We start from the raw sequence: 288,358 nt of genomic DNA, 5'->3' as shown, positions 1-288,358 counted from the left end.
ATCCCAAAATCTAAAAAAAAAAACAACCTCATATTGTATGTATGGCCTAGTCCCTTCACTGTTCACCTGAAATTATCACAACATTAATTGGCTATACACCAATACAAGAGAAGGAAATGGCAACCCACTCAAGTATTCTTGCCTAAAAAATCCTGTGGACAGAGGAGCCTGGTGGGCTGCTGTCTATGGGGTCGCACAGAGTCAGACACAACTGAAGAGACTTAGCAGCAGCAGCAGCATACACCAATACAAAATTAAAAGTTAAAGAGAAAAAACTTTAACTTAAATTAGAAAGAAGGCCTTTTATGATTTAACTTTGAAATATGAAGTTGAGGCCAAACTTCTGCCTTATCACTTTTCCTAATTTGTATACAGTTACTTGGAATAGAAAAAAAAAATCTCATTCTGTGCCATTTGAGTGAAGCCAAAACTATCCAAAATTGCAAGGACTCCTCTCTTTTGGAGACAATGAAAGTCTCAGGAGAAGTGAAACTACCATCTTTAAAAAGAACCAGGAGTAATCAAATACTGTGCAGTTTTTTACCTGTTTTTAAATATGTTGAATTTGGATGTTAAGTGAATATTTTGTGATTCTTGTAGGAATTGTAAAAAAAAAAATCTGCACAAAACTAGGCCTATCCATAAATCCCTAGCCCCAGGGCAACCAGTTGAAAAACTTTCATTAATCTTTACAAGTTAAAGGATTTCTAAGGAGCCAGTGCCCCTGATTTGTATAGAATCCATTCACCACATTCAAATTTAATGAAGGACAGAAAATGAAAGTGAAAGTCACTCAGTCGCATCTGACTCCTTGCAACCCCGTGGACTATACTGTCCATGGAATTCTCCAGGCCAGAATACTGGAGTGGGTATCCTTTCCCTTCTCCAGGGGATCTTCCCAACTCAGGGATCGAACCCAGGTCTCCCACATTGCAGGTGGATTCTTTACCAGCTGAGCCACCAGGGAAGCCCAAGGAAAGACAGAGTCTGTACCTAAAACTCTAGGTGAAAACATAAGCAAGCAATGACCAACCTCTCTGCCATTTAGAGCTAGGAGCACAAAGGCTTCCTTTACAGGGGAAATAATGGGAAAAGTGGAACCAACATCATTCCAGGTGCAAGAGATGAGGAAAGGAAATTTGTGGCCAAAAGACAAGGTCAGAAAAGAGGATTTGGAAGAGAGTTGATCTGAGACAAACAGACAAAGTAGAAAGTGAATGGTCTGAAGTGAGTCAGGGCTGGCAGAATAAGTCAAGTCTACATGGAGCTGAAAATGAATCAATTTCATTTGCAAACAGAGCTGCAAGGCTACCTCATTCATATTTATTTATTAAGTATATTAAATGCCCCTTTCTTTCTGCTTCTACTGCTGTCCATAAGTGATTATAAATAGTTTGTTGTAAGCTTTTTAGGTTTAATTTCTAATAAAGAATGACTATAGAGCTGCAAAAATTGTATAGCTGAGGGTCAATATGGCAAAATAAACCAAGTAGCAAAATCACCTATCCCAATATTTGAGAAAACAAAAATCAAAAACATATATCAGTAATATTTAAAATTTAAATAGTGCTTAGTATGTACCATGTGTTATTCTTAGAACTTTATACATATTATCTTATTCAGTAACATAATACATTTATGAAAAAATACTATTATTATCACATTTTATAGATGTAGAAACTGAAGTACAGATTTTAACTAGTAATTGGTAGGCCTCAGATAGGATCACAGGCAGTCTAAATCCAGAGCTTGTGTCTTTAACCACCATACTATTCTTCTCACAAACAGACAAAATAGGTGAACAAGCAATGTGAATAGCAAGAGGAAAAAAAGTCCTCAGTTGCCATTCAAGGAAAGAATCTAAGCTTATGCCATAAACTTTGAAAAGAGGCATCTAAAAATATTAAGAAAGAAATAAAAAGGATTGAGAATATATTCTAATCCTATTCCCACTTACCAGAAACAATACTGAATTAACATTTTGAATCAAACAAATCCAGAAAATTATTGCTCACACCCCAACAAAGAAAGCTGGTGATTAGTGAAACAAAGGAGTGCACAGGCAATGTCAGGAGGAGGTAACATTCCCAACTTTAGCATTTTCCAGGGATCTGTGAAAAAGGGGAAGTTGAATTAAAGCCTGAGACAATATGTTCAAAAATAAAATACATTCCTAACGAGTCTGCTCTTTATTATACAATATTATATTATAGCACAGAGCTCAGGCCTTCCAGTAAAGACTGCATGTAGCTCCCATCTCAATATGCAGCTTATAAACCATATTCGATGAAAGAAAAACAAATCTCAGATAAGGTGGCAAGTGTCCAAAAGAACTTACCTACATCAGAGCAAACTGAAGTTCAGTCCAGATTAAAAATGAATGAGATAAAAATGAATCACATTGCAATGGCCAATACACAAACACATTCACAGAGGATGAAACAATAAAATAAGATGAGAGAAGAAACTGCAGGGTGAAAAAAACTAACTGAGCGCCAAAACTACCACCAGAGTGAATAGGGGGTCTATAAACTATGATCCCTGGAACAGATCCAGGACACCACTTAGTTTTATAAATGTTGCTGGCGCACCGTTACATCCATTCATTTATGTATTATCTGTGGTCGCTTTTGCGCTGTAACAGCAAAGCTGAGTAGTCACAACAAATCCATGTAGCTAAAAAGCCCCAAATATTTACTAAGGGGGGCCAATACCTGCTCCAGAAAATAGATCCATTATAAACAAGCTGGCCCTCCTGTCCAGCTGTTTCCTGTTCCACCTTGAAATTGAATGTGCACTGCCATAAATGCTGTATGAGCTGATAGATCACACTTTGAGTCACATTATTACATGCCTTGAAAAATGTACACTTCTTATCCTCAGTTTAAGCCAAGCATCTTTGATAATATACAATTAATAACTGCTAACATTTATTTAGCACTGTATGCTAGGTACTATTGTGTTTTTATAAGAATACAGAAAAATTGGTAAAGGTGATATATAAATAAATAACTTTCAGGCGGTATTATGTTAGTGGAAAATACTTCCTTGTTACTTAATAATTCTCCTTCATAGATTAATATAAAATTTAAAAAATGAGGAAGGAGAAAAATCAAGCTCAAAGTTTTCTACTTTCATAACAATTTTTATTGAAAGCATCTTTGTAGTAAATAGTTGAGATTTGTTGACTAATTTTCAGAAAACATATCAGTCCGCAACCCTGATTATTGAGGATTTATTATTATTTCAAACAGTTACAAAGTACAGTACAAAATTACGTGCTACTATTTTAAAAAACTTTGGAGCTTTCCACTGGTAAAGAATCCACTTGCCACTATAGGAGACACAGGTTTGATCCCTGGGTCAGGAAGATCCCCTGGAGAAGGAAATGGCAATCCACTCCAGTATTCTTCCCTGAAAAATCTTATGAACAGTGAAACCTGGTTCCACTACAGTCCATGGGGTTGCAAAGAGTCGGACACGAGTTAGTGACTAAGCACAGCACAGCAGCACTTTAACCTTGGCTAGGAATAAATAGAAATCACGTTTTATTCTCACTAGCCATTGAATTGAAATTTATAACATTGAGGAAAATACCCTAATAGATTAACTTGCTAGCAACTCCTCAAATCCCAAATGAAAGCTAACACAGTTCCTTTGGGTGTTTCTTATTATTGAGCAGATGTTAAGTTTACTTATTTGAAAATAATTATAAAGTCTTGTATAAAAAGATTCTTCTCATCTGCAAACTCTGATCATGTGATTGTTGCCCGAAGTATTTTTGAGAATCCTAGGATAGCATCCAGGATCAGAGAAAATTGTCAAAATCAATTAGCAATGTCTGTTATGGGCATGCATGATTTGGTCCATACTGTATGTTCATCATTTCTGATAGTATGAAAAGGAAAAGGACTGATTTTGGAATATTGGATATTGATATTCAAGGAACAGGGAAGGAAGGGGGAGGAGCAGCAGAAAACTTTCAATGGCGTCATCATGGACACTAAAAAGAAGAGTAGGTCCAGGAAGATAATAGACATGTTCCTTGAGATAGGTATATTCCTTGATTTGACATATTGTAATTCACTGGAGACTTTCCTTCAAGTGATTTCAGCAGAATGATGGAGCAGAAACTTAAACACAGAGACTAAGGAAATAAGGAAATGGATACAATCTACATATTTCTAAAAATGTAAGATTCCTCTCACTTCACTCCTCTCCCTAATATATAATAATGCATGTTTGGTTCTGATTATGTCTTTGTTCACAATTATGCATCCTGAAATTGCAGCTTCTGGTTATGTCCTTCTGGTATATCCAAATTGCCATTATACGGTTTTTCTCGATAAACACAGATAATTCTGGGAGCCTGTCTTACATTATTCTGATGACATCTCTTACAACTACTTTTCCTTTTCAGCTAAATTAATTACTTTTACTTGTGTTAAATAGATTTCCTGCTTCAATAATGTGAAACATACTATCATTAAACAATATTTACAACTCCCAGAATATCAGATTAACATTCATAATGGTTCTCTTCAATTAAAGCTCAATAATGAGTTTCGGTTCTTCAATATCTAATGTATTAATCAATACTTTAGGTTTTCAAAAACCTATTTAGAATATGTAAAATCCTGAAGTACTTCATCTAAGTCATATTACAGTGGAAAAGGAGAAATAAACGTGATTTCTCCATGCAAATATTCACTAAAAATGTAGATAATGTTATACTCAATTTACGAGTCACAATACTAAAGACACAATGGAATGAATACAACCAGATCCAGGGACACATCCACATTCCAGTGTGCCACACCTCACTGGTTAAAACCTGGAAATACCAGTGTTTCCACTCACATACCAAGGCTTGTTCTAGGGAAAGAAATGAACACAATGTTTCAGACAAATCTGATTTTACCACACTTTTATATACTTGAAAGAAACAATCATACCAGAAGCCAGAGAAATGGAAAGAAGCTGAGTTGAGGAGACATAAACCAGGAACAGAGCTGAGAGCCCTGACCCAGAATCAGTTCTCTACTCTGAAACTGATGAAAATGACTGACTTGCCAGGGTCATAGTTTTCACATCTAAAAAATGAGAAAAGAGAGGTTGAAAATCTTCAAGGTTCTCTCCTGTTCAAATACCTGATGGTCTTGTGAGTCTACAATGATTAGGGAAGCACACTAAGCTATCAAGAGAAAACAGAACACAGAAGATCAGCTTCAAACTCGGGCAAAAGGAGAAGAACCCCCATTTTAAAGATTAGGTTTATAGTTAGGCCATTTAAGGGAAACTGGCATATAAATTCACATAGGAACAAATACTGGTCTGTCCTCTGTGTGTTTTTTAAACTGCAGGTATATTAGGAAGGTAGGTTAAAATGTTCCTGTATAATCAAATCATCTGTGTATAAGTAAGGATGAAGGAAATGCCAGTCTGTTACATCATGAGTCATTAAGTGATTTAGGCTATGTCAATAGCTTGTGTAATAAGAAAAAAAAAATCCACTGTTATTAAACAATAGGGAAAGATTTGTATCACATAATTTAAAAGTCAGAATCAAAGCCTTGTTGTGGCCCATATTATAGACTACCAGTTCATTATTTCCTGAGCACATCTCTCTGAAATAAGATTACTAGTAAAAATTTTTTCCTTTTATTTTTATGTCTAGTAAATATTAAGTCTTCATGTTTGGGGCAGTTCTTAAATCCAGGCCAGTCTAAAACACAGTAAAAATTTCCATTCTGTCAAGCTAGTCATTATTCATTCTCCAACTGAATCTTAAAAGATATCTATCTCTTAGCTTCATCCACAATAACCAGCTAAGAAGGTTAATCATACACAAAACGTAAGGGCAAATCACTTTTTTTTCTTTCAGAATCACCATGTGAAATCCATTTCTGAACCATGTATTAGGTTGTAGTCTGCATTTACCGAAATGTTAAAAGAGTACCTCATCATATTTGCCATTTAAGTAACAATCATTTATTCAATTTTTACTATGTTCCAATTGTGCCAAACATTTTACATAAATTATTTCACTTAACCCTCACAATAATTTAGGGGGTAAATATCATTATCCTCATTTTACAGTTGTGTCGGACTCTTTGCGACCCCATGGACTATAACCCACCAGGCTCTTCTGTCCATGGCATTTCCCAAGCAAGAATAGTAGAGTGGGTTGCCATTTCCCTCTCCAGGGTATCTTACCAACCCAGGGACTGAACCTGGGTCTCCCGCATTGCAAGCAGACTCTTTACCATCTGAGCCACTAGGGAACCCCAAGAAAACTATATTGAAGGAAATGAGACATCAAAGTAGCAAAGCCAAGCTTTGAAGTCACTTCTCTTAACTTCTGTGGGAGGAGAAGGGTGACAGATGGAAGGTGAGTTAGTTATTAAATTCAGGAAAATAAGAACTTGCTTGTTCTAGTAAAATCAGGAAAGTGAAATTCTACTTACCTGGTGGCACTTTGGAATACCCTTCAGGCACTCAATAAAACAGTGACTGACAGCTGATTGATTAAACCTGGCATTCAGTAGGATTATTATCAAAGATGAGGTGAGTTTGGTTGTGATAGCAATTGTGTTAAGTAAGCAGAAAAGATGTTATTATCCTTGTTTTACAAAAGAGTAAACAGAAGCTCAACTGGTAAGTAATTTACAGAAGGCCATGCAGCCTATAAGGAATGAAGTGCAGACATACAGGACTTCCAGAACCAAACGCAGTGTTGTATCCACAGTGTCACACATCTCCAAAGATGAGGCTCTGTTTAATTCAGGGAAGGCTCTACCCACTTCACTTGTGGCTCACCTTGACTGTCCTGTTAGTTAGTTCAGTCGCTCAGTCATGTCCGACTCCTTGCAACCCCATGAATTGCAGCGCGCCAGGCCTCCCTGTCCATCACCAACTCCCAGAGTTCACTCAGACTCACATCCATCGAGTCAGTGATACCATCCAGCCATCTCATCCTCTGTCATCCCCTTCTCCTCCTGCCCCCAATCCCTCCCAGCATCAGGGTCTTTTCCAATGAGTCAACTCTTTGCATGAGGTGGCCAAAGTATTGAAGTTTCAGCTTTAACATCAGGCTTTCCAATGAACACCCAGGACTGATCTCCTTGCAGTCAAAGGGACTCTCAAGAGTCTTCTCCAACACCACAGTTCAAAAGCATCAATTCTTCAGCGCTCAGCTTTCTTCACAGTCCAACTCTCACATCCATACATGACCACAGGAAAAACCATAGCCTTGACTAGACGGACCTTTGTTGGAAAAGTAATATCTCTGCTTTTCAATATGTTATCTAGGTTGGTCATAACTTTCCTTCCAAGGAGTAAGCATATTTTAATTTCATGGCTGTAATCACCATCTGCAGTGATTTTGAAGCCCCCCAAAATAAAGTCTGACACTGTTTCCACTGTTTCTCTATCTATCTGCCATGAAGTGATGGGACCAGATCCCACGATCTTCATTTTCTGAATGTTGAGCTTTAAGCCAACTTTTTCACTCTCCTCTTTCACTTGCATCAAGAGGCTTTTGAGTTCCTCTTCACTTTCTGCCATAAGAGTGGTGTCATCTGCATATCTGAGGTTATTGATATTTCTCCCAGCAATCTTGATTCCAGCTTGTGCTTCTTTCAGCCCAGCGTTTCTCATGATGTACTCTGCATAGAAGCTAAATAAGCAGGGTGACAATATACAGCCTTGACGGACTCCTTTTCCTATTTGGAACCAGTCTGTTGTTCCATGTCCAGTTCTAACTGTTGCTTCCTGACCTGCATACAGGCTTCTCAAGAGGCAGGTCAGGTGCTCTAGTATGCCCATCTCTTTCAGAATTTTCCACAGTTGATTGTGATCCACACAGTCAAAGGCTTTGGCATAGTCAATAAAGCAGAAATAGATGTTTTTCTGGAAGTCTCTTGCTTTTTCCATGATCCAGCAGATGTTGGCAATTTGATCTCTGGTTCCTCTGCCTTTTCTAAAACCAGCTTGAACATCTGGAAGTTCACGGTTCACATACTGCTGAAGCCTGGCTTGGAGAATTTTGAGCATTACTTTACTAGCGTGTGAGATGAGTGCAATTGTGCAGTAGTTTGAACATTCTTTGCCATTGCCTTTCTTTGGGATTGGAATGAAAACTGAATCTGAATTGGAATGAATGCAGCATCTGAATCTGAATAAGCATCTGAATGCAGAGTTCCAAAGAATAGCAAGAAGAGATAAGAAAGACTTCCTCAGCAATCAATGTAAAGAAATAGAGGAAAACAACAGAATGGGAAACATTAGAGATCTCTTCAAGAAAATTAGAGATATCAAGGGAACATTTCATGTAAAGATGAGCACAATAAAGGACAGAAATGATATGGGCCTAACAGAAGCAGAAGATATTAAGAAGAGGTGGCAAGAATACAGTCTTTTTCCAGTCCTGTGGCCATTGCTGAGTTTTCCAAATTTGCTGGCATATTGAGTGCAGCACTTTTGCTGCATCATCTTTCAGGATTTGAAATAGCTCAACTGGAATTCCATCACCTCCACTAGCTTTGTTCATAGTGATGCTTTCTAAGGCCCACTTGACTTCACATTCCAGGATGTCTGGCTCTAGGTCAGTGATCACACCATCACAATTATCTGGATTGTGAAGCTCTTTTTTGTACAGTTCTGTGTATTCTTGCCACCTCTTCTTAATATCTTCTGCTTCTGTTAGGTCCATACCATTTCTGTCCTTTATTGAGCCCATCTTTGCATGAAATGGTCCCTTGCTATCTCTAATTTTCTTGAAGAGATCTCTAATGTTTCCCATTCTGTTGTTTTCCTCTATTTCTTTGCACTGATTGCTGAGGAAGGCTTTCTTATCTCTCCTTGCTATTCTTTGGAACTCTGCATTCAGATGCTTATATCTTTCCTTGTCTCCTTTGCTTTTCGCTTCTCTTCTTTTCACAGCTATTTGTAAGGCCTCCTCAGACAGCCATTTTGATTTTTTGCATTTCTTTCCCATGGGGATGGTCTTTATCCCTGTCTCCTGTACAATGTCACGAACCTCTGTCCATAGTTCATCAGGCACTCTGTCTATCAGATCTAGGCCCTTAAATCTATTTCTCACTTCCACTATATAAGGGATTTGATTTAGGTCATACCTGAATGGTCTAGTGGTTTTCCCCACTTTCTTCAATTTAAGTCTAAATTTAGCAATAAGGAGTTCATGATCTGAGCCACAGTCAGCTCCCACTCTTGTTTTTGCTGACTGTATAGAGCTTCTCCATCTTTGGCTGCAAAGAATATAATCAATCTGATTTCGGTGTTGACCATCCGGTGATGTCCATGTGTAGAGTCTTCTCTTGTGTTGTTGGAAGAGGGTGTTCGCTATGACCAGTGCGTTCTCTTGGCAAAACTCTTTCCCCTATTCCCAAATAGTCTGTTAAATTATATATTTGTGACTAGATGCAGCACCACTCTACTGCCCGAAGGAGATGAACTGAACTCTCCCACCCACAGACCCTGGAAATAACAAAGTGTTTACACACGATGAGGTAGTCATATTATTAGTGCTTCAGTATGACAGAAGAAGCCAATCACTCACCTCGAGCCCTTGGAGCTTACAGCAGGCTTCACATTTGGAAAGAACATTGTAAATGTTTGCTTAATTAAGTGATTGAATAAACACAAGCATAGGGACCACTTTGCTTTAACCAGTGGTCTCCACGTTAGGTAGTATGAATCCCAAGGGTTATACCATATGATCCACTAGGATATGAAAAGAAAATATTAAAGTTTATACAGAAAGTTTTTATATCATCTTTTTTTAAATGTCTCTGTTGTCTTATAATGTACAGGATATTTAGCATAGTGGTATATGTGAAAATTTATGAATTAAGGTATAAGTATGAGCATACAAACATTAGGATTACATTATACAAAAGATTTTCTTGATGGGGGTACATAATTTTGTAAAAGTTGGAAACTTCTGGTCGAGATCAATTCGGTTGTTTTGCCTTCGGTGAGCCCCACAAGACTTTCAAAACATGTTTTCCTGTGGTTCTCAAATCTTAGTGGGCACAGGAATCATTTGGGTGGCTTGGTTAAAAAAAAAAAAAAAAAGCCAGATTATATGGTTCCAACCCCAGATACACTGACGTAGTAGACCTGTGGCAGGATCCAAGAATCTGTATTTTTAACAAACAACCAGGTAATTCTGCAACAAGTGGCCTTGGGGCAAGCACTATGCCACATGGCTGCGGTGGACTGAGGCATTCTCCCCTTCTCCCCTCATCACTTATCAGATACCCTGATACAGTTTTGAGAACCAAAGGGATAAAGGTTCTCCTAGGTTCTCCAAGCCTATTGGTCATAAGCTTAATGCCTTGAAGAAAAAAATATGATGGTAATAATTATAAAATCAGCTACCATTTACTGAGCACTCACTCAGTTTAGATTATTTCTAGTTGCCATAATCCTACAAGGTTGCTATCATCAGCCTCATTTGGCAAAAGAGGAAATAGGTCTTGCTAACAACATTAAGCCAGTTACCCAGGATGTTCCATTATTTTTTCAAAAACCTTTAAGACTCAGAAGAAGCTTTACAATTTTTCAACAACCCATTGTCCCTCTCATGCGTGGGAGAATTGGGTTTAAAATCTTGAGCTCTGTTTACATTCAGATTCACATGAATCAAGGTTGCTAAGAATGGTAGTTCTGGTTTCCTCATTGCCAGCCACTACTTTGTCTTTGTTCACAATGAACTCAGAAAGTCCAGAGATGGCTTTTCTATACTCTACAAAGTATTCTACCCACGTGTGTGCGTGCTAAGTTGCGTCAGTCATATACGACTCTTTGCAACCCTATGAACGGTAGCCCACCAGACTCTTCTGTCCATGGGATTCTCCAGGCAAGAATACTAGAGTGGATTACCATGACCTCCTCCAGAGGATCTTTCTGACCCAGGGATCGAACCCTCGTCTCCTGTGGCTCCTACATTGCAAGGAGATTCTTCACTGCTGAGCCACCAGGGAAGTTCCACTCTACCATAAACAAAGGTTAATTAAAGAAAATGACTCAAATACAAATGCTCTGAAATATTTATGTAAAATTATCCTTCTCATGCCCTCAACTACCATCTTTGAAATGGAAGGTTTGGGCTAACGATGTGCTCAAATCCGTCTGTTCCAAATATTAAAAAAGGATAATTTACCACTGCTTTCAGCAATATAAGAATCATTTATTTAAAAGACTTCTTGGGGGACTTCCCTGGTGATCCAGTGGTTAAGAATCCTTCTGTCAGTGCAGGGAACACCACAGGTTCCATCCCTGATCAGGGAACTAAGATCCCATGTGCTGCAGAGCAAGTAAAGAGCCTGGGCCACAACTACTGAGCCCTCATCCTCTAGAGCCCATGCTGCACAGCAAGAGAAAGCTCACAAGATGCAACAAAGACCCAAGGCAGCCAAAATATAAATAAATATATATATAAATAAAAGACTCCTCTGGGTCTCAGTGCCAGAGCTGTCTTCCACCTTCCACATCTTTCAACGTGGACTCATCTGCTTCCCATGTTAAAGCAACTTAGTCACTCTTGTGAAATCCATACTACCTTCAACTATTGTGGTTTTAAGGCATGAAGAAGTAACTTAGTACTACCAAATCATGTAAACTCAAAAATCCATTTCCAAAAGCCATGTTAATGACAGTCTTATCTTCTCTCTTAGATCACTTACTTTGAAGGAAGCTGTCTTGTTAGGTCACTCAAGAAGGCCCACTGACAGGTTGAAGGCAAAAGGTAAGGAACTGAGGCCTCCAGCCAACTGCCGTGTGAATGAGCTACCTTAGGCCAGTGATGCACCATCTTGGAGGTAAACCCTTGAGCCCCAGCCAAGCCTTCAGATGACTGCTGCTCTGGAAGACACTGCAACTGCAACCACATGAGAGAACCTAACCCAAAAGCATCCAGTGAAGCCACTTCTAGATTTCTGACCCTCAGAAATTATGTATGACAAATATTTGTGCTTTAAAGCTTAACCACACACACACACATACACACACACACAACCCAGCAGTAACACTCCTAGGACTTGCCTCTGAAAGAGAAAGCCCAAATCACCCTCTTAAAAATTTGTCCTGGAAGGGAATCTGGCCTGACCACCAAAACAATATTTTATAATTCTGTTTTGTTGCTTCCTGTTCCTATATAATCAACCTCCAAATAGTTATCAAGAATTAACATACCCCAGGACTTCCCTTGGACTGCAAGGAGATCCAACCAGTCCATCCTAAAGGAAATCAGTCCTGAATATTCGTTGGAAGGACTGATGCTGAAGCTGAAACTCCAATACTTTGGTCACCTGATGCAAAGAAATGACTCATTGGAAAAGACCCTGATGCTGGGAAAGATTGAAAGCAGGAGGAGAAGGGGACGACAGAAGATGAGATAGCTGTATGGCATCACGTACTTGATGCACATGAGTTTGAGTAAACTCCAGGAATTGGTGATGGACAGAGAGGCCTGGTGTGCCTCCCCAAGGCAGTCCATGGGGTCACAAAGAGTTGGACACGACTGAGCAACTAAACTGACTGACTGACTGACTGACTGTGGACTTTCCTGGTGGTCCAGGGGTTAAGAATCTGCCTGTAAATGCAGGGGAACTTGGGTTCGATTTCTGGTCCAGGAAGATACCACATGCCAAGGGGCAAATAAGCCAAAGAGCCTCAACTACTGAAGCTGGCATACCATAGAGCCCATGCTCTGGAACAGAAGCCCACGTACAACTAGAGAGGAGCCTCCACTCACTGAAACTAGAGAAAGCCCATGCGTAGCAATGACGACCCAGTGCAGCCAAAAATAAATAGATACATTTTAAAATATTGTAATAATAAAAAAAGAATTAAAATTCTTCTCCCTTCTTACTGCATTTCCGGATCTAATCAGGAGGGGTATGGCAAGTGCTGGGGCAGCTGTAACCATAAATTCATTAAGTGTTGGCCTCTTACACTGACCAGGATCATTCTGACTCTGAACTATTCACCAAGCTTATGTTTAAGTAGCCTACAGCTATATGTAATCTACCCACAATAAAGACAGTGTGAGCACCAACCAACCTCCAAGCTTGAGGAGCTTCTTAGAGTCTGCAAGAAACTCAAGTTGGCCTTTGTGGTCTTTTGGTGTGATATTCAAGTTACTGGGCCATTGTCTCTATTTTATTCTATTGAGATACTCAGGAATTAGCATAAACAGATGTCAAAGATAAACTATGTATTTTGTATTGTCCCAGGTGGCAGTAAGGGGAATTCTAATTATTCAAACAAGGAATCTGTGGTTCTTTGGACCCTAATGACACCTTCTTGTGACTGTAAATATGACCAGTAAGTTCTTTGGCTGGTGCATCACGCCAATGTAGTAAGATAAAGATCAGCCTTGTTTTTCACTTGCTCATGTGGGCCTTGGGGGGGCGGGGGCATATTCTCACTGCAGAGATCATTCTCCGACTTCAAAGAGAATTCTTTTGTGAAGAAGTGACGTACTTCGAATGGAATGAAACTAAACAATGCAAGTAGATAACGATGGTTAGAAAGACTTCTTTTAAACTTCCTTGTCTATATTTTGCAAATCATGGGTTTTTAGTTTGAAATGTGTACCTTGCACATGAAATGGCCCAGATACAATACAGTAATCTTCTTGATAGTGGATTTGCCTTTTTCCATTTCACTGTCCTTCACTGCATGCAATTTGCATTGAGTTTCAACAATATGAGCATTTAGGGATTCACTGTTTTTTAATTTTGTGAACAAAACGCAGAGTTTGAAATAACTTCTGTTGTTTTAGATTTTAATGGGTTTTTTTGTACCACGAAACTTTCTTAATTGCTAGAACCGGATCTTACAGAAGCCATGTTGCCCTCCCTTATCATGTCACTGACACCCATCTACACCATTCCAAGAGCTTTCTAGGTGGCTCAGTGGTAAAGAATTTGCCTGCCAATGCAGGAGACTCGGGTTTGATCCCTCAGTCGGGAATATCCTCTGGAGAAGGAAATGGCAACCCACTTCAGTATTCTTGCCTGGGAAATCCCACGAACAGAGGGAGCTTGATGGGTTGCAGCGCATGGAGTTGCAAAGAATCAGACACGACTCAGCGACTAAATAGCAACAACACCATTTCGAACAGATGCAGGTTGAACCATTCTACCAGTAACTTAGCTATGGGATGCTGGGCCTCAATTTCCCCAACTTTGTATTGGAAGTTCTGGACTACACGGTGTTAAAGATGCTTTCCTATGATAACATTCTATAATTTTTTTTTTAATTTAAGAAAAACTTGTGAAAATTAACCTTTATATTTAGTTATAAAACTTAGGTAGAATAAAAATAGTCTGGCCCAAGATACTTCCCAATAACCTATCAACATTTCCTTTAATTAGTTGTGGCCTTTCAGAGAAGTCAGCCTCTTCCTTCAGCCTCTGGATCTCCCACTTTCTATATGTGTTCCTTCATTGAACAAATTTTGGATAGACAGTTGAAAACAAAGAACACTAAAGCACTGCAATCAGTATACTATGGTAGTTTCTAATCTGGCTATGGACATCAGATTTGGACTGTGGGGAGAGCAGAAGTGATAACCGGATGTACATAGCCATTCTCTGTTCATCAAATATGTTCTCCCTCCTTTGAAAATGTGACACTGTGAATTAGGATTCCAGTCCATTGTCCTATTCATCAGAGGCCACAAACTGACCATCTACAGTCTTTCTGTGGCTTACAGAGATATCTTCTTTATCCTCCAAATTCTAGAAGGGCCAACTATCCCAGCTTGTCTGGGACTCTCTGTTTTAGCAATGAAAGAACACCTTGGTCCTGGACCAACCAAGATGACTGATCGTTCTATCAAAAATGTTGGTGCAAGAGTTTTTTTTTTTTTCTTTTTTTCCTTAAATTAGTTGCCAAGATTTAAATGTCAGGTGATTTCACAGAAAAATCCATATTTCTGGCTTCTCTTTAAAAAAATGAAATATCTGGCACCACCAGGTCCTCCTTCATGGCAACCATCAGCAGGAGCTGAATAACTACTGCCCTGACACACAAGATATGTTATTTCCAGGGCCCCACTGCCCTGCCACTCCAAACTATTCCCCCAGAGTGAGGTGAACACCAGACCTTCATCAAAACCCTCAGGCTGTTGTTTTTCCTACAGTAAAGTGGAAAATGAAATACTTCCTATGTCTATATCTCAATCAGAGGGAGCAAAAAATGAAAGATCTACCAATAGGAGAAAACAAATTTTTGTGTGTGGAAGTGAAGAATATTCCTACCTGTTAATAGATCTGGCCCTCCACATGTGGTACACAACCTACCGGCCCCTCCAGGCACTGAAGTCCTGACACACACAATGGATTCTGTCATTTATATTACAGTTGACGGCTGGTGACGTTAGTAGTATCTTGACTCGAGAATTTGGCAGTGATGGCTAAGGTGCTCAAACTACTAGGAAACATTATTAAACTGTGTCTGAAATGCTTGATCCTTCCTGACAGGAACTCAATTTCTGTCATTGCTTCTGCCTCATGTAAAAATCAGATAACCCTTATTTTCCTCATGAGGGATTTCTTGAGTTTCAGCTTCTCTAATTAATTTTTGTGCTTCATTAATCTTGAAGTCATCAAGGCTCTAAGCAAACACATATAACCTAGGGCTGGTAATCCATTTTAATATTGTTTCACATGGGAATATTTATAAAATGCCATCTCTTACATTTTAAAAAAAATTGGCAAACTTTACATTCTTGTCTGTGTTTCAGGAATTTAATTCTCATCTATAAATCACAAATAACCAACCAACCAGAGGGAGCAGAGGTTCTCAGCTCCATACAGGCAGGGATGATGCTCTTTTCTGAACTCATTATTTTAATTTCAGAAACCAGTACATGCCTAGTCCATAGTGAGCCCTTGAGTAGCACTAATTGAATACATGAGTGACTGAATAAATGAATGTTGCCGGAGAAAGAATAAGTTTTGAAGTGAAGAGGATATGAGGTCAAATCTCAATTTCCAATCCCAGCTTTGCCTCTCCCAAGTAATTTCTCTGAGCCTCAGAGTCCACACTGGTACAGCAGAAATTTCTATGCCCTGTAGGGAAGCTATGAGGATTAAAAGAGAGAATGTTCCAGACCTAGCACACAGAAGGTTCGCAATAAAGAGCAGCTATTTTAAAAGTCCTTTGCAAGGGATATTGGAGAGAAAGAATGGAAGAAATCCTTAAGCTATTTTAAGCATGAAGAACTTAAAAGGAAGAATTTAAAAGTTGCAGACAGTTTCATGTTTCCCAAATTTGATAAAATACTATTCTTAAAATTACATTTTTACATTGTGTTTAGGTTTGTCTATATCTCTGTATTTTTGGTTGAGCAGAGGCTCCCCAATTATCATTTCATACAGATTCTATAGTTTGATTTTTAGTGCGTAAAACAGATAAACCAACAGCATGTATAATTGCAACAATTAAATATTTAAAAGCATGCAAATGGAAGGTTAAGAATAAAAAAACTGGATTTTATCTTTACAAAAAAGTGAATTAAGTTTTATATATATATATATATACACACTGCACTATGTGATCTGATGTAAATGTTGACAGTATATTTTATAAAAATAGATTCATTACTAGATTTTATAAAAATAGATTCATTACTAGATTTCATTTTTATTGTTCAAACAATAAACAATAAAAATGAAATCTAGTAATGAATTTCTTTATTAGCCAGCACAAATCTGAAATTCCATCCTTTTAATGAGTCTTTCCAAAGATTTGAGTTTGACTGCTGTCCTAAGTTGAAAATAAAATGTCCATGACCAGTTATGAAAAACAGTGCTCAGCCGGATGGATCTCACACTTTTCTTGTAGAGCTATAGGTATAAACAGTTCCACTCTGCAGGGGAGCTCAGATCATGGCTTTGCTGAGCTTGGTTTGTCTGAAATGCTATTCATCACATGTTGCTGCATCTTTGACAAAACATAATCATTTCCTGAAACTGTATGAACGCTACTCATCAGTACTCTGCATAAGACACTCTTGACTATTTTATTTGTATTTAGGGTGACCATTTTGCCTTTCAGATATGATGCTGAAGACTCTTTTTTTTTAATAACCTATTTCTCCATCCTTATTACCATACCTGCATATGGTAAACTGGCCTTCCACATTCATTCTAATCTCTTTCCAATGGGCCTTCCTGAGCTGCAGACACTGGAACACTAAAACCCACAGCTCCCAGACCTCCTAGAAGCCAGGGTTTTATTTGAATTAATAAACATTAATCAGAAGTACAGCCATGAGAGCTGGAAAATCAAGTTTGCTGGTGGGCAAGCTTCGATGTTTGCTCTTTCTGCTGGAAACCCGAGAGGGGTGGTATCTGGTTTTTCTGGGGCAGTGCTAGCTCTCTGATACTGACAGCAGCGGTCTGGTCTCAGAGCCAGTGGTTGGCACCTCAGCTTCTGTTCAGCTAGAGATTTCCTGATTGAAGAGCAGTCTCTCCTTCAGTAAGGACAGATATTGTGTGGCTTTCATGGTTGTCCGTGAAAGCTCAACATGGAGGCTATTTCTTCAGCCTTCTCAGTGATTCTGTGAGCCACAGAATTAAAGCTGCAATTAACTCCTTTCAGCTTAAGCTAGCTAAAGTGGATCCTCTTCTTTGCAACCGAACCCTAACAGATATAACCTTTCATTCCTAACCATTGAAACCTCTTCCACTCTGAAATCGACTAGTAGGAGGTAGGCTTATTTGTTCAATCAGTACATAGACAATGTGCTTGGAACTGTTCTAGACTGTGGGGATACCATGATAAATAAACATATTGAATATAAGGTTGAGTGCTCAGACAACATTCATTTAAGGAGGAAAGACAGAAATTCACCATGTGAACAAATAAGCTCATGTCAGAGATGTATGTAATGAAGCAATGAAATCAGAGTAAATGATAGTAACTCTGGCAAGCAGTGGAGGTGGGAAGAGGATGGTGGAGGGGGTCTCATGCTGGATAGTGTGATCAGGAAGGAAGACCTCTTTGACATTTAAGTAGAGACCTAAGTAACAAGCTGGGATCCACCCATGTGATGACCTGTGAATAGAGCCTTCCAGAACAGGCTCTAAAAGAAAAAGGCAGAAAGGTGAGAATGAGCTCAGGACGTACAAGAGAAAGATAAAAGTCCTGTGTGACTGGAGCTTAATGAGCTCAGAGGGAAAAGGGAGGAGTCTATTTCATTTATTCACTCACTCATTAACTATTTGTTGAGCACCTACTATGCACTAGGCTCAGTTCTGGGTGGGTGCATTATAGCAGTGAACGATAGAGACAAAACTTCCTGTTCTCATGGAGGTTTTATTCTAGTAGTGGGGAGGAGAGGAACAATAAACAAATAAATGGGTAAAACACATATTATATTAGCTCGTGGTTCTCCATCTGGAATTATTTTGCCCCTCAGGGGACATTTGGTAACATCTGGAGTTATTTTTGGTTGTCACAACTAGGGAGGAAGAAGTGGGTTGCTAGTATTTGGTGGGTAGAAGGTGGCAACATCCCTATGTTGCTAAACATCCTGCACGGCACAGGGCGATCCCCAAAAGAAAGAGTTAATCCAAAAGGTCAGTAATGCCAAAGTCAAGAAACCTTGTATTAGATGATGAGAGTTATAGAGGAAAAACAAAGAAAGATGAAAGGAAATCCCAGGGGCAGGGCATCAGAGGGTGAGGAGCGGTTTAGGTAAGAATGCACTAGGAATATGAACATTTGAACAAAAACCTGAAAGAGGCAAGGGAATCAGTAGTCATGCGGTATTTATAGGAAAATCATAGTAAGACAGGGAATAGCAAGTACAAAGGTCTTAGTAATGAACATGTTTGCAAGACCCAGGAGAGCAAGGAGAACCATGTGGCAAGGGCAGAGTGAGCAAAAAGGAGAGGAGCAGAGATGAAAATAAAAAGGTCACAGGGGCTGAGTTTTGACTTTTGCTCTGAGTGATCAGGAATCAATTACTGATTCAGATCAATTTAAAAAGTTTGGTCAGACACGACTTCTAACTTTACTTTTAAAGGGGTCACTCTGGCTGCTGTTTGGGAAATGATCCATAAGCGGAAGAGGAGAGAAAGCAAGGATGAGGACAGAAAGCAGGGAGACCAATTAGGTGACATTTAAGTGGATGGTGAGAGGAAGTGAGTTGGTGAGGATGATAATCGAGTTTCTGGAAGAAGTGAAAAGTGTGAGTTGCTGTGCATGGAGATGGGGAGAATGATGGGAGAAGCAGATTGGAAGGCAGCAGAAATCAGGCATTCTATGTGGGACATGCTGAGTTTGAGACACCTACTAGAAATCCAAATGGAGATATCACAGACTGCAGAATGTGAGTTTGGAGGTTTAGGAGAGAAGTCTGAGCTGAATATGTAAATCTATGAGTCAATAGTAGATGATATCTAAAGCATAGGTGTAAAACTCACTAAGGAAGTATATCTAAGGACTGGAAAGCTAAGCACGGTGGGTCCAGAGGCGTGCAGAATGTTTATCAAACTGCTTAAATTATATGGTCAAATATTTTGCTAGAAAAGATTAGCTATAATTATAAACTGGAAACCTGCTCCTAAAATGCTGTTTACCCTTCATATATTCATCTTTCACATTAATTCTCGAGAGTGGATAATTATTACTACAAAGTCCTTAAGGAAAGGTAAAAAATAAGATATTTAAAGCAACCGTATCATGGATTACTGAGACTGCCTAAAGAATTCCAAAATTGGATCATAAAAATCATCTAACCTGACTTCAAAATAGTAGAGATGACAAAATAGAACACTAGTGGGACTTCAGAGTGTAATTTGCCCAGAGTCACATGACTAATCAGGAGGAAAGCCAGAATAGGAAGCTTAATCTCCTATTTCTTATTCCGATGCTCTTTCCACTGTATCCCATTGAGAAGTCAACTCAAAACAAACAAACAAAAAAACCCTTATGAGATAATGATTTCTGCTGGGGGAGAAATCTGATCTGTGTACAAATATTTGATATCCACAAAGCTCATCCAATAGATAGCTTGTAGCATAAAGCAATGCACTTCTGTGTCTAGAGAAGAATAAGAATCCATCCTGTGTATGAAATACAAGGATGAAACAACAAGGGAAGGTAAAATTAGCCCTCTGGCAACAGACCCTGTTACTCCAGCAGCTGGAGGAAGGTAAGGATATGAGTCAACACGGGGTGTAGCTTGGTTAGCCCAAGATTTTTGTCTTTACCCTGTAATAAACAAGCAACACTGAGAAAGCCACTGTGTATCCCTGATGGAATATCCCATGGGTGGTGGTGGTGCAACAGTAAGAGGGAAAATGATTCTGTGCTTTGCCTGGAGAGAACAAGAACGAATCTTCTTTCGATCCTTGTCCCAAAGCACACTCACAAATATATGCATTTATTTCTGTGGAATGAAGAATTGCTAGGGCTCCAGTAAACACAAATGAACAGAAACATCAGAAGGGGAAGCGATCTGGCCCTGTCATCCTGTGAGTCAGTAGTGGGAAAAGGCTGCATTCTAGCCTGTGGTTTAGCCACTGCCCATATCCCTCCTCCATGTCTGGTAAGCAAACCCAGAGAGACAGAGCAGATCTGGGTCTGGACTAGCCCAGCGTAGGGGGAGATGAACAAGGGAGCTTACATTCAGGCAGTAGTAACCTACACAGCGCATCCAGGAAGTGCAAATCAAAGAACCGCAGCCTTCAAACCTCTGCTGTTCCAGTTTGCCAAAATTTTTGAAAACTCTTAGCGTTTGTATTCTACAGGACAAAATCTGGGGGATTTTGTATTCTACAGGACAAACAATGAAAACCTTGTTGTTCATTCCTTTTTAAAATTTCTAAATAAAAGTACCTTTAAAAATATCTCCTTTGGTATTTTTTTTCAAAGTGGGTATGGTTTAAGATTGCTTTCTGGAACTCCATTTACTTCCTTTATTCTATTTAGTATAAGATTATTTCAGGGACAGGAAATATGGTTTAGTAGGAACATTCTGTGAAAAAGGAGAACTACTAATCTCATCTTTGAAAAATCATAGAGTACAATAATCTAAACTCCCATAGCAAGTCCCTTCATGGAAAGTTGCCCACTATTGCCTTCTGGGAAGCAGGGGCTTTAAGCAAGTGACCTGACCCCTACTGAATTATTTTCCCTTGTTTATTTTTTAGGCCATTCTTGGAAAAGTCTTTACAAATTCTACTCACAATATAAGGCCAAGCTCACAACCTATTTCTTTCCTGAAATTTCTCTGATTATTCCTACCAGGCAGTGTGTGTGTGTGTGTGTGGTATTTACATTCCTCCATTAGACTGAAATGTCTTAGACAACCGAGGATTCTGCTCTATATCACTCAATCCTGTATTCTATGGCACCCAACATGGCAGTTTTGTATAAAAATAGAGAAATCTCAAATAATTATCGCTAGAAATAAAAAGTGACTTGGCAAGCCAAAGGGGCTGTTCTTAGAAGATTATAAACAAGAGTGTGTATGTGTTAGTTGCTCGGCCGTGTCCGACTCTTTGCAACTCCATGGACTGTAGCCCACCAGACTCCTCTGTTCGTGGGTTTCTCCAGGCAAGAGTGCTGGAGTGGCTTGCCAGTTCCTTCTCCAGGGGATTGTCCCAACCCAGGGATTGAACCCAGGTCTCCCGCATTGCAGGCAGATTCTTTACCATCTGAGCCACCAGGGAAGCCCCCCAACAGACAACAGTGGGGCTATGTAAAAAGGCCTAGAAAGGTTAGTACCTAAATGGATATTTAAATGCATTCCATGTCACTGTGGGTATTTAAGCAGAAAGTGTGTAATAAAACTTAGCGAAGCTGTAGAGGAATTTATATAGCAGGTAAGGAGGTAGATCAGATGCCCCCTAAAGCTTTTTCCAACTGTAAATTTTGAAATGAATTTTAGATTGTTTTACCTTAGGTGAATAATCTTGTTGTACTACTGTCTCCATAGACTCTGCCCCTATAGCTAGCAACTCTAGAAGCTTTTTCTCCAAACCACTTGACTAAAACCTCCTCAGTTTATAGCTTCTAAGGAATGTACCGCAGAAGCCATCTAACTTTGATGTAATCCCACCTTCACTTTACTTAGTCAACATGGAGGCCCATGGCTCAGGCCAAGCCCACAGAATTAGCACCTGGACTCTCAGCTCCCAACCCCAGATTCAGAAGTTCATGAGCCAGGTTTGTACTCTCCTGTTCTGTGTGCTTGATCTCTCCAAGCGTAAACCAGATCCAGGAGAGAGCCTGAGGATGATTGTTCTCATAGCTGTCACTGTTGCTCTGTCTTCTCTTTGTTGTCTGTAGAGAATACTGAATGGACTTTGGGGTACTGCCATTCTTTCCCAATAATTTTAAGTGCCAGATTAATGGCACAGAAAAGAAAACTGTGTCAGAAAAGTTGAAAACATGCTCCTTGAATGTCATACTTCCTGATTATTGATGTTCCTTAAGGCAGTGTCATCATTCTCTGAGGCACAGGAAGCTGATGATGCCTAATACTACACAGGTAAAGAACCTGACTGCAGTGCAGGAGACCCGGGTTCAGTTCCTGGGTCAGGAAGATCCCCTGAAGACGGAAATGACAACCCACTCCACTATTTTTGCCTGGAGAATCCCATGGACAGAGGAGCCTGGCAGGCTACAGTCCATCGAGTAGCAAGAGTAGGACACGACTGAGTGACTAAACCACTGTACAGAGTAAGTATAATTTCAGGCATCAGTGGGTTTAGAGATTAAGTTAGGAAGAGTGTTTCATTGTTGTCTGTTTGTCCATCTTCTAATCATATCATATATCATAAGACTAAGTTAGGAAGAGTGTTCATTCTCTGTCCATTTTCTAATCATATCATATACCATAATAATGCTAGTTCCCACTTGCTGTAAATGCAGATTTATGTAGAGCAAACAATTGAAGTGATGGAAATTAATCAGGACCTAAGACCACTATGTTACAATATGTAAGTTGTTTCTATTCTAATTATTTTATGACTCCAAAAGAAAGATTGATAAGGGAAAACAAATACCATAACAGACCTATCACTTTTTTTTTTTTTTTACCAATTTGCTTCACAAAGTCTTGTTTTGTGAGATTAATACAACTTTCCCCAACTGAATAAATACTATGCTTATTAATATAAGAATATAAGCACCCATAAATTAAACTCTAAAGACTCACAAATTATCTAAAGTAATTTCAGCTAACTGAAAAACAAGTTCTCCATTTTAAAATGATCTGTGATGTTTTCAAGACCTTCTTCTCCCTCACCGGGAAAATATGATTTGTCTGGGTATTTGTAGAAATAGTTATAATTCAAAACATCAAACCACCTTCTATGGTAAACAACCCAATGAAGGACAGCAAAACCATTACTGCTTCAGCTTCTAAAAAGACTTCTCTATGATACCACTGACAAGTTAAAAAAGATATTGTGTTGATTCATTGCTTGTATATGATTATATTGGATAATGTATATCCTATCAGGGCTGTAATGAATCCAGCAAAAAAGCTCAAACCTCTATTTTGAGGACTAAAAAACATTTATTTATTTACTTACTTATTTATTTTCTACCTATTTCCAAGTCCTTCCTGATTATCTTATAAATATCAAATTTAGGTTTCTGTACCTTAGCACATGCTGGTTATACATTAAATAGATGTTGCATCCAATTAAATCAAATACCCACCACACCTGGCTAATCAAACACTGAATTCCCTCTTCTGCTGATCAAAAAAGAAAGAACAGAGGCATTTCACCTTAGCTGCTATAAATCTGTGTTTACACAGGGACAAGGATCAGGATCAGATGAGTTACAGAGCACTTGATAATTTATTACAAGACTCTAAAGGAGGAATCACATCTTTTCCTTTCTTGCTGACCATCACTGACCAGGGCATGGAAAAACCCCAAACCCAGCACCTCTGTGTTTTTTTTTTTTTTTTTCACCAGTCCTGCCGGCGTCCTGATGGACCAATTTGGAAACCATGATTAATCCCCTGGTAAACAGAAAATAGGCTCTTGTGCCAGGAGAAGCCAAACCTGAGTCACTCTCTGGAGACTCTACCCTCAGCCAATCTAACTCTACCTCCTCCTCCAGGAGCTGGCGATTTTCAGCAAACAGACAGGCCTTTCTGTGGTGACAGAGGAGCCCAGTGAGGCAGAGACTGAAATGTCACTGTGAGTGACTGACCACAAGCTGGTGAAGCCCAGGTACATGCAGGGGTCACCATGTCCTAGATTATTCAAATGAAATTGGCTAGAACCCCAGGCTACATGAAATGGAAAACTCAATGTCCTTCTCACTTTAATCAGGGATTGGAGGGGAGGAAGACAATGTACCTAGATTTTTCCTTGTCACCTATGGCTCTAACTTAGTTTGGTCTATGATTACCTTGCTGGTACATGAGAACAACCATTGCTATTGCCCCTTGTTGCACATGGCCCTGCTTCCTGCACATACACCTCACTTTATGTACTTCCCCAAATACCACTGACTCAAAGTTCTGGGTGTTAACTACTTTTATGGAAGAGACAAGGCAATGGAGAAAATTTACATGGAAGTAACAAAAATAAGAAGATGTGGTACAATGGATATTATTGTTCTTGTTGTTTAGTCGCTAAGTTGTGTCCAATTCTTTTACAACCCCATGGACTGTAGCCTGCTAGGCTGCTCTGTCCATAGGATTTTTCAGGCAAAAATACTGGAGTGGGTTGCCATTTCCTTCTCCAGGGAATCTTCCCAGTTCAGGGATTGATCCTGGGTCTCCTGCATTGCAGGTAAATTCTTCTACCATTTGAGCCACTGGTGGAGGTGGGGTGGAGGGGTGGGGGAGGCTAAAAGTAAAAATATATACAAAAAAAGGAAAAATTAAAGATCTCTGTTCTTAAAAGCCTTTCAACCATCCCGGTCCCAGAAATTTCTTTCTTACCCATTGTCCTTTCCCTCAAGCTCTGGTCTCTTCTGGCCATAATCTCCCCTCCTTCTCTAGGTAAGCCCTTCTCCCGAATTCCTGCCACTTGATTATGTAAATACTGCTTTGATTTCCCTGTTTCCTTGTAAACAGTGTCCTCACCATGCACTCTCAAAACATTTTCCTAACAAACATACCTCTTTTCCTAAAAGGGAGTTTATGACAGGTGTTCAAACACTATATTTACACACTCCTACACACACAGATGAGCATGCACACACACACACACACACACACACACACATACAACTAGGATTCTCAGAAAACACAGGCAGAGACAGAGCTGTAAGTTCTTGGGAGCAGCGTCCATAGGTATGGAATAGAAAAACTGGACAGAATGGGAGGATTTTCAAGTTGTGTGCTTCTCCCTGACTTTGCAAGGATACAGTGTTCACTGGAAATATTAGAGATTCTCACTGCTGTTTAATTGTCTGAGACCAGGGGCACCAAGAAGCCCAGCTCCTGTTCCTTAGGACATATCCATGGTGCTTCTAGTAGTTCAGCTGATCCCTCTCTCTCTGTAGGTTGCAGCTGTTTCAGCCTCTACACTTTTGTTCATTCTCCCTGCCACACACAAACACACCCGTTGCCACCTAGAATGCTCTGAATCGGATCTATTCTTCAAAGTTGTTTTTTTTTTTTCTTTTGTATGGAGTCACCCAGATTGTGGCATTTGATTTTATTCTTTTCATTCTTCATTTCTTCTACTTTTTTTTTTACAGTTCATTTCTTCTACTTATTCATTTCATTTACATAGACATTTCCTCCCTAATAGTGATGGAAATTCACTTGAGTGCAAGTGTCTGGCCCTTTCTTTGTGTTCCTCACAGTAACTACCACAGATTAAGACATGCAATACAAGCTCAGCAACTACCTCCGGGGTTAAATTAAACAGATCGCAGGACCTCTGAAGCTCAGTGTAATTATTCATAGCATAATTAACCACCAACATTAATACACCTTCTAGAGGGCAGCTAAGGAAATGTGGGTCCCTGGAAATGATGCGTTCAGCAGATTTAGGTAGGTTCTAATTTTCAAATCTAATATCTACTTTTTTTGTAACCTTGGGCCAGTGATTTAACTTTTCTAAGAATCATTTTTTAAATCTGTAAAATAAGAAAAATAAAAACACCTACTCTGCTCAACTCATGTAGTAGTTGTAAGGATTAAGTGTGAATATGTACATTTGAAAGTGATCTGAGAAGCACTGTGCACAAGATGAATTATTGTAAGTGTTAAGATGTTCCAGATCTTAAAAAGAACTTGAATATTTTATGAAGTAGCATAGATTATAGATTAAAAGTCCTCTCATAATTATTATGAAGCATTTTCCTATAAGTAAATGCCACTATTATTCTCCAAAAGCACTTTCTTATCCATAAAGGAAGCTGTACGACAGCTCTCTAACCTATGCAAATCTTACCTATAAGCAAAGTGTCTCTTGTTTTTTTTCTTCTAACCAACAATATTTGTTTCATTTCCTGCAGGATTAGCTATCATAGGAAAATCAAGGTAAATAAAAGCCATCTTTGATGCTAACATTATGAAAATTATTACACTCTAACACTCTCTACTAAACTATGTTAGGAAAATGCTTTTAGGTGCAGCAAATTTATTTAATACAAAAGACTACTTTTAGAGTTGTTTAAATAATATCAAGCATATTTTTATCATAAGAATCTAATGAATTTTTAGGTACTTTAGCCTATAAGTCTTCTTTCTTTATTTCAGTGTGTATTAGTTTCCTATGACTGCTGTAACAAATTACCACAAACTTTATTAATTAAAACAACAGTCTTAGAGAACAGACATCTGAAATCAGTTTTATTAAACTGAAATCAAGGTATTGGCCAGGCCACTCTGCACTCCTTCCACAGGCTCTGGGGGAGAATCCATTCCTTGCTCACTCCAGCTTCTGTGTAGTTCTCAGCATTCCCTGGCTCAAGGCTGCATCACTTGGATCTCTGCCTCCATGGTCAGATTTCTTCTCCTCTTCTGGCTTCCAGGGATTATAGCATTGTGTGCTCAGTCCTGTCTGATTCTTTGTGACCTCATGGACTGTACCACGCCAGGCTCCTCTGCCTATGGGATTTTACAGGCAAGAATACTGGAGTGGGCCGCCATTTTTTTCTCCAGGGAATCTTCCTGACCCAGGGATCGAACTGGCATCTCTTGCAACTCCTGCATCGGCAGGTGGATTCTTTACTACTAGAGCCACCTGGGAAGAACATGAATATCTTTGGGTGTAATTTTTAGCCTACCACACAGTTGTTCTCAACCTTTACCAGTCATCAGAATCACCAGAGAAGTTTGTTAAAACAAAGTACTGGGACCCACTCCCAGAGTTTCTGATTCAGTAAGTCTAGAGTGGGGTCCAGGTTTTTGAACTATTAACAGATGCCCAGGTAGTGCTGATGCTGCTGGTCTGAAGCTCACACTTTGAGAATCACTAACTTATGTTATCGAATGCTTTAAAAATTATATTCACATTTAATTTTCCCATTTTTGTTGTCAACTTTTTATATGTCTTTGTGCACATTCTATAAAGGAAGCTGAGCACTGAAGAACTGATATTTTTGAACTGTGGTGTTGGAGAAGACTCTTGAGAGTCCCTTGAACAGCAAGGAGATCCAACCAGTCCATCCTAAAGGAAATCAGTCCTGAATATTCATTGGAAGGACTGATGTTGAAGCTGAAACTCCAATACTTTGGCCACCTAATGCAGAGAACTGACTCATTGGGAAAAGCCCCTGATGCTGGGAAAGATGGAAGGCAGGAAGAGACGGGGACAACAGAGGATGAGATGGTTGGATGGCATCACCGACTCTATGGACATGAGTTTGAGCAAGCTCCAGGAGTTGTTGATAGACAGGAAGGCCAGGCGTTTTGCAGTCCATGGGATTGCAAAGAGTTGGACATGACCGAGTGACTGAACTAAACTAGGCACATTCTAACATTGGATACGTTGACAGAAACAGTGCATCTGACACCTCTTTCTCTTATAGAGTCTGCTGTGCTTTCTTCTCTGTATTAGAGCTCTGTAGTTAGACATTTCCAGAGAACAAAATTTTTCTTCCATGGACTCATTTGACGCTCTCATTGGTTTCAACAAGAGAAAGTATAGAATGTATTAGTGCATATTCCTCAGCCTGGCACTCAAAGGCCTCCAACATATGATTTTAACTCATGCCTATAGATCCCAGCTAGATTCTTTGCAGCTCCCCAAACCCCTTTGAACATTTCTTCCATGTAAGAGACTTCCACAGTCTGTGGTTCCTGCCTTCCTGGCAGTTACATTATATGAGCTAACATGGTTGCCATTTTTGCTGACTTTGCTTCAAGTTAGATTCTGTCTCTTGTAGTCAAGAGTCCTGACTAATAGCCTATGTGAATGGTAGAAGGACATGTAATCCTTTAATAACTCTTGTAAGAAAAGTGGACCCTCCATTGTCCTGATGAGAATTTCTAACCCCCTGTGTATATTAGACCATGTACTGTCCTTGAAGGTACTGGGTATAATGGAAAATTATGTATAACTCATTGTTATGAACCTAAAGTAGTAGAACAATAAAAAGAGAAGAGTTCAACTTTTCAGGAGAAATTTTCACAGGAATCTTCATGAGGGAGGCCAATATTATTAGTTTCACTTTTGATAGTTTAAAAAGATAAAGCCCAAAAAGGTCAAATAGCCCAGTTCTGTCATTTAAAAAGCTAATGGAAGGGGAAAGACATGTTAATGCATTAAAAATAAAATGTATGGGCACTGTGGTAGAAGTCTATACACAACACACCAGGGGGGACAGAGGAGGAGTGGGTATTTCTACCTAGAGCCATGAGAGAAAGGACTTGAAAACATTAGGGAGTGGAAACTCTTGAACCGAGCTCCTCAGGACAAAGACTGCCTTAAAATATCAGCTCTTTCTAGTCTTCTACTCAGTCACACAAAAAAAATCATAAATCATTCAGTCAATAAGTATTTATAAGATACCTATATATATGAAGTGTAAGTTAAATAAGGTAAGGATTCTTTCCTCAAGAGGCTCATACAGTGAGACAAAAAAAATCTGAACTTTTAAAGTACAACATGGTTAGAAGATAAAATTATATGCTGCCTAGGATTTTTTTCCAAAAGAAAAAAAAAATGGATAGGGGACAGGAAGTGCATGGAGGAATAGATGAAACAAGCCTTGCCGTGGGATAAAAATGGTTGAAATTAGCTACAGTGGCTTTGCAATGTGATAACTTGACCAGGCTGGCTTACACGTCCCAGAATTCCATTCCTCTATGTTTCTGGTATGGGTGGGCCATAAGAGACATTCTTGTTTGGAATTTGGGGACTGAAAGTAAAGCTACAGCCACTTTTATGGCCAAGCATATTGTCTTTCTCTATCGGTGCACCCTGGCATGGCCTAAAACTGTACCGCCTACTCCTAGAACTTCCTTGAGCCTCTCCAACTCCACAGCAAGGTGTGGAGCTCTATGTTGAAGGGCCCTGACTTCTGTTGGACGCAACAAACCAAGGTCCGAGGCAAGATGAGTTTCAGCCTGTCCTCGAAGTTTCCAACTCCAGCAGGTTCTTACTCTCTCCCACTTTGGACTCATCTTTCCCTTGCGATCACCTGCTCTGTGCAGTTCAAATCCCAGCAATCAATCAAGGGGAACAGTCTTACAGCAACCGATAAACCAGGTTCACAAAGGAACAATTGCATATGTACAAGCATACACACATAATGTGTATTTAGACACACATATTCACGTTCACACATGTTCTAGTAGTTCTGCTTAACTTTTTGAGCACTGACTGATACAGAGGGTAATCAGTACATCACATTTTTTATATTTTCATTTTTTTGGATATGTGTGAAATTTTCCCCGTTAGCACTTAATTTTCAGTTCACTATGGAAGAGTTTGGCAATAGAGTGTGAATAAGATGTTGTGGAATCACCTGAGGGGAGCCAACTTCAGCATGTGAAGCTTGAGCAGAAGTTCCCACCTCATAGTCAGTCTCTGCTTGCTTTCCCAGCTCTCTTTTGTGCTCATTCCTCCCAAAGGTAGGTCAGTTTAATGCTCTTAATTCTTCTTCCTAAGCACATGCCCCCAAATTTCAACCATCCTATGCATAATTCTTAATTCTCTATAAATATCTCTGATCTCTTTCTGGATTTCCAAACTCTCACTTTCAACTTTATGTTAGATGTCTCATTATTCATGGACTACCAATATTTAGTCTCAATATTCATGGGCTTCCCTGGGCTCAGACGGTAAAGAATCCACCTACAATGTGGGAGACCTGGATTCAATCCCTGGGTGGGGAAGATCCCCTGGAGGAGGGCATGGCAACCCACTCCAGTATTCTTGTCTGGAGAATCCCATGGACAGAGGAGTCTGGCAGCTACAGTCCATGGGGTTGCAAAGAGTCTGACACTGAGTGACTAAGCACAGCACACACCATCATCTAAAAATTAACATTACATTTCAAAACTAAAAGCTAATCCTTCTAACTTCCAATTTCTCTTGGTCTTTCATTCCTGGTCCATGAGCACAAAATCCAGAATTATCTTTGACACCACACCTCTTCCATCCAATCTTTGGCCATATCCTGTCAATTTACTTCCACAGATCTATATTCTAGGGCATCATAAACATTTCCCTTTTCTTTATTATCTTATCCACCTGGTCATTCTTGTATTCATTTCACAATGGTTTTCCAAGCATCTATTAATATAGAAAATCTTGAGATGGACTGATGGAAGAAAAACATCCTTTTCCTTTGAAAGTGAAAAGTGAAGTGAAAGCCGTTCAGTTGTGTCCAGCTTTTTGAAACCCCATGGACTATACAGTCCATGGAATTCTCCAGGCCAGAATACTGGAATGGGTAGCCCTTCCCTTCTCCAGGGGATCATCCCAACCCAGGGATCGAACCCAGGTCTTCTGCATTGCAGGCGGTTCATTTGCCTCCCTAGTGGCTCAGCTGGTAAAGAAAAGGGAAATGTTTATGATGCCCTAGAGTGCAGATCTGTGGAAGTAAATTGTCAGGATATGGCCAAAGATTGGATGGAAGGGGTAGTGTCAAAGATAACTCTGGATTTTGTGCTCAGGGACCAGGAATGAAAGACCAAGAGAAATTATCCTTATCACTCCTTAAAAACCTACAGCCTCTTTCATTACTTATAGAGCACCATCCATGCTCTTAGTATCAGGGTCATCTAAAATCTGACCCTGTCTGTGGTAAATGTGACTGCTGCCTGGGTGATGAAACTTTCATAAAGGCTTTAGAGAAGGACTGTCTCCAGAGTAAAAGTCTCCCTGGAGGTCAGGCTGGGAGAACCTCTGTCTTCCCACACCATTCTCAATCTGGCTCAGAGTTAAGAGAACACAGCTTTTCATTTCTTCCTGTGTTAAAAACAAAAACAAAAACCCTGTGATTATACAAATGATAAGTGTTCTTTTCTTTCCTAATTTCAAAACTACAAAGAGGCAAAAAGAATAAAACAATAATGACCTCTAGAACCACCACCCAGAAACATGTAATCACTTTTCATATTTTGGTGTGGCTTCTTAAAGAAGATTTATAGTTTTAATTTATAAACTTTGGATAACACTGTGTATACTGTGTTCTAATCTGTATATTTCATTTAACGATATGTGTGAGCAACTTTTCATATCATTAAATAAATTTCTCCATCTATCATTTCTGAAGGCAGCCTGATATTCTCTTGTATGGATATGATATATGTCCCTTTCTGAGGACATTTAGGTTATTTCTAATTTTCTCTACAACAAAAAAATTTGCAATAAATATCCTTATAGACGAATCTTCTTCTGCACCCTCATTGTTCTCTTTAGGACGAACTCCCAAAAGTAAAATTCCTGAGTCAAAGGGAATGTATATTTTTAAGGGTTTCATTATAAGGCCACATAGTTCTCTGAGAATCATTTGGAAAACTTGTATAGGATTTCAGCAACATGCCAATGATACAAGGAGTCTGAAAGTAGCAGAACTACACTTAAAGGTGCCCTTAATCACCCACCTTCTGAGGATATTAGAACTCTGGGGTCCCAGTAGGTTAATTACTTCTGTGGTACAATATATATTAACTGATGGTTTGAAAGACAACAATTTAATTTATATGTAGAGAATGCACACTATAGGAATTTTACTCATTACTTTACAGTATTACTTAATTTGCTCCAGGGTTTATTTCTTTGGATAGACATTTGGGTTGCTACCGTTATTTTTTAATATAGACATTTTCTGTCTTAGCACAAGGCAGTAATGAGTTTGTCATGAGATGGTATGGCAGAAAACTTCCACTTTACCCTTCCATAAAAATAGAAGTTAGTCACCCAACTAAGAGCTATGCTGCCCACTTTTCTTGCAGCTAAGTGTGGTCATGTGACAGGTTCTGGACAATACAAGTAAGCTGGAGGGATGTATGCCCTACCCTCTATCCTTCTCCACTTTCCACTGGTTGGAAAGCAGACATGTAGTAGCTGTGGGAGCAGTCATATTAGACCACCAGATGGAAACTTCATGTTGAGGGTGGCGGAGCAACTAGATAGAAAAAGTGTTACCCCTTGCAGCATTAAACTACCTAATTAGCCATAGTCTATTTAAATTTGACTATTCTGTGAGAAAGAAACTTCTATCTTGTTTGTGACTGTTATTTTGACCTTTGTTTCAGGAGCTGACCTAGTAGCCTAATACAGAGTGAAGATTTGGGGAACTTGGTCATTTATTTTCACTGATCACTACTGAAATAGTCCAAGTGGCAGATTCAAATATTAACAGAGACTTTTTAGGTTAAAGGACAAACAATGTGTTGACAGTCAAGTAAATGAGAGCCAAAATATGCTGCCACAGAAATATGGATGAACTCTTTCACTATCTAATGAACTATTTCTTTAGGTCAAAAACCCAGTTATGTACAAAGAATCACTTGGCTTCTTGCCTTTTTGACTTGCTTCCACACTGTATAAAAAAAGTTAGACTCAATGACTTTGGTTTAATTTTATATCTTTCTTAACCTTCATGATTATGTAGACTTTATGATTATATAGATTTCTTCCTTAATGTTCACAGATTTTATAAAGATGAAAAAAAGATGAATAAAGCACTTAAATTATAAAATTTAACTCTATATAAGTTGTAGATAAAGATATGTAAACACTCAGTTTTTATAAATTATAACTTTACTTTTACATAGTACCTCTGCAAAATGATCTAGATACCACCAGCTAAACAATAAATTTTATTTTACCTAGTAAACACATAAAGTATTATATTTCTATATCCACTTTAGAGGTAAGGAACATGAAAAGAAAGAAGCAGTTTGTCACAGATGAGTTTAGTTAAGATTCAAGACACTCACTGTAAGTCTTATACTAAATATGTGTGTGTGTGTGTGTGTGTGTGTATCCATCTACATATACATCTTTAGTATCCATTTCTTTCTTCCCGACAGCACCCAGATTTCCTTTTGGGGAAAAAAACCACTGAGCAGTGATCCTCCATCCCATAAATCCAGATGTACACCTCCAAGAAAGTTGAGAAGACCAGACCCTTCCCTGTCTCCATCCCACCCAGCCATCTCAGCCAAGGAGCAGGGGAGTGAAGAGTCAACCAGGCAGCTGCTCACCACCTCCACCCTCACAACCCCACCCCCGGGGCTTTTGAAATTTGAGAGACAAAGGAAACAGCAATGGTTCAGATCACAGGAAGTTTTCTGGGGTTCCCAACCTGCTCTCAAGTCCTGCTCTCCAATACTACATCAGTTCTGAGCACCACCGGTACCACCACTTTGCTTCAGTAAACACTCTTTAGTTTCACTTGGCCAGGGTCAGCTTTTGTTAGCAGCAGCCAAGGTACTCTCCTTGCCACAGAATGTCTTACCACCACATGACCTAACCTCTCGTTTCCTAGTGAATAATTTTTGTTTAAAACCTAAATGAATGAAGAAAATATATGTAAAATCATGTTTCACAGTTTCACAGGATATTAACACAGTTTTTTGTTGGCTACAACTTGAGAATTCAGTGTATGGGTTCTAGTTTTCTCCCTTTTTGTTCTGATATAAATATTATCTTTCTGAAATTTTAACCATATACTTCAAAATGTAGGTAATTTTTAATAGTCTTCAAATATTCCTTTTTCATATATACTAATGTGCTCTCTAAAAATAATTAGTAAATACCATGATACAGCTTCTATCTCATATTTCATCTTTTCTACACAAAGAAATACAAACTAAGTTGGGAGCCAACTTAGTTGCTAAAACCAGTAACTCTTCACTCCTAATAGACACAGTTATTTGCCTTCTGATTTGTATAGCTTTCCATTTTACACATCAGTCAAGCAGAAACAACTGGTTGCTAAGCAACAGCTTTCCTCTCAATGAGCAGAAACAGACATCATAGAAGGCCAATTTTTAACATATTATATACATACATATGAAGTTAAAGAGAGACCCAGACTCACAGTTTGTCTGTTTGCCCAGAATGTTTGTCATGAATAATGCATTCATAATGACAGTGTGTGAATTCCAAATACATTTGATCCGTGAACTATATCACCTTGTATTACCTTCTAGCATCTTCCTCATTACTGAAAAATCAGCAAGTAATATAGAAAGAAACTAGGCTTCTGCAGTAAATTTCCTTAGAAAAACTCTTGGTGAAGTACATACTTGGGTTTTGTTGAACCCAGTCATTGCTAACGTAGCACTCACACTCCTCGTGCAACCCTATTTTATTGGTTATAACTACACATTTAATGCCCTGGGAGGACACACCCCAAGTGGTTAGTAGTGACCACCATAGGGAAATGACTGTTTGCTTTTTCCTCAGTATTCTTTCAAACAAAAATAAAAATTACTAGCAGTTGCTGTGCGTTTATGAGGTGCTAGACTGTTCGAAGGTCATATGTATTAAGTCACATTGAAGAATCTCAGAGAAGTTGTGTGCTGCTGCTGCTGCTGCTGAGTCGCTTCAGTCGTGTCCGACTCTGTGCGATCCCATAGACGGCAGCCCACCAGGCTTCCCCATCCCTGGGATTCTCCAGGCAAGAGTACTGGAGTGGGTTGCCATTTCCTTCTCCGAGAAGTTGTGTAACTTGCTCAAAGTTATGCATACAGAAAGCAAGGGAGAGCCAGAGTTTGAACTCAGGCAGTAAAGCTCCAGGTCTTCACACTTCACTATTCTTCCTTTTACAAGTTTTATATTCACTGGTGTATGTTCATGTACTGCTTAAATAAATACCTTCCTCTAAAAAAAAACATATTGTTTCTGGACATACAGAACTATATGTATATCTAGGTGCTCAATTTATTAGCATGTTTTCACCATTGGCATTAATCAATTTTATGTCAGTAGGAGTTAAGAGCATAACAAAAATCTAACAAGAGATGAGAAACAGTGAGCTGATTCTAGTCAACAAAGAACTGAAATTGTGTCAGTTCAACTGAACCTGTGGCCACATGCTGTGTTTACTCAAAACAGATCATAGAGTTGTAGTAGTTTCTAAGGAATTGTTATTAATAAATAACACTTCTGGGAATTGATTCTCTTCTCACATGTACATTTAATGATTTTTTTCACTTGACTTAGTATTAATATAAGAAAAAAAAAGTAAGGATGAAAGACAAATTATTTTTATTTACAGCCCTTGATAATAAACACTCTTTCAAAGTAATATTACCCTCCCTTTGTTCCGCCATTCAATTTCTAAAATGGTATATGCTGATGAAAAGCCATGTTCTGGTGCATGTTTCTCTTGTCCTTCCTCACTTTTGAACTCAGTGTAGCAAAGATCAGTATTTATCAGCAATACAGGCAGAAATTATTTTCTCCTTCAATTATTCCCACTCCAGGGAGGTAGATAAGATTTTCAAATAAGGAAAAATACAAACCAGATCAGGAAAGGACCACTTTGCTGAATAAAACTGATTTAGGAAAGCAGAAATATCCCAAATGTATTTGTTTTAGGGTTAAACCTTTTCCTTTTCTGTGTATTAATTCATTCTGTGTGAGAAAACCACCCTGGATACCAGAGACATAGAAATGGAATACACAAAACTAACGTTCATATATTCAAGAAGAGAAAGCAGATGCATGAACCCAAAATCCCAGATTAATATCAAAGTGCTGGAATGGGGCTGAAGAGAGCTACAGGGACCCATAGGATTGACCACTCCAGAAAATGGGAAGCAGGAAGGCTTCTAAGAAAGGGTCCATGGGAGCTGGGTCTTGAAGCATGAGTATAAATTTGTCAGAAAGAAAAGCAGTTGGAGTTTCCAAGTTAGAGTCAATAACATGTGCAAAGTCCCAGAGATATAAAAACCTATGGTGCCTTGAAGATGGTGAGAACTCCTGTACTCAGATGAGATAGGATGGGGCCAGGTGAGTAACGACTTTATTCACTATAGGACAGAATTTGGACTTTATCCTGAGGGTAATCAGGAGCTGATAGACATGCCAGCAGACAATGAAACATGTTATTAATGTAAACCATGGCCATATAAAAATAAAAATGTAACTAAGGAAAATTGGGAGGGAAAAAGTAGAAAATGAATACCTTTGCTAATTTCCTCAACTTTCCTAGGAAAGCAGTCAACAGGTACATCTAAAAGCCAGTCTGAAAACAGAAGTCAACTATATTGTCTAGTCATTAAAGGCAACCACTAAAACTGAATATAATACTAGAGGTTACAAATATCAGGAGACAAAACGCATTAATTTAGATAGAAGTTTCTACAAGAATTCTTCTCATCCTTTACAGCAAGAAGTCAGTACATATTGCCCAGAATTGATAAATCAAGAAGTAGAAATCAGCAGCAAAACTTAAGCCATTTGTCTCTGCAAAAGGAGGTCTGGCTAGAGAATACCTTCTGCTGGGTTTGATACCTGGAGTCCCCTGTATTAGGCACAAAAGGCAAAAGGAACAGAGCTGATCTTTCTTTCTCTTTCATCACTTTCTCCAACAGGGTATTTATTACTGTATTACCTTTATGAGGTAGCCTCTTACCTCCTCTCCCAGGGGAAAGTCTCCATAGGGATGTTTATTACTTTTCTATTCTAGGGTCAGCCAGTCTTTAGTTCTAGAATGAGAAAAATAGGCTTTAGCCCATGCACTAATGATAAAATACAGACTCTCAAAGATTTCAATGAGCTTAAAATAATTAGGACTAATGTGTCTTCTCTACTTTAGATACAGAAAACCTAGAGAATAAGAAATGTAAAGCCTTTGCTAAATCGCTTCAGTCATGGAGTCATGCGATTCCTTGGACTATGGCCACCCCCCCAGGCGCCTCTGTCCATGGGATTCTCCAGGCAGGAATACTGGAATGTGTTGCCATGCCCTCCTCCCAGGGATCTTCCCGACCCAGTGATCAAACCCAGGTCTTTTAACCTCTCCTGCATTGGCAGGTGGGTTTTTTATCACTAGTGCCACCTGGGACTGAGAAAAGACTACTAGTCATACCATAGGTACTAAATTAACAACTATTTTCTATTTCCTTCTGGAGAAGGGAATGGCAACCCACTCCAGTACTCTTGCCTGGAAAATCCCATGGGCAGAGGAGCCTGTTAAGCTACAGTGCCATGGGGTTGCAAAGAGTCGGACACGACTGAATGACTTCCCTACCCTTTCTATTTCCTTACTGCTTTTCATGCATATTAAGGAAGCTTCAAACCTTCTTACAACTGTCTTAAAGGCTTAGGATGGGAAAAATGATCAGAAGGGTTTTAACTTTCTTTTAGAAAAAGTACCTTTGTGACAAAATTCAAGTTAATTTTTTAAAAACCACATGTGAGAAAAGTCAGCAACAATCTGCTAGAAGATTATGCTATAAAGAAAAGAGCAGTGTCCCTAAAAAAAGAAAAAGTTATGTCATCCATCATTCCTTAGACAAAATGAATGGCATCAATTGCACTACATGCAAAACCAATTCTTAAATTTTTCTCATAAAATGATCTACAAAAGACATCAAGGCTTTTGCTGTAGTAGAAACTAACAAAACACTGTAAAGCAATTATACTCCAATTAAAATTAATATAAAAAGAAAAAAGACATCAAGGCATAAGCAGCAGGACTTTGCTCTTCTCACACAAAAAATTTTAGATATATTTACAAGGCCATATCTATAACACTCTAGAGTATAAGGCTGACTTTGTAGATCTGGGTTAGAAGCTCAGTTCTGACACTGTCTAGGTGACCTCGGTCAAGTCATTTGCGCTAAGACTTAGTTTTCTAATGCGTGTTTTACAGGGTTGTGGTGAGGATTACCCTAAAGAACTGATGTAAAGTGCTTTAAAACAGCAGATGGTACAATGTTAGCTATTGTTCCTGAGTAACATTTAACTTCTTTAACGGAAATATTTTTTATTTTTAAAACTTCCCTTTAACACAAATATCCCAAGCTAGCAGTTAACTTTTAATAAACGAAAAAAAAAAATAAGAATTTTGTTTGTTTAGGTAGATGCTATGGATCCAACAGAGGATACCTAAACAGTGTCCTAGAGAAGGTCATCTGGAACTCAGGAGGCAGGCTTGACATCACCCAGCCCCTCGTTGCCCGCACCGTCTTCCTGCGGGCCATCTCCCTCTGGAGATGAACCTCTTTCAAGGAGTGCCTTTACGTTGAGAAGCTGTTTTCTCACCAGCAACAAATGATTTCATTATCATCCATGAGAGTGAGAAAAGTGGTTGTGTGATCAAGGGTAACTCCTACAAAACATTTTATAAATTCAAATGACAACAGGATTTTTCTTTGACAGTTTTATCCTAACGTGTTGACAATTTCAGGGTCAGGCAGTTTTCTCTGGGCAGAAAATGGAGTTGGTGGGACAGAGGAGGTGTGAAAAATAACACACTCACATACTGAGAAGATATGCAACGCACAAAGTCAAAAGTATCTACCACTATCTGACCCTTTATGGAAAAAATTTGCCAACTCCTGCTATAGAGCCTAAACACTAACTTTCAGAATCTCTGCCTTAAGGATTTAAAATTAGAAGCAATTAAATGAAAACCCTGATTTCTGCACAACTAATGATGTAACCATGTTCTTTTAGCCATGTTTCTAGGATATTGAATATAAAAGGACATTTTCTTTATTGCATCTATTTGCTTGAATTATTTGTATTTATAGAATAGATCATCTTCCCCTGTGGCTCTGTGGTAAAGAATCCATCTGCCCATGCAGAAGACACAGGTTTGATCCCTGGGTCAGAAAGATCCCCTGGAGGAGGAAATGGCAACCCAATCCAGTATTCTTGCCTGGAAAATCCCATGGACAGAGGAGCCCAGCAGAATACAGTCCACAGAGTTGCAAAAGAGTCAGACACAGCTTAACAACTAAACAGCAATATAGATTAAATCATTCAAAATTAAATGACTGGTTTACTGGGTGACACTGAATTGCCATTCAATTAGAAGCATGTATCATTTGTTCTATCACTGGGGTTGGAACTCAGAACAGAAAGGGGAACTTTCCTGAAGCCAGCAGTCCTTGGGGTCATACAAACTTGAGGATTACCACCCAGCAACAATAACACCTCCAAGGCAGAAAACAACTCGAAAGCTATGAACACCAACTTTTTCCATGCTTTTGGCATCAAAGTCATTTTTGTAGAGAAACCTGAACAGAACCTATGTCGGCTGTTCATTGTCTGTCTCCTACCCTGCATGACTATCCAGACATCTCTCTGCAGAAGTATTGACATGGTTGGTCAAGTCTGCCTGAGTCTGCTGAGTATGTAATCAATAAGGAAGTACATTCTACCTTCTATTAATAAAACCTGGGATGGAAAGTCTGAATCTTGAATATAGCTGGTCCTAAAGGTTTTCAATAAGGTACTGTGGACCATCATTCTATCTGATTATGATGAAAGCAAAAAGGCGGACTGTGTGCAGCAAAGTCACTACTCTGAAACCAACAAAATTCTTTTCCCACAATGCTCTCACATAACAGGCCCCTCCAATTTTTTAGTGTTTGCAAACAATGTAAGCCTAACATTTGTTCCAGTAAACAAGTGAATACAATGGTCATTTTTCTTGTACAGAATGGTAATGTCAGGGTTATAAACTTGATGAATACAAACAAAATCAATTTTAAAGCAATACACATTATTCCTTCTCCATTGCCATCACTTTTGAAGTGATTCAAAAATCACTTTTTGAATCTCTACTGTGCTCCAGGTATACGGTTGGTACACTGATGAACAGAATGTGCATCTTCTCCTGTAAGAAGACAATGGGGTGTGAATGTGGATATACAGGATGTATGGGATTTCCTGGTGGCTCAGACAGTAAAGAATCTTCCTACAATGTACGAGACCTGGGGTTGGATCCCTGGGTTGGGAAGATCCCCTGGAGAAGGGAATGGAAACCCTCTCTAGTATTCTTGCCTGGAGAATGGACAGAGGAGCCTGGTGGGCTACAGTCCATGGGGTCACAAAGAGCCAGACACAACTGAGTGACAAACACTTTCACTTTTTCATTTAGTCAGCAAATAAATGTGTTGAGCACCTACCAAGCACTATTGTAGATGCTGGGAACTTAGCTGTGAAAAAATTCCCTATCACCAAAAGTCTTACCTCCTAGTGGAGAGATATAGATAATAAGGAAAATAAATATGCAAAATAAATTAATATAAAGCAGAGAAGAGCACATGATGAGGCTGGGTGCTGAGATCTGAAGCAGTCAGCACTGACAGATGGAAAGAATTTTTAAAAGATTTCATTTTAAATCATTCCATCATATGCCACAGTCAGTACTAATAGAATTTTTAAAAGATTTCATGATGTCATTCCATCATATGTTACAGTCATCCCATGTAATATTTGGAGGCAAAATATACCAAATATTTGGGGACGAACCTAGACTAAAAATTCCTTCCGTTTGTCTGGAATTCACATTTAACTTGGCACTCTGTATTTTATCTGGCAATTCTAATTTGTATTCAAGCGCCCTGAGAACAGAGGTAGATACACCAGTTAGGATACAATGACAACAATCCAAGAGGCAAGAGGTGAGGTAGCCCTAAAATCAGTGTTTCATTTCACAAGGGATTCTTTGCTTGATCAGTATGTGTGCTCGGTCACTAAGTTGTGTCCAACTCTTTTGCGACCCCATGGACCGCCAGGTTCCTCTGTCCATGGGATTTCCCAGGCAGGAATACTGGACTGGGTTGCCATTTCCTCCTCCAGGGGATCTTCCAGACCCAGAAATCAAATCTGGGTCTCCTGTATCTCCTGCACTGACAGGTGGATTATAAATGCAACTTTTAAACTGTAAAATTAAATCAATTAATTTGAATTAATTAGAAGCTTTAGCGATTTCCTATAGAGGTACTCCTCCCTCAGGGTCAGGATATGTACCTGTGTGCTCTGATTCATGAGGGTCCCACCTTCTGCTGTGACTCAGCTGGGGGCTGCAGGATCTCATAGAACACTTACCCCTAGAGAGGGAGTTAAGAGCTAACACCCAGCTGTGCCGTGTATGCGCTCAGCTGCTCAGTGTCCAACTCTTAGCAACCGCATGTACTGTAGTCTGCCAGGCTCCTTTGTTTATGGGATTTCCCAGGCAATAATACTGGAGTGGGTTGCCATTTCCTTCTCCAGGGGATCTTCCCAACCTAAGGATCGAGCCCACATCTCCCGGCAGATTCCTTAACGCTGAGCCAGACTGTCCTAAAGGGACGTAATTGTGGGAAGAAAGCTCTATGTGCATCTTCGCTTCAATAGAACATGTTTGCTGTGTTGAACTTGATATGAAAATGAAAACTGAAAGTCCCTATTGCTGATATAACTTTCTTTCAGGAAGTGTTTTTTAAACCACACACATTTTCCATATAGACTCATGATTTGGCTTTTAAAAATAAACCAATGAAAACAAAATAAAAATAAATCCAACACATCGAAACTATTTCAAAACACAAAATATTTTCTTCTTTCAGGGCACCTGTCTGCCTCATCCATTGTACACTATAAACTGAATTCCATGGCTTTGATCTCTCTTCAGCAAACACTGAAGACCCCATTGTCCACAGGCTCTGACTTCCCGGAGGGCTCCCGGGAGAGGAAGGAGCAAGCAGTTGCATACACGCATACACACTCTCAAAGTGGATTGGCAGACTCCACACCGAAAGCTGCTTGGTGTTTTGCAGGCCCAAGTTCCATGATCAGATACATCTATAATGGCAAAGAAAATTTTTTAAACCTGTAAAGAGGTGTGTAACAGAAATATGACTAAAGAAACGTGAGTGACAGCCACCATTTTACTATGGACATTTTCAACACCCAGATTTGCATGTAACTTTAGTGAGGGTTGGAGAAGGCAATGGCACCCCACTCCAGTACTCTTGCCTGGAAAATCCCATGGACGGAGGAGCCTGGTAGGCTGCAGTCCATGGGGTTGCTAAGAGTCGGACACGACTGAGCGACTTCACTTTCACTTTAGTGAGGGTAGTAACCTTTGTCTGTACTCTGTTTGCCAGTGGGGTTCACAAAAATGGGTCAAGATGAAGAATCAACAGCAGCGAATCATTATGTTCAAGGGGATGTTGAAATCTTTCCACGCTTTTCATTTCTAAGCTTGCTCAAGAGTAGCTCAGTAACCAAAGGCAGACATTTCAGTTCTTTTATTCACTCAATAAATGTCTGTTGAGGACCAGTAAATTGCCCAGCACCATGCTGGGCTCTGTGCTTCAAGAACAGAAAAGCCATTCATATGTAAACTGAAAGAACCAGGGTAGAAGTCTGCGCTTTAAACAGGTGACCCTGGACTTCCCTGGTGGTCCGGTAGTTAAGACAGGGGATGTGGGTTTGATCCCTGGTCCGGGAACTAAGATCCAATGTGCTGCTCAGTGTGGCCAAAAAAACTAAAAAGAAAAAAAGTGGTGACTATCTTAAAAGAAAGTTAGTATGCTAAAAGCTACTGAATTGTACACTTTAAAATGGTTACGCCTATGTGAGTTATATCTCAATTTTTGGTTGGAAAAAAAATAAACAAGAATTTTAAAAGGGGGAAATTAGACTACAATTAGATACTGTTGCTTTTATATCCCAGAGAAGGCAATGGCACCCCACTCCAGTACTCTTGCCTGGAAAATCCCATGGGCTGAGGAGCCTGGTAGGCTGCAGACCATGGGGTCGCACAGAGTCGGACACAACTGAAGCAACTTAGCAGCGGTAGCAGCTTTTATATCCAACAGGATAGAGGCAGTAAAACTAATCATTTTTAATTAACAAAAAACTATAAATTGTCAAGTTAGCCTAAGACATCAAAAATAAGCTATACTTCTACATAATTATATTGTTAAAAAATTCAAAGACAAAAATGAATGTCTTTAATTTCAAAGTAAAAACTGATTTCTTACTGCCCAAGTTAAACAAATAAAATAACCGATAAAAGAGAAAAGAAAAGCAAAAGGTAGGGAGAACCTAAAATGAAAGGTTTTTCTGAAACATGATCCAAAAGGATACATGCACCCCAACGTTCACCGCAGCACTGTTTACAACAGCCGAGACACGGAAGCAACCTAAAGGCCCAGCCACAGGCAAATGGAAAAGAAGATGTGGTACATATATACAACAGACTATTACTCAGCCATTAAAAAGAATGAAATAATGCCATTTGCAGCAACATGGATGGACCTCTCTAGGTGTGGTACTGAGTGAAGTCAGGCAGAGAAGAAATATCGTATGACATCCCTTATATGTGGAATCTAAAAAGAAATGATACAAATGAACTTACAAAACAGAAAAGACAGACTTGGAAAATGAACTTATGGTTGCTGTGGGGTAGGGGAAGGGACAGTTAGGGAGTTTGGGATGGACATGTACACAGTGTGATATTTAAAATGGATAACCAACAAGGACCTACTGTATAATACATGGAACTCTGTTCAATGTTATGTGCCACCTGGATGGGAGGGGGGTTTAGTGGAGAATGGATACACATATATGTGTGGCTGAGTCCCTTCCCTGTTCACCTAAACCTACCACAACATTGTTAATTGACTATGCCCCAATACAAAATAGAAAATTTAAAGTCTGGGGGGAAAAAGAGCTTTTTCTGGATTCTTGGCCAGTTATTTTTAAAGGGAAATTATTTTTACAATATTCAGGAGTAATTTGGAGATAGTTTATCTTTTTTTTTCAATAAAAACTATTTAAGAGCTGTTGAATCTTTTATATTACTACTTGGTAAATTTCAAAAAGACATTAGAAACCTGTTCTGTGAATTAACAGGTCATTTTTTTTAATGAATTATAATATCTAATTAATACATTTTCTTCTCCAGAGGATCTTCCTGACCCAGGGATCAAACTCATGTCTTTTGTGTCTCCTGCACTGGCAGGAGGGCTCTTTACCAGCCCATATTATTATGTAGAGTTCTCTAAGTAAATCAGACTGCTTCAAAAGTTTATCTAAAGCCCTACTGAAGTGATAAAAGTTATTCTTGACCCTCTTTAAAGACAGTAAAGAAGACTTTATTCAAGGAGGGCTACTACTAAAAAATTTAAGTTTTTTTTAAGTAGGGAAGAGAGATGGGCTTGAATCACAAGGAAAAGCTAAGGAACAGAGTGGGGGTGGGGAGCAGGGCGGGGGAGGATTGGAGAATGAAGAAAGTACTAAAAGCAAATACAATGGGTTCTGGCTAAACAGGATTCTTGCTGAAGGCAAAACCAGGTGACCAGACATTACCTGGGGGCTGGTGGAATATGAGGACTTTGATCAGAAATAGTCTACAGAGGTCGAGGATTCCTTTTTAATCCTTCCCTTAATTCAAATACTCAGCTGACCAAGTCTTGTTTAATACGAATGACTTCAGGGCAGTTGGGGGAGGAAGGAAGCACTAAGAGAACCTCAATCTGGTTCCTAAGTCTTTTGCTACATGACTTTGGATGGCACAATTAATTACCCATGGCAAGGTTTTCAGGAAGATAAACTTTGGTAACTAAGTTGACTGGTACATTGCAAACAGTCAACAAACTTGCAGTCCTAAGTTTAGAAGAGCAACCAGATTTTCCAGTTCGGGTGAATATGGGGAGTTAAGGCAGTGGTCTTCAACCAGGGTGCCCATCACTTAATTGTTGTGTGTGTGTGTGTACGTATCTGTACATGTATAAAGACTTTAGAGGGGTTCCTAGACAGGGATTGTTTGAACAGAATCAATGTTCAAATCCTGAGCTCCCATGTGTCCTCTCATAACCCTGGTTTACTGAAGAGAACGCTGCAGCGGCCTGGCCCTTGGTTGTCGGTTGTTTTCCCACATTCTCTTTCCCAACCAGAGACCCTTCAACCACTTTACAAAGAAATTGAAGGCTATTTCTATATGCCCCTCACTGGGCATATAACCTTGGTGTGTCTGCTCCAGGGGTAAACACCTGTGGTCCACAGGTTTCTGGAGAGACAGAACAAAGGGAAGAAAGACACTAGAGGCTCCAAACCTTCTCTCTCAACGTAACCTCAACTTGAATTAAGGAGTCACATTGCATAGACATGCATTTAACCACACTTAATTGCAATGTGCTAAGTTGCTTCAGTCATGTCCAACTCTTTGCGACTCCATGGGATTTTCCAGGCAAGAGTACTGGAGTGGGTTGCCATTTCCTTCTCCAGGGGATCTTCCTGACCCAGGGATTGAACCCACATCTCTTATGTTTCCTGTACTGGCAAGGAGGTTCCTTACCACTAGTGCCAACTGGGAAGCCCCCTTCATTGCAATAAAAAATAAAAATGAAGTCAGCCTTCTCCTGACAAAAAAAAGTCAGGCTACTTTGGTCAGATATTTTGTTCTCTCACCTTATAATGAACAATATCTGACCAAAGTAGCCTGATTTTGTATGAGAGTTTGAACATTCTTTGGCATTGCCTTTCTTTGGGATTGGAATGAAAATTGATCTTTTGCAGTCCTGTGGCTATTGCTGAGTTTTCCAAAGAGTCGGACATGACTTAGCGACTGAATGACAACAATCACAAAAGAAGTGCTATGCCAATCTATGTGCAAGTGTGTGCTCACTCACTCAGTCGTGTCCAACTCGGCGACCCCGTGGACTGTAGCCCACCAGGCTCCTCTGTCCATGGAATCTTCCAGGCAAGAATACTGGAGTGGGTTGCCATTCCTTTCTCCAGGGGATCTTCCCAACCCAGGGATCGAACCCAAGTCATTGGCAGGAGGATTTTTACCACTGAGCCACCTGGGAAGCCTATGCCAGTCTATACACAACCCTGTACACAAGTCTTCTGAAGGAAAAAGGTGACTTTGAATGCAATTGGATTGTTTACAGCATGATTCTCAGAAATGTCTGTCTATTCCTAGGGAAAGGACACCTGCAGTAGCACCAGTGAACAGTCACCTGGGGCCACAGGATCCAGACCTCTGTGGGCAGTGTTGTAAAGTGGACTATGATACAGTGCGGAGTGAGGTACCAACTCATGATGATACCCATCTCAAGAGCCACAGGTGCTGGCAATATCTAAAACCATAATGTAGCCAGAGAGATCACAGAAGTTTCAAATCACTTGTTTGACAAACCTTGGAGATTTCCTGCAGCAGCTGGGAGGGGTGGGGTGGTGGGGGTTCCCTCTACTCCATCCAGTTTGTGGGGTCATCTCACTGCTGATCTCATGATGGGATTGGCTGTTGTCTGGAGAAAGCAGGGAACTCTTTAGATAAATTATCTAGAATTTATGAAATATGAAAATTGCTTTCTTCACCATCTCCACCTCCAGGCTTCTTCTCATCCCAATTGAGAATATGAGGACACTGAGACCCAGGGAAGCTGGAATCATCAGAGTTCTGCGGCAGTGCCTGTTCACGAACGGCACAGACACATTTCCATTTCTGACTTTGTCTAATCTGTACTCCGTTTTCCTAATTTCAAGCCCAGAATTTAAGCCACAGGCTAGACACTATTGGAAATAAACTGTCTCAAAAGGGCATAACTTTCTTTATATTTTCCTCAAGTTGTTCTTGATGTCATTTGGCTAAGAAACAGACTCGGCAGGGATTCGGGCAGGAAGCCGGGTGTGAAGCCGCAAGTGGCCCTGACTCACGGGGCGCGTCTCTGCTTGGGCAGCAGCTTGTCCGCCAACAGGCCGAGGGCCCACTATGGGAGACTGGGCCGGGATTTGCCGGGACTGCACAATCAACAAGGACATACTACTGTTTTCCCTCTCTATTCCCAGGGAAGTCTCCTTCCTTTTGACAGTGTTGTCCATTGCAGGGACTCTGGGATCCCTATAGAAAACAGAGGCCTCATTTGCTAAAGGAATGAAAGTTCTTTATATTGAGAATTTTGTGAAGGATTTAGTCTTGCTTGGCAAAAGATAATAATGAATATGAACTCAATGTACTCACAGAAAAGACTAATCATGTAGGCTCCAACAGAAATTCTCATATTGACACTATACTAAATTTGAATTCTTACACTTTGTGGGCTGAAAGAGATTTGAACTTCCTTGTCAAGGACTCCTTTCTACGGGGGTCCATTGTTGTACTGCATTTCCACAAAGTTCACTTTTCTAACCTAGGTCATGTACATTCTGAGTGACCTGACAAGATCTTCTAAATCATTTTTAAATAACCTAAATATCTCAAATAGTTGTTTCTTACCCAATCCACCTCGCCAGAACACTTTATGACTTCCATACCTCCAAGCATGACTTCAAAGGGGAATGGCAACTGCAAGGATGGGGAGCCTCACTCTCTTTCCCCACACAAGGCATATACTGCTCATCAGTCACCATGTTTGTCCAACTACATGGAGACTCTCAACTCTTCAGAACCTAACGCTTCAAACAACACTGCAACTAATTGGAATTGACATCTAAGTTAAAGTCTATTTGCAATTCAAGGGTTAGATTAAATCACTAGAATATCTATTTTTCAGATGATAAAATTTTTGAATATTCCTAATCTCACACCTGCCAACCTAATGTCACATTCCCAATGGAAACGTTCTGTTGTTGTTGTTATTTAGTCACTAAGTCATGTCCAATTCCTTTGCAATCCCACGGACTAGAGCCCACCAGGCTCCTCCCAGGCAAGAAAACTGGAGTGGGTTGCCATTTCCTTCTCCAGAGAATCTTCTCGACTCAGGGAACGAACTCGTGTCTCCTGCATTGCAGGTGGATTCTTTTACCACTGAGCCACCAGGGAAGCCCATCATTCTGTAGATGACTCCAAAATTCCATCTCTCTTTGTTTAAACTGCACATTAGAATTCTAACTCCCTTTCTGAGTTTTAAATTATCAGAGAATATCTTCACATAGAGGGATAAGGGACAGCTTATCCCCTATCTTCTTTTAATTATTTGAAATGAGTATATTTTTGGTTTCCTGAATTGTCTAAGTTGGCCCTTAGGATTCTAGTTATGTTCATATTTTATCCAATTATATCATAAAATAAGGAATCTAAAAAGTAGTCATTGACTAGTTATTATTCAATTTTGACAGACTTGCTTAACAACTGTAAGATCACTCATTTGTAACGGATAAACACTCTGAAAAAGTAATTCAAGGTCTTAAATACTTTTTAAGATTTCAGAACCTCAGGGGAAAATCTTAGTAACAGAATCAAATGTATCTAGTTCAGTATTTTACCAAGTGTGCTCTTTGGAAGAGAAGATCATAGGGGTCCTGTGATCAATAAAGTTTGGAAACCCTGAATCCAAGTCCCAGTCAAAGACACAAGGCATGCATGTTAAAGGCTGTAAAAGTCCCACAGTAATTAGTTAGGCCTCTTCAAGTGTGACCAAGCCAAACTTTCGGAAAGCACTAAAATTCTGTTTTCTGTTCATGAAACATCTATCAGCAACTCTTCTAAAGAACATATTTTAGGAAATCTCAGCATATCTAACCTCTTGCCTCAACCAGACACATTTTAAAATGTAGAGAATTCCCTGGTGGTCCAGTGGTTAAGACTCTGCTTCCACTGCCAGGGGCACAGGTTCCCACCCTGGTTGGGGAACTAAGATCCCACATGCTGTGCAGTGTGGCCAAAAACATATACATAAAAAATGTAAAAACTAAAAAATAAAATGTGAAAGATGACCACGCTTTATAAAAGATCTTCAGGTCTTCACAACATCTGTCTAATCATCTATAGGGTCAAGTTCTCTGTCTGATCGAACTCTTTCTTGTGAGGATTCAATCCTTTCATCTCAGCTTTTCCCCTCTTATTCTCTCTCTTATAGGTATGGGGAACTCATTAGCTTTCTCCTTAGGAAAACCCTCCACAAAGCCTTTTAAAATGCAAACATGGTAATGTTTCTCCCTAGATTAACATCCCTTGGCCACTCCCCAGGGCCTTTAAGACAATTCCAAACCCTAAAGAATAACAAGACACCCACCTTTGTTTCATTGTTCAGGCCTCTCCCATCTCACACACCCTCCATCATAACCTACCTGGGAATCCTCAGACACACTTTAGTTTGCATGTGTTTTCTAAAACACCCTTCCCTAGCCACCAGGAAAACTCATACTCAGGCTTCAAGTCTCAGGTCAAACTACATCTCATGAGGTTTCTCTGGTCACTGCCTTCACCGGCTCACCTGCTCTTATTCCAGAGTCCCACAGGAACTCCCTCATTCCCTCTCCATCATCACAGATGACTATCATCATCTATTTCATTATCTGTCTCCTAACTTGCAACCTAGATAGCATATTCAAAAGCAGAGACATTACTTTGCCAACAAAGGCCCATCTAGTCAAGGCTATGGTTTTTCCAGTGGTCATGTATGGATGTGAGAGTTGGACTGTGAAGAAAGCTGAGTGCCAAAGAATTGATGCTTTTGAACTGTGGTGTTGGAGAAGACTCTTGAGAGTCCCTTGGACTGCAAGGAGATCCAACCAGTCCATCCTAAAGGAGATCAGCCCTGGGTGTTCTTTGGAAGGAATGATGCTAAAGCTGAAACTCCAGTCCTTTGGCCACCTCATGCGAAGAGTTGACTCATTGGAAAAGACTCTGATGCTGGGAGGGATTGGGGGCAGGAGGAGAAGGGGACGACAGAGGATGAGATGGCTGGATGGCATCACTGGCTCGATGGACGTGAGTCTGAGTGAACTCCGGGAGTTGGTGATGGACAGGGAGGCCTGGCGTGCTGCAATTCATGGGGTCGCAAAGAGGTGGACACAACTGATCGACTGAACTGACTGAACTTGTAGGATGAAAACTCACCATAGCGTCTGGAATGTAGTAAACTTGTAATAAACATTTGTTTAATGAATTAATTTATAAACAAGCAGATGTAAGAATTTGAGATCAGCTTTTCTTTTACAGTAAAAAGGTACTGGGTCTTATTTTACCAATCCTACCCCCTAGTATTTTCCTTTTTTTCTTTTCTTTTTTAGGAATCTGTTGTTTCCACATCCCTATCAGAAGAAGGAAGCATAACCAAACCCTGTATAGTAGTTTATGTTATCTGGAGCTCAAAGTTCTTTCTTTTGGGTGAATCTATGATGAATTTGATTTCAAATTCCCTCTAAATTTTTGGTATTTCTTCTCATAAACATTTTATTTTCATACCAAGAACAGGAAATTAAAGTTAGAACTTTGGTGGGTGTATAAAATCACACCCTGATTTTATCACACTCTGAATTATGGCTAAAATCTGAAATTATTTCTAATTTCAGATTTCTTTCAGAAAATTAATTCTCCCAACAGTAACACTGCTAAAACTTCTCAAAGATGTAAACCACATTGACTGTGTTATATATTACTTTATAAGTCTCTTTATTAGAGGAATATGTCTCTGGCACTAGGGAGAATGAATGAATGTTAAAGGACTTTAGGTTCCTTAATGGATTTTAGTACCTTTGGAGTTAGGTATATAACTCATTGTTGTTTAGATACTAAGTTGTGTCCAACTCTTTTGTGACTCCATGATTTCGCAGGCAAGAATACTGAAGTGGGTTGACATTTCCTTTTTTAGGGGATCTTCCTGACCCAGGGATAGAACCTACATCTCCTGCATTACAGGTGGATTCTTTACCATTGAGCCCCCAGGGAAGCCCTCATATAACATTTGAATACAAAAGATTAATAACTTAAAGATGTTTGGATACTTCACCTAAAGACTAACTAATGCAAATGATAATTACAAAGAATACGAGCCTACTATGTTGGATTATTATGGAAAATCAATAAGAAAATATTTTCTTCAGCCATATGTAGAGCAATAGCATTCAGAATTGCAAACACAACTATGCATCCAAACATAACATTACTGGATTTGTCAAAATAGTTACTAACAATATTTCTTCTATTGTGCTCAGTGGCCAGGAGAATCCCAGAGTGGGACCTTAATAAATCCTTTCAATTATCAGTAGTCCCTGGGAAAAGGAAAAGTGCAGCCTGAGAAAATATGCCAGGAGTGTAGCGACTCTGATGACAACACACAGGCAGCAGTTTAAGGCAAGAGATGGCATGGCGACAGCCAGGACTGCTGGGTGGCATGTGATGAAAAGCCAAGTCACCTGGCTTAAGAGGAAAAAAAAGGAAAATAACTGACTCATATAAAAAGTCCAGGCAGGGCTGGATCCAGGGGCAATCTCACTGTATAACCAGTTTTAATTGCTTCCGAAATGTGCAAACACACCTAGGTTTCTATTTCCAAAAAATCGAACATCCTGAATCCATGGAGTCATCTACTCATATCACAATGATTACCTCAAATTCAAACGTTCTCTTTGTGGCAATCACTACACATTAGATTGTGAGAAGGTTTTAGTTAACAGCACATTGAATGAAGTTTTACTTTTCATCTCTATACTTGAGCTGAAGCCCCAAAACTGAGAATAATGAGACAACTGCCGCTGCATTCCAAAGAGAGTGCCTGCCACATCCATGGAGACTCAGTAAAAAAAGAGATCGATCCAGTATCTAGGGAACTCTCACGTCCAGCTTCTAAACGACAAGACCAAATTGTGAAACTTGGTTGAAGAAAGTCAAGGAGAACAGAAATTCAAAGGAGGAGACAGTGTTCTGGCTTTTCTTCCTCCTCTTCTCATACTCAGAGACAGGTACTTGACCTCCTGCCCTGCCTCATAAAGATGGGATGTGTCTGCAGGAGAAGAGACAGGCACCTCACTTCCCAGTGGAAGTGGAATTTATCAGATGGTGAGATGAGAAATGCAAAGCAGAGTAGGGAAGTGATAGGTGTGGGATAGAGGAGTCAGGGCCACCTCACTGATGAGCAGACATTTGAGAAAAGGCCTGAGAGTTGTGGAGCAAACCATGCAGATGGCTGGGGGAAGAGTGAAGCAGAGAAACAGGAAACTCAGAGGCCCTTGGCAGAAACATGTTTAATAGGGATGGAAAGGAGGCCAATGGGCCTGAAGAGGGCACATGGCAGGAAACAAGGACAGAGATTAGAATGGGCTGAGATTACTCTGTACTTAATGGGTAGAGAGTAAAGACAGAGTGATAAAAAGATCACACCTCACGGCTCATGCCCACTGTGGATGCCTGAGCCTTGGATCAGGTCTGGGCTGGGGGTGGGGTAGGCCATGGGAAACTGTGAATTACATGTGAGATTAGATGCAACTGGGTTAGAGAATCAGATGTAAGGTTTTAAGTTAGACTAAACTGTATTGTCTTTTAATACCTGAAAGTAAGCCTTAAATACCCCAAGTGACTAAAAAACTATAGGGACTATCTGAAGTTATTTGTAATGAGAAAATCCATGTTTGAAGGTTATTTCTTTATTTATTTAGCTGCACTGAGTCTTAGTTGTAGCTTGTGGATTTTAGTTCCCCGGCCAGGGATCGAAACCCAGGCCCCCTGCACTGGGAGCACAAAGTCTTAGCCACTGGACCACCAGGGAAATGTTTGAAGGTTAGAGAAAATAAATCCATTCCCTATTTGTACCCCCACGGAGTTTATCTCCATTCAATCAACTGATTACTTTCTTCTTAAAGAACAAAACCTTTATGATTCATCTGTGAACTCATTGTATACAGCAGAATGTTTTACATGTTATTATGCATAAATTCAGTAGACATTTGCAGTGAACCATCAAGTGGGATATTATATCATTTGGAAAAATAAAAATGATGTGGTATTAGATCAATGGTCAGATAAGAGAAAGCTGAGGTGGGGCCTAACCTTCTATATCATATAATTCAAAACTTGAGGTTATTTGTAGAGCTTACATGTGGTCTCCTGACCTTTAATCAGAGTCACCTACAAAGGACTTAGTGAGAACTTGTTAGATAGTACCAATAACCAGTCTATGACAAAGAAATGATGTTTGCTGCTTGCTAGTTTCAAACATGCAGTGCAGGTTCTAGGAAATATAAACAACTGCAGTATTGTAAGATGAAATAAAACTGGACAGAAACAGAATGACAAACCGGAGGAGGGACACTTGTGCAAATGACAGAAATCACTAAACTGGCTTCTTCCACTTCCATGTTTGGCTTAAATAAAATGAAAGTTTGTTATGCTTTCACATAGAGGAGGTCTAGAGTTTGGCAGGCCAGATCAAGATGATGGCTCAAAGGTCATCATACCCTAGACTTCCTCTGGCACACTGTTCTGGTCATCCTTAGCCCATCACCTCATGATCCAAAGTGGCTACTTGACTTCAACCCATCACATCTGCATCCTAGTCAGCAGGAAAAGGAAAGGCAAAAGGGTACTCTTTTTTCCTTTGAAGAACAGTTTTATGACGTTCTCACATAGTATTTCAAGCTTACCATATCTAGCTGCAAGGGAGACTAGGAACTGTGGCCTTTAGTACTGTGTTTCTAAGGAGGAAAAGGAAAACGTATGGACAGCATAGGCAACCAGCCATCTCTGCCTCACCTTGTTTCTCTTGGAGACCTGTTCATGTAACTAAGTTGATGTTGCTTATCAAGAAGAGTTCTTCTATTTCTTAGATCTGCCTGCCAAAGTGGTGTGTTCACAGCTCTTCATACTGGTTATATTGCGCTTCTGATTATCCTTAATGGTTAATTTCACTGACACTAAAGAAAAAAGTTTAGTTACATAACCTATCAATATCCTCTGTTCACCCTTCTCCTAGATGCATCAACTATTTATTTGTCTCCTATGGAAATTAGTACTAAACTGATTTAGCAAACATGTACTGAAAGGCAGGGTGTGGTGGTAAAAACAGGGGTGGCCTCAGATCAGACTCTCCTGGATTAAACTCCTGGCACCACCATTCAAGTAACATTACTTCAGGCAAGCATCCTAACATCTCTAAATTCCCATTTCCTTATACATAAGATAATGATGATAAATCTTCTTGAGACTTCTGTGAGAAGTAAGTAAAATGAGAAGTGACTGTATGTCCCTGTAACACTCAAAACTGCTATTCCAGAATTCCCTCAAGCATCAGCTCTGTGCCTGGAACCATATGTAGCACTGAAAATCCAAACAAGCAAGCAAGAAGCTTGTGACGCAATGGATGAGCTTAAGAAACCCAGAAACAGGCTCCACAGTATAGGAGAGGCTTCCTGTAAGTGCAACATTAGAATAATGAGGCCCTCCCTTAACTGATATCAAAATTGTGGATACATTACCTTCTGGAAAATGAAATGATTCGATCTGTTAAGAATTTGTGTGTCTGACTTGCTGTTGACATGTAGGCCATAACAAGTAGGTAAATAAAGTCACACCAAAGGCTTGCAATGGCCCTGCTGATAGATTTTTCGGAAAAGTGACAGACAAGTGGGTTTCCCAGGTGGCTCAGCAGTAAAGAATCCACCTGCAATGCAGGAGACACAGGAGACATGGGTTTGATTCCTGGGTTGGGAAGATCCCCTGGAGGATGGCATGGCAACTCACTCCAGTATCCTTGCCTGGAGAATCCCATGAACAGAGGAGCCTGGAGGGCTGTGGTCCATAGGGTTGCAAAGAATCGGATATGACTGAAGTGACTTAGCATGCACACACAAAAGAGAATTACCTACAAGCTTTGTGAAGATTACATATTACTTTAGGTTAGAATTTTAAAGCTAAAACAAATTAATCAACACACTACAAAAAGGCAAAAGTCAACTTCTTGTCTTGTACATCTTCACATTTTTAAAGCTCAAGGCAATAACAGTAATGCATATCATTCCCTCCTTTGCTTGTTGCAGTGATGTGTTTTGAGGATCTCTATGTGCCTGGCCTCAGGGCAGGTAGTGTCGATGTGACGATGAACAGGACGGCATCTGTCCTCCCAGAGTGCAACGTGCAGAGGGGATGCAGACGAGTGATACTTGCATAGTTGTTGTTCAGTCGTTCAGTCATTTTCAGCTCTTTGAGACCCTATGGACTGCAGCATGCCAGGCTTCCCTGTCCTTTACCATCTCACCGAGCTTGCTCAAACTCATGTCCATTGAGTCAGTGATGCCATCCACCCGGCTCATCCTCTGTCATTACTCATGCAATTAATGTTACAAAGAGGGGAGATGTCCCAGGGCACTATGTGAGCTCATAGGAGGGACTGCAGCCCAGCCCAGGCCCATCCAGGAAAGCTGCGTAGCAGAAGTGAGTTCTTCAGTTCAACACCAAAGTTTGGAGGATGAGTAGAAATTAATGATCCCTGGGTCAGGAAGATACCCTGGAGTAGGAAATGGCAACCCACTCTAATATTCTCACCTGGGAAATCCCATGGACATAGGAGTCTGGGAGTCCACAGTCCTTATGGTCACAGAGTTGGACATGACTTAGAGGCTAAACAACAACAAAAGAGTGCTTCAGTCAGTGCCAGAGTACATCCAAAAAGCATGATGTTTCATGGAAGGGAGGGGTTCAATGTGGCTGAAAAGCAACATGAGCAGTGAGACTTGCTAAGGCCACATCTTGCATCATGGCATAGATACATAAAGGGAAGAAACTTGACCCCCATCATTTCAAATCATAGGCTTCTTTTAGCTTTCTAGGAAATGCAGAACAAAAACTTAGGATTCATTTTGTTACGGTGAAGAATAATTTTACAGAAAAAATATCTGAGAAACAGCTACATAAGGACACTTGCACATGGAAGACAGACAAAGCAGTACTTAGGATGTTTGTTCACATACTTTTCTAAGTGAAAGGAGTTGAGAATCCTACATTCCCTTCTGCACAATGGAGACCTCTTTGAGAAGGAGAAAGGTAATTAGCCAAGGAGATCCACTGTCCTTGTCTGTCATCCGAGGTGCCTTTACCCACTCTGGCTTGTGATATGCCTTCATAACCGCTTCCTTTCTTATTCCCTGAGTCCTCCATCTCTCCAGCTTCCTCTACCACTTACGTTCACTATGGAAACATCAGTCTGACAGAAAGAAGCACAAGAGGCACCTGTGGTTTAGACACTCATTCACCCAACACTTCAAGGTGGCCGAGGGCAGAGGAACAGCCACCTTAAGTGTCAGTATATAGCTGTTGCTCAGATTTTTTATATAAAATTATTTTTTGCTATAACAAAATTAATCCCGATTTTTTTGCTCCACACTTTCTAGAAAATTAAGAGATGCCTATGGTCTGGGTTGCTAATATGCTTCAAACCACTCACCTCTCAGCCTTACAAGCATCAAAGTACTGAAGGTAGATTAACAGACAAGTGAATTTTATAAATGATGTGCCAGGGTTCAGAGAAATGAGACAGAAGCCATGTATGTTGGAGTAATTGGAGGAGGCCTTCAAATAAAGAAATAAAGATTTACTCATCACCCTCCATGTACTAAGTATAGAAAATTCTGTAAGGCAAGTATTAATTCCTATTTTGAAGATTAGAAAACAGAGTCGCCGAGAAGACAAGAGATTTTCGTTAAATAATTAAGCAACAAAGCCAAGATTTTGGACCTAGGCCTTCAAGTCCAGTACTCTTTCATTTATACAAGCCTACTTCTTGGAAGTGACAAAGTGCTGATTGGGTCTTGAAGGATTGGTGGAAGTAAGCTATTGAGAGAGAAACTTTGAAGAGAAAGGGTATCTCAGAGGCAGGGTGACCTTTTCTTTTTAAACTTTTTATTTTATATTGGGGTTTTGGGCCTCCATGGTGGCTCAAGATGGTAAAGAATCTGCCAGCAATGCCAGAGATCTGGGTTCCATCCCTGGGTCGGGAAGATCCCCTGGAGAAAGGAATAGCAACCCACTGGTGTGCTGCAATTCATGGGGTCGCAAAGAGTTGGACACAACTGAGTGACTGAACTGAACTGAACTGAACCGAACCAGTATTCTTGCTTGGAGAATCCCAATGGACAGAGGGGCCTGGCGGGCTACAATCCATGGGGTTGCAAAAGTCAAACAGGACTGAGCTGACTTTCACTTCACTTCATAGCTAATTAACAATGTTGCTATAGTTTCAGGTAGCAGCAGCAGCTGGGCCACACATATACATGTATCCATTCTCTCCAAAACTCCCCTCCCATCCAGGCTGCCACATAACACTGAGCAGAGTTCTCTGTGCTATACAGTAGGTCCTTGTTGGTTATCCATTTTAAATACAGCAGTGTGTACATGTCCATCTCAAACTCCCTAACTACCCCTTCCCTCCATTCTTCCCCATTCTGGCAACCATAAATTCCTTCTCTTAGTTTGTAAGTCTGTTTCTATTTTGTAAATAAGTTCATTTGTATCATGTCTTTTTAGAGTCTGCCTATAAAGGATATAATACAATGTTTCTGTTTCTCTGATTTGTGTGTGTCCAACTCTCAGTCATGTCCCACTCTGTCATGCCATGGACTGTAGCCCACCAGGCTACTCTGTCCATGGAATTCTCCAGGCAAGAATACTCTGATTTACTTCACTCAGTATCAGGCACGGTGACCTTTGAGGCCATTGGTGGATTATGTTGCCATCATCTCTTTTCCCTCACATTTTCCTCTATAGCAGGACATTAGAGATGATTGGGAAAGATAACATTTCACTTTATCTGTTCATTCTGTTTGCTAGGGTGCCAATTTTGGAGCATGGCTACGAGGAATTACTCTTAGGGGAGGAATTTTTAGATAACAACTTTATGACTCTTCAGTAATTTAGAAAGCCTAGTTCACAAGAATTTTGTAAAATTCCATCATTTTCTCATTGTACTTCACCCTGGTCTCCAGACAGTAGAAAACATGATAGAAAAGGGGAGAACTGACGTTATATCCTCACTTCTCTATCCTTCCTAGCTTTTTTTTGTAGAAGCCTCTTAACTTCATGTGTTAAGTGATCAGCTTACACTGGCAACAGCTGGCTGGCTAGTCCAGCTGAAAACTGTGTTGTATGACTTTCAGCCATCAGGTGTCAAGTTTTGGATGCAAACACAACAAAAGATCTTCTGGATCAAACTGTACAGATTTTGCTCTATGTTACCACTTTTTTGTTTATACATTTGATTTTAACATTTGTATTAAAAACTCAGTATAAAGGCTGCTTACTCTACATCTTGCTTATTTTCAGCAATCTCGTGTTTTGTTTTGTTTTTTAAGGTTTTTTGAACGAAGACTTTTAGAAAGCTTGTGAAGTTGCTCAGTCATGTCTGACTCTTTGCAACCCCATGCACTGTAGCCTACCAGGTTCCTCCATCCATGGGATTTTCCAGGCAAGAATAATGGAGTGGGTTGCCATTTCCTTCTCCAGGGGATCTTCCTGACCCAGGGATCAAACCTGGGTCTCCCGCATTGTAGGCAGACTCTTTACCGTCTGAGTCACCAGAGAAGTCTAAAGCTTAGGTTGCACTTTGTAATTTAAGAGTTGAACATACGATTGTTGGCCACACAGTCCAAAGAGGTAAGCAGGCTTAAAGATCATATAATGTCACAGAAAATATGTTTGAATGACATGAGAGGTTTTAATTCCTAAGAAACTGTTGAAAGAGAAAGAAACTATTCAGGGATTCTGGTCGTTGGAACAGGAGGCTAGAGTTGTTCTCAAAATTTTACCAGGGATGACTTCAGAAAACTAGTAAAAGGTCATTAGCAAAACAGCTTGGATAATGTAATGGTCAATAAGGATAATGCAGAGCCAAATTATTTTGATTTTATAATCTCTGGATTATATATATTTCACACACACACACACACATGCACGTATATTTCTTGCCTGAAAAATCCCATGGACAGAGGAGCCTGGTAGGCTACAGTCCAAAGGTTCTCAAAGAATGGACATGACTGAGCAACTAAGCATTCTCTAAAACAGAATACTTAAACCAGTTTTTTAGAGAGGCAAGTTCTCAATTTGTTATACACTGAAACACATAATTTCCAATGACCTTTTTTAATGGAAGTTTTAAGATTTTCCCTTGTGCTTCTGGTGGCTTTTATGACTCTACCATTTTCTTGCTTCTGCTCTTAAGACACCACTAATATACCCTAAAAATATTTTCAAATGCCAAAAGTAAAGAAGAGAAAAAATTTGAGAGGAGAGCAGCATTACTTCAAGGGATGAGAGAAATACATGAAATAGACAAGTCAGTCACTCTGGCTACCGGAAAAACCAGTGGACTGGAGCAGACAAAGCACTGCTTTGCCAAGCCAGAGACTAGCAATAGTTTTCTGTTCAAAACAATTTTGATTAGACAAAGAGCATCTAGAAAATGTAGATAGCTGATCCAAAATAACATAATATGGAACAGAAATTTTAAAATACAAACAGCTTTCCAATCTAAAATGAATGTTACAGTAAGACTCAGAAATTCAGGCAATTGCTAAGTTGTCATATTTAGTTAGATTAACATCTTATAATTAGCATGGCTAATAAATAAGAGAGGTAACTAATATCTGGAACAAAATGGAGCATGTATATATTCCAAGAAAAGGATTTTGTATCTGAAGTGCTTCTCAAACTTTAGTGTGGGTAAAAGTAGCTTGTCAAATGTTGACTTCTAGGCCTCTATCCCAGAGAGTCTGGTTTAGCAGTTTTAGGATATAGCTTCTTGGTGGTGATCAGTCGTGGCCAAATCTCTGTGACCTCAGGGAGTGTAGCCTACCAGGTTCCTCTGTCCATGGAATCTTCCAGGCAATAATACTGGAGTGGGTTGTCATTTTCTCCTCCAGAGGATCTACCTGACCCAGGGACTGAACCTATATTTTTGTGTCTCCTACACTGGCAGGTGGACTCTTTACCACTGTGATCTGGGAAGCCCAGGCTTTATTAACATTTGGAGTGGGATTGTTTTCTTGTTGTGGTGGACTGTTCTGTGCATTGCAGGGTGTTTAGCAGCATTCTGAGTTTGTTGGATATCAGATACTTCTCTCCTGTCCTGTTTCCAGACACTGCCAAATGTCCCCTGGGGGCAAAAAAAAAAAAAAAAAAATCACTCCTGGCCTTTGAGAATCACTTGCTTAGGGTAAAGCTTAGGAACCTGCATTTCTAATAAAACATCTAGGTTATTTTGATAAATGTGGTGCGTGTGGACCAAATCTGGAGAAACGCTGAACTGAAGTGGTATGAGTTGAATTATGTCCCCTCCAAAATTTGTGTTAAAGTCCTAAACTTCAGTATCTCAAAGTATGATCTGATTGGGAAATGGTGACTTAGTTAAGATGAGGCCATATCAGGTTAGGGTGGGCCTCTAATCCTTATAAAAAGAGGACATTTGGACACAGAGACATGCACATGGGGGAAAGGCCATGCAAAGACTGGAGCTCTTTTGCCACAAATCAAGGAATTACCAGAAGCCAGGAGAAGGGCTTGGAACAGATCCTTCTCAGGTGCCTACAGGGGAACCAGGACCCTACAAACACTGTGACTTTAGAAGTACAGACTGTGAGACAATAAATTTCTGTTGCTTAAGCATTCAGCTTGTGGTACTTTGTTATAGAAGCCCTAGCAAAGTAACACATAAGGAACAAAACACAAGCATAACATTTAAAGCAGGATCAGAGAGGAAAATAGAAAGATTGCAGGTAGGCACCAATTCCTAATTTATCGTTCTCAGTGCATGACATAAAATAGAAGTCAATAGTTTTCCTTTATATTAAACACTGTCAAAATATATCTTGTGTAATTAAAATATTGAGTGAAATCTTATAATTGGTTACTTTACCAGGCTGAAATTGCCCACGGTGTTCCACTGTTAAATTTTCATCTGGTTTATACAGTAATTGGATAGATAGGTTTAAATCTGGAGTTGCCTGGAGGACAAATGGAATGCATAAATTATGTCATTATTCATACAGAAGGTACTACACAAATGTGAAATTCCACATGAGGCAAAAACGCATTGACTGATCAGGCTGTAGCTTTAAGAAAGTGTTGACTGTTTCAGGTCACAAAGGCACTGTTTAGAGTACAGCAAGAGGGACCATGTGTGCAGCAGGCCACAGAGTCATGTGCCTACCTGAAGTGGGCAGTTCATACTCTGTCTCTGGAAGGACAAAGTCTATGGTATTAAAAGAATGTAAAAGGTGCGTACTCTGTTTCATTTGCAATAAAAGTGAACACTTCTGTCAATTATCTGAAGACAAAAACAAGAGCCCAGTGGCAAATGTCAGTCTTTTTCTCCTCTAGAACCATATAAGAACCATACTAATAGATATCTTAGGTCCTCGTTTCCACCCACAATTGAATTGGAAACAAGTCTCTTTGCTTCAATATTTTAGAATAAAAGTTGTAAAGCTTCTATTGCAGATGAAGGGCCCCTACATTTTTCTGCTCCCATAAGCGTACATGAAATAGTTAATGATAAAGAGTAGTAGGAAGTGATGACTGATGACGAAGAGCTCCTAGAAATATCCTCTAAGCTCAGGGATCAGATACAAACAAGGCTAGGCGTAGATGGCTTAAGTGCCCTGGCCAAATCAGGATAAGCTAACACATTAACCTGGAAGCCTTTGCCAAACTCTTAAACAAGTTTACCTCACAAAATCCCCTCACCTTCAAATCTAGGAAACTTTCCAGTGTGCCTTTGAGAATCACATGAAGTTGCTGTCAAGTGTCTCCCTTCCCCTTAACAGGTTCGCCTTCTGGGGGCAAGATGGGGCGGTGGAAATAAGGCTGCTATCTGTTCTCAAGGTTACTCTCTTTTTCCAAGAGGGCAAGTCCAGCAAAGAACTGACTCAGTGTCTCTGAGAGGAGAGCTGCACTCAGACAAAAAAAGATCTCGGGAACGAAAAGCAGATGTAAACAGATTTTCACAGCAACGCTGATACAATAGTATGTCTTCCCTGACCTCTCCAATGGTTTTCTCAAAAGTGACTGAATCCTCTCGCCCCTCTTTGTCAGCGAGCTTCTGTTGTTTCTCACAATCACCACGCTCTCTCCCCTCACACCACCACCCACAAAGGTGACGGCAGACTGGCTGCTACAGACTCTTAGGTCCATTGCGGCCAGCTCCGGTCTAGGGCGGTTGCCTATAAGGACATTTGACGCCGAAAAAACCTAATCTCCCACGTCTGATCTGTCAAGCTATTGTGCCTCCAGGGACTGCAGAACAGGTGAGGGCGCCTGGAGGGAACCAGTTCCCATACTGTCTGAAGGGGCGAAGAGAGGGTGCCGGGGTGAGGGAAAGGAGGGCCGACGGCGCGATAAGGAAGGCGGCGCGGCCGAAGCACCCCTCCTCTCTCAGGGATCACCTTGCGCTGACCTAGTTGAGCTGCGCAGGACGGAACCGCACAGGGCTGGGGAGAAGGGCGGGGCGGCGGGGGCGGGGCCATAGGTGGGCGGGGCCTCGAGGGCGATATTGCTGCGCTCGCCGGTCATTTGTCGGCTCTCCAGCCGGAAGCGTCGGGGAGGCGTTGGCGGCTGCGGAGACCGCGGCGAAGGCGGTGCACGTGGTGACGTGCTACGGGGGTGCGGCGCGCGCGGGCCGCCGCGGCGGCAGTGTCTCCGGGACGCGCGTGGAGGGCGGTCGCTCGGGGCTTCTGTGCAGAGTTTCGCCGCCTGCGGTTCCAGCGCGGCTGTGCCAGCGAGCGAGCGAGCAGGTCTCGGCGAATTCCCGGTGCGCTCCCGGCCTCACAGACTCCAAGGGGCTGTGCGCTCGTCCCCTCCTCGCTCGGTCACTCCCTCCTTCGCGGCCTCGAGGCGCTTTCGGTTGGGCCGATTCCCGCCCGCTTCCTCCTACTCCCCGTTGAAGCTCCAGAGATGAGTTTTTTCATCTCTTTAGAGATGAACCAGGTAATCTGCGCTGGTCCCACTGACGAGGCGGGGGAGGAAGGGCAGGCTGACTCCGAGCTGGCGCATGGAGCGGGCGGCTGGGGTTTGAGGGTGGGAGGCGCGGAGCGGTGCGGGATCCCCGGGGTGCAGGACACGGCAAGTCGCCGCAGCCGCTGCTCTTTGTGGACGAGGAGCCGGCGCCGCGCGGACCCCGCGCTCCAGGCGCTGCCGTGGTTGTCAGGTCGCGTCAGCGGCCAAAGGCGGGTGGCGGGCCGCCTCGGAGAGCTCTGCGGCCGAAGAAGCAGGGCGGGAGGGACGAGAAGTTTTGGGTTGAGGGGGTCCTCGAGGGGCCTGGGTCAAGACCTTCCGGAAGGAGGGCGCGGGAATCTCCGTTTCTGCTGTCAGGAACCCCGCCTAGTGTGTGTGTGTGGGGTGTCTGCCCCGGGTCTGGATTCTCTCCTCTGAGCCCTCGCAAGACCTGGCGACTGTGGGCGGGGAGCCTGCCCAGGGCCCAGTCGGTGCTCCCGGGTCTGGGGTAGGGTGGCACCGCGCTCCCGATCGCCGTGGGCCGCGGGGTCCTTTGTTCCCGCTCCACGTTGCCCGCTTTTCTTGCCAAGCGCGGGGAGAAGGGGGCGGGAGGAGGGAGGGAGCTGCTGCCCTGACGTGTCGGCGCTGAATGACTGCGGGCCGGGCCAATCCCGGGCGGGGGTGTGCAGACGCTGGGCGCCTTGCCTCCAGGCCTTCGGAGTGGTCTCCGACCGAGCCGCGCTAGGATGAAGGCCTGGGACTGCAGGGCTCTCCAGACAGTCACTCTGGGGCCCTCGCCGCTTTGTTTCCCATCCCCGTCGCACCCCCGCACCACCCCCCGAAAAAAAATCAGCAGAGAGGTTTGTTCTTTTTCCGTCGTCCTGCGCATTTTGCGTAGCGACTCTGGTTGTAAACTCCTGATGGTTAGAAAGTATCAGGCAGTAGGATCAGATTGAGGGTTAGCCCTAGGGAAACTTGAACCACAAATACTTTAGAAATTTTACTTTTCCCCCAATACAAATTAGATCTATTGTTTGAGGCCGCTGCCGTTTCAAAAACTAGTAAGTAGAAATCGTAGAAATCAGAGGCCTATTAAAGGATTTATTTTGTTACCCAGTATCTGTTGTCAGTGATGGAGGGCTGGAACACCCTGGCATCAAGCTGTTCTTTGAGGACTGTGTGTGTGGTGACCTTCTGTCCACTAGTAAACAACAACTCGGCAGGCGTAGTACTACTCTAAACAGTTCAAGTGTAGCAGGGACTAGACTGAGACAATATTTTCTTTCAATTATTCTAGCACTGGCGGTTAAGGAAAAGAAAATATTGATGAACAGCTTTAGGCATAATCATGCTGAAACTTCTGAAAGATGCTGAAGGAGCAGTCATTATTTGTGTATCAGAAGGTGAGGCGTACACTATTTAGAATTGGGTTGCGAATACCATAATTTAATACCAGCTGGCAGGCTACTTGTCAAATGTCTGTAATTTGTAGTGAGAGAGAAAACTGAACTAGCATCACTGACCTAAAAGAGACCCAGAATGATTTTCCTCTGTATTTTCCTAATATTTGAAATCTGTCATTAATTAATACATATTAATTTCTTAATTTATCTTAACTTATAGTTCTGTTTTTCCACCTCTTGCCCTCAAAACAGCGTTCCAGGTTTGGGTTTTAAATTAGTGTCTTTTTGCTACTTACTTTGGAGTGGGGTTTTGTTTTTTCTTGCTTGAAGAATGTTTTAGGTGGCAGTTGAATATGTTTTGCAAATAAGTGTTCTGGTTTTTTATTGTAAAATGTTTTTCTCTTGGGGAACTGTCTTAATCATTGACGTTAGATGAAGTACTCCTAAAAATCATTTCATTGACTTTTCAACGTTATGGTCGTATACCCAAATCTACAAGAAGGTTGGGAATCTCCCTATCTTGTGCTTGGGAGTGTAAATGGAAGAATTAACGAATAAGGGAGTGATTTCTGTTTTCTGTCAGAATCACAGAAAATACATTCTTATATTCACTGGTGAACTTTAATTTGTTGTTGCTCTTGAGTCGCTAAGTCTTGTCTGACTCTGCGACCCCATGGACTGCAGCATGCCAGGCTTCCCTGTCCTTCACTATCTCCTGGAGTTTGCTCAGACTCACGTCCATTGAGTCAGTGACACTATCTAACCATCTCATCCTCTGCCACCTTTAAGTAGAAATTTTAATTACCACCTTGTAAATGATTTCAAAACCTACACCACACTATCCTTAACACTTTTGGCATCAACCTGGATGCCCAACAGATGCATCAGCTGTATAAATATCCCAAAGCAAATTCTTCTTTTCCTTCCCGACTTTAAGCATGCAGTAAACTAAAAATGTCTGTTATGCTTTTTGAGTTCTAAGTTTGATATTGAGTTTTATAATGATGCCAAATATCTTCTCTAAAATATCATTGTTGCCTTAGTAGGATAAATAAGGGTATAATAATTTCCATGTTTTTTACGCATTCCTCCAGACCACCTCCACGTTTCTGCTAGTATCTTGTGCCTCTGTGCTAAAAATTCTGCTCTGTCTAAATCATCTTAATATTGATCTCTTACTTCCTCTCCTACTATTTACCATATGCATCCTGCAAACTGCAGTCTGTTGAAACAGACATTGTTGCAGTTTCTGGAATATTTGTGCTTTCCCATCTTTTCCCTCTTTTGTGTGAACTGTTTTCACTGCTTGGCTTGTCTCTCTTTCTGATTGGTCCGTGGAGTGTGCGAGGCTGGGGAATGGAGTTTGCTCTCTTGTGTCATGAGCATCGCATTCCAAACTGTGTCTGCCATCTGTTTGGAGCCATAAGTGTATGTGGGATGTAAGAACTACAGAGCAACGAGGTTGATGGCATGGAGTGGGTGAGTGAGTCTGGTGAGTTTTGGTGTATATAGATGGATCATTTCAGATATTGGGAATCTATAACTTCTAGTTTTAAAAAGATTTGTAGATTTTCTTTGTATTCTAAAGTCTGTTCTTTAAGTTGGCTACCCTCAAAAGATTGCCTTGAAGCTTAAATAAGCTTGTAATTTGCCTTGAGGTTTTTTTAGGATGCTTTAAAAGTTTGATGGTAACATTTTATCTTATTCTTACTGAAAGCCCAAGAATGTTGAGGGAGATCTATGGCTTTTTTTTTTTAACTTTTCTTTGATAAGGCTTACTGAATTGTATTTGGGTTAAGCTAATCTTTGGGGGAGCTTTGGTAACATGTGAACTCCTGGGTTTTACTAAAGCAGTTTAATTATTTATATATGAGTCGTCTGTCTCTCTTTCCTTGCACTGACCAAATTAAGAAACTGCAGTGTATTTACCAGAATATATTGTACTTGACTTCAGTTTTCATTTTAAAAGTGGATTTGTCAAATGTATTTTTTAAATATCAAATAAAATTCTAAATTTTATACTTTTCTATAAGCCTGGGATGTTGGAGCTTTTGCCTTGGCTTTTCAAATATATAAAAAAAAATTCTCCCCTTCTCCCCACATACTTGTTCCATCGAGTTTCATAGACCAGATGAAGATCTATGAATTTTTGGAAAGGCTTAAAAGTTAGTTTGCCCATGCTGACTTCAGTGAAAGTGAATGTGAACTTTGAAAGACACGGTTTTTTGCAGGCAGAAGTTGATGTGACCTCCTCCAGTTTGGGGGTGGCTGAAAGAAGGGACACACAGTGAGGCCACAGTAATTAAGTTTGTTGCATTAATTCAAATGTCAAGTGAACTTGAATTAGCTTTTGAAATCAAGTAGGGTTGTACTAATCACAAACATCAAAGAGATGAGGTTCATATTGAGACTTTGCTTTACTAGAATATCACCTAGTACTACCCTGGTGGCTCAGATGGTAAAGAACCCACATGCAATGTGGGAGACCTGGGTTTGATCCATGGGTTGGGAATATCTCCTGGAGGAGGGAATAGCAACCTACTCCAGTATTCTTGCCTGGAAAACGTCATTCTTCTCTGGACAGAAGAACCTGGCGGGCTACAGTCTGTGGGGTCGCAAAGAGTCGGACATGACTCAACGACTAAACACGCACTAATGTAGTAGCGCACTATTGCAAAACTAATAACATTGTACAAATGTGCATGGCAAGAGTTGCTCCAGATTTTCTCCAGTGACGTGAAAGTTACTCAGCCATGTCTGACTCTTTGCAACCCTGTAGACTCAGCCATGGAACTCTCTAGGCCAGAATACTGGAGTGGGTAGTCTATCTCTTCTCCAGTGGATCTTCCCAACCCAGGAATCAAACCAGGGTCTCCTGCATTGCACGCGGATTCTTTACCAGCTGAGTCACAAGGGAAGCCCAAGAACACTGGAGTGGGTAGCCTTTCCTTTCTCCAGGGGATCTTCCCAACCCGGGAATTGAATCGGGGTGTCCCACGTAGCAGGCGGATTCTTTACCAACTGAGCTATTTTCTCCCAAAGGACTAAAGTGATTTTTAACCATCTAGGTTTCTGTTGTTGTTTTCCAAGATGAATTTTAGGTAGAACTTGGACGTTATCAAATATACCCTCAGAGATCCTGTGAGTGTGATTGCACAGCACTGTGATAAAGCAGTCACATGAGTTTTTTGGTTTCTCAGTACATATAAGAGTTATGTTTATAGAATACTTGGGTCTGTTAAGTGTCCAAAGCATTATCTTTAAAAACAACTTAAATACCTTAATTTAAAAATACTTGATTGCTGAAAAATGCTGACCATCATCTGACAATGCAGGGTTGCCACAAACCTTCAATTTGGAGGGGTTGGTAGGGGTGGGGGGGAGCAGTGTTTGTCAAGTACAGTACTTTGGTGGTTTAGTCACTCAGTCGTGTCCGACTCTTTGCAACCCCATGCACTGTAGCCCACCAGGCTTTTCTGTCCATGGGAGTCATGGCAAGAATACTGAAGTGGGTTGCTATGCCCGCCTCCAGATCTTCCCGACCCAGGAGTCAAACCCCAGTCTCCTGCCTTATAGGCAGATTCCTTACCATCTGAGCCACAAGGGAAGCCCACAATACAGCCCAGTGAAGTGCAGTAAAGCCAGGTGTCTGTGTATAGATGCCATTTTTTAATTCTTGATTAAATCAAGGTTAGTTTACAAAGAAATACTGAATAAAACCAGTCAAGGCGTAAAATACTTACAAATCTCCATTTGTGTTTTGTTTCTGAGAGGGCATACACTTAAATCATTTCTAACATAACTTGCGTAGAAAGGTTCCTCCCTTTCACCCTTGCATAGATTTTCCTAACTTGGGCTAGGTCTTGGCTGGAAATGTTTAAGGTTTCTTTTAGATAGTGTGTTCTCTCTGTACATAGAATTAAGAAGAGCTGAATTAACTAATCTAGATGCAAGTGAACAGCAGAGGAAATCAGTATTACACGATGGTGTGAAATAGTTTCATTGCAGGTATAAGCATTGACAACAGTCCCAACTAGGGTCCGAATACTCAGGTTTCTTTGAGATAAAATCTAAGCTATGGAGAAACCAGTGAAGGCATACAGGATTCAGGTTGTGCTACTGTTGAACTTAATATGGTAATTTGTTGAAATAGAACTGGATTAGCCTTTAAGTGGGTTCTGGGGTAAGAGACCATTCATATTAACATAATTGTTTGAGTTGTGGGTTTGATTGATGTATAAGAATCCAGGTGATTTTAAGATTTCCATTTTTAAAAGTATGCACATCTTTCAAATAATTTATTTAGTTCTGGTTTGCAGAATTAGACACTGGTATAATAGCAGTTCAGGTAATTAGCTTCCCTGGTGGCTCAGAGGGTAAAGCATCTGCCTACAATGCCAGAGACCCGGGTTCGATCCCTGGGTCAGGAAGATTCCCCTGGAGAAGGAAATGGCAACCCACTCCAACCCACTGAGAAGCCTGGTAGGCTACAGTCCATGGGGTCGCAAAGAGTTGGACACAACTGAGCGACTTCACTTCACTTCTTCAGGTAATTAAAAAAATAAGAACCAGCTGACTTTGACACTTTAGTTAATGGTGTGAAAATAAGGGGGAAAGAGAAGGTAGGAGGATTGAGTGTGATTTCCTTGCAGATTTGATTTGAACTATAACTTTCTGTTGGTAGTTTATTACTGTATATGAGAAAAAATGATCACATAAAGCACAGACATTAATATTTTCCATTTTGTTTATTTAGTTTGTTTCAACAAATTACTTATCTTTATACAGGTTTCTAGGCTACTTGTTTTGCGGGGGGTGGGGGGAGGGGGCGGGCGGGTGACTGGCCGTGGTGGGAAGGATACAAAGATAAACAAGACAGAGGCTCTGCTTTCAAGGGACCTTGAATCATGGAAGATAAGCAGGTACACAGCCCAGAATAGACCAGCTGGAAGATCACACAAACACTTTCAGAGAGGGTGCAGTATGTGGAGGATGGAGAGAAACTATGTTCTCAGCTGGGGGGGTCTGGTGGGGGATCTATGAAGGTAAGATGTCATCTGCAGAGGCTGTGTTAAGGGTATTCCAAGAAAATAAAACTTGAACAAAGGTACAGAGATGAGGAAGTATGCAGAAGCATGTTTGGGAAACAGTGTATCTGGTTTGACTGTAACATTGTATACACGTCTGGAAATAATGAAAGTTACTGCTGGCTGGTGAAAGCAGACAGATCATGTGTTTGTGTATTAATTAGAATCTCACAGTAACAAATATTAGAATTAACCAATATTTACATTTGTTCTTGTATATCTCACTTAAATGATAAGTTACTAGCTCCTGCCCTCTGGGGAGAGTTGTTTTTTTTTTTTTAATCACCTGAGTGGTTGCAAGTTAAATGAAAATATTTATGTATAGTTACATTTGTATTATTTTCTGTATTGTGCCATTTATCTTGAAATGTCTTTAAGATCAGGACTTAGCATGATCTGCCTAGATCAATTACATTCTTTGATCATTCTGAATATCCAAAAATTTTCATTATTACAGATTATGATGCATGATTATCACAGAAGAAATTCGTGTCTATAGCTTTAAAGGACTTGATTACATCATTTTCAAGCCTGATAGTTTTGGAATCACCATTAGAGCTTAAGACTCCTCTGCCTTCACTTCAACCACCTGTCTTCATACCTCGCCGAAGTGCTGAGTTTCCTTTGTCCGTGGATTATTTAAAGCATCCCAGAAATAACAGTTCTCACCAGTATAGCAGGTAAGTGAATATTCAGTGGTCAGTGCACACATTTTTTTTTCCTAAAGACTGTGCCAAGTACACCAGCATCCTTGCATAATTTTTTTAAAAGGCAGAGAAGTCAATAGTATTTGTAGAAAAAAAACCTTTTTTCTATTATTTTCTGTAAACTGTTTTGAATTTAAATAAATCACTTACTTCAAACTGAACCCTTCTTTTACCACTTTTTGATGATGTATTTTGTGTAGCCATTAGTCCATTTGTTCACAGGAAAAAGTGAAATGAAAAATTTTTTAAAGAACATACATTTCTAACATGTATTGTTATGAGACAAGTAGTTTAGAATAAATGAAACATGGAAAGGGAACAGAATTTTTTAAACTATTTTAATTTTATTGGCATATAGTCAGTTTACAATGTTGTTAGTTTCAGGTGTACAGCAAAGTGATTCAGTTATACATACACATATGTTTTCTTTTTTAGATTCTTTTCTCCTATGGGTTATCATAGAATATTGAGTAGAGCAAAGGGAACAGAATTAAGTTAGTCTTATATCAGTTTTTCTCATTTGTGAGTAAAGGAGTGACTGTAGCCCTAATCCAAGGAATCTGTATGTAATGACCACTTCACATCCTTCCAGACTTTTCAGTTGCTTGTTGTATGGATTTGGGGAGGGCTTGGTTTCCATTTTCTTCCCCTTCACAGTGTGTGTACTAATAGAAACCTGGCCAAAATTGCTAGGATATCATACCACTACTGTACGAATTCCTAAAAAGACTTAGGACCAAAGTATAGGGGTACAAAGGCTTGGACACTCAGAGCCAGCGTTGTTTTAGCAATGTTCTTGTGTGATAAATTTATATGTATTGTTGATAGGATGGAATTTGAAAATTAAAGATACTGTATTACTTTTCAAAATGTTATAAAAATCACCATTTATAAGTAAAAATAACTTGGCTTTATTTCTGCCCTTTAGCTAAATTTAAAAGGAAAAATGATTCCCAATGGATATTTAATGTTCGAAGATGAAAATTTCATTGAATCTTCTGTTGCCAAATTGAATGCCCTGAGGAAAAGTGGGCAGTTCTGTGATGTTCGACTTCAGGTATTTAAAACTTAATTGGAAACTTACAGAACTGATCTTTCATTACTGAAAACCGTATGTTCCTGGATTGACTTATTTTCTTTCTCATAAGAGGCATTTAATGAAATAAATTTAAAAGGCAATGATTTACCTAGAAACGTAAGATGAAGGATACGATGTAGTAATTAGAGAAATACATAGTCCACAGTGCTTCTAATTTTAATGCCTGATGTTGCAGGTCTGTGGCCATGAGATGTTAGCACACAGAGCAGTCCTGGCCTGCTGCAGTCCCTATTTATTTGAAATCTTTAATAGTGACAGTGATCCTCACCGAGTTTCTCATGTTAAGTTTGATGATCTCAATCCGGAAGCTGTTGAAGTCTTGTTGAATTATGCCTACACTGCTCAGTAAGTTCTCTGAAGTACATCATATAACTAGGAAATGAAATTCCAAGTCCCTCTAAATTTATTTAAGAATCTGTGTTTTAAGGCCATGGTATGATAAATGATACAGAACCTTTTTTTTCCAAAAGGTTGAAAGCTGATAAGGAATTAGTCAAAGATGTTTATTCTGCAGCAAAAAAGCTGAAGATGGACCGTGTAAAGCAGGTAGAGTAAAAGAAGTAATATACAAGGAGTAATGTTACTAGGGGGTCTTACTTTATATAATTAGTTTGTATAATTTGTCATAAGACATCTGTTGGTCTCAAGAACTTGAAAATATCCCCTTTTCCTCCCTAGAGATGTGAGTATGTATATAATTTTAACTGTTTAGCTATAGTAATGGTCACACTTCCTCTTAGATAATTCAAGCTACAGTCTTGCTCTTTCAATAGCCTTCTCTGGTGGGGTATCCATGTCAGTCTCTGATAACATGAATTAAAACAGTCTTGATAGTTCTCAGTTAATCATATAATTCATACCCTTAATTCTTGATTCTTCTACATTTCTCAGTTCTTCTTTAGAAGTTTTCTTTCTAGAATTTAATGCCACTGAGAAGTGGCATTAATAATTTATAGAAGAAAAAAAGCTTTTAATCCTGTAGTTTAGGGGTCAGTAAACTGCAAGCCTTAGGCCAGCTGCCTGGTTTTATAAAGTTTTATTGTAACGGAGCTCTCCAGTACAGGTGGTCTATGGCTGCTTTCTACCTGCAGTGACAGAGTGGAATAGTTGTGAGAAAGTAAGGCCCACAAGCCTAAGCTGCTTACCATCTGGCCCCTTAGGAAGACGTTTTCCTGTTCCCCTCCTCTCATGTCATTCTGCTTAAAAACCCTTCTGTGCTTGTAGCACATGTCCTTCAGGTTAGCATTCCAGGTTCTCCCTAATTTAATTGCTATTCCTCCAAAATATTTCCTGATTTTCTTATCTTTTGTTCTAGCCAAACTAAACTGTTGCAGCATCTTGCCTAGTACCTATCTGCAGTCAACATCATTTCCCCTCTAGAGGCCAGTTCAGATAATTGCCTTTATGAAGCCTTGTCTGTCATTCTAGTGGGAGATACTTCTCTGAACATTTCATGTACATTTTCATAGCATTTCAATTTGTTGCATTTTAAACAACTTATGTATTTGTATGTTCTTCTTTGATGTTATTGTTTGTATACATGTATCCCTGGTGGCTCAGACAGTAAAAAATACGCCTGCAATGTGGGAGACCTGGGTTCGATCCCTGGGTTGGGAAGATCCCCTGGAGAAGGGAACAGCTACCCACTCTAGTTTTCTGGTTTGAAGAATTCCATGGACAGAGGATCTTGGCAGGCTACAGTCCATGGGGTCACTAAGAGTCAGACATGACTGATTGACTTTCACTTCATTTCATTCTTCCTACAGTTTAACTTGTTCTATTAAGGCAGTGAGTTTTTTTGATTGATTTTTATATTGTCTCATAGTACTTACAAGGAATATTAAATATTTGTTAAATAAAGTGTGTGTAAATGTTGACACTTTGTATTTTTTTCCCCAAGGTTTGTGGTGATTATTTACTATCTAGAATGGATGTTACCAGCTGCATCTCTTACCGAAATTTTGCAAGTTGTATGGGAGACTCACGTTTGTTGAATAAGGTTGATGCTTACATTCAGGAACATTTGTTACAAATTTCAGAAGAGGAAGAGTTTCTTAAACTTCCACGGCTAAAGGTAAAATATATAAAGATTAAAGATGTGAAGATAAATCTATAAAGAGATATAACTATTTAGTTCCAAGAATGCAATCTTTGTTCATGTTTCAAGCAAGTGAGTAATGATTATGAAAATGATGGTCCATTGAAGTGATGTTATTTTTAGCAGTGTAATGGTTTCCTGCCTACCTGTTTGTTTACTTTTCTTTCTTTGGCTACTGGTTTATAATTCTTATAAATTAGAATAAATGTATGGAGTGTAATTGGGCATCTGTGACCGCTTTGTTATGAAACAGAGAATCAAGAGACTCAACACTGATCCATGTCTCTCTGTTTTTTCCCCACTCTAGCTGGAGGTAATGCTTGAAGATAATGTTTGCTTGCCCAGTAATGGCAAACTGTACACAAAGGTAATCAACTGGGTGCAGCGTAGCATCTGGGAGAATGGAGACAGTCTGCAAGAGCTGATGGAAGAGGTTAGTTTTAAAGTAAATGGGACTCAACAGTTATTAAAAATAATTTTGCTATAACATGAAGGATTCCCTGTCACTTTTATTTTATAACAATGACCCTAAAGAATTTAAATTTTGCTATAGGTACCCCTAAGCTGAGAAACAGGGGGGGTGTCCAGGTGAGCTGAATGAACTGTTCAGTTTGGTCTTCTGCTTTTCTTTTTTTTATTTCTTTGCTTATTATGTGCTATTAACTTTCTTTAAAGTAGCATGTAATTTGCTTTAGACATGGGAGGTGGTACTGAAATTTTCTGTAGATTCTTAATTTTTCTTCACAGGTTTTTGCTTTAAATTTGACAAGTAGGTAAAAGCTTCTAATGGTTGTTCCTCCCCATTGATTTATCTCCCCATAGGTTTATTAACAAAACTAGGATACCCAAGACTGAAGAAACAAGAAGAATCCTCAAGTGTATTGACACGTAAAGAAGCAGCAGTCCTGCCCCAGTTCTCCTAAGAAAAATCCGCTGTGGGCAGAGAACGATGATGATTTAATGGTGTTTACTCCTTTACAGGATTCTTATCTTTAAAGCTTTGTGTCTTTCAATGGTGTTGTTCATACATAGAGTCACTCACTTAACTTGGGCTACTTTTTAAAAAATACACAAGGAAAAATCGACGGAGAAATGATGGGAATTAAACATGCAGGTGAAACAGTGGAGTTGACCTTGAGTTTATCCCTCCACTTAAGCCTTTCAGATACACGAAAGGCTTATTACCAAACCGGTTAGGCCTTTAGAAACGCGGTTATCATTATACTCTAAAAAGGCGAAGAGGTGATCTTTAAATTCTATCTGGTTTCCCACTTGAAAATCAGATGCATTAGCCATTTGTTTGCATCTGTTAAGGGAGGCAGCTGTGCAGGTTGTTTGAACTCTTGCATTTGTGTTTTTTTTTTAATCTCTTTTTTTGACATTGCCTGCAGGACAGAAATATGTTTATACATATTAGACCACTTATCTTCGAGGGTGTAAACCATATTTAGTACTTTATTGTAAATATGTACATTCTTTAAGAGTATATATATTGTACTGGTCCCTTTTTTTTTCTTAATGCTGTATTATGGAAGCTATGAAAAAAAATGAAGATTTCTTTCAAGCCAACCAAGCCAAGGACTCTTCAGCCAGTATTAGAAGATTCTGTATCTTATTTTTTATTTTTATTTTTTTTATTTTTACCACCATGACATGTTTTCTTTACTTTGGGGATCCTGCCAGAGTAAGATGTCAAGAATTCAAGAAGCACACTGGAGGTTACCGTGAGGCGTGGTGTGATCTGCATACTAGTGGAGTAGCCATGGAGACAGTAGCCACATGGGTGTTCTGTTGCTGTTTTGCAGGTTCAAACCTTGTACTACTCAGCTGATCACAAGCTGCTTGATGGGAACCTACTAGATGGACAGGCTGAGGTGTTTGGCAGTGATGATGACCACATTCAGTTTGTGCAGGTACACAATGCACATCTGAGGTAACCTCAGGTTAAAGTTTGATTAGAGCCTTTTATAGTATACCTAAATTTTCCTTTAATAAAGGAAAGTGAAAGAACGTCATTGGTATAACTGGACAGAAACATTTGCGGGAGAAAAACCGGCCTATCTTTCTTAGCATTACTATCACTTTTGCCACATAAAAAGAAATTAGCACAGCAAACTAGGAAACCCCATTTAAATTTTGTGTGTGTGTCTCGATCAAATAGGATTTGCAAATAGTAAGAAAAAGGGCCAATAAGATGAAGCAACATAGACATTCTTTGGTTTTTTGGTTGGACCATAAAAAATAGTTGTCAGAGGAATGACTGTTAAACCTAAGTTTTATAAATCCAGGTACAAACTTTTTTCGTTTATGGGTAAATAACAGAGAAAAGTGTACAGATCATAAGTGTCACATGGTAAACCCCTTGGTTTAAAAACTTCTTGGATGAAGAAGAGAAGATTCCGAGCATTCTGTAATCCTTCCTCTTGCGCGCGTCCCGGTCACTTGCCCTGCACCACCCCAAGGGGAGCCATTACCTGAACCTCTGAAGCTTTACCTTAGTTTGCCCATGTTTGAGATTTATGTGAATGGTTATATAGTATGTATTGTTTTTGTTTGGCCTTTAGCTCAGCATTGTATTTGTGAGGGGTGAACTATAAAGTAGGCTGAGTTGACCCAAATTAATGGATGTTTCCCTTTAGTAATTAAAAGGTAAATGGTCGACTCAGAAAACAACCTATATGGTGACGTTATTAGGTGTTCTGTGTCAGTAGTGGCTGAACATTTTTATTCTCACAGAAGTTTTTGGGTGTAAATTTGTGCATTCTGAACATTGAGGCTATCTTTCCCCTTGTCTCCAAACATCATAGGTTGACTTTTTTTTAAAGTACTCTTTCATCAGGCAGTAGTTGAATGCCTACTAAGTAGAAGGCCATGATGTTACCTAAGAGGGCCCCCAAATGTGTAAGAGACAGTTTCTGCTTCCAGGACCTTACAGGAGGAGGTAAATCAGAACAGACTAATAAGCATTACCTACAAAAGACATTCAGGGAGGGTGGAACAAGAGAGGAAAAACCAGGGAAATTTCACAATGGAGGCAACATTTGAGCAGTCTAAGGATAGAAGAGTTTGCAGATAGAGGTGTGTCAGGTAGCAAAGGATACCTGGACAAGGAGATTCTCTTGGAGTTGCAGGTCTCACAACTGGAAAAGTCAGTAAATATAGTCTGATTGGGGCTTCATACTTTATTCTACAAGTAGTGGGGGGCTTTCAAAGAATTTTAGACAAGGGAGTAGAGTGATCTGAACAAACAACATTTCACAACTTTAATAATAGTGAAAAACTGGGCAACAGTCCAGCAGCAGGCGGACTGGTCAAATTATGGTTTGTTTCCATACTGCCGAGATCTGTAAGTTCATTAGTCGTATTTTAGACAGTGAACTGGTAGGTGGCATTCTCTGGGTTGTGGAATTCCACCTGATTTTGGCGGGGGTGGGGGTGGGGTGGGGGTGGTTGTTTATCTTTTACTTACTAAAAGCATCAAATCCTTCTATTTTTATGACAGGTACAGAGGATAGAGGAAAGCTTGTGAGACCACTCTGTAGACTATTACAAGCAGTAGTAGTAGTTCAGGTTAAAAAAAAAAGATGATGAGCCTTGATTTGAGGAGAAGGGAAAAGGGTAGACTAGATGTTTCTAGTACTGCAAAGGTCCTTAGTAACTGTTTGGGAAAATCAAGGAAAAGGAAGAATTTGAGGGTGAGCAGGATCCTGACAAGTGTGACTCATTCAAAGGACGTGCCATGAATAGAGATAATGAAGTAAGAAGGAAGAGGAGACACTAGGCTTTAGAAATAGGAAGTGAGTTCGAGAAGTAGCCATTAGCCTCAGAGTGGTGTTCAAGCTAGCTAACATAGGAGAAAAAAGTCTGAAAGACTGAATTGTTGACTATGTTAAATCATACTCAGAGGGGATGTAAAAAGGTCAGGGGTTTCTCATCTACACTGGTTTTAAGGCAGCCACTCTGTAACCTTTAGTGGTTGTAATTTCCCAAAAGTTACTAAGGTTAAGAAACCCTTAGCTTGAGAAGTGATGGTGGCTGAAAAAGCCACCAGGGACCACCCCCTTGGGGAGGGGAGTTCAGAGGCAAAGTGTAGGCCAATGGGTGTGCTGATGGGAAGAGCTGATATGGGAAAGTTTGAAGATAAAGGAAAGAATTAGGTTTGAAAATGTCTGGAGTTGACCAGCATTTCTGTATAAGGCTTGTAGTTAATAACACTGAGTAGTCATCCTTGTTACCATGCTTTTTTCTTTCACATTGATTTTTCTCTCAAAGCCATACATTAGAACCGTTTTCTTAACTGCAGTAAAAACCATCATCTTGTGTTACTTTGGCTTCCTTTTTCCCACAGATTGGGATAGGGTTTTATGTACCTTGTAACTGCTATTAGCAGAGGATACAAACAAGACTATCATAGTATAAAAGAGTGGCTTTATACTCAGAATTCCTAATTTTTATTGTTTTATTGCCTTAGGCATTGTATATCTTCTGATTTTCAGTGTTTTTGTCTATCAGATGGATAAGTGTATTGCCCTTCCTGAATTAAAAAAGATGATGTGAATAAAGTACCCAATAATACCTGGGTACATAATGTGTAAATGGAATTTGATAAAAACCATTACCATGATACATTCTCTGTCTTCTCTCAAAATAGCCTCTTATACTGCAACCACATTTGCTGAATTGCCCACACCAAACTTGATAGTTTTTTCCCAGCTTCAAGTAGCTACCAGAATCTTTTTCTCTATTGTCACATGTCCTTCTTCTTCTACTCTAAAGAGAAATTTCCTTTAGAGATCCTACCTACCCATGTGGCTCTGGCCCTGGGGACCAAAATAGATGAGCAAACTTGGCCAGGTATTGAAGGTGGTACCTGTTCATTCAGCAGGCACTTCCTGCCAGGGTAGTCTTGATTCTTCTGATGCCTTGTGATCATATTCCTTAGAAGTATTTAGGGCTCAAGAAATTTGAAGAAAACCATCAAAGGGAACTCGTACACTAGGGCACAGTGTAATCATAGTCATTTGGAAATTTGCAGCTTTGCCCATTTCTCCCTCTTTTATGTTCCTGTGTATTCCTTTATGAATGTTTGATTCTGTTAGTGTTACTGCTTTATTAATTTCTGAGTACCATTTTTTACTTTTGTGTTTTGATGTAGTTTTAACTTGTCTCGGCTTCCCTGGTAGCTCAGATGGTAAAGAATCTGCCTGTAATGTGGGAGACCTGGGTTCAAATCCTGGGTTGGAAGATCCCCTGGAGAAGGGAGTGGCAACCCACTCCAGTATTCTTGCTGGAAAATTCCATGGACAGAGGAGCCTGGTGGGGTCATGTGTCCATGGGGTCACAAAGAGTCGGACACAACTGAACGACTCATACTTTTACTTGTCTAAAAAACCACTCTATAATATCTTTAGGGCAATCCTAAAGAAATACAGTTGTAAATGTTTCTTGTAGTTGCCACTTTTTTCCTATAAAATAACTTTCAGAGATTGGATGGATATGTCTGCTCACTTTTTGCTAACATTGTATGAAGGATGATACCAGTACATATGATTTAGTTAAGTTTAGCAGTTTCATGGAGATAGTGAGTTAAATGTGTTCTCTTAGTTAATTCTTGCTATTTTAGATTTATAACATATTTCGGGAGGTTCTATACTTATTTATGTGGATTATGAGGGAGGAGGTTCCTTTTGTTCTTCCCTTGAGTACTTTGCTACTTGATCTGCAATTTTTTTTTCATTGTTGAACTTGAGCTTTTTCTTGATCAGGGTAGGTACAGTTGTTTCCTTATCAAGTGGAGGTGGAAGAATGCCAGTGACACGTGTCAGCCAGAAAGTGTTGGTTTGTGTTCAGTCTAGGTGTGCTGTAAATGTCATGCGTAAGTGAAGGGTATGAAGTGTTTTTTCAGTGTTGTGGACTAGCTCAGGAGCAAAGGTACACCAGGTATGGTCTTTGGCTAGGTTTCTGTAGCTGCCTTTTGATTTTGCAGAAAAAGCCACCACGTGAGAATGGCCATAAGCAGATAAGTAGCGGTTCCATTGGATGTCTGTCTTCTCCAAATGCTACAATACAAAGCCCTAAGCATGAGTGGAAAATCGTTGCTTCGGAGAAGACGTCAAGTAAGTGTACTACACTTGTCAGATTGCCTTTGGTTTATTTCTTTTTAAGAAGGACTTTTAAGTTAGAACCATATCAAGTTGATTGAGGAAAAAATTCAGAAGCAACTAAATTTGGAAAAGAGTAACAGGTCATCCCTGTCTGGAGTCTGGAGTCCAATGCAGGATCACCACAGCAACCGAAAGTAATAAAAATTGCATCTTTAAACACAGAACTCTTGTGCTTACAGATAACACTTACTTGTGCCTGGCTGTACTGGACGGTATTTTCTGTGTCATTTTCCTTCATGGGCGAAACAGCCCACAGAGCTCACCAACAAGTACTCCAAAACTCATTAAAAGTTTAAGTTTTGAGATGCACCCAGATGAGCTCATAGAGAAGCCCATGTCTCCTATGCAGTATGCACGATCTGGTCTGGGGACAGCAGAGATGAATGGCAAACTCATAGCTGCAGGTAAGAACAGAAGGATGAGTGACTTAGCCAAAAGCTTTAACTGTCTAAGTCTCTTAAGCAAATGTTTACGCTTGCTAACGACGTGCACATTTCGGAAGACAAGGTTTAACATGCCTCCTTCTGTGGCATTCCCCTTGGCCACATTCTAAGATGGCAGACTCAGTACTGTTGTAGCGCCTCGTCTTCAAGTTAATGTCTGTCTCTAATTCCTTAAAAAACTATAAAGTAAGTAATTGTCTCCTAATTTTCAAGCCAAGATAAAGCAGTTTACTTACACTGATAATTTTGTCATTCAGCTCTAACAAGCACTTAGTTAAAATGGGGCCTTATTAAGTTTGTAGATGAAAATTCTTTTCCTCATTTTGTACAGATTACTTGAAACATTCTAGACCAGAAACCCTGGGCCAGTTTAATATTTTAAACATAACCGTTTGTGGTTCTTATACCAGGTGGCTATAACCGAGAGGAATGTCTTCGAACAGTTGAATGCTATGATCCACACACAGATCATTGGTCCTTTCTTGCTCCCATGAGGACACCAAGAGCACGATTTCAAATGGCCGTACTCATGGTAAGTATATTATTTTGCAGGAAGAAGCAGCCCACATTTAGCATTTTCTGCTAACTTCACAATGGCAGAAATGCTAATCTCTTGCTTTTGGCTTAGGGCCAGCTCTATGTGGTAGGTGGATCAAATGGTCACTCAGATGACCTGAGTTGTGGAGAGATGTACGATCCAAACATAGATGACTGGACTCCTGTTCCAGAATTGAGAACTAACCGTTGTAATGCAGGTAATACTTTTCTGCTGAGATAATCAAATACTTAAACTGTACTTAAGTATGATGATTAAGTTATCAATTTTTAACCGTATTTTATACTCACATAGGAGTGTGTGCTCTGAATGGGAAATTATACATCGTTGGTGGATCAGATCCATATGGTCAAAAAGGACTGAAAAATTGTGATGTATTTGATCCTATAACAAAGTCATGGACAAGCTGTGCGCCTCTTAACATTCGTAAGTTGATTTTCTTTTTAAGTTTTTTTTCCTTAAGACTTTGAGCCAGCGGTATGTGCAGTGCACACTTACAGTTTTGGGAGGTACAGTAATAGTTTTGGTTTGACTCGATCTTATAGGTAGACACCAGTCTGCAGTCTGTGAGCTTGGTGGTTATTTGTACATAATTGGAGGCGCAGAGTCTTGGAATTGTCTGAACACAGTAGAGCGTTACAACCCTGAAAACAACACCTGGACTTTAATTGCATCCATGAACGTGGCTAGGCGAGGAGCTGGAGTGGCTGTTCTTGACGGTGAGTGTTGGGATTTGGAGAGTTGAGGAATGGGTAGTGGCAAGAGTTTGTTTTAAAATTCCAAGAGAATGTCAGTAATAATTATGCACTGTTGTAATTAAGAGTTCAGAAGCAGCCATCGTTTCTGACACAGTGAAGGTTGGTGGTTTGTCTTTTAGAAGTTTCTAATAATCAGAGACTCGGTACTGGGTATATAGCATAAATATATTCACCTTCTTTCATAAATCATACTCCTGATGCATCATCTTGGAGTTTGAGTTTGTTTCTTTAGAGCAAGAATTTGTAAAACAAAGGAAATACAAATCATCTAGTTTACTCCATGCTGAATTGAAAGCAAAACAAGTCTTTCCAAATCATTTTATATAGATAGCTTTCTTTTCGCTTCCATTTTATTGATTTACATATTTATTTTGGAACAAAGCTTGTGGCTCTACTGGTAAGAGCCTAAGTGTGGAGGCACACCAGTGAGTAGCCCACTGTGCAGCCTTGGGCCTTGGGAGCCTTGTCAATTCTCTCATAAGTACATGGACACAGGTAGGCTAAGTGACAATCAGATGAGAAAATAAGGATTTTGAGAATCCCTAATAAAGTTTTTTCCCTAAGCTACAGAGAATATTTAATGCTAACATTTTATTTGAAAATAATTTAACAATTAACTGCCTATGTATATTTGAAAATAGTTCATTCGTTGCCTGTTTCCAAGAAGAAATTTCTGTAGCAAAACCATTTTATATAGTTGGAAAGGTCTAGAAAATGTTCAGTTATTTAAGCCTTCTTTCCTGTAATCTTCATTCCTGTGCACTGGACTAACAGAAAACTTCCAGCGCACTCTAGGCGAGTTGTCTAACTTCTGGGCTCTTCATTTCTTCATCTGATATGACAGTAATAGAAACCACCTCAGAGAACTGTTGTGAGAATTACATTTCCTTTAAATTGCCTGACTTACATGTGCAAATGGGTTTTTATCAATTTTATTCCATTGTATTCCCAGCTTCTAGGGAATGCTTGCCACATTTAGTTAGGATGAACGGGCTTTTCTACTGAGAACCACTGATTTTAGCAAAAGACAGATTTAAGGGTTTCTTTCTTAGCCTCTCCAGATTAACTTTGTCTCTTCTCTCTTAGGAAAACTGTTTGTAGGTGGTGGCTTTGATGGTTCTCATGCCATCAGTTGTGTGGAGATGTATGATCCAACTAGAAATGAGTGGAAGATGTTGGGAAACATGACTTCACCACGGAGCAATGCTGGGATTACAACTGTAGGGAACACAATTTTTGCAGTGGGAGGATTTGATGGCAATGAATTTCTGAATACGGTGGAAGTCTATAACGTTGAGTCAAATGAGTGGAGCCCCTATACCAAGATTTTCCAGTTTTAACAAATTGAAGACCCTTTCAAACTAACAGGCTTAGTGATGTAATTGTGTTTAGTAGAGGTACACTTTGTGAATAAGGAGGGTGGGTGGGTATAGATGTTGCTAACAGCAACACAAAGCTTTTGCATATTGCATATTATTAAACATGCTGTACATACTTTTTGTGTTTATTGGGAAAGGAATGCAAAGATGAAGGTCTGTTTTGTGTATTTTTAGGACTACTTTGGTTACTTTTTGGAAGTTGATATTGTAAAAGAATAAACCAAGAATTGATTGGGAACGTCATTTCAAGAAGTCCCCTCTCCTCCACATTTGTTTTGCCAGTTTGCACATTAAATGACTCTTTCTCCTCAAATGTGTATTATGGGGCAAGAGGGGTAGGGTAAGATATAGGCAGTTGGGTTGTTTTTCAAGGGCCCTTTTTCAGTAACTGGAACACTCTACAACAAAGAGACTTATTTAACTAGATGACAGTGACTATTTTTGTTTTTATTAAAAGGAAGCTTACATGCCTACCAAGGTTTAATCTTTTATGATTGCCTTTTTATAACTTTTTGTATTCTTAGCAGAGTACTTTCTTTACCTGTTGAAGTTAACATGTCGCAGGTTCAAATTACTGAAGCAGAGTGGCAGTCTTAAAAGTATGCAGTGAGGTGTTTTATACTCACAGAATACAAACTTCAGAACTTTTGCCTTAGCTACAGGTTTGTTTTTTTTTCGAGAATGCAATACCAATGTTTATTTGAATGGGGTTGCTGAACAGTAACATGGCTGTGATTTTTATTTGATACACTGTTTTTAAATACTTTGACTTCTTGGGGGTGTATTTTATATAGCAAAACACTCAATATTATATATAACAGTAAAGAACAGTGAAGTATTTTATCTTCTAAATAATTCCTATTTTTTATCATTAACAAAACAATCCTAAAGTAGCAGTCCTTGATTGTGGGAAAAAAATTACCTTAAACTGTACTGGGTTTATGAATGCAGCCTTATCAGACTATGTTTTTGTTCAGTTTGTCTATTCATATGGATAAATACTGGCTGGAGTGGTGACTTGGTATTGTGTGATGCTACACATATAACTTATGGTGCCAAAATTAGAACATCCTAATGCTTGCTGTTGATGCAGACGTATTAAAGGTACTTTGCAGGAAATCCTTGCACCATGGGATTACTCTCCAAAAGTTGTTTGTGTTCTTTTTCATTACTAAAAGTTTTGGGGGGTGATTTTTAAAATTTTTTTCCCAGTAACAATGAGCTTACGGTATTTGTGGGAAAATACTTAACCTGGTATCTTACATCTGAAATAAGGACTGTTGTTTGGGGGGGTTTTTTGTTTGTTTTTTGCTTCTCTCTGAGAAGGCAAAGAGGCACATGGGAATCTCATGAGCTAACTGGGACCATATGACTATCCAGTGTCTTAAGTTGGGTTAAGAAGAAAATTAGTTTTTTCCCCAAGTGTTCCACTGGTGCTTTGACACCTTAGTTCACTCCTCTGTTCCACAAAGAGCTACCAACAAAGGAAATCAGTTTGCCTGGTGGCTCTGTAGTTCCTGACTATCACTAGTTTCATTCCAGACTGAAACTAGGTTGGCAGATTTGAATCAGACTTTTTAAAAAGGTTCTGTGTATGTTTTATTTATTTAGCACAAGGAAATAAAATTTTACTGGAGGGGGTCACTATGATATCCTTGAAATCACTTCTCAATTCCTAGGTAACATGCTTAATGCAAATAATATGTGGGAATATTTTGGTCAAAGTTTTATCATATTACCATTGATGCCACTGGTAGCTAAAATTATGTTTTTTAAGTATATTTTGAATATAAGAAGTTTCCATAAAGGGGAAAAAAAAGTGCTCATTGAACAGTTGTTCCTGTTTATCTGCACTTAAAAGGTTTTTTTTTTTTTTTTTTTTAAGAGAAGGAGAATATGGCATAGCTTAAGTGTAAGTTAAAGAATTTGTTTTTGTTTTTTGCCAATGTGGGTTTCGGAGTAGTTTAAAAATATTGGTTAATAACCATTCTCAGTCGTAATAATGCATGAAACATACCCGATTCCTAAAACAGTAGCAAAAACTATAAAATACCTGTTTGAATTAACAAAAGAATTGATCATACTCAAGTATGAATTTTCTTTTATTGTGATTTTCAAGGATAGGGCTTTGATATTTGGCCTCTAAGTATAGAGTCTTACATATTTTACCATTTTCAACATGTAGAATTCCTTACATAATCATATTTTAGGGAGGATAATTTGGAAATATGATTAGTGCAAGAATCCTTGCTAGCGAGGGACAGGGAGGCCTGGCATGCTGCAGTCCATGGGGTCACGAACAGTCAGACACGACTTAGTGATTGAATGACAAGTATACCCTATAATCTGTAAAAACCCTATAAAATTTTGAGAAAGTAGGGAAAGGAGACACATAGGACATTACTGCGTCTCCACAGTTACAGTTACAAGACTGTGAGTCACAGAAAAGAGTCTCCATAGTATTAGTATTTTTTGTATCTTGCTTTGTTTCAAAAAATTTGAAGAGTCTCTCACTGAGAAAACAAGGAAATATCAATATATGAATCTCATATACTTAGGCCAGGCCACAAATTTGGGCCTGTTAGCCGGAGACCCACTGAATAAATCAGCTGAAGGTTAAATAACTGAAGTACCAGTTTTCTTCATAAAAGACCAGAAGTTTCTCAAGAGTCAAAGACTAATAATGATAAACGGAACAGTAAGTATAGTATATACAGAGAGGGATGTGCTCAAGTGCATGTCATGGCTTCTTTTACTAGCACAATAGCTAACAAAATATTTAGGCTTTTCTGTTAGAAGCTCAGTACTCTATTGGGGGTTTGAATAAGGGTGAGAAGCAAAGTTCAGTTATTAAGCTGGGTATGTCTAGGGCTGATATCTTGTAGGAATACAAGAATCTAAAAAGGGCATATGTCTGAATAGATGCCAAAACATTTGCTCAGAGAGAATAATGGGACTAATATAATTTTAGCTTAGAAAAAGATGAACACAGAATACCAAATTTTAATGAATCAGAAAAATTTAAGAGACGAACTGAAACATCCTGCAAAAGGTTTGGAAAAAGACACTCTGATAAATGGAATCTAATAATAACATGAAAATGTGCTTACTATCATTGATCATTAGGAAAATGTAAAAAGCAAAATGATACACTTTAGAAAGTTTGACAGTTTCTTATAAAGTTAAATATTCTGAGACAGTAGCCCTATTCCTAAGTATTTATCCAAGTGAAATGAAAACATGTTCTTAGAGAAACCTGTGTATGAATATAATAGCTTTATTCATAATCACCAAAATCTGAAAACTCAAATATCCTTACAGTTGAATGGATAGAAGGGTACATCCATACAATGAAATACTAAGGAATAAAAACACGATAAAACACGAATGGATCGTCAGAAGCCTCATGCTAAGTGAAAAGCCTCTATTTACAGAGCATTCCGGAAAAGAACTACATGGACAGGAGACATCAGTGGCTTCCTGAGGTGGGGATGGGAGTTGGCTACAAAAAGGCACCAGGGAATTTTAAGGAGCAGTTGAAACTCATATGTGAGCTACTGTGTGATGGTGTCTGACAGAACTAAAAATTGTACACTTGGAAAGGGTCTGTCTTTCTAGCTTAACCAAACCTTTAAAAGAAAAGGCTTTTTAAAAAGGCTAGGACATGTTAGTATTATTTTACCTGACTAGAAATCACATCAGGGAACCATTCATTCTGTCTGGCCATGCAAGGGTTATATCCCAAATTAATGTAGTTTTGCCTACAACCATTAGTCAGCCATCAAGTTGCACAGGCTAGGAGACTCAGTTTAGATCGCAGTTAGGAATACTGAGCCTTGGTGGTACCTGAGATCTGAATGTCTTACCACCTTCCTTTCTTGGTTCACAGCTATAGATTCTGCTCACGCTCATGCAGCTGCTTGTTTTCCCTGGAGTGGGGTTTTTTGTTTTTTTGGCCAAATAGCCTAAGGATCCACCAACTGGATGGAGAATGGGCTGTCAGTCTGATCTGATCCGATCTGAATCAGAAAAGGAGTACGGGTGGCAGCATCCCTCAGTGCAAGATGCATTTCATTAATAGTGAGATACATTCCCTCTTAGAAAAAAAGGTAAATTCATTCCAATTCATGGGATGAGTCAGTAGGAGCTAAAAGGCTCCAAAAGGTAGGTGAACTTGAGGAGATGTCACATCAGGAATATGAACTGTAAGAAAGTGAAGTCACTCAGTTGTCTTCAACTCTTTGTGACCTCATGGACTGTAGCCTACCAGGCTCCTCCGTCCATGGGATTTTCCAGGCAAGAGTACTGGAGTGGGGTGCCATTTCCTTCTCCAGAGGATCTTCCCAACCCAGGGATCGAACCTGGGTCTCTCGCATTGTAGGCAGATGCTTTACCATCTGAGCCACCAGGGAAGTCTAAGGGAGACCAAGACACTAAATAATCGTGGGTCAACCTTGGGAGGGTGAAAGGACTTCTATTTTCAAGATGATGGCCAAAAGATCAAGGAAATAAAGTTTCAGTTTGGTCTTGTGTCCCCTGTCTTTCATATGACAGGCAAAGACAATGATAGGAAAGTGAAATGAACCCATCTGAGAGGTTCCACCCTGTGCAGTTCCAATTGCCCACTGTAGGTCCTAACAAGAAGACCCAGTAGGACACAAACATTCTTGAGCCAACTTTTCTTTGGCTCAGAATGCTGGAAGAGCTATGGCAGCTGCAAACCAGAGGATTCAAACCAGGTACTTCCTAGAAGGAAATAAGATGATCTTGTGGAAGTAAGCTAGGAAAGGTTGGTGTAAAATGGTTCCATGAACTCTATCCTTGGGTATTGCATATCAAAAAGTTATCACAGCTCCTCACTAAGGCAAGGCATTATGCAAAGAGCTCTTCCCCTCATGGGATTTTCTTCATCAGTCCCCTCAAACAAAATACAATAGCTATCCATACTGAATGGAGATTTTAAAACCTGAAGTTCTAAAGATCTGATAATCTTCTATCAAAACAAATTTATGTTCTGTGCAAGGGAGTGCTTAAATGATCATTACGTCAACTAAATTACTCCAATCCAGAGAGGAGACCCAGAAAAAAAAAGAGTAGGGGACAGGAGGAAAGGAAGCCCTCAACTCCTGCAATGGACTATTAGGGAAAACAGCAGAAAGTTTAAAATCAGGAAAAGGCAACAAAAAAGATCTGACATTTCAAAGAAACAAACACTAAAATTTTTTTAAAGAATGTAGCCAAAGAGAAAAATAAGACTAGAAAGAAGAAAACACTTGTATCTTATAATAAATATTTAAATAAAAAGGTTGAAAACTGACAATGCAGAAAGTGAAAGACACAAAGACTAGGATAAAATTAAAATCCACATGTATAGGGTGAAATAAGTCATGACCAGAGTGAAAAGAAATTTCCTAAAAAGTATAACATATTAAAAAGATAAAAGGGAAAAAGGGAGGTAATGAAGCAGAGCAGGGAGTTCCACAGAGTCCACGGTTCGGTCTTGGTGCTTTCCCTGCCATGACCCTGGGTTTAATCCTGGTTGGGGAACTAAGATCCTGCGAACTGCGAGGCACCGCCAAAACAACAACAACAAACCCCAAACAGTAAAACCCAATAATAACTAGAAGTAGTTGAGGAAGAAAAATCTGATGAAAGCTCTTTTGTTAAGGGAGGGGATGCTTTCTTGGCTCCTGAGGAAGGAAAAGGAAAAAGGCAGACAGCAGAGATACTTTGGAAGCTTCTCCTTCTACAAGGGCTCATTTCCCTGAGGGCACTTTGAGCTCCTGGGAGGAGGTGTGGCTTTCTATGCAAACAAAGCTCATCAGATCCTTCTTCCTGGTGGTAAGCACTCCGCATAATTCTCTTCTATCAGAGGGTCACTTTTATAGTCATACCTGTACATAGTTCAGAAACAAAATTTGGAAGATGAAAAGTAAAATCACTAAAAATAATTTATTGCTTTAAAAAATAAATTAACATTTATAATAGAATACTAAATCAGATTTTCTCAAATGTATTAACAACGGCATACTATACTTTAGTAAACAAGGATTTCCAACTTCCGATATAATGAAATAAGTTAATTAAACACTTGGTTTAGCTAGGGGCAAACATCAGCCACTGCCACCTGATCCCATAAATCCACGCTGCTTCACATCTGAAAACTGAGTAGAGGGGTCTCCCTGTTTTTCCCATTGGAAGCTTCCTGAAGAGCTTCTTCCCTGAAGCCCAGGGAAGAGAAGAGGCTGTAGCAAGGTGGAGCTGAAGTAAAAATGCTACTTCCCTTACCTTGGGGGAAGTTAAAGGGATGTGATTACTTCACCCGGTCTACATGGAAGGCAGTCTGATCAGAAAACAGCCCAGGGTAAAATTTCTCCTGTGGAATATGATGAGCATGGTCATGTTCTAATTCTTTCTTGAGGTTTGAAAGTATCTGGTCACCAGCCCATATTTGGGGTTGAGGGAGATGCTAATGCTGTGTTCCTGGCCTTCCTCAGCTGCCACAGTGGCTCTTGCCCTAAGATGTCCAAAAAGATGGCTCTCCTTTCATTAGTCACGTTGGCTCAGTATTAGGAGTAGAGGTAGGGAGGTAAGGTCAACTTCTGAAGAGTTGAGTCCACGATTTATTCCACAATGGATGCAACAGAAGCTCAATGAGATTGTCAGTATTAGGCAATCATCTTTTTATACCTATGAGATTTCTTGCAAGTCTCTCAGGTTTGGCACAAAAGGTTGAAAAGTACTCTGTTGTTCCTGAAGACAAATGCAGTTCCTTCTAAGTTACAAATCGGTGCTTAAGTCCCATCGTCGAGCATGTCTTCACACCACCCCCTGGTTCTGGCCTCCACAGAGACAGAGGCATTGCACTGCTGCATGGTATGTTCCATCTCCGTCAGCTGGCGGCATCCAATGGTTAACTTCTCCCTAGAGGATAAAGAAACGTCATGTGACTACAAGACAGTCAGCAAGATAAAGGAAAAAATCGCACTACATAAGGAGAACACTGGGATTGGGAATATATTATTTGATATTTGAGAGTAAAAATGCCTAGAGAAATGGCTTCTTCAGTTCAGTCGTTCAGTCATGTCCGACTCTTTGCAACCCCATGGACCGCAGCACACCAGGCCTCCCTGTCCATCACCAACTCCTAGAGTTTACTCAAACTCATGTCCATTGAGTCGGTGATGCCATCCAGCCATCTCATCCAGTCGTCCCCTTCTCCTCCCACCTTCAATCTTTCCCAACATCAGGGTCTTTTCAAATGAGTCTGTTCTTCACATCAGGTGGCCGGCCAAAGTATTGGAGTTTCAGCTTCAGCATCAGTCCTTCCAATGAACCAAACAACGTGGCAGGATAAACAACTTAGTAATGCAATTGTTAGATAGTTATCATGGAGATGATCTTGGGGATATTACTGAAATCATGAATAATGGTTTCCAGGGAAGACCTGCTGCCAATAAGAACACTGTAGAGTAGATCACATATTTTTGTTTTATTTGGTTTGGGAGTTAGAAGGACAGCAAGACTAGTGGGTTCTAAGAGGACAGGAACAGACACTGGACAGGAACAGGAAGTTGGCAGCTTTGACTTCGATCACCTAGACATTAACAGATGAATACTAGTTAACTACTCTAAACCAGAAGTGAGAAAGGAGGTCGCAAATGCCTGATATTTGCCCCAACTACTCACAACTGTATCTAACATTAAGCTTAGCTGAATCTCAAAAGCTGACAGGAGGCCTATTAACTGTGGGATCACTGAGTCATCAGTTAGAGCACCAACCCATTACACATGGTGTCAAGAGTTCAAATCCCCTGAAAACCTATTTAAATCTACTGAGAGGTCGTCTGCATAAGTTCACAAAGAATACCCAGTATCCAGTACTGCATCAGAAAACAGCAGTTATTTTTATTATGAAAGTTACACGGTTATTGGGAAGCCCCCAGTGGCTCAGTGGGTAAACATTCTGCCTGAATGCAGAAGACTCGGGAGATGCAGGTTCGATCCCTGGGTTGGCAAGATCCCCTGGAGGAGGAAATGGCAATCCACTCCAGTATTCTTGCCTGAAAAATCCCATGGACAGAGAAGTCTGTCCAAATGGCCACAAAGAGTCAGACACAACTGAGCAACTAAGCAGCATGTACACTGCTATTACTTCTTTGGTTTCTAAGATTGCTCTGAGCCACCTCCAGGGTATTGGGAAGGACTCCTAGCTACCTTTGCACACTACCCCTCCTCCCCCACACCTGGATCCCCTGATGCAGGGCCCAAAGGGACAAGAAGTGAATCGGAACCGAAGGAACAGGATGAGAGCCAACAGTGGCAGCAAAGTATATTAAATACACTATGTTTTTGGAGAGGCCTCACTTCCTGAAAACATGCAGTGAGGCTGATTCAAACCTGACTTTTGACTGTTACTCTAGACCTATTTCCTATATTTAGAGGGCTTAAAATCAGTGTTATGTTCTTGCCAGTTCTTTACAACTACTCAGAAAATGATTTTCGGAAGACTCTAAGAGATCCAAAACAGAGAGATGTAAAATGTTTTCCTATAAACTTAAAAGTGAAATAAAAAGGGTAGGTCCCTATTCCTGTTCTTGATTACTTATTCTACATGTGGAAAAAAACTCTTTTAGTAACTAGACTTTCTATCTATTTCGGCGTCTCCTCTTCTTTCTTCCTTCTCTTTCCCTCCCCCTCCTAGTTAAGAGGTGAGCCCTATGCCCTCTTTCATCCTGGTGGCATGTAGTTTCTTTATTTGTGTGAGGCAGCATTCTGATGATGGATTATCACCTACAGATTTTGCTTCCTGCATCAAGTTGTCATTGCTGCTGAGGAAAGTATCAAATGTTTTTCTAGTATCGACCAAACACACCATCGTGTGTGTTTGGCCAATACCAGACTATGATGATAGGAACTTCTGAGTTCCTTTCCTCAATGGATTAGAAGCAGAACAGCAGAATATTAGATACTGCTTAACACCTTTGCCTACTGATCTGTAGCATCTCCAATGACTTCTCTCACCTTAGCTTTCACCTCCCGCTGATGAGACATTTACAACTGAGAGAAAGCCTATTACCTATTCTGATATCTCTTAATTGCTAGAAAGTTCTTTCTTTACATTGGGCTTAAAAAAAAAATCTATAAGCTGTTTGCCTAAATTAAAACAAAACAAGAAGTTGTTATCCCTGTTTCCTCCAACAGTACAGATATTTTATGTCCCTTACAGGTGGTCCTATTTCTTTGCCAAACTAAACAATCCCAACTCCTAATCCTTTCTGGAACAAAACTGAAAGGCTGGAGATTGCTTCTAGTTCTGCAATTCTGTACTGTTCATGAAATTTCTACAGAACTGCCACTGATTTTCTAAATCATCCTATTATGAGTCTGAAATTAACTTTCACCAAATCTCAGATGGGTCAAAATAAGCAGAAATTTGATCAAATCAATAAACAATAACTGCAGCAGTTATCTAATTCATTTCCATAGCTAATTTTGTCAAAGTGGCATGGCAGTAGTGAACTGAAGTGCCCTACCTCCAATATTTTTTCCAAAATCCTTTCTAGGTACAAGAAAAAGAGTACAATGGATATTGCTTTACAGCTCTCTTAATGATTCTAAATACTTGCAATGTGCATCTCAAGTAAAGGGAAAATGGAATACAATGTAGTACATATAACTCAGAAGGTCTGGGCTAGAGTCTTAGAGTGCATTTCTTGCAAGTTCCCAGATGGTGCTAACACTCAGCTCCAGGAACCACACTTCAGAGAACCAGAGCTCTAATGTGATACTACCACAGAGCTGATCCCTGGAGCTCAGAAAGCAGTAATTCCGGAAAGCTCTTGCCATAAGGAAAACAAAGTTGTTCCTGATACTCGTGCCTTAGGCAGCATATTATTTGGATATACCAGGTACTTGAAGGAGCTGATGTCACAAACCAATGTGCATTTCACACAGGAAAAATGACCTTAGAGACTTGTCTTGTAAACATGCCAGAACATTCTGTCAAGAATTTATAGGTCAAGCAAAGTGAATTAAACACTATTCCTAACTTATTTTTCATATATGTATCAATAGAGGATATCACACAAGATATTTATTTAGTAATTTATTTGATAATCTTATTAATTTATCATCCTGGATTTTCTGAGCAAACTCCTCATCTGCACAGGGTAAGCAGTGCTCAGACCCCACTGGCAAGAGCAAAAGCTAGGACAAAGAATCTACAAACTACAGAAGAGAGAAAACACTCACTGATGTGTACACAGGAACACCAAGGCTCTGCTGTGTCATGGAATTCAAATTTTGGTCCAAGCCACTTTCAATGTGAAACCTTAATTACCTGCCTTATCAGAACCTATAAAATAGTTTTCTTCTTGAGCTACTTAATTTCTTCCCTATTGCAATCAATTTGATGTTAACACATCAACAGCCTCTTCCTTCACAACATGTCACAAATCAAAAACAAAGATTACCAAAGTCAGACATTCTAAGTAATTGTTTTTCTTAATATAGTGAAGTTAAATCATTCTTCCGTTTTCACTTCTGAGTCACAGGGAAGCTTTGCTACCTCTTATCTATTGCATTTGGCTCTGCGTCTAGTATGAACTACTGAAACAAAAAGAACCTCTGTCTTCTGGCAACTTACTTGAAAACTGAGCTGTGGAGTATAGCAGAGGTTCATATGGGAGGTACCATTCACTGAAAATATAGCAAATAATTTTAAAAAAACAACAGAGTAACAAATCTAAAAGCTCTTCACTTTAAAAGCCCACTTGAACAGCAACTGCCATTTTCCAATGCATTCAAGACATTAGACATATTGGATTTCTCTTTAAAATCATCCTTTCAGGATATAAGAGGGAGCTTATTAATTAATATCATAGTTCAAATTCTTGGCATTGTAAGGGCAAAGAAAACAAAGAAAAATAGGTACTACTACTTTAACTTTGAACATTTGACACTTGCATCCTTTCCCTCTCCAAAACAAACCAAAAAAACTTCCCAAATATTTAAACAGTAAGCTGAAGTCAAAATAATTTTAGACATTTGAATGGAACATCCTGTAAGGGACTCTGCCCTCCAAGTTATATACGGAGCATAACACCTTCAAAAATATCACCAAGACTGGAAGACATTATATTTTTGATCCAAATCTCAAGTATACAAACCTTTAAACGTAGATTATCTGTAACAATCTATAAGTAAGAGTTGTTGATTGTTGTTTAGCTGCTGAGTCATGTCTGACTCTTTTGTGATCCCATGGACTGTAGCCCACCAGGCTCCTCTGTCCATGGAATTCTCCAGGCAAGAATACTGGAGTAGTTTGCCATTTCCTTCTCCAGGGGATTTTCCCGACCCAGGGATTGAACCCATGTCTCCTACAATGGCTGATGGATTCTTTACCACTGAGCCACCACGGAAGCCCATAAATAAGAACATAACTGATTAATCGGTAGTCTGAAGATTAGGGTAAAAAATCATTTTCATCCTCAGCTATAACAGATGATGCATGCCTAACTGACTTCAGATTTTCTTAGAAAACTTATTTTAATCAAGTGCATGAATTTTCAGTTATGCTGCCTGGTAACATTTGTGTATGAGTATCAGTTCTAGTGTCTTGATATCATCAAACATATTTATCAATCTAGAGTTTTACCAGTAGAACCACCTTGATAGTTAACTTTGTCATTGCGTCCACTCATACAATTCTGTAGCTACACAAATATATCTGCAAATTATAAATGGCAAATAAACTGGTTAAGTGATACACTGGCATATTACACAGCAATGAGAATACAGTCCGTTCTGCTACGGTTCTTGTTTTGAACACAATTTATTGTAACAGCATTGATACATTAAAGAACAATTTGAGCACAACAAAAATTTCCTATTTTCTTATATATGATTTCATTACTGGAAAATGCCAGATGAACAGAGAAAACTGTACACAGCCTATTTAAATGAATAAATATTAGAAATTTCTCAATTCTAATTTCTATATAGATAGATAAAACCCACATAAGCAAAAGCTCTTAGGGGTGGGTCTTCAATATTTTTGAAAAATATAAAAGAGCCTTGACATCCCTAAACTTGAGAATTTACTTTAAAAATTAAACTTGCTATATGCATACATATATATACACACAGTTTTTTTATATGACAGTTTTTTTATATGTATGAACTATTTCATATTTATAAAAGCTAAAAAAAAAACATAGTATAGTGAAGACATAAAAAGAACCCTTCACCACCACCAAGTTAGTGCTATACATGGCAAGAGCAAGTCACTCTGATATATCTACATACATATATATATGACTGCTACTACTGCTAAGTCGCTTCAGTCGTGTCCGACTCTGTGCGACCCCATAGACAGCAGCCCACCAGGCTCCCCCATCCCTGGGATTCTCTAGGCAAGAATACTGGAGTGGGTTGCCATTTCCTTCTCCAATGCATGAAAGTGAAAAGTCAAAGTGAAGCTGCTCAGTCGTGTCCAACCCTTAGCAACCCCATGGACTGCAGCCTACTAGGCTCCTCCGACCATGGGATTTTCCAGGCAAGAGTACTGGAGTGGGGTGCCACCGCCTTCTCCAATATATATGACTATACATACATACATGACTTACCGATACTCAGCCTGTGAAACACAGTCATAAAGTTCCTGGGCAGTAAATTTGACATTTTTATTTACCTGAAAAGAATCAAAATATAGCTATTAAAAACGCATATTAAGTCAAATGAAAGGTGAGAGCACAATTAGAATGGCTCATATTCTGAAGGAGGAGAATGTCAAGCTTTTGCTTTTGCATAAAAAAGGACTAAATAATAACAATTAGAAGTTCAGTGAACATAACACGTAACACTGAACTAGGTGTAAAAATGTTAGTCCTATTGTTACAACTTAATCTGTTAACAGAACCAGAAGTGAGATGGTCCTGGGATTTGTGGGACTCCAAACAAAGCAGATGATCACTTTAGAGATCAAATGGACAGAAAAAAAATGTGTATAATACATGCAATGCTAAATTCTACTATTACTAGCTCTTATCAGCAGATTTCATGCATCAATTAGCCTAGCCCTATTATACTTATTCAATATTTATTTTCTGGGAAAAGTATATAAATTGTTAACATTTAATACCTATACCTAAAGCTAAAGTAGATTTGGGTCATACAGGTAGGCTGTTGTAAGCAGAATCAGCCACATCTTGTTTATTTCATGAACATTAGAAATAATTTAAGCTGAAAGAAAAAGTTAAGTAGTCAACTCTAACAACATTTGAATACTACGGGTGACCCTTCTGAAAGTTATTTCTGAATAACTTTAAACACTAAAGTAATAAACTGTGTGGAAAAATCTATCTGTTTTGGGAAATGGATGATTTATAGACATTTTCTAAAGAAATGTGTTTTTCCGACTATCAACATCTACATATTTAAATGAATATGTTTCAGTTTATAAATATCTATTATAATTCACAATTTATAATACTGTAAAAATAAAAGTCCTTCATCATACAAAAACTTTTTGTGGCACATGTGGAGAACACAGTGAAGGAATCCTATATTTCTTGAGGCTTACCACTGATTTAGGCAATATTTTATTTATGTTGCAAGGAAGAATCTGGAAATTTGTAGAAGGAAATTCTTTTTATCAGATTACTCAAGGGGGGCTTCCCAGATGGCACTAGTGGTAAAGAACCCGTCTGCCAATGCAGGAGACATAAGAGACAGGTGTTCAATCCTTCGGTCAGGAAGACCCCCAGGGGAAGGAAATGGCTACCCACTCCAGTATTCTTGCCTGGAAAACCCCATGGACAGAGGAGCCTGAGAGGGGCTATAGTCCATAGGGTCGCAAAGAGTCAGACATGACTGAAGCGACTTAGCCCTCAGCCCCGGATTACTCAAGAAATAACATAGTTTCTAACTTTCTAGAAATTCTGAATTAGTGAAGGGAAACTAAATGAAACTATCTTCTATTCACTTTACTTTTAAAAATACTTATGTTATTATTAGCATATGCATTTTTGATGAGGAAAAATTTTTGTTCCTACATTGACTTAACACTACTTTAAAGATTTATATCATGAAAAGTCTCCTGTAGAGTTTAGGGTATTGCTTATTTGCAAAAGTTCCATGAGCTTCTTTCAGTATTTTTATAACAAATTCAACATATCTGTATAGAAAATGTTCCATTCACTAAAAGTTAAAAACACATAGTTTTTAAATATAAATTTGAAATATATATAATCCTCAATTTTTGCTGAAAATGTTATTTAATTATACATAATATTTACTATTATATTTAATGATTTAAGAAAGTGGTATATTATTTATCATGATTTTTAGGTACTTTATAATTTTTATTAAAATAATCTTCTAAAAATGTTTTAAGATATACATTTAGAGTTAACTTATCAACCAGTTCGATTCCTATTTTTCTACATGTTCTGCCCTGATGATCTCAAGGGTCTTTGATATTTTCTCTATTGCCCCAACATGCTGGGACCTATAAATGTATCCAGACTTAGGCCAGCAAATGTCAACAGTCAACACTGCAGATCTTTGATCATAAGATAAAAAGAATAATCTGTTCTCTACCAACTGTTGAGAAAAATCAGCTGAAGAACTGATTTTGAACTTGACACAATAGAAATACAAAAAAGTTCTTGAAGCCATTAGCAGATTTTTAGGAAAAAAACAAACAAACAACTATCTGATTTATCTGTAGTTTTGAAAACAATCACCCATATCAATTTAGACCCTTATCCCAGAACATGGCTGGGGTGATGTGACTCCAGGTTGTAGCAGATGACTTCTAAAGTAGGCAGTGAACCTACTACTAAAGGAAACCTAAAACACAGATTCATGACATACATCACAGGTTCTAGCCTGAAATATATCATTTCACTATCTTCCTTAGTTTTGATACAAGATATTTTAAATTAGTCATATTGGGAAGTTTTAAATTACACTATTAAGTATCATTTCTGTGCTTAAGTGTACAATTTTAATTCCCAGAAAACAAATAACTAAAAGATACCCCTGTCAGTAAACATTAAGAGTTATGATTGTAAAATGGAATTGGTATCATTAACTCTTAGTTGTAGTGTTAACAGTGAGTGCCAAATATGAGAAATGGTCATATTATTCTTAATTCTTAAAAAAATCAAAGCAAAGGTTTAAGTATAGTAACAAACATCTTAAAAATTTTACATTGTCCCTATCACTGTTTATGAGACAAATACATCCACTGTAATATTGGTATTGGAGACGAAGTTCAGCTAATAGAAATAACTTTAAAAATCTGGGACTCAGATCCACATATTCTTATAAATAACAAATTGGGTATTTTCTCCCAATGCTCTTAGCAATAGAAAGTACTAAACCCCCCAAAGACCTATATATCAGATTTTTCCAGGATGTGATTTTAAAATTGTCCCATTGTTTCTCCAAATAAATTTTTATTGGATTGAAATTAAGAAAGCATGATGAAATAATTATTTCATCAAATCATCTCAAAAGAGGAAATTATCTTAATAATCACATAAAGTGGTTATACAGCATTAAGAACTGTGGTGTTGGAGAAGACTCTTGAGAGTCCCTAGGACTGCAAGGAGATCCAACCAGTCAATCCTAAAGGAAATCAGTCCTGAATATTTATTCATTGGAAGGACTGATGCTGGAAACTGAAACTCCAATACTTCAGCCACCTGACGCAAAGAACTGACTCCTTGGAAAAGACCCTGATACTGGAAAAGACTGAAGGCAGAAGGAGAAGGGGACAACAGAGGATGAGATGGTTGGACGGCATCACCTACTCAATGGTCATGAGTTTGAGTAAGCTCCGGGAGTTGATGGATAGCAAAGCCTAGTGTGCTGCAGTCCATGGGGCCACCGAGATGGACACAACTGAGCAACTGAACTGAATTGAACATATTAAGGGTAACTTTTAAAAGGTACATATAAACACCATTCATTCCTTAAATAAGAGAAGTAACACTTACTGAACACTTACTTTGTGCCTGGTACTGTTTGGAGCACTTTATATGTATTAAGTTATTTAGTCTTATTTAATGAATAGCTGTAGTTTATCTACTTATGTTATTCCCATTTTAAGATGGGGCAACTGAGACAAGGACAATCAGATAACTCTTCTAAGATTATACTCTTAACTGGCGGCAGAACCAACATTTGAACATGACTAGTTTGACTTCAGAGTCTATGTTCTTCAACACTAGGTTCTTAATATAAGATGTGGCATAAAAAAGTTACAGAGGACTTCCTTGGTGCTCCAGTGGTTAAGAATCATCTGCCAATGCAGGGTACACAGGTTTGATCCCTGCTCCAGGAAGATTCCACATGCCTCAGAGCAACTAAGCCCATGAGCCTCAACTATGGAGCCTGTGCTCTACAGCCCATGCTCTGTAACAAGAGAAGCCACCACAATGAGAAGCTGGGGCACCACAACTAGAGAAAGCCCTTGCACATCAGCAAAGATCCAGCAGAGCCAAATTAAAAAATTTTTTAAATTAAAAAAAAAAAGTTGAAGAGCTAATCAGGAATAAAAGCAAAGGAATACATATAAAGATGTTCAACTTCACAAGAAAAGTGACACGTAAATATTTGTCATATTCCTATATTTAGAGTGTTTTAAAAATTAAACACACACACCCTCAAAAAGGAAAGAATATATGCGCACATGGGCAAAGAACTTTAGGCAAACAAAGCTGAAGATCAACAGAATACTTTCCTTGGATCAACAAGGATAAGAAAAGCACGGAGATTAATTTACAAAATACACTGGAGCCTCATCAGAGCTTTAATTCCAGGGTCTATGCTGCTGCTATGGAGAAAACTAAATTATAGCTTTCCTTTTCAGTAATCAGTGGTGCTCAACCGGAGGTGGTTCTTCCTCCCTAGGGGCCATCTGGGTATATGAGTTGGGTGCGGTGGGAGGGTATTTTTGGTTGTCACAATGACTGAGAGAGTACTGGCGTTTAGTATCTGAGGATCAGAGATGTTGAAGCATCCTGCAACGTTCCACACAATGAAGAAATGCCCTATCCAGCATAGCAACAGCGTCCCTGATGGGAAACAGCTCCATGTTGTATTAGTACAGGTCTCTACTACATGTGCTCACTTAAGAGAATGAAAGACAAAAAATGAATGTCGGGAGCAAACTTTGGTGGCATTTAAGAATTTAAAGTAAACAGCAATTAAATAGCATTCCATTTTAGAACACCTCTGTTTGTTTATATTAAAACTTGATTATAATGGAAATATGATAAACATTTAAAAATATTTTTCCTACCTCATACTTGATTAGGAAGTTATAGAGGGTCTCAATATCCTGATAATTACTGTTGGGGGCCAAAATCCTAAAAAATAAAATATAAACAAAGGAGGGGGAATGAATTGATTTAAGAAAAAAACAAAACAATAGCTTGAACTTTTCTCCCAAAACATATTTATACTGAGAGATACTTTATTCTTAGTATGTATAATAAGCTTATTAAAATGTTTACAACCTTTTTTGGGTTTTATTTATCAACTAAAGTTATAAACCATGTGCTTACTTCAATATCAATTATCAATTGATATGAAATATCAATTTATTACAATATTTTTATTTACTTATATTAATATGTCATAAATTAATCAACAACTATTAGCATTCTTATGTGAAATTACAGTTCATATTTTGAGTTACAATGATACAGATTTTTCAAAAGTTAGATGGGAATGTGAAGTATATTTACACTCCTTATCTTTTAAGCAGCAGATAAAGATTTCCCACAAAAAAATGCAACCAATGCAAATAGACAAGTGATATAAACTACCATACACATTAAAAAATACTAATAAAGATTATGTGACTAAATTCAAATAATACTGTCTGAACTAACTGCCTAGCAGTCTATGAAAAAGCATCAGTAATCAGACTCTGTCAGTCATTGGAAATAACACTCATCCTTCTAGCAGTAAAGTATTAATTCTCATTTTTTTACACTAAGTACTTTTTAATTCTTTCAAGATGAAGAACCTTTTGTTTCCTTTAAAAAAGAAAAGGAAAGCAGTCCTCTTATTATGGTAAAGTGGTTAAGAGCAATGTCTACCTGGGGATCTGTGTTTTTGAGTGAGTTCTGTGTGACTTATTTTCCTTATCTGTTAAACAAGGAAAGTAGCAGTCTTTACTTCATAGGATCACAGTGAGAATTAAACAAGTTACTATAAGTAAAGTCTTGATGACAGCGTCTGATAAAACAGCAAGCACTATATACTGGTACACATAAAACAGTAACAATGACAACTATTATCATCATCTAATGTCTAATAGTTTCAAGCCACAGAATAAGTGCATGATGATTTAACTAATGAGAAATCAAGCCACCCCAATTAATTCTTAAATTCTAAGTGCCTTTTAATTACAATGTCTCTAGGCCCTCACATCCTCACCAATGCTTGATGTTGTCAAATATTAGTTAACTGATCTCAATAACATCTTAATTAGATCTTAAAAAGTTGGCCCTTATTAGACTTGCAAGATCGCTTTCATAAAATAATTTTTCAGGATATAGTAAAATTTTAAAATGGATCATACTTCTTTGGAGAAGACACACATACAGAATATCTTTAAGAACACACAAAAATCTTCCTAAAAGTAAGTTTCACGGAAAAAGTTACTCTCCTAACAAGTTAATTTTAAAATGTAAATAATATCAAAACCCCAAAGAAAGAAAAAGCAGACAATAAATACATTGGAAAGGGTCCATAAGTACTTTGTTTTTTAAAATGAGAACAAAGCTATATAGATAAGTTAAACCAATGTTTACAAAAGCAATGGAAAAAATACTGTGTTCCAATTTTGTAACCTAGTGTAAACAAACAATCAGCAATGTGGAGTAATTCACACCCATTCTTTTTTATAACTTTGGGAAAATCCAAACTGTCCATAAAAGAGAGTTAAAAAATAAATGAAACAAGATGTTTTCTAAGAGTCTTATAAATTTCAAGCTTATATTAGAAAAGAAAGTATGCTCTTTGCCAGAGAATAAAGTAAACATTTCTCTGTCCTGAAATACTTCATAAAAAAATTAGTTTTAGATAAATCAGTTATTTATCTATAGCAACAAACCATAGCCACAGTATGAAAGAAAATAGAAGTAAAGAAGAAATAAAATAATTACATCATCCTAGTTTTCCAATTAGCAAAAAATTGAAAAAATTGTCAACTCCTGGCATGGTTATATTTCTTAACAGTTTTACTGAGGTACAGTTTACATACCATAAAATTCACTCACTTTAACAATTCAATGATTTTATAAATAAATTTACTGAAATGTACAATGATCTACATTGTACAAACTTAAATACTCGACTATTTGACAAAATATCACAGAATTATCTTCTAACGAGGAAAGGGTTACTGGGATGTCAGCATCATTCACAGATATATTACTGATATAATCAGAATAAAATTATAATGCTATTTTTAAAAACAAGGATATACATTGTAGGATTTGTTATGAAACCTACTACTCTTAAATGCTACTCTTAAAAAATGTTCTGAGGTAAACAGCCCCAAATTGAGTAGATAATCTTTATTAAAATATACTCAATTAGGGCTTTTAGACTTTAATAAGGCCAATGAACTCTGAGTTTATGAGAATGGAATTTGGCCTGGTATAAACAAAAACTGCCATCTTTTACTAACTGGAAGTACAGTTTGTTGAAAATACACAAAAAAATGAAATGGAGAAAAATGGTTTATGGACTTTCATGCCTTAAGTAATTCCCCACACAAAAATTCTTGAGAGGTCAGCCTTCTCTATAGCTTTCTTATTTGTTTTTAAAAAATACCAGCATGAAGACAAAAGAGTCTTAGAATGAAAGTCCTAAAATTACCCTTCAGTGGCAACTTTTAAAAAGAATAATAGAAAGAACTAGCTCTTAGAGAAAGTGGCCATTATTTTTTTATAAATATATCTACATGTTTTCTAAGAGAAATTCCTAACAATCAATAAATACATATCAAATGTATACTATACTCTCAAATGTATATGATACTAAGAGCTATGTGATATAAAAAAATTAGAAGACATGGCTGCCTATCCTCAAGTTGTTATAATCACAAAATTTTACTTTAGAATTTTGGAATCAGAATTGGGGAACAGACTGAAGCAGGATTTAATCTGTAGCTCGAAGATTATTTACAAACCAAGTTAATCACGCTACCTACTTTTCTGTACCCCAGCTCCTCATCTGTGAAATGAGGAGAAAGTAGCATTTACTGAATAAGGTTATTATATGAAGCAAATAAAATAATGTGTCTAAAATTAAAATGTTTAGCAGAATTCCTGGCACATGTAAATAAATATTACCTGCTATGAAAACCAGTTTTCAGATGTAGAAACCAAGGTTTAGGGTTGTAAAACACTTGCCCAAGACTACAGAGTGGTGGTAGGTACCTAAATCTTTGTTAGTTTGACTCTGGACCCCATGTTTTTATCCACTAGTAAAAAAGGATAACCCTTACAACTTCTTGCATTAAGTGATTTTATCAAGTCAAATGAAATAGTCTTTCAAAATCGCCACCCAGTTAATTTGCCTTTTATCAAATGCTTCTGGCAAACTATTTTGTGTACATTCTAGTGCTAAATCTTTGTAGTTGTTAGATCTTTCTCAAAGCCACAAAGGAAGTCAGTAGCAGAACCAACATTCACTAGAAGTTCTAACTCTTAACCACATAAGCACTTTGAGTTCTCTATTGATGAGCAATTAACATTAAGCAAGCAGCATGTTAATCTGAATTAAACAAACTTCATTTCCATCTCATCCAATATTAGATAAATATCTACCCATCTCATTAAAGAAAAAAAAAAGAGTATGCCACTCAAAAATTTTAAAAAGTTAATAAAATAATCTGACTAAAATTAAAAATCAAATAATGTATTAAAATGGACTAATTTTTAAATAAGGATTTTAAAAATTCAAATAAAACTTTCCTCCTAGATAGAAAAAGTAAAGCATCAGACTCAGGAGTGGGGAAATAAGTCTAGAATAGTCAAGTTTAATATCTAACTCTAGAAATTCAAAAGAAGACACAGCATATTCATGGATATTTATAAATCATAACTTACATCCCACAGAACTGAATAAATTATGTTCCCTGCTGGCAAGGCAGTTTAACATTAATATAATATTCTAAATAGTTTTTCATGTTTGAAGAACATTAAAAATAAGCTTAAAATGTAATTATATGACTTATTTTACTCAGCTCACTGTTCATCCATGCTACTCAGGGTTTATCCATGTCGTAGCATCTGTCAGAATTTCCTTCCTTTTTAAGGCTAAATAATATTCCATTGTTATGTACATACCTCATTTTGCTTATCTATTTATGGACAAGAATTACTTTCACTTTTCACTTACTGTGGCTCATGCTGCTATGAGCATAGGTATGTAAATATCTCTTTGAGACTATAATCGCAGAACCAGCCCAAACTGGCCCTATCCTGTTTCTAACAAGATACTGAGTTGTTTTTCAGAGACAAACAGAACAAAACCACAAGTCATGCAGCCAAAGCATGCTCAGAAGAGAAAAATTTGACCTCAAGTAACACCCAGAACCAAAGTTTCCCCCCTCCCCGGAATGAAAGGGCCAGATGTGACCAGAACCCTGTCAGAAGTGCAGGGTCCATGGTGCAGGAAGATCTGGTTCTGAAGCTGCTGAACCTAACCTCACCACAAATGGACAGGCTCCAAAGCCCTGCCTTGGATACCTGCCCCTCCAGGGCTTCTGCAAACCAACCCTCTTCTAACTCGTGAGCATTCCACCAAACCCCAGAATGAAGAGACAGAATTGAGAGCCACGCCTCCTTGTTTCCTTGCCAGTTAAACCTCACAATAAAGCCCTTTCTCTTCTCAAAAGCTGGTGCCATTGTATTGGCTTATATGCAAATTTGGGCAGCAAGCCCTTTGCTTGATAACAAGACATTATTTTCAATTCTTTTGTGTATATACCTAGAGCAATCAAAATTATAGACAGGAATCAGGTACTGCCAAGGGCTGGGAGGAAGAGGAAAGGAGAAGTTACTATACTTAATGGAAACAGAGTTTCAGTTATACAAGATGAAAAGAGTTAGGTTATGGATGTGGTGATGGTTACACAACAATATGAATATATTTAATACTCCATTAACACATTTTTATGCGCATGTGCACTCAGTTGTGTCTAACTCTTTGCGACCCCATGGACTGTAGCCCGCCAGGCTTCTCTGTCCATGGGATTTCCCAAGAAAGAATACTGGAGTGGGCTGCCATTTCCATTTCCAGGGGATCTTCCCCACCCAGGTATTGAACCCTCATTTCCTGCACTGTAGGCAGATTGCTTACCACTGAGCCACCAGGGAAGCCCTAATACATTTTTAAGAACACTTAAAAATGGTAATGCTATGTGTATTTTACCACAATAAAAAAGTTAATTAAAACAAAGTAAAAATGTTTGTTTATAGCATTATTTTAAAAACTCATTGTACATTCTCTAAAGCTAAGAACCAACTTAAGGCTTATTTTTTACTGTGAATAAACATTATTATTGAGGACACTACTGAGCATCTAACCAGTGCCAGAAAGGGAACAAATGCTATCTCCTTTAATTTCTGCAATTTAACAAAGCAACTATTATTAACTCCATTTTCTAGATTAGGAAACAAATATAAAAAGGTTAATTAACCTGTCTAGGTAACAGAGTTAGTAAATGGATGGAAAGAGGATTCAACTTCAGATCATTTTGACCCTTGAGCTCTGTTCTTTTTCTTCAAAATAGTTGCCTTTATCTGTCTGACTTACTTCACTTAGTATGATAATCTCTAGCTCCAGCCATGTTCCTCTTATTTTGATACAGAGACATGCAAACTGAATTTTGCTGCTGATGAATTTAAGCAGTATCACTGATAAACTGAGTGAAAATTTATCAAATCAACAATGAGGACATACTCACCGGGGAAAAAAGTCTTGGATCTTAAAAGAGTATGTATTTTGGAGTCCTTTACTACAAGCAAAATTAAAATCATGTTTTCTATAGTTAATTTGGTGGAATCAGCTATGTAAGTGGGAGATATATATCAGTCTCAGATTTTAAAAGAACACCATATGTAGTTAAAAATGGTAAAAAATAAATAAATAAAGTTAAACAACTTAAACAAATTTAAACAAAATAAATTATGTTCTGTTTTTCCTTTAGAGTCATTTGCAAGACAAGGAAAGAGGCCTCTGAGGACACTAACCCAGCCAGCATTGCTTGATTCAGCCTCCAAAACTATAAGGAAGCAAATTTCAGTTGTTTATGCTACCCAAGTCTGTACTATTTCCTTATGGCAGCCCTAGCAGATGAACACAGCTGACATCCTAAACACTGTTGGCTCAGCTTTGAGGAGCCACAGATCTCAAGATGAGAAGCAAGATGGACCACTTCCCAGAATGTGGGACTGATGCGGAATTCTCTGAGTATTGTATTGCAAAATAACTACTTTATTTGCTTTGCTTCATGGCATTGTATTTCCTTCTAAAAAGTAATCTTAACTACTTGAGATGGTGCTGCTGGGGGCCAGTTCTAGGCTTAGCACTAACAACATACTACAAGGGGCCAGAAGTATGACAAACTAGCTCATTCCTCTTCTACTTAGTGCTGAGACCGCTTAACTAAGTCTTCACAACTAAGTCTTTGAAGAGTATGATGCCCACTATAAGACCAGATACTGCAGTTAAATCTGTATAACAATCATAGTTACTCCTAATACCTTATGAATGTTATTTCCTAGCTGATTAATCCCACCTCATTACTAGGTACTTATCTTTCCACTGTAACATGGCAAATAAGATCTCTCTAGATCAAAAGGAAGGAGTAGAGCCAAGATAAGAGCCAAGAGTGAAAGAAACTTAAGACTGAGGTTCCACCATTTACTGCTGGAAGATTTCAATATATGCAATCAGGGCTGTGACACAATTTTACTACTGCCTTATTATAAGCACATCTCCCTATAATAAAGAAACTGTTTATAACAGGTCAAAAATATGAGAGAAATGTTTTATTTAGAATAATTCTGAAGAAAAAATTTGAAGAGTAAAAAAAACTCTTGTAATACATACATTTAACTAATCAAGATTGAAAGAGCTTTTAAAATGCATTAGACTTTTTTATGAAAAGAAGGCAAACCAAATCACAAGATAATACATCATACTCATTAGGATGGATGACTATTAAAAAAATAAAAAAAAATAAAAAAAACAGAAAATAACAAGAATTGATGAGGATGTGGAGAAAATGGAACCCTAGTGCACCACTAGTGAGAATGTAAAATAGTGAAACTGCTATGGAAAACAGTATGTGGTTCCTCAACAGAATTAAAAATAGAATTACCACATAATCCAGCAATTCAACTTCTGGATATACCTCCAAAATAATCAAAAGCAGGGACTCACAGAGATATCTGTATGTTCATGTTCACAGCAGTAATACTCATTAAGGCCAAAGAGCAGAAGCAACCTAAGTGTTCATCAAACACGTGCATTACCATATGTAAAACAGATGACCAGTGTCAAGTTTGATGCAAGAAGCAGGGCACCCAAAGTCAATGCTCTGGGACAATCCAGAGGGATGGGGTGGGGAGGGAGGTGGGAGGGGGATCCAGGATGAAGGGACACATGTATACTATACCTGTGGCTGATTCATGTTGATGTATGGCAAAACCATCACAATACTGTACAATAATTAACCTCCAATTAAAATAAATAAAAATTAAAAAAAATCAATGGATAAACAAAATGTGGTATATATACTTTCCTGGTGCTCAGACAGTAAATTAGAATCTGCCAGCAATGCAGGAGACCCAGGTTCTATTTCTGGGCGTCGGGAGGATCCCCTGGAGGAGGGAATGGCTATCCACTCCAGTATTCTTGCCTGGAGAATTCCATGAAGGAGCAGCCTCGTGGGCTACAGTCCATGGGATTGCAAAGAGTCGGACACGACTGAGTGACTAACACTTACTGAGCTTTAAAAAGGAAATTCTGACACAGGTGACCAACATGGATGAACTTTGAAAACACTGCATTAAGTGAAATAAGCCTGTCACAAAAGGACAAAAACTGTATGATTTCACTTTTAAGAAGGGAAACCTTAGCAAAAAGGCCTTTCTGAGAAACCAGAAGATTTAAGAATTACTGTAGTAAAAGGATTAAGAATACTTCATGTATTATTATTACCAAATTACCTTTTTTGCTGTAACTCTGAGTTTATTTATTATGAATGGCTTTATCTTTTCACATATTATCTAAGAAACATTTATACTGACATTATCTAACTTTTATACTCACTTGACCCATTGTTTTCCCAAGGAAATTTCAAACACAATCTCGTCCCTTGGCTTTGTGATCTCCTACAGTTACACGATGTCCTTCTGCTGTTTCTAGTCTTTATCTCAAAGTCCCCTTGGTCGACTGATAATTAACATCTGCCCCCACACTTTTATGAAATTAACACCAACAAATTCACCAATGACTTCTACGTTGCCAATCTAATGGACAGTTTTTTTTTTTGGCCTCTTGGTAAAACATGACACTATTAAAGATTCCTTCTCTTTTGAAACTCCTTTCTTCTTTTTCTTTTTTCTTTTAATTTGGCTGTACCAAATGGCTCCAAGATATAAGTTGCCCTACCCGGGATCAAACCTGGATTGTGGCAGTGCAAGTGCTAAGTCCTAACCACTGAACCACCAGGGAATTCCCAGTGCTGCCAAGCCTCTTAAACTTTTCAGTCTTTCTGGTAATTCACCTTCAGTCTGCTTTTACAGATCTGCATATTAACCTGGGTTAATCCATGCTGGCTACACAGGCACTAGCCAAATTAAAAAAGCATAAGCACTCTAACCCTGTTTAAAGAAAAATGTCTTAGATCTTCTCATCCTGTTTCTTCCTTTGTCCTTTGTTTTCTACTAATTTCCAGTGTGTCCCAGGCTTCTTTCTTGTGGGTGTTCACCTCAAATTTCTAGCATCACATTTGCCCCTTGGGCTTAAAGATAGTTTCATATATCTCTATTATCCCTCTGGTACTACCAAAGGTACCATGTGTACTCATCCTCTAAAATAAACAGTCATTATTTTCCTTTCTCCTCTCAATCTTAGAAATACTGTTTCCAATCCAACTATGCTTTGTAAATTCTAAGGCATTTTTAAGATACACAATCAATCCATTACAAAGTAAAAAACTTAAGCAAATCATTTATTTTTAAATGCATCAAAACAACCAGTTTACCTATTTTTTTTCTCTATGAATGACCCAATGTGTTGGGTGTGTGTGTGTGCGTGTGTGTGTGTGTGTGTGTGTGTGTGTATGTGTGTGTGTTAGTCGCTCAGTCATGTCCAACTCTTTGGGACCCCATGGACTATAGCCCACCAGGCTCCTCTGTCCATGGAATTCTCCAGGCAAGAATACTGGAGTGGGGAGCCATTTCCTTCTCTAGGGATCTTCTAGACCCAAGGATCGAACCCAGGTTTCCTTGATCTCCTATAGTGGCAGGCAGATTCTTCACTGTCTGAGCACCAGGGAAGCCCCAATGTATTAGTACATGGATGCTAAGTTCACCTTGACCTAGTCTGGTCCACAAGATGGAAATTTTTATTCAAGCTTTAAGACAGTTCTTCACTCTTCCAAATTATGTGATGCTGTCTGTCGGCAGTATCACCTCAGACAGTTTTCTTTCCTGCTTTTATTACCCCAGTTGTTTCATTTGTTAAAAACTGTCTCTTGGGACAAGACCATCTACCAATAGAAACTTTGGGGGGATACTCATTTCAACCAAGCAGACTCATTCTCCTCTCAGAAAAATAAAAGGTAGAAAAAGGCAAATTTAGAAAAACAGAGGAAGAAAGTGAATTGACTTCTAAGGCAAAGATATTTTGTACTTTTGTCGGTCATTTAATCTTCTTTTTTAGGCCACCCTGTGAGGCATATACGATCTTGGTTCCCTCACCAGGGTTTGAACTGGGGCCCCGTGCTTTGGGAGAACTGAGTCTTAACCACTGGACCATCAGGGAAGTACCAATGTTCTTTTCATTACATTTAGAAATTTTCTAAAGTTCTATGAAACCAACTAAAAAAATACCTCTTGAATATAACTAACTTTAAATTTTTCAGTCAGAAAGTTTAGGGTATTTAGAAGTGAGTTCTCTAGACCAAGACCAATTTCAATAGGTCATTCTGCTAAGTATAGACCATATGACCTTAGGCAATGACATTATCCCTGTAATCCTACTTTCCAAAGTATAAAGTGGCTGTGATAGTGAAACCCTCCCTGAACCCATAGGTTATAACAGAAACTGTTATAACAGACTAATAAGTTCTTGAGCTTATCTTACAGAAGAGCAGATAAGGTAACAGCTTCTTAAAAACCCTTCTGCTGACAGCTGACAACCTATTTTCAAGAAGATAAAAGATAATGAAATTATATCTTCAAAGTGCCTAGGGAAAATAACTGTCAACTTACAACCTACACACAGTTAAACAGCAATCAATAATGAAAGCAAAACAACACTTTCAGTCAGAATGAGAGCATTTACCACTAACAGATCTTTGGTAAAAGAACTGCTGAAAATTTTGCTTCATCCCTTATGTTTCTTCTTATAATATTAACATTGACATTTCTCTTCCTATCAATAGGTAGGGTCTACGGTGGTGCCCCGTCCATCTAGGCAGGTCTGTGACAACAAGGATGACATATAATTTGAGGCAATGTCATTAAAAGCAATATACCGACCACCTGATATTTTGGGATGATCTTGGAAACCAACTTTCTGTTTGGGAGGAAGCTGAGGCTACATGGAGATGCTACATGTTCGTGTTCCAGCTGACAGCCAGCATCAGACAGCCTTAGAGATGACTCCAAACACTATTTGACCACAACCACACAAGAGATCTCAAGTAAGAACTGCCCTCATGTGTCTAGTCAAGCCCTAAAATCATGAGACAAAATAAGTAATTGACTGTTATTCTGTGAACCAGTAAGTTTTGGGATTTAGAAATAATGGACCTAGAAATGAAGGCTGAGGTAAGGGAAATAAGCATCAACTAGATAAAACAGCAAAGTACGGAATTTCTTTTAAGCTAATCTTTTGGTTGGTTTAAAACAAGGAATTCTTGAACTCCTTTTGCCACTTTTTTCTTTTTGTTTAGTCATACATTCATTAGCTTTAGAGTGAAGGTTCCTCCTGTAAAGTCCAATGGTATCTCAGTTGAATCGAGAGAATATTTTCCATATCTCAGCATGAGAAGAGATTAGTACCTCTGTTGGTATAGACAGATATGATCATCACAGCAGGAACTGACCACTCCAGAAACCAGGTAAGATGTAGACCTAAGGTGGAATATAGAAATCCACAAGGGATAGGTGTATAAACAATGGGCCCTTCCTACATGAGTCATTCTGTCTAGGTACAGAAGTACCAAAGTTGAAGAATTTGCAATTAAATTTCTGAACATGGAATTCTATTTTAAGTGACTTTTCAGTAGAAAGTTGAAAATGCATAGGTATGAAAACTGGATTGGCCTAGGTTATAATAAAATATGTCTGCAACTTCTTTAAAAATTACACACTTATGAAAGAAATTTAATTCCTGATTAAAGGTTCTGAAAATAAGTTGGACTTTCTTTGCTTTGTTTGAGGACAGATGGTTACTTCAACATTAGGCCCTTAGCCTATATATGTAAAGGAAGCTTAACAAATACACCTTAATTGAATGGAACACACTGGACTGAAGAATGTTTCTACATACAAACTACTTTATAGGATCACATCCACTTCTTGTAATCTTTTACAATTATTTCCAAGCAATCTGGAGGAACTGTTGAATTTTTGAAAATAAGGATAGTAATCACAGGACTTCCCTGGCAGTCCAGTGTTTAGAACTCCATGTTTCCACTGCAGGGAGCATGGGTTTAGTCCCTGGCCGGCCAACTGAGATCCCTCATGCCACAAGGCATGGCCAAAAAAAAAAAACCACACCAATAGCAATCATGTAGTATGATGGTCCTATGGTACAGAGGCACACCACGATACAGGAAATTTCAAAACATTAAAATTCCTTTTTTGCTTCGCCATATATTCCCATTTTCTCTCCTTTGCTCTTCTAGTCCTTCCAATAGCACTGAAATTAAACTGTGTATATTAAATTTTGTTTGAAATGGCTAAAGTGGCTCCTGTTTTCCTGACTGAGCAATGCCTGAAACAGTATTTTGTTACCAGGAGAAGAGTTATTCAGTTTAATAGTGGAGAAACCAGCACCACTTATTTCCCTTTATTCTTGGATCTACATATTCTAAGGGAGAAACAGCACCATACATAGCTGTTTGTCCCTCTCTGTTTCATACATTAGCTAGGACAGCACCCTAACTTCATAGGTTACAACTGGTATGTGAAATAAGTCTTTTACAGTGTTTACCAAGCTAGTTCCTTAGATTAGTATATGATAAAGTCAGTGAATTCCATGTAGCCAGAGCTGTACCTCTTTTGCTGAAAAACTAGTTTCTTAGTTTTGTACTGGCTATCAAGACAGTGGCCAAGAAATTTCTTAAATCAACAGATGGAATTGCAGATACAAATATTGCAGTGCTGCTGCTAAGTCGCTTCAGTCATGTCCGACTCTGTGCGACCCCATAGACGGCAGCCCACCAGGCTCCCCCGTCCCTGGGATTCTCCAGGCAAGAACACTGGAGTGGGTTGCCACTTCCTTCTCCAATGCATGAAAGCAAAAAGTGAAAGTGAAGTTGCTCAGTCGTGTCCGACTCAGCGACCCATGGACTGCAGCCTACCAGGCTCCTCCGCCCATGGGATTTTCTAGGCAAGAGTACAGGAGTGGGGTGCCATTTCCTTCTCCAATGCATGAAAGTGAAAAGTGAAAGTTAAGTTGCTCAGTCGTGTCCGACTCAGCGACCCATGGACTGCAGCCTACCAGGCTCCTCCATCCATGGGATTTTCCAGGCAAGAGTCCTGGAGTGGGGTGCCATTGCCTTCTCGAAATACTGCAGTGAGAGAAGTTAATTCCATATTTTAAAGTGTCTATCCCAGTGAAGACAAACCACTGCCGCCTTCATGATGGAAGGGATCATCACTGCCACTGTGGTTTGATGATCCCTTAGGGAATAGTGCCTTATAGGATGCCTCTTCTGTTTGAAATTTGCCTCTTCTGTTGGAAATTTGGGCTCTCAACAGTGGTAGTAGCCAGAGCAGCCTTAATGAGAAGTCCCACATGTGAGCTCAAGTTGGCTGAGAGCCCAGGCTGCCACTGTTCCTTTGCATATCAGCTCACTGACCAAACACTCGGGTGGGTAGGTGAAAAGGCTGATTGATATCCACAGCACAGCTGATGTTGTCCATTTGATTACTGACAGTCTCCTCTGCAGTAGGTAGCCTCTGATGAGCATTCACATGGGACACAAATACTCTCATACTCTATGCCCATTATACCTCTATGTGCCCATTACACATCTCTTCTCCAGACTTTCCTGTTACTAACTCTCCAACTTTGTACTTTCCAAGTTTCCAAACAAACCAGTAGTCACTGTTTATTGATCAATGTTGATCTATTTCCCTGGTCGTTTCTCCAACAGTACACAATTGCAACAGTGCAATTTTAAGTCTTTAGGGAAATGGCAACCCACTCCAGTGTTCTTGCCTGGAGAATCCCAGGGACGGGGAAGCCTGGTGGGCTATCGTCTATGGGGTTGCACAGAGTCAGACACGACTGAAGTGACAGCAGCAGCAGTAGCAGCAGGGATTAGATTAACTCAGATCTAGTAACCTCCTGCTGCTGCTACTGCTGCTAAGGTGCTTCAGTCGTGTCCAACTCTGTGCGACCCCATAGACGGCTGCCTACCAGGCTCCCCCGTCCCTGGGATTCTCCAGGCAAGAACACTGGAGTGAGTTGCCATTTCCTTCTCCAATGCATGAAAGTGAAAAGTGAAAGTGAAGTCGCTCAGTCGTGTCCGACTAAGCGACCCCATGGACTTCAGCCTACCAGGCTCCCCCGTCCCTGGGATTCTCCAGGCAAGAACACTGGAGTGAGTTGCCATTTCCTTCTCCAATGCATGAAAGTGAAAAGTGAAAGTGAAGTCGCTCAGTCGTGTCCGACTAAGCGACCCCATGGACTTCAGCCTACCAGGCTCCCCCGTCCCTGGGATTCTCCAGGCAAGAACACTGGAGTGAGTTGCCATTTCCTTCTCCAATGCATGAAAGTGAAAAGTGAAAGTGAAGTCGCTCAGTCGTGTCCGACTAAGCGACCCCATGGACTTCAGCCTACCAGGCTCCTCCATCCATGGGATTTTCTAGGCAAGAGTACCGGAGTGGGGTGCCATTGCCTTCTCCTAGTAACCTCCTAAAAGGTATATTTCACTTTTTCTAGGATAGAGTCACCCTGATAAATGAATGCAAATCCTTTTACAGAAGATACTACCTTGTACTCCAATGTGGGGCTTATCAGGCACTGCTAGTGGACTGCAAGGAGATCCAACCAGTCCATTCTGAAGGAGATCAGCCCTGGGATTTCTTTGGAAGGAATGATGCTAAAGCTGAAACTCCAGTCCTTTGGCCACCTCATGCGAAGAGTTGACTCACTGGAAAAGACTCTGATGCTAGGAGGAATTGGGGGCAGGAGGAGAAGGGGACGAAAGAGAATGAGATGGCTGGATGGCATCACTGACTCGATGGACGTGAGTCTGAGTGAACTCCGGGAGTTGGTGATGGACAGGGAGGCCTGGCGTGCTGCAATTCATGGGGTCGCAAAGAGTCGGAAACGACTGAGCGACTGATCTGATCTGATCTGATCTGAGTGGTAAAGAACCCGCCTGCCAATATGTGGGATTGATCTTTGAGTTGGGAAGATTCTCTGAAGGAGGGCATGGCAACCCACTCCAGTACTCTTGCCTGGAGAATCCCACGGACAGAGAAGCCTGGCAGGCTACAGTCCATTGGGTCACAAAGACTCGGACATGACTGAAGTTGACTTAGCATGCATGCATGCATGCACATACTCCAATGCTGTATAAAAGTACTCACACTTTTTCATCTAGTTATCAAAAGTTTAAATAAAATATGTATAAAATACAATCTTTAATATAAAAATATATTTTTGATGATTCTACTTGTTTTAGCTCAACAATTGAGTTGGGGAAAATATATAGCTATGTGGTTGTCAAAACTAATCTAGCTTAATGTTAGCAAAAAATAAATATTAATTGGAAAATTTACAACTTATAGTTTCAGTTACATTATTATTACAGGTAAGTATATGTTGATTCTTGAAGATTTATGCCTTATTCACAAGGAGTGGACCATCAGAATGTAACATAATTCCAGGGGTTTCCAATATATAATAAATATTTATTATCTTCTATGTAAAAAACATTGTCCTGAGTTGGACTCAACCTCTTATATTACTGGAAACAGTTTTACTGATTGCATCACTTCTCACAATGGGTAGATGGTTTGGCCGAGTACAGTGTTAAAATTTCTTTAGAGGCACAAGAGGATATTTCTCAAAATAGATTGAGACTAATCCTAGAGTCTAGGGTACACTCTAACTTTAAATCTTTTGTACAACTTTATAATGAGGAATTAGAACTGATCATCTGCCTTTATCCATACATTCACTACACTCTTACTACTTAAGTTAAAATTATTATGATCTCCCTTACTGAGTACCTTTGATTCCCCCTAAACCCCACCATTTCATTTATTTTACTTATATTTAATCCCACTGATTTAGTCAGTCATGTATCCCATCTGCTTCTCTGAAAACTGGAGTGGTTGGTAGTTTTAGCACTTCTTAGAAGACTTGATAGCAGGGAATTTTCAGTAAATATCAGATCAGTAAGTCAATAGGTAGAAATAACCAGTTACAAAACAAAAGGAAAATGTTAAAGTATTGATTTTAAATAAAAACAACTCTATAAACAAATTATTTATCTCCAAGAAGTCATCTTCCTTTATATTTGACTATTTGATTCTGGTGTGATCAAAAAGTTTGTAATGGGAAATATTTAGCTTCATCACTGTTAATAGAACTGGATTTTATTGACTAAAACAAAAGAACATTAACACCAAGAAATGCTTTAGGGGTAACAGGAATAACTGGCATTACAATGCTGATATTTAGGATAAAAATAAAGGTCCTTATTGCCTATTCTTGAATTACAAATGCTAGGAAGCACACATAAGAGCTTCAGATATTTAAAATGAAATTAGTTATTTTAAAACGTAAGTCATGGATGATCTATTACCTTCAACAGCATTAAAGAGAAAGGTTAAATAAATATCAGCTAGTGCTGGATAATTCAGTCAGACTGATATGTGGATGGACATGGAACAAAAGACTGGTTCCAAATAGGAAAAGGAGTATGTCAAGGCTGTATATTGTCACTCTGCTTATTCAACTTTTATGCAGAGTACATCATGAGAAATGCTGGGCTGGAGGAAACACGAGCTGGAATCAAGATTGCCAGGAGAAATATCAATAACCTCAGATATGGCAGAAAGCGAAGAAGAATTAAAGAGCCTCCTGAAGAAAGTGAAAGAGGAGAGTGAAAAAGTTGTCTTAAAGCTCAACATTCAGAAAACGAAGATCATGGCGTCTGGTCCCATCATTTCATGGGAAATAGATGGGGAAACATGCTGACTTTATTTTTTTGGGCTCCAAAATCACTGCAGATGGTGACTGCAGCCATGAAATTAAAAGATGCTTACTCCTTGGAAGAAAAGCTATGACCAACCTAGATAGCACATTAAAAAGCAGAGATGTTATTTTGTCAACAAAGGTCCGTCTAGTCAAGGCTATGGTTTTTCCAGTGGTCATGTATGGATGTGAGAGTTGGACCATAAAGAGGGCTGAGCGCAGAAGAGTTGATGCTTTTGAACTGTGTGGTGCTGGAGAAGACTCTTGAGAGTCCCTTGGACTGCAAGGAGATCCAACCAGTCCATCCTAAGGGAAATTGTTAAAGCTGATGTTAAAGCTGAAACTCCATATTTTGGCCATCTGATGCGAAGAGCTGACTCGTTTGAAAAGACCCTGATGTTGGGAAAGACTGAAGGCAGGAGGAGAAGGGGACGACAGAGGATGAGATGGTTGGATGGCATCACTGACTCAATGGACGTGAGTTCGGGTAAACTCTGGGAGTTGGTGATGGACAGGGAGGCCTGGCGTGCTGTGGTACATGGAGTCGAAAGAGTCAGACACGACTGAGCGAATGAACTGAACTGATATGTGGATACCACATATTTTGTCAGCTAATTTAATATAAATTTTACTATACATTTGATATGTTATGTTAAAGTTTATCAAACTATAATAGAGATACCACAAAAAGCTTTTACTCTTTTTATTCTATATAAGACATGTGTTCTTATATAGGAAGAGTGTGCTTATATTCCTTGAGTCTCAATCATTCCCATTAGATCTCATCTTTCCTTCTACTAAACCTAATTTAGACAGTTGATACAGAGAAATTAGAATTAAGCAATTAATGATAACACAGGATCTCAAAAAGCAATTTGGGCAAATTATTGGAGGTTTCGTCATCTGTTCTAGACATAATTACCATTTTTATCTCCTCAATATGTTTGTCCAGTCTTTCTCCTTCCTCCTGATTTTATTCTTTACCCATTTCTTAGCTTGTACTCTCTCTTCTGTATCTTTTTGGAAACTCTACATTATCTATTCATCTAATGTCATAATGTAGTACTATCAGAACCATGTAGGCCTAAAAGAAGTTGCCCTCCATCAGACAGACTATACTCACTCAGTTATTTGACAGTTCCCCCACATTTTTTGTTTTTTACTATCTACCATGCTCAGAGGTTAAAGCGCCTGCCTCTAATGCAGGAGACCTGGGTTTGATCCCTGGGTCAGGAAGATCCCCTGGAGAAGGAAATGGCAACCCACTCCAGTATTCTTGCCTGGAGAATCCCACGGACGGAGGAGCCTGGTGGGCTACAGTCCACGGGGTCGTAAAGAGTCGGACACGACTGAGCAACTTAACTTTAACTTTCACGTTCATGTGTGATACAGGTATAGATCTAGATATAGGAAAGTAAAACAAACAAACAAACAGTAAGTAAATTTCCTGCCCTAAAAGTGTCAAAATTAGGGAGCTGAATATGAAATAAACTATGAAAGTTAAGTGCAAAATGATGGCATGGAGGGTGAAGCCACTAAAGCCATTCATTTTAAAATAAAAGATGTATTATTTTCTCATATACTGACTGATACACTTGGTGATGGACAGGACATGGGGTACATGAAAAATCTGATAAAGAGGTGCATTGATATCTGGGGAGTTGTGGAAACTCTAATGGAGGAGGGGAGGTGAAGTCTAATTATCTAAAGCTAGGTAGCTCAGTGGTAAAGAATCAGTCTGCCAATGCAGAAGAAGCAGGAAATGTCGGATCGATCCCTGGGTTGGGAAGATCCCCTGGAGGAGGAAAGGCAACCCACTCCAGTATTCTTGCCTGGAAAACCCATAGACACAGGAGCCAGGCAGGCTACAGTCCATGGGGTTGCAGTCAGACACAACTGAGCACCTAAATGTGCCACACACACACACGGAAAGGCCAAGCCTCAAAAAAGTAGGTCAGACCTAAACATGGATAAACCTCTCCACTCTACATAAGGAAAATTTTTTTTATCAACAGCTGATCATCTTGCCAAAGGAACGCATTGGTTATAGCAAACACCCTCTTCCAGCAACACAAGAGATGACTCCACACATGGACATCACCAGATGCCCAATACTGAGATCAGATTGATTATATTCTTTGCAGCCAAATATGGAGAAGCTCTATACATTCAGCAAAAACAAGACCAAGAGCTGACTGTGGCTCAGATCATGAACTCCATATTGCCAAATTCAGACTTAAATTGAAGAAAGTAGGGAAAACCACTAGACCATTCAGGTATAACCTAAATCAAATCCCTTACAATTATACAGTGGAAGTGACAAATAGATTTAAGGGATTAGATCTGACCGACAGAGTGCCTGAAGAATGATGGACAGAGGTTTGTAACATTGTACAGGAGACAGGGATAAAGACCATCCCCAAGAAAAAGAGATGCAAAAAGGCAAAATGGCTGTCTGAGGAGGCCTTACAAATAGCTATGAAAAGAACAGAAGTGAATGCCAAAGGAGAAAAGGAAAGATATACCCATTTGAATGCAGAGTTCCAAAGAATAGCAAGGAGAGATAAGAAAGCCTTCCTCAGTGATCAATGCAAAGAAATAGAGGAAAACAATAAAATGAGCAAGACTAGAGATCTTTTCAAGAAAATGAGTGATACAAGGGAACATTTCATGCAAAGATGGGCACAATAAAGTACAGAAATGGTATGGACATATCAGAAGCAGAAGATATTAAGAAGAGGTGCCAAGAATACACAGAAGAACTATACAAAAAAGATCTTGATGACCCAGATAATCACAATGGTGTGATCACTCACCTAGAGCCAGATATCCTGGAATGTGAAGTCAAGTGGACCTTAGGAAGCATCAGGACGAACAAAGCTAGTGAAGGTGATGGAATCCTAGCTGAACTACTTCAAATGCTAAAAGTTGATGCTGTGAAAGTGCTGCACTCAATATGCCAGCAAATTTGGAAAACTCAGCAGTGGCCACAGAACTAGAAAAGGTCAGTTTTCATTCCAATGCCAAAGAACAGCAATGCCAAAGAATGTTCAAACTACTGCACAATTGCACTCATCTCACAAGCTAGCAAAGTAATGCTGAAAATACTCAAAGCTAGACTTCAACAGTATGTGAACTGTAAACTTCCAGATGTTCAGGCTGGATTTAGAAGAGGCAGAGGAACCAGAGATTAAATTGCCAACATCCGCTGGATCATAGAAAAAGCAAGAGGATTCCAGAAAAACATCTACTTCTGCTTCACTGACGACTCTAAAGCTTTTGACGATGTGGATCACAACAAACTGTTGAAAATTCTTCAAGAGATGGGAGTAACAGACCACCTTACCTGCCTCCTGAGAAGTCTGTATGCAGGTCAAGAAGTAACAGAACCAAACATGGAATAATGGACTGGTTCCAAATTGGGAAAGGAGTATGTCAAGACTGTATATTGTCACCTTGCTTATTTAACTTATATGCAGAGTACATTATGTGAAATGCCAGGCTGAATGAAGCACAAGCTGGAATTGAGATTGCCAGGAGAAATACCAATAACCTCAGATATGCAGATGACACCACCCTTATAGCAGAAATGAAAGACAAACTAAAGAGCCTCTTGATGAAAATGAAAGAGGAGAGTGAAAAAGCTGGCTTAAAACTCAACATTCAAAAAACGGAGATTATGGTATTCAGTCCCATCACTTCATGGCAAATAGATGGAGAAACGATGGAAACCATGACAGACATTATGTTTCTGGGCTCCAAAATCACTGCAGTTGGTGACTGCAGCCATGAAATTAAAAGATGCTTGCTCCTTGGAAGAAAAGTTATGACCAATCTAGACAGAATATTAAAAAGCAGAGACATTACTTTGCCAACAAAGGTCTGTTTAGTTAAAGCTATGATTTTTCCAGTAGTCATGTACGGATGTGAGAGTTGGACTATAAAGAGAGCTGAGTGCCAAAGAATTGATGCTTTTGAACTGTGGTGTTGGAGAAGACTCTTGAGAGTCCCTTGGACTGCAAGGAGATCCAACCAGTCAAACCTAAAGGAAATCAGTCCTGAATATTCATTGGAAGGACTGATGTTGAAGCTGAAACTCCAATATTTTGGCCACCTGATGTGAAGATCTGACTCATCTGAAAAGACCCTGATGCTGAGAAAGACTGTAGGTGGGAGGAGAAGAGGATGACAGAGAAAAAGGTGGTTGGATGGCATCACTGACTCAATAGACATGAGTTTGAGTAAACTCTGGAAGTTGGTGATGGACAGGGAGGCCTGACATGCTGCAGTCCATGGGATCACAAAGAGTCAGACACAACTGAGCAACTGAATTGGACTGAACTATAATCTATGGGGTCGCAAAGAGTTGGACACGACTGACCAACTGAATTGGACTGAACTGAACATCTTGCCCACAGCAATGAGTTGAGATGCTGAAAAGTCACTAATTTTTAGGTCTTTATTTTCCACATGTCTTTCAATAAACTTTTGTTTCAGCAATTAACTTAACCTATAAAACAGCCTAAAGAATGTTATCTTTGTATCAAATGAAGAATCTTTTCTAAATAACCTTTCTAAAATCTCAGGTCGGCTATCAAAACAGATAATATTAAGTTAATAAAATTTTCTCTCAAATACAACTCCATACTCTTTGAAGCTACTATCATTATCAATTAGTAGGATTGACAGATATAAAGTGTTACTCCCTCAGTCCTATTCGACTCTGCAACCCCATGAACTGTAGCCCACCAGGCTCCTCTGTCCATGGGATTCTCCAGGCAAGAATACTGGAGTGGGTTGCCATTTCCTCCTCTGATAGATATAAAAAACTGCTGTAATTGTAGGATTCTTTATCCCTGGAATTATGCATGGCTATATCAGTGTATGTTTTGTTCTTATGTTAAAATGGGGTAAGAGAGTAATAGGAAAATTATTTCTTTTGAGACTTAATAAGAAAATATATATGTAAATAACACACACACAACCCCGAGCTCTGTGACTGGATTTTAATTGTTTTGGAAAACCAGCTCTATAAAGTATTTCAAACCAAAGCCACAGGAATGTAATGGATGTTACAAAGGTTTTGAAGATTATTAAGCATTTGAAGATGATAAAAATTAATCATCTTCCTTTCCTAAATTCAAGCAGAAGTCTCCTTTTCCAAAATCATATTCTGTGATCACAAATGAATGCCCATACAAGATAAGATTATGTCCAAGGCACCATTTGGTACTCAGTCTATATTTAAAAACCCCCAAACCAAATATGACAGCTAGAAAAAAAATCTAAGCTTAAGAGATAAAAATTAATTAAACTTTGGATACCCCGTCACAGAAAAAAATTCCCGCTGCAGAAAGTGCCAAGTTATTTATAACTCTCTCCCATAAGACTCCAAATATGAGACTGAGAAAACATTCATTATTTCAACTACTTCATCCATGGATACATGAGCTAGAAATCCAGAGTTCATGAAATTGACACAGAAATACAGAATTTTACATATTAAACCAACTGATAAAATGAATATTCACACTTGAGCATGATCTAGTTATAGTTTTGAATTCAAATGCTACAGTTGGGTTTTTTTTTTCTTTTTAATAATTTCAACCTTATTTTATAAATAAGGTGGATTATATGATTAAAAATCCAGGCCGATTACAATTTCCTAGCCTCACTCTCCCCCTGTCCTCTCCTCAGTTTCTAAACTAAGCAGATCACCACCTACTTCACAAACACAAAAACACACATTCATTGTTGTTTTGAGTATTATCTTTCAGGTTGAAGCTGCACACATTTATAGTATGCCTCAGATTTGCATTACATGACTGGTTTAGTTAACTTTGTAGAGGTGTCGATTTAAGCACAGGACATGTCATGTTTTTTTATTAATGTATAAGTAGAAGTTTTCTTAGTTCTAGTATTTGCCATATGACTCTAATTAATTTTTCACTCCAAGTGAAGCTTTATAATTTTCATATCCTCAGCAAAAGGTTTTTGTTATCTTGAGAATGACTTGACCAATCTAGACATAAATTCACTAAAGTATAAAATGAGACTAGATAGTACTGACCTAAAAAATAAATCTTACAACACTTTTGTCTAAATGGAAAGAATATTGACTGGTTCACTAGTGTTTATATAAGAAAATATTAACAAAAGTGCTGAAATTAACCCTATAAACATATAAAAGGAAAGATAAGAAAGAAGCAATTTCTAAGCCAAATAAGTTAGCTAAGTTCACTCTCCTACCCAAGAAAAAAGTGTGCATAAAGTGCAGAAATCAGCAATATTCCCATTCCTTCAACTTTTACCAAATTAGGTATTCTGCACCCAACTATATAACTGTGTGGACAACTGCTAACACCAATATTTTCAATCTTAACTCACCATAATGATGCTTCGAATTCTATCAAAATTAAATTATACAGTTAAATATTTCAAATTAAACATCTCAGCTTTAAAGAAAAAATAAAAACTAACACTTATAAATATGTTACAGTTTAAAAAGATTTTCACATACATCATGTGAAGAAGGCATGAGTTACTCTAAGAAAAGAAATAGTAGCTTAGCTAGGGTAGATGACATTAGTGAAGGCAGCTACAAACTCAGTTCAACAAACACATTTTCATTCACTTCTTTAACTGAAGGACTTGATTAACAGGTTATTTATTACCAGTTCCTAAAATAACACCATAAATGATGTGCTTTAATAAGAGATGTGAGTTCAATTTCTGGGTCAAGAAGATCCTCTGGAGTAGGAAATGGCAACCCAGTCCACTATTCTTGCCTGGAGAATCCCATGGACAGAGAAGCCTGGCAGGCTATAGTCTATACAGGGTTGCAAAGAGTTGGACACAACTGAAGTGACTTAGCAGAGCACAATAAAAAGAAACAGAGCTGACATATATTCACTGAGCATATAGCTCAAAAAAAGAAACAATTTCACTTTAGCAAGCATCCAAAATGCTAATGAATTTGCAGTCATTACAAATTTGAGTGTATTTTTCAATGTTTACACTGAACTTACTTTAAAAGATTTTAAGACCACATAACACTTGACAAAACAATATAATTATTAACTTTTAATACACTTTGATTCAAATGTCCATTGTCTTACAGTTAAAAAAAACCTTGCAATTTCAGTAGTTTCTGTTGATTAATGAATAATTAAACTGGCAAACTTTTTATTCATAATGCCCTCTACTGGTAGCTCAAGAAGTTCTGATATACTTACTACAGGAGGCTGGATTAATTTTTTAAAATGTGTTCCTGTACCAATTGCATATAAATCTCTTGGAAAGTTTGTTAAAAATACAACTTTTCTTCTCTACAAAATATCTACAGATATTGAAGTGATTTCAGTAAGTCTGAGATAGGATCTAGAACTCTGCTTTAATAAGCAGAGAATCATTGGCTTCATTAGTTATACCAATACCCAATTTTTGAAGTGCAATAACTTAATGAAAAGCTCTAGAAAGGCATTGCTATGCTTCTTTTACAGACAGAGACTGAGGCTCAAGACAATTTACCCCAGGTCACATGCTGAAAACCAGCAGAGCAACCAATACTTCCTTATTCCTGGAGGTATGTACACTTAGAGGAAAGAGTAACAAAACTCAACCAGCTTTAAAATTCTAGCGTTTATTTCTTTAGATACGGTTTTTGAACGCAGAACACACTACATCTTCTCAAACATGACTGCACATAAGAATCACCAGAGGAGTGAACAAAAATGCTTACACACAGGTCCCACTCCTAGCGATTCAGATGGAATAGGTTTAGGGTTAGCGCCCGGCCTTTTTTTCCTTTTTTTAAGCTCCCAGGTGATTATAATTGGCCACTAAGGCTGAGCACCACTTAGGCCCATTGGTGCTCAACCTTTAGTGTGCACAGAATCAGGACACAGACCACTAGGCCCTACCCCCAGAGTTTTCAATTCAGTAGGCAGGGCAGGGTTTGAGAATCTGCATTTTTAACAAGTTCCAGGTGGCTATGATGAGGCTGGTTCTGTGTCCACACTCTGACAACAAGTGGTTAAGCACACTGGCTAGTGGTCCTCAACACCTGCCTACACATTAGAATCACTTGGAGAAATTTTTTAAATTGTGATAGCCAGGCACACCCTCAGAATCAGAATCTCTGGGGTGGGGTCCAGGGGACAGTATGTTTAAAGCTTCTAAAATTAAGAAGGGTTCTCTACAGCAAAGTCCATAAAACCTATCAAAGGATGTATAGTGGGTAATATTTCTCAGTGGGTAATACAGTACAGAATTTCCATAGCTTTTTGGACTAGAAACACGTCTCTCGTGGCACAGAACAGCTCTGGATGTGTGAAATACTAGCCAACAGGATAAAGTGGAAACTGCTTTATGAAGCTGAAAAGACATTTCCCTCCAACCCCCATCCAGTCTCATCTTTTGCCAAACCCTCCCTCCCTCCACTGCCTGTGTTCCTATTAAAATATTAGTAACTCTCTATTGTAACTATCTGTTTTAATGTGACTGTTAGCACTATTTCTGCAAGCTCATTGGAGTCAGAGATTGCCTCTCATTTATCTTTGATTCCCTAGAGCCTAACATAATGCCAAGCACAGGTGGTGCTCAACAAACATTTGTTGAGTAATTGAAGTCAGATTAATATCTCTACTTTCTATAGAAAAGGTAATACGTCAAGCATGGCTTTTATGCAGTGTAGCATGTGAAACATCTTTTACACAGCTAAAATCAGAACTGAGTATTTCTTCTTCATAGAGCTACTTTTATGTAATATTGCCGTAAATTAAAAAAAAAAAACCTATGTGCACTTAGAGATGATATTTAACTTGGGATCTGTCCCTTCAGTCATTAGTAACTTAAGAGTAGCAAAAAGCTTTGGTAACCTTTCATTCTAAGAATTATATTAGCCAAGTGATCCAAAAAGAGGTACAAATGCTTTGCACACTAATGAGATAATGTTTCCAAAAACTCTTAAAAAGAAATAAGCAAAATCAAAAATTGCTATTGTTTTAAAAATCCAAGTTTTTAAAACTTTGACTTGTTAAAATCACATCAGCTTTTGGTTTTGTTTTTTAATTGGTAAAGAACAGCATTCTTCTCAGAGCAAGCTGTATGTCTAATTCAGATCAAGCAATTTTGGCATATAAAAAAAATAACTGCAAGTATTCTCCTTTAATGCCACAAAAGAAAACAACTGACTTCACACTACAAAGATGGCATGGTCAATTCTATACCTTTCTAGAACTATGTTTTCTATATACTTCATAAATATTTAATAATCACATACAAATCAAGTCTCAAAACACCGAAAGACTAAGTTGCTCCTCAAACTTTCTCAGTTTGCGGTACTGTGAGACTGTACTGGATGAAATCAACCATATTAACAAATATTAGCATGTTTTTCCTTTTAAAGGGCAGTGATAATTACCTTAACATATACTACTTTTTATTCTGGAGGAGGAAATGGCAAACCATGCCAGTATTCTTTGCCTGGAAAATTCCATGGACAAAGGAGCCTGGTGTACAGTACAAGGGGTTGAAAAGAGTCAACACAACTGAGCAACTGAGCACTCACACACATTCAACACGTAATTACTGAGTGCCCATTATGTACTGGTGAAGACTCTTAAGAGTCCCTTGAATTGCAAGGAGATCCAACCAGTTCATCCTAAAGGAAATCAGTCCTAAATATTCATTGGAAGGACTGATGCTGAAGCTGAAACTTCAATACTTTGGCCATCTGATGTGAAGAACTGACTCATTAGAAAAGACCCTGATCCTGGGGAAGATTGAAAGCAGGAGGAGAAGGGGATGACAGAGGATGAGGTGGTTGGATAGTATCACCGACTTGATGGACATGAGTTTGAGCAAGCTCCGGATGTTGGTGATGGACAGGAAAGCCTGGTGAGCAGAAGTCCATGGGGTTGCAAAGAGTCAGACATGACTGAGAAACTGAACTGAACTGAACTGAACATTATGCGTCAGGCATTATTCTTGGAGCTACAGTTATGCAGTAAAGAAAAGTTCCTTATGAAGCCTACAATCTAGCCAATTTTTTTCTAGAAAGGAAAAAAGTAGATACATTTTTGTGGTCCAGATGATCAACTGAAGTAGGCATTCTCTGCAACAGAGGGAGACGAGTTCAATCTAAGAGCTACTAGTTTATGAAACTTGCTGGAAGACTCCCAGCAACTCTGATAAAGCCGATAAGCCTAAAAGAAAGAGTAAAGTAAGAAATAAATGAAATCTTGAAATTAAGTCGTATTTACCTCTGAATTCCTTCCAGAATATCTTTAACAGCTGCCATTAACTTTTGAAGATATACAAATGCTTCTTCAAATGCTGCTATCTTTGAAGACGTCAGAGTTGAATTTGAATCCAACCTTTGAAACACATCCATGCTAAAATAGAAAGAAAAGAAATGCTCATAGGTACACAAGCAAATTTACTGTAATTCAAGTATTCTGACTTCTAATGTATAAAATAATGTTTATAACTTATAGCTGATAATGTTGATCAGTTTAAATGAGAAATAAATGTCCAGACATCCATTCATGCAAAGAATAGGGGTCAACAACTATATAGGTCTAATAGAAAGTAATACTGTAAAAACTGTGAATAATGTTTCACTCTAAGAGACCATAAGAGATAGAAGGGAAGTAATGCTATCAATCTATATTCAAGTCAGTATGTAAGTAATGACCGTACTCCCATATACAAGGATGAAGAAAAAAAAATCACACATCAGATTTAGACTTTGCTGAAACTGGATGTTATAAATGTTCATACACTTTGTTCTGATAATTTCAATTTTAGAAACAGGCACAATTAATAACCACCTCAATGTCCAACAATATTTTTAAAAAAGTATTAAGTAGTAAATTAGCAACCTGATGAAATACCAAATTACTGTTACGATGATGCTTATGCCATCTATGAAACAGAAAAATTAAGGTAAACAAAATGTACTCATATAACATAAAAACAACCATATAAAAACTCAAAACATATGCTGTATGGGTTGAACACTCCCCCCCCCCAATTCATGTTCACCCACAACCTTATTTAAAATAGGATTTTTGCATATGTAAGTTAAAATGAGGTCATGCTGGGTTAGGATAGACACTACCCTATGTGAAGACAAAGGTAGAGACTGGACTGGAGTGATATATCTACAAATACTGCTGGCAGCTACTAGAAGCTGGAATAGATTCTCCCTCAGAACCTCCTAAAAGAACCAACTCTGCAGACACCTGGATTTCAGACTTTCTAGTCTTCAGACTGTGACTGAATAAATTTCCGTCATTTTATTTTTCAATATTTTTATTAAGTATAGTTAATTTAGAATGTTGTGTGCATTTCTGCTGTACAGCAAAGTGATCCAGTTATACATATATATGTACATTCTTTTTTAATATTCTTTTCCATTATGATTTATCATAAGATACTAAACAATAGTTCACTGTGCAATATAGTAGGACCATGTTGTTTATCCTTTACTTATATAAAAGCTTGCAGCTGCTAATCCCAGCCTCTTAAGGTTGTGCATAAGTGCTCTAGGACTTCCCAGGTGACTCAGTGGTAAAGAATCTGCCTGCTAAGCAGGAGACAAGGGTTTGATCCCTGAGTCAGGAAGATCCTCTGGAGGAGGAAATGGCAACCCACTCCAATATTCTTGTCTGGGAAATCCCATGGACTGAAGAGCCTAGCAGGCTACAGTCCAAAGGGCTGCAAAGAGTCAGACACGACTTAGTGACTAGTACTCAGAGTAGTTTTATATGAAAAATAGTGCATGGTCCACCAGATTTTCAAATAAACATCTCTATGTGAAAGGCTCAAACATGAATATGTTGAGAACTGGTTCTACAGTGACTCTGGTATACAATCAGATACAGCAAACAATGAAGTAGTTTAAAAACTATACAATGATAAAGTAATTATAAGCATTTTTCACTTACTGAAGGGCTATAATATAAAGCGTATTATCCAGAAATTAACAAGAGCTCTGTAATATCCAACACAAACGTATGTATATTACAGGTCACTTCTAAACCACATAAAGTATTCAAATATTTTCTAAATAAAAGAAAGATTAAAATATCTTAAATATTGTGTTTTTTTCTTTTTATTTTTTTACTTTACAATATTGTATTGGTTTTGCCATACACTGACATGAATCCGCCATGGGTGTACATGTGTTCCCCACCCTGAACACCCCTCCTACCTCCCTCCCCATCCCATCCCTCTGGGTCATCCCAGCGCACCAGCCTGAGCAACCTGTATCATGCATCAAACCTGGACTGGTGATGTTTCATATATGATAATATACATGTTTCAATGCCATTCTCCCAAATCATCCCACCCTCACCCTCTCCCACAGAGTCCAGAAGACTGTTCTATACATCTGTCTCTCTTTTGCTGTCTCGCATACAGGGTTATTGTTCAGTTCAGTCGCTCAGTCATGTCCGACTCTTTGCGACCCCATGAATCACGGCATGCCAGGCCTCCCTGTCCATCACCAACTCCTGGAGTTCACTTAAACTCACATCTATCGAGTCAGTGATATCATCCAGCCATCTCATCCTCTGTCGTCCCCCTTTCCTCCTGCCCCCAATCCCTTCCAGCATCAGAGTCTTTTCCAATGAGTCAACTCTTTGCATAAGGTGGCCAAAGGACTGGAGTTTCAGCTTTGGCATCATTCCTTCCAAAGAACACCCAGGGCTCATCTCCTTTAGAATGGACTGGTTGGACCTCCTTGCAGTCCAAGGGACTCTCAAGAGTCTTCTCCAACACCACAGTTCAAAAGCATCACTTCTTCGGTGCTCAGCTTTCTTCACAGTCCAACTCTCACATCCATACATGACCACTGGAAAAACCATAGCCTTGACTAGATGAAACTTTGTTGGCAAAGTAATGTCTCTGCTTTTGAATATGCTATCTAGGTAGGTCATAACTTTCCTTCCAAGGAGTAAGCGTCTTTTAATTTCATGGCTTCAGTCACCATCTGCAGTGATTTGGGAGCCCCCCCCCCAAAAACAAGTCTTGACACTGTTTCCACTGTTTCCCCATCTATTTACCATGAAGTGATGGGACCAGATGCCATGATCTTCATTTTCTGAATGTTGAGCTTTAGGCCAACTTTTTCACTCTCCTCTTTCACTTTCATCAACAGGCTTTTTAGTTCCTCTTCACTTTCTGCCATAAGGGTGGTGTCATCTGCATATCTGAGGTTATCGATATTTCTCCTGGTAATCTTGATTCCAGCTTGTGCTTCCTCCAACCCAGTGTTTCTCATGATGTACTCCGCATATAAGTTAAATAAGCAGGGTGACAATATACAGCCTTGAGGTACTCCTTTTCCTATTTGGAACCAGCCTGTTGTTCCATGTCCAGTTCTAACTGTTGCTTCCTGACCTGCATACAGGTTTCTCAAGAGGCAGGTCAGGTGGTCTGGTATTCCCATGTCTTTCAGTATTTCCCAGAGTTTATTTTGATCCACACAGTCAAAGCCTTTGGTATAGTCAATAAAGCAGAAATAGATGTTTTTCTGGAACTCTCTTGCTTTTTCGATGATCCAGCGGATGTTGGCAATTTGATCTCTGGTTCCTCTGCCTTTTCTAAAACCGGCTTGAACATCCGGAAGTTCACGGTTCACATACTGCTGAAGCCTGGCTTGGAGAATTATTGTTATTATCGTTCTAAATTCCATATATATGCGCTATTATACTATATTGGGGTTTTTCTTCCTGGCTTACTTCACTCTGTATAATAGGCTCCAGTTTCATTCACCTCATTAGAACTGATTCAAATGTATTTTTTTTAACGGTTAAGTAATACTCCATTGTGTATATGTACCACTGCTTTCTTATCCATTCATCTGCTGATGGACATCTAGGTGTCTTCCATGTCCTGGCTATTATAAACAGTGCTGCGATGAACATTGGGGTATACGTGTCTCTTCAATTCTGGTTTCCTCAGTGTGTATGCCCAGCAGTGGGATTGCTGGGTCATATGGCAGTTCTACTTCCAGTTTTTTAAGGAATCTCCACACTGTTCTCCAAAGTGGCTGTACTAGTTTACATTCCCACCAACAGTGTATGAAGGTTCCCTTTCTCCACACCCTCTCCAGCATTTATTGCTTGTAGACTTTTGGATAGCAGCCATTCTGACGGGCGTGAAATGGTACCTCATAGTGGTTTTGATTTGCATTTCTCTGATAATGAGTGATGTTGAGCATCTTTTCATGTGTTTGTTAGCCATTTGTATGTCTTCTTTGGAGAAATGTCTGTTCAGTTCTTTGGCCCATTTTTTGATTGGGTCATTTATTTTTCTGGAATTGAGCTGCAGGAGTTGCTTGTATATTTTTGAGATTAGTTGTTTGTCAGTTGCTTCATTTGCTATTATTCTCTCCCATTCTGAAGGCTGTCTTTTCACCTTGCTTATAGTTTCCTTTATTGTGCAGAAGCCTTTAATTTTAATTAGATCCCATTTGTTTATTTTTGCTTTTATTTCCAATATTCTGGGAGGTGGGTCATAGAGAATCCTGCTGTGATTTATGTCGGGGAGTGTTTTGCCTATGTTCTCCTCTAGGAGTTTTATAGTTTCTGGTCTTATGTTGAGATCTTTAATCCATTTTGAGTTTATTTTTGTGTATGGTGTTAGAAAGTGTTCTAGTTTCATTCTTTTACAAGTGGTTGACCAGTTTTCCCAGCACCACTTGTTGAAGAGATTGTTTTTTCTCCATTGTATATTCTTGCCTACTTTGTCAAAGATAAGGTGTCCATAGGTGCGTGGATTTATCTCTGGGCTGTCTATTTTGTTCCATTGATCTATATTTCTGTCTTTGTGCCAGTATCATACTGTCTTGATGACTGTGGCTTTGTAGTAGAGCCTGAAGTCAGGCAGGTTGATTCCTCCAGTTCCACTCTTCTTTATCAAGATTGCTTTGGCTATTCGAGGTTTTCCGTATTTCCATACAAATTGTGAAATTATTTGTTCTAGCTCTGTGAAAAATACCATTGGTAGCTTGATAGGGATTGCATTGAATCTATAGATTGCTTTGGGTAGTATACTCATTTTCACTATATTGATTCTTCCAATCCATGAACATGGTATATTTCTCCATCTATTAGTGTCCTCTTTGATTTCTTTCACCAGTGTTTTATAGTTTTCTATATATAGGTCTTTAGTTTCTTTAGGTAGATATACTCCTAAGTATTTTATTCTTTTTGTTGCAATGGTGAATGGAATTGTTTCCTTAATTTCTCTTCTATTTTCTCATTATTAGTGTATAGGAATGCAAGGGATTTCTGGGTGTTGATTTTATATCCTGCAACTTTACTATATTCATTGATTAGCTCTAGTAATTTTCTGGTAGAGTCTTTAGGGTTTTCTATGTAGAGGATCATGTCATCTGCAAACAGTGAGAGTTTTACTTCTTCTTTTCCAACTTGGATTCCTTTTATTTCTTTTTCTGCTCTGATTGCTGTGGCCAAAACTTCCAAAACTATGTTGAATAGTAGTGGTGACAGTGGGCACCCTTGTCTTGTTCCTGACTTTAGGGGAAATGCTTTCAATTTTTCACCATTGAGGATAGTGTTTGCTGTGGGTTTGTCATATATAGCTTTTATTATGTTGAGGTATGTTCCTTCTATTCTTGCTTTCTTGAGGGTTTTTATCATAAATGGATGTTGAATTTTGTCAAAGGTTTTCTCTGCATCTGTTGAGATAATCATAAGGTTTTTATTTTTCAATTTGTTAATGTGGTATATTACATTGATTGATTTGCCAATATTGAAGAATTCTTGCATCCCTGGGATAAAGCCCACTTGGTCATGGTGTATGATCTTTTTAATGTGTTGTTGGATTCTGTTTGCTAGAATTTTGTTAAGAATTTTTGCATCTATGTTCATCAATGATATTGGCCTGTAATTTTCTTTTTTTGTGGTATCTTTGTCAGGTTTTGGTATTAGGGTGATGGTGGCCTCATAGAATGAGCCTGGAAGTTTACTTTCCTCTGCAATTTTCTGGAAGAGTTTAAGTAGGATAGGTGTTAGCTCTTCTCTAAATTTTTGGTAGAATTCAGCTGTGAAGCCGTCTGGACCTGGGCTTTTGTTTGCTGGAAGATTTCTGATTACAGTTTCAATTTCCGTGCTTGTGATGGGTCTGTTAAGATTCTCTATTTCTTCCTGGTTCAGTTTTGGAAAGTTGTGCTTTTCTTTTCTTTTTTTTTTTTTTTAAGTTGTGCTTTTCTAAGAGTTTGTCCATTTCTTCCAAGTTGTCCATTTTATTGGCATATAGTTGCTGATAATAATCTCTTATGATCCTTTGTATTTCTGTGTTGTCTGTTGTGATCTCTCCATTTTCATTTCTAATTTTACTGATTTGATTTTTCTTTGTTTCTTGATGAGTCTGGCTAATGGTTTGACAATTTTATTTATCTTCTCAAAGAACCAGCTTTTGGCTTTGTTGATTTTTGCTATGGTCTCTTTTGTTTCTTTTGCATTTATTTCTGCCCTAATTTTTAAGATTTCTTTCCTTCTACTAACCATGGGGTTCTTCATTTCTTCCTTTTCTAGTTGCTTTAGGTGTAGAGTTAGGTTATTTATTTGACTTTTTTCTTGTTTCTTGAGGTATGCCTGTATCGCTATGAACCTTCCCCTTAGCAGTACTTTTACAGTGTCCCCCAGGTTTTGGGTTGTTTTCATTTTCATTCGTTTCTATGCATATTTTGATTTCTTTTTTTATTTCTTCTGTGATTTGTTGGTTCTTCAGCAGCGTGTTGTTCAGCCTCCATATGTTGGAATTTTTAATAGTTTTTCTCCTGTAATTGAGATCTGATCTTACTGTATTGGGGTCAGAAAAGATGCTTGGAATGATTTCAGTTTTTTTGAATTTACCAAGGCTAGATTTATGGCCCAGGATGTGATCTATTCTAGAGAAGGTTTCATGTGCGCTTGAGAAAAAAGTGAAATTCATCGTTTTGGGGTGAAATGTCCTATAGATATCAATTAGGTCTAACTGGTCTACTGTATCATTTAAGGTTTGTGTTTCCTTGTTAATTTTCTGTTTAGTTGATCTATCCATAGGTGTGAGTGGGGTATTAAAGTCTCCCACTATTACTGTGTAATTGTTAATTTCCCCTCTCATACTTGTTAGCATTTGTCTTACATATTGTGGTGCTCCTTGTTGGGTGCATATATATTTATGATTGTTATATCTTCTTGGATTGATCCTTTCGTAGTGTCCATCTTTGTCTCTTTTCACAGCCTTTGTTTTAAAGTCTATTTTATCTGATATGAGTATTGCTACTCCTGCTTTCTTTTGGTCCCTATTTGCATGGGATATTTTTTTCCGGCCCTTCACTTTCAGTCTGTATGTGTCCCTTGTTTCAAGGTGAGTCTCTTGTAGACAACATATATAGGGGTCTTGTTTTTGTATCCATTCAGCCAGTCTTTGTCTTTTGGTTGGGGCATTCAACCCATTTACATTTAAGGTAATTATTGATAAGTATGATCCCGTTGCCATTTACTTTATTGTTTTGGGTTCGAGTTTATACACCCTTTCTGTGCTTCCTGTCTAGAGAAGATCCTTTAGCATTTGTTGGAGAGCTGGTTTGGTGGTGCTGAATTCTCTCAGCTTTTGCTTATCTGTAACGCTTTTGATTTCTCTTTCATATTTGAATGAGATCCTTGCTGGGTACAGTAATCTGGGCTGTAGGTTATTTTCTCTCATCACTTTAAGTACGTCCTGCCATTCCCTCCTGGCCTGAACAGTTTCTATTAAAACATCAGCTGTTATACTTATGGGAATCCCCTTGTGTGTTATTTGTTGTTTTTCCCTTGCTGCTATTAATATTTGTTCTCTGTGTTTGATCTTTGTTAATTTGATTAATATGTGTCTTGGGGTGTTTCGCCTTGGGTTTATCCTGTTTGGGACTCTCTGGGTTTCTTGGACTTCGGTGATTATTTCCTTCCCCATTTTAGGGAAGTTTTCAACTATTATCTCCTTAAGTATTTTCTCATGGTCTTTCTTTTTGTCTTCTTCTTCTGGGACTCCTATGATTCGAATGTTGGAGCATTTAACATCGTCCCAGAGGTCTCTAAGATTGTCATTTCTTTTAATTCATTTTTTTCCTGTTTCATTTATTTCTACCACTCTATCTTCTACCTCACTTATCCTATCTTCTGCCTCTTATTCTACTGTTGGTTCCCTTCAGAGTGTTTTTGATCTCATTTATTGCATTATTCCTTATATATTGACTCTTTTTTATTTCTTCTAGGCCCTTGTTAAACCTTTCTTGCATCTTCTCAATCCTTGTCTCAGGCTATTTATCTGTAACTCCATTTTGTTTCCAAGATTTTGGATCATTTTCACTATAATTATTCAGAATTCTTTATCAGGTAGATTCCCTATCTCTTCCTCTTTTGTTTGGTTTGGTGGGCATTTATCCTGTTCCTTTACCTGCTGGGTATTTCTCTGCCTTTTCATCTTGTTTATATTGCTGTGTTTGGGGTGGCCTTTCCATATTCTGGCAGTTTGTGGAATTCTCTTTATTGTGGAGTTTCCTCGCTGTGGGTGGGGTTGGATGGGTAGCTTGTCAAGGTTTCCTGGTTAGGGAAGTTTGTGTCAGTGTTCTGGTGGGTGGAGCTGGATTTCTTCTCTCTGGAGTGCAATGAAGTGTCCAGTAATGCGTTATGAGATGTCAGTGGGTTTGGTGTGACTTTGGGAAGCTTGAATATTGAAGCTCAGGGCTATGTTCCTGTGTTGCTGGAGAATTTGCATGGTATGTCTTGTTCTGGAACTTGTTGGCCCTTGGGTGGTGCTTGGTTTCAGTGTAGGTATGGAGGCGTTTGTTGAGCTCCAATCAATTAATGTTCCCTGGAGTCAGGAGTTCTCTGGTGTTCTCAGGATTTAGACTTAAGCCTCCTGCCTCTGGTTTTCAGTCTTATTCTTACAATAGCCTCAAGACTTCTCCACCTATACAGCACCAATGATAAAACATCTAGGTTAAAGATGAAAAGCTTCTCTACAGTGAGGGACACCCAGAGAGGTTCACAGAGTTACGTGGAGAAGAGAAGTGGGAGAAGGGAAATAGAGGTGACTAGGAGGAGAAGAGGGGGAATCAAAAGAGGAGGGAGCAAGCTAGTCAGTAATCACTTCCCTATGTGCTTTCCACAGTCTGGACCGCTCAGAGATGTTCACGCAGTTATACAGAGAAGAGAAGAGGGAGGAAGGAGACAGAGGTGGCCAGGAGGATAAAGAGGGGTGGGGAATCAAAAGGAGAGAGACAGATCCAGCCAGTAATCAGTTCCCTAAGTGTTCTCCACAGTCCAGAACACACAACGAGATTCACAGACTTGGGTAGAGAAGAGAAGCGGGAGGGAGGAGACAGAGGCGACTTGGTGGAGAAAAAGGAGAGTCCAAAGTGGGAGAGAGCAGTCAAGCCAGTAATCTCGCTCGCAAGTAAAAATGGATACTGAAGATTGGGTTCTTAAAGGTACAAAATTGATAACAAATACCAAAAAGCAAAGATTAAAAATCTAGAGTAGAGGTTGGATTCTCAAAAATACAATATTAAAGAAAAAACAAAGTCACAAAAATTATAAAATATATATATGAAGTTTGCTTTTAAAAATAGGGTTGTTGTTTTCTTTTTTTTTACAAAGTAATAGTAGGTTATAAAAATGAAAATTAAAAAAAAAATTTTTTTAATAGTCAAAATATATCTAGGACTTTCTCTGGTGTTGTTGTGGACAGTGTGGGGTCAGTTCACTTTCAGATAGTTCCTTGACTGGGCTTATACTTCTCAAGATCTATGGGCCCCTTCCTATGTAGTCGGTGCTAACTACAGGGTTTTAATCTATTGTACCTGTCATTTCCAAGGCGGTTCCCTCTGTTTTAGCTTCTTCTGTTTGCTGGCCTCTTCACTGTCTAATTTCCACCCTGACACAAAGGGGGCAGCGGTAGACATTTTTTAAGGCTCACTTGTTCAGTCGTGCTGTGGGGAGGGAGGAACGCTGCAAACAAATAACACTGGCATGTGCTTGCAGTGTCTCATCCACACTGGGTTTGCCCCACTCACGGCATGTGTGCTTTCCCTGTCTACACTGCTTAGGCTCTAGGTTGCTCTGCTGGGAACTGTCTGAGGCCAGCCCTGGGTTGTATGCACTTCCCAGGTCTAAGCACTCAGGTTCAGGTACTCAGGTACTCCACAAAGGCGCAGACTCAGTTGGGCTTGCATTTTGTGCCCTTTCCATGTCCGAGCAGCTCAGGTGACTAGGTGCTTGGCGAATGTGGTCGCTGCGACTTATCACCACCCCCATCCCTGCCACTCAGTTTTCTGGGTGTATAACCGGCGCACCTTCTCAGGTGTGCTGTGTCTCTCTTCTGGGGAGCTGATCTCTGGCTGCGACCCTCCCGGCAGATGTCGATTGTTCCGAATCCCAAGAAGTCTTGGTTAGCAACAAAGCCTGCTTGCAGTTTGGTAGATGATGCCTCTCTGGGGCCGCGATTGCCCCCTTCTGGCTCTGGCTGCTCTTGCCTGCCTGTCTCCGGTGAGGGATGGGCAGGTCCACAGCCGGCTAGCTCTGCTCAGTTCTTTGTTCTGTTAGCAGGCCTGGCGGTGTCTTAGGTTAGGGCTTTTCCCAGGATAGCTATCCCACAGTCTGCTTTGCTATCTCAAGTTAGTTCCCTCAGACTGCCCTCAGGGCATTCAGGCCTGGTCCTTACTCTAAGCAATGCAGCCCCCGCCTCCCTGCCCAGCCCCAACTTGCTAGTGGTGGATGAGGGCCTCTGTGGGGCTTCTCCACTGGGGGTTACCGTTGGGCACGTAATCTGTGGGTTTGAATTATTTATTTATTTATTTTTCCTCCCAGTTATGTTGCCCTCTGAGGTTCCAAGGCTCGCCACAGATTCTCCAGTGAGAATGTTTCCTGGTGTTTGGAAACTTCTCTGTTTTTTAAGACTCCATTCCCGGGACGGATCTCCGTCCCTACCTCTTTTGTCTCTCTTTTTATCTTTTATATTTTTTCTTACCTCCTTTCGAAGACAATGGGCTGCTTTTCTGGGTGCCTGATGTCCTCTGCCAGCATTCAGAAGTTGTTTTGTGGAATTTACTCAGTGTTCAAATCTTCTTTTGATGAATTTGTGGGGGAGAAAGTGGTCTCCCTGTCCTATTCCTCCGCCATCTTAGGACCGCCCCCTTAAATATTGTTTTTGCTTTAATATTCTTTCGCTTAGTGAAAGGCAAAGGAGAAAAGGAAAGATATACCTATTTGAATACAGAGTTCCAAATAATAGCACAGAGAGAAAAGGAAGCTTTCCTCAGTGATCAATGTAGAGAGATAGAGGAAAACAATAGAATGGAAAAGACTAGAGATCGCTTCAAGAAAATTAGTGACACCAAGGGAACATTTCATGCAAAGATGGGCACAATAAAGGACAGAAATGGTATGGACCTAACAGAAGCAGGAGATATTAAGACGAGGTGGCAAGAATACACAGAACTATACAAAAAAGATCTTGATGACACACATAAACACGATGGTGTGATCATTAACCTAGAGCCAGATATCCTGGAGCACAAGTCAAGTGGACCTTAGGAAGCATCACGACAAACAAAGCTAGTGGAGGTGATGGAATTCCATCTGAACTATTTCAAATCCTAAAAGATGATGCTGTGAAAGTGCGCACTCAATATGCCAGCAAATTTGGGAAACTCAGCAGTGGCCATGGGACTGGGAAAGGTCAGTTTTCATTCCAATCCCAAAGAAAGGCAATGCCAAAGAATGTTCAAACTACTGCACAGTTGTACTCATCTCACACTCAAGAAAAGTAATGCTCAAAATTCCCCAAGCCAGGCTTCAACAATATGTGAACTGAAAACCTCCAGACGTTCAAGCTAGATTTAAAAAAGGCAGAGGAACCAGAGATCAAATTGCTAGCATCTGCTAGATCATCGAAAAAGCAAGAGAATTCCAGAAAAACATCTACTTCTGCTTTATTGACTATACCAAAGCCTTTGACTGTGTAGATCACAACAAACTATGGAAAATTCTGAAAGAGATGGGAATACCAGACCACCTGACCTGCCTCCTGAGAAATCTGTATGCAGGTCAAGAAGCAACAGTTAGAACTGGACATGGAACAATAGACTGGTTCCAAATTGGGAAAGGTATACATCAAGGATGCATATTGTCACCCTGCTAATTGCAGAGTATATCAAGCAAAATGCTGGGCTGAATGAAGCACAAGCTGGAATCAAGATTGCTGGGAGAAATATCAATAACCTCAGATATGCAGATGACACCACCCTTATGGCAGAAAGTGAAGAGGAACTAAAAAGCCTCTTGATGAAAGTGAAAGAGGAGAATGAAAAAGTTGGCTTAAAGCTCAACATTCAAAAAACTAAGATCATGGCACCCAGTACCATCACTTCACGGCAAATAGGGAAACAATGGAAACAGTGACAGACTTTTATTTTATTGGGGCTCCAAAATCACTGCAGATGGTGACTGCAGCCATGAAATTAAAAGACGCTTGCTCCTTGGAAGAAAGGCTATGACCAATCTAGACAGCATATTAAAAAGCAGAGACATTACTTTGCCCTCAAGGGTCCATCTAGTTAAGGCTATGGTTTTTTCAATAGTTCTGTATGGATGTGTGAGTTGGACCATAAAAAAAGCTGAGCACCAAAGAAATGATGCTTTTGAACTGTGGTGTTAGAGAAGACTCTTTTGAGAGTCCCTTGGACTGCAAGGAGATCCACCCAGTTAATCCTGAAGAAAATCAGTCTTGCATATCCATTGGAAAGACAAATCCTGAAGCTGAAACTCCAGCATTTTGGCCACCTGATGCAAAAACTAACTCATTGGAAATGACCCTGATGCTGGGAAAGATTGAAGGCAGGAGGAGAAGGGGACGACAGAGAATGAGATGGTTAGATGGCATCACTGACTTGACAGACATGAGTCTGAGCAGGCTTTGGGAGTTGGTGATGGACAGGGAAGCCTTGTGTGCTGTAGTCCATGGGGTCGCGAAGAGTCAGACATGACTGAATGACTCAACTGAACTGAACTATTGTTTTAAACTATTTCAGTTTCAAAGTGATTATCTCTGTCTGGTATAAACAACATTCTGCTAACAAGAATATACGATAAGCCACAACATTAAAAATACATTAAGACTGGACAAACAAAATCTTTGCTTTATATGAGATTACAAAATTTTAAATATTGTTTTCTTTACCTCACATGTCAGATATAGTTATTTCTTTAGTATAAAAGACTATAATTTGTTTGAAAAAACTTTTAATTATAGTCAAGGACTAAAAATCAGTCCTAAATCTATAATTGAATGAGAACAGATGTTTAAATGGAGTGCTAAGACCACTTTACTGCTCTTGTAAACAACTAGAATGGATAGAGGCTCTTAATCCAAAATAAAAAAACAGGCTCTCAAACCAAAATCATATTTCAAGGCATACATTATGATCAACATATTAGTTATATAAAGACTATGGGCTTGAGGAAAATTATGGAAGGGAGTGTTGGCCTACTTTAAAATCAGTTGTTGTCGATTATTTTTTAAGTTACTCCAGCAACCTATTTAAAGACCTACTCACAAATGGTCTCTATCTTTTCATTTTACTAAGACAAGAATATGTGTATGAAAGTAACAAAAGTATTACTCAACTTAAGTATTTATCTATAAAAAAATTTTTACATGAATTCTTCCTAATCCAGACCGATGTTTTCTTTACATTATTTTGCATCTTATTTCTTAGAAGCCTTCGGATCCTGCTAATTTTTTTAGCCACTCCTGGTGACTAGTCATTGGTTTTGACATGTTGGCAAACGATCTGACATATCTGGCAATGATTCTCATCAAAGTTCCACATCTGAATCACTAGACAGAAGCACTAGTTCAGCTTCAGTCCTCAAGTGAAGTGAAAGTTGCTTAGACTTGTCTGACTCTTTGTGACTCATGGACTATAGCCTGCCAGACTCCCCCTGTCCATGGAATTCTCTAGGCCAGAATACTGGAGTGGGTAACTGTCCCTTCTCCAGGGCATCTTTCCAACCCAGGGACTGAATCCAGGTCTCACACACTGCAGGTGGATTCTTTACCAGCTGAGCCACCATGGAAGCCATGTGCTACTGAATTAGAATTTCTAACAAGAGAACCTAACCATATATATTTTTTACCCTCTCCAGATAATTCTGAGCCCCTATTTAAGCAGCACTACCTCCAAGGTATAATTTGACAAAAGGCCCTCATAAGATAATCTAGTACAAACTATATTGCTAAAGGCACAAACCAGGGCTTCCCTGGTGGCTCAGTAGTAAAGAACCCACTTCCCAATGCAGGAGACACAGGTTCCATCCTTGATCCAGGAGAATCCCACATGCCGTGGAGCAACTAAGCCCATGCACCACAACTATTGAGCCTGTGCTCCAGAGCCTGGGAGCCACAACTATGGAAGCCCATGTACCCCACATCCTGTGCTCTGCAAAAAAAGAAGCAATGAGAAGCCTGTCCATCGCAACTAGAGTAAGCCCTGCTCGTCGCAACTGCAGAAAAGCCCAAGTAGCAACAAAGACCCAGCACAACCAAAAGTGAATAAACAAACAGAATTTTAAAAAAACTAAGACACTTTGTAGTTAAAAAAAAAAAAAATTTCACAACCCAAACACTATTTAATGAACACTAGCAATAATGGAAAACCCTGAAACTCAAAAATTCTTGTTAATTTAGTACCTGTTTTGATACAGTGTAATCCAAACATTCTCTAGGACAGACCAGATTTCTTGATGCCTGCTGGGTTGGGGAGGATAAGAACTGGAGAAAATGGTGATTTCTTGGTTATCAGATTTCGTCAGAGAATTATCTTCCTGGCTTTTACCCGGTGTATTTTTTGAAGAATTTTGCTTAAGTTTTGCCTTGCCCTGGGGAAATAAGAATTACATAATATGCAGCAAGTCCTTCACTAGTAAGTGAGAGAGAAAGAATGCCAGTTGTAGATTACAAATGTTCTGCCTTTCTTGGAAGTGCTATTTATTCTTTGTCCTTGATTATGTACAGAATATTACCAGAATAGAATCAGAGCTAAAATTTTTTTTCTTTTTCATTTATATGAAACAGTATTTCCAATGTATTTATTACAGAGTATAGAAGTAGAATTCTACTTGTAAGGGATTAAGAAATAAGTGAGCAAAGAAATGGGAACAATGGTTATATACTGCTCTTTTAAGAAGTTTGGTAGTTGATGGAAGGACATGGTATAGTAAATAGCATGATCAATTAAAAATATTTAAGAACAGATCTGAGCATATTTCTAAACAGTGTGAAAAAGCAATACCATTGATTCAAGTGATATTTTCTTTAAAAAAATCACCCTGGGTGAAAATATTAACTTAGGTGAAAAATACATATGATAGAATGCAAAAAAAAGTTTTTAACTATGAGTTTATTGAGTTTGTTGACTTGGCTCATCTATAACATCTTTGTGAACTTAAATAAAATCACTCCATTTCATTAGGTTTCCTTTGTTGATAAAAGTATGATTTTAAACATTAGCTTCATGCTTATCAAATTTAAAAAAAAAGGAAATTTCCAAAACTGTGGGTAACAACTGTTGATAGTTACTGAGCACTTCTTATGTATAGGAATTTTCTAAGAACTTTATATCTATGTAACTCATTTAATCCTCACAACTACTCTGTGAAGGAGATACTATGATTATCTACATTTTATTGAGGCAAAGAAAGGATAAATAAGTTATGCAAGGTCACACAGCTGGTAAGAGACATGAACAGAATCTGACCTTTAGTATAAGTGAATGAAGTATATATGAATAAGTATATATGAATGTGGTTATATTCTCTCTCCAGCTCATAAAGGTAAATATTACCCTTTTATTTCTTTTCAGGAAGGAAGAAAACTGCCTGTTTACATTAATTATGAACTTAATAAATACACATGAACAGAAATATGAATTTTGTTTTGAGATAAATGTGTTTAATCATCACATAATGCTTTTTCTCAGCTTTCAAACAGAAGTGTATGCAACATACAAATAGGCTGCTTTATCAAACACTTACATAGCACTTACTATGTGCTCTCTGCTCTGCTAAGTCGCTTCAGTAGTGTCTGACTTTGTGCAACCACATAGACAGCAGCCCACCAGGGTTACCCCGTCCCTGGGATTCTCCAGGCAAGAACACTGGAGTGGGTTACCATTTCCTAGGCTCTACAAGTATTAATTTAATTCTCATGACAGTTCTAAGGCAGAGATTATTATACTCTTTCTTATAAAAGAAGGGATTAAGGCTTTGAGAGTTTAAATAACCAGAAATTAAAAACACAACTAGTCAGGATGGGAAGTCTGAGGAACGTAAGTCTAAAGTTTATTAAAAAGACTTATTTTAAATAGTCTATCATTCTGGAAGGGCAAGTCTTTTTTTTTTTTATGATGTTAAAAGGTTCATAAGGGAAAAAATATATATCCTTCCCTCTACCCCATTTATATAAAATCTGGAAAATGACATTACTTAACTTTCCATTTTGGTTTCTCAGAATCAAATGAATAATGAATATTCCTCTTTTTCTGATTTTCTACACTTGGTAAATTAAGATAAGGGGGATTTTTTTTTTTTTTTTTTTTTTACAGTTACTATACTTAGATATTCTATTCCTGGAGGTAATCTCTTTCTTTTCATTGTTCAAGTTAGTGACACATAACTAAGTATTCAGGTCATAAATCACATGTACTCTACAAAATAACTGCTATTGAAAGTGCATTTTAAAAGCCCAAGCTAAATCACAATGTTCTTGGCTGACTTAGACAATGAATTGTTTCAAACACGAAAATAAAGCAATACTTGAAAGCTCTAATTGTGGAAAAAACACAAGTTGTTTCAAACAATCAGACTAATGCTTAATGTTGAGGGAAAAGCACTAAAGAGAATACTAGATTTTTTGTCCTTTGTCTTCTTGAATCTCTTGCTAATGTGACAGCTAGAAAATCAGGATCCAAGAATAAATAACTTACTAAATAACAGGCCAATATGTTTACAAGTGGGCAACATATAACAGGCATACAATTATGCGACAAACACCACTAGATTTTAATATCAAACTTTTCATGGGAGAAAACTCCCATGGCTAGGTTTCCAACTGATAAAAGAATCTTGGTATCATTTTTAACTCAATCATTCCTAATTTTTTTATTCTCAATAATTTTAATTCAAAGGCTGCTAAGACTCTAAGTATCCTAAACTTTCCATCTTGTTCACAATGGTTGTTTCACTAAAGATAGGGTTTTAGGGCTCAGTTCTGTGAGAGAAAGGATAATGTGCTCTTCCCTACACAATTCAATTAAAATATTCAAGCTGCAACTCCTAAATTCCCAGGTCCATTCTTCCCTACTGAAGATTCTATAAGTCACACTTGCCATTTAAAAGAATAAGTACCAATGTTTTGGTCATCTTAAACCAAAAGATTATTCACCCCTTAAATCAATTCTTTCCTCAAGAAATAACATATATTTCCTGTTAGTTTATCAAAAAGATGCTTCTTTTAGTCTTAAGCAAGTTAAATTCTTTCCTCAGTAACTATGACTAAGTTTAGTATCATCTAATCCTTTCATTACTTCATAGGTACCGGGGCCTATGTTACCAGAAAAAAAACCACAGAGGAAAACCTGGCCAATTCAATAGCTCAAAGGAAAAAATACGACACACACATACACACACACACACATATATATACATTAGATGAAAGTATCACTGATATTTAACAATGTAATTGTGATGCTGAGTTTTTTGAACTGTTTCAGGCATATAAAATGACCTGAATTTTATAGATTTGAAATCAGAAGACTCTAGAAATACAGTATTACTAAGGACAAAACTCACATAGTTATTTTAAAGGGGCAAAAAGGCATCAGTGGTAGGCAGACTGCATAAGAATCACATGAGGAGACCTGTTAAAAAATTGGTAGGTGTTCAGCTGGCAAAGTTTGAATACAGTCTGTAGGTTAGATAATTGGATTATGTCAATATTAATTTCCTGATTAATAAAATATGAATCAAGAACAAAAACACTTCTGGGCACCACTGACAGAAATTTTACTCAGTAAGGGGCATGGCATCTGCATGCTTAAAAAAATTTTTGAAGTATTTCGATGCAGGCTGTGATCCACTGGTCAGGAGCACTGAAAAATGAGCAGTCAGGCAACAAAGCATGGTTCTCTTCTATTCATAAATGAAACAATATGAAATCCCAACAACTGCTGTGACACTGCCTCCACAGGAGTGTGAGTATTTTATAACTTGTAAGAAGGATTGTTTAGTCCCCATTCAATTCACTTAATATTTACTTAATGCTTTTAGTATGTTAGAGTAAGTTAATTTCTTACCTACTGTTGTCTGATAAATACATTCTTATAACATATATGATTACTCTAAATGGCATTCTAAAGGTATCTTACCTCTGCAAATGTTTGGAGCAGTTTGTTTATTTGAGCAAAGGCCTGTGGAAGAATACCATCATAATTTGACCTTGTACTGAAAGCATGTAGCAAACTTTCAGAATCCTGAAGCAGGAATTTCACTGTTGTAAAATCCACTGCTTTGTTAGCTGGTAACAGAAAATTAAGAAGGAAAAAATACGTAGGAATGAGTATACAACACAAAAATGTTTTTGGAAAATCAATCTAATAATAATTAAGAAATTTAAAGAGAGTACACATTTACATCTACAGGCTCCTAATTTATCTCTCTGGTGTAAAAAGCCATAATGAGACTTAGTTTTAGACAAAGTTCTTGGAGTTGATTCTGGCATTCTGTGAAGCTGGCCTTCCATATCTGTAAGTTTTCACATGTACAGTTTCCATCAACTATAGATCAAAAGTATTTGGGGGAAAAAAGTTCTATAATGTTCCAAATAGCAAAAGATGAATTTGCTGTGCACTGGCACCTATTTACAGAGCATTTACATTGTATTAGGTATTACAACTAATCTAGAGATGATTCAACGTATATAGGAAAATGTGTAAGTTATATACAAATACTATGCCATTTTATACAAGGGATTTGAGCATGGAGAATTCTGCTATCCTCAGGGGTCCTGGAACCAATTTCCTATGGATACTGAGACTATATTCAGATTCCAAAATTTCCCTCAAAATGGTCAACTTCAAAGTAAAAGTGAAATGCACAAGTTACTACATACAAAATACACAAATAACAAGGCCCTACTGTATAGCATAGGGAACTATATTCAATACCCTTCAATAAACCACAATGTAAAGAATATGCATATATATGTATCTGAATCATTATGCTGTATACCAGAAACTAACATGACATTGTAAATCAACTATACTCCAATTATACTTCAATTTTTAAAAATTAACAGTAAAATGAAAGAATGTTATACTCTTCAGAAGAGATAATCACCAAACAAATCTGAGTTAAACTACAGATTTTCAAAACTGAGGTTGTTTGTATACAGATTACTCTTGAGACACCACAGTGTTACATTTTGGTGGAAAGCACTTAAATTATATATAGTACCTTTCATAATCAACTCAGTTATCATGTAGTGATTTATCTTCAAATCCCATCACATGAAATAAAATACCAGATTTACTGAAAATGTGTTCTCTCTGGACACAATACAATTTCAGCGAAAAATAAACAACTTGGGTTAACAGTGAGCTATGGGCAAAAGAAGCTAATAGAATTTTTCCCCCTTAAATTAGCAAAGTGAGTTAATCTACAGGTAATAATTTAAAGATGCAACATTTTTGTCTCAAGGAACTAAACCTGCTTACATTAAATTCTCAAACCAATTAGGAGAAGTGGTGACAATAATTTCAAAGATTCAAAGTTATGAACAATGAAGTTAAACAGCTTTCTAATGTTACCAAAATTCAGAATAGAAAAAATTATCTCTATTATTAAGATAGAATACTGCATAACAGTTTTCAAAGGCATTTAAAATAACCACAGTGCAATGTGTTTCCTTTGTTTTCTTTTAGGTTCACAGCTTCAGAAATTCTATTTTATTCTGAAACACTGGCACTATGAGTTAAGAAAAATAGTTTTTCTGTATAACTTACATAACAAATATTTGCTTGTGAAATACTGAAAGGTTAAATGAAAATAAAAAGTGGATTTTCATAATTAATTACTCAATATTCTGAAATTCTGATCTAATGTGATGGTTACAGCCAGGTTTCTGGCTATCTTTTTATTAAGCAAACAGTGCATCTCCTTACAAAACACTTTCAGTTATTTTTAAAATCAAAGACTAGTTCAAATTCCTGTGGGAAAATTAGAGATAAGAGATGCTACAGAGGACAGAAAGGAGGTAAATCTCCTCAGAGGAGGCAGTTGGGCACAACTTCTTTTAATGGTGCTTCTCCAGTGTAGTCTGTTTGATAGGACTGAAATCCTTGAATTAATCATTTTATTTCATCTTAAAAGACTTCTTTACTAAAGATTAAGGCAAAAGTATAATGTCAATGATCAATTCAGTACTCAGACAAAGCATAAAAAAAATCTACATGGCTGAAATAATTTAATGTTTATATAAGCTCAATAAGTATTTAGGTTAAAATTAATACAGACAATGAAGTCAGAAAAAGCTACTACTCATTTTCTACATAATTTTCTATGAATTGATCTAAAGTGACATGCTTGATACAGTAAGTTAAACACACGTATAATTCAACAGCTGCAGATAGTATTAAAAGATCATAAACAGAATTATCTGTAATTTTTTCTAATTCAAAATTATTTTAGAGCAGAAGGCATTTTTATAATTCTATTACATATCATTCACAAGTCAGTAAACATTAGGCATCGGATTCTTCTAGATCAAAGATCAATAAATTATGATTACACAATAATCCTACAAATGAGTTTTTAACGAAAGGAGCAGTCATATCTCTTCACTTCTCTTGTCATTAGAGAAAAATAGAACTACTGACGACTATCTCTAAGTTCCATATAAGCACAAAAAAACTGCCCAGCCCTGGAAAACAGACAAATGGAAGATGGAAACTGGATATCCCATTTTTGAAACCAAGTCTTACTTAAGATCACACATGGTTTATGGACTTCATCTTTTGACAAAAGCAACAAAATTATGTCCCTAGTAAAAGATATGAACACTGTTTCCATGTTATCTTTTAAAATGCTTTGAAGACGTGTCCAATATGTCATTCCTTAATAATAAAACCCCTAATAAATATTTTCTAGTTAAAGGTCAAGGCCTGGAAAGTGTATTTTTTATTTTAAAGATCAGTAACTTTAAAAAAAAATATTAATGCAACATCTACTACATATATGTCATAAAGTATTGATTAGGAACTTTAAGTTCCCTGGGGAAATTTATAAAGATATAAAACATTTTCAGAGTTTACACTTCAGGAGAAAAGAGAAGTGGTATATCTGGCACAGAATGTTTTTTTTTATCTTAGCTGTTAGGAAGCTTAGTGCTAAAATCTGTGTTCAAGTACTGCAATAATTGTTTGCACATGTCTTATAGTAAAAATATCTCTTTGGTTTTTCTTCACTACCTGGCTCTTGTACCTTTCAGATCAAATCAGATCAGTCGCTCAGTCGTGTCTGACTCTTTGTGACCCCATGAATCGCAGCACGCCAGGCCTCCCTGACCATCATCAACTCCCGGAGTTCACTCAGACTCACGTCCATCGAGTCAGTGATGCCATCCAGCCATCTCATCCTCTGTCGTTCCCTTCTCCTCCTGCCCCCAATCCCTCCCAGCATCAGAGTCTTTTCCAATGAGTCAACTCTTCGCATGAGGTGGCCAAAGTACTGGAATTTCAGCTTTAGCATCATTCCTTCCAAAGAAATCCCAGGGCTGATCTCCTTCAGAATGGACTGGTTGGATCTCCTTGCAGTCCAAGGGACTCTCAAGAGTCTTCTCCAACACCACAGTTCAAAAGCATCAATTCTTCGGCGCTCAGCCTTCTTCACAGTCCAACTCTCACATCCATACATTTAAGCCTAACTTAAACTCTCTTGTACTCAGGTGGTCCTTTAAAGGCCCATCTATACTCAGTTGTTTTTAAAAAGTAGACAGGATATAACTAATACATAAAATAGATCACTTCATATGGAGTTTGAGAAAAGTCAAGAACTAACTGAACATCCTAATAATGGTTTATACTTTCCTTTTTAAAGGTACAGCAAAAGAAATGGAGTTGTTCACTCTGGACAAATCACTTACTCTCTCAAATCTAGTTTCCTTAATGATAAAACCCAGACTTTAATAATATTTATTTAGTCGCTAAGTCATGTTGGACTCTTTTGCGACCCCATAAACTGTAGCGCATAAATATGCTAGCAAAGTAATGCTCAAAATTCTCCAAGCCAGGCTTCAGCAATACATGAACCATGAACTTCCAGATGTTCAAGCTGGTTTTAGAAAAGGCAGAGGAACCAGAGATCAAATTGCTAACATCCACTGGATCATCGAAAAAGGAAGAGAGTTCCAGAAAAACATGTTTCTGCTTTATTGACCACGCCAAAGCCTTTGACTGTGCGGATCACAATAAACTGTGGAAAATTCTGAAAGAAATGGGAACACCAGACCACCTGACCTGCCTCTTGAGAAACCTGTATGCAGGTCAGGAAGCAACAGTTAGAACTGGACATGGAACAACAGGCTGGTTCCAAATAGGAAAAGGAGTACATCAAGGCTGTATATTGTCACCCTGCTTATTTAACTTATATGCAGAGTACATCATGAGAAACACTGGGCTGGAGGAAGCACAAGCTGGAATCAAGATTGCCGGGAGGAATATCAATAACCTCAGCTATGCAGATGATACCACCCTTATGCCAGAAAGTGAAGAACTAAAGAGCCTCTTGATGAAAGTGAAAGAGGAGAATGGAAAAAGTTGGCTTAAAGCTCAACTTTCAGAAAAGTAAGATCATGGCACCTGGTCCCATCACTTCATGGCAAATAGATGCGGAAACAGTGGAAACAGTGGCTGACTTTATTTTTTTAGGCTCCAAAATCACTGCAGATGGTGACTACAGCCATGAAATTAGAAGATGTTTACTCCTTGGAAGGAAAGTTATGAGCAACCTAGATAGCATATTCAAAAGCAGAGACATTACTTTGCCAACAAAGGTCCGTCTAGTCAAGGCTATGGTTTTTCCAGTAGTCATGTATGGATGTGAGAGTTGGACTTATATCTAAAGAAAGCTGAGCACTGAAGAATTGATGCTTTTGAACTGTGGTGTTGGAGAAGACTCTTGAGAGTCCCTTGGACTACAAGGAGATCCAACCAGTCCATCCTAAAGGAGATCAGTCCTGGATGTTCATTGGAAGGACTGCTGTTGAAGCTGAAACTCCAATACTTTGGCCACCTGATGTGAAGAGCTAACTTATCTGAAAAGACCCTGATGCTGAGAAAGATTAAGGGCAGGTGGAGAAGGGGATGACAGAGGATGAGATGGTTGGATGGCATCACTGACTCAATGGACATGAGTTTGGGTAGACTCCGGGAGTTGGTGATGGACAGGGAGGCCTGGCGTGCTGCAGTCCATGGGGTCGCAGAGTCGGACACGACTGAGTGACTGAACTGAACTGAAACTGTAGCCCACCATTAGATCAGTGCTTTAAACATCTTTTGCTTCCTGGCAGAAAAACTTTTTCTTTTTTAATCACACACGGAATCTCTCTACATAAATAAAAGAAAGCTTAATGGCTAAAGTTGGGGTTGAAGGCCAAAGGCACACTATTATCAGGCTCCCTATCAACCTTTCCACCCCTAATCTCTGGCAACTCCAGAAGCACTTCAAGAAGGTTCTGTGTGATACAGTTTAAGAACTACCAACTAAGTGGTTGATTCTAGTCTCTTGTGGTTCTAAAATTCATTATGCACCAAAGTCAAAGGATTCCTATTCCTTAACCATGTATTTTAAGTAGAAATCTTGATTAACTATTTGAACATCAAAAATGATACTATGAACAGTCACAATCTCTATGAACTCCATCCATTCATCTAGCTGCCATAAATTTCCTTAAGAAATTAAAAGTGTAAATGGTTAAGAACTAATTGAAAAATTTTTTATTAATTCATCTTCACATTCCATGGGATATATCTATTATTCTGACTTTAACACAACACTTCCAAAGACAAAATGAAAGATCCATACCTTTACGGACATTTTCATATAGACTCTCAATGGTTAAGAGCAAGTTCTTTTCCATAACTAATCCAAATACAGCCAACCAATGTTTTCTAAAGCACTGTAATAAATGTATTAGAGTCCATGGAGGTTTCACATACAGCATCTAGAGGAAAATAGCATTACTGATGTACTTATTATTCTATTATTTTAAAGTACCTATTTAGGAATTCCTACATAGATTTCTAGGCAAAACATAATTGAATTCTTCTTAAACTAAAAGATGTTTTATTAAAAGCCAGTCACAGTCTTAAAATGCCTATTTCACTGAAAACTACTTTTATAAAATTCACATTAGTAGTAATACTTATAGTTTCAGAAACTATGTGTGCCAAAAGAAAGCACAGTTTTAATCAGAAAAACTAGTTCTAGTCAGCAAAAGTTGTCATCTACCTTTCAACATGGTCATTTCTACAACAAAATCAATCTAATTTCCTAAAACTAGAGAAAAACATCTATACAGAAAAGAATTTTCAACTATAATTGACACTCGCTACACTCCTATAAAGACATGTTTATAAAGAAAACTCATCATTAAGTACTACAAGATGTCGTTACATCCTTTCTTCAATCATTCATATGCAATCACTTTATCAGACTCTATTATGAAATGTAATTTACGTCAACCTTCCTAGAATCTGATCATTTTTCAACATCTTGGTTTAACACTTGATAGTATAATCAAGCCACACTGACAAATATTAGAATCTCACTGAATATCTGGGATAGATGCAATTGATAGGGAATAAACTTTCTCCTAATGATAAATGTGAATAGCAAACAAACATTAAACTAAGAAGGCCACTATTTCCAAATGTGATGTTTACTTATTACAGAAGAGATGTGAATCTAAAGAAAATTCAAAATATTTTACTAACACCAAATTTACACTCTGATTCTCAAACTTGTATCACATAAGCCACAATATAGACATTTTGACTCAAATAAATTAAAAATGAGACATTTTCTTTCAATTTAAGCTCCATGGAGGAAATGTGTCTAACAGATGGTAGACACCCAATAAATATTTGTTCACTGAAAAAATGAATGATAAAAAATAGTCCTAATCTTTAGGAAATGTCCATCAGTTAGTTTTTAAAGTTATTCCAAAAACTTCAAGAAAAATATTAATGTGATATCAATTATTACAATAAAACATATATTTTATACAAATAGTATCTCTTAAAATAAGGCAACAAATCTTTAGCAATAAAAAAGAAACCTTTAACTAAGCGTTCAAATAATCACCTCCATCCAGAGGTTTCCAAAAGCAATTTTCATTTCTGTTTCTAATATGGAAGATAAAGCTGTTCCAAGAGATCTTTCGAGATCAGATACAATGTTTTCAAGTAGAAGGGGTAGTCCAGAGTTTGTAGATTGTTCCTCATAGCTCTCTTCCAAAGGTGTTGTTTCTTCAAAACAAATAGTTACAAGCTTTATTTAGGACATTAATAGTAAATATTTTACATATATAATTAGTATTTGTTCATAAATAATAAATATTTAATGGATATAATTAGTATTTGAATCTAGAGAACTAATGAATATTTTTAAAACAAGATTTAGGGGAGTTCACTGGTGGGCTACTGGTTAGGATCCAGGCTTTCACTTGCCCTGGCCCTGGTTCAATCCCTGTTCGGAGAACTCTTGCAAGCCATGTGGCATGGCCAAAACAAATAAATAAAGAGTATTTAGAAATATTTAGTATAGCTGTTTTTAGATGCAATACATATTACATTAGTAAATGCTTTATCTTTTTGACAAAAGGCAATGAAATGTTTTTACTAAAATAGAAATGTGAAAGAAAAAAAAATTTGAGAAATGTGTATATTTTAACCTTTCATTATTTAAAAAAATTAAAAATTAAAACAATTCTTTGCATCTCTTAATATTTATAATAGAAAACCAAGACCTATGGATCAAAATGTGTTTACTTCCAAAAATCATAAACATAACTCACATCAATAAATTGTCTTGAAAAGACTAGAATCTCTGATTTAACTACCTATACACCTTCACCTTCTAATATTAGTTTTGATTATTTTCATTTATATTATTTCGTTATAATTACTATTTTGACACTTGCAAACAACAGCAATTTTTTATGGCAAAATTCAAAATATTAAGGGGATTACCTCTATGATTATGAAGTAAAAATTTTAAATGTCAGTAATACAATGAGCAAATCAAAAGCATATTTCCCTTGAAAAACTATAAAGAAGAATATTCTGTAACTGCCTCTAAAGGCCATTTAGAATATTATGACAAAGGAAATTTTATTACCAAAAAGGTCAAATAAGCACCAAATAAGTAGCATATATTCAAATGAATATATGAAGCATATACATATGCTATTAAAAACTTCAATAATTATTTTTCCCTCAGAAGGAAATGGTGAGATATGTTTTTAAATAATGTGTATATTAGTTTAAATTTAAAAACATTACCACTAGAGTCCAAGTCTCTCTATTACTGTTTTACTATGTTAATAGAAAGTTATGAATATGAAAGTGATTTTAAGAATAAACTATTTTCTCAACCTCAAATGGATATTTCTTATAGCTACTATTAATTTAAAAGGTATCCTCTGTGAAGGAAAAAAATAGGATTCACATGGTGATTACAAATATATAAAAATGTATATGAGTGTACAGACAAAACTACAAATTAATTTGTAACAGTATATATAGAAGGCAATAATGTATGCTTTTTCTTGGATCACCATTATAATATTCATTCATTTCTACCATTTATGTGCCAGCAAATATTCCAAACAATGTTTCTTTAAATGTACAAAATAAAAATCTACTATTAATTCCAACTGTTGTCAATATTCTTAGTACACAAAATAAGATTTACTTCTAATTATTTGTAGTAAGAATACTACCTGCTTTCAATTGTTGTTTAGATATACAAGGCTGATGACATACATCTGTGTTCAGAGATAAGTTTAATAACTCTGTACTCAATTCTTCTTTACTGAATGACTTCACACCACTTATTAGGCCTTTGTTTCTTAAATTTCTATCATCCCTAGGTTGGATTAGGAGGAAAAAATATTTTATAAAAAATAAGACAAATCATATGGCAACTAAAATCACATGGAGTCTAATCAGAGGTTTGTGCTTCTCAGTACATATATAATAAAGGATAATATTTTAATGCAGAAGATAAATTATCATACACTAGAGGCATATCATCTTAGCTTTTGAGAATAATTATTATTGCTACATATTGAATGTTTTCCTGGTATCAGGAACTATGCTAAGCACTTTATATATATCAATCCATTTAATTCCCACAACAAACTTCTTAGGTAGGAGCGGTACTAATTTTTATCCCCATTTCACACATGAGAAACTGAAGTATAAAAAGGTTAAGTAACTTGTCTATTAAGTAAATAGATGGGGAAACAGTGGAAACAGTGTCAGACTTTATTTTTGGGGGCTCCAAAATCACTGCAGATGGTGACTGCAGCCATGAAATTAAAAGACGCTTACTCCTTGGAAGGACAGTTATGCCCAACCTAGATAGTACATTGAAAAGCAGAGATATTACTTTGCCAACAAAGGTCCGTCTAGTCAAGGCTATGGTTTTTCCAGTGGTCATGTATGGATGTGAAGAAAGCTGAGCACCGAAGAATTGATGTTTTTGAACTGTGGTGTTGGGTCCCTTGGACTGCAAGGAGATCCAACCAGTCCATCCTAAAGGAGATCAGTCCTGGGTGTTCATTGGAAGGACTGATGCTGAAGCTGAAACTCCAATACTTTGGCCACCTGATGCAAAGAGCTGACTCACTGGAAAAGACCCTGATGCTGGGAAAGATTGAGGGCAGGAGGAGAAGGGGACGACAGAGGATGAGATGGTTGGATAGCATCACCGACTCAATGGACATGAGTTTGGGTGGACTCCGGGAGTTGGTGATGGACAGGGAGGCCTGGCGTGCTGCGGTTCATGGGGTTGCAAAGAGTCGGACATGACTGAGCAACTGAACTGATGATTGAAGACAAATGATGTGAATTTGCTATATGCTGTAAGAAGCCAGGATGATTAGAAATAGTGGATAAGACCAGTTTACGTGCCTACAGAGAAAGTCAAGAACATTAATAAATGGAAAGAGATTTAAGGGCTTCAGTGCAGAACTGACATCAGATCTGTGTTTACCAAACTGTTGTTCTTGAGACTAGCAGGTTTCCAGCTTCTGTTAATGACAAAATAGCTTGGTCAGACTAACTTCCCATAGACAGAATTAGAAAATCTAGACTAAAAACAACAAAAAAGGCAAAATCTATTTGAAGGCACTAAAGAGCAATAAAATGAAGGTAGAAGGTGGAGGGGAATGTACACTCAAGACACAGACACTGCAAAGGTTAAGAGCACACTTTTCTATCTTTTTGCTTGAGGGCATTCCCCAACTCATCAATGCTTTCAGGAAGAAAGTCAGAGCCTTTGCGGCTTGAAATGTCAGAAGGCAATGTTAGGTAGCTCGGGCCAAAACATATGGACAGTTAAGGGGAAACTGAAGAAGGGAGGAAATCACAGAGTTGAGTCTTAAAATCTGCATATAAATTCAACCCAGAAAAAAAGCAATATACTTCCAAGAGACATGGCAATCAATAGAACCAGACTCAAATATGACACAGACATTGAAGCTATCTGACAGGAAATTTTAAAGAATTTAGATTGTGTTAAAGGCTCTAATGGAAAAGGTGAATGCATGCGTGCTAAGTCTCTTCAGTCGTGTCCGACTCTTTGTCACCTTACGCACTGTAGCCCACCAGGCTCCTCTGTCCATGGGACTCTCCAGGCAAGAATAGTGGAGCAGGTTGCCAAGCCCTTCTTCAAGGGATCTTCCCCACCCAGGGATCGAACCCACATCTCTTGAAGCTCTTGCTTTGGCATGCGGGTTCTTTACCATTAGTGCCACCTGGGAAGCCCAACAGAAAAGGTGAACAGCATGTAAAACCAGACAGAAATTAAAAATGCCTTCAACAAGCTCCTCAGTAGACTCAACACTGAGTCTACTGGAAAGACCAAACATTAAGACAGGTCAAAAGAAATTATCCAAACTGAAACAAAAGGGAAGAAAATGTTAAAAAAAATATATATAAGAGCTGTTGGACAATATCAAATAGTCAAATATATAGGCATGTATTAGTTGTCTATTGGGTGTGTAACTCTTTATCCCCAAAACTTAGTAGTGTGAAAAAAACATTTTATTATCTCAAACAGTTTCTAAAAGTGAGGAATCTGTGAGCAGCTTGACTGACTGATTCTGGCTCAGGGTATCTCACAAAGTTGAAGCATACTATTCCCCAGTGTCACCTCATGATTTAATTGGTGCTCATTTATGTAGCTATTGGTAGGGCTTAGCCCTTCACTGGCTTTTGGCTTGCAGCTTCAGTTTCTTACCACGTGGGCATCTCCACAGAGCTATTCACAGCATGGAGTTTGCTTCCCCAGAACAACTGATCTAAGAGAAAGAAACAAGAGTGTGCCCAAAAAGGAAGTGCCAATCTTTCATAAATTAATCTTAGAAGTGATATACCATCACTTCTGATGCATGCTATCTGTCACACAGATGATCAACCCTGGTACAACGTAGGAGAGGACTACACGAGGGAATTAATACTAAGAGGAACAGGAATCCCCTGGTGGTCCAGTGGTGAGGACTCTGCACTTCCATTGCAGAGGGCCTGGGTTTGATTCCTGACTGGGTAACTAAGGTCCTGCAAGTGGTACAGTGCAGCCAAGAAACAAAAACAAAAAGATACGAAGAGGCAAGGAATCACTGGAATCATCTTGGAGGCTGACTACTACAATGTATTAATAATTCTGTAATACCAGAAGGAGAAAAGAGGGAATAGGGCAGAAGGAATATTAAATATTTAAAGAAATAATGGCTTAGAATTTTCCAAAACTAAAAAATGAACACCAAACCACAGATCCAAGAAGCTCAGAGAACATCAGGCAGGATAATTTCCTCTCCTCTACCACAAGCATACAGGTTTCCCAGGTGGCTCAGTGGTAAAGAATCCACCTGTCAATGCAGGAGACACAGGTTCAATCCCTGGGTTGGGAGGATACCCTGGAGGAGGAAATGGCAACTCACTCCAGTATTCTTGCCTGGAAAATCCCATGGACAGAGGAACCAGGCAAGCTACAATCCATGGTGTCACGAGGGGCTGGACATGTCTGAGCAACTGAGCATGCATGCTTGGATCACAAACATATACACAAACACGTGGTACATCTGCTGCTGCTGCTGCTGCGTCACTTCAGTCGTGTCCAACTCTGTGCAACCCCACAGACGGCAGCCCACCACGCTCCCCTATCCCTGGGATTCTCCAGGCAAGAACACTGGAGTGGGTACATCTGCTAAAGAATGCTAAAAACAAACTGCTAAAAAAAAAAAAAGACAAAAAATCTTGAAAGCAATGAGAGGGGGGGAAAAAAGACCAAAAGAACATTACACACAGAGGAAGAAAATATTTATAGCAGACTTCTAATCAGAAATCAAAGAAGTTAGAAGAAAATGCAGTGATACCCTTAAAATACTTAAAGAAACAGAAAAACAAATCAACCAGGAATTGCATATCCAGTAAAAATATACTTCAGAAATAAATGAGAAATAAACACACTATCAAACAAAATCAGAAAATTCACTGCCAACATACTCACATATGTCAAAGTTGTTTAGGCAAAAGGAATATGACCAGAAATCTGGCACCAGACAGAAACTTGGATTCAAAAAAAGAAATAAAGAATGCTAAAAATGGAATGCAAGATAAAAACATTCACTTTCTTATTTTTAATTCCTTTAAATGACAAATGAGTGAAGCAAAAACATTACAAAGTACTGTGCTATTGTTTCTGTAAAAGTAAAATATGTAATAATGATAGCAAAATGGATGGGGGGAGAAATTCAAAGCATATTAAAATACTTATACTACACATGAAGCAACATAGTGTTATTTAAAGACAGACTTTGATCAAGTAAAGATGTATATTATAAACACTAAGGCAACCATTATAAAGTTTTTTTCAAAAAGGTACAAAGTCAATAATGGAGATAAAATGGCACCATAGTTAATCCAAGGGGGGAAAAAAAAAAGAAAAAGGAAAAGGAAGAAAAGAATAGCTGAACAAATAAAAAATAATTAGCAAAATGGTAGATTCTGATCCAACCAATTAAATGTGAATAGTAGAAATTCATGAGACAGAAATTGTCAGAATGGAAAAAAGAAAAGTATCAATTATATGCTATCTACAAAATACTTTAATATAAAGATATAGATAGGTTAAAAGTAAATGGATGAACAATATATATATTATAAATACAAAGCAAACAACACTGGAATAGTAATATTAATATTAAACAAAGGAAACTTCAGAATCAGGAATATTATCAGGAACAAAGACAGTGATTAGATAATGAGAAAGGTGTCAATTCTCCAAGAAGACTATCCTAAATGTGTATGCCTCTGACAACAGAGCTTCATAATTCATGAAGTAAAACAAACAGAATGGAAAGGAGAAGCAAACAAATAAATTACAGCTGGGAAATTTAAGACTCCTCTCTCAGTAATCATAAAATAAGTAGACAGATTATTAATACTAAAGTTACAAAAGACCTAAACAACACTATCAACAAACTTGGCCTATATGAAATTTATAGAATACTCGACCCGCAAGAGCAGAATAAATTCTTCTTAAGAGCACATAAAACATTCACCAAGAGTTTATTCATGGGCATAAAACCACATTTAACAAATTTAAAGGAATAGAAATCATATAAACTATGTTCTCAAGTCATATAACAGAATTAAAGTATAATCAATAACAAGAAGATAACTGGAAAATTTGCAAATATTTGGAGTTAACTGCACCAAATATCTAAAAAAACCTGTGGGTCAAAGGAAATCATGAGGGAAATTATAAAACATTATTTTCTTTAATTTATTTTTTGGCTGCACCACGGCTTGCAGGATTAGCTCCCCTACAAGGGATCAAACCCCAGCCCCAACAGGGAAAGCACTGAGTCTTAACCACTAGACCGGACCACCAGGAATTCAAATTATAAAGCATATTAAATTGAATTTAAAAAAAATGTATCAAAATTTGTGAAACGCAGCTAAGGCAGTGCTTAAAGGAAAATTTAGAGGAGTCTCAAATAAATTATCTTAGCTTCCACCTTAAGAAACTAGAAAAAGGGCACAAAACGGGCATAAGCACATTTTCTAGGATAATGGAAGTGTTCTATGTATCAAGAGGGATGTGGGGCTACAACCAGAGTATCCATTGTCACACTGTGTAGTTAAGATTTGGCCATTTTAACATCATACAGCTTCCCTCAATATAAAAAGAACTGTATCATATTGTAAGACAGGGAGTAGATGGAAATAATAAGGTAATAGAACTGGAGAAGGCAATGGCACCCCACTCCAGTACTCTTGCCTGGAAAATCCCATGGATGGAGGAGTCTGGTAGGCTTCAGTCCATGGGGTCGCTGAGTTGGACAAGACTGAGCGACTTCACTTTCACTTTTCACTTTCATGCATCGGAGAAGGAAATGGCAACCCACTCCAGTGTTCTTGCCTGGAGAATCCCAGGGATGACGGAGCCTGGTGGGCTGCCGTCTATGGGGTTGCACAGAGTCGGACACGACTGACGTGACTTAGCAGCAGAACTGTAGAAACTTGATAATTATTGTAGCTGGGTACTTAGGAGTTTATTAACTCTTCTTCACTTTGAATGTTGTTGAAATTCTTCATAACAAAACTTTTAAAAAGTTAAAAATACCATTATTATTTTTTTGAAAAATAAATGAAGGAGAATATGGAAGTAGAGAGCATAATGGATCTTAGAGAAGAAAAGGAAGAGGAAAAATAACATCACTTGACATAGGATGGTGGCAGAGTAGGTAAAGAAAAGAAGACCACACAAGACCTGCTATTTGCCTGACTAAAGATTATAAAGGAAAGGCAGAAATAAAAAAATGTCTCCAAGGTTTCTGGCTTTAGCAAAATGGGTAGAAGATGGCCTTTTTTTATTCAAATGGAGAACAGTTTAGAAGGAAAGATTAGGAGTTAATTTTTGGAGAGGGCAGGTTTCAGATGTCTATGAGACATCCAAACAGATATCAAATAAGTAGATGAATATATTAGTCTAGAGTTTAGAAGAGAGATGTGGACTGGAAATACTAACTGGACGTTGCTGGCACATACTTAAGATTAAAAATGTGAGTAAAGCACTTAGAATGAGATATAGTATGTAGTATTTATAGACGGTTTCTCCTATCACTGCCATTATTAATATTAATGTTAATCATCTCATCATCCCTTAAAGTAGTAAAAATATATCCTCACATTAAGTATGTCTGACTTACACAGTAAGTATGATTATCACACTTAACAGGGAAAAAACAAAAAGGCTTGTCTGGAACATGACAATGCCAGAGGTAAAAGTTTGACCACAAACTTTCATTTCATTAAAAACTGTTAACATCTGTTCATTCCAGAACAGTGACTGCAGAAATAATGGAGAATTGATTAAATCTCACCAATTTAATTTTCATTCTAAGTGGAACAAAAAAATAACAATTCTCTCTCAAATTTAGCTTATCTCAAATTCAAAACGATTAACATATTACTAAATCTATTTCAGCCTTCAACAAACTCCAGGATGATATATTATGTCCTAGATTAATAGGACATATGAAGGTAGAGATAGAAATCTGTTTCTTTTAAAATAAAAAAAAACAACTTTATCTTTGAACACAGCTAAAATGATAATTGGCAAGCCTCTTACCAGAAAAATCTAAAAGCTATTCATTTCCATAATCACTTCATTTCAGAGAATTTTGGCATGATCATGAAACTATAAAAACTCCATTCTGAAGTAAATACAATTCAGACTAAAACTACAAATTAAAATTGCTCTTATCAGTTCCTATAGAGCCTTTTCTCATACATGATAAATACAATTTGGCAAATAAAATTTGCTACTTTTACCTTAGAACTAACTTATTAATATATTAGTTGGGAATGGAGGAATGGAATGGAATGAGGACAGAAGGAGGAAAAACTCTTACTGAGATAATTTTATGTATGAGGCACTCTTCCAAGTCATATATGCATACTTTTTCTGATTAAATACTCACAATAGCCTCATAAATGCAGGTATTATTATTCTCCCTATGCTTCACACATAAGGAAACACATAAAGAAACATTAAGCAGCTTTCCAAGGTCACAAAGCTGGTAAGTGGTAGACCCAGAATTTCAACTCTAACTCTGTTACAGGCACTCAGGATATAACTGCAACATACATTAGCCTTTCCCAACAAATAAATTAACCCTCCTGCCTCATGACCAAAATGTAGATTTTCATTTCTAACTATTTTATTGGGATGTTAAATTGACTCTCCCTTGCTTTTTCAAAAGTTTTCTGAATATCATATAACTTAAGTTGAAATGAAACTTCATGAGATTCAAATCTCATTCCTCTATAGTTTGCACATTATAAGAATGTGAGATATAACTGAATATATTTACTGGGAGATTTAGAATATTATATATGTTTTTGATCCTTGGTATGGTCATTATAGTATGATTTTTAAAAATTCTTTAATAGAAATTGCTATTTTAAAAAAAAGAGTAAAATGATTATGAAACTCACGTGCACAAAATAACAAGAGAACAAGGGAATAGTTCTTGGTACTGAAGACAGCATTTTAATACACGATCATCATTGTTCTCATCACTCAATCCATCTGTGAATTTAGCAAAAGCAACAATCAATAAGCACACTCAAAATCTGGGAACTGTATAAACAATTTAGGCCATATTTACAAATTGAATCATCTAAAACAAAGAAAACTTTTTAATAAGAGGAGGAAGATAAAACACAACAAAAACAATGACCTGAAAATTCTGGATCTAGAATTCATATATTTATGGGTTTAATTAACTGATAGTTTATTAAATTGATAGTTTACTAAAACAGAAGAGAATATGCCTATTAATAAACCCGAAGGAAAGAAATGTGATCAGTAGGTTAAAATGCCATACTAGAAACCAAAAGCTATGAATTCTAGTCTCAGTTCAGTCACTTAAGAGATTATAAGCAAATTATATGATTATATTTTGTTTCATATTAACTTAAAAGAGGTCAGTAAAATAATGAGCAATTGTTCTACCAGCAACAGAACCACTTTCATGTGTCTGCTTTTTCTTAACCTCTAAGCAATAACATTTAGAGAGAGATGTACAGAAGAAGACAACATGGGCACTAGGAAGAGAATACAAAAAGTAATTTCTAACAAATGTTAGTATGTAGCTGATATAGTGTCCCCTGGTATTCTCCAAGTCTTAAAGCATGTAATAAGTTGTGTGTGTGTATGTGTGTGTATGAAAAGAATGTAATATGTAGAAAGAGGACTAAAGATATCATTTTTATAAGTCCTTACACTACCTGCCTCAGAAATCCCTGGGGTACTTATTAATAATATAGAAAGAAGCACCACACCCCAGACCCATTTATGGATAATAATCTTTGAAGCCTGGATCCAAAGACTGATCTAAGCCCTTGGCAAGTCTCTTACACACTAAAAGTAAAGATATGCTGGCCAGTGAGCCTTAACTTTTTTCCCAGATTATAACCTTTTTCTCCCCTCAACTTTTAGCCTATATCACTGAGTCCTCTAAACTTTCAAATTAGAAAACTCATTCACACATGCAATAAACATTTTTCTAAGGTCTAAGCTGCACCAGGTCCCTATGCTTGTCAAAAGACAAGCTCTTTGGGGCCTCATGATCTCTTGACGAAGTCTAGACAAAACTCAACTGATCTCATAGCATGAACCTGAGAGACATATGATTCAGTTCTTTAATCAGACAACCAATAAGCCAGACAGACATATATTACAACAGCCAATTTTCCTGCTTTTAGCTCACAAAGTAAATATCACAATAATGCAAAATAGGCAGCTCAAAATCAGTGGTTAACTTTAGCAACTCAATTTGACCAATCAAAGGAGGTTTAGAGCATACAGTAAGTACACTGCTCTAAAGGTATCAAAGTTCATGATTACTTGTTCTGTCACTTTTTTCTAGAATACACAGGCCCAGAAGGTATACCTAAAATTATAAGAATATTCATAAAGATTTTTACCAACAAATATTTTTGAGTACTTGCTCAGGAACTGTTCAAAAATGAACAAAGACACTGGAAACTGATAACCTGGGTTTGAATTCTTGCTTTCCCACTTACTGGACATGCAATAATGGGCAAATTGCTTAACTGTATAAATTACAGTTAATATGATATTTAGCATAGTAATAGAATTAAAGCTTCTCAACAGCGGGCTTTGTATGTCTCATTCACTGCTGCAGCCTCAACAGTTAGAACAGTGTCTAATACAAATATCCTGCAAGTAATGATTCAACAAAAATGTAACGAAAGAAAATATAAAAATGATGGAACAAATGTCTGGTGTAGCAGGTATCAGATAACCTCATTTTTACCTAAAAATAAAAATAAATAATTATAGAAAATCTGAAAAATTCCGAAAATATAAAGAAAACTAAAATATCTCATAATTTCATCAGCTCAGTATATCTCTAAGTATATATGCACAATCTAAGGAACTTGGGATTGTAATCTATACTCTTTTAAATCCTATTTTTGGTTTTTTGCAAGTTAAAATGAGTTCATTAGTGTCAGCGATCAATGCAAAGAAATAGAGGAAAACAAGAGAATGGGAAAGACTAAAGATCTCGTCAAGAAAATTAGATACCAAGGGAACATTTCATGCAAAGATGGGGTCAAAAAAGGACAGAAATGGAAGCAGAAGATATTAAGAAGATGTGGCAAGAATACACAGAACTGTACAAAAAAGATCTTCACAACCCAGATAATTACGATGGTGTGATCACTCACCTAGAGCCAGACATCCAAGTGGGCCTTATCACTATGAACAAAGCTAGTGGAGGTGATGGAACTCCAGTTGAGCTATTTCAAATCCTGAAAGATGATGCTGTGAAAGTGCTGCACTCAATATACCAGCAAATTTGGAAAACTCAGCAGTGGCCACAGGACTGGAAAAGGTCAGTTTTCATTCCAATCCCAAGGAAAGGCACTGCCAAAGAATGCTCAAACTACCCCACAATTGCACTCATCTCACATGCTAGTAAAGTAATGCTCAAAATTCTCCAAGCCAGGCTTCAGCAATACATGAACCGTGAACTTCCAGATGTTCAAGCTGGTTTTAGAAAAGGCAGAGGAACCAGAGATCAAATTGCCAACATCTGCTGGAGCATTGAAAAAGCAAGAGTTCCAGAAAAACATCTATTTCTGCTTTACTGACTATGCCAAAGCCTTTGACTGCATGGATAACAATAAACTGTGGAAAATTCTGAAAGAGACGGAATACCAGACCACTTGACCTGCCTCTTTAGAAATCTGTATGCAGATCAGGAAGCAACAGTTCGAACTGGACATGGAACAACAGACTGGTTCCAAATAGGAAAAGGAGAACATCAAGGCTGCATATTGTCACCCTGCTTATTTAACTTATATATGCAGAGTAGGGATTGGGGGCAAGAGGAGAAGGGGACGACAGAGGATGAGATGGCTGGATGGCATCACCGACTCGACAGACGTGAGTTTGAGTGAACTCCAGAAGTTGGTGATGGACAGGGAGGCCTGGTGTGCTGCGATTCATAGGGTCGCAGAGTTGGACACGACTGAGCGACTGAACTGAACTGAACTGATGCAGAGTACATCATGAGAATCGCTGGGCTGGAAGAATCACAAGCTGGAATCAAGACTGCCAGGAGAAATATTAATAACCTCAGCTATGCAGATGATACCACCCTTATGGCAGAAAGTGAAGAAGAACTACAGAGCCTCTTGATGAAAGTGAAAGAGGAGAGTGAAAACGTTGGCTTAAAGCTCAACATTCAGAAAACGAAGATCATGGCATCCAGTCCCATCACTTCATGGCAAATAGATGTGGAAACAGTGGCTGACTTTATTTTTCTGGGCTCCAAAATCAGCACAGATGGTGACTGCAGCCTTGAAATTAAAAGACACTTACTCCTTGGAAGGAACATTATGACCAACCTAGACAGCATATTAAAAAGCAGAGACGTTCCTTTGCCAACAAAGGTCCATCTAGTCAAGGCTATGGTTTTTCCAGTGGTCATGTATGAATGTGAGAGTTGGACTATAAAGAAAGCTGAGTGCCGAAGAATTGATACTTTTGAACTGTGGTGTTGGAGAAGACTCTTGAGAGTCCCTTGGACTGCAGGAGATCCAACAAGTCCATCCTAAAGGAGATCAGTCCTGGGTGTTCATTGGAAGGACTGCTGTTGAAGCTGAAACTCCAATACTTTGGCCACCTGATGAAAAGAGCTGATTCATTGAAAAGACCCTGATGCTGGGAAAGATTGAGGGCAGGAGAAGAAGGGGACAACAGAGGATGAGATGGTTGGATGGCATCACTGACTCAACGGACATGGGTCTGGGTGGTCTCCGGGAGTTGGTGATGGACAGGGAGGCCTGGCATGCTGCGGTTCATGGTGTCACAAAGAGTCGGACACGACTGAGTGACTGAACTGAACTAACCCAATAGGACCGATATTCTAACTAAACAGGGGAAATCTGGAACCAGACATGGGGAGAGAGAAGAGGATATGAAGAGACATAAGGAGAAAATGGCCATTTACAAGCCAAGAAAGCAGTCTGGAACAGATGTTTCTCTGATAGATGTCAGAAGGAAATAATCCTGCTAACACCCTGATTCTAGACTTCCAGTCTTCAGAACTGTGAGACAAATTTCTGGATGGTTTTTGGTATTACTTTTTAGCTTACATATATAAGTGACACATGATATTTGTCTTTCTTTGCCTGAATTAATCTAAGAAATTTAGGATTGTAGTGCATATTCTTTTAAATATTATTCTGTTTAATATTACATGATTAACATTTTTCAAAATTAGTATTCTCTCATTTGGCTACAGGCTTATAAGTAACATCTCCAACTGTCAGACTGTTTCCAATTTTTCGCTGTATAAATCATGCTGTGATGAACACTAATTATATAAATCACTGATCTCTGATAATTTCTTTAGAATAATTGCAAGAAAGACAAATCATCTCTTTAGGCTTTGTATAAACACTGATAAATTACTCTCTGAAAAGTTACTAAGTCATATTCCCTATGCACTGAGTGCTGTGTTCCTATCAAGTGCTGGGAAGAAGTATCATTCTAAATTTAGGAGCAATAAAAATAAAAAAGGAAAATGCAAAAAATATAAACTAAAAATTTTTACACATAAGCAGTTAACAATATTTAAAACAGCAAACAGGGAAATATTTACTTTGAACAAAAAAGGCTGACTAGATGTATTTCTTCTTTTGTGAATTACCTATTAATAATCTTTGTCCATTAGGGAAATTTAGTTTTTCTAAACCATCTGTATAACTTTCTCATGTAAGAGGACTCAAAAGACTTATCACCTATTCCAAACATTAAACCATTAAACACTTTAATACAATTAGCTCAACCAATCTTCAGACCATATTTTCAGCCGGGGGTCATTTCCCCCCATTTTATTTACTCAGTTTCCTCACCTTTAACTTTCTCCAGGTCAGATCAAAAAACTCAGGTCAATCAGATTTCAAATCCTATTCTCATCGTAATGCATACTACATCAAATAAGTACAATTTTGAAAAGAGTAAGGACAACACTAAAATTATGTTCAACTAAGTCTATTTATTAATAACATAGACTATTTTCATTCAATTTGTGGCATTTTTCTTTTTTTAGTGGAAAATTCCTGTCTAAAAAAAAATACAGTTATAATACTCAATGATTACATAAAACAAAATAATACATCTATATACGCAATTATTAGAGTTAGTGGCAAATGTACTCAACAGATGTAAAGCATAATTAAAGACTGTTTTGTTCTTGCTTTTCTCCAAACAAGTATTTTAATTTTATTCAAAAATCCTGAATTAAATTTTTTATAAGTTTCAATTCATCATTAGAATATAAAATATAATTTTACTATGATAAAAATGACTAAGGATATTTCTAAAGGAGATCATAAAATCATTATCAACAGAATAAATATATTAAGTGCATTAGATTTTATATAAACAATGTTTCAAACAATCACTTTGACAGATAACAATGATATATAAAGGATTTATCTGACAAAGACAATTACACAAATAATCTATAAAGACTAACCTACAACCTTGTAACTGAAAGCACAATTTAGCAAAATTAAGACCAGATAGTATCAAATTGAAGCATTAAAGGGAAGTATGGCTTTCCAGGAAGGCCCAGAAACTGAAGCAGCACAGAAGTTTGAGACCACTATGATTTATCCTCCTTAATAATCCTAAAAGCATAGGCTGAAGAAGTAAAAGCATCAAGAAAAGCACATAAAAACTGAAAAGTCAAAAGACACATATCAAGTATCTATAAATAATAAATGTGGCCAAAATATCTATTAGTTCTTCTAAAATAAGTGTCAAAGTCAATCTATTGAAGGAATAGATATTCCATCTAGGACAAGTTCTTAACATCTCTATGTCTCAATTTCCTCATCAGCAGAATAGGTCTAATAAGAATATGTTCCACAAGTACCGTAAGTTTTGAATGAGATACTAGCTGTAAAGCACTTAGAAAAGGGTCTGGAGAATAACGGCCATACCAGTGTTGTCTATTACTATCATCATCTATACAATTATACACTAAAATGTAATTTTTATCAACTGACAAGGAAAAAAATTACGAGTAAAAAAAATTCTCACCTCTTCTTAAGGATTGGAGGTTTACTGAAATGATGGTTTAGACAGAGGTTTTGTTATAGTGTGGTTGTTTTTTTAAAAAGTCCTATCTGTTAGCACTATATACCAAAGTACAACAGGAGTTTCAGGAGCTGGGAGAGAAGGTGAAAAGGAAATGAGAGAATGAAAGAAATTGTCGCCAAAATGTTGAGAATCATTGAAAATGAGTGAAAAGCACACAGGGATTCATAGTATTATTCTACCTAGTTCTGTATTTGAAGGTTTTCATAATAGAAAGTAAAAAAAAACAAAAACAAAAACAAACGTAAAACATTCAATTTAATATAATGTGTTAAAATATTTTAGTATTTTCTTAACTCGAATAAATGATTTTTTTTTAGTGGTTTCCTTTAAAAGCTCTTAAACTTCACATGACGTTCCTACTCAAAATGCATAAGCATTGTACTGGAATATACTAAGAGCTAATAATTATTTGTAAAGGGAATAAATAAGGGAATTAATTGTAGAGGCCCTTTTTCTTCAAAGATGTAGGACTAAACAGCTGTGCCAAAAGCCTTCTCAGGATTAATATGATAATTAGACTCATCTTGCAAACAACATAAATTCATGATATTTAAAATAAAACAAATCTACATATACAAATAATTCTGAGTTGGGAATAAACAAGTTTTTAAAGAATGAAATATATCCTCTAAATGTAAATATAAACTCTTCAGAGGCAACTATATTGCTTTACAAAGATTTTTTTTTACCAAATAGTTATACAAAACATGAAGAACACACTTTGGTTCTAAGACTAATTTTTAAATGTCTAAAAAAAAAAAAAAAACCAACAAACTAATATGGAAACAAATCAAGAGAAAATCTATAGATCTCTATTATAAAAAATCACCCTGCTTATTTTTTTTTTTTTTGCCTTTTTTTTTTTTTTTTTTTTTTTTTTTTGCTTATTTAACTTATATGCAGAGTACATCATGAGAAACGCTGGGCTGAAGACGCACAAGCTGGAATCAAGATTGTCGGGAGAAATATCAATAACCTCAGATATGCAAATGACATCACCCTTATGGCAGAAAGTGAAGAGGAACTAAAAAGCCTCTAGATGAAAGTGAAAGAGGAGAGTGAAAACGTTGGCTTAAAGCTCAACATTCAGAAAACGAAGATCATGGCATCTGGTCCCATCACTTCATGGGAAATAGATGGGGAGTGGAAACAGTGTCAGACTTTATTTTGGGGGGCTCCAGAATCTCTGCAGATGGTGACTGCAGCCATGAAATTAAAAGACGCTTACTCCTTGGAAGGAAAGTTATAACCAACCTAGATAGCATATTCAAAAGCAGAGACATTACTTTGCCAACAAAGGTCTGTCTAGGCAAGGCTATGGTTTTTCCAGTAGTTATGTATGGATGTGAGAGTTGGACTGTGAAGAAAGCTGAGAGCCGAAGACTTGATGCTTTTGAACTGTGGTGTTGGAGAAGACTCTTGAGAGTTCCATGGACTGCAAGGAGATCCAACCAGTCCATTCTAAAGGAGATCAGTCCTGGGTGGTCTTTGGAAGGAATGATGCTAAAGCTGAAACTCCAGTCCTTTGGCCACCTCATGCGAAGAGTTGACTCATGGAGAAGACCCTGATGCTGGGAGGGACTGGGGGCAGGAGGAGAAGGGGACGACAGAGGATGAGATGGCTGGATGGCATCACCGACTCAATGGACGTGAGTTTGAGTGATCTCTGGTAGTTGGCGATGGACAGGGAAGCCTGGTGTGCTGCAATTCATGGGGTCGCAAAGAGTCGGACACGACTGGGCGACTCAACTGAACTGATTATAAAAAAACTTCCTTATTATAGGTTCTGACAAACCAGAGGAAAACAAGACCTATCTCTGTATTATATTAACTGCATGTAGTGGTGATTAGGGGCTTCCCTGGTAGCTCAGCAGTTAAACGAATCCACTTGCAAGGCAGGAGACACAGGTTCAATCCCTGGGTGGGGAAGATCCCTGGAAGAGGGCATGGCAACTCACTCCAGTATTCTTGCCTGGAGAATCCCAAGGCAGGCTACAGTTCACAGGGTCACACAGAGTCAGACACAACTGAAGCAACTGAGCACGCAGATGATTAGAAACACAGATCACTTATGGGCCTCATCACTCAGCAAGGTATTTTAAAAAAAGATTCAAGTATTGTAATACCTACAAGTATGCATACAGAACTACATAGTCACTATCTGTGAAATCACAGACCTTCCCAATAAGGTCTAGGAGAAACAGAAAATATCAAAGACCTCCAAAACAAGCCTAATAGAACAGTCCAAAACATCACCATGTCCTGCCATTTCATAATGCAATACTTATAGTATTGTTTTAAGTTTTGCACCGTTTCCCTGCAATAATGAGTCAACATCCAAACAAATCTTAATCAGGGAACACCCTGAGAGGACAACACTTACAAAGTTTTTGAGATGCAAGTTGTATTGACTGACCCCATAGCTTTCTATCTTGATTTCTGAGACTGTCATTGATGAAATGAACTGCAGGTATAGCTTTGTGCTGGGCATGTTTCAGTAATCTTCCTGCCTTCATACGATCCAGCTCTTGTAAAACCACCCAGGGAATTATTAACACAAGACTGTCAAAGCCTAAAAAATAAAAAGATTTCTTGTAAGTCAACAAATATGTATTAAGCTACTAAATTGACCTGCTGTAGGAGAATTAAAAGTTTTAAAGAAATTCACAATCTAAATGAAGAGATAATACATAAAAATAGGAACTTAAAACAGATACAAGTGTCAAAAGAATATTACAAAAATAAATACTACAGGAGATCAAAGAAGAATAAGTTCAGAAGCTAGATTAATCAGTAAAGGCTCTTTTTTATTCCCCTTTTTACTTAAGCTGATTATGCTGTGCACGCTTGTGCTTAACAACATATCCAAACAAAAGTAAGTTTACGGGGAGTAAAAAATTCACAGCACTGTTAATATAAATGTTAAATAAGAAAATCAGAATCAGTCAGTATGTTTTATAAATACCTGGGATTTCTCTTGTCTTCAAAAGTCTAACAAATTTGAGATGATTCATCAGAATATTTGTGTCAATAACAATTAGAAGCTTTTTGTCTGAAGCAGCATTTGCTAGGGGAAAAAAGCAAAGTGAGAATTGACATTTGTAACACACTTGTATAGTAAATAAAACTTTGTTATCATGGAACTCTGATAGCATTCTTAAGGCAATCCTTTAAACAACAAAAACACATTTACTCCAATTCTTAAGAGAAAGAACAGTAATCAATGTTTAATTATCCACCAGTAGAATATTGCATATTACTTATGGGAAGATATTTAAATCATAAACTAATTTATGACAGCAGTAATTATGTTGTTGAACCCTGTACTCTATCACTGGTAGTTATCCAGTTAGGAATGATAAGCTAATCTTAATATACTGTGAAATAACACTGAAAAGATAAATATGTATAAAAGAAAGAAAACTAATAATACTAGTATTATTACTTCTTAGGGTCATATTAGGAACAGGTGAACTGATTCACAGATAAACAATAAATTGGAAAGTGCAACATGAACATAATGTAGCAGCATTACTATTTTTATAAATGCAATTCAAAACTGTATACTAGCATACTCTGGAGGGTATCTATCATTTTCTTCTCCCAGGAGTAATAATAATCACAGTTCTACTATATAAATAAGAAATTCATGAATACCTTTGAGAAAACTGCATTGTTTCTGATCAGTGCTTTACAAACTTGAAACTGTTAAAATTTATGATTAAGAGCAAGAATAACAGACTACTCATAATTCTGATTACTGTCCTTAGGCAAAAAAAAAGAAAGAAAATATTTCTAACTGCCTAATAATGTGAGATACATAAAGCAAATGATAACACAAATCTTAGACCTGATTCCTATAGCTGAAAGAAATATAGCATATTTTATTATTTCAAATGAGCACATTTTAACACTTTCACCTAAATATTATAAAAACTGAACATTGAGAAAACACAGGAGATCACAAACACAGTCATACACATAAAGGGTATACCAGCAGAGGAATGTATATCATCTTCTACCACGTCAATTTCCATACTCATTAACTCTCCTGAAGGTGGAACCACAGGTAAATCCATGCTTTTTCCCACACGAGCAGCATGAAGCTCTTCTACTATCTGCATCTAAATTGCAAAAGACCCGCAAAACAATATTTTGAATTATTTTCTCTTCAGATTAATAAGAAAGCAATTAATTCTTAATTCACTTAATATGAGACAGTCTGTGGAAAGCAAAAATTATACAAAAATATGGAAGCCACATGGTAAAAAACCCACAGATTTATAAACATTTACAAGGTTTACAGGAAAAGAATTTGAAATAGAAGATATATGTATATCTATAACTGAATCAACTTTGCTATACACCTGAAACTAACATAACATTGCAAATCAACCATAGTCAAAAAAAATTTTTTAAGCTCTTTAAAAAAAAATAAAATGGCTCTTCTCTTACTCTTACTACAACCTTAGGCGAATTATTTAACCACCATGGGTCTCAGTTTATCTGCACAATAGGAATGGTAAATATTTGTATCCTTTTAATACTTTTTGTAAGGATTAAGTGAAATAACATGAAAAACCTCACATAGGGTCTAATACATAAGAGATAATAAGTTAATTCTCTGAAATAAGTTAATTCTCATTTCCATTCTCACTTCAAAGTACTTTAAGAGCCAAGGATGTTTTTGTCTGGATGATCAGCACTCTTCCTAATTTCTAAGATTGTTAATTAACTATCAAAAACTGAAATCCAGATCTTTATACTCTTTTCATTTCAGGGAAGTAGTTCCCTGATGTATTATAATGTAAAGAAATTAAAGTATAACCTAATTTTAGAGCAGAGGTGAGAAATCTTTTTTCTATCAAGGGGCACAGACCCAGAAGACATAAAAATATAACTGACTGTCACAAATAAAAAGCAATCAACATGGTTTTAAAGTTTCCTTTAAATAGAAAAACCCAAAGTGTTCTGTGAATCTAATTTTAATTTAGAAGCAGGGAACATAAAATTACATGCAATACTTCTATTAGGTTCGACCAGAAGATTCTAGCTGAGAAATGAAGCAACAGGCAAAAAATAAATATGTGTGTGTTTTCATTTTCACTGAACACTTTCATCTTATTGCTAATTAGAAAAATGAGGCAAAAATATTAATATTATACTGTATTTTGGCAAGCTGAGGCATAAGCATGCAAAAACATAACATTAAATTAAAATTAATATTGTGAGCATAGGCTCCACGCTTTTTATTCAAAACAAATTAGCTTATTAGAAAAAAAAGGCCAAAAGGTGATTGAATAAATGGAAATACTTTTCCAAAGAATTTTTCAGGACTTCATAAATACTTATATACTGAATTAAGTACAGACATCAGCGTTATTTTCATACTATAAAAGTTTTTATCGTCATTATTTTTTATTGAAATAGGAATCCCGTCTTAATGTCATTAAAAATATTGACAGTAAACAAATATATCAGTAACCTCTTGATCTGTATCTTGAATACTTTCAAGTGACACTGAAGAACATGGTGCTTCAAAACTCTGAAATGAAAAGTAATTTTATTAATTAGTTAAGAAGCATACACCTAGAATAAGGTTTTTCAGCTATGGCACTACTGACATTCAGGATCAGATGATTCTTTGTTTTGGGGGTTAATACTCTTCTCACTTCAGGGAAGTAGTTCCCTGATGTATTATAATGTAAAGAAATTAAAGCAGAATCTAACTTTAGAGCAGAGGTGAGAAACCTTTCCTCTATCAAGGGGCACTGATCCAGAAGACACAAAAGTATAACTGTCACAAATAAAAAGCAATCAACATGGTTTTCAAGTCTTCTTTAAATAGAAAAACACAAAGCGTTTGGGGTTGTTCTACGCACTGTAGGATGTTTAGAAGTATCTCTTCCCTTTACCCACTAGATACCTCCCTCCCTCCCATCCTTGACAATCAAAAATGTCTCCATCCCTTTGCCCAAGCAATTTCAGTGTTATAACAGAGAGAGAATTTGATGTAAATGGAGTTGAAGAGAAAATTATCTATATTTCAGTTTACACCCCAGTAAGCTATGCTGTTTGGGGGTACATACTTCAATAAATGCAATAAAAAGAAAAACAATGAATTGAAAAAAAAAAAAAAAGTCTCCATCAAATCAGTTGCCAAATACCCACTAAGAGGCAAAATTGCCCCAGATGAAAAACTGTCCCTAGAATAGAAAAGCTTCCTTCTATTAAGTCATGAAACATAGTAGAAATTCTTTAAGATTGACTCATTCATATACATGCCTCCCTAAAAATACTCATATTCTAAGAACAAAACATGCCACCTTAAGAAACAGAAATAACCATGGCAAAGATAAAAAGAATACTGGGCCTTGGTGGTGGGAAATTTTCATCCATGAGTAAACAAACCATTTCTAAAAGTGACATGACAAAACAACAAAAGAAACTTGAAGATTAGTATATGACTGAGGGCGGGAAAGACTGAAAATGTATGGGTGTTTTATTTTTTGTCTCCCAGCAAAGACTGAAGATCTCTCTAATTTCAGTTTTTCCCTGGCACTTTCGGTGAGTGGCTGAGACTTACCCAATCCTACATACAGGTGACAAGGAACTTGACTAAGCCTCTACTAAACCAAATCATCTTCTAAGAATTCTCCGAGATAACACCAAACACACATGTATTTTATAAGAAGCTGGATATAAACTGCAGACTCTCTTTAAAAAAGTGTATCCTATGTTGCTTTGGGAATTGAGCTTCTACCCTAACTTTCCAGTATCAATCTTCACACAATACAATACCACGCACATCACACACGTAGGCCTATTACAGCCATACTCTCCCATGACCCTGGGTTCTATAATGCTTTCTCCACCTGACTTTAAATCTCACTAGAACTTTAGATTCAATTCAGCTAAGGAGTGCCAACCAAGCTAGAGATTATTATAGAACTTCCTGCCACTTCTGACATTCGAAGTCTTTTCATTCTTTTACTTGGATCACTACTACCCTTCACTCTCTTTGACAAGTCACTTTTAGTGATTTCAAAAAACTTTCTATCAACTTCAAATCCTTATTATAAAAGAAGGTCTTAGAGGGCATTTAACTTTGCCTTCCCCCTTCCATGTTTTATTAAGTCCATGGATTGGGATAAAGCCTTCCCTGGAGATGACAAAAGGGAGTAACACCAATGATGGTATAAATGGCTTTATTTGCTGGAGTGATTCCAAACTAAAAACCTGATTGTTCAGTGGCTCTGTCCTATCTACAAGATGAAAAACAGTCTTTCCCAGAAGAGATAAAGGAATTCATTGCCTAGACCCTGGCTTCCTCTCCAACTTCCTCTCATATAGATTCTCAACACATCTCAAGTCAAACTGAACAGCATAAGTGCTCACGTGTGCTCGTGCCACGCAATTTCACAACTCTGGGCCACTACACAACCGATCATTTCCCCGGCAGGACAACACTTTCATTCTTTGCTCTACACGTTTTTCAACACCAAGCCTAAGAATCTCCAAGCTTAAGAGAATCTCTTAAGAATCTCTTAATGAGCCCTCCCTTAACTCACTTCCAACTTTATACTAACACCAGCCAAATTCCCAGGGCGCTAATATTTTCTTCACTGTATCTGAAATTGTATTTGTTTACTAATCAACCTCTGGGAACTTCTTGAGGGTAAAAGCATCTTATTCAAACTCTAAATGCCTAATACATAATAGGTACCTTTAATTAACATTTAGATAAACTGATAAATTTCTACCCCAGAGACTCATAAGAATTAAGTGGGATACCATTTATAAAAGTGGCCTATAAACAATAAATCTCTAGAATATTAGTTCACAATGGTGAGGGGAGAATGCAGACTGAAAAAGGTAACAAAGAACTATAAGCCTAGGGAAAAAAAGAAGTCACTTTCTTCTAGGAAAGCATAACAGGATCACTGAATACAAAAAAACACAATTACTTCTTTGTAAACTCATTATTTCAGGAAGACAATTATCCATTGAGGAATTTATGAGGAAAACAAATATAATATTAAAATGATTAGCTACTGTCACTAATAATGTTAATGATAACATATTCAAGATAAGAACAATATTTACTTGCTTCTCCTGCATCTAAATGACTTTCAGTCAGATAAGACTTCTATCAAAGGAATATAAAGAGTTTTAATTCCAATAATTGAAAAGTAATCATGCAAAAATTGCTTCCCCTACAACTTATATTCATGCTATGTACCTCATTTGGTTTTTGTAATAATTCTAAACAGAGAGCAAAAAAGTGTGTAAGGTACATCTCATACTGTTCCTTAGATATACAGCACCAGGGGAATACCAAACAATGATACAAAGATGTTCAGTGAACATACTGGAAAACTCAGATTCCTTTCTTGCATTCTACTCTAGAGAACTGGTTATACAGCACAAGAAGAAAATGGAAGCTTTTCTTTAAGAAAGCAATAAAAAGAACAAACTCAATTCTTTCCTTCTTTGGACCCCTTCAAGTTCAGTGAAAAAGAGTCCTCTTTCTCAAGCTCTTCTGGCCCCCTTGGTTATAATCCCTCCATTTTTCAAAGGAAGTATCTTATATAACACTCTATAATCTTGATTCCTAAAAAGAGGTAAGCTCCACCACTGCTGTTTATAAGCAGTCTCTAAATTTCAGAGCTGCTAAAGTTCCTAAGTTCTAAAAGTTCTCCTAAAGATAAATAATTTTATTTGCCATAGAAACAAGGCTATCACAATTAGGTTTTCAAATTAGTCCACAAATGCTGATTTACTGCATAATTTAGAAGCAAAAATAGATGTGCCAAGCTTTCTAGCCTAGATCTCTGTATACATAGTTCCCTCTATCTGGAACATTCCTGCTTCTCCCATCTCACTCCACCTTGTCTTCACCTGAATAACTCCTATTCAGTCTTTAGTTCTCAATTTACATGTTATCCCCTCCAGTAAATCTTACTGAATTAATCCATCCAAGGCCATGTCAATCCCCTGCTACGTGTTCCCATATAAGGTGATTAAGTATTTGTCAGACTTGAGGTGGCTGTTTCTGTACCTCCTCATGTAAGAAAGCCTTTGAAAATGACGACTGTGACTGTGGTACCTGGCGTACAGGGCACCCAAAAGAATAATCTGTTAAAGGAGCAGCTATTTGGAATACTAACCCCGGAACTGCCGTACCTGGAGTTAGAGAAAACTGTCATAGTACTTCTCTGATAGGACTATCTATAACTGCTTCTTCTGTATTTTTACACAATCTCTTCTATTTTGGGTCCCTGATAGTTGCCAGGATAGTTTCTTAAGGAAGTTGGAATTTAGAGAGTAAAATAAAAGAACCAACGTATCTTCCTGACTAAACAGAATCTGCCTTTTACGATCATTATCTATAACAGAAACAACTCAAACCTAACTATACTCTTTACTAAGGTCTGTATTCATTTTGCACTACCTTACCTGGGTTAGGTTTTCACCAGAACTTAAATCATTAATTTCTTGATGCTCATGATATGCTCCTTCCCACTCATGAACAGTCTGCTTATATGTGGAATCTGAAAATAAATATTCACTTCTGTGCCTTGTCAACTTTAATGAAAACTCGGTGCCTTCTGGGCATTCTTTTTTCTCCTGTTTAGTCTTTAACTTGTTAGAACCTGAACTGAACACATTTTCTTGTACAAGATTTTGGAGGGTATTGCGGGATTTTACCAGGATTTTGAAATTAATCCTTCTCCTTCTAGATTCAAAGGGTTCCTTAATTATCTTGCTGGAATTACAATCCTGAGAAAGTTGGATTCTCTTGCATTTCTCCAAAGCACATTTTTCAGAACTGTCTCTAAATTTATTGGACCTTTCTTTCTTGAATTCCTTCATCTTCTCCCTCTGAGCAAGTAAATGAGGCCATGTTTTTTCACTTGCCTGGCCTTCAGCTTTTGGTTTCACATCTTTGGCCACCTTAGGACAGCTAAAGTTTTTAATTCCATGGTCCAGCTTACTCTTAACATTTGCCAATTTAATATCTTTAACTTGAAAATCTACACATTTACTTATATCTTTCTTAGTTCCATTTGAAGAAGAACTCTGTGAAATAATCTGATTATTATTTGAATATGATGTTTCCTGGAGTGTAACAAGTCCTTGGGATGAAGAATCAATTTTTGGTCTCTTTCTTGGAGGGTCAGTTTCTACATTCAGTCTGTAAAGCAGCACAGAAAATTAGGTAGGCATTAAAATCAAACATAATATATAATATTGCACTGTATCATTTTAGGTAGGAAATGAAAGAACTGGCCTGATATGAACGTCATTAAAAGTAGAAAATAACTACATTATTAATAAAGGAGAAAGGATTACTCAATAAATGGTGTTGGAATAACTGGTTATTTGGAAAAAAAAAATTTACAGCTTTATATAACATCAGATGATGTAATCCCAAACAGATTAAACATTCAAGTGCAAAATAATTATTATTTCTATAACTGCTATACTTCATATTAAATACTTAAAAACCATAGAATAAAAAGGGAACATTTATCAGATTTCTTAATAAAGAACTTCTTAAACTTAATAGCAACGGGAAAAATATCACAAAGGGAAACAGTAAATGTAAATGACTGCTGCTGCTGCTGCTGCTAAGCTGCTTCAGTCGTGTCCGACCCTGTGCGACCCCACAGACGGCAGCCCACCAGGCTCTCCCGTCCCTGGGATTCTCCAGGCAAGAACACTGGAGTGGGTTGCCATTTCCTTCTCCAATGCATGAAAGGGAAAAGTGAAAGTGAAGTCGCTCAGTCATGTCTGACTCGTAGCGACCCCATGAACTGCAGCCTACCAGGCTCCTCCATCCATGGGATTTTCCAGGCAAGAGTACTGGAGTGGGGTGCCATTGCCTTCTCCATAAATGACTACAGTAGTATACTAAAAAGTAATAAAACTAAAAGAACTGGGAAATGGCATATGCTACAAATGTGACAGCTTATTAGCCTTCGTAAATAAAAATCTCATCAAAAAGTACTAAGGCTCTAGAAAAAGACATGAACAGAAAACCAATGAAGTAGAAAAAGGAAATGGTTAATAGACATTTTTGGGAGAAATGTTTGACTTCCCTAGTAGTCACAGATGTGCTAATTGCGATGTACCATTTTCTTCTATCAAATTAGTCAAGATTGTTAAATAACACTAAATACTGGCAAGAGGTTGTTAAATGGACCCTCTCATATGTTGCCAGTGGAAATGCAAAATGATATAACAGTTCCACAAAGGAATTTGATGATATAATTAAGAATTCTAAAAATGTTATCTTTTAACTTCTTAGTAATTCCCACTTTAGAAACCTAAGGAGAAAAAAGCTAAAAATAGACTAAAAATAATAAGATATTCAATTCAGGATTATCTGTAAGAGCAAAAAGTCAGGTACAAGGTAAATGCTAAAATTTTGGAAATGACTAAGAAACATGTCATTCTACCGAATACAATAAACTATCATAGTCATTTCAAAGGATGTTTATGTAAAATTTTCAAAGACATACAAAATATACTGATATACTATTAAGCAGAAAACAAGCATGGCATAAATCTGTATACATAAGATCATCTCAACAGTTTAAATAAGCATAGTAAACAAGGCAGGAAGAAACATTAAATAAGCATAGTAAACAAGGCAGAAAGAAACATACTAGAATGCTAGAAGCAACAACAGCTAGAGGCGATAATATTTTCCTGCACAACAAAACTAGATATTACTCTGTAGTCAGAAAGAAAGGGGAAAAAATTTGATGAGCCACAATCTATTAATTTATATGAGTAAACCCCTGAATGCCTTTTAAGTGCCTGTCATTCTGCTGGACACTGGGAGGCAGTGGAGGACACATCAAGTATAGTCCTTACCCCTCGTTAATTTACCGTCCAGCAGGGGACAAAGAGACCGTAACTAGGTGACTTCTCAAAGAATGAACTATGGCAAGAGCAAACTATAAACACCTCAGAGTTTCCACAGGTGTTTCACCTGAGTCTTCACTTGGTTTTATTTTCTTTGCTCTTTCTATAAAAAGATTGCCTATCTTTATTTACCTGTTAATAAATAGCAATAAGACAAAAGTTTAATAGGACCCCGTTTGGCACTTATTAGCATATCATATAAGATATTAACTGTAGTAAATAAAAATCAGGAAAACAACAAACGAAAGAAAATTTTAATAGGACCCTCTAGTTTTCTGAGCATTTTAAAATTCCTATTTGTTCTTCACAACAGTCCTGTGTGGCATATTTCATAGCAATCTATATACCATGGTCCATATGGTCATTAAATAATGAAAACTCAGCATTACAATACCTTTAATTATTCCTACTATTTCCCAAGTTCTCTAGTTGTAGCCACAATCTGTTAAATTAACATGGTTTTAGAGCCATATCAATTCAATAAGCTACATAGTCTCTTCATGGGTAATATGCAAAGATAATTTATCCAAAATGATTAAATCAGCCTCATAACCTCTTCTATTACTGTATGTAATGAAGTTATGTATCTTGTAAGGGTGTGTCAAAATCAAATTATTTGAGATGCAAATTAACATTTTTGTTGAAAGTAGCATTTACATAGTATAGAATTCTGATAAGATTTTTTATTTCACTCAACTTTTTCTTAAATTTATACAAATATTAAGAAAATCATATCTGTGATTTAGCTATAAATATGTGACTACAAAACAGTACTAAACAAAATAAAGGATTCTTCAAATCTAAATATTCAGTCTCACAATTCAAAGCTAAAAAATATACCAAGAAAAAGGGAAAATTTACCTTTTCAGTTCTTGTCTTCTTTTCATATTACAGTACAGAATATCTGCAAGATCTGATTCCTGAAAGAAAAAAGGTATTACTTAGGAAATATAAATTGTGAACTGAGGAAAGAGATTGGGAGACAGTATTTTTCCATACCTATATGGTAGTGAATACGTTAGAGACAGCCTGGGACCTGGGGCCCTTTACTGTAACTGCTGCAACACTTGCACCTGGACACACTTCTTCTCCAGCAACAAAATACAAAGAAACTATATGAGACTAAAAATAACTGTGTGTATGCTCAGTTGGGGCAAATTATGGACAAAAGACACAAAAAGACCGAAAAACTGCTACTCATGAGGAGCCAGGAGCAAAAAGCAGGGTACTAAGCATGTCCCCTGCAGTCCCCACCACCAGAAGGGTGGGAAAAACACCTCACCCTTCCAGCCCTAAGTCTGTGCACACCCCTAACTTCACCCCATATAACAAGCTAGAGCCAAGATGGCAGAGAGGGAAGGTGCCACAATAGTGCACTTACCAGATGCTGGTGGCGACCATGACACCCAGGTGGACAGGAGGAACCTCCGAGCAATGGGGTAGAATATAGTGGGGAGCGAGGGGGAAGGGGCAGAGGCTGGACGGGACCGATGCCCCTGAGGAGTAGCTCAGGGAGAGGAGTTCCCAGGCCTTGAGAGGCACACTTACCTCAAGGGGATCAGCGGGGACGGGGAGAGACCCTTGGAGGTCAGAAGATCAGGGAAATGTACCTGGAACCTACTCAACCCTGGGAAGCCTGCTGAAGCCAGGGGCCTGATCCTCTGTACTCTAAGGACAGAAGCATTCCAGAGCCCCTCCAGGCCAGGCTGAGCTTAGGCAACCTGCACCCCACCCCCACCCAGGGCCTTTATCTGCAGCATGGGCCCTGAACATAGGGCCCACCCCCACCTAAGCCCTGCCCCGCAACAGCCAAGATTTTTTCCAGCTTTTGTTCTCTTTTCTCTTTTTTTTCCTATTGCAGTTCTGTTTTAGCTTCCAGTGGTTGTTTCACTTCTATCTTTATTTTTTCTAATATATGTGTTAGTTTTTAAAATTTCACTTTTTGTTGCTGTTGTTGTTACTCTGTGTGGCTTTGTGGCTTGTAGGATCTCAGTTCATGGCCCAGAGGATGGGCCTGAGCTCCTATGGTAGCAAGGCTGAACCTGGTGGTTCTAATAGAGAACCACAGACTCCAAGGAATATTAATTTGCATCTCTTGTAGGGGCAAGGAGTTTATATTAATATAAAGTCTCTTGGAAGTCCACATCTCAACACCAAGAGGTAGCTCTACCTAACTGCCTGCAAACTCCAGTGCTGGAAGTGAAATGAAAGTCGCTCAGTCATGTCCGACTCTTTGTGACTCCATGGACTGCAGTCCGCCAGGCTCCACTGGATTCTCCAGACAAGAATACCGGAGTGGGTAGCCATTCCTTTCTTCAGGGATCTTCCCAACCCAGAGATCAAACCTGGGTCTCTTCCATTGTAGGCAGATTATTTACCTCTGAGCCACCAGGGAAACCCAAATCTCAGAGCAAACAACTAGGAAGACAGAAGCACAGTCCCACCCATCAAAAATATGTGATGACAAAAACCCAAGTTACAAAGAAACAAGCACAATAAAAACCTACAAGACCAAACAAATGAAGAGGAAACAGACAACTTAGCTGAAAAAAAATTTATGATAGTAAAAATGATTCCAAAACTCAGAAATAGAATAGGGGCACTGATCAAGAAAATACAAGAAATGTTTAACAAAGACTTAGAAGAACTAAAGAATAAACAGAGATGAACATAATAACTGAAATGAAAAATACACTAGAAGGAATCAATAGCAGAATAACTAAGGCAGAAGAATGAAAAAGTGAAATGGAAGACAGAATGTGGAAATAACGGCCAAGGAACAGGATTAAAAAAAAAAAAAAGATTGAAAAAAATTAAAGACAGACCCAGAGAACTCTGCAACAACACTAAATACACTAACATTCAAAACACTGGGTCCTAGGAGAAGAAGGGAAAAGAAATGGTCTGAGAAAATATTCAAAGAGATTATAGTCAGAAATTTTCCTAACATGGGAAAGGAGATAGCCACCCAAGTCTGGGAAGTACAGAGAGACCTCTGCAGGATAAACCCTAGGAGAAACACACCAAGACACATACTAATCACACTAACAAAAATCAAATACAAAGAAAAAAATATTAAAAAGAGCAAAAAATAACATACAAGGGAATTCCCATAAGGGAATCAATCTCTCAGTTGATTTTTCAGCAGAAACTCTGCAGGCCAGGTCCTAGTGGCAGGAAACAGTTATAGTGATGAAAGAGAAAAATCTACAACCAAGATTACAGCCAGCAAGGATTTCACTCAGATTTGATGGAGAAGTTAAACACAGACAAGCAAAAGCTAAGAGAAATCAGCACCACCAAGCCAGCCTTACTTACTCAAGGATTTTAGCCTTCTGATTTAAGTTAGTGTCCTTGGCTCAGTGGTAAAGAATCTGCCTGCCAATGCAAGAGATGCAGGTTCAATCCCTGGGTCAGGAAGATCCCCTGGAGAAGGAAATGGCAACCTACTCCAGTATTCTTGCCTGGGAAATTCCATGGACAGTGGAGCCTGGTAGGCTACAGTGCATGGGGTCACAGAGTTGGACTCAACTTAGGGACTAAACAAAGCCAGCCTACAAAAGGTGCTAAAGGAAATTCTCTAGGCAAGAAACAGAAGAAGATGACCCACAAAAGTAAACCCAAAACAACTGCTACCTGCCGGGAGCCGGCATATTGCATATTGAGTGCATATTGCATAGTGAGTGCAGCACTTTCCACAGCATCATCTTTCAGGATCTGGAATAGCTCAACTAGAATTCTATCACTGCTGGGAGCCAGCGTGAGGCACTCCGCCCATGGCAAAGGTCATGAGGAAGGAGGCTCAGCATACCCAAAGGCGGGATCGAGCCTCAGGAGTCCCCCTGGAAATTCTCGAGCATCTACCCCCAAAACCAGAGTCTGCCTACTTTCGGCTTTGTGCTTTCACCTACACCTCTGACTTTACGGGGGGCTGTCCCCCACTACCTCTCTCTGAAAAAAGAGTTAGCTTACAGCTCCAGTTAATAATTCCTGGGTGTGACAGTGTTTAACCTACAAACTCCTTTGGAAATCCTCTAGCCTGCCTGAATAGGTTTTTCCGGCCACATGTGATTGTTCAGAGCCTCCCAACTGTGAGAGGCAGGAGATGTTCTAAACTGCCTAAACACAGATTCCTTTGAGTAGTTAAAAGATTGATTAGAAATTGTATTGGTGAAGGGTTTTTCACTTGTTGGGCCAATGTTTGCTGCTAAGTCTCCATACTCCTTACCTACTGTGTCCTTGGCAGTGTATTGATTGATATAATGGGTGTATAGAAATGTAAAATGCAGCTTTGTCCAATGCTTTTTTGGAGGCTGGTGCCTGACTTTGGAATAATCACCTTTAGAGAAAAATAAGTTTCTTAAAATGTTAACAGGCCTCTGGGCCAGAAGATGATGTCAATCACCTGAACTTTTGCATATGATATGTTTGAAAGCCTGGCTTAGATTAGAACCAGGAACTGCTGTCCTTGCATGACTCCACCCCTTCCCCCATTATCCGCTATGCATAACTTAAGGTATAAAAACTACTTTGGAAAATAAAGTGCGGGCCTTGTTCACCAAAACTTGGTCTCCCCATGTCACTCTCTCTTTCAAATTCTGGCTGAGTCTCCATCTGGAGCGCGGAACCCACCGTGCTTGCTAATTATGCCTGGGCTTCTAAGATCCGACCGGGGAGGCCTCAGTGTCTCCTCTCCTTCGGGAGAACGGAAGGACGCCTGCGGCCTACGTAAGTGGTGCAAACTTCTTGTCTTGAAGTTTTATTGGTCTCCCGCGTAAACCAAGCTACTCAGCCTCTTTTCTCCACTGAATTTTCCTACTGAGCTATCCTTATTTCAGCCGCTTTTCTCCACTGAATTTCCTCACTGAGCTATCCTTATTCTATTACTCTTTGTATCCTTAATTAAAGTGTAATTAAGCAGTTGTTTCCTGACCCTCGCCTATGCCGTCTCTCCTTAGAATACCCTGGATCAGCCAGGGCTGGACCCCGGCAGCTACCCACTCTAGCATTCTTGCCTGGAGAATCCCCATGGACAGAGGAGCCTGGTGGGCTACAGTCCATGAGGTCACAAAAAGTCAGACAGGACTGAGCAACTAAGCACAGCACAGCACCATTTACAATAGCGAGGACATAAAAGCAACCTAGATGTCCATCAACAGATGAATAGAGAAAGAAGATGTGGTATATATACACAATGGAATATTACTCGGCCATAAAAAGGAACTAGATTGAGTCATATGCAGTGATGTGGGTGAACCTAGAGTCTGTCAAATATAATAAAGTAAACCAGAAAGAGAAAAACAAATATCGTACACCAATGCATATATATGGAATCTAGAAAAATGGTACTGATGAACCTATCTGTAGGGTAGGAATAAGGATGCAGAGGGCAGAGCATGGACTTAAGGACATAGTGGGAGAAGGACAGGGTGGGGCACACTTAGAAAGTAACACTGATATATATATATGAAAGTGAAGAACTAAAGAGCCTCTTGATGAAAGTGAATGAGGAGAGTGAAAAAGTTGGCTTAAAGCTCAACATTCAGAAAACGAAGATCATGGCATCCAATCCCATCACTTCATGGCAAATAGTTGGGGCAACAGTGGAAACAGTGGCTGACTTTATTTTTCTGGGCTCCAAAATCACTGCAGTTGGTGACTGCAGCCATGAAATTAAAAGACGCTTACTCCTTAGAAGAAAAGTTATGACCAACCTAGACAGCATATTCAAAAGCAGAGACATCACTTTGCCAACAAAGGTCCGTCTAGTCAAGGCTATGGTTTTTCCAGTGGTCATGTATGGATGTGAGAGTTGGACTATAAGGAAAGCTGAGCGCCAAAGAATTGATGCTTTTGAACTGGTGTTGGAGAAGACTCTTGAGAGTCCCTTGGACTGCAAGGAGATCCAATCAGTCCATCCTAAAGGAAATCAGTCCTGAATGTTTATTGGAAGGACTGATGTTGAAGCTGAAGCTCCAATACTTTGGCCACCTGATGCAAAGAGCTGACTCATATGAAAAGACCGTGATGCTGGGAAAAATTGAGGGCAGGAGGAGAAGGGGACGACAGAGGACGAGATGGTTGGATGGCATTACTGACTCAATGGACATGAGTCTGAATAAACTCTGGGACTTAGTGATGGACAGGGAGGCCTGGTATGCTGAAGTCCATGGGATAACTAAGAGTGGGACACGATTGAGCGACTGAACTGAATTGAACTGAACCATATGTAAAACAGATATCTAATGGGAGGTTGCTATATACTACAGGGAACTCAACTCCATGCTCTATGATGACCTAGAGGCGTGGGACTAGGGGTGGGGTGGGAGGGAGGCTCAAGAGGGAGGGGATATATGTATACATATACCTGATTCACGTTGTTATACAGCAGAAACTAATACAACATTGTAAAGCAATTTTACTCTAATTTTTAAAAAATAAATTTAAAAAAGAAACAAGGCAGCTCCCACCTCAGTGACTGAGAAAGCAAAGGAAACTGTTCCTTGTTCTCCCTCTACCGGCTGCAGCAGGCACCCCATTGAAATCTTACCTGAACTTCTTATCTGACATCTGATCACTTTCTGTTGACTATGGGCAGGCCAACAACCCTGGTTGGTATCAGGTTGACACAATAATTTTCTTAATCCTTGCAATAATCTCATGAGACAGATATTATTAGTATCTCATTTTACAGACAAAGTACCCAAGGCTCAAATAGAGCAAAATATTCTCAACATTACAGAGCAAGTTAGTCGCAGAGCCATGATCTGAAACCAGATTTCTCTACCCTTTCTATTCTACCACCCTGTCTCTCTAGGGGCAGAGGGCTACAGACAATAAAAATAACAGAGAAAGAGGATATAGTCCCTGTCCTAAAGAACTCAGAGTAAAGCAGTCCCTGTCCTAAAGAGCTCAGAGTAAAGCAAAGGGAAAAAGTAGAAAGAAGTACAAGGATATATATAATAAACAATAAAATAAAGCAGAACAATAAACAGTAAGTTGTAAAAGAGTTTAAAAGATCAAAACCCCAAAGTTGGGATGTACCAAGGAAAAAAAGTAGGCCAAAAATATGCTAAAGATTGAGCATATATTGAATAAAGATAAATGCGTAAAAGAAAAAGGCATTCTCCATTAAAAATGCTTAGGCATTCTAAGAAGGTGGAGATGACTGGTATAAATTCAGCAGAGAGAAAATAAACTAGCCTACCTAGAAGGGCTGTTTTGAGAAAGAAGAAAAATGAAAACTGGATACTTAAGGTATGACCAAATTTAAAAGGGTCCTGACTCTTTGCGACCCCATGGACTATACAGTCCATGGAATTTTCCAAGCCAGAATACTGGAGTGGGTAGGTATTCCCTTCTCCAGGGGATCATCCCAAACCAGGGATCGAACTCAGGTCTCCCGCATTGCAGGTGGATTCTTACCAGCTGAGCCACCAGGGAAGCCCAAATGGTAAACTAAAAAACTAAGTGAAGATTTTTCAACAGAGGAGAAATATGATGAAATCAGTGTTTTAAGAAGGTTAATACAGCAAGAATTGCAACAGCAGTTCCATTATGTGAAAACAAACTCTTAAAAACCCAAATCTGCATTCATGGAACTTTCACAACTGCCGGGGTCCAGCCCCAGCAGGATCCAGGGGTACCCTCAGGATGACGGCTTAGGCGATAAGGATAGCAAAGCGGAGAGATCAGAGGCTTAATCTTCCTTGATTAACACAGAAGCCAATAAAGCTCCTGTGCCCCAAGGAGTCATCCTGAAAGAAGAACAGAGAGAGAAAAGGAGAGAAAAGAACGACATGGGGAGACCAAGCTTCAGTGAGCGAGGCCCATAACTTTATTTTCAAAAGGAACTTTTATACCTTGACTTGTACATAGAGGGAAATGAAAGATGCAAAGTCATACAGAGTCAGCCCAAACACTACATCTGTTTTGTCTTTATCGAAACCAGGGTTTTTTATGCATACCTTTCCCATAAACAATGTTGTGTACATTATCTTCTAGCCTTGGAAGCCTGTGGACATTTTATGACCCTTTTTTGATAAAGGCTGCTAAACCAGAAAACTTATTTTCCCTTGAAGTGTTTTTTCTTTACATTTCTAATCTATGTCAGCCTCAGAAAGTGCTAAACAGAGTTACATTCTCACAGAGCAAAGGTGCAGTAAGTTACAACAAAGAAAGAACCAATTAACTCAAAGATCTGATGTGGTTAATTCCAAGGCTGTTACTTGTTTTCTTTACATTCCAACTATGTTAACTAATGCACTCCCAGGTGCACAATGGATAAGAGATATGGAACTTGGCAGCAAGCATTGGCCCAATAATGAAGCCCTTTACCAGTACTATCTATTCTAATAATTTTTCATCCCTTAAAGGACTCTATGCTCATTAGGACTTTTAGAATGTTTTGGCTTCCTGTGCCTTTCAAGGTTGGGTAGTTGTGAACAATCATGTGTGTTAATTGCAAGAGTATGGATAAACCTGTCAGGCAAGCTAGAATGCCATCAGAGGGGTTAAAATAGAAATATTCCTTTCATGCCCAGGAGACTTATTAACTAAAGCTCTAAGTTGACTTTTTCCAGAGAAAGGTGGTCGGGGATAGCCCCCTGTTAATGTCAGAAGAGTTGGTGAAAGGCATAATATAATAAACAGTAGACAGATTCTAGTTTTGGGGTAGATGCTGAAGCAGATTTAGGGGGTCCCTCGAGCCATGATCTGCCTTGCTTGTCATGGCTCTTCCACATGACCTTGTCATGGGTGGGATCTCCTGTGGTGGCTCCCGGCACACAACTATTTTCTCTTATTACCTACAACAACTGTGCAGCAATCTTCATATATTCCTAACTCTTCCTTTGAACGTGGTGAGCACTTCGCAACTATCCATGTCCCAGGTTGATGTGTTTAGTCTGCTGTCACTGTTCCATATTATTTGGCAGACAGTGGAAAAAAATCTAGACTTCACTTTGTTGCTGCAAACAATTTAGTGTCCTTTCACAAGTCACTTAACTTTCTGGATCTCAATTTCTGAATCTGAAAATGCAAACACTATCTCTGCCCTGGTGACTTCAAAATGAAATTGTAAAGACAAATTTAACCACATACAGGAAAAGACTTAAAAATTGTCTAAATTTATATTCACGTTGTCTAATCCCACATGATAGGATCTATTAGCACAAAGGAAGAATTTGATAAATGCTTTTTGGTGAGTAGCAGGGAAAAGCTGCTTTTCCATCTATCGGCTATCAAAAAGCACGTATAATATCAAGAAGAAATTAATGGAAAAGTAGTAGGGGAGTTTATATCATAAAGCTTTCAATTGTACATTAAACCTTTGACATCATTTTTAGAGTTAGTTACAGTATCTAAATACTCACTAGTTTTTTCTTCTCTGATGACACTGATCTTACAGAGCAAGTTGAACAAGGAGAACTTACTGATGCTTTTTTCTCTCTCTTATCCTAAGAATGTCATTTGGAAAAAAAGAAAAGCACAAAATAAAGCACAGTGTAAGAGAGCATTCTTTTATCAATGTCGTTATAAATCAAGATTCCTTCTGCATTAATAATAAGTTTCAGAAGAGAACAATGTTTATTTATTTATTTAGCTGTATTGGGTCTTTGTTGCTGTGCACAGGCTTTCTCTAGTTGCAGAGAGCAGGGACTATTCTCTAGTTGTGGTAGGAGAGCCTTCTCATTGCAGTGGCTTCTCTTGTTGCAGAGAAAAAGCTCTAGGTGTGAGGGCTTCAGTAGCTGCAACACCTAGGCTCAGCAGTTGTGGTGCACAGGCAGCAGTTATTGGCTCTCAGGCTCTGGAGCAAGTTGGGCTCAGTAGCTGTGGCTTACAGGCTTAGTTGCTCTTTGGCATGTGGAATCTTCCCGGACCAGGGATCAGAACCGTGTCCCCTCCACTGGTAGTTGGGTTCTTATCCACCATACCACCAGGGAAGTCCGGGAACAATGTTTAAAGGCATACAAACATTGGTAAGAGGAAAGGAGACTTAACTAGAAATCAGAAGATCTAAGTGGTCTTGAATTAGGAATGAGATGGGATAGAAGTGGGCTTCTCTGGTGGCTCACATGTTAAAGAATCTGCTTGCAATGCAGGAGACCTGGGTTCAATTCCTGAGTCAGAGAAGATCCCTTGAAGAAGGGAATGGCTACCAACTCCAGTATTCTTGCCTGGAGAATTCCCTGGACAGAGGAGGCTGGTGGGCTACAGTCCATGGAGTTGTAAGAGTTGGACGTGACTGAATGACTAACACTTTTACTTTTTCACTTTCACTTGGGATAGAGGTAATATAGCAGAAAGTTGCAGACAGCTCACATAAGGACATTGGGAAATGGTACTGCCATAGTGATACTTAGTCTTCTACAAAGCAAAACCATATACCCGGTTATTTTTTCAGTGGCTCCTGAATTCAACAGACCCAGGAGAAACATATTTCAAGTACCTACCGTGTATCAAAGACACTTTTCTAGACAGTGAGAACAGAGTAGTGAAAAAAAAATAAAGTCTCTGCTGTCATACAGGTTACACCTACTGCAGGTTTAACTTACAAATAAGTTAAGTAATATATTTAGTGTGTCAGATGATGCTATTAAAAAAATAATAATAATAAAGCAGAGAAAGGGGTCAGGAAGGGCTGGGAGGTAGGGGTGAGGCTGTTGCAATTTTAAACAAAGTAGTCAAAATGGGTCCCCACCGGTAATTTGACACCTGAACAGAGACCTAATGAAATGAAGGAACAAACCCTGTGAGTAGCTAGGCAAAGTTAAAGGGAGTAACAGCAAGCACAAAGCAGGAATGTGCCTGGCTTACTGGAGCAGCAATAAGGAAGCCAAGGAGTGCAGAAAGCAAAGGGAGAATGAGATGGAGATGAGATGGTGACAGTAATGTGTTTTCTGTCCCAGCAAAGACATTAGCTTTTTCTCTGAAGTGGAAAATCACTAGAAAATATTGAGCAGAAGAGTGACATGATTTAACATTTTAATAGGATCACTGTGCCTGTTTATGGTGAGAGCACAAGAAGGCAAAGGTAGAAATCAAGCTGTTTGCCTGGATCATGGTGATAGCAGTGGGAGTGGGAGTCACACTCAGCTGACAGAATTTGCTGATAAATGGGATGCAGGCAGAGCATGATGCCCAGGGTTTTGGTCCAAGCAACTTAAAGAATGTAACTGCAATTTACCACATTGAGAACACTGAGGCTGGGCACTTGCGAGAGTACAGTTTAAGAGGAGAAAGAGCCAAAAAGGATGCTGCCAAGCCTCAGTTTCTTCATTTGTACAACTGGGATAATAATAGTACCTACCTCATAGAGTTGAGAGGAATAAATAAAATAATGAAAGAAAAGAAAAACAAATGACTCTTTCTCGGTCAGAAGAACAAAATATTTACATAACTTGTTTTAAAATTAAGGTGCATTTTTTTCATCACACAAAAATAAAACTGCAAAACAGGGTATCTTTAGGTCAATAAGTCAAAATTCTTACTTCAATATTGGATGATGGGGTGGTGCCTTTTCTCCGAGACGTCTCCTTTTTTTCACAAGATTCTTTGTTGGACATTTTGCAAAGCTAAAAGAAACATCAAAAACACATTATGTGTGTGGGTTTTTTTTTTTAACCATTGCTACAACAAGAACATTAGAAATCATACTTTTTTCAGTTTCTTAAAGATTGGAGCTTTATAAAAATAATTTTTGTATTTTACCCATTTTCAACATGATAGGATTGTCTCATTGTTCCACTTTACTTATATTCTGCCTCATGACCTGTTTCCTTCCATCAGTGTGGGGATGGTCACCTTTTAAGAAAGACTCTCAAAAGTATGCCTTTAAGGCAAACTTCTATCTCTAGCGTTACATTCCCATTTTCAATTGCCTGCAGGACTATTATGTTTTGCCTCAACCACACTTCAAAACCAATTAGTCATTAAATCTTCATTTTCTCAACATATCCTCCATCTCTCACTGAGTGAGACGTCGGGCAAAACATGTACATTTTTTGAGTCCTAGTTCCACTATGTGTAAAATAGAGATAACTCATCCAAGAGGGTTTTTTAAAAACTTAAATGGAACTATGGATGTAAAAGCACCTTGTACAAGATAGTACACAGTTCAGTTCAGTTCAGTCACTCAGTCGTGTCCAACTTTTCGCAACCCCATGAATCACAGGATGCCAGGCCTCCCTGTCCATCACCAACTCCCGGAGTTCACTCAGACTCACGTCCATCGAGTCGGTGATGCCATCCAGCCATCTCATCCTCTGTCGTCCCCTTTTCCTCCTGCCCCCAATCCCTCCCAGCATCAGAGTCTTTTCCAATGAGTCAACTCTTCGCATGAGGTGGCCATAGGACTGGAGTTTCAGCGTTAGCATCATTCCTTCCAAAGAACACCTAGGGCTCATCTCCTTTAGAATGGACTGGTTGGATCTCCTTGCAGTCCAAGGGACTCTCAAGAGTCTTCTCCAACACCACAGTTCAAAAGCATCAATTCTTCGGCGCTCAGCTTTCTTCACAGTCCAACTCCCACATCCATACATGACTACTGGAAAAACCATAGGCTTGACTAGATGGACCTTTGTTGGCAAAGTAATGTCTCTGCTATCTAGGTTGGTCATAACTTTCCTTCCAAGGAGTAAGCGTCTTTTAATTTCATGGCTGCAGTCACCATCTGCAGTGATTTTGGAGCCCCAAAAAATAAAGTCTGACACGGTTTCCCCATCTATTTGCCATGAAGTGATGGGACCAGATGCCATGATCTTCCTTTTCTGAATGTTGAGCTTTAAGCCAATTATTTCACTCTCCTCTTTCACTTTCATCAGGAGGCTCTTTAGTTCCTCTTCACTTTCTGCCATAAGGGTGGTGTCATCTGCATAGCTGAGGTTATTGATATTTCTCCCGGCAATCTTGATTCCAGCTTGTGATTCTTCCAGCCCAGCGTTTCTCATGATGTACTCTGCATAGAAGTTAAATAAGCAGGGTGACAATATACAGCCTTGACATACTCCTTTTCCTATTTGGAACCAGTCTGTTGTTCCATGTCCAGTTCTAACTGTTGCTTCCTGACCTGCATACAGATTTCTCAAGAGGCAGGTCAAGTGGTCTGGTATTCCCATCTCTTTCAGAATTTTCCACAGTTTATTGTTATCCATGCAGTCAAAGGCTTTCCTGCTATTGCTAAGTCACTTCAGTCGTGTCCGACTCTGTGCGACCCCATAGACAGAAGCCCACCAGGCTCCCCTGTCCCTGGGATTCTCCAGGCAAGAACACTGGAGTGGGCTGCCATTTCCTTCTCCAATGCATGAAAATGAAAAGTGAAAGGAAGTCACTCAGTCGTGTCCAACTCTTAGCGACCCCATGGACTACAGCTCTACCAGGCTCCTCTATCCATGGGATTTTCCAGGCAAGAGTACTGGAGTGGGGTGCCATTGCCTTCTCTTTGGCATAGTCAATAAAGCAGAAATAGATGTTTTTCTGGAACTCACTTGCTCTTTCGATGATCCAGCGGATGTTGGCAATTTGATCTCTGGTTCCTCTGCCTTTTCTAAAACCGGCTTGAACATCTGGAAGTTCACAGTTCACGTATTGCTGAAGTCTGGCTTGGAGAATTTTGAGCATTACTTTACTAGCATGTGAGATGACTGCAATTGTCCGGTAGTTTGAGCATTCTTTGGCAGTGCCTTTCTTTGGGATTGGAATGAAAACTGACCTTTTCCAGTCCTGTGGCCACTGCTGAGTTTTCCAGATTTGCTGGCATATTGAGTGCAGAACTTTCACAGTATCATCTTTCAGGATTTGAAATAGCTCAACTGGAATTCCATCACCTTCACTAGCTTTGTTTGTAGTGATGCTTTCTAAGGCCCACTTGACTTCACATTCCAGAATGTCTGGCTCTAGGTCAGTGATCACACCATCATGATTATCTGGGTCATGAAGATCTTTTTTTGTACAGTTCTTCTGTGTATTCCTGCCACCTCTTCTTAATATCATCTGCTTCTGTTAGGTCCATACCATTTCTGTCCTTTATCGAGCACATCTTTGCATAAAATATTCCCTTGATATCTCTAATTTTCTTGAAGAGATCTCTAGTCTTCCCCATTCTGTTGTTTTCCTCTATTTCTTTGCATTGATCACTGAGGAAGGCTTTCTTATCTTTTCTTGCTATTCTTTGGGACTCTGCATTCAGATGCTTATATCTTTCCTTTTCTCCTCTGCTTTTTGCTTCCCTTCTTTTCACAGCTATTTGTAAGGCCTCCCCAGACAGCCATTTTGCTTTTTTCCATTTCTTTTCTATGGGGATGGTCTCCTGTACAATGTCACGAACCTCCGTCCATAGTTCATCAGGCACTCTATCAGATCTAGTCCTTTAAATCTATTTCTCACTTCCACTGTATAATCATAAGGGATTTGATTTAGGTCATACCTGAATGGTCTAGTGGTTTTCCCTACTTTCTTCAATTTAAGTCTGAATTCGGCAATAAGGAGTTCATGATTTGAGCCACAGTCAGCTCCCGGTCTTGTTTTTGCTGACTGTATAGAGCTTCTCCATCTTTGACTGCAGAGAATATAATCAACCTGATTTCGGTGTTGACCATCTGATGATGTCCATGTGTAGAGTCTTATCTTGTGTTGTTGGAAGAGGGTGTTTGCTATGACGAGTGCGTTCTCTTGGCAAAATTCTATTAGCCTTTGCCCTGCTTCATTCCATATTCCAAGGCCAAATTTGCCTGTTATTCCAGGTGTTTCTTGACTTCCTGCTTTCGTATTCTAGTCCCCTATAATGAAAAGGACATCTTTTTTTGGATGTTAGTTCTAAAAGGTCTTGTAGGTCTTCATAGAACCGTTCAACTTCAGCTTCTTCAGCATTACTGGTTGGGGCATAGACTTGGATTACTGTGATATTGAATGGTTTGCCATGGAAACAAACAGAGATCATTCTGTCGTTTTTGAGATTGCATCCAAGTAGTGCATTTCAGACTCTTTTGTTGACCATGATGGCTACTCCATTTCTTCTAAGAGATTCCTGCCCGCAGTAGTAGATATAATGGTCATCTGAGTTAAATTCACTCATTCTGGTCCATTTTAGTTCGCTGATTCCTAGAATGTCAACGTTCACTCTTGCCATCTCCTGTTTGACCACTTCCAATTTGCCTTGATTCATGGACCTGACATTCCAGGTTCCTATTCAATATTGCTCTTTACAGCATCAGACCTTGCTTCCATCACCAGTCACATCCACAGCTGGGTATTGTTTTTGCTTTGACTCCATCTCTTCATTCTTTCTGGAGTTATTTCTCCACTGATCTCCAGTAGCATATTGGGCACCTACTGACCTGGGGAGTTCCTCTTTCAGTATCCTATCATTTTGCCTTTTCATACTGTTCATGGGGTTCTCAAGGCAAGAATACTGAAGTGGTTTGCCATTCCCTTCTCCAATGGACCACATTCTGTCAGATAGTACACAGTAGAGTCTAAAAAAATACTGGCTTCAGCAATTGTCTTTCTGCTAGACCCTGAGCTTCTTCAAGAGTACACTGTATTGAAAATTTAGGAGGTGTTTATAAATGCCCTCTGAGTAAATGAGTAGGTGAATTTTTCTTTCCCAGAATAGTGATTGTTCATTCTGAGTCACTTCCAACTCTTGCTCATTGCAGTTCCTCTGTCCATTTCTTGTCCCAGTCTCCCTTTTCCAGCCTGGATCTGGATCAAGTCTATACTGCTGTTACTGACAAAAAGAAAGAAAGAAACCTACACACAGTCATCCCCAATGGTCATAAACACTTTAAAGACAGTATATATAATCATCCTGTACTGGAATACAGAGGCCAGAGATTGGGAACATCACCAGATTTGCTGGGGCAAGAAGATATAAAGGGGTCCACAAGCAAAGTCCAAAGGAGAGTTTATTGCTGCTAGTGGTATGTATAGGACTTCCATGTGACACAGAGATGGTAAAGAATGAGCCTGCGATGCAGGAGACCAGAGTTCAATCCCTAGGTCAGGAGGATCCCCTGGAGAGGGAATGGCAACTCACTCTAGTATTCTTGCCTGATAATCCCATGGAAAGAGGAGTCTGGCAGGCTACAGTCCATGGGGTCGCAAAGAGTCAGACACGACTGAACAACTAACACACACACACAACACACACACACACACACAGAGTGATAAGTATTGATGCTAAGAACATAACAAAGACTAGAAACCAAGCAATTACAAGTACTCCTGGTCAAACATGATCACAGTAAGTGAAGTTCTATAAAAGAATGATCAATTACACTAAATCAAATTTGTAGAATGTTTTGAAGAATATGGAACAAAGAAAATACTGAAACCAGAAATCTAATAATAATAAAAATTAATAAAACAGTCAACATATACTTCTAATGACAGATTCTAAATTATCCAGAAATTTTGCCTTTTAAGATAATTCATGGCAATAATTAAATTCACAGTTGAGTTTCCAGATTACAGGAATAATCTTCATTTTTCTTTCTTGTTCCAAGGATCCCATTCCATGGGGAGAAAGGTATAAGGAAAAACAATAACTTCCATGAAATAAATTGCTTAAGGCAATGGGCTGGTTTTTTTACTTTTTACAATTTAAACCCTTTCATGTTGTGCTTTGAATACACACACACACACATACACACAAAACCAATTTGAATCTATTATCCATAAGACAAATCAGGGAAAAAAATACTGCAGAGAGTAGACTATCAAAAGAAAAACACCTATATATGTACTGTGACAAATTATATTAGTGTACCATTCATACCAATTTTATGGAAATTAAAATATAAACTAAATGAGTGGAGATTTCCTGTGCTGGCCTGCTTCCCAGTTGGCTCCTGATCTCTGCTGCCACCGTCTCTTATGAAGTTTCCTCTCACAATAAGTAGAGATGACCTGTGCAACCAACAGGATATATTTATATAATATGTGGCCAGGTCAAATAACACACTGTGGCTTTTGCCTTTCTCTGTCTTGAATTGTTCACCCTAGGAAAAGCCAGCCACCATATCATGAAGACATTCAAGTAACCCTAGGAAAAGCCCACCGAGGAAGAGCTGAAACCTTTTGCCAAAAATGAATGGACTTAGAGGCGTGTGAGTGGGCCACCCTTGAAGCTGATCCTGCAGCCTTAATCAAGCATCCACTAGGCAGCATCCCTTGCAAGTATCTCACTGCAATGTGATGAGAGACCCTAAGGCAGATACACCCAGAAAGCCATTTCTGAATTCCTGACTCATATCTACTGTGGGGTAAGAAGTGTCTTTGGTTGTCTTAAGCCATAAAGTTCTGAAGAACTTATGCAGCAATAGATGAGTAATATACTCAATATAATTTTTCAAACTTTGAAGATGCCTTCTTTAGGATGGCTCAAGAGCAGGGACCATGCTTGGGAATTCTGATTAAAATTTCCACAGAATACACAGACTAAAAATCTAGCCCTTTTCATCTTCTGGTTTTCAACTGGTATTAATGAAACTGACATCCTAAATTAAGCTTTCAATTAATCATCCATTCTTTCACAAATTAAAACATCACTGGTTCCTCGATGATGCATAAATATCCACTACTCATGCCTGCAAACTGTAATGTTATTATCTCATTTTTAATTAACTGATAAGACCAGTGAGGCAGTATATACATCCAGGAATACTAGTTAAAACTTGTGGGTGGGGCCACTAAGAGGGCTTTAGAATCACAATTCACAAAAACTTCCATGGGATAAATTGTTTAACTGGGGAGGAGAGGAGGGGGAAACCCCTCCATATATACTTTCTAAGTTCTGGGAAGGAGGACCACATTCCTGTTTTGAGTTTCGAAATGCCAAAAAAATGACACTCGCTCTCCCCTGGGTACTGAAAACAAATAGAAAATAAACAGACCAAGAAGAAAACTATTAAGTATCACCTTTATTAACTAGGAAAACCGAACGGGAAGTGCGAATACCTGAGACTAAAAGAAGACTCCCTCTCCCTTCCTGCTTCCTGTAAAATTCGGACCAGTTGTAGGCAGAGCAGTCAGAAAACAAGGCATTCATTCCTCTTGCCTCCCGCAGTGGTCTTGAAGGAGCGCGCCTTAAACTCAAGCAGGCTCGGAGAGTAAAGAGAAGTACGGAGGCCTGGAAACTTAACAGACGCCTTGAGGAATCTGAATCGCATCAGTCAAGTGCCCTGAAGCTCCACACATTCAGAAGCCTTGGATATTAAAAGCCTAAATGTAAGCATAGGCTCTTCTCCCCACTCCTGGGCCCCAGCAATTCACCATCCACAGGAATCTTACAGCCACAGCACGGCGCTGCTATTGGGAATACGTAGGTTAAAACAAAATTAAAAGGAAAAGAGTGTTCAGATCATAGTGTGGGTGAAGGCGGGAAACGAAGAGCAGACCCCCATCTCGAAGTCCACCTGACTGACAAGCGGCCCAGAAACCGCCTAATCCCGCGGACTCGGTTAGAAACACACCGCACCCAACCCGTGGCGAGAGGCTGCCCGGAAGGCAGAGCCGGGCCAGAACCACACCCTTCACAGAGCAGGCTCAACCCCGGGTCCGCCCACAGAGTCGCCCCGCCCAGGCTCGAGAGGCCCCCGAATCCTCCGTCCGTCCCGCCGGCTGCCCCCTTTCGGTCCCGGGGTGAGGCAGGGAGAGTACCCACCGAAACGTCAACTAACCCCTTGGCTTCCCTTCGTTACTTACCAGAGCCCGCGCCGGTTGCGATTTGGGACTCCCAAACCCTGAGAAAGGGACCCCGGGCGCGACGCCCGCTGGGAAATGTAGTTCTGCGCTCAGAAGGTAGCTGGCGCTCGAACGCTCCGGAGCGTTTGTTTGAAGTGAAGTGAAGTCGCTCAGTCGTGTCCGACTCTTTGCGACCCCATGGACTGTAGCCTACCAGGCTCCTCTGTCCATGGGATTTTCCAGGAACGTTTGTTTACCTTTGCATTTACTTCCTCCAAGCCCTTGGAACCACCCCCCACCCCGCACCGCTCCGCCCCCAGGCTGCGCGGTGCACGCTGGGTATTGTAGTTTTGATTGGGTTCGGTGGTTGACGGCTGGAACAGAGACGCGCGGTGGAAACGGAACTCTCTGACCTCATTGGACGCCATCCCCCAGCATGCTCCTGCGCAGGCGGGGCTGGCGTCGTAACGCCTCGGGGAAAAGGAAGCGGACGGGACCGCGAATTGCTGCCTGTGGCTTTTAATTTTTCTGCTGACTGGATTTGGTTACTGATTCTTCATCTTTTGTCTGTTGCACGCATCTCGCCCTACCCATTTGCTTCCCCACTTCTCGGATCCGGCCCTCTGGGCTTTCACGCCATTTCTCTCACTCCGCCGTGAGCCCCTGCTCGTCCCCGGGCGGGCCTGGCAAGGAGGCGGTAACTATGGAGAATATGGCGGAGGAGGAGCTGCTGCCCCAGGAGAAGGTGGAGGTGGTCCAGGTCCCGGTCCCGACCCCGACCCCGGACTCGGCTCGGGTCCCAGCGCCGGCCCCGGATTCGGCTCCGGTCTCGGCCTCGACCCCGGCCCCGGCCTCGGCTCCGACTCCGGCCTCGGCTCCAGTCCCAGCCCCTGCCCTGGCCCAGGCTCCGGCCCTGTCCCCGTCCCTAGCCTCTGCCCCTGATGAGGCTGAAAGCAGTAAGTGCAGGGAGGCCCAGATCTTTCTGCCGCAGGAGAAGCAAGAAAGTGCGCCTTGCTGGGGAGTAGGGGAGGCCCTTCTTCACTGGAATGGTTTTTACGGGGGAAAAGGCAGTTTTAGCGAAATGGGGGGAGGAACGAGGGACCCGTATAGCGGTAAAAAACGGGTACAGGGTGGGGGACGGCATCTCCACAAACCTCGGGGATCTCAGGGAAGGAAGGATCTGTGGAGGCCAGTGGTGCTGCAGGTGGAAGGAAATAATGGGATCGTGGACGTCTTCGTTAAAGGAGGTCTTTTTCTGGTACAGAAATTAGAAGTTACACCTCATTTGGTAGTTTCCCTCTCAGCCCCGTCTGCCATATTTCCCTGTGTCCTTTAAAATATGATAGAGAAACCGAGTTTACTGTAGTAGATGCTAATTGCCAAGATTTAGAAACCGTTGCTGTCAATTAGGTTTTATGTCTCGAAATAGACACGAGATGGGGTTTTTCTCATTTTATCTTTAGCAGCTTGCCTCCAAAAAGAATTTGAGGCTGACGAGTAGTTTAAGATAGAGTGACTAAATTGTAGATGTTTTCCCTCAGACATAAATACGCATTGAGTTTTGTACGTTTCTCCAAGTCGGCTGTCGAAAATTAATAGCCTGTATTAATTGTGCTTGCATGTAAGTGATGGTTTATTAGGCCATAAAAGAATTTAAAAGATTGATAAGTAACACTTTATCAAGAATCCTCTGAACATTTTTAAACGTAAGCTCTGAGAAACTTTCCTTTAAAAATTTTGTCCCCAGATTGACCTTTATGCTTTTTCTGAATCATAACAACAACGACAAAAATCTTAATTTGTTGTCTTTCCTACTTCTAAGCCAGTTTTGAGGTTAATGTGTAAAAAAAACACATTTCAGTAGTTATAATCTAATAGAATTATTTCTGCAATTTTTAAACAGCATAAAGATTGCTAAAGAGTAGGGTGGATCACAGAAAAGACCAAGGTCATAATGCCTCAGGTAGGCCTCTCCTCTTCACGGAAGATCAAAGCTAGTTAAGTGCTAAAAAAGGCCAGTTGTTTCTTCCGCAACTGCAATGGCGGAAGAGCAGATACACTCCAGAGTAAGATATCCTCCTAAACTCACCTCTAGATATGGTCTTTTTATGTTAATCAGATGTGCTTGAGCAGCTTTAGGGGGTGTATGCTTTCTCCACCTCCCTACCATCATGAATATGTTAAACATAATTTAGGAAGATTTATTCAGATATTCCAGAATTTGTGAGTATTTAATTTAAAGAATGTGTGATGTTTGAAAAACCTGAAAATGCATTTCTGGAACAAATAGTGATTAAGAAATTGGAAATGCATTAGAAACGTATTAATCACATTTTAAAAATTATTTTTAGATGGTCTAGTTAGCCCTTTGAAATCAGTCTCATATAGGCAAGATGAAGATGGCATATCTGAAGTAGAATTGAAAATTGAGGAAGAAAAAGAAGTTTTAAAAGAACCACCTAGCATCTTGGAATCATCTGATTTAATAAGAGGTTTGCCTATTGACTTCTAGATTATTAGCGTGTTACAAAAAGATCGAGTGATTTTAAGTACAGATTGATATCTACTGTCTTGAACCAGAAAGTGACTTTAGAGATGTACTTAGGCGTTTTCATGAATCTTTAGACAGATCTTTAGAGTTTTCTTCAGTAGTGGACTACAGGATTTTCAGTTTTCTAACTTACTGGGCCCCTTTCACTTACTCTGTACTACTTAGTAGTTAGAATGATTGCAATAAACACATCGTTAGTAGTACTATGTATCTTGTTTGACACACACAGATCTTTGGAAGCCAGTGATTTCAAATTAAATAGGTTGGTTTGTACATATGGATTCATTGCCTGAATCTTACTGTCTGGGCCAGTAATTAAAGGTTTTCATCAAATGGGAAAACAGTTTATCTGTTTATAGAAAGTGCCTCATTGTAAGTCATTTGAACAATACCTGATATAAGAAATTAACCAATAGCATTTGTTGCTGTTTGTGTTTCTCATTTTGGAATTAGGTAAAATATATTTTAGTAAATTTTAACAGGAATGTCTGATAGGGCTGAATTGAATTCCAAAATTTTGACTCAGTGTGCTACTGCACCAAAAAGACTAATGATTTTTTTTTTTTTTAATTTTAAAACTAGTGCCTGCTGTGTGCAAGTTACTGCACTTGGCATTTAACATAGCCCTTGGCTTCTTACTGCTTATTTGTAGATGAGACAAACAAGAATGTAAATTATATAGAAGAGAAACAAAGCAACTGGGAGTGAAGCTTGGAGAGAATAGGCAGGAAGACAGCAGTGTGGAGAAATTATATAATCTAATTATGTAGTATTAAGCCTTGTGGTTTATCCCATTGACTCCTAACTCATTGGAAATCTTTTCCTATCAGTTACCATCTCTGAGTCATATATTCAGAATTCTACTTTGTTAACATTTCTTTCCATAGGGCTACAATATTCAGGTCTCTCCATCCTTAAAAAGAAAGAAGCAAGTTAAAATCCCATCTCTTTTTTTTTTAATACTAGCAGATTTCTTGAAAAAAGTAATCTATGCTGATTTTCTGTACTTCGTTTCTCTTTCCAGTTCTATTTGTACTCTAAAAACACCTCACTGAACCTTCTTAAAGGTCTCTAGAAACTTACTAAATACTAAATCCAGTAGTCTTTTCTTGATCTCTACGACTATTTGTGATATTTACTGTTAAGCACTACTCTTTTACAAGTCCCTTCTTTCCTGGCTTCTGCATTATCTTGATTCTCCATACCATTTTTTCTTTTTGAAGCTACCCTCTTGATTCCTTTTCCTCAACGTCTCCTATCCCTCCACACCTCACTTCAAAATTGTACCCATTTTTGTTAATCAGTAGTGGATTAAGCGGCATTGGGAAATGCATTCCACATACTACTAATCAAGAATATGTTAAATATATTTTGGAATGATTTATTCATTTATTCCAAAATTTACAAATATGTAATTTGAAGAATGTATAATATTTGAATAACCTGAAAATGTGTTATTGGGACTGAGTTTTGGCTTTTTTATCCTCAGTTTCAAAACATTTCCCCCTAGGCTTTCTTACTGATGCTCTTAGTTTCACCTAACATGCGTATTTATGAGTTATATCTATTCAGAATCCCTCCTGACCTTCCACTACAATTCAACTGCCTACTGGACTTGAGTAGCTAATTCTAGTAGTAATCAAACACACTGTGTAAAAAACTAAATTCCCATTCTCTTTCTCTTCCTTTCTGCCAAAACTGTTTTCCTCTTCCTTTTTATTGGTTAATGGTACTTGTATCAAAATCTCAATTGTTCTTTAATCTTCACCCTTTCACATCCCAAATCCTCTGCTGCTTTTTTTTACCTTCTATTTTCTAGTACCTTTCCATTACTAATTTCTCACCTCAATTATTGATCGTTGGTACTACAACTACAGATTCTGAAATGCATTCAAATCATATCATTTATTTACTCAAAAATCTGAAAAGACTTAACATTACCTAAAGAGTATAGTTCAAACTAACATATAGAATTTATGCCTCCCATGATCTGTACTACATTTTTGGCTGCATTATTTTTCTACCAGCTCTATCCCCCAAACGTACTACTTTCCAGCCAGGAGTGGTAAGGGAAGTGACTATATATTTTTACACCACATGCCTTTGTTTATTTCAGTTACAAGGTTATTTCAGTTTATAAGGCCAGACACCAAATCTCTACTTACTGAACACCTGTTTATACCTTAAGTCTTGGTCAAACACCACTTCAGTGAAGGCTTCTTAGAGGCAGTTGTTGGAATGAGTTATTCCTCTGTAAACCCACATCATATTACCTTTACCCTTAAGTCTTCATTCATCTTGCCTTGTGTTGCAGTTAATAATTAACGTGTTTATCTCTCACCCGATTGAAAGTTCTTTGGAAACAGGAAACCTGGCTTCAGTGTTTTATACAGACTAGAAACATTTTCTGTAAAACTATATTGATTAATAAGATAAAATTTGAAAGCTGTGAGGTTATGCAGTGGCAACTCTTTGACTTCGGAGACACACTTGTCATTTACAAACTGAGTTTTCTGCCTAGGTACTAATGCACTGTGCTATAGGAAATGAAAGTGTAAAATTCTGTGTGACGTGATAAAATGAAACTGAAGATGGAATACATATTGTTAAAGCATAATTTCCTAACTCTTAAACTTTCCTTTCAGAGAGACACATCTCAATTCAAAGGCAGCTTGCTGATTTAGAGAAGTTAGCTTTTGTAACTGAAGGGGATTGTGACTCTGCTAATTCACTGAACTCAGATAATCTTGATGCAGGTATTTCCATCTTTGGAGGGTTTCTGGTTTTTTTGGGGGTTTTTTTGGTCAGTTTCTAATGATTTGTCATCTTTCTACTCATGAAAATTTTGGTAAGCATGAACTTGTTTATTTCCGCCAAGCTAGGGCAGAAGTAAGATAATGTTTTTTAACTTAGGAAATGGTACCCTTCTATATGTAAGGGCACTGTGAGGTAAGTTATTTCACAACCCCTCAAAGAAATTACAGTCTCATGGATATATAAGGGCTTTGTTAGGAATTAACGTTTTACTATGAGTAACAGGAATCCAAAAAATCGTATGGAGGCTTTTATTCTCTCATAAGAAAGAAATCTCAAGACTGGCAAAGTAGAGCTGGTACAGAGTTTCACAGTGTTGTTAGTGCCCTGAGCTCCTGTCATTCTACTTTACCATCCTTAGTGCTTGGATTCCATCCTCAAGATCTCCTCATGGTTTTTTGAAGTAGAGAGTATATTTTAAAAATTGTGCTTATACTTGCTGTGTGCTATATGTGAAAGGTATTTCCTGGATTAAAAATTGAGTTATTGGGACTTCCCTGGTGGTCCAGTGGCTAAGACTTTGTGTTTCTAATACAGGGAGGCATGGGTTGGATTCCTGGTCAGGGAACTAAGATCCCACATGCCACACAGGATGATCAAAACAAAAACACCCTGGTATAGTCAAATAAATTTTTTAAAAATTGAGTTACTGTTTCTGTATATTTTATTGATTTAAACCTGGATTTGAGATTTATTTTTAGTACTATTAAAGTTATTATTAAGATACATTACATTTCTAATTAAATGAAACTTCTATTTTGATGATCCATAATCTTTTTAATAATATGTTAATGAAGAAGGAAGAATTTAACAAATTCAGTAGTAGGATGTGTGCCGTGTGCTTAGTCATGTCCGACCTTTTGTGACCCCATGGACTGGAGCCTGCCAGGCTCCTCTGTCCAGGGGATTCTTCAGGCAAGAATACTGAAATGGGTTGCCAGGCCCTCCTCCAGGGAATCTTCCCGACCCAGGGATCAAACCCACAACTCCCACATTGCAGGTGGATTCTTCACCATCTAAGCCACCAGGGAAGCCCAAAGCCACTGTAATAGGATACAGAGTATTGCATCCAATCTGCCCCTTCCTTCTTTCAATTTTCTAATTCCACATGTTAACCGTTTTTGTTGCTGCTAGAGTAGAATACCAGAGCTGATACTTTTGTCTGTCCAGCTCATATCCCTCTGTAAGTGTGACAACTCCTGCCTTTTCCCCTGCCCAAAGTGCAGAATGACATTCTTTCTGGAAGGCATTTTGCCTGTGGGGATATCATTTCCTCATCCTCTCCATACCCAGTGGTAACAGGGATATCAGCTTGCCACAGAGAGGAGAGTTTTAGGATAAAAATCAGTCACTGACTGTGTCCTAAAACAATTATTGTTAAGTACCTGCTGAGACAAGAATGACTTCACCTTAATAAATGTTAAGAAAGATGTTATCTAAGGGGTGTGTGTGTGTGTGTGTGTTTTGAGAGGCAAGGGTGAGAAAGGGTCCCCTGTTAACTTCTTTTGTAGGCAAATTTAAGCATGAATAGCTGGTATATTCTCTGCTTTATTGATTCTTTTTTCATTAACAGGAAACAAACAGGCTTGCCCATTGTGCCCCAAGGAGAAATTCAGAGCTTGTAATAGTCATAAGCTTCATCGTCACCTTCAGAATTTACACTGGAAAGTCTCCGTTGAATTTGAAGGTTTGTATTTTTGTGCTTACTAAAAAGTGATGTAAATGAAATTCACGATTTTGTACTAGTTTTGGAATTTTACTGACAACATAATCAAGTATCTTCACTTTAAAATTATGAAGGATATAATGCCCCTCTTTTAATGTATTTATTAGTAAAAGACCACGTTGTTCTCTAGGCAGTAGATATTTATGACACCAGTAGTTTAGTTTGACAAACTATTATAAAGTATCTGTTCTGTGCTGGGTACTTGGCTTGGCCCTGAAGGTCCACATTACTTACTGAACCATGTTTTCATAAGTTTTACTTTTCCTTTTTTTATTAGAACAGTTACAGTTTTTAATTAACTACGATTAATATTAACTCCAGTAATAGTTTTGAAGGTATAATAAAAATAAAACAAAATAATTGGTATGAATATTGGAAAAGAGAAGATAACATCTCTTTTTTTCCCTGCTGCTGACTTAAAAATAAATAGAGTTAATGAGTTTTTGGAATAATGGTGAGATATAAGATAAATATTCAAAATCAGAGCCTTTCTCTACTCTGGATAAATGGAAATGAGGGGAAAAAAGTTACAACAATGACAAAAATGGCACAATTTGAGGGAGTAAGTTTAACAAGAGGATTCAAATGAAGAAATGAATGAAGCTGAAGGACAAAAAACACGATTTTACCAAGTTAAAAGACTTCCTAGGGAGAGTTATTGTTAGATTCTGAGGTATGAGGTATGAGATTATGGATTATATGTGTTTAGTTACTCAGTCATGTCCGACTCTTTGTGGCCCCATGGACTGTAGCCCGCCAGGCTCCTCGGTCCATGGGATTTCCCAGGCAAGAATACTGGAGTGGGTTGCCATTTCCTTCTCCAATGGATGATATATTACAGCCTTTTTTTAGAAAGAAATTTGGCAACATTTAAAAAATTTAAAATATTTTTCCTCCAGGCACTCCCTCTGCTAAGAGTAAAGGAAGCAATAGACAAAGATGTACAAAAATGTTCATTGCATCATGTGCTTAGAAACAAAAAATTGGAACTAAAAATCAAAGATGATTGAATAAATTATGGTACATACAGACCATGAAATATTATGCAGCCATTGAGAAGAGTGTTTTAGATCTAGATTAGCTTGCTTGGAAGGATTTTCATGGTAAACTGAAAATAGCAATGAAAGTGAAGCCTCTCAGTCATGTCCGACTCTTTGCGACCCCATGGATGGTAGCCTACCAGGCTCCGCGATCCATGGATTCTCTAGGCAAGAATACTGGAGTGGGCTGCCATTTCCTTCTCCAGGGGATATTCCCAACATAGGGATCGAACCCGGGTCTCCTGTATTGCAGACAGACGCTTTACCGTCTGAGCCACTAGGGAAGCCCGAAAATAGCAATATATATGATAAAAACAAAAATACTCCCCTTCCCCAAAAAAACCCTAAACATGTGTATACTTAAATTTGTATATGATCATGCAAGTACACTGACGGTGAAATGTGGTTATCTGGAGTTTCAACCAGACTAAATGAAACAGTCATTATAAGACACTCCAAAAAGAAGGCAGAACTAGACCAGAACTATTTTCTTATAGTATTGGTAAAAGGTTATCACTAGTTACTTAGAGAAAAAGTGAATTAGAGACTAATTCAGAAGCCATACTATCTTATGTTTAATTATTTATGAGAATGTATAGTAAACCATATTGACTTCTTAACAAAAAAGATCTCATTTTAATTACAAAGGTAATGAAGTAATTGCTTTATTTAAGCCATTGTTTAATCTCTGGTCTCTCTCCTCCAGGTTATTCTCTTCTGTTTGATGGTTCATGGTATTCTTTACTGTCATGTTCTTTAGGCTGTTGCGTTCTTTCACATGATGGTGATCTGGTAGATGGGGAATATGATAGCTTTTGTCTTTGTGAACAGTATTGGCAAATATGTTGAATAAGATCTGCTGAAGGAATAGAAATGAGATGAAGGACAAAATAAGAATGCCTTACCTAACTGGAGAAGACTGCATTAGACGTGAGAAAGAAGAACATGTCTTCAGATTTAGCCATACAGATGTTGAGATGCATCTAGTGGAGGGAGCCTGGAGAGCACATAAACCTGGAAAGATTTGGGCTAGAGATACATATTTGGGAGTTGTCAGAATACAGATGGTATTTAAAGCTGAAAGTCTGGATGGAACGACCTTAAGAGTACATATAGGTGCAAAGGAAATGGTCCAAGGTCTGGGTCCTGAGACACTTCAAGATACACAGCTAAGAAAAATGATTGGATGTCAAGTGAACTGAACTAGAAGTATGAGAAGAAGGAAGTTAGAGATAAGTTTACAGTTTTTGAGTTAGGAGTAACTGGAAGGCTTTATTATTCATTAAAAAAGTAAAAAAAGAAACCTGGTTCAAGAGTCAAGTGAAAAGTTTAATCCTTGACAGTAGGTTTTGTTTTGTTTTTTAATGTTTTTTGGTTACGCTGGGTCTTCATTGCTGTGCGCAGGGCCACTCTTTTGCAACGTGTGGGCTTATTGCTGCCGTTCCGTGGCTTCTCTCGTTGTGGAGCCCAGGGTCTAGAAGCATGGGCTTCAGGAGTTAGCACCTGGGCTCTGGAGCTCAGGCTAAGGATTGTAGTGCACAGACTTAGCTGCTCCACAGCACATGAAATCTTCTGGGCCAGGGATTGAACCCGTTTCCCTTGCATTCGCAGGCAGATTCTTATCCTTTGCATCAGCAGGGAAGTCCTTGACAATAGATTTTGAAATAATCACTCACATGTCTTGAGTAGGGGATTGGAAGTAGAGATCTGGCCCTCAGGAATGAATTGATAATAGAGCTATAATTTGGAATTCCTTCTCATAGGGGAGATAGTCGCAATCATGAAAGGCATTCAAGTTAGTTCGGAAGTGAGAAAAAATTTATGTAGCAGATCCATCATACAGAAAATCTACATTTTAGAGTATGAGAGAGGGAAGAGGATCTGTAAAGATTAAGTAGGAAGTACTCAAAGAGAACTAAGTGCCATATCATTGATGAAGAAGAGGCTGTGTAATAGTAAATGCAGCATAAGGCAAGAAGATGAAGTTGAGAAAAAGTCAAGATGGCAAAAAGTAGATGATAAAACTGAGTCCCAAAGAAGCTACATGACTAATGCAAGATAACAGATGTTTTTGGAACAACCAGATTCTGAACCTAGATCTCTTGTATATGTTTTTATACCGTGTCATATATAACAAATGCATAAAACTAAGGCAGTCTCATTCAGATAAATTATGACATTACAAATATAAGAATAATCCCCATTATTCTTATAAATTTGGTAGTAATTTTAATAATAATTGAACTTTTGATGAGCAGTGATAAGACAAGCAGCAGTTCTTCCTTCTAGGTTACCGGATGTGCATCTGTCACTTACCTTGTCGACCGGTGAAACCAAACATTATTGGAGAACAGGTAATCACGTTAGATTTGTTATTTTTAGATTTAGCTATCTCTAAAGGAAGTACGATTTTTACTTGCTTTAAGACTAAAATGTGTATATTTAGCAATGAGATTTACTTTAAGATTTTGTTTTCAAGGGCTTTCAGATTACCATAGTAGGAAAAATAAGAAATCTATGAAAATTGTTGCTGTATTGAACTTTTCATTTTATAGTTTTTAATTTCAGTCAGATCACCTGCTATCATATGTTCGAAAGGAAAATTAACCCACATACTAATTTTGAAATGGAGAATTTAAGTAGAAAGCACTTTTTTTCTTTCAAAATAAATTTTGGTCATGGAATAATAACTTTTAATTTCTGTGGTTTAGTAAGTGTCTTAATACGTGTGGATTCATACTCATCTTCCCGATGCTCTTCCTCTTAATTTGTCAAAGGACAGAATGAAGACACTTCTGAAATCTCAATAACTTTAAAAAGTACATGTGTTTGTATTAGGATACATTTAACCTTTGGGGAATACAAATTATAAAATATTTTATAGTGACACTATCCTGAATGCATATTAGCTTAATAAATCATTATTAGTAAATTTTCCTTTCAGGCCACACAAAAAAAGTAAAGTATTGGGGGAGAAAAACATTCTTAAGTATACTTTATCAGGATAATGCTTGGCCCATTAACCCTATCTAAGATATTTTGAGTATGATAATCACAATGCCATAAATTGTGGAATGTTCTTGACTGTTCTGTCCTTGCCCTGTGATCGTGAGTAAAGAGTAAGAAGACATCATAAGCAGGAAAGAGCTATTGGAAGTCTTGTTCTTAACTAAATAAGAAGCTAAAAAGTGAGAACTTTTTACTTGGAAAAATAGACTTTTTATTATGTCTTTAACACGTAGGAGTGTGCTAGCACTAGCTCCAGAGAAGGCAGTGGCCCCACTCCAGCGCTCTTGCCTGGAGACTCCCATGGACGGAGGAGCCTGGTGGGCTGCAGTCCATGGGGTCGCTAAGAGTTGGACACGACTGAGCGACTTCACTTCCGCTTTTCACTTTCATGCATTGGAGAAGGCAGTGGCACCCCACTCCAGTATTCTTGCCTGGAGACTCCCAGGGACAGAGGAGCCTGTTGGACTGCCATCTATGGGGTCGCACAGAGTCGGACACGACTGAAGCGACTTAGCAGCAGCAGCAGCAGCAGCACTAGCTCAGATTTCCAGAAATCTGGAGAGCCGGTTGTTAAATGTGGCCATCATCAAAAATTTTAAAATGTGAACTTAAAAGTAAATAAATTATATTAAAAACAAAAGTAATGAATACTCACGACTTACTACTTCCCAGTTATTTTACTACGTCTGTGCTCGTGCGTCATTTATATGTATGTACTGTGTCTGCATGGTGGCAGTGTTCTCTGCTGTGATACTGCACATCTCTTCCCAAATTCACATTCAGTGATGTCACATGGGTAGCTTGAAATGTCACATGTGGAGCTTGACATTGGCTATGGTAGAGTGTTTAGATCACAGACCTGCAGACGCTACAAATGAGGGGCTTATTTTCCCGGAGAGCCAGTTATATGTCTGCCAACACACTGCTGCTATATCGTACCATTTATAAGTGTTGCTTATAGAAGATAAGAGTAGTTATTTGTTGATTAGAATGAATGGGAAAAAACTAACAAACTTGTGACCTATTGTAACATTAAAAAGCAGATGTAAATATAGGTAAGGAAATAAAGATCCTTTCAGAGTCACATGGCAAAATGAATACTATCTTCTAACATACTTAAATTTACAACCTTAAATAAACTTTTATTTCATTGTCTTAGTAACTTTTTTATGCATTTAAATTAAATACTCTGTTTGATAGATATCCAGTAAAATGGGCGCCCATTATCATTGTATCATTTGTTCAGCAACAATCACCAGAAGGACAGATATGCTAGGACATGTCAGGCGCCATGTGAACAAAGGAGAGACTAAATCCAGGTATATTGCTGGTGAGTTGAGCAATCTCATTAATATGTTAATAAATAGATCCTTAAACAGTGGTCTAATTATTATTTTTAGACATCATACAGATAGAATACTGTGACTTAACCAAATCATTTAGTTAACTGCTAATCCATCCAGTGTTGTTTTTTTTCTGTGAGACTCCCAACAGTATAAACTGGTCTCAATTTAACAGATGTATTTAATACAAGAGTAGAAAAAAGCAGCTGATGCCCAGTAAATGTAGCTATCCTAATGAAAGATAATAGGATTTTATTACTGATGGCTCCTGTACCAGTAACTATCTTATACTCGTTGTTGAAAAACACTGGAAAAAGGAGGCAGAGTGATATATAAAGATTATTTATAGTCCTGAGTGATATCAAGTTATTAGTAGCTTATTATTAGTGATGTTGTTCCTTCTCAAGAATTAAGCCCTTCTGCCCTAAGGCATCCATTATATGTAATGAATACATCTAGAATGGTACTCTGGACCATTCTTTTAAGTATTGAAAAAAGTAGTGAAATAGTTATTTGAAGGGCTTAATTTTCTCACAGAACCTGGTTTGAGAAAGGCTTATCTTGTGAGATATGTGACTTGACACTTAGGTGAGTACAGAAAGATATGTAACATAACAGTAGGAAAGATTACTTATATGTGGCATTGTAGAAAGAGAAATATGGTTCTCATTTAGTTAACATTCTGATTGTAATTTGATCAAGAAATCCAAACATAAATAATCTCAATTATTCCCCTCCACATATTATTATATCTCCTTTCTTAAATAATTAAAATATATTCACACAAATATATCAATATTTCATTTGAGTTATAGGAGAATGATTCTAATGTATATTAAAAGTAGAATAATTGTTTTATACATTAGCTTATAGCTGTTGGAATATAATTTGTGATTTAAAATCACAAAAATATTCTGAAGTTAAGCATGTTCAGGAAATAGAGTGACTCTTAGTCATCCATGCTAGCTAATGGAACGTAACCACACAGGTTAATTTTCTAACATTTAAACCATAATAAAATATGTGTTTAGCAACCAGCCTCTATAAACACAATATAGTGTTTGATGAATAAAGGTTATTTTAGGATTTGGCACGGTCTTAGGGTAATTGTCCTTAATTAGGTGTACAGATACATTGATGTGCTAGACAGTTCAGATTGTAAGCTGATAAACTTTAATTCACCAAATACTTAACGGAATGCTGTTCTTTTCCATAGACAGGGCTATGTAGATCAATTTTGGGTGATTTTTTTTTTGACATCTACTCAACTGATTTCATTAACGTGAAACTATTACAAAGGAAGGTTATTTTTTATGTTGTTCTTGATATTTATAATTATTTTCTATTTCACTGGAAACCTTTTTTTTTTTTTTAATTTTAGCTTCTGCTGCTAAACCACCTAAAGAAATTTTGAAAGAGGCAGACACAGATGTACAAGTTTGTCCTAACTATTCTGTACCTCAGAAAACAGATTCTTATTTTAATCCCAAAATGAAACTGAATCGGTAAGATAAATTTAAAAAAGGGTTATGGAATGCTTCAGATGCTTCAATTCATTACAAATGTACCTTCTCTTAATCTTCTTGTTCTAATATATTGAAATTTAAAAGTAGGTATGGAATGAAAATCGTTTATTTTGCATTTTCTCAGAATGATTGTTTTATTTTTCTGCCAAACCAATTTTTTTCTCGGAGTAAAGTAGGTCTAACTTTATATAAAATTAAAGGAACAGACTGATGGGCCAGTGCCAAGTTTTTATAAAATCATTGTTCATAGTAAATACTTGTTAATAGAACACAATTTGACTAATAGTTTAATTTCACAGGTTTTTAGTTCTTATACTATTAAGTAAGGAATATGTTATTAGGTCTCTTTTCAAAGTAGTTTGCACAGTAAATAGAACACTTTCTCACTGTTCTTAAAATCCACAATGATGAAACCATGGTACAGTAAAATTATTTCAGATTATTATCCTTCTTCTAGGCAGCTGATATTCTGTACACTGGCTGCTCTGGCTAAGGAGCGAAAACCTTTGGAATGTCTAGATGCCTTTGGAGCAACTGGTAAGTGATGAAGCTTTTTCTGGAACCTCACTTTATCAAATCTGTACAGTATCTTTTCTTTCCCTTTATTTTTTCCTTGTTGTTTAGCCACTTTGAGAACTAAGGGTTTGTTTATATCATGTGAACCTCAAGAGATTTTTTTTCCAGTTTTATTGAGAAAGAATTGGCATACATTACTGTATGGGTGTACAAGTTTAATTAAGATGTAGAGCATGATGGTTTGATTTACATATACAATAGGTTCAGCTAACATCCATCATCTCATATAGATAAGTAAGAAGAAAAAAAAGTTTCTCCTTGTGATGAGAGCTCTTAGAATTTATCCTCTTAACTTTCCTCTATACAAGGATTACCTATATTTAATCATCATGTTGTACATTTCATCCCTAGTACTTATTTATCTTATAATTGGAAGTTTGTACATACTTGCTGAACTTCCTGTACAGTATCTTTTCTTAGGAAATGTATATGGATATCACATCAAGCAAAGTATTTTTATATCAAAAAAACACAAGGCAAATTTTTTATTGTGGAAAATTTTCAAATATATACAAAACTAGAGTGTATAATAAGTGAATTCCTTTATATCCATCACTCAGTCTTATATCTGTATTCCTGTGCACTTTCCTTTATAACTCATTGCCGTGTTCTCTGTCTCCTTTATTTTGAAGCAAATAACAGATATGTCATTTCATCTGTAAATATTTCCATGGGATCTGTAAAAGATAGTGAAGTGAAAGTTGCTCAGTTATATCCAACTCTTTGCGACCCCATGGACTGAGTCCGTGGAATTCTCCAGGCCAGAATAACGGAGTGGGTAGCCTTTCCCTTCTCCAGGGGATCTTCCCAACCCAGGGGTAGAACCCAGGTCTCCTGCATTACGGGCAGATTCTTTACCAGCTGAGCCATAAGGGAAGCCCAAAAATACTGGAGTGGGTAACCTATCCCTTCTCCAGCGTATCTTCCCAACCCAGGAATCAAAGTGGGGTCTTCTGCATTGTAGGCGGATTGTTTACCAACTGAGCTGTGAGGGAAGCCTGTAAAAGATAAGGACTTTTCAAAATTAAAACCCATATACAATATCACACCTAAAAAATTAAGAATAATTCTTTAATGTCATCAAATGTTTAGATAGACCTAATTATTTCAAATTTTTAAAAAATTTAAGTCAGAATCCAAAAACTATATATTTCAGTTGTTTGATAGGTCTCAAGTCCCTTTTTAATCTATATTTCTTTTCATCATTTTGTGTGTATGTGTGATAATTATTTGTTGATATAAGAGGTCATTTGTCCTGTAGAGTTTCCCACAGCCTAGATTTTTGCTGATTGTATCATCATGGTTCATATAAATATTCCTCTATTTCTGTAAATTGGTAGTTGGATGGTCAGGTTTGGTCATATTCAGACAGGAAATTTTTTTTTTTTTTTGCAAGAATACTTGTTTGCAGCAGTCAGTAAGCACTTGGTGTTTGGTTGATTTGTGTGTGTGTGTGTGTGTGTGTGTGTTGCAGTAAACATTGCCTACGTATTAGGCAATGAGATATTATGGTGAAATTTTAAAGACTGAGAACATTTTTCCCAAAAGGACATAACAGTATAGAAAAGATTGGAAAATGTAGAAAATTTCTAAAAAGCCACTTGTACCCTATCCAAGTTTTTCTTCTTAAAAGTTATAGGAGTGTATTCTTGGGAAGTTTGTACCAATAGAATGAAAGCACGACCTAGCTCGGCATAAGTTCCTCACCTCAGAGAGAAGTAGTGGCTGGAAACATGGACTGTGGAGTCAGACACTGCATTCAAACCCCAGCTTTATAACATGCCAGCTGTCTAACCCCAGGGATTATGCTTTAATTTGCTTTATCTATCCAAAAGAAGGTACCTACCTTAAAATAATGTAAAGATTAAGTAAATTAATACATGTAAAGAAATTAGAACAGTATCTGGTATATAGCAAATGCTATAAAAGTCTTCAGTATCATCATTATTATATTATTACTACTATCATCATCATTAGTAATGTCTCAGTGTAGAAATGGTAAAAGTGATGAAGTAATGATTCTAAGGTGATCATATCCTCTGAGCTGGTCAGATTTTAAATATGAATCATTTTTTTATTACTCCTTTTCCCACCACTATCCCCACACTCAACTATGGATCTGTTCTAAGTTTTCATTTATATTGTGACTCATACTCTTTTTCATTCCATATCCGCTAATAGAGTGATTTTTAGCAATTATATCTGTCTTGCATGCTATTGCTAAACAGCTTTTGCTCTCAAACACTGAATTGATCATGTTATTTTTCAGTCAAAAAAGTCATGCATCTTAATTGCCTAGAGTTCAGCTTCTCAGATTGCAATTTAATATCCTCCATAGTCTGATCACAGTCTACTTTTCCAGATTTATTTCCCACCATTTTCCCTCACACAGTCTTCCCCCACCCTTGTGTTTTACATTCAGTAATGTTTATTAAATGTCTATCCCAGGTGGCTTTAGTGGTAAAGAACGCACCTGCCAGTGCAAGAGACATAAGTGACGTGGGTTCAATTCCTGGGTCAGGAAGATCTCTTGGAGGAGAGATTTGAACCAACTCCAGTATTCTTGCCTGGAAAATCCCATGGACAGAGGAGCCTAGTGGGCTACAGTGCACAGAGTCTCATGGAGTCAGACATGACTGAAGTGACTTAGCATGCAGCAGCATACCTACACTGGATACTATATATGTCTCTTAACAGTGGAGTCATTTTTTTCCCCCTCTAGTTTTGTTGAGATATAGTCAACATATATAACATTGTATATGCTTTAGGTATACAACATAATGATTAGCTATATGCATGTATTGTAAAATGATCAAAAAATCCATCTCTTCACATGGTTATAGATTTTTTTCCCCTTTCTGATGAGATCTGCTCGCATAGTCAGTTTCAAATAAATAGTATTGTTAACTGTAATTTCCCTGCTGTACATTTTATCCCCAGAACATCTTTCTGTTATAACTGCAGGTTTGTCCCCTTTGACTACATTCACTCAGTTCTCCCACGCCTCCAGTCTCCTCCTCTGGCAGCCTCAAATATGATCTCCATTTTTGTGATTTGGGTGTTTTTTTAGATTCCATGTTTAATTTAAATCATATTGTATTTGTCTTTCTCTGACTTATTTTACTTAGTGTAGTACTTTCAAGGTCCGTCTGTGTTGTCTGAAATGGCAGGACTGCCTTCTGTTTATGGCCAAATAGTATTCTGTTGGGTATATGTATACCACATGTTCTTTATTCATTCATCCATCGATGGATACTTCAGTTGTGTCCATGTCTTGGCTCTTACAAATAATACTGCAATGAACTACTCCTCTTTTTTTACCTGAAACATTAAAATTATTGTTTAGGAAGATCTTTTCTTTTTATGTGCCTTTGTAAACTTAAATAAAGCTCGTAGCAATCATTTTGCTTGTTTCCCCATCTCTAAAATGTAGATATTAGAACTTATTTCACAAGCTTATCTTAAGAATAGGAAAATAAATGTAAAGACAATGGCACATAGTAGGTGTTAATTTTCTACATTAATGAGTCACATGTATGCAGATGGTCAGTACTTCCAGTAAATTGGGGGTTTTTACTCCGTATTGGCTAGGCTGGTGTCACCATCTCCCATTTTGCAGTGAATGTCCCTTATGACTCAAATCCAACAGGGATAGAAAACCTGTGAGAGGGCCCTCTTGGTCTCAATTCCTCTTGATCATTTGCTTACACATACAGAGTTGTTTTTCACTCACAATGATGCTGTGGTGCAGTATTTGAAAAGCATTCATCCAGGAAAGTTGTTTTCATATTTTCATGTATTAGAGTAAGCTTCAGCAGGATGAATTCTCAGCTTCTCAACTCAACTTTTTTTCAAGTAGAGAAACCCCACTCTTACTCATATTGTATATTGGATTTCTCTGTAAGATTTTGTTTGAAAAAAAAGTATTCCATTGTAAGAAGAAAGGAAAAAAATATCCTATTAAACCCCAAATAAAGAATATACATAGGTATTTTATTTGAACATGGATTATAGAACAGTTTTTTAAGAACTATTAATGGAAATCTGCAGGATACATTTTCTTGTGGTAAATCTTGTTAAGAGGCATTTCAGTGAGAAGGTAGAATAAGAATTACTTTTGAAAATACTAAGATTTTGAAACATTTATTTCTGTTACTTACAAAATTATACTTTATTTTTATTACAGTTTTTATTCTTTATAATTTAAAAATCCATTTTTCTTCCAATTTCTCCTAAGGGATAATGGGATTACAATGGGCAAAACATCTTGGAAATGCAGTCAAGGTTACAATTAATGATTTGAATGAAAACTCTGTGACGTTGATTCAGGAGAACTGCCATTTAAACAAATTGAAAGTGGTTGTGGACAGTAAGGAAAAGGAAGAAAGGGAAGATATTCTGGAAGAAGGAGAGGAAAACCTTGGTAATATTAAGGTGACCAAAATGGATGCCAATGTACTAATGCATTTGAGATCTTTTGATTTCATGTAAGTGGAAAATTTTTTCTGTCACTTTCTAAACTGACTTGGATTTGAAGGGAGGTGGGGTAGAGAGGGGGCCGTTAAAAATTAAGGTAGTTTGTCATTGTTTATTTAAATTAATACAATATTTTGGCATTGGCTTAAGGAATGCCGTAAGAGCATTTTCTAGCATTTGAAGTAAAATGCCTGGGCATGATAACTTTTCTCTAAGCAGGTTTTGTTTTCACGTGTCTAAGATATCATAAGATCCTTTTATTGCTTACTTTAAAAACAGTTAATGTTTTTAAAATAGATTTATGAAGTACTTTTGAATCCATGGAACTTTATCATTAGAAATACGGCAATGGTATGATTTTGATTACTAGTATGATTTTAAATATGTCCATATTCTTTCTGATTTTAGACATCTAGATCCTTTTGGAACATCTGTGAACTATCTTGATTCGGCATTCAGAAATATAAGAAACCTCGGCATAGTGTCAGTGACTTCTACAGATATCAGTTCTTTATATGCCAAGGCACAGCACGTTGCCCGGCGCCACTACGGCTGTAATATTGTCCGAACTGAGTATTACAAGGAGCTAGCTGCGAGGATTGTTGTAGCTGCAGTGGCAAGGTACCAAATGGCCAACCCTTGTGTGTCTGAGTATATGGTAGAAAGAAATACTGTTACAAGAAGTGCTTATTTCATTCTTCTAATATGCACAAAAGACAGATTCTGTATTTTGTATATGTGATCTTGATTTTTTTTGAAATCTTATGTTGTATGTTAGAATTTTATTGAAAAGCTTGTGCCTAAAATAGTTTACTCTCCACTTTAAAATGTTATTTAAATAAAGTAGTAAGAAAGAAAAAATGAAAGTTAACTTCAAATCATTTTGTTTCAACAAACATAGAGTAGATATAGGGTGGTAGCACCACAAAAAGGGAAAGCAAAAATTGATCTTAGATTTAGAAATGATCATTATTTAATGTCCATTTCATCTTAGCGTCTTTATTTATATAGTTTGAAAAAAATGATGGCTTATAAATTTGATTCTGTGAAATGATCTCACCTGTAAAACAAAAAGTTCTGTTTCTCATCAGACTTTCTAAACAATTGAAGAAAGGAAGACTTTGAGCACCCATTTTATGCATAAAGTTATGCTCGAGGAATAGTAATAATACAATGTCAATGAATATTAAGATTACAGATCGTTACAGCCGGCACTGTCACTAACGCCAGCACCAGTTGCACAGCATTTAGACTGGAATCCTTACCTCAGCAAAAATACAGATTATTAGACTTCATAGACCTTTAGGGTTATTCCTAAATAACTAAAACCTCTGATGTTCACTTGGTACATGCCAAGGACCTACTGTACATACTTTAAAATGTTTATAATGTAACAGCAAATTCAAAGCAGTACATACAGACTAAGTTAGTGTACAACTGAAGAGGGAAAACTGAGTACATAAATGGTGTATCAAGTAGAATTTAATACAAAAGTATAGAAACGTAACACTGGCAAGGACTTTGCTTATTCATTTTTACCAGCTGTTCAGCAGCTAGCATACTTCCCTGCATGTATTTAGTACTCAGCAAGCATATATTGTTTGGAAGAAGCTTTTATAGAAAAAAGGAGGTAAAAATTTTAGAAAGAAAGATGGTTGTCATGACAAGAAACAAAGTGACATTAGAAACCAAAGAATATTGAGAAGATATCATAAAGGAACATGTGTAATTACCAAAAGCCTGCCAAGCACCCTATAATTTCCTGTGTTTCAGTTTGTGTAAAAGTTATAGTGTATATCTTTTATAGCCACTTTTTTATATATCTTTTAAATCCACTGCTACAAAGAGTTAAATTTTTCTTATTTTCCCATAACCCTTCCATAGTGTATGTACTGTCCAAGTTAATATGGTCAGTATAATGCCAAGCAAAGGAAAATGATAAGCTCTCAAAACAACTTAAAAAATTTTTTTCCAGAGCTGCAGCCCGATGTAACAAAGGCATAGAAGTACTGTTTGCAGTGGCTCTGGAACATTTTGTGTTGGTTGTTGTGCGAGTTTTGAGGGGGCCAACTTCTGCAGATGAAACAGCCAAGAAGATTCAGTACCTAATCCATTGTCAGTGGTGTGAAGAGAGAATTTTTCAGAAGGATGGTAATATGGTAGAAGGTAAATGCAGGTTTCTTTTGACTGAATATTGTGTTGAATTTATGTGTAAGCCTCCAATGAATAAGCGTTGATCACATCCCTAATTTATACATATTGTTGTCCTTTGATTTTAAAGATTACAGTGCTAACTTTATTTCCTATACTGGATTTCCTTTCATCAACAGACAAGACATTCGTGTGAGTTCATTAAAGTCATTTGCTCATTATAATTTATGCTCTCTAGCCATGCCTCCTGTCGAAACGCCTAGAAATAACTTAGTTTCCACTGTCACTAATTTTAGGTACATTAAGTCAGATTACTTCTTTGTTTGGGATGTTTCAAATCATTAATTTTATAAAAATAATGGTCATGTTTCTGACTGAATATAGAACCCATCAGTTATAAAACTCATCCAGTAAATATTTATTGAGCCTCTACTATATGCCAGGCCTGGGGAATCAAAGGAAAAAGACGTGGCATGTGCCCTCATCAGGCTGTTTCTAATTTGCTTTTCTGGGACATAGAAACGGTTGCCTCTTGTTTTCTGTTAGCTTCTTAGCATTTTTGAAATGTGGATTTTTAAGAACTCTTTATATAGTAGAATTTAACCCTCATGGTATGATACGATAGTTGTAGATATTTTTTCTCATTTCGTCACTTGTGTTTGCATCTTTTTATTCTTTCATGCAGACATTTTTCATTGTTTCTCTTGTAAAGTTATTCAGACGCTTAATGTACTCTGCATTTTGTCTGTAGTTGGAAAAAGCTTTCCAATCCTAAACTATTCAGAGAAGGTTGTTTTATTGACTAGGTCACCTCTTGTCCACTTATTTGAGAATACCATATTTACCTTATACTAAAATCCCACATAGATTTGAATTTGTTTTTAGATTTTCTATTCTGTTCCAGTGGTTGGATGTTCATGCATTCATTCACTTCTACTTACCTTTTAGTGTTGTTTAATATCTGTTAAGGCAGTCACTTCTCAGAGCTCTATTTTCAGAGTGTTCTGACACTGGATCCTATTTTTGCTTAATGAAAGATAAATAAATAAACCAGTTGGTAGTTTATTTTGACCACATTGAATTAAGGAGGAGATGTGGTTTTGACACTTCCTCAGAACGCACCATGCTTGTCTTCTGTCCGGGTGCTTCTGCTAGCGTTAATCGATAGTGGGAACGGAGGGCATGCTGTCATGTTCCTTGGTTTGCGTTCTCTCTGGTGCTTTCGGATTTGTGCATGAAGCTGAGATACCGATCATTTATCAGTAAAAGTACCAATCAGCACTTTGACTGTATCATTACAGTGCCTTCTGGCTTCTATTATTTCTGATTAAAAGTTAGTTGTATTGTTGTTCCCTTGTACTTGGTACTTGGTGCTTTCAAGATTCTTTTTGCAGCTTTCAGCAGTTTGGTTAGAATATATCTGAGTGAGTCTCTTTGTGTTCATCCGCCTTGGAATTCAGAGCTTCTTAGGCCCAGAGGTAATTGGTTTTTTTTTAATCAAATTTGGGGTACTATTTTGCTTCTCCAACCTAAACCTTTATCACTTCAAACTGGATACAGATATCTTCTGTAACCTGCTAGTCATGGATTAAAGGAGTCATGTAATCAGCTTTTTCAAGTACAGTTTTCTAACCAATCCCTTTAACAGTTGTCCTAGAGCTACTCTAGTAGCATTCATCTTTGCTTTTTAGGTTCATATAGCCCCTAGGCTATTTCTGCCTTTAATATCTATTCCCTCCAGTATGGTTTTCTTCCAGTAGTACTATCTCTCAGCTTATAAGCTTTCAGCAAGTACTGAATGATTGGAATGTATGACGACTTCTCTTCTTCTTTTCTAGCAGTATTTAGGAATTATTCACAAAAATAAATTTTTCTGTCATTTCTAAAGATTTGGAATAAGAGAAGCCAACTCTAAATGCCCAGTCCACCATCTTAATCTTGGTTTAAATGCAACAGAGTCAGAAAGGTTATAGAATCCACTTGGCTTTTTAAAATATAAATTTCATAAATATCTTTGATGAAACTTGGGAAGGTTTTGGTCCTCCTAGATAAATGGTATAGTGCCCTGTGGTTTCTTTTCTATTTTTTCCTAATTTCTTTTATGTAAGAAATAATACACATCTTCAGTGTTTAAAAGGATATCACTAATGTGAGTTTCACCTCAATTAAAAAAACACCTCAGTGTTTCTTTTTACCTCGTACCCCAGTGTTACTGATGGTATTCCTACCCTTAAAATTATGAACCAGTTCTTACATGGAGATTTTTATCCTTTCATTTCTCACCATAAGTGTTTTACAATATCATTGAGTAACTAAACTCAAATACACTCTGCTCAAATTTGATCCTGAATCTGTAAAAACTTAACATCTTTCCTTCTCCTTCAGGAGTCCTTCATGTCACTTTATAATTTTGGATTGTTACTACAGTGGGTTTTTTTTTAATTGTTTTAAAAATTGAAGAATGTTTGATTTACACTGTTAATTTCTGTTGTACAGCAAAGTGGCTTAGTTATACATGTATATACACTCTTTTTCATATTCTTTTCCATTGTGGATTATTCCCGGAGACTTGATATAGTTCCTTGTGCTAAACAGTAGGACCTTGTTTTCTATCTATTCTAAATGCAGTAGTTTACGTCTCCTAACCCAAACTCCCAGTCCACCCCTCTCCTGCCACAGGTCTCAGTGTCCGTGAGTCTGCTTCTGTTTTGTAGATAGGTTCATTTGTGCCGTATTTTAGATTCCACATATAACTGGTATTTTATGGAATTTGTCACTAGAGTGTTTTTTTTAATCAAACATTTTAAAGGATTTTTGACTTAATAAATTACTATTAAGCAATATGAATTGTTTTCTGCATTGTTGTAATCATATAGGACTTACAGAGTATAAATGAGTGTTTCTTTCCAAAAAGTCAGATCACTTAGAATTTTTTATCAATATGTAGTATATAATTTAAAAAATCAAATAGTTCTGCATCTTATTAGTAATGATATCTGCCCCACTCCCTAAAGTAACCAACTATTAATAAAAATCTTACAGCCATTTCTTCTAATGTTTAAAGTTTCTAATGTTTGATATCTTCCCTATTTCTAAGTTATATTGCCTATAACTTTCTTTCATGAAGACAGCTATTCAGAATCTCAGACCAGCTCAGTCACATGCATGTACTTCTCCTCTCCAGTGTTGGCTTAATCAATATTCCATGTTCATATTTTTATAAAAACTTTGTTTACAAGTTGTATTAGTTATCTATCTGTGTGTAACAAATTACCTCAAAACTTAGTGGCTTAAAACATTATTATCTCAGTTTCTCTTGAGTCAAGAATCTGGGCCTAGCTCAGCTGGGTCCACTAGCTAAGGGTCGCTCACAAGGCTGCCGTCAAGGTGTTGGCTGGGGCTGCAGTCATCAAGGCCTGACTGGGGAAGGACTGTTTACAAGCTCATTCACATGTTTATGACCTGGATGTAGGTTGTTAGACTGAAGACCTGAGCACTTGCTGGCTGCCAAGAGGTGTTCTCAGTTCATTGTCAAGTAGTCTTCTTCACAGAATAGCAGCTCACTTCATCAGAAAGAACCAGAGAGAGAAAGGGAGAGAGAAAAAGAGAATATTGCTATATTCTAGTCACTAGATATGAGTCTCCAGATCCAATGATCTCACATTCAAGAGGTGGAGATTATAGAAGGGTATGAATACCAGGATACAGGGATCATTGCTGCCTTTCTTAGAAGGCTGCTCCACAGAGATGAGCCAGTTACAGTGCTGTAATAACTTTTTTATACACCTGTAAATCGAATTAATCATTACTATATATTTGTCACCTTTTGGGTGTGAATATACTTTTCAAAATCCGTAATACAGTTTTAGTGCTTCTGTGATTTTTGTTAAAAACAACCTTTGGGTTTCATTTAATTCCGCTGGAGACAGTCCTCCTCCTCTGGTTTGGGTTGTTTGTTTCTAAGTCTGCCAAAAGCTGTTGCCCTGGGTCTTCCTTTTAGACTCATAATGGAAATTTTCTTTGGCTTTCTCCTTGTGATGTACTTCCTTATATCTTAAATCTTATGTATTTTTCACCTTTCCTTCTTCACTTTCTCCTTTTGAAGCTACACTTTTTCCCTTAGGAGGATTTCCTTAGAGGGATTGCAGGGGTAAATACAGAAGTCTAGGTTAGAAGTTGTTTTTCCTCAGAATGTTTAAGATGTTATTCCTTTGTCTTTTAACCTTCAATATTGACAAGTTTGCTGTTGTTCTTAGGAATAGTCCTTTGTGTTTTTTTCTCTGAGTGCTCTTAAAATCTCTCTTCTTAACCCACTATTCTAAAATAACTTCAGGATGTTTATGAATTCCTCTTTTTTAATTCATTGTGCTGCAGTCTGTGAGCCCTTAAACTTGAGTTCTTCAGTTTTGATAAATTTTTTCTATTTTCTCTTTGATAATTTTTTCCTCTCAAATTATTTGTCTTCCCAGAACTCATTTTAGTTATATGATGGATCTGCTTGATTAACCCTCTAATTTTTTTACATCTCTATTTATTTCTTAGCATTTAGTTCTTTATAAATTTCCTTGAGTTTTATTTTTCCAACTTCCCTGCTTAAATTTGTCATACTTTGTTCATTTCCAAGAGTTATTTCATATTTTTATTGTTCCCTTTTTAATAGTATCCTATTCTTGTCTCAGAGATGTGAAATCTAATCTTACGTCTATGATACTATTGACTATAGTTGGGTATATTTTATATTTAGGGGAGGATAGGTTTTTCATTTTGCTTATTTTTGTATTGTTGCTATTATTTTGTTGTTTTAGTTATTCTTTCCTATTTCTGGTTTGCAATTCTGTTCTTGTCATAGTGTATCTCAAATGTCTAGTAGTCTTAGTTTTCCATGCTGACAGTTATATTGGAGTTCTTGCGGCAGGGCTTATAAACTGCTAAGATTTTACTGTAATGAGAAGGCAGTCTGCCTTTTCACTACAAGAACTCCCAAAAGACAGTCAGCCAATCTGTATGTGTGTTTTTCTCTCCTGGATTGGTAAGTACTTATGCAGAGGAATCTTGTGGCCTTTTATCAGCTTTCTAGGAACCATGTTGGGGAAGGAGACTGGCAGGTCTTACCATTTATACAGACTTTTTACTTAGTCCCTTTCTTTTCATATGCCTCCTCACTCTTAACTGTGACTAACGCCCCTGGTTCCAGATCCTCTGTGGTTCAGCCTCACCCAAGATTAACTTCCTGTTTTGGATGGAGAAGACACAGAAGCCTAACTGTTGATCTTAGAGTCTCCAAGTGTTAAAATTTTAAAATGAGGTCTTTTTTTTTCCCCCACATTACCACCCTATTTCCATCTTCAGAGACAGTCAGTACTTTCATTCTCAAGCCTTTTCGGGCCCCACAATGCCAGTGGGCTTGCTGTTTATTGGTAGCCTGTCTACCCATTTCAGGCTCGGGCTTTAGCTTTCTCTGACCTGCTAAATCAGTTACCCCTTTGTGTATCTGCTTCCCACTTCTAAAATTTTATTGACATTTCTCATCATCTTGTTATCTCTTCTCACATTTTATTTATCTTTGGGGTTTGAATTTTATTCCTTTGTTCTCATCTTAATAATGCTTTAAGAAACAGAAGAGATTAAAGTATGTGTTCAGTCCATTTCATTTAAAGTCTCTAAATAGTTTGAATTCCTCATCTGGAATTACCTTCGTGGCCTATTTACCAATGACATAGATATAGTAGTTTTTTCTTCACACCTTCATTTTTTTCTACTTCGTAACTTGAAATGATAACCCTGATCCCTGAAGATGCTGATGCTCATCAGGCACTAAGAAATCCTAGGCAAGGGTCTTCAAAAAAGACACAGGTTTATATGATGGGATCATTTTGCAAAATACATCAGGAAACAAACTGACAAATATTTGTGTGCTGCCTGCGGTAAGTTGGTACAACGGACAGAACCATAAATATAAATCACCCTACTTTGGGTAATTCTGCCTGTAGTACATGTAATTTAATTATTTAATGGTTTCAGGGAAGATGTCTTGAATATATTCGTATAGCATTTGAGCAGCATCATTCTCAACAAAGCTAAGGTCAATGATAACCACACCTTTTAAGGCTGAAAGGTAGACCTAGGAACAAACAGTGAAGGAGGCCCTTAAGTATATATACAACTGTGAATTATGCCACTCAATTGCATTAAATGACAGAGTGATATCAGATAGCAAGAAGCTATAGACCCATGCCCTTACTACCATAATCCTGAGTTCTGGATATATCTAGGGCCCATTGATCAGATCAGGCCATTCCAAGAAAGTGAATGATCAACCCAGAAATGGCCTGGGGGAACTCAGTTGGAGAAAATCTGATTTAAAATGACTATAGGAAACGGCAACCCACTCCAGTACTCTTACCTGGAAAATCCCATGGATGGAGGAGGCTGGTAGGCTACAGTCCATGCGGTCGCAAAGAGTCAGACACAACTGAGTGACTTCCCTTCACTTCACTTCATTCTGAGTCTTAAGTGAACAGGAAAGTCCAAGATAGAATATCATGCCATTTTGGAAACTAAGACTAGGTCTTGTATCTCCCCAGTCATATTCTGATTACATCAGGGTCCTCATTGCTCTTTAAACTGAATTAGTTTCTTCTAGCCTACATGTCTGCGACTGAATATGCATCAAGCCTAGGGAATAGAGTAATTCATTTTCTCTTCCCAATTACAGAAGAGTTAACTTATGGGAAATGCCTTTATTTTGATGGATGTTGGTTATATGGGTATGTACATTTATTAAAGCTCATCAACCTTTTCACATAAAATGTATACATTTTACTGTATGTAAATTATACCCCAATCAGTTGATTTTAAAATATAGATAGCTTGTGGAATTTATAAGATTTTCTCCTGCTGAAATTATTTCAGGTAGTATAGTGACTAAAAACCATGCCTCTAATTTTGACATGATTTCTGTATCTTTTTTAAGCTTTAATCATCTGATCTACATAACTGAGATCTTAATACCTGCTTCAGAGAGTTTTAAGGATTAAATTTTTTTTAATGCATATAAATGCACAATACCTGGCACATAGTAGATCCTCAGTGTACTGTAGCTGCAAATTATTACTTATATAACAATTACTACTGTTTACATTGTCATTTCTCCTTTGATTTCTTTTTATTACCTTTTCACAGAAAACCCATATAGACAGCTACCCTGTAATTGTCATGGAAGCATGCCTGGAAAGACAGCAATAGAACTTGGACCTCTATGGTATGTGCCTAAGCATAGTAATGTATTCAGAGTTTATGTATGTATTGATCTGATTGCTGACTTTTGATTACTGTGGTAGAAGACAAATTTAGTTTCAATTTTTTTTAAAATATAGGTAAATAATTATAATTCTTTTCCCTTATGAACCTGAGGTGTTTTCTTTTCACATTTTTCTATACCATTATTCTTACAAGTTTGTGACAGAGTTAAGATGCAGTTGGATCAAAGAGAAGCCAAGCTGATCTGCAAACTAAATAATTCATTCATGCATAGTAAGGATGAGGCTTTTTTCAGCTGATAATTATAGAACTAGGGTATGATTTTAAAGTGATCACTATAACTTTTTATAGACCAGTCAACTAATGTAAAAGTTCTTTGAGGAATTAATTTTAAGGAAGAAGGGCATGTTAAAGTAAATGTCTGCTTTTGTATTAGGTCAAGCTGTTTATATGTGACACAGCTGCAAATATTTAATGTATGTGTGTGCTTTTTGCATCCTTGGTAACTAGTTATGTTTTTCATGTTTGAAAGTTGAATTGCTTTTACTCACAATCCTTCCCATAAGCTGTTTGTTACTAGAGATTCTTGGAGAAATTTGAGATTGCTAATAGCATTGTAATAACAATCATTGCAAACTCCAGCCTCATTACTTTATAAGGCCAAGGTTTAGTCATTACTAAGTCTAAAAATTAATGGTAAACATTTGTGCTGATGCCCATTATTTTATCTTCAAGTAAATACTTTTAGATTAAGAATGACCTGGCCAGCCTTACCTTCTAGTTCTCTCAGTCACCTGCAGTATGTTGACCCTACTCACTCTTGGAACTGGGGAAGTTCAGAGTAACAGGTTGCTAGATCCAGAAAGATCTCCTAGCCCAACTCCTCCCTCATTTTACCAGATGAGAAAATGATGGCACAGTGTATTTTAAGTGTTGGATAAAACTGATCCCTCAGGATTTAGTTAGTCGCACACACAGAACAGAACCAGAACTCATCTTTTTTAATCTCCAAGACTGAGTTCTAAACAGTAACTTAAGGTTTTCTCACTTAAAGCCATTGTTCATGTATTTACGCTCATCCAGTCTCTTCTCCCTTCCCTTCCTCTAGTTCAAATTCTGCATCCTTTTTGAAGTGTCACTCCTTAGTGCTTAAATCCAAAATAATCTTTGAATTGTCTTTTAGTAAATCTTACACTGGTCACTCGTTTGACACTTAAAATCACATATCCTTTCATATATATTTGCTTACCCTAGTAATAGCTACTGTTTCTTGAGGATATACCTTGTACTAGGGATTGTAGGTGTATTATCTCATTTAATTCCCGTAAGTCTGTGAGAAGTTTTATTTTCCATATTATGATAAGGAATGTGAGACTCAAAACAATAGTTACTCAAGATTACATAGCTAATAAGTGGTGGAAAGGTTTGTCTGACCTGGAATTCATATTCTGTCCATTATACTTGTGATTCTCAAATTAAATAGGAAACTGAGCCCTGGGCCACTTTTTAACTGCATCACCACCAGCGCATGTAATTCTTATGGATGTCACCCTGCCCCGCCATGTATGCCCTGGAACTAAGGGTTACTGTTACTGATAGGAATATGCATTGTGAAAACCTCTGCATTACTGTGTGTCCCAGGCTAGATTCTGTCTACACTTATAGGCTTTCATAGGGTAAACAGTGAATTTTATACTTCACTATATCTTACACGTCTATGTACGACAGGACTATACACCTTATGAGGGCTCAATAAATTGACCTATTGTGAATAAAATTTCCTTTACAAATCCCACTAGCTTAGACAATTGACATGATAAAGTGGGCAAATTACTTAGTCATTGTTTAATTATGAAGACTTATTTTATTAAAGAAAACACTTCTTGAATCTAATTCTATATTCTTTTTTTAGGTCAAGTTCCCTTTTCAATACTGGATTCCTCAAAAGAATGCTGTCTGAATCTCTTCACCATGGTTTAGATGACATTCAGACCCTAATAAAGACATTAATCTTTGAGTCCGAGTGTACTCCTCAGTTTTCAGTTCATGCACCTTCAAATCTCAATAAGCAAGGTGACTTAACACTAATTTACTACGTTACAAATTGTTTATCAAAAATACATCTTTAATGTTATAATTAAAAGCAATATAAGTAGTATGCTTTAAGTAAATTCTCTGTAATGAGTCTCATCAGTAATCCAGTTAGCTTTTTTTTTTAATTGCATTGTTTTCTTCAAGTTTATATTTTAGGGGCCTGAAAGGAATGATGATTTTGTTTTATAGATGTATTTTTTAAACTTTAGTAGATTGAAAGAACTAAAAGTCTGTTCTGATTTTATTACCCTGTATCTGCTTTCTGGAAAGAGAAACTTTAGGTCATTCTGAGAACAGTGTGGCCAAAAATTTTGTAATATCCATTGAGACATGGAAGCTAGGTTTACACTTACCACTCAGAAAAGTTAAGTTTTTTCTGCTTTGTTTTCTCTTTACTATAAATAGGCTTTTGTAGTTTTATCTGGCTACTGATAGAAGGGTGGGCCTGTTAGGTATCTTAGAGGGTCAAAAAATGAATTCTTGGAACCTGTTTTGGTCACAGAATCTCATATATTCATAAAAGCAGTGCATAGATTTAGTAAGCTTTTAAGTAAACTTCAAATTGTTGCTTAATATCATCCTGTAAAATATTTTGTTTCCATTTGTTCTAATTTTAGAAGAATGCGGTGTATTTATTAAAACTACAGACGATACCACAACAGATAGTCACAGCGCACAAGGTACGTGTGCGTGTGTGTGAACGCATCTGTGTAAGAGCACGTAGCAGCAGGGTAACTGGAAGAGAAGAGATTGCTTTGGTAGCCTACTTCAAATTCATTTTCATCTTATTATACCAGCAACCAAATTACAGTAGACCTTATTTATCTGGCATTTGCATAGTTCAAAACTTCTATCAATATGTACTTTGTTCACATCTCTGGTATATGGTGATCCCCTTGCAAGAGCTATACAAGATGTTAAAAGAAATGTCATTGATTAACCAGAAGACCCTATACTCTGGCCATAAGAATTTTATTACATAGCCTTTCTTATAATTTGAGGTGTGTATATACTTTAAAATATACTTGTATTAGGCATTATAAATTCATATCAAAGGATGTTAAGATTTGTAATGGTGGTGCTTAATGTCTAAGGTTTTTAGAAGGCAATGTTAGATTCTAAATCTGTTTTGTATACAGGCAAAAACAGTGTTGAGATTGAAAGAACCAAGGACTATAGTTACAAGCTGTAATTTTGTATTAGTTGCTCAGCATTTTAGTGTTGATTTTCAAAGAGAAGAAAATTTCAACTCCTGCTAATAGCTTATGGTTTAATAACTACATACTGTTCCCAACAGTCATGTTCATTTAGCATCTTCAACCAATTTGTTAGGATTCAAATCACTTAAAAATGATTTATTCTCCTTAATTTCTCTGTTGGAGGGAAGAGAAAGGCATTCCAGTATCCTGTAAAATACATTAAATTTAAGAGTATCACCCTACTTCTTTGTGTCATTTGTTACATAACCTTAGCCAGGTCCCCCACCTTTAAGAGTTGTCATAAAACCTTTTTAGAATAAGGTAAAAACAGAAGTTTTGAAGATATTTAAAATCTCTGAGCCTTTCTCATGTATAAATTAAGGGAGTTAGACTAATCTCTATGGATTCTTTTATAGCTCTAAAATTATGATTTTCTAAACTAGTATAACATATAAAATCTTACATGATAGAAAATATCAGGCAAAAGAAATCTATGTACTGCTGATGATAGTAATTGGAAGGTATTGGATTTTTAGTCTCAGCCTTTCCTAACTCTTGGGGTACATGTGCCTTCTTAGATTTAATGTGACAGTATAATCAGGTTTTAATGGGGGAAGCCATGAGTCAACACTTCAACAATATTTATCTTTGAATGCAGTTTATCATTCATTTTCATGCATCAGATTTGTCTTTTGAATACTTTTGCTTAAGTTAACGTTCATGAAAATTTTAAATTTGGCAATAATAACATCCATGTTGAACATTCAGAAAAAAATCTCCATATGGTAACTTGGATATCTCAGTTGTCTTCCTTTTGTGATTTTTGAAGGGATAACTGCTAGAAACTTACTTGCTAGCTTCCTTTCACTGAAAATGTAAAGGCTAAGTACTGTGGTAAAAAGTAGGCAATGAGATCATACAGTGTACTCGTAAATTCCTATATGCAAGCCGCTGAGACTGACTTTGTGTTCAGTGAAGACTACTGTATATCAAACACAGTTGACTCTTGAACAGCCCCGGGATTAATCCATATGTAACTTAAAGTCAATCCTTCATCCACAGATTCAACAAACTGTGGACCATATGTTACTGTAGTTTCTCCCTGTTGAAAAATATCTATGTTGAAGTAGACCCACACAATTTAAAACTGCATTGTTCACAAGGGTCAATTCTATTGGCATTCAGTAGAGAATACAAGTATAGAAATAAAGGACCTTATTCTCCAGGAACTTAGAATATAATCTGGGAAGGATTTATACACATTATAAAGACCTAAATACATGAAACAAGAAAACATATAATGACAGAACTTAATCAAACTCAGAGTAGTGTTGAGAGTAGTGCAATCTGTGGAATGACTGGCCCAGATTTCAAAAATGGCTTTCTACAGAAGATGGAGGTAGGCTTGAGGCTTACAACTGAAGAAGGTAGAAAGAAGTTCTGATTCAGCAAACAGTTCAACAGTAAAATTACATGAGTAAAGGATAGTGAAAATATAAATATTACAATAAAAGCTATGTTATTGTAAGAATTAAGATTGGATAGATAGGTCAAAATGTTGTGTCAAAGAATTTAGACTTGAAGATAGTATGTAGTTATTAAAGTATCTGGCTTGTGATTTTTAAGAGAATGCTAACTTTCCGTGTTAATATCTGTACGTTTCAGGAAAGAGAAAAAGTAATGAAACAACTGCAAATTTAGTCAAGAGGCAAAAGACTGATGTCAATACTGAACATCCTCCCTTTTATTACAACATCCACAGACACAGCATTAAAGGAATGAATATGCCAAAGTAAGACAGACAGTGAATGACAAAGTGTATATATTTAATATTTTAATGACATTATGATTTAAAACAAGAACCTCATTTTTTTTTGCCTTTCCTTGTTGCAGGTTAAAAAAGTTTTTGTGCTATCTTTCTCAAGCAGGCTTTCGAGTAAGCCGAACTCATTTTGACCCAATGGGAGTTCGTACAGATGCACCTCTAATGCAGTTTAAATCCATCCTTTTGAAGTACAGCACCCCTACTTACACTGGAGGACAGTCAGAGGGCCATGTCCAACCAGCATCTGAAGACACAGTAGCCGACAGGGTTGAAATGTCAGTGAATGACAAAGCAGAAGCAGGTGGTTGCAGAAGATGGTAAATGTAAAGGAAAGTTTCTCAGATGTCTGTGTTGATGGCCACAATTATTATTCTCTGTAACAACTGTAGTGCTTTTTCTATTCTTTCAATTCAGTTGTGTAAAAATAAAAAACAGTGCTCTTTTCATTCAGAAAATTAGCAGTTTCTAATTTAGCTGGTTTGGGAGCTATGCTTTCCAAGTTTTTCTTATTTTAAAGAAAGCTTAAAATTTTAATGAAAACATTTCACATGAAGCCAAGTTTGTGACTGAGATCACCCTACTGTTTAATAACTCAGAAAATTTTCACATGCAGACTGTTTGGAATTTTATATGTTATGAAAATAACACATTACTTAATCTCAGCTCTACTTAAAGTGATTCACGATATTTATCTTTTCTGTTTGTAATGTGTAAGATGAATCCAGAATCCTTTTATTAAAGTGACCCTAAATAGGAGGAATAGTGTCCTTTCTGATTACTAATGTATTATTTCACAAATACAAGATAAAATATATTCCCAATTTCGAGAAATCTTATTTCTCCAACTAAATACTTATCAGAGATAGAAATACATTTTCTTGTAAGTTTAAAGTCCGGATGATTACACTTTAAAGTAAGATTTTGTTAAAATAAATTGAGACTACTGTTCTAATGTAATTGTTTACAAGCATGAAATTCTGAGGAGAGATTTTGTTATGAATTAAACAAACTGGGTGATCTCAAGTGCCTCAGTTAATGCACGTACAATATTCTTTTGCTTGGTTATGCTACCTCTCAGGAGTAAAACTTGTCACCTTATGAATTTTTGAAGTGAGGATTTTCTTGCTTTTTGGGGTGGGTTTTTTTTTTGTTTGTTTTGCTTGTTTTTTTGGTTTGTGTATGTGCTAATTTTTTGTACAAGTAGCCCAGGCTAACATGACTACAAAAATTAGTTGGAAAAAAAAAATCGTTTCCATTAATAAATATGGTTCTTGCTTCATCCGAATATGAGTTTGTATGAAAACGTATACCAAAAATTTAGATTTTTGTTTCAAGGATTTAATGCACATTTACCTAAGTGTTTCTTAGAAAAACTAACTTTTTTTTACAAGTATTAAGCTTGGGAAATGGAGGAAGAGAAATGACTGAAAGGTTTAATATATCATGTAAAAAAAACCACTCCCATGACATACACAGAAATTCAGGGAGTTGGGGCTGCATCAACATAAGAGTATTAATTTAGAAAAAATTAAAGAAAAATTCTTTGTATTACAGCATAATCTTAGAGGGATGCTTTTTCTTGTCTCCAATTAATGGAATTTTAGTAAAATAAAGGAATAGATGAAGTGCATGTTTAGTTTCTATGACCATTAAAAGAAAACCTTTATTATTCTTGCCAGTTAATTCATGAACACGAAAAGAAATAAAAGTTGTTATTTTTTTGTATAGTTAAGAAAAGTTTCTATAAATCCATGAGACAAACCAGCACTTGGACCATCTGATTATTTAAAATAGATGTGTATGGGGAGAGGAAATAAGGTGAAGGAATAGGAGGATATAGAACCCACCTTCCCCTACAAACATATAAAAAATACATCTACATGTGGAACAATTCTCACTGAAAACAAACTAGAACCTGTCAGATGTACAACCAAGGCTGTATAAAAGATCCACACAGAAACAGGTAAGGAAAAAACAAGCAATCAGGTAGGGACCTGTGACCTTGGGAGGAAAAGGGAGATTACCCTCCCTGGAGGGTGAGTGGTTCAAGCCACACATTGGGTACCTCAGCCTGGGGTCCAACGTGGATACTCACATGGCCTCAAAGCTGGGTGGAAAGGGAGATTGAAATGGAAACCTCACAGACTGCTGACATTGCCCATGACCGCTCTCCTGTACCCCCCACCGCCCCCAGCCTGAGCTGAGCAGATGCTCCAGCACTGCGGGCCTTGCACTGCATATTCACCATGAAGCAAGGGTTGCCACAACCGTGGAAAAAGCTCAGTTGGCTATGAGATGCTAAAGGCAGCTCAAACCCTACGTGCTGTCTTAGCAAGGTGGGGAGCAGCCATTTCCGGTGATGGCACAGCAGAGTGAGTCAGGAAGGTCACCTCAGCCCTCGCCTAATACCCACTGTGCACCTCTTGCTCCAGCACTGCTCCCCGCTGGCGTGAAGCTGAGTGCTGGGAGGAACAAGAGCACACACTGAAAGCTACCTGAGCCAGCCTGGACCTGACCCTCGGGGCTTCTGCTCCAGCAGCATGAGACCTGACCCCACCCCTGCGGGCAACTGAGAGGAGGGGAAGCCCTCTCCCTCACACCTGACTCCAGCCCCTCCACCTCCAACCCCGCCTCCCACCAAGTGACAGCTGCCAGCTCGCTCCTCTGAAGAAAGGTGTGACCTGTGTTCATGTCCGATCCAGCTCTCCCACCAAAGAACACACAGACTACACGGGATACTCCCACTCAAGGACTCCTTCACGGATGCCAGAGGGAACTGTTTCACCTGATTGCATAGGGACAGAGAAAAATAGGCCAAATGACAGAGGAATTTCAGTTGAAAGAGCAAGAGAAAATGGTTAGGGTGGGGGAACTAGTGAAATAAATATTTACCAGGTAAAAGAATTCAAAGCATTAGTAATGAGAATGCTACCTGAACTAGGAAAAGGAATAGATGAATACAGTGATAAAGTTTTAAAGGAACTAGAAAATAGAGAACCAGTCAAAACTGAACACAATAACTGAAATAACAAGCACTAGAAAGAATGACCAGCACACTGGGTGATACAGAACACATAAGTAACCTGGAAGACAGAACAATGGAAATTACCCAATCACACAACAAAGAGAAAAATTTTTTTAATGTTAAGATCACACTTCTAGTGATCTCTGGGGTAACGTGTATCAACATTCACATTATAGGGGTCCCAGAAGAGAGATGGGGGTCAAAAATGTATTTAATGAAATTATGGCTCAAAGGGATGAAAGGGAAAAACATGCAACCTAGGATACTCTACCCAGCAAGATTATCATTTAGAATTGAAGGCAAGATAAAGAACTCATATAAGCAAAAATGAAAAGTGTTCCTCAATACCAAGCCAACCCTAAAAGAAAATGTTAAAGGTTCTTCTGTAAGTGGAAAAGAAAAGGACCTAACAAGAAATTATAGGAAAGGACAATCCCACTAGTAAAGGCAAATATGTAGTGAAAGCAAAGTATCAACACTCAAATATGCTAGTACAAAGGTTAAAAGACAAAAAATTTATAAATCAATTATAACTAATTACTAAGGGAACTGTCCTCTTCCACATGGTCTAACGGTTAGGATTCCTGTTTGACTCCTGGTTTGGGAAAGCAGAGATTTTGGGTGGCTTCCCTAGTGGCTCAGATGGTAAAAAATCCGCCTGTAATGTAGGAGACCTGGGTTCAATGCCTGGGTTAGGAAGATCCCCTAGAGAAGGGAGAGGCTACCCACTCCAGTACTCTGGCCTGGAGAATTCCATGGACAAAGGAGCCTGGCAGGCTACAGTCCATGGGGTCACAAAGAGTCGGACATGACTGAGTGACTTTCACTTTAGTAAAGGAATAAACATGAAGATGTAAAATATAACAAGAAATACCAAGTAGAGGAAAAGGTAGTAAAAACATAGATCCTTTCAGAATGTGTTTGAACCTAAAGGACTATCTGTTTAAAACAAATCAATACAGAACCGTGGAACCCCACGGTAACCACAAAACACCTACAATAGATACACAAAAACAAGGACGGACCACAAATACACCACAAAGGAAAATTGTCAAACCACAATGAAGAAACAAAAAAGGGAAGGGAAGAACCACAAAATAAGCCCAAAACAAGTAATAAAATGGCAGTAAGTACATATCTATCAGAAATTAATGTCAATAGATTTTCAAGGTGGAAGATTAGGTTTTTAAGATCTTTGTAAATATAAACATCAAGAGCTGTAATTTCACCATGACAAGGCAGTGATCCATGAAGGGGGATATCACTGTAATGGCAGAAAGCAAAGAGGAACTAAAGAGCCTCTTAATAAGGGTGAAGGAGGAGAGTGAAAAAGCTGGCTTAATACTCAATATTAAAAAAAAACTAAGATCATGGCATCCAGTCCCATCACTTCATTGCAAATAGAAGGGAAAGAAAGCAGTGACAGATTTCCTCTTAGGCTCTAAAATCATTGCAAATGGTGACTGAAGCCATGGAATTAGAAGATTGCCTCTTGGCAGAAAAGCTATGACAAACCTAGACTGTGTGTTACAAAACAAACACATCACTTTGCCGACAAAGATCTGTATAGTCAAGGCTATGAGGTCTTTCCAGCAGTCATGTATGGATGTGAGAGCTGGGCCATAAGGCAGGCAGAGACGAAGAATTAATGCTTTCCAACTGTGGTGCTGGAGAAGGCTCTTGAGAGTCCCTTGGACAGCAAGGAGCTCAAACCAGTCAATCTTAAAGGAAATCAACCCTGAGTAGTGATCAAACCTGGGCCCCCTGCATTGGGAACATGGAGTCTTAGCCACTGGACAATCGAAAAGTCCCTACCGTCCTTCATGTTTCATTACGTAGTTAACTTCACCAGTGCTACTATTTATGTGGATTCAACTTACTATCTAACGTCCTTTCATTTCTTCCTGAAGGATTCTTCAGTATTTCCTATAGGGTAGGCAGGTCTGCTACTGACAAATTTGCTCTGTTTTTATGTGTGACCATCTTAATTTCTTTCATTTTTGAGGAGTAATTTTGCTGCATACAGAATTCTAGGTTGACTTTTTCTTGCAGAGCCTCTGGGCCTCCATGACATTCCTATCAGAAGCAAGCTGTTAATCTTATTAAAGAGTCCTCATATGTGGTCACTTTTCTCTTGCTGTTTCTCAAACCCTGTCTTATTTAGCAGTAGTTAGGCTTCTCAGATGTGCATATTCGTTTCTGTAAATTCTGAAGTTTGGGGCAATTATTTCTCCAAATACACTGTAACCCCTTTTCTTCTCTCCTTCTAGGACCCCCATTATGCTATCATACTTGATAGTGTCCCAGAGATCTCTGCAGTTTCCCCCCTTTATTCCTTTAAATTTTATTTCCTATTGCAATATAGCTGATTTACAATACTGTGTTTCTATCCCTTTTTTTCCAATTAGGCTACTCTCAAGTAATACCTCTGTTCAAATTTGTTGACTATTTCTAGCAGTTCAAATCTGCTTTTGAGGGACTCTATTGAATTTATTTCACCTGTTATAGTTTTCCAATCCAGGATTTCTATTTGCTTCTTTTATCATAATTTCTCTTTATTGTTATTCTCTATTTGGAGAAAGATTATTCTCAAATTTAGCTTTTAAGACATGGTTTCTTCTAGTTCTCTGAATAAGCTTTTAAAGGCTAACAAAATTTTACTTAAAAAGTTCAACACCTGGGCTTTGTCCCAGACACTTTCTTTGCAAGTCTTGTAAATTTTTGTTGAGAACTAAACATTTAAAATAATATAACATGCCAACTCTGAACACAGAATCCCTTCCCCTCCTCAGGTTTTGCTGCATTAGAACTTCTTGGACTGACTCTGTAAAGTCTGCATTTTTTTGCTGTGTGTGACCATTATATTCTGTTTTGCTAGCTTAAATGTGAATGATATTTGCTCAGTCGTGTCCAACTCTGCGACCCCAAGGACAATAGCCTGCCAGGCTCCTCTGTTCATGAAATTCTCCAGGCAGGAAAACTGGAGTGGGTTGCCATTTCTTTCTCCATTTTGTTAGCTTAGAGGTCAGCTAATGATTGGACAGCAATGTTCTTTAATGCCTTTAAACAGTTAACTCTCCCAATCTTGAGGAAGTGCTCTTTGAAACTATTGGGCTATGCCTTCAACACTTCAACATGCAGTTTACAACTCTGCCTTAGCTTTCACTTCCTACTTACAGAGCCTCAAGTTCTGTCACAGGTTAGATTAATGCTTTCATTTTTCTTTTGGGTATGCATACATCTTATACATGCAGCCTTCTAGATTCCCAGGAATTATGCTGGAACTTTTCAAAGCCCTCTACAGACACGACATTTTTTTGTTTTTGTTTTGGTCAGCATCTGTTTAGTCTCAATTGTTATCACAGCCTCAAGTAGCTTCTATGGTAAACAGGGTAAAGATACAGATCTTTGCACAGAGTGAGTGGAGTCAGGTCAAATAAAGACAAAACTCTTTAGAATACAGAGCTTTTCAGTGAGGTACCAGACAGGTCAAATAGTGACAATTCTCTAGAGTGGGCTTTTTGTGGTGCTTCAAGTTCCCTCCAGTGGTTACTAGGCTGCTGGTTTTAACAGTTGCAAGGTTGCTTGTTTTCAAAGCTGACCTGGAACTGAGGAAAGATGGACAGGGAAATTTAAAATGTTACAAACCATTTTGTTACAGTTTCTGTTGAATAAATACTTTTTAGACTACTGGAAGCTTTTAGTTTTTTTTTTTTTAGAATTCTGACAAAGTTGATTTTGACAACTTTTAGTGTTATCATTATTTTTATGGAACAACAGATTTTCAGCGGTCCTTACTCCATTAATTCAGAAAAGTTATCAAGGAAGCCATTTTTATAGTTACAACAATGGAACACTAATTACTTTTCCTTTCTAATAATTATGTTTCTAAGACTTAGTAAACCAAGTATTTCTAAGTAGAAATGTGGTGGGAATTTAAGAGAAATCTTTTCTCATTTGGCATTTCAATTATTTCATGTTTAGTTCTCCAAGTTGAGAGTCCTGAGACTCAATTTTCTCAAAGGTACAAGTGAAATATTGTCATTCCCAGTGTTCAGAAGACTTAAAACGATAATGTAAAACTAATTACAAAGGTACAGTAATCAAAACAGAGTGGTACTGGCAAAAGAAAAGTCATACAGACCAATGGGATACAAGCCCATACATAAACCATGCTATATGTACGGTCAATTGATTTTCATTAACTGAAAATTAATTAAGGCTGCCAAGACAATTCAGTGGAGAAAGGGCAATCTTTTCAACAAATGGTGCTGGGGAAACTTCATATCCAAATGCTAACAAAGCTGATTTCTTATCTTTTGCCATATACAAAACTTAAGATGGAAAAAAAGACCTAAAAAAAGACTCTTGGAGGAAAATCTTCATATTAGATTTGGCAGTGCATTCTTGTACATGACACCAGAAGCACAGGCAACAAATAGAAAAATTGGAACTTATCAAAATTAAAAACTTCTGTGTATCACAGGACACTTCTGAAAGAGTGAAAAGCCAGCCCACAGAATGGGAGAAAATATATGAATAAATCATATATCTGATGACAGATTAATATCCAGAATATATTAAGAACTTCTACAACACACACAAACAATCCAATTAAAAATGGGCAAAAGACTTAAATGGGTATTTCTCCACAGAGGATATACAAATGGCCAGTAAGCACGTGAAAATATGCTTAGCATCACAAGCCATTAGGGAAATGCAACTCAAAAACACAATGAAATAACACTTTATACCCATAAGTACAGCTACTGAAAACAAAAACAGCAAGTGTTAGTGAAGAAGTGGAGAGAGTGGAATCCTTCTGTATTGCTGGTGGGATTGTAAAATGGTGCAGCCATTGTGGAAAAGTCTGAGGTTCCTCAAAAAATTAAATATAGAATTAACATGTGATTCAGCAACTTCACTCTTAAGTGTATACCCAAAAGAACTTAAAGAACTCTCACAGATACTTGTACAAAAATGGTCACAGCAGCATGATTCACAACAGCAAAAAGTTTCCATCAATCTAAGTAACCATCAACAATGAATGGATACAGTGGAATATTATTCAGACATAAAAAGGAATGCAATTCTGATATATGCTACAACTTGGATGAACCTTAAAACCATTATGCTATAAGACATTAAGACACAAAGGACAAATGCTGCAAATGCTGCACGATTCCACATATATAATGTGCCTAAAATAGTCAAATTCAAAGAAAAATAGAGTTTACCTGGGGTGTATCACATATCAGGTACAGTTTCTGATTGGGATGATAGTTCCAGAAACAACAGATAGTGGTGATGGTTAAACAACACTCTGCATGTATCTTAATGTCATTCAATTGTATGGTTAAAGTGATAAATTAGGTTATATATATTTTAGCATAATATTAATAAATTTAAAATGATAATGTATAATCCAAAGGCCCTATTTAGTGAGTCTTTCATTTCTCAGTTGAGAAGGTGGCTATAGAAGTTACTTGGATAATACTTTATGAAACACTCATAGTTAATAGTATGTTTAACAGTACCCACCCTCCAGCACACACACACACACACACACACACACACACACCACTATACACTCAGTGCTCTATCAAACACCTGTAATTATATTTTGCAAAGGATTACACATCCAGTAAATTCACTAATGATGCAAAGAATTTATATCCTCCCATACTGATGGATAAAAACACATACATTCTCTAAGCACAAAGCTTATATTCACAAATAACTTTTTGCTTAAAGACAAATGTCAATTAATAATCACAATGGAAATTTAGTTGTTTAATGCAACCACTAATCTAATATCACCAATAAAATCTAAGCAGTTATATCACAAAACCAGGGTTATATTCAGTGGACATGCATTAATAATCTATACTTTAACATTACACCAGAAAAGGAACTGAATACAAAATTTTCCTTGATATTTGGTGGTTTTCAAACTTCATGGCACAGATTACCAAAAAAAAAAAAATTGTAAAAACAGATTTTAAATATTTTCAATAAAATGGTAAAAAATTGAACAAGCCTTTAAGTTTTCATATTGGGGTGAATATTTAAAACATCAAGCTGGCCCCGATCTGTCAAAAATGACAGGTAAATATTTACAACGACTAGACAGGCTTTCAGTTACAATGGTATTGGAGGGTAACTTTCCCCTGGTAAAAACCTTTTATGGTTAATTTCCCAATGCAAACATGTTTTCATAAATACTGTGATAATTTAAACTTGGAAACATACCTGAAATCAGGACAGGGACAAAAAAAACAACACAAGTCAATCTTATTTCTGACCTGTAATCATAAAGCCTTTGGGTCCAAACACCACACACTGTCCTTCATTATAAAACTAAATTAGGAAGAGTAGAATGACTTTACCATTCTGGCTGACATTTTTCTACAGAATTATCTTTCACTACACATGAAGGCAGGGTTCAAGCTCCATTAGCTTGCTTCTCTAGATACAGTGTAATTAGCAGAGCACCAAATTTATAAACTGATACGGCAACCCAAAATGCTAAACACACTTTTCAAACAGAAGCAAATTTTCCCTATTGTTAGTTCTATGTGCCATGTTATTTTTGAAACTTATGCAGCTACCAATAAGAAAAGAATTAGGGAAGCTTTGAACATATCTTGTACTTTTCATCCAGGCTAAAGTGCAAAATATCTCCATGTCTCTGGTATTTTAATAGGAAAAAAACATACACATAATAAAGGAAATGAGGTGACAATAAAATACAAAGAAAAAGACTTTTTAAAATACACACTTGAAAACTACATAAGAACAATTTAATTTTTCTTTCTTCAATGAAATCTGTGAATGAACCAAGTTCTCACAGAACTTGGGATCTTGTTTGGTTCTCTTTCCCAGGATCAGAAATTCCAAATTTAGAGGGACAAAAATGGAAGAAAATAACATTGCATGACAATGGACACTAAGTTCATAAAGAACTTTTCTTTAAAAATGAGATATTATGGAAGAAAATACCATGAAAATAATAATCCTATGAGAATTGTTTTTTAAGCACAGTAAATTTGAGCCTTGGTCTTCATGAAGATACTACAGCTTATATAGAAAACTATAAATATACAAGACTCCAGGAAAAAAAGTCAAAATACATATTTAACATTCTGTAGGCCTAAAAAACTTTTGAAGGGAGGGAGAAAGATGGCCAACTGAATCTTCACTTAAGAATACAGAACTATGAAAAATTCCTGGGTCAAAAGCTCCAAGATGCTCCAAATGGAACCACACTCTGTGAAAACATACAATTTAGATATACTTTTTAAAGGAAAGAAAAAGTACTGAATAATTGCAGTTCCTTCCAAAAAGGAGATCTTAAATTAAGGGGAAAAGATTCTAATAGTGTAAACGAATCTGGCTCAGAAAGAAAACTGAATAACATATCCAATGTTCTGTCCATAAAAGTAATGACGGTACATCTTTAATATTAAAGAAATAGGCTATAAAAAAGTTCATTCTCAGAACTGGTTTTAGTAAAATCTCATTTGTGCTCCTTTGTGGGTGCATAATAAAGTTCCATGGGTTTGTTCACCTTCCAGTATTTCTCACTGACCAATTCCAAAGAAAAAGAGCCATTTAACACCTAAAACAAAAAAGAAACAATTATGAAAACTACTCAAAGCACAAAATAGTGAGATGGAACTACATTAAAGTCCATCTGAAAAAAAAAAAACAGGATAAACTTGTTGTCACTTATACCATTCATAAAAGAAAAACGGATATATCAAGTTAACTACCCTGCTGCAATTTCTCTTCAGTGTATGCACCATTTTATTAGGCCCCACCCCACAACTTGCCACTCTCAGATGTTCAATGTGCCCCCAATATCAACAGCCTATTATTTTAGATACTTACAGTGAACTGGCCACTGGCTGTTGCTATGTAAATGGTATACTGCTTCTCACTGGCCGTATCAAGGTTCATCTGGTTTGATTCTCCTTTGCTTCGAAGTTCTTCTAAAGCTAACCTCACAGCCAGATACTTGGATAAGTGATCAACAGTGGCATTACCTGAAGTCTTTATGTATCTGGAAAAACAAATCATTAAAACCTTAATTTCTAGATTAATGATAAAAATGTAGGTTATAAAACACATTTCCAAAAAGCCATACCAAATGCAAGTATCTCAAATGTTGACAAAATAATATCAGAAATTTATTCCTCTATTATCTAAAAATTTCTTATTGAAAGGTACAGAAGAGAGAAAAGTACAAGCTCACATCCACCAGGCCATGAAAGCTCTACCTACCTTACCATCCATATTATATGACATAAAATAACAAAAATCAAATATAAATGCACACTGTACTAAGAGGAAAAAAAGAACATATCGCTCAACCCCAACAATCAGTTCTGAATCTATAGCAGCAAGAATACTGCTAAGAATATAAGCAAATTTCTTCTTGTCTAAGAATAATTTTAGGTTTTTCAGAATGAGCGTAAGTGCTAATTTTCATGTGTTTTTTTAAAAGCATGGTGTATCATTCACTCACTCACTCAACCTGATGCGTATCTGCACTTGATGGCAGGTGGTGTGCTCTTTGGAGAGATGTAATAAAGCAGCCATGCTGGCCAGCCAAAAATTTCAGAGCATTACTGTTAAGACATTTAAATGATTCTTTCTCCTCCTCTGCCTAGGAGAGTCATTCCTTTCAGATATGCATCTGTAGACGGCAAGCACATGAGGAATAAAGAAAACAAAATTCAGGCAGCTAAACTATCCAACTGGCCTCTGGCAACAACGGGATGACAAATATCACCCTTAATTCTTACCTGAAATTGCTTTCTAACTCCAAAGTAAACATTCTAAATTCAGATAATCTGAAAGTAACCCACACTTACCTTGTCTGGGCACTGTCATCTTTTTCCATAAGTGTGGGATGAGGCCTGAAGACTAATTCAATTTCACTAGCGCCATCCATTACTGGGTCAATTGCCACTGTTGCATTATTATTATCAAGCTCAAGCCCGGAATCATCAGATGTTTTGGTCCGCTTGTTACTAGGTCCTGCTTCCTGATTGCTATGCGTGGATGCATTACTACAGTGAGAACTGTCTCCATTGTCTTCTGCTCCACTACCATTTTCAATCTGTTGTTTCTTACCTCGCTGTAATCTAGTTAAGAGGAAAGTAACACAAAAACAGGTTGCATGAAATTTACATGTAGGCCTTCTCTATGCATCAAGTTAGAAGTACATTCATTGAAGTTATTAAATTCTAAGTTCCCTGGTAGCCTAGAGGTTAGGGTTCCAGGCTTTTATTGCTGTGGCCTGGGTTCAACCCTTGGTTGGGGAATTGAGATCTTGAAGCCACTTTAGTGTGGACAAAAAAAAAAAACCTAAATTCTAAAAACATGTTAATAACTGAATTTGCTCCAAGTTGAATAACGGCATCTATTTCCCACATGTCCCTGAAAAGTTTAGGGAAACACACATAGGCAAACATTTGAACAAATTTAACAAATATTTACATTCACTGAAAAAATTTCTTTTTTAATTATAGGGACTACTGGCAAATACTTACTTACATTTGGAGACTTTTCTTATGAGATTTTATATCGAAAGAAAGGTATAATTCAGATATGTAAGCACTCTCTGCCTGCTGACCTCACCCAAAGTCGACTAATGCAATGCAAAATTATTCTAATGCAAAAGATGAGATATCTAAATACAGAGCATGAATACAGAAGCATCTCTCTAACAAGCTCAAATACTATAAACCGGTAACTGGGCAAGGCGCTTCATGCACACATCTTATTTATTCATCAAAACAACTGTCAACGCAGTTAACAATACCATCACTTTATAATTGGGGTGGAAAATGGAAACTTAGCAGACACTTGAAAAAATAGTGTGTGCCATGCAGATTATCTAGAAGAGGTTCCTGAAAGACAGAACAGTAAGTATAAAGGCACCAAGGCATAAACAAGCTTGTTAAGTCTGAAAACACTGAAGAAGCTTTAATAATGTTGTTAACAACTGAACAAAGCTTCTGTCACATACTCCCACAACTAGAAATGTTCAAGCAAAATCAAAAGTCTATCTATAAAGGATTTCACAAAGGGGATTCTTTCTCTGGGCAGAAGACTGAAAGTCTGCATTTCAGAATCACTTCTAGAACCTTTAAATATGAATGCTTATTCCCCAAAGATTTTGATTTACTTAGCCTGGAGTGATAACTTTGAGGCTCTAGGATTCAAAAACTTCCCAAGTGATTCTGATGTTCAGCCAAGGTGAAAGCCGCTAGACTGGCATGTGGCTTTGGAAAGTCCTGACTCTCCCTGAGGCCTAAACATATAAGGAGATGTCAGAGCAGAAAAAAGAGTGGGGATGAGCAAAGTGCTCAGACTGTGTAGGGCTTTGGAAGCTACCATTAAGGTCTTTTAGCCTGAATATGAAGAGAAGATATTAGAGGCCTCAAAGCAAAGGAGAACTTGGACCTGACTTTCACCTTATCATTCTGGCTGCTGTGCTTTGAACAGATGGTATGGCAGTAAGCATGGAAAGTAGAAAGACCAATCAGGAGGCTACTTCAATATTTCAAACGAAAGACAGTGGCTGCTTATACCAACTTGGATGTATTATGGGAAAAGCTAAAAATATATTTACTCTCAGACTGGTATACAGACTGGGGAAAAAAGGAGAGAGATTAAAAGTAACCCCAAAATTTTTGGCTAAATCAAGTGTGATGATGGTTTTGCCATCAACTGAAACAAGCAAGAAAGAAGAGAAGTAGGGGGTAAAAACCGACAATTCAGTACTGAACATGTTAACTTTGGAGACAAGAAACAGCTAATGACATACAAAGGGAACCAGGAGAATATGATCTCTTGAAAGACAGGGAAAGAAAACCAATCAAAGAGAAAAGAGAAATTAACTGTGTAAAATATTAAGTAAGATGAGATCTCAGAATCAGTGACTAGATTTTTCCATGTGGAGGCCAATGATAACATTGACAAGGGTGATATGAGGCGTGGGGGTAAAGCCTGACTGGGGGAGTTCAAAATGGGAAGAAATTGGAGCTGGTGAGCACAGACAACTCTTATGAAGAGAAGAAGAGAAGTACAGTGGTGAGTGGAGACAGAAGTGGGTATATGAGAGGTTTCTGTTTTGTTTTTAAGATTCTATTACTTTAAAGGAATCCCCTATTACCCCAGGAGACATATATTATACCTGCATGAAAACTAATTACAGAAAACTACTGTTGGTTACTGCATTTTATCTTTTTCAAAATGGAAGGCGGTAAGTAAATTCAGTCTTTAATAAAACACGAAGAAAAGCGGCCACCCTCTCTGCCTTCTCGCCCGTACCTGTTCATAGCCTGAATCTTCAGTCCCTCCTCAATGCTGTGGCTGAGTGCCTGCTGATTATTGTGCTTGTTGATCCTGGCTAATACTCTTTCTTGATGAGCTTCATACTCATCACGACTTGGATAAATTTTGCTGATGAGTGCATCGAAGTTTGGGTCTGGTCTTAGTGATCTTTTGGAAACTAGCTTTTTCCGACAGGTAGGGCATTCTTTATTGCTAAATAAAAAGAGGGAAAAGAAAATATAAGTAACGCCAGTATCTTTGGGCTGAAGACAAAAATAGCCAGCTGCCAGATTATTATCATCTTTTCCCCAATACCTTTACTAAGTCACAGAAATTTAAACTGATTAACCTGACTTTATGTGAATATCTGACTAGTGGCTATAAGCATGATCTTTGAAAACTGAGATACTCTCTACTACTTGCCAATAGAGAAAAATCTGAATACTTCCTTGTGATAATTTATATATAACCATTTTAGAAATGAAAATCTAGTCTTTCCTAATATAAAGTTTCCCTTTCTGATATCCATGCCATATAAGGAAAAAGTATCCATTAATATATATTCATGTTATCAATTATTTTATTAAAATAGCTTTCATCAGGGTATTATTTTACATACCTAAGAAGTGGAAAAGCCATGATTTCAAGCTTGGTAGTTTCCTCAAAATAAAAACTCATCCTGAAAAGCTTCTAAAATTATATAAAACCAACTGTTTCAAAACAAAGATTCTCCAACAATTACAACCTAGACTTTAGATAAAGCACTAGAATACCGTCCTCACATAATTTAAATACCTAGGTGTCACTCATTTTAACATACCCACTTCTGAGGGCTGTGATAATGCAGTCTGCACAAAAACGATGTAAGCACTCTTTTGTAGTCATGGTGTTCTTCAACATATCCAAACAAATCGGGCACATTAATTCACTGTGTAGACTTCGAGGTGAAACCACAATTTCTAAGCCATCTGTTATTGCCTCCTGTAAAAACATCACTTTAAAATTAAATGCTACCTAATTAAAAAAAAAAAAGTTATGGACAAGTTCAAACATATAAGAATACAGAAGCGACAAAAATGAACACCTGTGTAGCCATCACCCAGTCACCATCACGTCAATTCACAACCAATCTTGTTTTATCTATCATCTCCTTCAACTTCCCTCAGCCACAGCACCAAAGCATTATATAAATCTGCTATTATAATCTTAAAGATAGCATATCGTATATTTAAAAGACAACTAATGGTAAATTAGCCTGGTATAATTTTAAAATAGCACTGAATATGGAGTCAGATGGCTTAGGTTCTAGTTCAACAACTAGCTCTGCAACTCTAAATATTTTAACATTGTCCTCTTACCTGAAAAATGAGGAAGTTAAGGCTAAAGGAACCCTAAAAATTCTTCCATCTGCAAAAGTGCACCATTATGATAATAAACTATATATTTCATGCCATCCATTAAGATTTTAAAATATGAATTTAAATATTCTCTAAGGACTGATGCTAAAGCTGAAACTCCAGTACTTTGGCCACCTCATGTAAAGAGTTGACTCATTGGAAAAGACTCTGATGCTGGGAGGGATTGGGGACAGGAGGAAAAGGGGACTTGCCGACAGAGGATGAGATGGCTGGATGGCATCATCGACTCGATGGACGTTGAGTTTGAGTGAACTCTGGGAGATGGTGATGGATAGGGAGGCCTGGCGTGCGGCAATTCATGGGGTCGCAACGAGTCGGACATGACTGAGTGACTGAACTAAACTGATGCACAGTTTAACAGGATTTTGTTTTAAAATCACTTTTTAAACCTTAAAAATTCTTGATCCACAGAGCAGTTTTATACCAAGTGGTCAGGTTCTCAGGCTAACCTACAAAGTGATTTAAACTATAGCACGTCTGTCTGAAGTAACAAGTATTAGTATTTCTAAGTGTCATGACTAAAACTGTTGTCAGTGAGAAATGCACTTGGGGTTGCAATGTAGAATTCAGGCCACATCTCCCAAAGGCACAGATCAGCAACTCCTACTTTCGGCATCACTACCACAACCTACCCTTCCCACAAGGCGGCACTGAGAACAAAGGCACCAAAACAGGCTCCTGTGGATTGAGGGCCATGAAAAGGAAGATGCAGGTAGAAATGAGGGCTTCCAATAAGCTTAATGACACTTCCTATTTCCACTGGCTCTCCATCATACTTGTGTTTTCTCTATAGGGTCAAAGATTGATGACTCCACAAGAAAAGACAATGAAACTGTAGATACTCTCCCTTATCAAGTATCTCTTATATTTCAACCTTTCTATATAAAGCACTTTCTGCACTTTACTTAGTTTAATATGCACACAAACTTTTGACTTAGGAATTATAACCTCCATTTTATGAATCACACAGGGTATAATGATGACCCAGCTAGTAATCAAGCCTGTCCCCCTCGGCCTCTTGAAAACTTGCCTAGCAAAATCCCAAGCCTGGAAAACCATCCATCTAGGTTTGCATTCCTGTACCTGTGCATCCGTGTAGCACTGCAGAGGGGAAAGGGGGAGGGATCACACACCAGACTGGTGTCAGTAAAACTCACTCTTCTTTTCACTACAGCGTTTTTCACACCTTTTCTTCTATATGCAGACCTTCTACCATGTAAACGTTAAGCAGATTACCTTACTTCATTAAAAGGAGCTCTCATTTTCTCTCTACCTGATCTTTATTAGGCATCTTCCTTGTTCTTATTACAAGGAGAAAGCACACCACTTCCTATCAAATGTACGTTCCTTTCTACTTTCTCAAGCATGCTCCCCTTTCAATTATTCTGTCTGCTCTCAGACTTCAGCAATCTCTCCCTCCTCACTAAATCAATCTGGATTAACATAGGGTTGCTGCAGTGAAACGTGAACCTTAGAGCTGTGTCCAGAGGGAGCTGGGGTGAGAGTAGTTCCACCTCTTACTAACAAAACTTAAAACTCCTGATTCTACGTTCCCCTCAAGTTTTCACTCATTTTGGCATCTCTGCACAGCCAAACTTCTCTAAAGCATTACCTATTCATCTTCACCTCCCCTCCTCCCTCTTTAACACAGCACAACCTACTCAAGTGAATCTATTCTTCTCAAGGGTTACCAACTTTATACTGCCAACTCGAATGTTCACTTTTGTAATCCTCATCTTACTCATCCTCCCGGTAGTACTGAACACAGTAGCTGCATCCTCCTTGAAACACTCTGTCCTCTTTTATCTCCTCTCCTCAACTCCCACTTTTCCTTCCATTTCTCTGGCTGTTTCTTCTCAGCCTCCTTTCCTATTACTTAATTTCTAAATGCTGAAGCTCCTCTGGATGAAGTTCTGAGCCTTCTGCTCATCTCTCTCTAGGTAATCTGGCATTCCTGTGCTCAAAATGCACTGACAAGTCCTCAAACTTTATATTTAGCCCAGACCCCTAGGTAGCATTTCTTCTTGTCTTACAGGCATTTCAAACTTTCAGACTTCAGTTTTAAGAATGTTTATCTCCTTCAAACTTGTTCTTCTCCCAGTCTTTCCCATCTTCACCTTCTCAAAATAGTCTTCCCTAGTTACCCTGTTATTATTACAGCATCGAGGAACTTGCCTATGTACAACTTCTCATATGTGTAATTTACTTGCTTGGTGTCTCAACTCCCTGAGCTGATGCCACATCTGTTTTATTCACCACTTTACCTAGTCCCTAATTTAGGACCTGGTACACAATAGGCACTCAAATTATTTCTTCAATGAATGGTCAACCAACATACACAAAAATTAGGACTATTTTGTATATAAATGTATTATTACGATTATGTTCTTTCAAATTTTCATTTTCTAAAAATATATTCCGGTTTACATATGTCTCATATTTTCCCTAAATTATCTTGGTCTACATTACCTGAGGTGTTCGTTGTAGTTCATATAAACTGAGTTCCCATGTTTTGCTTAATGGCTGAGTTCCATTTGTCTGCACAGCCTGAGACATTGCTAGGAATAAAGAGGAGAGAAAAACAATTTTAGTATCTGAAAGGGAAGTAAACCTCAAAACTAATTTTTAGACATTGTAAATCCTGAGAATAATAGTAAAAAAAAAAAAAAAAGTTACACACTGGTTCAAGAATGGAAATGAAGAAAAGCTTGAGAATATTTCCATTTATAAATACAAGCTACTTGACAGCAAGAGGCTATCACTGATTTCTGAACACCTAACAGCCCGCATACAGAGAATGCTTCATTATTACTAACGTACAAAAAATCTTCTTCACCCAAGATAGCAAGTATCTTTCTGAAACTAGCGGTCATGGAATTTAGAATTAAGTCAGAAAAATGTCAGACTCTTCAGCATGGCCACCTGGTTTTTCCCGGAGACACAGAATCTACCTTCTAAGCACTTTAAGCCACCGGCCATCCCGCCTCTACTTTCACAGCTCCACTCATGAAAACTCCCATCTACTAAGTCAGCTTAGAATTCAGAAAGCTCCTCCTAATGGTAAGTCCAAAACTGCTACCTATCCACCCTTACAGCTTGCCCTCTGGAGGCAAGCTGATTTAAGTCAAACCATTTTTCTACACAACAGTCTTTCAAATATTTGGATACAGTTATCACATCCCACCTGATTTTTCTTTACTTCTGGCTGAATGTCCTAGTTCCTCCTAGTACTCACCATTTGATACAATTTCAAGGTCTCCTTGAGTTCTAGTTATTTAATGGACCACTAAGGGAGGGAGAGTGGTTCAGTAGACAGTGAGAAGGAAAACATCACACTTGCCTAAAGACACAACTTGCATGATCACAGTATGTCATATACTCTACACTGGCACATCAACAATGAAGGACATGATCCATCTGTATCCAGGATGCTGAATTTCCCACTTTTAGCAGATACCATTTTAAAATATCTGCTCAAGACTTCACCTAATGAGCAATTAACTCAACTTTGCTTTTATAAGTAAAAGCACTTCACTGAACTTTAACCTAAATTCTAGTACCCTCTAAAATTCAACACACATTGTCTCATTGACAGAAAGCTACATTTCCACATGAAGTTTCTCCTTTGTCCAAGCAAAAATGTGAAATGTTCAAATTTTTCAAATTTGAATGAATCATGGATTTTGTTTGTAATTTTGAGGCTGTCCACTGAGTCTACCCTAAAGACTTGTTCATTTTGCTTATTGGAACTAGTGGACTCCCAAACAAGCAAACATTCCTTTAGCCTTTTGTCCTTGAACTAAAATTATCATTCAGGTCCTATATGATCCCTGATCAGTGTCCCCAACAGTAATCTGGAATCTCAGCAATTTTTCTCAGCTATTATAGCTGAGTTGCACAGTCACTAGACTAGCTGAGTTTGTTAATTCTATGATTAGTATCCTGTGGTTCTTTGAGTATCTCCCTGAATGCTTTAACTCCATTCTCTGAGAATCATAAATTGAAAGAATTTTGTAAAAGAAACTTCTTGATGAAATACTGTCTTTTCTGTATCATTCAATCTTCAGAGGATCAAATGATGGCACAGGCTCTACTAACTGCTATGTAGTTAAACTTTAGCAGCCAATGGATACAAGAGACCCAAGAAACCAGTGTCTGCTCTCTGGAGCAACAAGCTTTGCCATAAGCCTCTCTAAAATATTCAATAGGAGATATCTAAAAGAGACATCACTTTGTTTAATGGAGGAGACCATTCTTCATTTCTGTACTCGGGGACTAAGGTTAACATTTCTGTACTTTAGGGACTAAATCGTGGTTTCTAACCACCACTTTATGGGCTTCCCAGGTGGCTCAGTGGTAAAGAATCCGCTTGTCAACGCAAGAGACACAGGTTTGTTCCCTGGGTCGGGAAGAACCTCTGGAGAAGAAAATGGCAGCCCACTCCGGTATTCTTGCCTGGGAAGTCCCATGGACAGAGAGGCCTGGTGGGCTGCAGTCCACAGCGTAGCCAGGAGGGGGACATGACTTCCCAACTAAACAAGAAGCCACCACTTTATGAGCATTGCTTGATCCTACTGTCTGCAGTGTGTGTTATCAATACAACTAAAACAAGCTCTAGAAAAGAAAGGAGAAAAAGTACCAAATATACGATGGCCAGTCTTTCTGACTGGCATGCTGAAGCCTTAAACTTGGACTTCAAAGCAGCATATATTTAAAGACTCTCTAGCAAAGAAAAAAGCATTCAGATTATCTGAAACCTGCCCTCCTTATGTACCCAACATTATGTCTTGGCATCACCACCTTTTATACTCTCTGTTCCCCTTTACTGCCTCCCCTGAAATTCCAAACGAACTAACTTTTCCTCAAGGTCTTCCCCAAGAAAACAACCAATGGCCCATACCCACTTAAGACTGCTACAATGGTAGATAAACCAATGTAAACTAAAGTAAGGTACAGTTCAGGTTAACAGTCATAATAAAAAACTTTCAAAACCATAAGGCAGAGAGACTAATGACTATTATTGGATTTCATTCTGTTACCAAGACACTGTCCAGGAATCCCAGGCTTATATTAATGACTCCATCTACTTGTAGCCTCTCAGATGAATAAAAGTGTTGAAAACTGGCTGGAAAAACAGAAAAAAAGAAAGTACAAAACACTTCACAGGAGACTAGGGAATGCAAGGGACTAGAAAAGGCAAGAAAACAAGAGTGATACACAGGCCTTTTCTGATGCCTTTCCTTTAAAAGTCAGACTAAAATTCAAGGTTGTGAGCAAGGAATGGAACAATAAATAGGAAACATAAGAAACTGGCATCAAAAAAAAAAAAAAAAGAAAGAAAGAAACTGGCATCAAGGTGTGCAACCTGTATTGTGGGACAGGCCCAACAGATAGTGTAAAAAGAACCTGTCCTTCTTTTTCTTAACAGGCTCACATCTAAAATACAGGATTAAAAAAAAAAAAAAAGGATCGAAAATTTGCAAATTTGGATAATTTCCAACATAGCAGTTGAAAATGTGAGAAGACCTTTAGAAAACTGACAAAGTACAAACTAAAACAAACATATGATACTTCAGATTAAAAAACCAAAGATCCTTTAGCCTCTAAGTTTCAAGGACCTATTTGTAAAGATACTGACAGATAGAGCAATCAGAAAAAATTAGTGGAAGAGGCACTGCTCCATAATAGCAAATAAAGGGTATATGTGGGGTGGGGTCAGGTGGGATGTGTGTGTGTAAAGAACAATGGCCTCAAACCTACCAAGGATGCAGCTCTGAAGCTGACTCTGGAATTCACTGAACTTAAGGTAAACTACCTTTAAATACAGCTTCCCTGTAAATACATGTGCCACTTTTCTACCATAAACTCTGTAATAACAAAATTAATCTATCAGAAACTAAAACTACTAAGACAGGAGGAATTTCTCAGAACTCTAAATCCTAACCCATGTCCCAACACTGTTACCCTGGGGTCAACTATAAACAGAACACTCCTTTCATCTGTCTAAAATGCTCCCCCAGCAAACTAATAGGAACTGTCAAATAAAATATTCTCCTAAGGCCTTGTTTCTAGAGATATCAGTTCTGCTGAACATAGCCAAATTTTATCTGATTTGGGTATTGGTATACCTGTGGCAACTAAGATTTAGAAAGTAAACCACAAGTTAGTTGTACTTCCAAAACATCACAGTATCATTTGGAAAACCAGGATCAATATGACTTTTGAAAATTTTCCAGTCTTTCTGTTTGAATCTGTATTACGATCAATCATAAGTTCCCTGGTAACTAGTCTTTAATGCTACTGCATGGATGCCATCTTACCAGATAACACAGCAGGTGTTACAAAAAAAAAAAAAAAGAAAAGAAAAAGGATACAATCTTGCTGATTACCAAAACCACTATCTCATTTTTTTTCTTTTTTCTTTTTTAAATTATGAAAGTATGATAACACAATTACAGGAGATTTGGAAAATATAGAACAAGGTTACATATAGTTCCACTATATATTATTTTTTAGGTAGATTAAGAGATTTTAGTTGGAGTTTCAACATCAAACTCTCAAAATTAACAGAATGAATATATAGAGAAATAAAAGAATTCAGTAGACCTGAAAATCACTATGAGAACCAATTCAACATAATTAAGATTTCTACAGTTTTCACACAACAGTGGGACACAAGTTCTACTCAAGTTCCCAGACAATAAACTAGGAGACACTGGAAGATACCCATGGACATAAAACAAAGTGCAAAAATTTCATGGTCTAAAGGTACTGAAATAGAGTCTGTTTGTTCTCTTATCACTGTGGAATTATGTTAGAAATCAGTATCAAAAGATATTTGAAAATAACCCACATATTTCCAAGTGCAACGTGACATTTACCAAGAGAGATCTTTGACTTTGCCATTGAAAGCCTCAATAAAGTTAGAAGTCTAAGAAAACACAGAGGGTGTATCTCAATTTTTGAGAACATGTCAGCAGTGCAGATATCAACAATGTTTAGTAACATCTCCTGTGATCTGGCCAAGGAGGGTCAAAAGGGGATCTGAGATGAAAACTTCCGGTTTTTGACTCAAGACAATCCACATATACAGAGGGAGCTATAAATTCTACTTTGGCCTAAAGCATGTGAACTGCACATATTCGGGAAGCTCATACTTCCACTCTGGCAGTTACCAAACAGATAAGCGCCCCAGAACTAGTTCCTCTTTGCTTTTAGGTCAATATATATTTTTTCACTTAAATTTAACCTAAATTCTATCCTTCCCCTAAATCATATACAAACTTTCCCCTTCTTTGGTTTAGTGACAAGCTGCATTTCTGTCTGCAGCTCATTCCTGCCCAAGCCAAGAACATGAAAGACATTTAGCTTGTTTTTCAGGTGAGAACGAATTGTGACTTTGATGACCGGTATTTGGGAGTCATCTAGATATTCATACTACTGACATATACATAGAGCAAAGAAAGAGAAAAGGAGTAAGAATGGATAGCCTAGATAAAAACTACAATCTGAAAGGCTGGAAAGTAGAGCTGAAGCCCGCAAAGGAGGGAAATGAGGTGTCAGACAAAGTAGATTCTTTCCAGTAACAGGAGTTGACTACTGCCTGAAGATCCTTGCCGCAAAACAGATCTGGGTCTACCCATGGCCCAATCTCCACCTAGATGACACTTCTGATTAAGAAAAGAGATACCCAACAAAACAGAAATGTTTCTTGCACAAAGTAGACACTCAAAGTTGTGAAGTGAATATTAGCGTTACAGTTCAGACAAGGTAATTTTAGTAGCAGTGACAGAAACAAAATAAATCCTGAGAAAAGATCTAGTCACAGTTAAATGTTGAGAGTTCCCAGTTTCAATAACCAAAGGGAAAATAGCAATAGTATATTCAGAACGTTCTTTGAAGGACCATAAATATCTGGCTTTCATGCTGACTTTCCACATTGTCAGATATGGCAGATCACAAAGTCCTTTTGTGGACACTCAATGTGGTTTCAAAAGCTTTTTCAATACAACAACCTCAAAATGATTGGATGGCATCACCAACTCCACACACAAGAGTTTGAGCAAACTCTGGTAGATGGAGAAGGACAGGGAACTTAGTGTGCTGCAGTCCATGGGGTGGCAAAGAGTTGGACACAACTGAGCGACTGAACAACTGAATGCCACCACTCAACAAGTTCAGTTCAGTTCAGTCGCTCAGTTGTGTCTGACTCTTTGTGACCCCATGGACTGCAGCACAGCAGGCTTCCCTGTCCTTCACCAAGTCCTGGAGCTTGCTCAAACTTACATCCATCAGGTCGGTGATGCCATCCAACCATCTCATCCTCTGTCGTCCCCTTCTCCTCCCACCTTCAATCTTTCCCAGCATCAGAGTCTTTTCAAATGAGTCAAATGAGTCAAATGAGGTTTTCAAATGAGTCAGTTCTTCGCACCAGGTGGCCCAAGTATTGGGAGTTTCAGCTTCAGCATCAGTCCTTCCAATGAATATTCAGAACTGATTTCCTTTAGGATGGACTGGTTGAATCTCCTTGCAGTCCAAGGGACTCTCAAGAGTCTTCTCCAACACCACAGTTCAAAGGCATGAATTCTTTAGTGCTCAGCTTTCTGTATAGTCCAACTCTCACATCCATACACGACTACTGGAAAAACCATAGCTTTGACTAGATGGACCTTTGTCAGTAACATCTCTGTTTTTTAATATGCTGTCTAGGTTGGTCATAGCTTTTCTTCCAAGGAGCAAGCATCTTTAATTTCATGGCTGCAGCCACCATCTGCCACCATCTGCAGTGATTCTGGAGCCAAGCAAATAAAGTCTGTTCACTGTTCCACTGTTTCCCCATCTATTTGCCATAAAGTCATGGGACTGGATGCCATGATCTTAGTTTTTTTGCATGTTGAGTTTTTCTCAACACTACTACTAAAAGTAGTTTTTCTCAGAGGCCACTACTACTAAATGCCTTTTTGTAACAAGTGACTACCCATAAAGAAAAGGGCAGGGAAGGGAAAAGAGATGAAAACTCCTACGCATTCTACACAAAGAGGTTTACTAGCTTATCTTTCTCTTTTCAAAAAAAATAAGAAAAAAGATTAAGACTTTCATTTCCAGTTCTGCATGTAAAGCTGAACAAACTGAAAAATGGACTACTCTTCCAGGATCCGTAAGTGAGGGGAGGCCAGAAGGACAGTGACTGTCCCCAAACTGGAGAGACAGAAACTGGGAATCTCAACACCGCAACTGCAGGAGGAACCAGTGTCAGGGGGGAGACTCTGCACTGTACCTGAAAAAGTCTTGGAGTATGCTGAGTGTGGACAAGGCTGAGTTAGAAACTCCAGGGGGACCCAGTCACAGAGAGGGGAGCCCCCAAAATACCGTCACATTTACCTCCAGAACCCCAAACATTCCCATAGCAAGTACCAGAACCTAACCTGCTGGGGTATTATCAGAACCTAGGTGACCTGGGGAAGGGAAATAACCAACTCCAGTCCATTCTAGTCATCCTGTCCCACCTAAAAGGGGTTAAAAAAAAAAAAAAAAAACTAACAGCCACTAGTGAAGTTCACAGTCCAGAGGAATAGATTCTGAGACCAATTAAAAGAGTACAGAACCATCACTTTCCCCCAACACCTCACCAGCACACTACTAAAGGCCTTTTTGCAACAGTTGCTTTTACCCAGTACAACATGTCAGCATGCTGGCAATAGAAAAAATTGCAAGGCATATCAAACGACAAAAACATAATCTGAGAAACAAAGCATCAGACCCAGACATGGCAGGGATACTGGAATTATCAGACCAGAAAAGAAAGACAAGAAAATTTAAAAGATAAGCCAATTGACAAAGAGAAAATACTTGCAACATACATAATAAACAAAGGTCAAAATCCATAATATATAACAGATCCTGCCCTAAGTCAATTTAAAAGACAACTCAATATAGGCAAAATGATAAATGGGTAATTAATGGGAATTACGAGTGGCCAACAAAATCAAATCATGCTTAACTTCACTACAAATCACTAACCTGCAAATCAAGACAATGTTATCTATATATGCTCTATTTTTTGGCTGTGATGCAGACAAAAATTAAGATGACTGATAATACTGTTAGAAAAGGTATGCAGAAACAGGAGTTCTCAAATCACTGGAAGTGTACAGTGCCATGGTTTTGGGGACAGAATAATCTGGCTATTAAATTTTTATCATTCTGACACAAAGAATTTGGTTGCTAAAACATGTCTTGCAATTCAGGCTTTAGGAAAAGTGAAAATTTTTTTAAATGAATACAAAAATTAGTTTTCAGGACAAAAGTATATTAATCCCCAACTTAAAATTAAAATTACCACTTAAAGTTTTTTTCCATTAAAAATATATTATACTTATGTGTCTGTATTACTGGAAAATGTGTATTTGTGTACTAATTCAATTACATTATGGATTCATCTTTCGGAGACTCATCCAGGGACTTGAGATGCTAATCATAACATCGTTGGGCTTCCCTGGTAGCTCAGTGGTAAAGAATTCACCTGCAATGCAGGAGATGCGGGTTCGATCCCTGGGTCAGGAAGATCCCCTGGAGGAGGAAACAGCAAGCCACTCCACTATTCTTGCCTGGGAAATCCATGGACAGAGGAGCCTGGCAGGCTACAGTCCATGGGGTCGCAGAGTCAGACATGACTTGAGCAACTAAATAGACACGAACACACATAACATGGCTGCACATAAATATTCACTTAGTAGTACCTGGCAAAGTAATGCAAAGGCTCTCCAAAGTGTCTTTTTATTCCACCCCGATCTATAACCCTCAGATTGGTTGAGGGGAGTATTAAAAAAACCATATAGACATTGTTATTGTTGTTGTTTAGTCGCTGAGTCATTTCCTACTCTTTTATAGCCCATGGACTGTAGCCTGCCAGGTTCTCTGTCCATGGGATTTCCTAGGCAAGAAATACTGGAGTGGGTTGCCATTTTTCTCCTTCAGAGGATCTTCCTGACCCAGGGACTGTACCCACATTCCCTGCATCTCCAGCACTGCAGGTGGATTCTTTACCACTGAGCCACCTGGGAAGCCCCTATAGACATTAAATGTGGCAAAGAGCAGGTTTCATACAAAAAAAAAACGAGGACAATACTAATACAGGTTCCATTCAACTCTTTGAGACCTCCAAAACCCTCAAATTCCTTGACTAGGTTATATTATATATTTGCTCCCAAAATCATTCTCTGGCTCCCCTAGAAGGAAAAACAAACCCACTAAACCAAAAATTCCTCAAGCATAAAGTCAGCAAACTTCATACTTTAGGGATATCCTTGTTATAGTAAAATAAATGAGACACCTAGAAAGCACAGTGTTCTTTGGAACTGGATCAGCTTGAGTTTCCAACCTAACGCTAGCAGTTACTGGCTATGGATCCATGAGCAAACACTCAAGGCTTTATCTGTTAATCTGCAAAGTGACAAATCTTTTCAGGGTCATTGATAAAGCTGAATGAGATGGTCATAATAAAATGTGTGGCATTTTATAAATGATAAGCCATCAAACTGAAGAGATAATTTTGTTGCAATAAATAGGAACTATTATTTCTTAGGCTCCAAATAGGTGAAGTACAAGGGGAAAAAATGATTTAGACATCTCTAACATTAACCCCCTTTTAAAAATAATAATTTTATTATTTTCAAAAAGACATGTTCATGGGGTTCTCATTCCCATCACTTCATGGCAAATAGAAAGGGAAAAAGTGGAAGCACTGATAGATTTTATTTCCTTGGGCTCCAAAATCACTGTGGATGGTGACTGCAGCCACAAAATTAAAAAGACACGCCTTGGAAGGAAAGCTATGACTAACCTAGACAGTGTATTAAGAAGCAGAGATGTCACTCTTTGTTGACAATGGTCCACAGAGTCAAAGCTATGGTTTTTCCAGTAGTCATGTACAAATATGAGAGTTGGACCATAAAAAAGGCTGAGCACCAAAGAACTGACGCTTTTGAACTGTGGTGCTAGAGAAGACTACTGAGAGTCCCTTCGGACTGCAAGGAGATCAAACCAGTCAATCCTAAAGGAAATCAATCAACCTTGAATATTCATTGGAAGGACTGATGCTGAAGCTCCAATACTTTGGCCACCTGATGCAAAGAGCTAAGTTGGTGGAAAAGACCTGGATGCTGGGAAAGCTAGAAAGCAAAGGAGAAGGGGGCGGCAGAGGATGAAATGACTAGAAAGCATCACTGATTCAATGGACATGAATTTTGAGCAAACTGGAAGACGGTGAAGGACAGGGGAGCCTGGCGTTCTGCAGTCCATGGGGTCACAAAGAGTCGGACACAACTTAGCAACTGAACAACAACAACAAAGGAATATAAGAATGCTTCAGCATGTGCCTTGTTTGATTAAAAACTGACCGGCTTATTTGCTCTCAAGAATTTAAGGCCTTTTCTATAACAAACAAAAGTTACCGAAAAGGGCAGATGTGTCGTTGTCTATTGCTAGTAACCTGTATGTAGATGAATACTAAGAGTAGTTTCTGGAAGCTTGACGGAAAAAAAGAAGTTATTAGAAACATTTCTGGCTCAAATGCCACTAGAAACTTGTGGATTTTTTTATAGAAGGGGGCACTAGATGGCATAAAAAAAAGAGCATCTTAAACCACAGCTTTGAATAACATATACAGACATTCAAATGCATATTTCCTGAATTATCCTTCTCTTTCCCCAAACACATATATAATCTTTGAGAAGGTGAAGATACTATAGGCCAGGTACACTGGTGTCTGATCATTAATGATATAGGGCTAAAGTGCAGAGAACCGATACAGTGTTTATGCTTGGGCAGACTCCCAGTAAACCAGTCTCAAGTCTCGAAGACTTCCTGGCACAAGCTGGGTCATCAGATCAGATCAGATCAGATCAGTCACTCAGTCGTGTCCGACTCTTTGCGACCCCATGAATCACAGCACACCAGGCCTCCCTGTCCATCACCAACTCCCGGAGTTCACCAAGACTCACGTCCATCGAGTCAATGATGCCATCCAGCCATCTCATCCTCTGTCGTCCCCTTCTCCTCTTGCCCCCAATCCCTCCCAGCATCAGTCTTTTCCAATGAGTCAACTCTTCGCATGAGGTGGCCAAAGGACTGGAGTTTCAGCTTCAGCATCATTCCTTCCAAAGAAATCCCAGGGCTGATCCCCTTCAGGATGGACTGGTTGGATCTCCTTGCAGTCCAAGGGACTCTCAAGAGTCTTCTACAACACCACAGTTCAAAGCATCAATTCTTCGGTGCTCAGCCTTCTTCACAGTCCAACTCTCACATCCATACATGACCACAGGAAAAACCATAGCCTTGACTAGACGAACCTTTGTTGGCAAAGTAATGTCTCTGCTTTTTAATATGCTATCTAGGTTGGCCATAACTTTCCTTCCAAGGAGTCAGCGTCTTTTAATTTCATGGCTGCAGTCACCATCTGCAGTGATTTTGGAGCCCAGAAAAAGAAAGTCTGACACTGTTTCCACTGTTTCCCCATCTATTTGCCATGAAGTGATGGGACTGGATGCTATGATCTTCGTTTTTTGAATGTTGAGCTTTAAGCCAACTTTTTCACTCTCCTCTTTCACTTTCACCAAGAGGCTTTTTAGTTCCTTCACTTTCTGCCATAAGGGTGGTATCATCTGCATATCTGAGGTTATTGGTATTTCTCCTGGCAATCTTGATTCCAGCTTGTGTTTCTTCCAGTCCAGCGTTTCTCATGATGTACTCTGCATATAAGTTAAATAAACAGGGTGACAATATACAGCCTTGATGTACTCCTTTTCCTATTTGGAACCAGTCTGTTGTTCCATGTCCAGTTCTAACTGTTGCTTCCTGACCTGCATACAAATTTCTCAAGAGGCAGGTCAGGTGGTCTGGTATTCCCATCTCTTTCAGAATTTTCCAGTTTATTGTGATCCACACAAAGGCTTTGGCATAGTCAATAAAGCAGAAATAGATGTTTTTCTGGAACTCTCTTGCTTTTTCCATGATCCAGCGGATGTTGGCAATTTGATCTCTGGTTCCTCTGCCTTTTCTAAAACCAGCTTGAACATCAGGAAGTTCACGGTTCACATTATTGCTGAAGCCTGGCTTGGAGAATTTTGAGCATTACTTTACTAGCGTGTGAGATGACTGCAATTGTCCGGTAGTTTGAGCATTCTTCGGCAGTGCCTTTCTTTGGGATTGGAATGAAAACTGAATTTTTCCAGTCCTGTGGCCACTGCGGAGTTTTCCAAACTTGCTGGCATATTGAGTGCAGCACTTTCACAGCATCATCTTTCAGGATTTGGAATAGCTCAACTGGAATTCCATCACCTCCACTAGCTTTGTTCATAGTGATGCTTTCAAATCCCACTTGACTTCACATTCCAGGATGTCTGGCTCTAGGTCAGTGATCACACCATCGTGATTATCTGGGTCGTGAAGATCTTTTTTGTACAGTTCTTCTGTGTATTCTTGCCATCTCTTCTTAATATCTTCTGCTTCTGTTAGGTCCATACCATTTCTGTCCTTTATCGAGCCCATCTTTGCATGAAATGTTCCTTTGGTATCTCTGATTTTCTTGAAGAGATCTCTAGTCTTTTCCATTCTGTTGTTTTCCTCTATTTCTTTGCATTGATCGCTGAAGAAGGCTTTCTTATCTCTTCTTGCTATTCTTTGGAACTCTGCATTCAGATGTTTATATCTTTCCTTTTCTCCTTTGCTTTTCGCTTCTCTTCTTTTCACAGCTATTTGTAAGGCCTCCGCAGACAGCTGGGTCATAAAAACTCCTAACTCCATTCTCAATAAGAGTCTCAAGTGCACATTTTCTGTAGTATGGGTAAAAGAATTCTTATTAAATAGCAGATGCACAGGCAAAATGGCTGACATTGTGTCGTAAAATTTTAGGAGTCTAAAGTGTAGTCTTACCAAAGTGGAGCTACAGAACAGCCACCAGGGAGATTTCAGAATGAATAAAAACTCTTCTCCCCAAAAGGAGGTTCAAATATAACATATTTTGAGCTAAACCTCAGAGTTCTGTGCCTAAAAATGCTTACCAGTTGCTTTAATCATAAAAATTGCCTGGTCTTTTCAGAGTATCTGAAATAGAACTAGTTTAAGGAGTTTGAGCTATAAATAACTCCATATACTTTAACTCTTCATCCTTTTGGAGGGGAGTATACTTACATGGAGTTATTTATACTCCATATACTTTATATGTATAGGGAATCCATTTATACTCTGAAGAATGACTGATGTATTAGTTTCCTATGACTGCTGTAACAAATTATCACGTTTGGTGGTTTAAAACAGCAGAAATTTCTCTCAGTCCTGGAAGCCACAAATCCTAAACTGGTATCACAGGGCCAAAATCAAGGTGTTGGCAGGCTGCGCGTCTTTCAGAGATTTTATGAAAGATTCTGCTCCTTGCCTCTTCCAGCTTGGAGTAACTGCTGGCGTTTCTTGACCTGTGGCTACATCATTCCAATCTTTGCCTCTGTGGTCATACTGCCTCCTCTTCTAAATGTAAACTCTCTCTGCTGCTCTCTTATAAAGACACATGTAATTAACATTTAAAACCCACTCAGACAACCCAGGGTAATCTCCTTGTATCAAAATCTTTAACTTAATGACATCTACAAAGACTCCTCCCCTCTAAAAAAGTAACATTACAGATTTCAGGGGTTTGGATGTGGATATCTTTGGAGGGGGTGGGCGGGCAGGGGTCCATTTTTTAGCCTACCAGGACTGCCAAAGGTAAAAGTTACTCTATAATCAACCCCTCACAGCCAACACTTATATGTCTTTATTCTGTATATGATTTACGGTTTTTTTTTTAAAAACTGTGAACCATATATCAGAAGACACAATCACTTTTAAAGTACTTACATTATCCCATTTTCCTAGAAAGCATCTTTCTTCATTTGCTTGAGATCCCTACCACTATGAAACAAAACTATGAAACTCTTTTTCCCCCTATATTAAGAAACTTACCTTTTTCTTCCATGGTTATTGCTATCTTTGAACATAAAGTAAATAAAGGTCACATCAAAATTAACTCTCCCAATCTTTAACATTTTTCTTTTCCTCTTGCATTTCATTATACAACATGGGAATGAGCAAACAATTTGTTCCTTAATTAAAACACTGCTTGCTCAAAGGATACAGGTGTTAAAAGAGTTTAGAAATTTATTCAAGACTAGGCAAACCATGGAGCAATAATAAATTCTGAGTAAGCAATCCAACTGCCATCATAACACTGCCTGCAGTAAGCATCACCTCATAAAAACCACTCACAGCAGTTTAATCTAAAGCTACAGCTGTAAGACAGATACTGATTTCTGTAAGCTTCTAAAAATGCAAAGAAAGTGCTCTTTATTGGAAAAGTTGTTTTTGGATTCAACATCTGGAATAAAAAGCTAAATTACTTTCAGTAACCCAAAAGCTTTATTTAAAAAGAAAAAATAATCAATTCCTATTTGGATTATATCTTTTCACACTATGGAACATAGAGCAGGAACCTTTCAAAGGTGATTTACCAAACCTTCATTATCCAGTCTTAATTAAGTTTTTGAGTACTGTTGGTAAGAGACTTAACATTTTTTGGTCTCTATGTAAAATTAACTTATTGTCACAGGAAAAATAAATGCTTTAAGATATTTTTAAAGCACTTAAAATGCAGATCTAGATAATTTAGTGTAAACTGTGCCCTCCTATAATACTTCTCATTACCATCTCACCTCCTCTAACATTACTACTTCAGTTTCCACACCCCTATGGATACTTTAATAGCTCAAGTCAGTCTTTCCCCAAGACTTCAGAATGCATTAAGGGTTATTATCAGCCAACACCAGTTATATGAGCAGCAGCCTTGTTTTCATTCTGTCTCTTTGTGTATCCATCTGAGACGTTTTGAGCTGTGATACTAGAGAAGACACCTGGGAGTCCCATCAACAGCAAGGAGATCAAACCTGTCAATTCTAAAGGAAATCAACCCTGAATATTCACTGGAAGGGCTGATGCTGAAGCTCCAATACGTTGGCCACCTGATGCAAAGAGCCAATTCGTTGGAAAAGACGCTGATGCTAGGAAAGACTGAAGGCAGGAGAAGGGGACGACAGATGAGATGGTTGGATGGCATCACCGACTCAATGGACATGAGTGTGAGTAAGCTCCAGGAGTTGGTGATGGACAGGGAAGCCTGGCGTGCTGCAGTCCATGGGGTCACAAAGAGTCGAACACAACTCAGCAACTAAACTGAACTAATCACAGGGGTGGGCTTCCCAGGTGACTCAGCAGTAAAGAGTCCACATGCCAATGTAAGAGACACAGATTCAACCCTTAAGTCAGGAGGATCCCCTGGAGAAGGAAATGGCAACTCACTCCCGTATTCTTGCCTGGGAAATCCCACGGACAGAAGAGCCTGGTGGTACAGTCCATAGAGTCATAAAAGAGTGAAACACAACTGAGCACCTAAACAAGAATCAGAAGGGTCCTTAAAAAAAGAGGAGGCAATGTGATGGAGGCAGAGATATAAATCAAAGCAAGAAATCTGAAGATGCTATACTGCTGGCTTGACAACGGAGAAAGAATTTGTGAGCCAAGGGCTGTAGGTACAGCAGCCTCTAGAAGCTAAAGAAGAAAAGGAACGTGAATTCTCCCCTAAAGCCTCCAGAAGGAACACAGCCCTGTCAACACCTTGATTCTGCAAGACCCACTGTGAACTTCTGGCTGTCAGAACTGTAAGATAACAAACTTGCGTTATTTTTTAAGCCACCATATTGCGGTAGTTTATCATCGCAGCAATAGGAAAGTAATATACCACTTGAACCCAAATTATCAAAAGAAAGCCAAAGGGAGAGCGGGACAAAGTGAAAAAAATATGAATTTCAGTTAACTTGTCCAGTAGTCTTATCTTCTGCCAGAAGAAAATTAATGCACTCACAGGAAAAATTCTTGTAATCTAGAGATGTAGTTCTCAAATTTGGCTCCATACAGGAACCACCCGGAGAGCTTTAACACAATTCTGATACCAAGGTTCCATTCCAGACTACCTGAATTATCATCTCTGGGGCACTTGGTACGGTTAGAAAGACAACCACAAGGTTTTTATGCATAGCCAGCGTGGAGAACCCACTGTTCTAGCTAAAGATTAGTTTTTAGTGATCCAAGGAAACTTCTGAGATTCCCAATTGGTACAAGTTCCTGAAATTGTCCCCCATAAAGATGTGGTTCACCATTCATCAAATATATGTTTTGTTGATTTTATATTTGACAGTAAGAAGTTGCCTAGGCAAATTCCTAAAGGCAAAATTACTGGCTCAAATGGCAGGTAACTTTTTTTATTCAGACAAATACTGCTAAATTGCTAGACCACTGTACCCTTCTACCAATTAAGAATCAGCAACACTTTGTTTAAAAGCCTGCCTAATTTGATAGATGGAAAATAATATTTCATTGTTGTTTTCATTTGCAAGCTTCAACCATGAGTGAAATTGAGTACATTCTCATAGCTTTACTGGCCATTTTGGGGGCTCTGTCAATTACTTATTCATATTCATTTCTATTAGTTGTTTAAAAGGTAATTTGTAAGAACCTTTTCTGCTAAGGAAATCAACCTTTTGCCTGTCATGACTGTTAAATATTTCCCCCCAGTTGTTGTCTTTTGCCTTCGACTTCTTTAAGCCATAGATTTTATTTTTTATATATCTTTAATGTATCTTTCCCTCTATGGCTTCTTTGGAAAGCTAATCCATACTCTAAGATTATAAACAACATCAACCATACATCCATACTTTATTCTAATATTTCCAGAATTTCATATTTTACAAAGGTTGGGACCTTTTCCCCTCCACCCGCCCCTCATTGTCCAGGTATCATTTACCGTTTAGTTCATCTCTTCTCCATAACGTCCACTGACGGAAGTTATCATGCTTTTAACTTAAAACAAAGATGGAAAAAATGTATATATGTGTGTGTGCGCACACACACACACACATATCCTTATGTAATATGTATGTGTGTGTACATGAAAAACTCTGAAAAGCTGAACACACTTTTTACATAGTCAACAATAAATATAACGCCTAATTCAGGTATAAAGAGTTTACAAATTCCCATAAGGTTATGGAAAATTAACGCAAGCATTAGGCACACTCTCTCTCCCTCTCCCCTCTCCAAAGCAACACAACTGTCAGCAGGCTGACTTCCTCACAAGCAGTGAGGAATAAAGGCCCCCAGCGGTTTTTTCCTGTGCTTGTCCTCATTCTTGCAAAATACTTGTTGCCACTAGGTGGAGACAATTTTATAATAGGAAGATGGGTTACTGAAACCGGAGGAGCCACAAATTTTCTACAAATATACACAAATAGTAAAGAAGGTCTGCTTTCAATTTTGGGGTAAACTAAGGCTGCTGCTGCTAAGTCGCGTCAGTTGTATCTGACTCTGTACGACCCCAAAGAGGGCAGCCCACCATCCCTGGGATTCTCCAGGCAAGAACACTGGAGTGGGTTGCCATTTCCTTCAATGCATGGAGGTGAAAAGTGAAAGTAAAGTCGCTCAGTCGTGTCCAACTCCTAGCGACCCCATGGACTGCAGCCTACCAGGCTCCTCCATCCATGGGATTTTCCAGGCAAGAGTACTGGAGTGGGGTGCCATTGCCTTCTCCTAGTCATTTTAATTGAGGATCCAGTTTCCTTATTTGTAAATTTAAGAATTTATATTAAGTAATACCAAGAGCCCCCTTAGCCCTAATATTTTATAGATCAAAAGGCTTTCCTAAATGTCCTTTCCCCAATGGCTCAGCAGTAAAGAATCTGCCTGCCTATGCAGGAGACACAGGAGATGCAGGTTCAATCCCTGAGTCAGGAAGATCCCCTGGAGGAGGAAATGGCAACCCATCCAGTATTCCTGCCTAGGAAATCCCATGGACAGAGAAGCCTGGCAGGCTACAGTCCAAACGGTTGCAAACAGTCAGACTCAACTGAGCAACTAAGTATGTCCTCTTGGGCTAAGAAGGTATTCTACTTCCAGCAACTTCTTTCAACTTGAAAACTTCACCAACCAAAACCAGTCATTTCCTCCAATCTTTTTTTTCCAAAGCTGATCAAAAAGAGGTGTGTTGTGTATTAAAGTTCACACATCTAACACTCCAGGTTAGATACATACAAGGCTTTCTGCACTTCCTCATATATACTTCTCCACATCCATCTGGCATGTTTGCACACATATTTTAAACAATGAGCTAGCTATAGATTTTCCTCTGACCTGGTATCTTTGTGCTAGAAGTTGTACATCTGGAGGGGTTTCTTTGCTTTTTTCCCTTGTATTTTTTTTCTTCTTTGCTCCATTTGGTCAGAACCTTCCATTTTTGTTGATTTCCTGAATTCTTAGTTGTCTGCACTCTGACAAGACATTCCCTGCACTTTGCACTTCAGCTCCTGGTTCTCATCTGCCTGTCTAGATTTTGTAACCCTTCTAAAATTGTATCAACCTCTGCTTGCCTAAGGGGTTCCCAGTCAGCTGCTTCATCCAATTATTGAATCTAGTGAACTACTGGCAAACTACTGATTACTTAGCTCTCAAACTCAGGCACAATCTAGGTTCTCAGCCCCGAACATGCACCAACTCTACCACAAACTAACCACATTCTTAGAGAAGGATTAATTTTCATTCTCCCCATGCTTCAAGATCAAGAGACACACCATACACTGTTAATTTCCTGAGCAGAGCAGAAAAATTCTGAGTTCTTAAGTTGAGCAAGAGGAGCTACCAACTTCATTTCACATCCCTACCCAGATTACAAGAAACTGTAAACAGGGCAACATATTGACGTGTGTAAACAGCTTACTACTGACTGTGGACTACTGCTCTATGCCATCAGCATACGTGGTTGGCTCCCAATAAAAATCTGCAGATTTAATGGCAGAAACAGATCAGTACTTCTATCTCTGAGAGGAAGATGTGAAACACAAGGATAGCATAAAGCAAAGCTTGAAGATTTACATATGCTTATCAATAATGGCAAAGCTAAAGAGACTTCTAACAACTAATGACTTTTAGTCCAAAATCCCACGTGCCAGAATAGATGTTTAACAACTTTGGAAAAGTGGTACACCTAGCTTTCTTGGGAGGAGAAATGCCCATCAAGTGCAGATTCCTGCCGGAAGGAGCAGAAATGCTGCTGAACACACTTCAGCAAGTGACAACACACGAGGTAACAGCAACATTCCCTACGTCACAGAAAATAGACCAACAGGGTCTACATTTCTCACAAGGGCATACTTCGTTGAAAAATTAAGCTGCAGAAAGGGACAGACACAGAAACTAAAAAATCACATTGGGAAAGACAAGAGAGAAAGCTGAAGCCTGATGCCTCCACATTCTCCCAACAACAACTGGAATAACCCTTTCAGAAAACAGCTAGGCAATTCATTTCCAGAGATACAAACATTCATAATCTTTCACCCAGTAATCCCAGTCTAAGGAAATAATGCTATTAATAATAACAGATAACATTTATATTTATCACTTTATATGAAATATTTCTTAATCCTAACAACCCTATGAAACATGTACTATTAATTTCCTTCATTTAATAAATCAAGCCAAAATATAAATAACTAAATAAACAAGCAAGCAACTAGCTTAAAGTTTGCAGTGTCAGAGTAAAGACTCAAAACTCAGGTTTGCCTGACTAAGAAGGCCATGCCCTTAACTATCACACCAATTATTATTCCTACTACAACAGTAAAAATGCTGTCAGCATGGACACATCTGCTGCATCATCAACAATGGAAAATTTTTTCAATCATTAAAAATAACAATTAGTCATACTATATGAAATGATTAGTAATATTTATAAGGCAGAGAAATGAAAGGAACGACTAACTTGTAGTTGTGCTACTATTTGTTGGTGGTGAGTTATCAGTCGTGTCTGACTTTTTTGCAACCCCACAGACTAGCCCGCCAGGCTTCTCTGTCCATGGGATTTTCCAGGCAAGAATACTGGAGTGGGTTGCCATTTCCTTCTCCAGGGGACCTTTCCAACCCAGGGATGGAACCCGGGTCTCCTGCATCTTCTGTATTGGCAGGCAGATTCTTTACTACTTTGCCATCAGGGAAGCCCGGTGCTACAATTACAGCTACGTAAAAGTTAACATTTTAGAAGGCAGCATGGAGTTGTCAGGAGTCTGTGGAGAGGGTTTCCCTCCATTTTCCAACTCCTACTACTATTATGACCAAAATACAACAGGCACAGGTTTGAACAGTTTTAAAACAATAGATTAGAGGAGTAAAGAATGTGTTTCTGGTGTCACTTTGGCACACGGGGTAGATTTTCTCTTGCAGAAAAGCAACTATTATGGAAAACAGCGGCAGCCAGACTGGGATTTAGGAGACCTCAATTCTCACTGTGGGTTCTTAATACAACTTCAAAATGTAAACTGATTTCTCTTCTACCCTTATCTCCTGGTTTTTGCAACTTGCATCAAAAAACAAAGTTTAAAACTGGCAAAAAGCAGAGCCTGCAGTTTCAAAGGCTGGAGTCTTAGAAGAAAAATGAAACCAGAAATTTTTAGAAAGCTGTGTTACAGCTCTAATAAATCTAAAGATTAGCATAATCCCTAGATTCATGAAAGCAGCAAAAATTTGGCATAGCTCAAATATACCAGAAATCAACATGACTTTGAACAAGTCAATATACAGCTTTTAATCTCTTTATCTATAAAATGAGCATGTTTTAGGAAATACATACTTATTTTCCAAGTCCATTAGGGCAGAGTTTCTTATTAGCAATTAAAAAATATATTTAAATGTGTATATATTAAAAACGTATAGATATGTATGTCTACTAGGGTAAAGTTACTTATTACCAATTAGCCTTCAAAAATCTTTATGTGGGTTCTTCAAATAACCAATATTAAGAAGAGAAAACCATAATAATACTATAAAAAAAAAGAACTTAAGTAGCTAAAGCAGCAAAACTCATTGTCTCCTAAGGAAAATTTATCCTATATTAAATAATAAATGGAAAGGAAAACTAACATTAATTTGATACAACAGACACTGTTTTCAGGCACTTTTTAAAAATAGCTTTCCCTCTACCTCGACTTTTTAAACAAAATCCTATAAGTTCATGACCCTTGCTTAATTTTTCTGAGTCTATATGCCCCTTGAGAATCTGATGAAAGCTAGGAATTCTCATCTTGGGGGAGGGACTGTAAAGATAAAAAAAAACACAAAAGAACACACATACAAAATTTCAGAGTATTCATGGATCCTTAAGAGATACCTGGACTGAAGGCCAAGAACACTTGCTCCACACAAAGAGTTCCAGATCTGAAACAAGGAAACAGAGGTTACCTTCTCTCTGTTTTCTTCAGCTGTACTACACAACAAGCTGTTGCCAACAATGATGCATTTATTCTAAGCAAAAATAAACAAACAGGACCTAATCACACTTACAAGCTTTTGCACAGCAAAAGAAACCATAAACAAAATGAAAAGACAATCTACAGAATGGCAGAAAATATTTCCAAATGATGTGACTGACAAGAGATTACATTCCAAAACATACAAATAGCTCATACAGCTAAACCATAACAACAAAAACCAAACAACCCAATTGAAAAATAGGAAAATTAATGAAATAGACATTTCTCCAAAGAAGATATACAGATGGCCAACAACCATATAAAAAGATGTTCAACATCACAAATTATTAGAGAAACGCAAATCAAAACTATGTAAGGCACTGTCTTACTCCAGCCAGAATGGCCATGATCAAAGTAAACAAATAACAAATGTTGAAGAGGATGTAGAACTTTCCTACACTCTTGGTGAGAATGCAAGCTGGTGCAGCCATTATGGAGAACGGTAAGGCAGTTCCTCAAAAAACTTAAAATTGAGTTGCCATATGATCCAGCAATCCCAGTTCTGGGCACATATCCAGACAAAACTATAATTTGAAACGATACATGCACCCCTAAATTCACAGCAGCATTGCTTACAATAGCCAAGACATGGAAGCAAACTAAGTGTCTATAACAGATGAATGGATAAAGAAGATGCGGTACATATATACAGTTGAATACTACTCAGCCATAAAAAGGACTTAAAGCCATTTGCAGCAACATGGATAGACCTACTCGTACTAAACAAAGTCAAATCAGAAAGACAAAGACGGATCCATATAATATCACTTATATGTGTAATCTACAGTATAACACAAATGCACCTATCGATAATACAGAAACAGATGTGACAGAGAGACCTGTGATTGCCAAGGGGGAGGGGTATGAGGGAAGGAAGGACTAGGAATTTGGGATTAGCTCATGTAAACTAGCATATATAGCATGGATAAACAACAAGAAACTATATTCAATATCCCGGGATAAACCACATGGTAAGGAATGTATGCACAGAGCTGAATCACTTTGCTGTACAGTATAAAATAACACAACATTGTAAATCAACTCTGTGTTGCTGTGTGCTGTACCCAGTTGCTCAGTCGTGTCCAGTTTTTTGCGAACCTATGGACTGTAGCCAGACAGGCTCTTCTGTCCATGGAATTTTTCAAGCAAGTATACTGGAGTTGGTTCACATTTCCTACTCCAGGGGATCTTCCTGACCCAGGGATCAAACCTGTGTCTCCTGGGTCTCCTGCACTGGCAGGCAAATTCTTTACCACTGCACTACCAGGAAAGCCCTTAATCAACTATACTTCAATTAAAAAAAAAAAAAAAGACAGCTTTGTTCTTACAAAGATAAACTACAGAGACAATAGGTGCTACTTGTTAAATACTTCCATCTGGCTGCCACAATGAACGCTATATGTCCTTACCATCAACATCAGTACAAAGCTAAAGGGAACCTTAGAATCCAACCACAAGGAAATGGATAAATAGACCACGGTACATCCACTTGAAATATCACACAATCATCAAAAATGTTATCAAGTTGATTATGGAATAGAAAATGTTAGTACTATCTAAAGTTAGATTTTAAAATACACAAATTTAGACATATAAAAAACACAGTTAAAACTATGTTTCAAAAAGCCTAAGTCAGTCAGATCAGTCAGTTAATTCAGTAGCTCAGTTGTGTACGACTCTTTGCGACCCCATGAATCACAGCACACCAGGCCTCCCCTCCCTGTCCATCATCAACTCCCGGAGTTCACTCAGACTCATGTCCATCGAGTCAGTGATGCCATCCAGCCATCTCATCCTCTGTCGTCCCCTTCTCCTCCTGCCCCCAATCCCTCCCAGCATCAGGGTCTTCTCCAATGAGTCAACTCTTCACATGAGGTGGCCAAAGCACTGAAGTTTCAGCTTCAACATCAGTCCTTCCAATAAACACCCAGGACTGATCTCCTTTAGGATGGACTGGTTGGACCTCCTTTGCAGTCCAAGGGACTCTCAAGAGTCTTCTACAACACCACAGTTCAAAAGCATCAATTCTTCGGCACTCAGCTTTCTTCACAGTCCAACTCCCACATCCATACATGACCACTGGAAAAACCATAGCCTTGACTAGACGGACCTCTGTTGGCAAAGTAATGTCTCTGCTTTTTAATATGCTATCTAGGTTGGTCTAACTTTCCTTCCAAGGAGTAAGCATCTTTTAATTTCATGGCTGCAATCACCATCTGCAGTGATTTTGGAGCCCAGAAAAAGAAAGTCTGACACTGTTTCCACTGTTTCCCCATCTATTTGCCATGAAGTGATGGGACTGGATGCCATGATCTTAGTTTTCTGAATGTTGAGCTTTAAGCCAACTTTTTCACTCTCCTCCTTCACTTTCATCAAGAGGCTTCTTAGTTCCTCTTCACTTTCTGTCATAAGGGTGGTGTCATCTGCATATCTGAGGTTACTGGTATTTCTGCCGGCAATCTTGATTCCAGCTTGTGCTTCTTCCAGTCCAGCGTTTCTCATGATGTACTCTGCATAGAAGTTAAATAAGCAGGGTGACAATATACAGCCTTAATATACTCCTTTTCCTATTTGGAACCAGTCTGTTGTTCCATGTCCAGTTCTAACTGTTGCTTCCTGACCTGCATATAAGTTTCTCAAGAGGCAGGTCAGGTGGTCTGGTATTCCCATCTCTTGAAGAATTTTCCACAGTTGATTGTGATCCACACAGTCATAGGCTTTGGCATAGTCAATAATGCAGAAATAGATGTTTTTCAGGAACTCTCTTGCTTTTTTGATGCTCCAGCAGATGTTGGCATTTGATCTCTGGTTCCTCTGCCTTTTCTAAAACCAGCTTGAATATCAGGAAGTTCATGGTTCACGTATTGCTGAAGCCTGGCTTGGAAAATTTTGAGCATTACTTTACTAGAGTGTGAGATGAGTGCAATTGTGCAGTAGTTTGAGCATTCTTTGGCACTGCCTTTCTTTGGGATTGGAATGAAACTGACCTTTTCTAGTCCTGTGGCCACTGCTGAATCTTCCAAATCTGCTGGCATATTGAGTGCAGCACTTTCACAGCATCATCATTTAGGATTTGAAATAGCTCAACTGGAATTCCATCACCTCCACTAGCTTTGTTCATAGTGATGCTTCCTAAGGCCCACTTGACCTCACATTCCAGGATGTCTGGCTCTAGGTGAATGATCACACCATCGTGATTATCTGGGGCATGAAGATCTTTTTTGTACAGTTCTTCTGTGTATTCTTGCCACCTCTTTTTAATATCTTCTGCTTCTGTTAGGTCCATACCATTTCTGTCCTTTATCGAGCCCATCTTTGCATGAAATGTTCCCTTGGTATCTCTAATTTTCTTGAAGAGATCTCTAGTCTTTTCCATTCTGCTGTTTTCCTCTATTTCTTTGCACTGATAGATGAGGAAGGCTTTCTTATCTCTCCTTGCTATTCTTTGGAACTCTGCATTCACATGCTTGTATCTTTCCTTTTCTCCTTTGCTTTTCACTTCTCTGTTTTGCACAGAAGCGCGGTGGCCAAGAGGAGCTACCCCATGCCCAAGGTCAGGGGCGGCGACCGAGACGAGCTACCCCACGTCCGAGGTCAGGGGCGGCAGCCGAGAGGAGCAACCCCATGTCCAAGGAGTGGTGCTTGCGCGGGTGCAGGAGGGCCGAGAGGAGCTACTCCATGTTCAAGGTCAGGAGGGGCGACCTCGTCAAAGGTAAGGAGCAGCGGCTACACTTTGCTGGAGCAGCTGTGAAGAGACCCCACGTCCAAGGTAAGAGAAACCCAAGTAAGATGGTAGGTGTTGTGAGCAGGCATCAGTGGGCAGACACACTGAAACCATAATCACAGAAAACTAGCCAATCTGATCACACAGAGCACAGCCTTGTCTAAGTCAATGAAACTAAAGCCATGCCCTGTGGAGCCACCCAAGACGGACGGGTCATGGTGGAGAGGTCTGACAGAATGTGGTCCACTGCAGAAGGGAATGGCAAACCACTTCAGTATTCTTCCCTTGAGAACCCCATGAACAGTATGAAAAGGCAAAATGACAGGATACTGAAAGAGGAACTCCCCAAGTCGGTAAGTGCCCAATATGCTACTGGAGATCAGTGGAGAAATAACTCCAGAAAGAATGAAGGGATGGAGCCAAAGCAAAAACAATACCCATTTGTGAATGGGACTGGTGATGGAAGCAGGGTTCAATGCTGTAAGAGCAATACTGCATAGGAACCTGGAATGTCAGGTCCATGAATCAGGGCAAATTGGAAGTGGTCAAACAAGAGATGGCAAGAGTGAACATTGATATTTTAGGAATCAGCAAACTAAAATGGACTGGAATGGGTGAATTTAATTCAGATGACCATTATATCTACTACTGTGGGCAGGAATCCCTTAGAAGAAATGGAGTAGCCATCATGATCAACAAGAGAGTCCGAAATGCAGTACTTGGATGCAATCTCAAAAATGACATAATGATCTCTGTTCGTTTCCAAGGCAAAGCATTCAATATCACGGTGATCCAAGCCTATGCCCCAACCAGTAACGCTTAAGAAGCTGAAGTTGAACGGTTCTATGAAGACCTACAAGACCTTTTAGAACTAACACCCAAAAAAGATGTCCTTTTCATTATAGGGGACTTGAATGTAAAAGTAGGAAGTCAAGAAACACCTGGAGTAACAGGCAAATTTGGCCTTGGAGTACAGAATGAAGCAGGGCAAAGGCTAAAAGAGTTTTGCCGAGAGAACATACAGGTCATAGCAAACACCCTCTTCCAACAACACAAGAGAAGACTCTACACATGGCTGTCACCAGATGGTCAACTCCAAAATCAGACTGATTATATTCTTTGCAGCCACAGATGGAGAAGCTCTATACCGTCAGCAAAAACAAGACCAGGAGCTGACTGTGGCTCAGACCATGAACTCCTTATTGCCAAATTCAGACTTAAATTGAAGAAAGTAGGGAAAACCACTAGACCATTCAGGTATGACCTAAACAAATCCCTTATGATTATACAGTGGAAGTAAGAAGTAGATTTAAGGGACTAGATCTGATAGATAAGAGTGCCTGATTAACTATGGAAGGAGGTTCCTGACATTGTACAGGAGACAGGGATCAAGACCACTCCCAAGGAAAAGAAATGCAAAAAAGCAAAATGGCTGTCTGAGGAGGCCTTACTATGAAAAGAAGAAAAGCAAAAAAGCCCAAAGTTAAAATTTATTTCCAAAGGGAATTACATCAAAATTTAACAGCAATTAAAACTGAATACTGAAAGCATGATTTTTCCAGTTCTTAAATTATCCAATATTAAAAAAAATTTTTTAATAAACTGACAACTGAAAATTATTATATTGGTTAAAAAGACAACTTAATAACATCGATTTTCCCCCATTCTTAGCTCTTAATTACTTTTAAAAGGACTGAGCAACATATTGCACATAGGAATTAAAACTAAAAACAATTCATTTAAGAAGTGAATGACAGCTTATGTAGTCTGTGAAACTTCACATGTTTCAGAATAAAATTAATTGACATTAATAATCATGTTACTTAAATTATACAAAACCGTAACAGTTTTTCAAAAGTTAGAGAGACTTCTGGGGAAAAAATATTTCAGGAGACTAAACTATGGTTTCCATGGTGGCTCAGATGGTAAAGCATCTGCCTGCAATGCAGATCACCTGGAGAAGGAAATGGCAACCCACTCCATTGCTCTTGCTATCAATATCCTAGTCTTCAACATGTTACCATTACTTTACAATTTGGAAGGACATATTCCTAGAGGACAGCACCTCACAAAAAATAAAAAAGCTACAAAAAAAATCTTTCCACTAATTCAACAAGGCATGTTTTCTTCACAAATATGTCAATTAAAACTTTTAAGATCAAGGATAAGAGGGTAAGTTCATTAAAACTAAATAACAGATATAATTTCTAATCCTGCTAAATGTATTTTTAAAAGTACAGAGATTTTTCTCTAAGTGATATTATAAAACAGCATAAATAAAACAAAAATAGGTAGTTTCCAGTAAAAATAGTAATAGCATCTACTTCTACTCCCTCAGGCCCGTCATTTAAACAATCTGTGAAGTGGGAGTTTTGGTCCTAGGTGTATAAATTTCAGGTATCGTCTCCTAAGATATTTAGTCCTGGAGAAAAGAAATTAATGAAGCACATCGACCTTGACAGTTACTTGAGAAGATTGAGAATATTACACAATTGACCAGACTTTGGGAAAGTAGGGTTACAGGACATCCACAATTCCTCCTGCACCCCATATTTTCACTCTAACAACCTTCTTTTAAATATGAAGACTCAAAAACTTGGAAGTAGACACACAACTATTCCCAAGATCTCTTTCAAGATCCATGCCACAGATCAATCTCTCTTTCTTAACATACATCTTCTTGTATTTACAATGCTCTTTGCTGTTTACCTCTTTTTACCTACATTACCTCTTATATCTTTACAAATAACCTCCAAGTTCAATGGGGATGCAACTTTTTTATTATTATTTTTATAGAAAAGAAAATAGACAGGCCAAGAAGCTTGCTAGTAGTGGAACCAGGCCTAGAAATCAAGTCTCCTGCCTTGAATTCTAAAGCGTCTTCTTCCATGCACAACACTACCCCTCTGTAATACAGGAAAGCCTTCCATAAAACATTTGGCTGGCTTCCAAGACAGCCGTCCCAGGCTGAATTAAACTCTATATAGTAAATAGTATAAATAGTGAGGATTTAATGCAATTACTGGCATAGAGGCATACATCTTTTTATAAGTGAAAAATCAGTTGGTTTTAAGTTAAATCAACATAGTCTGTGTATGGTGGGGGAAACAAGTAGAATAATTCTAAAAACAAGTCAAAATGAAGTATACAGATCTGCACATCTTACAATAGCTAACAGAGCCAGCACAATCAACACGGGGTAGATAAAAAGAAAACAGTGGACAACTAATAAGAATAATGTAAAAAGAAACTGCATGATGCTTTTATTTTTAGAAAATAAAATGAGGAGCTTGTCTTTTCTTCCTCCCTCCATCCCAAAATAATGGAAATTTTGGAACATATATTAGGCTATAAAATAGTAAGAGAAGTAGAAGAGGATTTTATTTAATAGCCATCAAATGAAATCCCTACCAAAATGGCTGGCTCTGGACTATAACACATCAAAAATCCAAAGTCCTATTTCTAGTTCAGTTACTGGTAGTATACAGCTTATATGAACCAATTATTTTAAGCTTTCAATTCTCACATCTATAAAATCCTAACACTCTAGCCAAACTATTTGCTCATGACCCTGGAAGGAGGAAACAATGTCTACAAAGGTAATGAGCAATACTTTAATCCCCATTATCCACTGCAAAAATAACTATTTCTCAAACGTCTTCTAGGTGTGAAGTACTAAGCTAGGCTAAAAGTGCAGAGAAAATGATGGTCTTTATAATCTAAAAAAATAAAGCAAAGAGAAATACTTAACTAAAGACAATAACTGCATGATAAAATTAAGGCATCTCAGAGGAATGGCTTTCATAGGACATCAAACAGAATGAACTTGGGTTTGATCAAAACACCAAACAAAAACAGTGGTCATTAGGTTTAGCTGGGAAAAGAGGCAAGTAGGCTGCTTGTCCTCTGGATTCCCAAAGCACATCATTTATGTATTATTGCATTTAACACTCTGTACATAAGTTTGTCATCTCCGCTTAGATTGTAAATTCCTCAATAACAGAGACTTTATTCAATTCACTTTTATATTCCTAATCCCTAGCAGAGGATCTGGCACACAGAAGATAATCAGTAAATGTTTTTTAAACAGGCGAGGTAAGGACAGGATTCCCTATCTAAATTATTTTAATCTATATTACTTGTACAGGTCATTTACTCCTTGTCTCTACTCCAAAATCACCACTCTAGACTGCTCTGTGGTGCTGGGCTGAGACTGTGCAACTGTATTTCACCAACTCTTCTGCCAGGGGAGGTCCGTGTTAGGCTTTGCCAATGGAGGTAAGAAAGCAGTAAAAGGGCCGAGGGGACCCCCTTCTAGTCATTGGCAGCAACAACTGGTTCCAGCCTCCAGCTTCTTTCGGTATTCCCCAGAACTAGCCTCATCAGCAGCTCAACAAGGCTGACCTCAAAAGTTCAGAACTAGACCAACAGAAGCTCTTCTCCGAGCTCTTTGACAGATTACTATAATGTTCTCTTTCTGCTCTTACAGTCATCTAACCATATCCCTGTATTCTGTTCAAACTCCTATTGAACTTTCTATTTTGTCTATTGGACACTAATACCCTGTTCTTCTAAATGCTCTCCTCTGAGATAGATATCTTGTTGCTTTATTAAAGGGGAAAGTAAAGGAACTTTGAAATTATTTCTACAGATAAAATATATTTTAGAAAGAATAACGCCAAACCCTTTAAATTTGTGTCTGTTACATTGTAACACAAATATCACCTAACTTTTGCAATTTAAACTATCCAGCATGCAAAGAAACACACAAAAAACAGAGAGGAAATGAGAAATATTTAAACAGTTCCGGCTATTCCAAGCACACCCGCCACGTTCTCTCAGAACACAAGCATCCTAGAAAAAATCAGAGTACAGCCGATCTGCGACTCCGACTCCTCAGTGGTCTCAGTTCCCATAAGCCTCTTCTAGTATGAGCATGACGACATGCTGAATGTGATTCTTAAGTTTAAGGATTTTCTTTTTATTTGCTGTGTTCAACATGGCCCATAGTGCACATTGACTGCTTCATCTAGTGTTCAGCAAAAGAAACAGCAATCTTCCAAAACTAAAGCTGAACTGAACTTACTGGTATGTTTTTCCCATCCTGAGAGATTTCAAGCATAATTTTTTATTATATGTGATTTTCATTTTACACATTGACTTTAGAAGCAAACTTCTTCATAAAATAAAACTCCACGCTACAGCAGAGACACACAAAGAAATCCCTCCTGCAGGAGCCCCAAATCAATACAACTGTTGAAAACAAATGACCAAAATGCTTTGATATTTTTATATGGTTTGTTACTTCATTTAATAAGATGTCCTCACTAGACAATTTAATCTGAGGTTAATTTCAAAAATAATTTTTCATTATTGTACTTAATAAACTGAATTTTTAAAATTATGACAAAATGGCAGATAGTAGAGAAAAGGCAAACTCAAGCAATAAGAATCTTTCTCAGAATTCTTAGTAATGTATTTATATAGCTCCTGAGCATCCAAAAAAAGCATCACTAGGCCCAGACATATTAGTCCACCTCTGCTGCCTATTAACCATAAGACAAAAAGAGAAGTGAAAAAAATTTTAAACTTGAAAGTTCCACTGGAATTCCTCCACACAGCATAAAAACGGAGAGTGGGCCACCTGCTCGCTTAGCACCTATAAAGTCGGGGACTCATCACCTAGTTCCTGCCTATGGACATAGTAACACTAGTTGCTACTTAACTGCCAAAAGTTTCGTTACCACAGTCAGTATATCTATGTAAAATCAACCAAGCTCTATGCCTAACAAGGGACACCAGAGGACCTGTTTGACACATTAGGTAGAAAAAATGAAAAATCTGATGGGGGAACAGACAGGATATCTCAACCTACAGAGAATGGACAGGGTAAATTTTACTGTACCTCTGTACTCAAATTATACCAGGATCTACTCATTTCAATGCAAACAATCATTCAATACGTTGCTATAATAACTTGTTGATATAAGGTTTCAGAGATGAAAAAAATCAGGAAATTAAATAACTAGTGTCTGACAATGTCTTCCATAACATGTCTAACAAAGAACACTAATTAAAAATCAAGTGTAGATCTGTACACCAGCAGTCTATATAATCTTACAGTGTTTTCCCTTTTTTAAAAACTGTAAACTGTGATGCATTGTCTAGTTTCCCCAGATTTAACGAGTGGATACAAAATTCTGAATGCTTTAAATCATATCAGAAACACAGCCATGATTTTAATAAAAGTGTTATTTAATAAAATGTTAGCTCACTTCTCTCGCTGGAAGGAATTATGCTTCTGTGCTAATGTATAGAAATGAAACTGTCACTGAAACATCTGGTTATATATTATTCATTAGACATATATCACCTTTACTCCAAAGACTGCATAATATAAACACAAACCACAAATAAATCAAGTTAAAGAGACAGACCTGACACCACATGCTGAAGGTCAGTGACAGACAAATGAAATTCCAAAGATGTTTGCTGACCTGCTCCATATTTCTCTCCTCACAAACCTGGGAGCTAGCAGTCAGAGTTCCAACAGGCAGAGGAAAAACTCAAAATTCTCAGTATGCTGAATGTCTGCATTGTCTACATTATGTTAATGGTTCTAATTTAAAATTTTTCTATGCAGCACATTTGAGAACCATCAGCATATTTTTCTAATACTCAAGCCCACTAGCCTATTCTGGCAGTTGTCCTTCATAAATTCTTCATTTCACTCTCACACCTACTATAGTTAACCTCAAATGTGTATTCCACAAAGGTAGCTGAAGAAATATCACCAACCCTTAGAAAAAGTAAGGGGCCAGATTTGCTGCCCTAGCCTTGGAAAATGAAGTCTTACATACCCATTGTTTTATTAAAAATTACGTTAAACGTACAAACAAGATTTTTTTAAAATACCTGTTGATTGTGACAAGTAGAAATTTTAGGGGGAAAAGGCAATAACTAAGAGTCATATTGCTGCCATTTAAATTCTTGATAAATCAAAGGATGAAATAACCACTTTAAAAACACAAGTTCTACTACCAATCTGAGTTATTAAAATATTCAAAAACTACACTCTTTTGCAAGTGAGGAAAGCAGATTCTCTGCCAATTATACTAAGTATTCTAGCCGATCATCGTGGAACTACAAAAAGTAGATTATGCAATGCAAATCACACATAATTAGTTTTCAACATAATTCTCAGTCTAAAACACTGGAATGTCTCAGTTTTTTTAATTTTTAAAAGAAATAAAGCATACTACGAAAAGGCCGAATGCAAACCTATCCCGTTCACCGCAAACCAATCTGTACACACCTCCGAGGAACCTGACATTCTCAAACCATTTAACCACGTTAAAGGCACACATTCTCTAAAACTTGGGAGACCCAGGCAGTAGAAACCCAAAAAAGGTTTCAAGGAGATAAGCCTGTAAGTGGTCTTCGGGTCCCCCCAAAATAATCGCAATGAACCTCAAAGTTTTAGCTCAATTTTTTTTTTTTTTACTAACAGTAGCTCTGGGAGCAGGGAGACGGCTTCACTAGGAGGGAAACGATCCTGACAACCCGGACGAGGGCTCCCCGGCGACACTCGGGGCCAAAGCTCTCGCGTGCACGACGGGGTTCAAAACGCGAAGCTTCCATCAGGAACAAACCCAGACGCCCCCTCCCCCCTCGACTCCTCCGGGGCACCCTCGCGGGTTTGAGAGCGCAGCAACAGATACTCCCGAGCAGGCAGGCGGCACTCCAGGAATGTTTTCACCAGGAGGGGTCTCCCCGCCGCCTACAGGGAACCCCGACGCCAAGGACCGCCTCGACACGCCAACCCCGACTCCAGCACCCCGGGGGGAGAGCGGGCTCGGCACACAAAGCGCCCCTACCCCGCCCTCACAGCGCGGACACACACACCACACACACCCCCGGCCGCGAGGGGGAAGCCAGAAGGGGGAAAACCCTGCATTCCACGCGGTTAGTCTCCGGAGAGGGGCCGCGGAGAGGCTGAGGGCCCCCCCGGCCCGGGGAGCCGACGGGGTGCCGCAGCGCAGCCCCGGTCTCCGCGCAGAGTGAGCGGCGGGCGGTTCGCACCAAGGAAGGAATCCCCGAGCTTCGCCCACCGGGGGTCCTCCTCAAGCCGGACTCCCACCCCCGCCAAGACCCTCGAAGAAACGCGAACAATGAGAAGCCGCCTTCCCCGGCCATCCCCGCCCCGAGAGCGGCCGGGGGCGGCGGCGCCATCTCCCCTCACACCCCCGCGGATACACACACCAGCCCCTCCTCAGCTCCGGCCCCGGCGCGGCCGTCAGCGGCCCGCAGCCCCGCCGAGCTGACGCGCGGCCGAACCCGCCGCGCCCGCGCCCCCTCGCCTCCCCGCGCGTCCCTCGCCTCACCGGCTCCTGCCCCAACCCGGGGCTCCGCGGGCCGCGGCCGGAGCGAGACTCGGGCACAAGCCGCCGGCGCCGCCGCACAATATGGCGAGCCTCGGCTTCCGCAATGGAGCTCGGGAAATACAACAGGGGCCGCTCAATATTCATGAGAGACCGAGGGGAAGCCGGCTTGGCCGGCGCGGCGGGGGAGGGCGGGAAGGAGCGGGCGGGCGGGCGAGGGGGCGGAGGCGCGGGACGGGGACGTGCGCGGCGCGGGGAGGCCCGCGGCGCGAGGGGAGGGGGCGCCGCCGCGTGCTGCCGGGAGCGCCCGAGCCGCCGCCCCGCCCCGGGCCGCCCGGCCCCGCCCCTCGGCGCCCTCCGCGGGGCGACGCGGCCCCGGGCAACGCCCGGATGACGGCGGCGCCACCTCGTTCTCGGCGCTCTCTCTCCTTGAGCTCTCCTGCTCCTGCCTGCGCCCCTCACTGCGCCTCCCTGGCCCGCTGCTGGGGTTCGCGCTCGCACTCCTGCTCTCGCCCGTGACTGCCTCCTGTTCTTACACCCATCCCACTCGGTAGACGTCCTCGTCAGGCTTTCACCTCTAGAACTTCACCTGAACTTCGGCACTCTGCCTTCCCCCACCCCACAGCTACGCTCACACACACTTTCCGTCCTTGCAGAGTGAACCAGCAAGACCCAATTCCAGGGGAAACGACCTTCAATGCTAAGTGTGTATTCTTGGACGTCTGTAAGCGTTCTCCTGGTTCTCATCGGTTTACTTACCTTGCGGCTGTTTGAATCCTTCCTCAGCCCCTCCCAGTATTATCTTCTGAGTTTGAGAATAAGTGATAGATGTAACAGATGTGGTCGTTACCTAAAACACAACCAATTAGTCTACCACCAAGTATATAAAATGTGAATAGATTAAGCTACAAACTGAGATAAAGAGTTCCTGGATCGCAAGATGTACTATTGGTGAGATGATCTGTTCTCTTGAAAAATAACCAACAATTTCAGGTAGTAAACTGAAGGCACTTGGGACACTAAGGGAGTGCGCTGAGAATTGGGCAAACTAGGTTTATAGCCTCCAATGTGTCTCCTAACTGTGTGACTTAACTAAAGTACATAATTGTTCTGGACTTTACTTTCCTCATTTGCAAAATGAGAGGATTGTGTTGAATGATTCTTAGGTCCTTTCCAGCTTTTGAACTCTCTAAACTCTCTACAAGCAATGCCAAATAAATGGTATGAATTTACATAAGATTTTGGGAAAGAAAAGGATCAATTCTAGCTGGTGTGTTAGCGAAGATTTCCTGAGAAGCTCGGAGTTGAGTAGGACTGGGAGGGATAGCTTTGGATAAGTAGAAAGAAGACAGGCGTTAAAATATTTAAGACAACACATCATTTGCCCTACCTAACAATCCATTAAGATAAACAAGAGCAAAACCAGACTTAAAACTTTCACTTACTATGTAAGGCTTTAAATAAGAAATGACGATTCTCAGACTCGACAAGCCCTTCAAGGTTAAGCTGTTTTTCCAATGTGGAACAAAAAAAAAAAAAGAAAAGAAAATCAGGAATGCTCCTGCCTCTCCCTTCCTGTAAGTGTCCACTTTCTAGAGAGAATGCAGTTGCAGAAGTGTCTCCCTTCTTTGTTCACAACTGCATATGTCATCGCATTAATGCTGTTCATAATTCAGAACATTTTACCCTAGTGAAAATGTATATGCAAATAATATGTGGCAAGGTTATGATTTTGAGAATAAACTTTGTAAAAAAAAAAAAGCACAGGAATTTTATGGGTAAAAGCTAAAATAGTACTTTAAAAAGATTGACAAGAGAATTAGTAGAAAAATTGAAAAGTTATGGGATATCTGGATTAAATGTGATTAACAAGCTAGACCTCAGGCTAGCATCCTTAATTTGAAAGACACTACTGACAGATTAATGGAGCTCGTATTATCTATTTTATCTCTTCCTCAAAAACTTGGACTGAGAGTGTTATGGAAGTCCCCTGACTACATTAATCAGGAAAGGCTATATTATGGTACAGTAGCAGACACCTCATCTCCCAAATCTTCATGCCTTAGCACACCAAAAGTTTATTGCTTGTTCATGATTCTTGTGAATCGGGCTTATTCTATTCCAGTCACTCCAGGAACCAGATTGGCAGAGAGGTCACCCAGAACACAGCAACTGAGTCTCTGTGACAGAGGAAGAAAGTGACTGAAGAATCCCTATGAACTTTTCACATCCTTAGGTTGGGAAGCAAATGTCATGGCCAAAACTAGTTACGTAGCCTCCTCCATCTTCACAGGGACTGAGTCCTTAAACTGAGGCTGAACGGAGTTCAGGAGAGGTGGTGATACCTGTGGACAACACTAATGTCAGTCACCCTGAGCCCACCAGTTTGTTTCTAGATATTATGGAAAAGCTCTACATTTTATTTCATAACACTGGCTCTCTTGAATGCCTTCAAGAAAGGTATGTTTTCAAAAAAAGAAAAAACCTCACTGTACTTGTTAAGAGTCGACTATCATATAAACAGAATGCACTTTTCATCTTTCTTCCCCCTTTTAAAATTGTATTGTACATTAAATCAATGTCAAGTCCATCGTCAGTCTATCAATAGTGGTTTGACATATCCAGCCTACATTCTTTTTGCTATTTTTTGACCCAACGTAAAGGTCACCACTTTCTAAAACATTTCCTATTAACACTCTACCCTCTTGTTAAAGTAGTAATTATGTTTTAATCAGGAAGACACTAAATTAATACTATATAATACAAGTATTTTAGGTGGATGACTAGATGATTTCTAGTTAGAAAGTTCCTTTTCCTTTAAAACTTTAAAAGTAGTACCCTGTTAATCACATGGTGAATTGGGTAGACATCTCTGATCACAAAAATCACCTCTTTCCTGGTTTTCTGTTACGGTGATACTACAAACTGAGATTAGTTCAGCTTGGTCAACTTTTGTTGACCAAAAGTATTAGCACATAGTAGATGTGCTAATACTTTTGCACAAGTAGCACAAGTAGATTCCAAGTGCTTGAAATAAAGATGTTAATATAACTAGGATACAAGTTCCTTGGGAGCAGAAATCTTGTTTATAAGAAAAAAAGTGTATATCTAGCACCATGTTTGGCATGTAGTAGATGCTGAATAAGTAGGCATTAAGAGAATGAAAGACTGGGAATCTTTGATCCCAGTGTGTATATGAAGTAGAATAGTTCATATGATCTTGGTATGTCTCACTTTACTGCATAAGAGCAGATTTTTTTATCAGAATTGCATTTAGTCCCCTAGAGGCTTTCTCTACTTAGATAGTTTGTCTTAAATGGAAATTCTTGCCTGCCTAGTCTATATCCACCCCATGGATTTTTTTTTTTTCAGCTGTGCTCCAGATATCTAATTGTTACCTGCTTATCTGAGATGAAGATTGCAGTCCATCAGCATTTAATGATTTAATTATTAGTCCCTAATAAGAAGCTATAGGGACTTCCTTGGTGGTCCAGTGGTTAAGAATACACCTTGCATTGCAGGAGATGTGGGTTCAATCCCTGGTCAGGGAACTAAGATTCCACATGCCGCAGAGCAACTAAGCCCCTGAGCTGCGATACTGAGCCCAGGTGCCACAACTAGAGTCTGAATGCAACAAAGAGCCCACATGGCACAACAAAGACCTAACACATCTAGATAAGTAAATTAAAAAAAAATATGTGCTTGATTGCACATATTTTTAAAAAGAGAATTATATATATAAGCTGTAATACATATATATATATATCACAGTTTATCAAACACTTTTACAGTCATTATTTCACTGACTCTTCAGAACAACCCTCCAAGGTATTATTCCTACTTCACGGAAGAGGAAAATGTCGCTTCTGTGGGTAACTAACTGTCCCAAACATTGAGCTCATAGCAGAGCTGAGACTCAAAGCTGGGCATCTGACTCCAAGTCCAGGCTACACTCCATGATGCCACCTATGCCTTCCCTCTCTGTGCTACATACGCAGCTCCAGCATTTTTCTTCTTTCTAATGGGTAAGCAGGCTGAGACAAACACCTCCACAGATGTGCTCTCAACACTAGTGTTTATTCCAAGTGTTTAATCATCAGTGTGGTTCATTTTAAAGAAGCTAGAGACAATGCTATATATAATAATGCTATATATAATAGTATGTGAACCTGACCTGTTGACAGAAAATCATCAGGTTTTGTTTTTGTTTTCTTAGAAAAGTTACATAAGAAAACAAAACTGAAAGGTAGGTTAAAGGACTGGAATATATTGGGATTTAATCACTATAAGAAAACAAAAACAAAACCTGAATCTGCTTGCCAGTGCAGGAGATGCAAGAGATGCTGCTTGGATCCCTGGGTCAGGAAGATCCCCTAGAGGAGGGCATGGCAACCCACTCCAGTATTCTTACCTGAAGAATCCCATGGACAGAGGACCCTGGCAGACAACAGTCCTACTGCTGCTGCTGCTAAGTTGCTTCAGTCGTATCCAACTCTGTGGGACCCCATAGACGACAGCCCACCAGGCTCCCCTGTCCCTGGGATTCTCCAGGCAAGAATACTGGAGTGGGTCGCCATTTCCTTTTCCAGTACCTGGAAGTGAAAAGTGAAAGTGAAGTCTCTCAGTCGTGTCCAATTCTTCGTGACCCCATGGACTGTAGCCTACCAGGCTCCTCCATCCATGGGATTCTCCTGGCAAGAGTACTGGAGTGGGTTGCCATTTCCTTCTCCCGGCAATAGTCCATGGGACGCAAAGACTCAGACACAACTGAGCAACTGAGCGCACACACACATACACATTTGTAATATAATTTTCAAGGGATTCCCTGGTGGCTTAGAAGTAAAGAATTCGCCTGCTAATGCAAGAGACGCCTGTTCAGTCCCTGAGTTGGTTAGATCCCCTGGAGAAGGAAATGGCAACGCACTCCAGTATTCTTGGCTGAGAAATCCCATGGACACCACCACCACCACCACCATCATTGTCAAACTACATCTACCAGCATCTTTATTTGTCATCTTTTAGATTTGTTGTGCTTTCTTTGAAAGGGTGAAATTAAGTAGGAACGTTGTAGGAAGGCCTAAAGAGACCTGTAATTCAAGGTGGCTTCAGGAAGCAGGCAACTCGAGATTTACTACCTCTTCAGCTGAAAAAATATAGCTCTAGCCACAAGCTTTAGTGAAGTTTTATTTGTATTTCAACATAGTGCATTTCTTTTTGTG

General features: G+C 38.4%; 4 protein-coding genes and 1 long non-coding RNA gene across 20 annotated transcripts; 2 read left to right on the top strand and 3 right to left on the bottom strand.

Annotated features, from left to right (window-relative positions):
• Positions 1 to 46,572: 46,572 nt before the first annotated feature.
• On the bottom strand, positions 46,573 to 62,471 carry LOC129654063 (uncharacterized). 2 transcript variants are annotated; one of them, XR_008715369.1, is made up of 3 exons: positions 61,804 to 62,471; positions 47,632 to 47,700; positions 46,573 to 46,663 (listed from the first exon to the last, which is right to left on the bottom strand). It is a non-coding gene; the product is annotated as an uncharacterized LOC129654063 (long non-coding RNA). The 2 variants fall into 2 exon arrangements; XR_008715368.1 differs by lacking the exons at positions 46,573 to 46,663; positions 47,632 to 47,700 and adding exons at positions 59,375 to 60,214; positions 60,974 to 61,061 and having other exon boundaries at positions 61,804 to 61,910.
• Positions 62,472 to 62,632: 161 nt separating this feature from the next.
• On the top strand, positions 62,633 to 83,861 carry IVNS1ABP (influenza virus NS1A binding protein). 3 transcript variants are annotated; one of them, XM_055582947.1, is made up of 16 exons: positions 62,633 to 63,042; positions 64,346 to 64,451; positions 69,996 to 70,218; positions 71,174 to 71,302; positions 71,520 to 71,689; positions 71,815 to 71,890; positions 73,245 to 73,418; positions 73,750 to 73,875; positions 75,248 to 75,355; positions 79,429 to 79,558; positions 79,786 to 80,010; positions 80,460 to 80,581; positions 80,678 to 80,804; positions 80,900 to 81,031; positions 81,151 to 81,324; positions 82,450 to 83,861. In XM_055582947.1, the coding sequence occupies exons 4-16, from the start codon at positions 71,192 to 71,194 to the stop codon at positions 82,701 to 82,703; spliced, it is 1,929 nt and encodes a 642-aa protein (XP_055438922.1). In that variant the 5' UTR covers positions 62,633 to 63,042; positions 64,346 to 64,451; positions 69,996 to 70,218; positions 71,174 to 71,191; the 3' UTR covers positions 82,704 to 83,861. The 3 variants fall into 3 exon arrangements, with proteins under 3 accessions (XP_055438922.1, XP_055438921.1, XP_055438923.1); XM_055582946.1 differs by lacking the exon at positions 64,346 to 64,451; XM_055582948.1 differs by lacking the exons at positions 64,346 to 64,451; positions 71,520 to 71,689.
• A 2,138-nt stretch (positions 83,862 to 85,999) lies between these two features.
• SWT1 (SWT1 RNA endoribonuclease homolog) lies at positions 86,000 to 198,537 on the bottom strand. 9 transcript variants are annotated; one of them, XM_055582934.1, is made up of 19 exons: positions 198,239 to 198,536; positions 191,026 to 191,109; positions 188,908 to 188,991; positions 180,395 to 180,453; positions 177,056 to 177,794; positions 173,082 to 173,141; positions 171,576 to 171,720; positions 170,562 to 170,663; positions 169,980 to 170,168; positions 161,383 to 161,476; positions 153,591 to 153,736; positions 151,952 to 152,115; positions 150,671 to 150,809; positions 144,958 to 145,106; positions 141,225 to 141,412; positions 126,734 to 126,865; positions 100,060 to 100,126; positions 95,372 to 95,436; positions 86,000 to 89,666 (listed from the first exon to the last, which is right to left on the bottom strand). In XM_055582934.1, exons 2-19 carry the CDS (start codon positions 191,098 to 191,100, stop codon positions 89,537 to 89,539), a joined length of 2,727 nt encoding a protein of 908 aa, XP_055438909.1. In that variant the 5' UTR covers positions 191,101 to 191,109; positions 198,239 to 198,536; the 3' UTR covers positions 86,000 to 89,536. The 9 variants fall into 9 exon arrangements, with proteins under 9 accessions (XP_055438909.1, XP_055438911.1, XP_055438908.1 ...); XM_055582936.1 differs by lacking the exon at positions 198,239 to 198,536 and adding an exon at positions 197,492 to 198,225 and having other exon boundaries at positions 170,013 to 170,168; XM_055582933.1 differs by lacking the exon at positions 198,239 to 198,536 and adding an exon at positions 197,492 to 198,224.
• Positions 198,538 to 198,663: 126 nt separating this feature from the next.
• On the top strand, positions 198,664 to 233,086 carry TRMT1L (tRNA methyltransferase 1 like). 3 transcript variants are annotated; one of them, XM_055582943.1, is made up of 16 exons: positions 198,666 to 199,173; positions 200,569 to 200,709; positions 203,414 to 203,524; positions 205,156 to 205,269; positions 208,638 to 208,702; positions 210,558 to 210,687; positions 212,082 to 212,205; positions 212,684 to 212,763; positions 217,040 to 217,289; positions 217,687 to 217,899; positions 219,254 to 219,444; positions 226,612 to 226,690; positions 228,602 to 228,762; positions 229,401 to 229,463; positions 231,648 to 231,774; positions 231,876 to 233,086. In XM_055582943.1, the coding sequence occupies exons 1-16, from the start codon at positions 198,921 to 198,923 to the stop codon at positions 232,126 to 232,128; spliced, it is 2,355 nt and encodes a 784-aa protein (XP_055438918.1). In that variant the 5' UTR covers positions 198,666 to 198,920; the 3' UTR covers positions 232,129 to 233,086. The 3 variants fall into 3 exon arrangements, with proteins under 3 accessions (XP_055438919.1, XP_055438920.1, XP_055438918.1); XM_055582944.1 differs by lacking the exon at positions 208,638 to 208,702 and having other exon boundaries at positions 198,664 to 199,173; positions 210,604 to 210,687; XM_055582945.1 differs by lacking the exon at positions 200,569 to 200,709 and having other exon boundaries at positions 198,665 to 199,173.
• A 7,395-nt stretch (positions 233,087 to 240,481) lies between these two features.
• Positions 240,482 to 283,920, bottom strand: RNF2 (ring finger protein 2). Of its 3 annotated transcripts, XM_055582951.1 has the most exons (8): positions 283,143 to 283,291; positions 270,893 to 270,939; positions 250,069 to 250,157; positions 247,002 to 247,162; positions 246,179 to 246,394; positions 243,712 to 243,984; positions 242,726 to 242,897; positions 240,482 to 242,453 (listed from the first exon to the last, which is right to left on the bottom strand). In XM_055582951.1, the coding sequence occupies exons 3-8, from the start codon at positions 250,153 to 250,155 to the stop codon at positions 242,352 to 242,354; spliced, it is 1,011 nt and encodes a 336-aa protein (XP_055438926.1). In that variant the 5' UTR covers positions 250,156 to 250,157; positions 270,893 to 270,939; positions 283,143 to 283,291; the 3' UTR covers positions 240,482 to 242,351. The 3 variants fall into 3 exon arrangements, with proteins under 3 accessions (XP_055438926.1, XP_055438927.1, XP_055438925.1); XM_055582952.1 differs by lacking the exons at positions 270,893 to 270,939; positions 283,143 to 283,291 and adding an exon at positions 283,899 to 283,920; XM_055582950.1 differs by lacking the exon at positions 270,893 to 270,939 and having other exon boundaries at positions 283,143 to 283,300.
• Between the last annotated feature and the right edge of the window lie 4,438 nt (positions 283,921 to 288,358).

The sequence above is a fragment of the Bubalus kerabau genome, chromosome 5 (assembly GCF_029407905.1).
Source record: "Bubalus kerabau isolate K-KA32 ecotype Philippines breed swamp buffalo chromosome 5, PCC_UOA_SB_1v2, whole genome shotgun sequence".
Taxonomy (NCBI): domain Eukaryota; kingdom Metazoa; phylum Chordata; class Mammalia; order Artiodactyla; family Bovidae; genus Bubalus; species Bubalus kerabau.
Note: the sequence above shows the minus strand (reverse complement) of the source record. Positions and strands in the feature narration are given on the sequence as shown.

Coding starts and splice junctions, on each gene's coding strand:
- SWT1 (XM_055582934.1), bottom strand. CDS start 191,100: ATGTCCAACAAAGAATCTTGTGAAAAAAAGGAGACGTCTCGGAGAAAA. Junction 173,142..177,055: donor CTGGTGAAAACCTAACCCAG/GTAAGGTAGTGC, acceptor TTTTCATTTCAG/AGTTTTGAAGCACCATGTTC. Junction 141,413..144,957: donor TGCTCCAAACATTTGCAGAG/GTAAGATACCTT, acceptor TTATTTCCCCAG/GGCAAGGCAAAACTTAAGCA.
- IVNS1ABP (XM_055582946.1), top strand. CDS start 71,192: ATGATTCCCAATGGATATTTAATGTTCGAAGATGAAAATTTCATTGAA. Junction 71,690..71,814: donor AATTATGCCTACACTGCTCA/GTAAGTTCTCTG, acceptor TTTTTCCAAAAG/GTTGAAAGCTGATAAGGAAT. Junction 73,876..75,247: donor TGCAAGAGCTGATGGAAGAG/GTTAGTTTTAAA, acceptor GCTGTTTTGCAG/GTTCAAACCTTGTACTACTC.
- RNF2 (XM_055582952.1), bottom strand. CDS start 250,155: ATGTCTCAGGCTGTGCAGACAAATGGAACTCAGCCATTAAGCAAAACA. Junction 246,395..247,001: donor ATCACAGCCCTCAGAAGTGG/GTATGTTAAAAT, acceptor CTTTTTATTTAG/CAATAAAGAATGCCCTACCT. Junction 243,985..246,178: donor AAGATTCAGGCTATGAACAG/GTACGGGCGAGA, acceptor CCTCTTAACTAG/ATTACAGCGAGGTAAGAAAC.
- TRMT1L (XM_055582943.1), top strand. CDS start 198,921: ATGGAGAATATGGCGGAGGAGGAGCTGCTGCCCCAGGAGAAGGTGGAG. Junction 217,900..219,253: donor GTTGTAGCTGCAGTGGCAAG/GTACCAAATGGC, acceptor ATTTTTTTCCAG/AGCTGCAGCCCGATGTAACA. Junction 228,763..229,400: donor TTCAAATCTCAATAAGCAAG/GTGACTTAACAC, acceptor TTCTAATTTTAG/AAGAATGCGGTGTATTTATT.